The 288,358-nt window shown below is 36.8% G+C and overlaps 2 protein-coding genes across 5 annotated transcripts; one reads left to right on the top strand and one right to left on the bottom strand.

Annotated features, from left to right (window-relative positions):
* Nucleotides 1-278: 278 nt before the first annotated feature.
* On the top strand, nucleotides 279-207,672 carry rsh (Rap GTPase activating protein radish). Of its 4 annotated transcripts, none has more exons than XM_031975253.2 (23): nucleotides 298-333; nucleotides 143,225-143,282; nucleotides 147,954-148,090; nucleotides 148,666-149,097; nucleotides 150,835-151,078; nucleotides 151,751-152,195; nucleotides 154,488-154,626; nucleotides 154,850-154,997; nucleotides 155,384-155,404; nucleotides 156,189-156,396; nucleotides 157,084-157,195; nucleotides 179,860-179,962; nucleotides 183,195-183,367; nucleotides 188,135-188,615; nucleotides 189,355-189,751; nucleotides 190,509-190,743; nucleotides 191,397-191,568; nucleotides 192,009-192,248; nucleotides 192,656-192,811; nucleotides 195,034-195,191; nucleotides 196,071-196,183; nucleotides 196,742-197,263; nucleotides 197,649-207,672. In XM_031975253.2, the coding sequence occupies exons 2-23, from the start codon at nucleotides 143,248-143,250 to the stop codon at nucleotides 197,799-197,801; spliced, it is 4,824 nt and encodes a 1,607-aa protein (XP_031831113.1). In that variant the 5' UTR covers nucleotides 298-333; nucleotides 143,225-143,247; the 3' UTR covers nucleotides 197,802-207,672. The 4 variants fall into 4 exon arrangements, with proteins under 4 accessions (XP_031831116.1, XP_031831113.1, XP_031831114.1 ...); XM_031975254.2 differs by having other exon boundaries at nucleotides 195,043-195,191; XM_031975256.2 differs by lacking the exon at nucleotides 143,225-143,282 and having other exon boundaries at nucleotides 279-333.
* Nucleotides 207,673-209,038: 1,366 nt separating this feature from the next.
* Nucleotides 209,039-211,667, bottom strand: Tip60 (Histone acetyltransferase Tip60). The gene is made up of 6 exons (XM_076372494.1): nucleotides 211,534-211,667; nucleotides 211,372-211,429; nucleotides 210,889-210,957; nucleotides 209,723-210,803; nucleotides 209,481-209,585; nucleotides 209,039-209,417 (listed from the first exon to the last, which is right to left on the bottom strand). Exons 1-6 carry the CDS (start codon nucleotides 211,576-211,578, stop codon nucleotides 209,393-209,395), a joined length of 1,383 nt encoding a protein of 460 aa, XP_076228609.1. The 5' UTR covers nucleotides 211,579-211,667; the 3' UTR covers nucleotides 209,039-209,392.
* Between the last annotated feature and the right edge of the window lie 76,691 nt (nucleotides 211,668-288,358).

A 288,358-nucleotide genomic window follows, 5' to 3' on the forward strand; every position in this document is an offset into this window, starting at 1 on the left:
AGTCAACCGTGCTGCGCGTCCTTGTCGCTTTACTCCTGTTCCCCGTGACACGGTTACAAGCCGATCCCTTCGCATCCCGGCCCTTCCGCGGCGCTATCGGCCACGGGAAAACCGCCAGCAATCTTCCTTCTACCCACCCCGTTTATCGTTCGGCGTGTGTACACGTAAGGAGGGGGTCCACGGCGGCGGCACGGGGGGTGAACAGGGGAATCGGCGGGACACGTCTGCGCGATGCGCCCCGAGAGAGGAGCGAGCCTCTTTCGCGGCCGGTCCGACGTGCTTTTCCACCCTCGTCGACAGTCCTGCCGCATCACCGAAACGTGCCACACAATCGTGAGTAAATTTCCTCCGCACTCTGGCTGTTGACCACACTTTCTCTGTCTTCTGCCCCTCTCCAGCCGACACACACATACCCCCTCTCGCCGTTTCTGTCTCTCGATATCTCTTCATCGTGCCCTTGATCCACTCTTGAACCGAAACACTCTTTTCATGTGTATCTTCGCGTCGAGCAACCCTTAAACGGCACTTTCGTGTTGCCTTTGCGAAGTGAGTTACAGTGACACGGTTTTGGGATCTCAGTCTATGGGGTTGTATAATTGTGGTTGGATGTTGGGTACCTAGGTACTTGGATAATTCTTGTTTTCGATTTTCGCAAGTGTTTTTAGTGGATAATTGATGAAGTTTTGGATATTTGTGGTTGACGGTTTATGGGTATTTATTGTTGAGTTTGCGGGAGCTCTTGGTTAACACGTTGACTGCTGTGGTTACCGGTGGCCAGGGTTTGTAAATTGGTTAAATATGATTATAGTAAGAGGAATGTCGGATAAAAATATTTAATAATGCAGATAGCTGGATGATAGTGTAATACGAGTACTGTGATAAATTATTGATGATCACATTTGCCTTTGTTATGAAATATGTGTTGCTATACGCATCGAAATTCTCGCGGCAGTCAACGTGTTAATGAATAGTTTCTTCGTTTTTGTTAAGTGACTGTGTATACATTCATGGTTCGTAAGAATCTTGTGAATATTCATATGTTTCATGATCTATTAGAATATTTAAATCATACATTTCTGTACGTTACACAAGTTTGTAAAATAGAGCGCAACGAAAGCTTCAATACTGTTTAGTCAAATTTCTAAATTGATTTTCATGATAAAGTTCTTATAAACAAGAACAATAATCGCACGACTCTTATATTTATCATAACACAAGCAGTTCCAATTCGTCCACTACAAATCATCAACCATAAATGTAACTTATCAAAACGTACAAGTCATAATATTCAAATGCATTTCCAAATTTACTATTAATTGTATTATTTGTTAAAAAAAATTCCTTCAAAATTTCATTTAAATCGGGGTACATGAAAATTCGCGGCCACGAAGCTATTAATAAAGTGATCTATCGAGGAAAGTTGCTCCGTTGGAGGCTTTCGTTAACTTTTCCCTGAAAGGGTTGCTTAAGACGATGTTTTTTTTATTTGTAAGTGTCCCTGAGCGTAGTTTAGGAAGTTTTCAAGCGGGAACAAGTTTCCCTTTCCGGCAGATTGATGTGCCCGGTGAAGTATTCCGGCGATCACCGGCGGAGATATGTGTTCTCGGTTTAAGGGTTGGTTCAGTGGCACTTTATTCCGTCGGTTTTTCTTTTCTCTTTGTTTTTTGAGTGTCCGCGGAAGATCTCGTGGAACGACGGGGAAAAATCGCGCCGCTCTGCATGGATTAATGAAGGGTGGCGAAGGAAGATTAATCTTCTCGTAGCCGGTGCTCCTCCGTATTTTCGAGGGCTGGGCCGAGTGACACCTCGGGGGCCGCGATTGGATCGTGCCCATACGTTATCTTATTCTCGAACGATCTCGGAGAACCCGCCAGAAGTGACTCTGACGTGTGTGTTAGCGATTGGCACGTTAACTGTCACGGAAATCTTGAGCGTTTTGCATAATAGTTATATTACTATGCAGCAAAGATAGATAGAAACGATTATTAACCCCTTGGCCTATGATTTCTTTCTCAACTATCATCGATACGGCTACTTTGTCATTAATAATTTATTGGAAAAAGAGAAAAATTCTAAGAATATGTTATGCCTGTATTTCCTTTTAAGTATAATAGTTGATTACAGAGGAATAATATTTATTTTGAATTCGAATTAACTAAGTAATATATACATATACTTGTTGTATCATGTTGAAAATCTTCACCACGAGTCTCACTCGTTGTTATAGGACAAGAGGTTAACCCTTTGCACCCGGAAGTTTTTCGCTAGAAATATTTTAACATTTTCTGATGAGACAAAGACGATATTTTGTGAAATTAACTCGAAGATAAATTACATGTACGCTGAGGAACAAAGCTGTTTTATTTTAATATTCTTCAAATTCATGAGTTATACGAGGTATAATATTAAATATCAAATTTGATGGTTTTACTGTATGAAATTAGGTGGTGAGTGAGAGTCACCTCTCGAGTGGAAAGGGTTAACACTGAGACTATCGAGCAGTTGAATTGACTTTTTGGAATTCCTCTGTAGGAACTTGAAGAGTGCATTTATTGAGATATTAATAAATTTATAATTCAGTTTTGCTATTATCTTTTTGATAATTGTAAAAAAAAGAAATCAGGAATGGGTCATTTTGACCCATCCGGTAGTTTTAGTGTGAATTATTTAACGTTACAGTCCTTGTGTTATAGTATTATCAAGATAATTATGTTATTAACTCCTTTCACTCGAAGATTTTTAGTTTTTTTGTATATATGTCGGATATTTTTTATTTTTTGAATATTTTATTTAGGAGATCTAGTTGGATTTGATAATGTAGAATATTGTAACTGAGAAGGAATGTGATAAGAAACAGTGATAGAAAACGTGTTAAGTGATTTAATTTCTCGGATTTATTAATGGTAACTGGATTACTTTTTAATTAACCCCTTGTTTTAGGATATCATGACAGATTCATGGCGAAAATTTTAAACTGAATTTTATAAATCTAGAATATCCGTTGAATATTACTTTTCTATTATCAATCGTTAATCTTTGGAGTAAATATAGACGTAGAATAAGTATTAAATTCTCTTTATAATAAATTGTTGTCGATAAAGTAGGTAAAAATAATTTTTATATTAAACGTTATTCATTTTCCGAAGAATAAAGTTTTAATCCATGTTATAATTTGCTCGTAACGGAAGAACCATTTTTGCTGTTTGCAAAAATAAAAATGGAGTATTAATTATTGTTGGTAATATGTAACTCTGCAACAACAGTGTAATAAAATTTACATAGCAGAAACTACGGATACCCGAGTTTTTTATCGATTTTATTTCTTCGCCGATAGACGCGCTATTATTAAACGATTTCGAGGAGCTAGCTAATGATTTACTGGGCGGACATCCGATATTTTATGCAAATTTAATGAGCCGGTCAAATGAATCCATCACTTTTGCGCGGAATAATTTAATAATTCAATATCGCTTAATTCCCACTAAGTTTTTTGAACATCTCCAAGAAGGAGATGAATATTTGTCAAAAATTAATTTTTAACACTGATGATCTTATTTTTCTTCATTAACGAAGAATTAGAAAGCCTTTGTTGTTCATAGGTTTAGACAAAATAAATAGTGGAATAAGCTCCAGATTTAAGATTATATCTTACAATGAGATCAGTTAGTATTGATGTTTAAAATAATCATCTGTCTGAATTGAAATTCCAGAACTATACAGAATACTACATAGTGAATTGTATCATAAATATCAAAACGTACTCGAAATTTCACAATGTACTGTGTTAATTAACACAATACAGTTTCATATATTAACTAAGGATTATTCTGATTTCATTGTATCTCTCTGGTCTATTATTCAATTGCTATCGTGCCCATTATTATATCATTCGCAATTACCATATGTAAATGCGAAACAACAGCAGTCGTGTTAATTACAAAATGTTGATGTTAGAATTTGATAGATAGAATTTGAAGAAGCATGTCGATAAATGATGAACAAATGAAAAATGTTGAATACAAAATTCCAAAATTTAGATAAATGGAAGTATTATTCAATTCTTTCAATCCAAATTAAATATTATATTCCTATTAATTGTTATACTTCAAATAATTGTCACTTGTGAGATAACTGATGTCGAATACAAATGCTCAGTAGCATTAACAACTAGATAATAGGGTAATATAAAAATTGCCATAACAAATAATTAATAATTCTCCTTTTCTATCTTTGCAACAAAAGAATATCTTACATATAAAACATTGAAGCTTTCCATAGTAGTCAACGTATTAACAACAAAACAATTCTAGCGAGGTCAATCCCAAAAGAATTCACAAGGACAAGTGTGTAATATAAAAATTGCCATAAGAAATAATGAATAATTCTCCCTTTCTATCTTTGCAACAAAAGAATAACTTACACATAAAACATTTAAACTTTCCATAGTAGTCAACGTGTTAACGACAGAGTAATTCTAGCGAGCTCAATCGCAAAAGAAATCACAAGGGCAAGGGGTTAATGCGCCTAGGCAAGTAGCGCTCTGTCGAGACGAGAAGAATCGAGAAACGTGGTTTCGCTAACCGGCCCCACAGTAGTTCCTAAACGATCCGGGGAAACGTGGTTAGCGGAACGAGATTACCGGCGACGGTGTCGCATTAGATCCTAGCCCCGGTTTGATACAAAGCAAATACATTCGCGATCCCGCCCCCGTCTTCCACGAGATTCGCTCTTTATTACCACTCCGTGGCTCCTCTCGAGAACCGCGATTTTTTAAGCTCTATTTACATACGCCCGAGAATTATACGTTCAACGCAAATGAAACTCTGTATTTGGAGCAATTTGTGAAAGGGGAGACTCGATTTTAAATGGTCTCTACCGAGTTCTTAGAGGTTTTCTAGGGGAAACTGATTTTAAGGGTGATTTTCGAGGGGAAGATTGACAGTGAATATATATAATTTGAAAGTAAATTTAATTAAGTGTTCAGGATTGTTTTTGTTAAGGGATTAATTATTATAGTGTTCGATGGTTTTAAATATAATGGGATTTCTGTTTGGTTTTTTGGAAAGTTTGAATTTGAGATTGCGAATGGGATATACGTATAATTTTTGTTATATTGATTAATGTATTATCATGGTGAATTATTAATTTTTTGTTTCTTTAAAGGATGTACATTTTATAATGAAATGTGTGAAGCTTTTTTCTTTTATCATATTTTAGGTATAACTGAACCACAAGAACACAGTAAATGTAAACATATATTTATAGAAGTTTGCAGAATTTGAATTTAGTATTCAGGTTACGCTCAACTTCCTCAAAGTTTGTTTCATTTAATAAATCTTTCGTTTCCTTAAGAGCAGAAATTTAATTTCTGGGGCGCATACATTTCGCGATTTTGCATAGCATTTGTTTCAAACACAGTCTCTCCTAACAATGAAATATTTTCTTTCTGGTGTATATATATATTACAGAATTGATACGAGTATTAATGAATTGTATTTAAAATGTTGGCATTTATCTTTTACTGTCCAATGTTACATTTGATGATATAGATTAGTAATTTAATTCTAAATCAATACAGCGTTTCTCAAACGGAGCCACATTAACATTAGAACTACCAGATAGGTTAGAATGATCTATTTCTGATTTGTTCTTTCATAATTATTGAAAAGTGAAAGATGCTTTTGAAAAACGATCAGTTGATTTAGTTATTTAGTTATTAACTAATTTATTCACCTTAGTTTACTTATCAACTAAATTGATTGAATTATTAACTAAGAAGTTGATTGTACACAAACTAAATTATAAATCAACAAAAATCCGAATGAGTATATTTCTACAGATCCTATATAAAAATGCAAAAGAGTAAATTTAACTGGTCGGTAGTTCCAGTGTTGATACAGATATTAACACGTTTGGAGAAATTGTTCTCGCAAGGTGTGACACACACAAAAGGACACGATATCCCGACAGCACAATCGCCCTCAGTTCCGTTTTCATGAATGTGAATGACGAGAATTGACCCAGCACAAACGCTGTTCTGTGTATGAGTGTAACGATTAATGTAATCCCCGAAAAATGCAGCGAACACATTGTGTCCCATTTGAAAACAACGTTCGCTATGAATGACGCGCGACCAAAACTGACAGCGCTGTCAATGGAAGCGCGTCGGTGTCTAGAGGATTTCGCTGCGCACTGATGTGATTGATTCTGTTACACTGTGCACTCGTAGTTTACTAACAAAGTCCTGCGTCGACCAGAGATGGTGAAAATTTCATTCAAATAATCGTTTTTCTACAATTTTCTTCGTTTCAAAATATAACAGATGTTACGTGGAAAATGAAAAATGATTGTAACAATATGTTATAGAAAATCTTTGAAAATAGATAATTAATCAATTAGTAATTTGATACTATATCTACAGTTCTCATTCAATAAATTCCTAACATTACAACTTCAATTTCTTATGCTTAATTCATAAAATAATCTATAAAAATAAAAATAACTCGTAATTTCAATAAAAACAAGAATTTATACAAATATTTACATTCCAAGTGTTACTAATATATTCTTGAAATAATCATTTACAGAAGTTTAAAATCGACCAACGAGTACTCAGAATAAAATCTATTCGCAATAATAAAACAGTTTTTATTTGAATGAACATTTTGTCCATTTCTGGTCCGATCACTCGCTGCGAAGCTATCTTTGTGCTAAATATATATCGTGTCCACTTTTGAACGAAATTTTTCAGCTAAGAGCAACGGAGTTTCGTTCTGAAGCTCCGCCGTCGTGAAATATGAAATTGCATAAACTCGACTTATACTTGAAACAGAATATTCGGCCGACTGAACGGGGATTATCCTCGTTGCAGATACGGATCTCATTGTTCGGTTCCAATACTGCCGTTCCGGCGCGAGCTGTCATTACTCCAATTATTTTTGCCGGGTTTACGGAATATTGTGAACCGCTTTATTAAACAATCGTTGAATTATTTCGACGTTAATGCGCGCTTTCCCGGCATTGATTAACGGGACCGAATATACTCTTCATGAAGCTATAATTCTATAAACAAATATAGATCACTCGCTTCAAGAAAGATGGCGACTTTCATTTGCTTCGATGTCTCGTTCTCATTAATTTTCTATTTACTCATCGATCAAAGAAGTTCAGGGTATAATAATAATTCGTATAATAATATACGAATGTATAATTCTATTTCAGTTGTTTTTCATACTTTTCAAGTGATTCTTAAATCGTTAAAGTAGGTCATTTGAGCTTTGAAAGTTCGATGATATTTTACAAAGTGGACAAATTAGGTTATCTCATAAGTAATGTATTTTTATATTAACTTTCAGCATGAAAAGTTAATAATAATTATTAATATGAATAAGAATTAATAATAATTTTGTTCTAATCGTCGATGGGTTGACCATCTTATATACGCGTATAACGTATTATCGTGTATTATATACACGATAACCTATTATATACACGTGTTTCCAAGATGGCGACTATTGAATAATGGTGATCAGCAAATAACAGCTGTAATTCATGTCCGATGATAGAATCTTTAATAATATTTCACGGAAGAATTCGGGTAGGGCATATTGTTCGTAGGATTAAAGGTTTTTAGAATCCTTCATTGTTCTCTGATATTTAAGGTTTCCACTTTTTCTTGGAGATAAGATGACATCCATTTTTCAAGTAAAGTAGGAACGATTTCAGCGAAGAATGGCTATAAATATGCTTGGGTTACTGACGTTTGCTGAACGTCATACAAATGATTCACACGTTTCTCCGTGAATGGCCACGGATTTTTCTTTTCTCGCGCGAGAATCACGATGTAATTTAAAAAATATTTGTTTCAGCGTTATTTTGCTCCTATATAGACAAATATATTTTTCATATGCATTGAGGAATGTTATATCGGCAATTTATATGTTTGCAATGTGTTAAAATTGAAATTAATATATTCTAGGACTGGATTAATTTTAATGTAATTTTCCAAGCGTGTATGTTTGAAGAATTGTATATTATACGCTGAGATATAGAATATTTACAGAATATTAACCAAATAAAATTTTATCGTTTATTTGTCTCATGAGATTGTCCTTTTATATACAATATACTCTAAAGAATGTGTTGCTCCGATTATAGAGAAAGTAGAACAGTAGTGTCGGCATGTTATAAAAATAAAGCTACTCCGCTCTATCCCTGAAACATAGTATAAATTATGTTAATACACATACAAAGCAACTGAATACATTAATAAATTCCTTAAAATATTCCAATGAAATATTCCACTTAACTTATTCACCGCTTTTATTCGTTCCGCATTCTCAATATCTACATTTCAAAGAAACGATATCAATATCCAATAAAACTGAACAGGCCATAAAAATATACCAAATAATTAAAAAAATAGATGTAACATAAAAGACGAAACCGCCAAAAGTTCCAATACGATCCAAACAGAAACAAACATTTTCACTTTCAAACGTCCTCGAACAAATATTTTCACCGTCCACTGCACATCTCAAAACAAACATTTCCCATCCTTTCATTATTTACCTGCAATAAATCCGAAATAAAAGACAAAATCACTGATTCACGACAAAAGTCAAAAATAAATATCCCACCGAAAAAGGCTGTCCATACGAGGCAACAATAGTCGCTCGAAATAACAAGCATGCACCTGGCATCGTGCCGAGGCAAGAACAATCGCTTACTTCCCTTTTATTTCGAATTCTTTTTATGTGAAAATAGAAAAGAGTTATTCAATTTCTGAGGTAAAATGAAAAAAACGCAAGCAGTGCGCTCGGCACTTTTCGATCGAGTTTTTGTAAAAACATTAGGCACCTAAACGATTAACCTTCACGGAGTGAGACGGAACTATAGAAAATTTTGTTAGTCTTGGTTACGTCTTAGGTCTTACAAGGAGAGGGTCAGACAAAAATCTGTTTTTGAATGCAACCCTATGCATGTTGTAGTATTTACATATTTAGAAATGAGAAACCTCATGGCTTTTCTGACAATGGTCCCGCGTTTCGGAAAAATGAGTTTTAAGTTTGTATGTTACTGCAATAAGACGATGAATAATATTGTAATAATAAAATACAAGTTATTTAGATACAAGTTATAATTTAAAAGAAAACAAAGAACATCGAGGAAGAAAAAAATTCCAAGCATGGAGATTTAGAACGTCGTAGTTTCTGTTCACTTTCAAGCCACAGACCGGCTTAGCTCACGCAAGTAACACATATACAGTCAAACCTGCTTTTGTGCGATAGATAGGGATCGCATTAAAAAAACCGCACAAAAAAAATCTCCAGAAATTTACGAAACAGCGAGAAAGTGCTTTCAAACAAAATAAATAATCACATGGAATCATTTTAAAAAAATTTAATTTCTCATGCATGGAGAAATTTTCAGAATGCACATAATTTATTGCTACTCGTCGTAGTCCAAAACGCGCATCTTCTTGTGATGAACTGATTCAAAGTCACTTGAAAAACAACAACACCGTTGGAATTCATATACCGCATAAAAGAAAATCGTACAAAATAAATCGCACGAAAAAGAAATCGCATAGAAAAAGACCGCACAAAAACAGGTCTGACTGTATTCGCCTCTTACGTTAACACATTCGCTATCAGCGTTTGTTTGTTTCGATTCAATAAATCTTCTAAACAAACTATTGAAACAAATGAAGCTGAAACGAGTCATTGAATCCCTGAATGTAGTCTCGTAGCTTATAATTTTACCTAACTATATCTATACGATTAATTTAATTTTCTTTGTATAAAATAAATGAATGTGGCCGTCACAAATATGTGCCTTAGGCTTAACTCCTTGCCCTATGATTTATTTTCCAACTATGATCGATACATCTTCATCACTAATAATTACGGGAAAAAGAGAAAAATTCTATGCATATTCTATGTCTACAATTGCCCTACAATAGAATCATTGATAACAAAAGAATAATGTCTAATTATAATTCAAAGTAATTGAGTAATATTTATGTTCATTAAATTCTATTTAAAATCTCCATTACGGGTCTCACGCGTTATTGTATGGCATGGGGTTAAAAGTGCATAGGGGCAAGGGGAATCAACTGCTCCACCTCGGCACGCGGCTCGGCCAATAACAAGGACGCGCCGAAACTGAGCCGCCATAGCTACCGGACCCAGCGCCGCGAGTGGACGTCTTCCCTTGCCCCTCTGCAGTTTTAACCATAAGGCCGTCGGTACTAACTTTAGAGGCGAATAATATGTACATAGATTCACGGCGAGAGGAAAGTTACGTCGCGCGCAGGTATCATAAACAGGCGAGCGAGCGCTCGGCGAGTGGGTCCATTGTTCCCGGGTGAAAAGCGGGCGCGAACGCGGCTGCTCTGATTTCGAGCAGTTCCGAACTGTTTTGTCGTTAGTTCGTTCGGCGCGCGTGGCTCATATTAAACAATACGGGCGGTAGCTTCAAAGCGTGTCGCGGACGACGGGGTAGGAACAGGGTCGCGGCGCAGCGTTTAGGCTCGGTTTTTAACGCACCGAAGGGTGAGCCTAAACTGGGTCAAAGTTCCTCGGTCGATCGTTACGGGAGTTCGACGTCGCGACAGGGAATGGAAAAAGACTGAGAGGAACCTGTTGGCTTGCTCTTCGAGACTTTTCATTATGTTTCTCTTCGGAAGGGAATACGCTGAAGTGGTGTTTTGCAAATCTGCTCGTGTAGGCTGTTCAACGGGATGAGGCGGTAGATGTATTAACCCTTTGCATTCGAGAGGCGACTCCCAGCCGCCAGATGGTTTGATACAGGAAAATTAGAAACTTTGGTATTTACCATTAACCTTTGTATACTGCATCAATACGTGAAATATCGAAGGAAAATAGTTTTGTTCCCTAATTTATGTGTGATTTCTTGATAAATTCATTTTAAAGAATCTTGTCTACATCTAATTAGGAGGTATAGAAGTATGGTATATTTCAAGTGGAAAACTTTCGAGTGCAAAGGGTTAACACTAGATTTACGGAACGAGTCGATTTGATTCAGATTGAACTTTATAAGCATTATTTGGTAAATGTTTGGGTCGATTTTTGTTAACACGTTGACTGCCACGAGAATTTCGAGCGTTTCGCGTAATAACATTTATTCTTCCCTAACGAAGGCAAATGGTATTAGACATAATTATTAATGATTTGATATCACTGTACTCGTGTTACACTATTATCTGTTTAATGATGTTACTAGATATTTTTATTCGATATCAATTTCTTTATTGTGATTGTTTTCAAGTAATCTGGAAGCTCCGATCATCGGTGACCACCGTGGCAGTCAACGTGTTAACGCAGTTATGTGAATGTGTATCCTAATTGTCTACTCTTAAACCTCTAATTTCTAAAGTCTAAATGAACGGATAACCATTTTTCTAAGGACAATAGAACAAACTGTACAGTAAACGTCAATGAATATAGTGTTAATACTGAAACTACCGAGTAGTTAAATTGATTTTTTGAAATCCCTGTATAGAAACTCCGAGAGTGCATCTATGAGATTTTAATTGATTTAAAATTTAGCATTGATAAGACAGTTTCTTTAATGATTTTTCAGAGGAATATCTGTTACCCTTTTAATTATTGCAAAAAGAAGAAATCTGGAATGGGTCTTTTTGACCCGTTTCGTAGTTTTAGTGTTAAATAATGCGTCAAAAGTTAAGTTAACGATTGGTAGGGATGCATAGATATCTCAGTTGCGTCTGAATAAGTTATTGGACAGTTTTATTTATTTTTATAGATTCAGCTTGTTTGATGGAATATAGTTTGGTAGAACGTTTTTATGACGAGAATATAGTTTCCTGGGAAATATTTGATTTATGTTTTCTGTTTTTGATGCGTAACTTATTGGAAGAGTGAGAAGAGCCCTTTCTAAAATATTTCTTTATGTCACTTCAATATCCTTTAGGAAACGAGAGAAAAAGTGCTTTTTCTTGATGTACGATTAAACCAATGAAGCTTTTTAAGATCTGGAGTAGCTTGATTCTTAATTAAAAAATGCACAAGATTTAATATAAACATAAATAATAATATGGATAATAGTAAACATGTGTCGATTACCTTTATAAGACACCTGTTTCATTTTTAAAAATAATATATCTAGAATTTCGATAGACTCTACTTCTTCTAAAACATGTGTTTTGAAACAGTTATTTTACAAATAAAATAATACATCGAATGTCTACACTAAAAGATTTATAAAGCTAATTCCTTTCAGAAAATTACTAAAATTTCCCTTAAAATATACCTGCTATTAAACAAATCAATAAACATCCTTAGCTACAGAAATGTTCTCAACGTTTCTCTTCAATTCTAGCGTACCAAAAGCGAGCAATATTATTATTCCGCCTCGTCTTTGATCGCGCGACTGACAAATCCCAGGTTTTCCGGCATTTCCCCTCCGAGAGTGCACCAGTCGTAACGGGAAAAATAGCGGAGTTGTCGAAACACGTGTTTCAATAACAGGATTTCCAGCGGAGATGTTCTAGGAAACATTTTATCAAGCTCACATTAGATGGATTCGCCAATCTCCACCGAAAAATCGTTGCGAATTCCGGTCGAGCAATCCAGCGGACAGTTTCCGAGAGGAACTTTTCCTTCCGGATGCAATCGCGTTCCTCCTGATTGGAGACTTCGAGTGCATATGGTAATTTTCCGGATCTTCTCTGCGGTCGCGGACCCTCCGAACGCGGAGAGATGTTCATCGATTTCCCGACGCTCGCGTGATGAAATCTGCTTTGAATCCGGCCTGAGAACGAGAATCGTGTTATCTAACTCCGGTGACCCTATCGCTCGTGTAACGTTCGATTTGACGGTGCCATAACTTCATAAATTTCATTTAACCCCTTGTTCTGTGACTTCTTTCGCATCTGCGCTGGATAGGATCACTTTGTCATTAATGATTTATTAAAAACAAAGAAGGGTCACTTTGTCATTAATGATTTATTAGAAACAAAGAAGGATTACTTTATCAGTAATGATTTACTGGAAATAAAGAAGAAACATTTTGTCGTTAGAAAGTTACTAGAGACAAAGAAGAATGACTTCGTTATTAATGGTTTACTAAAAACAAAGAGGAATCACTTTGTCATTAATGATTTACTGGAAATTAAGAAAGATCACTTTATCATTAACGATTTATTAGAAACAGTCGTATAATAATAATTATATTAGAACTTTCTTAGATCTTTCTAGAACTCACAACAACGAAAAATTAAGTATAAAATATTTCTGGTCAGTTTCGTACGAAATGTGACGTTCAAATCGTGAGTAACGTTTATTTTGAACCTTTCGTACGATTTTAAATCTTCTACCATTTAATATAGTCAATTTTAGTATTAACGTATAATAATAATTCTTTTTCGCTTTATTATTTTTTCCCGAATCAGATCACTCAATTTCCAAAATCTAAGGCCCCAAAGTTAACCTACCCACAAATAAAAAAATAAGCTCTACACTTCGAAATGCTACATTCATAACTCATCCATTAAAAAATAATTGAATCCATTTTCCCCCTAGAACTCTCGAGAAATATACAACTAACCAATTCACAATTCCAATATCCCTCAATTCAAAGATTAATCAATCACCGGATAGAACAGAGTCCGTCGAACAAACTGAAGCGTTCTGAATGAAATGAGATAAATGACGAATTTTCATGCGCCGGCTCATCGAATCGTTCCCCGGGGCAACCTGAAAAAGTTTTTCCATGAAATCTATCTCTCCAATACGGCGGAAAGCAGATAACCCGGTGCGTTCCAGCTTCTTATCTGTTACAGGCGAGCGAGCGGAAGCGATTTTAATTAATCGGCACGTAAATGTGCCTCGATGGGTCGTCTATCACGGCCCGGCCGAGCGATTCGGCTCCGATTAATCAAAGCGTTCGCGAAACGCCGGACAAAAACCGAAAAGTTGCGAAGCGCCGCACAGTGCGGACGAACATCCGTTTTCTGGACAAAACTTACTGGACATAACTTAACACGTTCGCTACCAGCGTCACATATTTGTGACGGCCGCAATCCTATATTTTACGTAATGAAAATGACATTAATCCTATAGGTATTGTTATTAGAAATTATAAACTACGACATTATATTTAGGAACTCAATGACTCGTTTCAGTTTCATTTTTCTGATATTTGGTTTAGAAGTGTTAAAAAGTATGAGTGATAAACAAATACTTCAGACAAAAGTTGTAAGATATAGAACCAAGTATATGGTGGTTGTATTTTTTCATATTATGTGGATATCATGAAGTTTTTTAAAGAGTACCAAAAATTAACTTGTACTTAGCACATTGTTGTCCTATGTGCCCAAAGTTTCATTTCAATTCATTATATATAAATAAACTATATTGAGGTTCATTTAGGTCGCCTCACTTTTATATTTAATTACGAAATAATAACCGGCGACACGGAACAACTTCTACTTTTACCTCTTTTAACACTAAAACTACCAGATACGTCAAAATGACCCTGACGTCTTCTGTTTTCAATGATTAAAAAAATGACAGACGTTTCCCTGAGAAAATATTAAAGAAATTGATTTAGCAATCCGCGAACTGAATTGTAAATCAATCGAAGTCTCAATAGATGCACTCTTGGAGTTTTTCCAGAAGAATTTCAAAAGGTACGATTTAACTGCTCAGTAGTTTTAGTGTAAAAATGCACACGACCCAATTTCTCGTCTCGATGTCAAATATTTCCTTTTTTCCCAGTAGTTTCACTGGCCTGGTCGCGTCACGTCGCGAATCATCCACGGCGATCGTTAATTTCAGCCGAGAACCCGACACCGTCGCCGATAAATCGTATTTCCGCCTGTAATTCACTTAACGATCTCTTCTACGGCGTGTCGTTAATTAACGACGGTCAAAATATCGAGAAGAGGGTGAGGCCGTGACGATGAAATGGAATAACCGGCCCGTTCACGTTTTCCCACTCGATCTTCGCCGGTTATAATTTCACCGGCGTCCCCGGACGTATAAATCTTCGGCGTTGCACGTTTTTCCGCTGACCGCGGCAACGTTTCGCTCCCGATTCTCCTGCTTTGCGGCCGGCTGTAACAATCGTGGCGAGTACCGATACTTGAAAAAGCTTTCCCATTAGTTCCCCACGTCCCGGAAAAACAATCCTTCCTGGAATAATGTTATTACGATTGCGCTGGTACTCTTTGCGAGGACATATTGTTTTATAATTTAATTTAGAGTGATTCCGAAAGGCCTTTAGCTTTGAAATTATTGAGTTTGGCGCGATTGTGTTGGGTAATTGCTATTGGAGATCAGAGATTAGTCGGTTTAGTAGATCTAAATTAGATATTGGGAAGATCGATGGATTGTAATTTGATTTAATCCATTGCCTTATGATTTAATTTCGCAGTTGGACTTGTTAGAACTATTTATCGTTAATAATGCTAGTAAAACTAAAAATTCCATGCTTCCAGATTTACTGTAAACCATACACATTGCTAACAGGAAAAATAGTGTTTCATTTGAACAGAAGAACTGAATGATGTTTGTATTTATTAAACAATATGAGAAATCTTCGCGACGAGTCGGACACGACATTGTAAGGCAAGGGTCTTCAAATTATCTATGCTTTTGAAATGTTATTAAAAGGAATAGGAACGTGTAGTAATAATTTTCTTGTAGCATTTGAAAATTTGAAGTATTCTTTAGAAAGTTAGGGTAGGGTTAAGTAAGAAGAGATTAACGCGTTGTCTGTAACTGTGGTCACTTATGATCACAGCTTCTAAATTTCTCGAGAATAATTGCAGTGAGAAGATTGATGTCGAATAAAAATATTTGGTAACTTAAGTAGCTAGATAATAGAGTAATATGAGTACTGTGATACCAAATCATTAATAATTATTACTAACACAATTTGCTTTTGTTATGTGGCAGTCAACGTGTTAGAGCAGCAAAATGGCGTTGAAACGATGCATTAGAAAACGTAACATCGTTGCATAAATCAAAATCGACTGGATCTTTTACTAAATAATGCTTATAACATTTAGTCCCTTGCCGTACTTTAACGAATTTTATTTGCGATAAAAATTTTGGACCAAATAAATATCACGAGTCTCACTCGAGTTGACAACACGAATGAGATGTTGGTCGCCATAATTATGGCCCGGAATTTGCCCGGTGAAATGGTATAGCAAGGAGTTAATATTGCCGGGATCGAGAAAGTCTAGTGTTAAACAAAGTAAAAAATTCAATAAAAGAGAGTTTGATCAATCCAGATGATCAAAGCTGACGGATTCAAATGCAACCTAACCTGTTAAGATCAGAAGAACCAAATTCAATCCTTTTAAGACTGACGCATCTAAATCTTTCCAAGATCAAAGGACCCCAGATGAACGTAAGCAAGTTTAAACTTGGTCTAATAAACTTCTAAACCTTTGACCCAAATTCAATGTATTCAGCACTGAAGCATTGAAGTCTGATGTAGTATGCATAATCAAAGATGCGAGTCTGATACGTAGAAGCCTGAATAAACCAAGCTAACCTATCGAAGATTAAAGGATTCAGGTTCAAAATTTCACGTTTATATTAACTTTTTATCCTATGATTTTGTTTTCAATCATGATTGTTACTTTGTTAGTAATAATTTATTGAAAAGAAGAGCAGAATTCTAGTCACATGTCAATGATTGTTCTAAAATAGAATGATAATAGAATAATGATTTATATTTGATACAAATATTATTGAATATCGTTAAATTTAATGTAACGTAAATATCACTCAACACTTTTAAATTTAATACAATACAAATGTTACTCAACACTTTTATATTTAATATAACATATATATCAATCAATACTTTTATATGTTTGTTCTAAAATAGAATGATAATAGAATAATAATTTATATTTGATATAAATATTATTGAATATCGTTAAATTTAATTTAACATAAATATCACTCAACACTTTTAAATTTAATATAGTACAAATGTTACTCGACACTTTTATATTTGATATAACATAAATATCAATCCATACTTTTGAATTTAAATTTGTCAAGATCGGTTTAAAATCAACCGTGCATACAAATGTTTTCTATTCCTCTTTTCCCGCCAACCAATACAGAAAAGTTCGGGGAAGCTTTTTTATTAGTTTCCCTCGTCACGGAAAAACAATTTTCTGTCGAATAACGTTATTACTCTCTTGCTGCGATTACAGGTATTAAAATCTTTTATGAAGAAATTTCAGCTTCGCAAATTGATTCCCGGGGATTTTACTTTTTTTCCTAATTAACAGCTTTAATAGGTTGCAAATGGAATAAAAGTTCATCGAACTTCGTCGTCTGTACCGCGAGTCACCGCAGGTAGACGTACTTTTTGAAACTTTTTAAGTAAATCTACGTTTCACTTTTCTCCTCTGGCAGAACTCCGTGAAGGACTCGAACCTTTTGCGTTGGAATTCCTCGAACGAATCCGATATTGTATCTCGTTCCAAACTTTTGGAATTCGATTTTGAACTTTCTTTGTGTACATTCTTACTTTGAAAGTTAGCATTTGATACTTTGTGACGAAACTACATGAACTAGGATACAGCTTAAATAATGATTTCTATAACTTCATGAAATTCACTCTGAAATGTTTAGAATTTGTAATTATAATTTATACACTTATTTATCATTTGTGTAGGTTTAAACTTTAAACATTTATACAGGTTTCGTATGAAAATTAATGTTTGTAACAGTAGGTATTAATGTTATTGTAACAGGCATTAATTTCAAATAAACTTTGACAAGGTTTAACGAAGTTGCTGACAGAGTTAAAGTTGCAAATTGTTAATTGAAATGCATATTTTATAGTCGAAAGCATCTGTATAATGTTTGACTGAAATCCTTTTGGTATGCAGAACACTAAACTTCGATGAAGTGACGTAATATGGTTACCATCGATATCACCAGCAGCGGAAACAAATAATACCACAGATTTACACAAAGCTATGTAGGGATTTACATAATCGATGGAAATCCGTGCTACACTGCGCTGGACGGTTTAATCTGCATCAAGATGAATCGTTTAATTATCATCGAATGGAGTGACGCTGTTACTCGTTGCATATAAATGTGTTTTGACTGCGCCCGGTGCGGTTCGCGTCTTACGTAGTGAAGGAGAACCGTTCCGCAATAAAGGAAAATGAAGGAGCACGATTCCGTAAATTTCAGCGTTTCCTTTTGAATATGGAACTTTTAGAAATCTAATACACTTGATACTTGCGAATTAAGTGTCACAGAATGCAACTTCAGTTTCAAAGATTTAAATTCTCCTTGTATCAGATTGTTAACTTATATTGCTGGGAAATCAATCAACTGAACGAAATGTCGAGAAATTAATGAGATACGACTGAAATTAATTAATATTAAAACATGAATAAACTGTTGAGAAATTTAATAACTTCTAAAAAAATTATTTAATATCAAAAAACAATGATATTGTAGAGAAATTATTAAGTTACAAGAAGAATTAATGAATATTACAATATGGATAAATTGTTGAGAAATTTAATAACTTCTAAGAAAAATTACTTAATATCAAAAAACAATGAAATTATTGAGAAATCAATAAGCTATAAGAAAAATTACTCAATATCAAAAAATAAGTAAATCGTTCAAAAATTAATAAATTCCAATAGAAAGAAAATATTACTTCCCCGTTTTATTTATAAACTTTCAATTTGACTAGTGTTTAAATCATTTAAAAAATCTTTTCAACATTGCTCGGAGAAAACATAATTTCCACATAATTAAAGAAATTATAGCCAACGACGAGTCGATTGTTTCATCCTTCCGAGCACGACAATTAATACTTATTCAGGTCTATATACTTCATTTATTGCTCGGTCTTAAGCGCACGATTAATATCCATCGAAATTGCCCGGAATCCAGGGTAATTCGAGCGAATCACCAGAAAAATAGTCGGATTAAGCGGTCTTCATCCGACGCAACAAAATATTCGGTCCGCGTAACCGAATTAATGGCGCGCGTCGCGAAACGAACTAACTGCCGCGAGCCTTAATTACGCCATAACATTAACGCGACTAATTGGAAGTAATTGATACCGAGATCGGGCCGGGCGATTAGCCGCGTCGAGTATCGCTCGTTCGAATTGTAAAACGCGATATCGGCGGTGGTTTAACAACAAAACGGTCGCGTATCAACATTTTATCGTTGCACGTGTGCTCTGCGGATCCGCGGCTCATTATTCCCGAATAACAATAACGGGGACGTGTCGGTATGAACGGTAACGTTAGACGAAGGCTAAATTTTCAGTTGCGGGTGAAACCGCTCGGTTTACGGCTTGCGTTCGCGCAATTACTGCGTTAGTAATCGTATTCGCATAAATTGCGAAGATGTATGCGGACGTAGCAGCTGAAAAGTGAGCTATGAATAATCCTGTCGGTCTTAGGTTACTATTATGCTTTCGTGGATACCCGATAGCAGAAATTATGTGCGCCAAGGCTGATCTGTTTGAATAATTCAGTGAAGACATAGGTAATGTTTGCACTGGGAAATCAAGGTTGTAGTCGAGAGTTTGCGTTGGATTTGTCTGGGTCGTTTATAATTTCATTCGATTAATTTGGACATTTGAGGCGAAATTAATTTGTTTCTGAGGAGCTGAATTGAAACTACATTAGTTGAAATTATGTCTAACTTAAGTGAAATTGAATGATTCAAGTTAGTTGCGTGAGTTTGAAAGGTGTAAGTTAGATTTTTTTGAGATTCAAGGAAGTCGAAATTATTCGACTATTGTCCAAAATTGAGGGACTTAAGTTCAGAAGTTTAAAAGTCCAGAAGTTCAAAAATCCAAAAGACCCAAAATCCCAAAAGTCTCAATAGTCTCAAAAGTCTCGAAGTCTCAAAGTCTTAAAATCCCAAAGTCTCAAAGTGCCAAAGCCCCAAAATCGCAAAGCCTTAAAGCCTTAAAGCCTTAAAGTGTCAAAATCCCAGAGTTCCGAAGTCTCAGAATCCCAAAGCCCCGAAGTTCCAAAATCTCAAAATCCGAAAGTTCAAAATCTCAAAATCCCAAAGTCTAATGGACTCAAATCCGACTTCATCGACATCAAACTATCCAAGCTCGATCTATCTAAAACTAAAAGAAACTAAAGAAACTTACCTCCAACACCAGAGAAACTAAATCCAAAGTAGTCTATTCCTATTCAAAAATCATTCCTAAGTGCGTATACCTTCAGTTTTCATTTTTCTCACCTAACAGTCTCTAGTTAGAGCTTTCTAACCATCAGAACCTTCGTTGAGTATCCGTCAACTTCAATTTCGAACCTTCACTTGTTTCCTCAACAGAATATCTTAAAAACCAAAATTACATTCTGAAAAAAGACTTCTCCAATCACTTCTACCACTCCAATCCATTATTTACTGCAGCCATTGTCATTTGCACCAATTATATGTTTTCCTATATTTCGCATTTTCGTTGGAACCTATTTATTTGATCTTCCAGTAATAGGAGATAGATGCATGCTCGTGTTCCACGAAGAATGCACAGACGCCGAGTGTTTCATCGAGGAAATGCACCGGATTCAATTAGTCAGAGGGAACGCGAGACGCTTTTACCGGAAAGAGCGGCCGCGCACCACCTACCAGAAACCCGATATCCTCGATGTCTGTTCGATCAAACTTGAAATTCTGACTGTCGTTTTCGAGGGGTGCAATATGCAGACCAAGCCACGCTAACAGTTGGAATCCCTTCTCGCTGAACGATCTTTGCCGCCAGTTTTCCACGATTTTTTCCACGACACGGTCGCGCGTTGAATTTTTCATGAGTAGGCGACGGCGTAAAGTTGCGAACCGCCTTTATTTATTAATAGACCGTTGAAAGGATTTCAAGATGAATACTAGCTCCTGTAAGTTTCATGCAAAACATCCGTGCAGGTCTGTGCAATAGTGCCTTTTTCAGTGAACAGGCTTGCATAAATTATTAATGACATCGGCAGTTTGCGTAGGACCGTTACACGCGTCATTTGTTTGTATGATATTTGACGTTATTGTTAATTTTAGTAAAGGGTTACAGGTTCTCGCGTGATTTCGCGAAACTGACACGCAGACCTTTATGAAAGAGTTAATTAATTAATAACAACGGTAGATGACGAATTAATTTATAGAATATGAATATTGCATTGTAATATAAAACTTATATTATCTTAATAGCTTTTAGTATTTATAATGTCTGAAAATTGCTTAATTCTTTAAATTTCTTCATTCGAAAATTTTTCATTGATTCACTAAAGGAAGTAATCAACAAATGCAATACAATCCAGCTTGAGCAGTTAAATATTTTACATCATTACAGCAAAATTTATTAACTTTAACTTCATCAAGATTTTTAAATCCTCGACTCATCGCTATAAATCCTTGTTTATATTCACCCTTCAAATGAACTGATTAGCATATTTGCTCTGGCTTCGAGGAAATTAGCAGGGTATAAGGATTTATAAATATTGTCTGTTATAATAAAATATGGAAGGTTAATTTTAAATAAATATTTTCCGACGCTACTTGTTTCTCCATGGATGTAGGAAGAAGGTCACGGGAAAAAGAACAAGGAACCTAGTAAGATAATCTAGCTAGGGTAGAAGGACAAAGCGTGCAAAGCGCCGCGCTTAATTTGTGACCCGTCGAAGTATCTCGTTTAATTAAATTTTTAATGAACCAAGGTAACTTCTCGCTAATAGAGGCTGAAACTGCTTTACTTCGTCTGGCTTGTCTTAACAACTGTTCACGGAAGGGTCGTCAAATTCTCTCCTCCCCTCTCTCTTCCACTTTCCTTTGGCGTGTTGTTTAAAAAATATTCCACAGAATAGTCGTCAACAATTTTGATGGATACAATTCTCAATCCTTCGACGTACAAAGAAAACAGAATATAAAATTTTAACGTACAAAATTGCTATTTAATTTTATTCAACAATAACCCAAGCTTAGAAACAGAACAGAATACTTACATTACAAACTATTATTTAATAAGGTTATTAAATTCTTATATATTCTATATTATCCTTACTAATCAATTCAAACAAGATTCTAAAAAGATTAATCATTGTTTAATATGTTATTCTTCAATCTACGCGTTTTAGAAAATACTTTAGTAGTGCTTATATTTTATATTAATTGATTTATTTACTAAATCCACTTGTTATTAATAATTCCCCAGGGAATTTGTATCTTTCGAATAATAGTAAAAAAGGAAGCAACTAATACATAATATTAAACAGAGCGGAATTAACACACGGGTCCCCAACGACCCAGCTGTCGGTAGACACTTTTTCAGGCGTCAATTGCACGCCAAGGTGATGATTAAGGGGAAATGAAAGTTTAATAACTGGATAATACAGTAGTGTTTCTCGGGAAGAAAATGTTCGGTTCGGCGAAGTTACCGGTTAAATCGCGAACTTGTTGCCGCCGCGTCCATTAAGAAACACCGCGCCCGGTCGGACGAGGCCTATAAAATCCAGGAAAATGGTTTATAAAAGTTTAAGTAAAGGAAAGTTTCACGGAAGTTAAGGAAACGGTACTTTACGACCTAGCCATATTCTCGAAGACCACTGACTCATTTTTGCATAATGCGTTGTTCAGTTTCCGCTGGCTTTTATTTTTATTCATTTTAATCGTTTAAGGAGTTGTTGCTTTCTTCGTACTTGGATCGAAGAAGTTTCATGAGCAATTATGCTTCGAAGATCATATTCTTACTAAACGCTTTAATTCTTCTTTGAATCAATATTTTCGTTCATTTTTCCTTCCAATTATTCTTTACTTAATTAAGTATAATTAAATTCCTTTCAATTTTTCTGCGAGACTCTCGTTCGTTATTGTCTTTCTAAATTTCCTTTTCGCGTGTATTCTACGAGCCTTTGGTTTTAAGCTGTTGCTTTTTCAAACTATATTGCTTTAGCTGTCTGTACTTTAGATGTTTTTCTAGGTAATTATTGTCCTGCTGAAGAAACTTCTCTTAAGTATCGTTCTTTCGTTAGTTTCTTAAAATTATCAGTTTCGACACTAGAACTACCGAGCATTTAATACGATTGATATGTAATCTCTATAAAAATTGTAACAATAGATTATTTTTAGTTTCTTCAGACAGTCTTTATGGAATTTAAGTGAAACTATTTATTTTTAACATCATTTCACATATTCAATGCTTTTAAGATATCAATAATTGCGAAACAATGACACCGAAACCAGTCGTTTTGACTGGTACGATAGTTCTAGTGTTAACTGAAGCTGTGATACTTTAATAATTTTCTTATTTTCATAAATAAATTTAACACTGGAATTACCGAGCATTAATACGATTGATGTGTATAATAATTTTTTTATTTTCATAAATAAATTTAACAGTGGAACTACCGAGAATTAATACGATTGATATATAATCCCTACAAAAGATGTAACAACAGATTATTTTCAGTTTCTTCAGACATTCATTATAAAATTCAAGTGAAACTATTTATTTTCAAAATTATTTCGAATATTCAATGCTTGTAAGGTATGAATAATTGCGAAATAAAAGAACTAAAACCAGTCGTTTCTACTGGTACGGTAGTTCTGGTGTTTAGTCATCATCTTTTCGAATATTGTTACGGTTTATCCTTTTTCGTGCTAGTGGAGGTAGACTGTTTTCCTGAGAATATTTTATTCAACCCCTTTTTTTCATTGTCTGTATTATGTTACTGGCCATTTTCCTTGACACTTCCATCTCAGCTATTTTTCTTTTCAATCATGCCTGCTCAAACGTTTTCCTTCTCCGGAAATATTCTTTTTCAACTATTTCCCCTTCAAGAATGCTTCTCTTTCAGCAATTTCCTTTCCGAATGAATTTCTTCTACCAGCTTCCAGTTACATTTCCCAGCTATTTCGTCTGCGGAATAAATTTTGATATTCTTCTTCTTCTCGGTATTTTTAATTATAACTTCAGTGAAAAACAGTGTTATCATCGGAATGTAGTCGGCCTGGGGATAATGAAGCTATAACAAGGAATTCTACAAATGTACAATATGACGAGTGCATATGCAGGGAAGACTAAAGAATTACTTCGTTTTTAAACAAGCTTCATTTCCAAGTCTCCCGTATGTTTGGCAAATTTACGTGGTGCAGATTTAATTTTTTATATCATAGTAAAATATTTTCCTGAGTAAAGACGTAAAGAGGATTAGTTTTATTATTACTACATTTAATTTATTCTGCAAGCTGTGGTTGACATGGAGATTAGATGAGTTTTATTCTCTTCTGACAACAGCACAGTTAAGTCCCAATTAATCAGATTGTTAGAAAAATCCGATTAACACCTAGTTTTACTGAAGATGACAGTGTACCTTTAAAAACTTCGAAATTATTTTGTAATTGTGAATTTAGATTCGGGCGGAAAGATCGACTAGTAAATTAAGGAAAAATGGTTAAACTTAGAAAATGATTTTTAATTGAAATTTAAAAGATATCGATACCATCGATATTATATTAACATTATTACATTAATTCACAAAGACCGTGTTAATTTTATTTTATTCTTTGATGAAAACAGTGTTAATATTATCATAATATTTGACGAAAATGTTGTTAATATATAATATTACAATATCTGACAAAAGCAGTGTTAATATTATTATACAATTTGACAAAAATATTATAATATTACTACCATATTTGACAAAAACCGTGTTAAAACGATCTTCAATTACAACGCAGCTTATTTTTCCACGAAAATTCTGCTTCGTTCAGGTACCAGGTGTTTATTTACTTTGGCTTATCGCTGCGCGACAACGAGGCGCGTTTCTTCAGGTGCCAGTTCCTTAGGGCTCGTTTCCAGTTTCCAGCAGTTTTCGTTTACTCCGTGTCAGAGTATTTATTGATTAAACTTTCTTGTAGCGGCGGTGGTCGCTGTTTTCCCAGGGAAAATGGAAACAGCCGGGTTTCCCGCGCGGCTGCGTCCCCCGAGTACATTAATTTTACATAGCCGGGACTCGGCTAATCACACTCGACACGGGAGAAAGTAGAATCCCATTTGTACCGAGTCGAAACGAACGGATGAAGCTGTTCGTGGATTGCCTCCATTTGCCTCGATTGCGTGATGAAAGGCGATCGAACAGTCGAAATGGAAGAGGAACGGCGATCGATCTTCGCTAGAAATTCTCGTGGCTGGTGGTTTTTGAAATTTTAATCATTCGCGGAGAATCTTGTTTGGTAGAGTAAACTTGAATTTGAAAGTTAAATTTCAAGCAATTCCAGAGAATAATGTTGAATTTGAAGGAATTTGAAAGAATGACGTAGAACTTGAACGAATTTACAAGAAGAACGTTGAATGCGAATGTCAATTTTGAAGCAATTTCAGAGAATAACGTTGAATTTGAAAGAATTTAAAAGAACAATGTTGGATTTTAAAGTTGAATTTGGGAAAATAAATGTTTGAAGAATTTTCGAATTTTCTGTTTGTGTTCAGAGAAACCTTTTTTAGTCTTTAATTGAATATCTTTTTTATTATTTTGTACCATCTATCTGTTTCATTTGTGATTTATTCTTTTATGCATCGAACGGAATGCTGTATCGTTAGAATAACTGAATAAATGCATAAATCAGTCTTCTGTTTTGATATCGCGCTAAAAATATATATTGCATAAGTAGTTGATCAAACTTTGAAAAATGTAATACTAAAATATCTTCTTACATCACTAAAGATAACAGAAAATTTCGGAACTATGTAGGCATTTTCAAACACCCATTGTTCCTGTCACGAATCAAAATTACTTTGTAAAGTTAATCTAAAATCCTTTCTACATTGTTATAATTAAACATTTGCATTTTTGTTCCGAATTACAGTACAAAGGCATGCGGTTCCGTTTTTAACTTCCCTTATCCTCGCAACAAATAATTTTCATGTACCATTATTCAAACAAGTTTCCAAAGAAGATTCATCTTCTCGACCGAAAGCCAAAGAAACTTTTCGCTCTGAACATACTTGTACAACTCGAGCAGATATGGAAAAATGCTCAAAATGATATTGTTCAACGAGGTTAAAGGTTACTGGTCCATAAAGGTATTTAAAATCAATACAGTCATCCCATAAATAATACGTTTTTTGTAGACTTCTTTCATTTCTAAAAATTAAGATCAACGACACTTCTTTTCATCTAATTATAATGCATAGATAGATAATCTATAGATAACGAAGAATACATTTTACGTTAAAAAATGATCGTTTTAAATTTTAAAGATAGAAGTACCTAAATACCACGTTATTTATAGATTAACCCAATATTTAAAATAGAAATCTATTCACCAAGTATTATATCTTTTGAAATTCCTATGTATACGATGCCTGAGGTAAATATGAGAATAATGTGCATATATTTAATTAAAATCAATGTTACGTCTAAGATATTTATTACTATTACAAATACATTATAAATGCATTACAAATATATTACAAATACATTACAAATGCGTCTATTTTAAATTATTTTGTGAGTCACTGTACATATTCGCGTTGCACGCTATTCTATCAGCGACAGCAGGCCGGAGAAAAGATAATTTCGCTAGGAACGAGGCGAAATAATTTATAATTCGAATTTAATTAATTCGCCGAGTGGAGGGAAACTTCGTTTGCTCGGGTTGTCTGACTTAACGCCGTGCATTAACTACGGCCAATTGTCGTTGCACCCATCTCTAGAGGGTAGACGGCTATATCTCTGTTCCTCCACGCCCGAGGAACTTAACTACCACCTGTTGAGAGAGAGAAAACTTGTCCACGAGGTTCTTCGGCGCTCGAGCACACGGTAGCTAAGGTCTCGTTCGGTGAATGCGACGGTGAAATGATCCACCGAACATCTCTACCGTGGAATTACGAATTATATCGTCCTCCAAGGAAACTCGTGACGCTGCACGTATGTACAGTGTGTCCTGAAATACACGGTCTGAGATTCCAGTGTATAATTTGCCATATTTTTCAGTGGAACGAGAAATTTGAATTAGGTGAATCGAATTTTTTTCGATTTCTTGGAATATCTGTCTTGTTTCTTGAAAGTTTTGAAGAATTTGAATTAAAATATTTCTTATGATATTCAAGTTTTTGAGAAACTTGTGCTTAATTTTTGTTTTCATTTAGTATTTCATGTGTCATTCATGTGGTTATATAATATATAATAACTACGTGATTACGTAACTTTATAATTATTTGTTTCTTAAAATACGTGTTGCTATATTGTGATTATAATATATTTATTTGTATAGCACTCAATCAAAGTTTCTATATGTACGTTCCTAAACAATTTGTTTACCTTCATTTCAAAGTGAAAGATTCATAAATATGGTATAATGATAAATAGAACCATAGACTAATGAATTTAAACGTTTATAATAAAACATAAATTAACACGAAATATTGAATTAATAAATATGAGGAGCATTTTTTGGGGTTCTCGTGTTTTTATTTCAAATTTATTTTAATGCAAAGGGCAATGATTGCCGTTGATCTATTCAACAGGTTTCACGTACGATTCAACGATGACCCTCTGGAACATGTTCTTTTTGTTGGTAAAAAGAGTTGTTGGCGTCGAATAAACGGTTTGGTGCCTAAGAGCCGGGGCGCACGGGACGCGTTGTCAACTATTTTCATCGGTTTAAATCTCACAGAAAGTAATTTCGCGGAAAGTGACACGCACTTGCTTCGCGATGCGCCTTTGAGTTCACTCGCAGTGCCTCATTAGCCGGTTTTTAACAGTGAAATTCTAAAACGGGACAACGTCAGAGGATTTTCATTTCCGTTGATCAAAGCGGTCACTGTTAGGGCCGCGAAGAATGAAATTCAGAGGAAATACGACCGACGAAATTCATGCGAGCGCTTGTGTTTCGATCGCCGATGCGCTTTTTCGCGTTTTCAATTTTATCACATTTAACCCTTTAGCTCCGAAATGAAAACTTTGAGGGAAAGTACGTGTATTTTTATAATGCAGGTTAACTAACCTGTCGTATTTAACGAAAGTAAATACTTTTATGAAAAATGCAATTTTATATTTTTGAAAAAATAGATGGTTATTACTATATAGACTTTATACTGGCGGTTTCGCGACTAGTTCACTGGTTCGTATTTCACTGATATTGAAATATGTAGTTTCAACGCGATGCAATTGGGAAGTAAAGGATTAACCCGTTGCCGTACAATGATCAGTCAGATGAACGATGAAGATTTATAGACTAATTTAATAAAAATTGAACGAACAAAATATTGTTCGCTACCCACGGATCAAAGCAGGAAACTATATTGCTATTAACAATTTATTATCTTCAATTTGCAGTTAGAGTCGAATGGAAAATTTGGTTGCGTTTCTTCCAAATTGTCGATAACAAAATGTTACACTGTTTACTTACATATGAAATCTCATCTTGATCTAACTATGCTACATGTAAATATTTTTTACAATCGTTGGCCCTTTTTACTCTTACTGGTACTACAGATTACTTTCAAGATACAATTCATTTGCACTTATATTTAATGAACTTTAAAGTTTATTGAAATATTCTCCAGCAAACAGTGAGTCAAGAGAAAATCAAAAGAAACTTGTACCTCGTTTCTTCTTTTAAAGTAAAAGTAACCTTAAACGATCGCAGAGAACGTCCGATTTGATTAAAGAGTATAACAAGCCAGCGTTTGTGTCTTTTAAAACAATTGTAGTGGTATCAGATTTTGTACACTCTGCCATTCTCGGAACACAAGGTTCTCTGACGGTGGAAATCGCGAGCAATCCAAACATCTTTGTCAGCAGCTTCAGAAACAAGAGAAGCCAAAGGGATTGGGGGATCAAAGAAACGTAACGAGGAATTTAGGAATTTCGTATCAAAGGGATTTCGGTTGCTTTTGAATATAAAAAAAGCCTGACGTCAAATCCCGTGTTTTAGTCTACAGTTTCGTGTCCCTTTTCATTGTGGAACAAACGATCGCGTGTTTCCGATGTTTTTATTGTTCACGTTCAACCACAAAAGAATTTTAAAGGTTGCAATAAAATAATAAAACTTTACAATGTATCTGTAAAAATGATTCGTTTTTAATATAGCTACTTAAGATATTATTCTACGAGATTTATACATAAGAAACGTAACCTCAAACTCATCCTAACCTCAAATATTGACCATAAACTTCGAATAGTGTATATTCAGGTATTTTAAAATTAGTAATGCCATATAAATTACTTTTTACTGAATAATACAGAACTATAATTCTTTATTCAATGTATTTTAATGATATTTATTTTTAATGAGCACAGCAACTATCCGAAAGGCTTTTATGAAAGAATCTGAAAAAACAAAAATCTTTCGGTGAATCTGAAATAAAAACTGATTGCCTAAGTTTTCTTAAGGCAAGATTATTCGTGCCAAGAAGTTGAACGTTCGACGCGTTTCAGATGCAGGCACGAAGACTGTTTCAGTCCGTCTCGCCGACAATATGGCGGCGGAGCCGACGCGTTTTCCAACTGATTCGATACACCGATTAGAAAGCAAATTCATTTCCATGCTGCGTTATCGAAAACCGATACCTCCGTCACTTTATGCGAATTCTTTGCCGATGTAATCGACTAAGCTGCCGCGAGCCGGGCTTATTCGGTCACGCGAAATTTATGGACGTTATCTGATTCGACGGAATTCCGGCAGGTCTTTCGTTCCGACGATTTTAAGGAGATATTACCATACGAAGGGCGAAAAAAATCGATTCCCTTACAGTGTATTCTTTCCCCGTGTTTGCGGCGACTGTAGTGAAACAACATTCACGCCGGCATTATCTGATTTCATTCGTTTGCGATGCTAATGATAGAACAGAGAGATTCGTTGGCTAATAAATCAGTTGCCATAATGTAAACTCACGTTGCCGACAGCTTATTTTTCTATATTTTCATGGTAGTACATTATTTTATAGTTGAATAAGGCAACTGTTCAATTTTTACGAGGTCAATTGTTTCGATAGCAAGATAATATTTAATGGCACAAAATGTTGAATTCATTAAATTAGAGAAAATTAACAATTTCAAGAATGATTCAGTCTCTTACGCAGCGAAATTTTTACATTTAATTGTTACATTAAGCTTACATAAAAAATACTATTGCCTGAATGTCGTGGCGGTCGAACTGTTATTCCAACTAGTACAGTAATTCTAGCGTTAATCCTCGAGTAATCCCTGAACATAATCTAATTTTGTAAAGTGTAATAAAGTCACGATGTTGCTACAAGAAGGTTTGCTCCATTGGGAACGCTCCCTTAGAAACGTGAAAGGGAGACAGCGGTTTCCCGTTCGACGGCATCCCCTGGCGGAGATGTTGGATTCACGAGGGGTCGTAGGTCGAATAAAAACGGCTGCCCGCGCTGGAAATAATCGTGAAAAGTTATACCCGGGACTTTAACAACACCGGTCACGAATTTTTCAAGCTCGGGGGTGGGGGATGGAAGAGATCGCGGAAGATTCGCGCCCCTGCCGTCCTATCGGCCATTAATCTTGATTTCTCGCAGACGATAATCGTGAACAGAAACGAACGCCCATTTCTCGCGTGATGGCGGCGGTCGCTGCAGTTCGAAGGGAGATCCCCGGCTAATCCAATTTGCATGCGTTCCACGTAAACGCGCGACTAATCTTTGTAGAATTATTTATGCAAAAGCCCGGACGATTATGCAGATTCTCGAGTTCGTAGATTGTTTTATGGAAACCGTGATTAAGGGAGGTTTATTTTAGCGATTTATTGTAGCCGGACTCGGCGGCGATCGTAATCCGATCCTTATTAATTCCGATGCAGCTTTAATTAATTCGTTTTTAAAGTAAATTATTAACGTTTACGAGACAACTTCGCGTCGGTGTTGTTGCGATGTTATAATTCAGTTGTAAGTTCATTTATCTTACTTACTCGAGGCGAATGTTTATTTAGTTCTCTAGATACGAAGGTAACGTTAGTTTTCGACAATTTTGACGTGGATTAATTGTTTTATATTTTTTTGCTTGTACAGTGATAGAATATATTAGAGGATTTTGAGGTGTTGATTGTATAAGACAAGTTTCAGGAGTTTGTATTTGGATAGATTGTTTATTTAGAATGTATAATAAATTGGGAGTAAGGTATTATGTTGGCTATATTTTTAAATATAGCATATATTTTGATTTCACGTTGAACAGGGGGAATAATGCGGAACGTAATTATTGAAGTTCTCGCAGAGAAAAGCGTAGCGATACATACAGGAAAGTAATTAAAATGTTTGGAGTTTTTTTTTTTTCGGAACCTTTTTCTCGAACGAATTGCAATCCTTTGTGCACGCGTGTACGTTTTCGTCCTTTTGGATTACACGGGAAACGGCGGGAAATTAAAATGGAATTAAATGGAAAATTCCATTCGCCGGCAAACCAATCGGCAACACGTTTTTACGTTTCATTAACGTGACAGATCCGCTTTGGATCGCCAGTTTAATGGTAATACTTCTGCTCAGATGTTCATATGTAATGTATAAAACATGTAATTATATTCTTTATGAAATGATGAAATGATAGACTGATGAATTGTTGAATGGGCGGAAAGATAAATTCATGAATAAATTAATAAGTTTGGAAATTCGTGAACTGGTAACAAATAATGGCAAAATAGTAAATTTTTAAATAGTAGGTTGGTAAACTGGCAAACTGGTAAACTGGTAACTTGGTAACCTCGTGAAATGGTAAATTGGTAAATTGGTAAATTGACATTTAGTAAATTAGAGAAATAAACAAATTGGAAAATCGGTAAATTAGCAAATCGATAAACTCGTAAATTGGTAAATTAAGAAATTAGGAATTTACTGAATTACTAAATTACTAAATTAATAAATTACTAAGTTACTAAATTACCAAATTACTAAGTCATTAAGCTACTAAATTCCAAAATTCTCACATTGTGAAACAACTTGAATAATAAATTAATAAATTAACAAGTCGAATAATTGAAAAATCAATAAATTAATCGACTAATCGATGACTCGATAGTTTGACAAATCGATCTCTGCTCAAACGAGGTGTTCACGTAAGACGGAGGTCATCCACAATTTTCAACCGAGAAAAAAGTATTTATACGTGCGGCCTCGAAGAAGACGCGTTTCCCGTCCGGTTTCCGAATTCCAAGCGTTCCCGGTCAGGTCAAGTGCCACCGATGGAGAACGTAATCGTGAAAACGCGCGGCGAAGCCTCGCGTCAGCGTTCCCAGTCACCCTCAACGATCGGATTATTTCACGGACTCTTCGGACTGGTCCACGTGTCGCCGCACAGTGGTCTAGATGGTCTAAAAAATTCTGAAATCGGTTTTTTATTCTTCATAATACTATTTTTTACGTATTTTTTATTTCTGGCTGGAATATAACTATAATTAAATTGTTAAAGGTATAGCAGCTTTATAATAGCATTATTATATATTAGAATTATATATAAAAATCCCAACTTACTAACATAATTATATAATAATTATTGAAATATAATTAATGTAACAAATATCACTAATATCGAATATACGATTTAGTATCACTTTTCTCATTATTGATTAATATATTACCAAAAACCACTATGTCTTGTACTAACATGTACAGCACATAAGACATTCAAAATATAAAACTTTGATTACAAGACTTACTTTTAGCAATCAACATCAATTACATTACAATTGAATTTTGAAAACACGTTCTCAGACATCTCTTCTCAAGTCTTAATTTCTCTAAATTGTTAATCACTCAATTAAATGGCATAATCAAGATCCTAAAGTGTCTATATCCTTTTATCTTGAATTTTCAACTTTTTCCTTCTAATTATAATTCTAGAGCACTATGTACCAGGCACATCGCGTTGCAGACGAGACGGCCGTTTGCGTCATATTCCGGTTAAAGGATGGCTCGCGTTTCCCGTTCGACTTTCATAAATCGAAGGCCAGCGGTGCCGCGATTTCTGCATCGAGACCACCGTTCCCGGAATCGATAGGAACGGTTCCGTTCTATTTATACCAATATTTTTCCCTCCGATTTTAGAAGTGTTCACAGGTGTGGTCGGGACTCGATAGTTCTTGATATCAATCTTTAGGGGTTGGAAGTGTTCGTCTGGAGAAAAAGTGGTTTCTTTGATAGAGGACGGTTCTTTTTACGAGCGCTGAAAGATTATGGTCTTTGGACGACGATGGTGGCGTAGACATTCGATCGATGCTTCTTTGAGTATTTTTTGTTCTGAGGCTGGTTGCTGACATAGGGTGCAAATGAAATGATAGGGAAACTGGTGTGTTCGTTGAAGATAAATTTGTTTTGTGGGCTTATTTAATAAAATACGAGTTAAGTTCATTTTATAACATTTTGAGACTAGGTTTCATAAATTTCTTTTGGAATTTTTGTAAGTCAATTTTGTCAATCTTTGTCTTGTAAATTTAACTGATTTTATTTTGTTGGTTTAGGTTGACCAATTTTTCTGTGTGAGCTGTAAAATACAAATTATATGCTGTAAATTGGAAATTAGAAATTGGAAATTGGAAATTAGAAATTAGAGCTTAGAAATTGGTAATTGGAAATTAGAAATTAGAGTTCAGAAATTAAAAATTAGAAATCACAGATTAGAAATTCCAAGTCATCAATTATAAACAACAAATACTAAATCACAAACGTCCAATCGTAAATTCCGAATCTACAAACTCAAAACAACAAAATAAATATAACCAATTCAAAATTACAAAACGTAGGCCACAAATCCGAGGCTCGAAATTAGAAACAAAATACTTAATCGCAATATTCCAAACAATTTCCTATAACTCACTTGGCCCGCTGTGTATATCCGCTAGCAGAATAATTCGACAAATTCGATCCGTGCAACCGTAAAAAAAAATATTCGTTACTGGGCCAGTTGTTAGTTGGTAAACCAGATTACTTTGCGTCGTCCAGTACTCGGTTACCCAGGCTGGGTTTGTTACAGCGTGATTGCAGCGCATTCACTAATTGGGAAGCAATCCTGTCGGAATTTTCGTTTCACGTCGCGGGCTCGGATTTTCGAGGTTCTTTGAAAAGGATAACGATGCATGGTATCAAAGCTTCTTTTAGACGCTATTCGAGCCGTCCCGATTCCGGTAACCGTCGATCAGCTAATTAGTGGTCGTCGCGGTTTGCAACGGTAGACCCCTGTGGCCTGAAACATCGAGTGGGAACTGGAAATCTTCTGTCACGCAGAACCCTTTGCTTCGTCTATCAACTATCACCATCAATTTCGCGATAACTGGAAATAGATTGATCCATGACAAGCTATTGTCAGCTATCTGTGAATGATTCGAGCGTGTTTGGAGGAATAAGTATTGACCAAATATTGCGATTTCATGCATTTACTATCGAATTCATATTTGTTATTTAAGTAACGATTACTGGGAAATCTAGATTTATTCTAGATAAGCTATTTATTTTTAAAATTCTTCTTTATGATATGTTATCGGTTGTATTGTATTTTTTTGCGCTGTTTTCTTTATAGGATTTTATGGAAAAGATAATTTTATCTTGTGAATATAATTGACAGATGAAAGTTTGGAAGAATGTTTAATTATATAGAGAAATTTTAGAGTTATTGAAGATTTGTATTATTTCGTTTAAGGATCTTTTACTATACTTTGGAAATGTTTATGTTGTGGATTTTTGTTCCTTTTTAAGTGGTTCTTCTAGGTAGAAAATAGACAGAGCTCCTCCGAAAAGGAAAATTTGAGCCACGAATGCTTTGAAATAGTCGAGGATGTTTGCAGTCTGACTTTCGAGTACTCTTGTAGCACTAGCTTCGAGTAGTCGGTCAATTTACAGTTTCGTTCACGAGCTCACTCGATGTTACAATAGAAAACCTTTTGTACCGGTAACCGTTACATTAAAACAGTCGTGGACACGTTCTCGAAGCATCATGAAACTATTGAATTCCCTAATAAATGAACAATAGTGTAGTAAAATCGAAGAGAGACTTCAATTATAAATTATAAATTATAAATTATAAAACACTTTTATCTGAAATGTTGATAAAAAGCACTGAAAAAGACTCCAAAGAATTAAAAGCTATCGAAGAAAAGTGAATATCTCGACTGGTGCTTAAACGTGTTAAATATAAATCGAATGAAATTAGAATCGTTAATTGCATAGTTTTGAACGGGCGATAATGATTTTCGGCTTGTTGACGAAGAAATAATTAAATTTCAACGAAATTACTTGAATTGCGTTGCAAACTGTTTCAATTTAGCGGGACGCGTTTAATCGAAATTGAAGCACTCGGATTTCAAAAAATACGAATGAAATTCTTTTAGCACACAATTATGATACGCACATAAATTATATTGTAAAACTGTCTATCAGCGTTATTAAGAAACTCTGTGTACCGTTTTCGCGGCGAGCAATTCGCAATTCCATCGAAGGTAATAAATTGAACGCGAAACGAAGGGATAAGGGCTTTGGTTCCAAGTAGGTACCAGTAATCTCTGAAGAGAAACAACGGAAACAGATAAGTTATCAACTATTAATTGACAGCTAATGTCTACCGCTGTTATTGATTATCAATGTTCACTCGACTTTGGAATATTCAATCCGCTTTATTGCTATATAGTTTCTTCGACGGAGCTCAGATACAAGCTTCGCCACTTTAACTTACTGCTTTTACTCTACTTTCAATTATCCATTGACGAATTTTTCATGCCAGAATTATCTAAATTTATCGATAACAATCTAGCATCCATACTTCCCGAATATTTAAAATTTAGTATGTAATTCCTAACGATTTAGACAACAAAATTTCGAAAACGTGAAACTAATTAACTTCCCACCGAACGTCGTTAATTACGAGCTAGGAAAAATGAATAACGCTCCCTTTACCTTCAAGCAACCCATTTTTCAATTGCATGCAACACTTGAGGTCAATGGACTATTTTCTCAATTATCATCCGTCTATTCAATTTTTCCCATTTCAATAATTCTTACGCTAGGAACTGTTTTACTTATTTTTACACTGATAAAATTGATTATTTCTAAGAATATATTACCACTTTTTATTTTAGTATTATTATTCATTATATATTTTATCATTATCATGCATTAAATATTATATTATTATTTCTGATTTGACAATCACTCATTTTTCCGTATCTCGTTATGAATACTTCACTATGATTTGTGTTTTCTTTCAATATCCGGTACAACATCATTATGACAGACACATTTCCACGGGGTCAGACACAAATTTCTTTTCATAACGCTGATGCTCATTGCCTCTTCCTAATTTTTCATCCCACGCCACGCTACCGCGTCTGTCTCCTCGCCGGGGAAACGCACTAATGGAGTTCCCCGCACAATGAACGCATTGTGCAACCCCCAACCCCTTCGCCCCTCTTTTTCCGTTCTTCCGGCCCGCAATCTACCGCTTTCTCGCGCTTTCTCTTGTTGTTCGGCCGTTTGCTGGCGAACACTTCTTCGATGCGTGTCAACCGCCCCAGCAGCCGAGTAAATACAATATCGGACGATGGTCCCCGGCAGCTTTTCAATCAACGAACGGTCTAATATCGTGGGCGTGGAGATTACGTTCTCTCTTCGTCGAGTCTCGCGTTACGTGGAATCTGTGCGATTCATTCATGACTACCGGAATCGTGTTCCCGTTCGAGAAACATGAAATAAGAGCATTGTCCCGTGATATTTGTCTCTGGTTACATATTTTTTTTTTATGTTTAATTGGAGCGAGGGAAGTTCGTCCTATTTTTTCTTTATTATTGGGTAGTGAATTTTTCTTGTGTTTATTAGTATATTCAATTAATTCCTTCTTGTTAATAATGCAGTAAGTGAAATATAATACACCTAATTACTCTATATGTAATGATCAACATATATTAAGGTTTAACGAGATTTATTTTGTAATTAATCCCTTGCTCTATGATTTATTTCTGAACTATTATCGATGCGACTACTTTATCGTTAACAATTTATTAGGAAAAAAAACATTTGGACGTTTATTCTATGTCTACGTTTACTTTATTTGTTAACGATTGATAATAGAAAAGTAATATTTAATTTATATTAAAAAAAATGAATGATACTTAGGTTTCTCGAATTCAGTTTAAAATTTTCGTTACGAGTCTGACACGATATTGTAAGTCAAAGGGTTAATATGTGGCAGAATCTTCAGTAGATTAAATTTATATTTTATTGTTATTTTTTAAATTGGTTTACACAAATGTATACTGGTGTAAATATCCACATTTAGTACAGAAGCTTCTAAACATTTCAAATGGCTCTAGAAAAACGTCTAGAGGTATTCATAGAAATAATGCAATACCACTTAACAACGTATTTTAAATTAACAAATCACTGGTAGTTAAACCATCCGCAACGCTTTACTTCCGGACAACCTACAGATCCCAAAAACTGAAACTTGAATAACCTCTGCGCCCAGTTTCCGCTTGAAATATTGAAACTTTAGCCATGTTGTTTCTTCCTCGCGCCGCCATTTTGCTCTCCCCTCGTTTCTTCCCGGCGTTCTTGCGATTTTAAGTTCCTTTAACTTCTAGGCAACTGTATCGCGATTTCCCGCGTGTTTTTAGCTAGCACACCGTTCCTGAAACATTAAACGGCCCGCATTCCCTCTGGTATTCGTTTAACGCGATGCAAATGACTGTGTTTTTAATTTGCGGCCGCGCGAACTCGTCGCTGGACCGCGACTTTTATTGTATTTCATGCGCACGCGTTATTTTTATTAAAGGCCGGCCGCGCAAATTGGATTCGAAGTGTTTTTAATGAGTGCAGTGGCTACGGCCGACCCGCATCTACCCAGTTCCGCGCGGTGAAATTGTTTATTTGCACGTAGTCCGGGCGTAGCGAGACTTGGCACGCTTCAACGTGAAATCATTCGGTAAAATTGATTTAGTTTTCCGCGGGGAAAGAGCTGCGCCACAGATTTAATCGTGAAATCCTGCGCCGCATAATAAACAGGCTTTCCCGTTCAATCGTAAACTTTCATTTCAACATTAACAGTTTCGGCGTTGATGATTTGTTAATTTCACACTGGGTCTAGGGAAACCGGTAATTTGCCGGATATTAAGTTTTAGAAACATTAATTAGTTTATAAGTTTAAATTGATTTTGATTGATAGAACTACACGAATGTTAGGTCATCCCATAAGCAATGTTGCTTTATTATGGTAACTTCTAGTGTAAAGAATTAATTATGTTTTTTTAATCGTTGATGTATTGACTATCGTACTGTATGTTCATTTCCCAGTTGTCGATTAATTTTTTAATGTCAGTTTATGTACTAATTCCTTGCTTATGAAGCTTTAATTTCAATGATCTATAGGAATGAATATTTATTCTTCTAGAAACAATGCAATGAACTGTACAATAAACGTCTACAAATCTACTGTTAACATCAGAACTACCAGATACGTCAAAATGATCGAAATGGTTTTTTTTAACAATAATTGAAAGAACACAAATGCATTCAGTAACTTGAAATTCCAATAACTGCATTCTCACAATTTTCATAAGAAACTATAAAACTCTTCCCTACTCGATAGTACTACTGCCTAAGAAGTACCAGTCCACATCTCAGTATCCCTTCATCAATCAACATAATTTCATTTGAAAATAAGTTCACGCTCAAAGAACATTATTCCCTTCAAAAATAAATCGAAGATCAAAGACCACCGACGTTTCGTCGATTGGATGCACCGAATTGAAACCGATTGTCCCGCGGCTCGTTGCTCGCGTGGTCTTTCTTCCAGCGTTCACCTTCCCCGATAAGCTCTGGGACGCCAGACGCAAACTTTCTCCATCAGATTACTTAAGGCTCGTGTGCCCGAGCGCAGGCGCGTTCGTCGGCGAAGTTTCGCCGGCACGGTTCGCGATTCGAACTCCGGCGAATAGTATTCCGACGCGTAGCTCCTAAATTGTGATCAACTTCGCAGCGTCCCCGTCTCGCGCCGCGTATGCCGAAGTTCTGGGAGGGTGGAGGGAGCAAAGATGATTGTCGATTGTCGCCGAGATACCTCATCTTTGTCCCGAGTTATCGCGTTCACGGGGTTTAACGCGGAGACAATTGTACAGCTCGAACCGAATCAGCAGCCGCGAACTTCATCCCTAACTTTCGCGATTCCACGCGGTTATAATAAACATTTAAGGGGCGTGCGAGCGAGGGGAAGTGGAATAACGAGATGAAACGATACTGGCAACGTTTGCGCATAGGCGCGAACTTTCGGGACTTTTGCTTTTGTTATTTGTTCGTTCGTTGAAGGATGTTTGCTCGATTAAGATCTTGTTTCTCTTGTTCGAGGGGAGTTCATCTTTATGTATTGTCTCGTGGCACGGTGTTTCTGGTCGCTTGGATAAAGGGAAGTCGTTTCAGAAAGGAAACGTCGATATAGTGTATAAAAATAGAGGGAATTTTTTATACAGCGTATAATGTTTCATGTATTTTTATAGTTAATTTATTTTTATAGGGTATTTTGTATGTTTATTGTTTATATAATTTACAGAAATGTGCGAATTACTTAATTTTCGTTATTACAGGTAAATAGGTAGATAGACTGATAGGTAGATGGATGGATGTGTATTTTACTTCAACTTTGCATTAAAATCAGTTTTAATACTAGCTCACTCTTATGTTTTAGTTTCACACTTTCGAAAAGTGTACAAGTTTTATTATTAGCATTCGATTCTTATATTTAACTCTTTCTGTTAATATTCCGTCTTCTTCAGTTCGTACTCCTCTGCTTTTCCACTTTTTTCCTTATTTGCTCTACTCTTTTCAACCATTCCAGCCCTTTGAATTTCCCTCTTTCTATAGTACGCTTTTCGAATGAAAATTACTTCCTTACGGAATTTTAACGTTCTATATAAATAACGTTGCTATTTTATTTTAGACATACGAAGCTATAGAATGAATTTTATTTCAATATGTGAAGAGATGCGCGTATATATCAAATTCGGGATGTAAAACGAAGAAAATATTGAAAGTGTATTTAAAACAAATGTCGGGTAAAATTAGTTCCATTTCCGTTTGACGTGCAACGGAACGATAGCATAGAAAATTTCAACGCTGGCGTTGAATAGAGCATGCAGCCACCCCGCGACCGAACTTCACGGTAAATTAAACTTACTCGAAACTCTGTAATCAAATACATCATTAGAGAGTTTATAACGGAGAAAATGTACAATATCTAACGGAGCGTCAACTGCAAGCGTGATATCGATTTTGCAACAAAACCGAGCACCATTGACCATGCCACATTTTCGTTCAACAAATGAATGCCATTCACGCCGCCGTTGTTCCTTCCGTTTATTTATTAAAATTCATGTAAAGGGACAAATACGTTTGTCAATTTTATTCCACTGAAATTTTCTTTCTTCCCTATATGCAATTTCATTCTTTACCGAACAATTTCTTTCATAATTGCACTCATCAGAAATGTTTTACCCTTTACCATTGATTGAAAGAGAACAATTTTATTTCCACTATGAGTTTATATTTACTTTGAACACTGAATTCTTATTACTGACAATTTAAGAACTGATTTATAGAAATTAGAATCGCATCGAAATTTGGCATTTCCGCTTAATTAAAAATTCAAATGAAAACTTCATTAGACCATATTAAACCTACATCAATACTCGTACCATTAAAATTGTAATAAGTGCATAAAACATGCATTTCACTAACAACAAGAAAATATCATTTCAATTGCGTTACACATCTCGTATGATTAATTTCAAATGACAAAATACTTCTTTCTCTTTTTGTTCGAATAAAACAAAGTGACAAAATAAATTAAAAGAATCCATGGATGTTTGTAATTTTTCTTTTTCGAAATGTAATTTATAAGTTCTTGAAAGTTTCGATATAGAAATGAACTATTAACACGTTGAATGCTATGGGGTCACCGGTGACCTCCAACAGAATAGAATAACTATAATTCACTCAATGAAACGATGATTATTTGAACAAATTTCTGCATAAAAATAATACTACCTAATGCGGTGACATTCAGCTGGCTGAATGTGTAATAATCATAATGCAATCCAATCAGATGGTTTTATATTATATTTTCTTCCATTTTGTGTATTTTGCTCTGTGAAGTCGTGCGGCATTCAATGTATAAAGGAATCGAAAATATAAATGTCCATTACTTTTGCTGAAGTATTGATAATATTATTTGAAACTAACATGGAGAAAAATCTTACAATGGTTCATATGTTGGTGCTTAATATAAAATTGGAAATTGAACTTCAGAGTTTCTAATTTTCCTATATCAAATCAAATGACGATTGTGAGTCGCCTCTCGAGTGCAAAGGGTTAATTTTAAGATCACCACGAGTTCCAATTCACTGTCATAATAGACAAATTACGAATCCTTATCAATTGTTCTCGTATGAGTTACGTAATAGTCGAATGTTCAAAAAATATCCCAGTGGATCTTGTTGGTAGCACAGTCGGAGGCAAAAATGTGTCGGTCATGTATTATTAAATCGTTGGAAGGCCGCGACGCGTCCTTCACGCTTATTTTCATCGAAGAATTAACCTCAAAGTAGTCGTGCGGTGCACTAATGATGACATTACGGTTCAAATATGCACGAGCAACGACGTCTTCCATCCGATCGAGGATCCCATTCGCTGAACGTTTAATAAATCGTCGTGGTTCGTGCCCGTGAATGGCGGACGATTTAATGGCGGCTCATAACCGGGGAATAATTGGCCGTGCTGTATTAAATATAATTGTTTCCCGCAGCAACAGAGAGGCACGATAAATAATTCAGGAGCCGATTCACCGCTGTCGTCGCGTATTACGCCGGGGAATTATGAATCGGCAAAAATTGAACGATTCGGAATTGATTTGTACGAAACGGAACAGGAATATTCTGCGTTGACAATTTTCTGCGATTATTAATTCGACGTCGGCATATTTCATTTCGAAAACAGATGTAAATTCTCTGTGCGTCGTTCAGTGGGGGTCTAACGATTATTTCGATGAGTGGATTGCGGATTTGCATGGGAACTTTTTATGCTGTGAATTAGTGAAAATTAGAGTTTAAGAGATTATGCATTCGGTTAGGGATTCTGTCAAGTTTTACATAAAAATAGGGATCGTTGAAATTGTTTATTGTGCATTGTGGATTTAGCTGTGAATTCTTTGTGCAGTATATCGGAGGAAATAGAATTCTAGAGATTATATAATGTATTAAGGATTTTATCAGATTTTAAATAAAAATAATGTTCATTAAAATTGATTGTTTTGATAGCTGGATTGTGGAATTGTGTGTGAATTGTTTGAGTTAGTCGGAGAAAATATGATTGTAGAGAATATTGAAAATGATATTATATTAAGGATTCTATCAGGATTTAGATAAAATAAAAATTCATGAAAATTGATTAGGAAGTATATTGAATTTTAGAATTTTAAAGTTTGGAGCTTTTTAATGATAAAATTGTGTTTGGATGTAAATAGATTTAATGAAAACTTGTCTTTCGAATGGTCAGATTTCAAATATACACTTATGAAAGGGTTTTTGATTAGATTGCTGGGACTGGCACATTGGCAGACATTTATTAATTAATTTATAAAATGAACGCGGTGCGTGCACGCGTATGAATGTTAATATTAATCTCATTGAAATTTACAACGTTAATTCCAACTTCATTTATTGGTTCTGGTTTCTATTGCAGTTCTCGGAGAACATAACCTGCTGGTGATGGATATTTGATACCTTCATCTACAAGTTTCCAATTACTTCAATTATATTCGAGTTTCTGGTTATTTCGATTTTAATTTGACGTTGAAAATTCCAGGAAACCTGGAAAATTGTAATTGGCGTTCTGAAAATCTTAAATATTATTTTCACCACATTGGTGAATTACAATTTAACATTGACACGTATCATGTAAATATTTTATTAAAGGTTTAATTTTATTGCACTATTAGAATCATCAATATTTTCAATAACTTTAATACTTTCAAGAATTTTAAGCCTTTGGGACTTGTAAGATTTTTTACAACTAAGAATCCTTAAACTACCGCTTTTCAAGAAGTCTACTTAAAGTATTAAAGAAATATTAACACCAAATTCCAAAGATCAACCCAGATGATACTATTCAAGTATTTCCAAATCCATTCCTAAACTCATATCTATATAATCTACCACCCCTAAGCATCGACGTAATTAAAAATCTCAAGCATACAATTTCCCCAAAAGTCTACCTAAAATGTTAATGAAAAAACATCACACTTCAATCAAAAACCTTCATTAACAACAAAAACCATAAATCACTATTATCTCACCCCCAACTACCCTAAATTCTCCTTCCTCCAAAAATCCTCCTAATTAAAAATCCCTACCCTAACTATCCAAAATCTCAGCCCAAAACTCCAAACAAAACTCATGACACCCCAATCAGAAACCTCCATAAGCAAAAAAACACCATAAACCACTATTACCTCACCTCCAAACCACCCTAAATACTCCTCCAAAGATCCATATAATTAACCCTCTGCACTCCATAGGCGCCTCTGAGTCGCCAGCAAAATCATGAAGTTTGATATTTAATATTAAACTTCGTACAATGCATCGACACATGAAGCATTGAAAAAAATAGTTTCGTTCCTCAATTTACTTGCAATGTCGCATCAAGCCAGTTCGAAAGAATATCGTTGCTATCTCATTAGAAAGTGTTGAGTATTTCCACAGAAAAGCTACTAGAGCGCAAAGCGTTAAAAATCCCTACTTGAACTATCCAGAATCTCACCGAAAACCCCAAACAAAGCTCGTCACACAATAAAAAATCCCCAAACATTTTATCGCCTCCGCTCCAAAGTATCCCATACTTTCATTATCCCATTCATCGGTTTGAAAAACGAGCCCAGCTGACAGTATTCAACTACTGCGTGACCGAACAGCGCGCGCAGTGTTCGCACGCCTCGTGGAAACAGCAGCGGCACCACCTGGTCTAGGGGTTGAAAAGCGGCGTGTTATCGGTGTTGGTAGCGGCCAGTTGACCCAGTTCCGCGTAGCCGGTGACCCAGTTCGAGTTTTATCCGTCGTCGATCCGCTTTCGCCCGTCTGTGCCGTGGGGCCGCGCGCGCGGATGCTGGAAGCATCCCCTGTTGCGCCGGTGGCGGCCACCCCAGCCAGCTTGCGAGCGTGCAGGGGTGACGTGCGCCCCACTGTACACAGCCAACAGGTAGCTGCGCCGGTTCCCTGGCCCGTATAAATAGACACAGCCGGGATCATCCCTGGACCGACGTGGTTGCCGACCTCCCTTCGGCCCCGACCCACCCCTCCCGCGAACGCTTTCTCGTCCGCGTCTATTTCCCTGCGTTCTCCGTCGCGCGATACCCGAGCTTCCTGCGGTATGGATTTTCATCGGTTCTCTCTCGTTTTCTTAGCATATTGATTATTCTCGGGGTCATCGGTTATTACTAGACACCGGATCTTTATGGAAATTCAAATTCAAGTTGCTCTACTTTGTTTGTGGTGCTTCAACCCATTGCCGCACGCTTTCAGTTTTAAAATCCTTGTTTTTTTTTGTTTGTTTTGACTTGTTCAAGTCGTGAAAAATTTTTCATCGGTTCTCCCTCGTTTCCTTAGCATACTGATTATTCTTGGGGTCCTCGGTTATTACTAGACACCGGATCTTTATGGAAATTCAAATTCAAGTTGTTCTACTTTGCTTGTGGTACTTCAACCCATTGCCGCGCAATCTCAGTTTTAAAATCCTTGTTTTTTTGGTTGTTTTGACTTGTTCGGGTCATGAAAAATCGACAGAAAATCAACTTACCTGTTCTCTAGACTGTTACGTCATTTTTGTTCAATGTATTACTGAAGAATAAACAAACAGATGCGTTTGTACAGTCCGTAAAATATAGGCTATAACCGGATCAGTTTTATTCACAGGTGTGATTCTTTGTCAAGATATTCTTAAAGTAGATTATATTATTATGTTATTTTCAATATTATTATTAAGAAGAATTGTTTATATTGCTTTCTACAAAGTAACTATTTTTTCCGAACGAATTTCAAATAAAATATCGTAATAATGCAGTTATCGAGGAAAAAATCCAAAAGAAATTCGGAGTGCAAGGGGTTAAGAGATTATAAAAGTGAAATCTTGTTGTGATGATAATAGGTGAGGTGAATATAACACGTTGAATCCTAGTGCTGTGAATTACTTTTATTCGTTTCTTTGAAAACTAATACGGGTATATACGACACTATTGAAAATAAATCGAGTACGAAGGGTTAACTGTTGAATAATTATATTGACTTTTAGAAATTCCTCTGTGGAAACTACAAGAATGGTAAATGAAATTGTTTAATAGTTTCTCAGTTTGACATTTTTTTAATCATTGTATAAAAGAGAGTTTTAGTGTTGGGAATATAATTAGGAAAATAGAGGTACTGTGGAAAATGAGTATTCTTATGGAGTATTATAGGAAGTACTAGACTTCAGATATTTTATCAATTTCTTTGGTTTGCGTGCATTCTGTGCAATTTTGCGTTCCCGGATTTTCCATGATTACATGGGAAATTACGACGAAACCGAATTGTGATTTTCGATTATATATCGTACGTGGGATATTTTGCTCATTCTAATTTGTATTAAGGTACTTATGTACTATACAACTACCTTCATATAATACGTAGGTACCTATGTTAATTATATTTAACTTCAGTTGTTGTTCTGCGTGTTTCCAAGAACTTTAATTGCAAATAGAAATAGTTTCCAGTCACGTATGAGAGGAATTGAATTTTTAATTTTAATATAAAACGTTAGCATGTTCAAATGAAACCTTAATTTTTCAGAACAATGATAATAGGCAAGGTTTGAATTTTCAAATTCATACAGTTTTCACACCAGAGATCTATTTTCAATTTAAATATGTATAAACTGTTTCACACGTTAGTTAAAGTTGAGGTAAAGTTAATTTAAACGAACCTTTCCATTTTTCAGAACAGTGACAATACGCACCGTTTGAATTTGCAAATTCATACAGTTTTCACACCAGAGATCTATTTTCAATTTAAATATGTATAAACTGTTTCACACGTTAGTTAAAGTTGAGGTAAAGTTAATTTAAACGAGTTAATTTAAATAAACCTTTTCATTTTTCAGAACAGTGACAATAGGCACCGTTTGAATTTTCAAATTCATACAGTTTTCACACCAGAGATCTATTTTCAATTTAAATATGTATAAATAGCTTCATACGTCAGTTACAATTGAAGAAAAATTCGTTTCCAATCTTTTTCGTACGTTCGAAAGAAACGTTCTTTTGTCTTTTCCACGTTCGATTTGAACAGTGTCTCGTTCCGCTTGTTTGGTCTACCATAGACACTCTTATTCTACTTCTTCGACCTCTCTTGCGAGCCAAGTGAACGTGTGCGACGGCTCGTAAACACATTCCACTTGCCTAGGCATATACAGTCCAATTCTACTTGTCTGGCTTATAACAGTCTTGTTCCACTTGTCCAATTACATGCGACTTTATTCTACTTGGCAGGTCACGGTTCGCATTATGCCATCTATCCGAAGACTTATACTACTTATCTGGCTAGGTCGAACTTACTCCACTTGTCTGATTAATTGGTACTCCTCCACTTACGTGATATGGAGCAGTGTTTAATCTACCTGTTTGCCGAGGACTAATGTATTTGATCACAAGATTAAACCACGGTCATTTTCTTAAAGTTCAATTACGTCTACCATCTTATTACTTTTTATTATAAATAATTAAAAGACGATATAAATACATAACACACTTTTGAAATAAATGACTTTATATAGATTGCCCCTTTATATGTGATTATTGCTATTTCTCTAGTTTGTCAGAAATTAAAACAAGGATTTATTTAACACTGTAATATAATATATTTCGTCCAATATATATTCTATATACAATATGTTACAATAATATCTACTAGCTAGTAATATGTTTCACACAATGTCTTCTGAATTGATAATTCACAATTTCTACAATTAAATATTTCGAGTAAATAATAAATAATAAATCCCAATTAGTAAACTAAAATGGTAAATAATAGTAAACAAACAAAAATAATAAATAATACTCAATAAACAGTAAATAACAAACAATAAACAATAAACAATAAACAATAAATAATAAGCTAGATATCTCTATACCATCAACAGCATTGTTCCTGCTGCATTATGGTACCGATATATCTCGTCTTTCGTAGCGAAAGGGTTAAAGACACGAACATCGATACTCCCCTCTTCTTCGTCCTCTTCTTCCTCCCGTTTTATCGTGTCGCTCGATTTTCACTCCGCTGGCACGGTGTTTTCCTTCCGGTGCCGCGATCCAGTAATGGTTTTAAGTGACGTATAATGGGAATCGGCGGATCGTTGTACTTCGCGGTAGTCGGCGTGACGTTCAACGTCATATTATCGCCTATCGATGGCTAAGTGGCCGCTCGGCCTGTATCGACCGATAAACGGACCCCGGCTGAAATTAGTTATTGTAATTCGATTCGTCACGGTAAATCGTTCCGACGACGCCGATGCTGTTACTTTAATAACGGCTCCCCTGTTCGCTATCGTTTTTTCTTCGCTGTCAAGCCTCGTAACAACATCGTTCTATCGCGATTACAATTTTATTCCGCGCTCACTGAAGGAAGTAATTAATAATGATTTTCAATTACATCCAAAAGTTTCTTTCCCTGTATCTTGTCATTTTTTGATTAACTAAATTGAAAACACGAGTATGAAAGGAATAGCGTAATTAATTTTCTTCATTCTTTCATTTTGCTATTTTGGGTAACAGATATTTGGTAATTGAATCTTTATTGCTTAAAATATTTTTTATTATTCTTGTATACATGCACATATTATATTTGACAAAAGCAACTAAAGAATAATAAAAAAGACTTATTCTCGCCAATGTTTTGCATTATTGAAATAATCTCATTTATTCCTAGTAAATAAATTTTAAGCATTATATTTCTTAACGCGTTAAATGCCACGTCGGTCACCGAAGACTGACGCTTCTGCATTATTTAAAAACAATTGTAACATGCAAGATAATCGATGTCGAATCAAATGTTTAATAACGTAACTAAGTTGATAATAGTGTAATGCAAAAATTGTAACGCAAAATAGTGAATAATTGTTGCTACTTTTCTCTGCTAAAAAGGATAACTGTACAGACAAATGGTCAAGATTTTCGTCGCACTTAAATTGTTAATATCTTAACATATTCTTTTTATATTTCCCTGTTTTGCCACGAGGAAACTATTTTCTATTTAAAATCGTTCAATGTACTAAGGAACAGTTTATACCTAAAACGTATATCGTCAAATCCTTCAGTGGTTTAATTAATTTATTCCACGAGCTTGCATAATCTACAAAATCTGCGGGGTTTAATCAAAAGTTAACAGAGTCCTCTTATTTTCGTCGTTCGAATTGGTGCTGCGGAAGTGGCTTAATTACGGATCACCCGGTAGCGTTCCGGAGGACTTGAAGAATGTTGTGTGCGGTGCAAACACGCGTGGCGTGCGAACGTTGCTTAATGAAACGAGAAACATCTTATGAAGATTGAGTGGAATTCTTTCCCGCGATTAGCGGCCCGTTCGAAGATTAGCTCGACGCTGTTCTCCCGTCCTTCTCGAGGTCTGTCAACCGCACGGACGTGTGCTGGGCGAGGCGAAGCTTAGAACTTAATTCACCGTGTAACGGCACTGCGTGAAATGTCGCAACAAAATTTGTGAAAGTTTCGGGCCGTCCGTTTAAGAGAGTTATATTTTTAATCATTTTCATTACACTAAAGTGGGAATTATTCGAAAATGTTGGAACTGAGAAAATTAATATATAACATATTTATTATATTATTAATTAATTAATCATATATAATTAATACAATATTAATTTTTTAAGTTTTAATGAAAAGTATTCTTTATACTATTATTGTTGTACACTTGAATGCAATTCTTTTTTAAACTGAGGTCTGAAGAGATTAATTGTAAATTTAAGTATGTGCACAATTTCAGGAGAATTACTCATATTGCTCTTATCAATTTCTTATCTATCAGCCATTCCTCTGATCTACTAAATTGCTTCCGAATAATTTACTAAAAAATAATTATATTTACATTATTTCATTGGAAGTATCGTAAAACGCCTTCACAGTTTAAATCCTTGAAAAATAAACATTCCAAATGGGTCAATTATCAGAAATTTTTACATGATTAAAGTGGGTCAGTTCGACCTGTTCGATAGTTTTAACGTTAAGCATAGGTGTATACAAAGTGCCGGTACGTTTACTGTTAATTGCAAATAAACGAACATTCGGTAGGCGGCGCGACAATGGCGACTTGAACGGAACACGACGTTCGAAGCCAGCTCGCTTACCCGGCGAGCGAATTGTTCTCTGACCGCCATTGTCTCGGTGAAATACACTTTTTCCCATTACTCTCTACCGCCGCAGTTTTATTTGTATCTTTTATTGCGCTTTGTTTCCCGCCGGCCGCGCTTTTCACATTCCGGCGTTCCGACAACGTTTGCTCACTTCGGTGAGTCTATTTTCGCCGTCCGCCAAGACAGAGTCGGCCGCGAACCCTTCGGTATAATGCGATCGGGCTGTCGAGCTGCCTGGGAAAGGATCTCTCTTTGTCGTAATGAGTTTTCCTTCGCCAGATAAGCCCTCGGGGCAATATCGAATCTAGTTTTTGTTAGTCGTTGTTTGCGTTCGACGGCAAAGTGATTCTCTCACCAGCCTGTTTCGCGTCCGGTAACTCATTTTCTCGATTTGTTTGAATTCTGAGATGAGCTACGACTCGTTGATTCATGATTCTTTGGGTCTGTCGTGGTTTATTTAATTGGAGGTTCATTGGTGTTAAGTTGTAGAGATTTTGTTGATTGAGGTGATTAGGATAATAGTGCCTTGCGATATGCAGTAAATAATGAAATGCCGTTGAAATGTGCGGTAATTATGAATTTGGTTATTTTTTGAGATCACTTGGAAACTTATTGGAATAAACTTTATTTTCTCTGTTTAACATGAAATATTTAGTAGCTAGTGATAGCGATGCTGTTTATATGAGAGTTAAATGAAGAATATTGATATTTTTAAAGTGGTATTCATTTGCATCAATTTCAATTGAAATTATAACCATGCATAGTGTCTTTGAAACATTATACACTTTAATTAAACATAAACTATTTTTATGATTGAAAATAGTTTATTAAATTTAGATTCAGTTTTATTTGAAATTGAATCAATTTCTTCTTTACTTAAGTACAAATATTACAAAACAATCAATATAATTACTTCGAAATATAAATATTCAAGCTAAAGTTAAACCTTCAACTTCAACTTTGAGTGACACTTTCAGTTAAGAATTATTTAGAGATTCTTAAATTTTGTTCAAACATAAATCAAGAATCGCAGAATTATAAATGTAGTCGTATTAAAAATACACTGACGTCAAAATCTAGTTTAACTATGCTCGTCTTTAAAGGAGAAGCGTTTTTAAAATAATACGCATTGGTTAAGACGAAGTTCTACGTGAGTACGGCCTCAATATCCTTGTCAGGAAATATATTTCCTCTCTTGACATGTATAACTTGCAAAGTAAACCGGCGAGTTTTCCAGCGTGTCTTCCGGACCGTAGGACGTTCCAAAAATAAATTATATCGATTCGCGAAGAGGCGCCCGTTGTTCCTATTTCCCTATCTGTCCCGATCGCGGAGCGAATGAACGTGTATCCAATAACTTCAGCTGCCGGCGACGGTATTTCTTCGGTGCAATCTGGACGATGCAGGCTCTTACTTTCTTCTCATTATTGACTTCTCAATGGAAATGAATTGCTTGGGTGCACCTTTCCTTTGTGCCTTTCTTTGCGACACTAATTAGTTAAAATCACTCAAATACGTTTGATTCTAGTCAATTTTATTACTATGTTATGTTAATATTTCAATTAACACACACTGTTAATTATGCGATGCGTAACGAGTACTTAGTACATATTTTTATTATTTATTTTGTACGTATATTGGTATTTCATTGTTCATACAAATTAGGGTGTTGGATATATAATCTGAATCATTGACAGTTGTTTCTACAATTTCCAAATGGAAATGCAAAGGTTGTATTGCATTGTAAATGCAAGTGGTCTTAGAAATAATTATGAACTACTTTACTTTTTCAATGTAAATACAAATCAGATTAGAAATAATTATTAACTCCTTACTTTGTGATTTACTAGCCTATATTAATATCTATTATTTTTACAAAACAAGTACAAATAACATTTAACATAATTATCAACCCCTTTACCGTAGCATTTACTATTCTATCTCAATATTTCCAATTCCTTCATAACAAATACAAATAACATTCGTAATAATTATTAACCCTTTTACCCTATGATTTACTATACCATCTTAACATTGACAATTCTTCAAAACAAATACAAATCGCATTAGAAATAATTATTCACCTCTTTACCCTACCATTTACTATTCCATCTCAATATTTCCTCGATGCTCCTTCATAACAAACATAAATTCTGTCAGAAGCGACTATTATTATTACGCGAAACGTTCAAATTCTCCCGGCTGCGAACGCGTTAACGGGTGCCCGGAGATTCCAGATAAGGGGACCATTCGGAAGTTGCGCACGGCCATGTTGATCCCCGTGACCTCTCAAAGCGCCCATTTACCTGATTGCTCCGGTATTTACGGTACCGGCGGAAATGTCACAGCGCCGAAAGAATCCCGGGAAATGTCAAGCACAATTTCATTCTCCGATCAATTCCACGGAATCGTGACGCTTAATCCGCACGAAAACGGGGACAGTCTGTTTCGTCGCTCGAAAGACGATTAAGAGGGTACGCACGAGATCCGCAGGATTTAATCGAAACGCGTGGGCGAACAATGAACGGATGCATGTATTTACGTCGAAGCGGCGTGTTTGAAGACGAGCTCGCATTACGTGTAAGTACTACGTGGGAATTAGCGTTATCGGTGGTTAATGTTGGATCTTGGAATGAGAGAAAACTGAATTTGTTATGGGATTGATAGGATTTTATTAATTTCGTGGTTCAGCGATGGAAATCATATGGGACGTTTAGATAAATACAAAGTACTATGGGATTAATAGGGTTTTATTGATTCTATAAGTTAGTAGTGACAGTGATGTAGGAAATTTAGGTTGATAGAATTTAATGTAGGATTAATAAGCATTATGTGGAAATTTTAGATTAATAGAATTTGTTATGGGATTGATAGGATTTTATTAATTTCGTGGTTCAGCGATGGAAATCATATTGGACGTTTATATAAATACAAAGTACTATGGGATTACTAGGGTTTTATTGATTCTATAAGTTAGTAGTGACAGTGATGTAGGAAATTTAGGTTGATAGAATTTAATGTAGGATTAATAAGCATTATGTGGAAATTTTAGATGAATAGAATTTGTTATGGGATTGATAGGATTTTATTAATTTCGTGGTTCAGTGATGGAAATCATATGGGAAATTTAGATAAATAAAAGGTACTATGGGATTACTAGGGTTTTATTGATTCTATAAGTTAGTAGTGACAGTGAGGTAGGAAATTACGTTGATAGAATTTAATGTAGGATTAATAAGCATTATGTGGAAATTTTAGATTAATAGAATTTGTTATGGGATTGATAGGATTTTATTGAATTTATAAATTGGTAGTGACAGTGATGTAAGAAATTTAGATTGACAGAACTTAATATAGAATTAATAAGTTAATACTATGTGGGAAAATTAATTGGAGTTGTTAATGGATTAATAGTGACAATGATGTGAGAATTACAGTAGGAACGATGTGGGAATTTCAAGTTAATAGAATTTACTCTAGGATTATCTAATAGAAGGTTTCTTCTTTTTCGTATTTAATATTTTTATTCTGATGTAATGTTTAACTGTTATTAAATTAGAGTTGAATGTACATTTCATATATTTCAAGAATATACAAATGTCTAAAGCAAATATAACAAGGTGTAGAGAGAAAGAACTGAATATTATTTTTATATTAATAATACAGTTATTATTGGGTATTCAGTCGAAGACTTTTATATTTGAAAAATATAGGAACAGGTGGCGAAATATGGAATGAAAAAAATTCGAAAAAATGTAACAGAGAATGTTTTCATTCCGCTTCCAGGTTATGCAAAGGTGGATACGAAGAAAAAACTTTTCTTTGACGCTGCTTTTTATATAACTGAATATTTGTATGACCAATTGATGCCACTAAATAATTTATTAACTTTATTTTATTACGTTACTATTATCGTTAACACTAATGACTTACTATCTTTAACACAGAAAACCGAAACGAAATTCGTTTCATCATGACTTCAATTATAAATATACATGAAATTTCATTACTTTAAAATTTCCAAATTAAAAATTATTCTCCTGATAAAGAATGTTCCGTACATTCTAATTTAAAAAAAGATGTTCAATATACATGTATGAGGCCATAAACATTAAAATTGACAATATTTCATGGAAAAATGTACAATGTGTAATATCTTCTTTATTATGGATCGAAGATGAAACTACCATCGTGGAACGTGCCAAATTGAGCTAGCCGGTCCCAAAGATGCTGCTGACATTGCATGCTGTCGAGTAAAAACAGGTTACCCTTGAAGAACTTTAATTTTCCCTTATGGGACTCTCGAGATTTCTTCTCTCCGCTCAGCAACCTTTTTATCAAGACACAATGAGCTTCTTCCCCTCGCCATGGAAGAAAGAGAATTCCCTTAAAGATACCCTAAATATTTTCTCCCTTTCGAGTATACGACCGGTATTTCCTTCAAAAAGGAAAATGCCTCCTCCATATCACAAGTTTCTCTTTCTTCTTAAAGAAAATTCTTCTCTGAATATTCGAGATTTTGTGCGTTTCGCAAAAAAGAAATGTTCTCATCAGACATTCCTAAAGTTTGTGACAAACATCTCCTGAAAATCTTGTAAAACGATACATACATGTGGTACAATAAATGGCACAACCATGGTGTAATGAGCTATTTAAGAAAATTAACGTGAACAGTGATATTAACGCATTATAGCAATGGCGCAGACTTCCTCGGATTCGCGAAACCTAAAGCTGATTGAATTTCAATTTCATCAATCACTGATTGCACGCCCTTTTGTGCAATAAATTATTCAGCAAACTAGATTCGCAAACAGGGATTGATTGCCAATATTCATCTCGAAATTAAACATTCAATATAAACAGTGAACGATCGATGTAGTTCATTAGAATGACAAAAAATTGCGCACAATTATGTTACATTAACCGAACTGCTTTCGTAAATTTTGTGTGTAAAGTCTCTTATATATTCTTTAAATTCTTCGGTTATATACAACTTAAGAGTTTTAATGAAGGAATAATAGAAATCCTGTTTACTTTGAAAGTTTAAAAATATACGTGAGAAATTCTGAAAATACTTCATTCGAATGTAAATTAATTATTTTATTAACGGAGTGGATGAAGAAAGATTGATCATTTATTGGTACTAATAATAATCATTATTTTTACAGATAAGCAACTGTAGTAAATTGTTTACTTTTGAAAAATGAATTAAAAGGAGAAATCGATATAAAAATATTCATAGCTTGTTTATTCGTACAATAGAAAAATATTGTAGAAAAGTGCTTATATTACCTTTTTAATTTTTAATCATAGATTTGACGGATTTAAAATCATTTTCTTAATTTCTGTTGTTGCTAAGGATCACGTGCACCCTTATTTGCTCGAGAAAGAGTGGATCATTCTTGTTCTTCAGAGATTCTTGTCAGAAGCTCGATAATTTCCGGCAGTATCGACGTCCTGTCAAAAGCAGGATGATGTAGATCGACTGACATCAGGTTCCTAACACTGTTTCACTCAGAAACCTAAGTGAGAACGAGATGGGTATCTTCACAACTTGTTGCTTGGCTCTATTTCGCTACATTTAAGGGGTTTACACCGAGTGATTTCACGGAAATGTGTAACAAAGTGAATTTTTTGCCTGAAAAGTGATCGACTTACCAAGCTGTAAAAGTTTGAAATACATAATAATTGAGAATAAAATTTTAATAAACATTTATTTAAAATATATTCGAAACATTACAATTTTAAAAAAATTTGAAGTACATACAAATTGAGAATATAGCATTAGTTTCAAAGTAAAGTGTAACTTAACTGTTTTACGTGTACTAACCCTTTGCAGTCGGAAATTTTCCGCTAGATATATTTCAATATTTTCTGATGAGATACAGACGACATTCTTTAAAGCTAAATAATGAGAAAACACACATAAGATAATAAGAAAACTACTTTCTTTCAATATTTCATATATTGATCCATTACACAAAATTTAATGATGTATATAAAATTGTATAAGTTTGTTACATCAAATTAAGCGATGAGTGAGAGTGACCTCTCGAGTATAAAGGGTCAATGTAATACATATGCCACGATACAAAAATAAATAGTCTAAACATTTATGTTTAATTATATAATTACACAAAGAGACGCCGAAACGTTATACAAATATTTCTAAAAGTTAACCAAAACGGAGAATTGAATAAATTATAATTAAGTAAAGTGAAACGTACGTCGAAACTTTCTTAAAAGCTTTCCAACAACTTCATAGTAAACCAATTACAATAAACATTTATAAACAAATGAAAAAATACATTTAATACAAGTATATATCACGAGGAAATTAATTTACGCACACAAGTATGAATATACTTCCCGTGGAGATTAATTACACGTCTACAATTGGAAATTCGAATGAATATATTGTTATATTGACAAAGATTTCAAGTAAGTTTGAAAACTTCCACTGCTACTTACAATTAAAGTAGTTAAAATGTTCGCTGAACGGTAAACTCGTCACGCGAATATTGTATCCAGTCAACTACGTACATTGTCACCGTAGCGTGGAACGTGTTCGTTAATTGTCATTCCGTTTCTATGGACTACTTTGCCTAGGCGAAGGGAGTCGAACGCAGTTCCCATTCAAAACTTTCTTATTACCATGGAGACGAAATGTAGTTACCAGAATTGATTGAGTTCCATCACTGCGTCTACTCAAAAAGTCAATTTCGCTTTATCAAACAACTTCCCGAGGTACTTGTAACTTCGATTTGTCGGGATGTCAGTCAGTCGAAGAGTAGTTAACATTGATCTACATATCTCGTTCGGGATAAGTCAGCGATTTTTCGTTTATTTTAACCCTTTGCACTCGGTTGGCTCTGCCATAGAGGCATAATTTGCATCATAGATATCATATGATTAATACATTGCATATTGGTAACGAGAAATCTCGTTTTTGTGTAGACATTTAGCTATGTAACTTTGCTAATTATCGCAGCACTTAAAAAAATATTATTTTATTGGAACTGATTATTTACTAACATTGTTCAATGTTGTCCAACACTGTTTATTAACCTTTGGCGTACTATTTACTTTCGCCACTAAGCTCGTGTAATATTTTACTATCGACAATTTGGAAGAAATGCAACAAAATTTTCTATTTTACTTCAAATGGAAATTTCATTTGAAGATGATACATTGATAATAGCAAAATAGTTGTTTGTTTTGATCCGTGGGTAATGAATTGATTGTTGTTAAATTAGTCTAGAAATCTTCATCACGAGTCTCACTCGTCATTGTACGGCAAAAATTTTGAATAAATATTCAAAAATTATTTAAATAACTAGTGGAAAAATGTAATGAGTTTTGCGAGGTTTTATACCTGTAAAATAGGCTGTTTATTTAATCCTATTGAGAAGGATTTTTCGGAAAACTTACGGTATCTGCGCGTTCGTAATAAAAATTGCCGAGTTTATCAAATTTCTCGAATTGATCGATAACGGGTCGATGTTAATGCGAAAATATTTTGTACGAAGTAATCATTGGAATTTAAATTCTATTATCATTTATTTCACTTTCTTAGAAATTCAACGTAACAGAAACTGAATTTAATGTTCACCAAAACTGACAGTCTCTGTTACAATTTATTTAATACTTATCGTATTTTAATTTAATTTCAACTGAATTTAATGTTCGCCGAAATTAACATTTTATTACAATGAATTTAACTTTCAGTGAAGTTTTATTTTAACATGAATTGAAAATTTAGTATTCATCAGAATTTATATTTCAGTATCTTTTATTTAACAGGAGCAAGTAGTGGAAAATAAAAATATACAAATCCGAGAATTTTCGTATTTCGAAACGGTCAGACGTGGACTAATTTCAAAAGCTCTTCTTTTACAAATCAAAATATAAACAGATAAATGAAAATTTACAGTAGTTGAAGTAAAATTTTCTTAAATCTTTGTATTAGATTTAGAATTTTATAAATGAATTCTAAAGACATTTTACAAGGAAACTATTCTAACGTTTTTGCAACATGTATTTGTTAGAAAGCAAGGGTTTACAGTTTTATTAAGAAAATAGTATGTTTGGTAAGATTTATTCGTCTGTAAATTGCTTCCTCCTGACGAAATTTTAGCTAGTTGCATTAGGGATTTGAGGATGTACTGGAACGGAAGTTGACCAATCGAATATGAGGCTTCTAAACTTCGTCATCAATGTCGCGCTTGCTCCATTGCGTTCTCGGAGTTTCAAGGAAGTTACGTTAAATGATCTGCAATATTGCCGAAATAGGTTCCCTAATAGAGATGTTTCACACTCAAAGGACTTCATTATCCGTACACGCTATCGGAAAAAGATTTGCATATATCACTGAGTTACCGTTATGATGATCGAAAATGCTCACAGTGTACACAAAATTAGAAATTACATCAATCACAATTTACTGAATTCCTTCAATATCATTTAAGTAATTACATCAACATCTTTAATATTACATTGAAATAAAGTTAACACCTAATTAAGGAAAAAAATTAATTTAAAATTAAATTGAACTGTTTCAGTTAAATTTATTCATATTCCTATGCAATTCAAGTTATTAAATTAAAGAATAATGTAACTAAACAATATAACTGTCGATACAACTAAATAATCTTATATCAAAGAACATCTAAGGTTTTAACTTTATAATAACATTCTACAATCTTCTATTTTGCTTTCTAATTGTCAAATTGAAACAAAATTAATTGATTTAAATTATTATTTTCACAGTTCTTTGCATCCAAATGCAATTATTTTTTATCTTGATAAAAATAAGTATATACAAAGCAGAAAAATAAAAATAATGTGAATTAATTGTTCGAGCGACAGTCAGAACACGTTAAAGAAAGATTTTGTCACATTTTAGAATGTTCAGTGTAAGTATTGAAATCATGACAAGGCTTTCGGGAAAAATTGTAAAATAAATTCGTTTTTGATATAAGAATGAGGGACCCATCAAATCTTGAGAAATATATTGTTCCAACTTTTATAAAAACTTACAAATAAGTCCCTCTAATAGCTCAGTAGTTTTAATGTTAAATTTCTTCGGAAATCATTCCATCACGCATCAAGCATTAATCCATGCATGATTTGACGGAACGCAGAGTTTTCGCGTTTCACGAAGTTTGAACGATTTTTGGAAGTCGGCTGACGTATGGCGGAAAATTACAGTCGTTGTAGCGGACAGTATTTGTCCGTGACAGACGCATTCACCGAATTTTCTTCGGAAGAGGGAAAGCTTCCCGAGGAAAAGGAGAATGTAGAAGGTTCGTGGCCTTTAAAAGTTGTCTTGTTTATCAGTCTCACAAGGAGTTAATCGACCGTTCGAAATTATATAAATATGTACCACGGGGGTATCGTTGTTCTATGCGACAGACTATTAAAAGCTCGATCAAAGAGAAGAAAACAGGCTTTCATGTACAGTAATCGAATACATGAAAGTATTGCTCGTTTATTTTCGTTATAAAGCTCATACAGCAGACGCTTATTCATCTAATATATAAAATTTGACTTCTTACGTATCAAATATAATGCAGGGCTATCTTTACATTCACCGTGCAACTTTAATTAAGACCCAAAAGCTTCATAAATATGAAACTTTCAAATTAACCATTCCTTCAAGCAACTTTCTAATGAAAATCCTATCAAAATCAATTGATTAAATTCTCAGAAATTCAATCTAAAATTAAAGACTTTCAAAAGCTTCACAAATATACTTGTCACTTTGAAAACAACCGTTTTAAGTACCAACGTTCTATTTGAAATTCTATGAAGCTTAACCAACTAAATTCTAATAAACTCAATTTCAAAGTTCGAAATTTCATTAAAGTATACTCTCTTAATATAATCAAGGGAGAATACATTTTCTGTGAAGTTTGTCATTGTAAAAGAATTCGGTTATTATACATGATCACCACTAAGTTTGGTAAATGTGATGAATTCTTGAATATTTATCAAATTAACCGGCGAGTTTATACAATTCCCAACTCGTAATGGCGAATGTGATAAATATCTTGACCGATTGAGCCAGTAGAATACAGCGCAGTTTTTTGAGCAATACTAGACAGAAGGTTAGTTTTTCGTTGGACATTATAACACAAGAGGCTGTGAATAACAATATTTTATAATTTACAATAAAAAATTCAATAAATGGCTATTTTAAGTCACATGGATGTAGCCTGAACGAAATTTGAATAAGGGACTGACATGTTCTGTCAAATGAAAGACCTAAGTAGAGAAAATAATTTTATTATTAGAACTTGTACAAAACAGTTACATATCGAAAACAAACTAAACCTATATTCTAGAGAAAAAAACATTTTTCCAAATAACGTTTATTGCTACCACTACAAATTATTAAATATTTTAAGTTTACTTATTTAGACGTATTAGACTGTCATTACATTTGGAATTACAAAGTTTGCTAGACTTTTCGAAAAAGTCCGATCGCGACACGTGCGCGTTCGCTGCTCGCCAAAGACTTTTCACATCCGCCATTACCAGTTGAGAATTATATAAACTCGCCGGTGAATTTGATAAATATTCAAGAATTCATCACATTTACCAAACTTAGCGGTGATTATATATAATAACCGGCAATTGTACACAATCACCGGATTAATCACATTCACCGTAACATATACATATAATATCCGACGTTTTAACACTAGAACCACCGCGGATTTAAAACGGTTGATATGTAATCCCTATAAAAATTGTAACAATAAATTATTTTCGGTTTCCTCAAACATTCATTATAGTATTCAAGTGAAGCTACTTATTTTCAAGTTCATTTCAGATATTCAATGCTTTTAAGATATCAATAATTCCAAAACAAAACAATCGACACCAATCATTTTGACTGGCACGGTAGTTCTAGTGTTAATCAGTTATACTTCCTTGATTAATTTTGTAGTATCTAGAATATTTATTGTAGGATGAATGGTTTGTTGTGCGTGCGTAAGGGCGACCAGGTCGTATTGCGACGGACCGGCGCCGGGATGTTTGGAAAATAGTGTGACTGCGTTTAGACAATCTCGAGTGGCTGAAAGAATGCGAGGAAGAGTGTCTGGAACTGAGCGACTGGACCGTGAGAAAAGCGTGTACGCGACTGCGTGAATCTTGACTATGGACGAAAGATGCGAGTGAGAAGGGTGCAAGGGTGAGAAAGACAGAGCGAATGGGGGTGTGTGTTAAAAGCGAGTGGAAATGCGTGCATGGGGACATTTTGGTGAAAGACAGCGGAGAACATTTTTGTGCGTGATAGAGAGTCGTGTGTTGGCCTTCGTGGTATTAAGTTGTATTTTTACGTGTTGTCCATATTGTTTCCTAATTCTCTTTTTACTGAAGATCCACCTTTTCAATATCTATAATAATAGTAGCCCCACTATAAAATTGGGGGCTCGTCCGGGATCACTATAATTTTTATAATGAGAAACGCGGTCAACGAGCGTCCAGTCGATTTAGTTCAGCAGCTGCAGAAGATCCAGCGAGGACAGTGTCGGGAAGCCAAGCTTTGAAGTTTCGCTTTCTTCCGCGGCGGCTTCTGAAATTCCCGAACAGCTCTGTTGTTGCGAATAGCTGTGTCACCGTGAATGTGGTAAACGGCGAAGCCACGGTCCGCCCTCCTTTCGCTTCCGGCAACTCCGATACCAGAAGTTCCCGCAGAATTTATTCGTCGGGAACATCGGTACGTTAAACCCGATGAAATCTTCGCGATGGATAGCCGAACAAAACGCGTGAAATTGGTTTGGCGTCTTCGACTTTCCATCGAGATATTTGTAAATGGATTTCATTGAATATTGAATAGCTGCTATTTTAATTAAATTTTGGATATATACACTTCGTCTATCGTGTTGTATAAATTGCATTGCTTGTGGAGTTTAAATGAATCGCCTGCAGTGTTTGTTTATCCGATACACTTTATAATTTAATTATCGATGAATTGTTTGAATGCGATGTTTACGTTTTGAAAGTTTATTTAGTATATTCTAAATGATTGTATATTTAATGAGGTTCAATTTTTTATTGCAAGCGATTGTTTGTGTGAAAGTGGAATCGTTTAAATTAAATTTATGGAAATTAGAGATCAGAATGGAAAGAATTCGTTGAATGTTATTAAATATTTCGTTTTATCGTGGAATAATTTTTTTTATAATATACGTCATTTGAATTGAACAGAGAGCTGGGAGATGTATTGAATTCGAGAGGGGAATAAAATAAAATCGTGCGCCGAGTTTAATAATGTTTGCATCTCAGTTTTAATTTAACAAATCTTCCTTTGAGAAAAAGTTAATATAACGAAAAGACTGTTTGTTAAATGAAAAGAAACAAATAATTATGATAATCACAAGTTTATAAAGTTTTCAGTCTCCTTCATCAAAATGTTACTAATTAAAATCAAAGTACTATAAGACCATTTCGAAGATTTAACACTTTTAAGACATCAATAATTGCAAAACAAGAAAACTCCGACCGTCATTTTAAAGACAACAGTAGTCCTATTATTAAAAGTACTTCGATCTTATCAAACACCATAAACATCCCAAAAGAGAACAAGTAGAATAACGATGTAAACAGAAGGGAATGCAGAAATGATTGCATAGATGGAAGCCTTTTCTTTGAACACCAGAACTACTACTACATAGTAGTTTACTATTAGTTACCACTATTGTATAGTACATTATTACATTATATTCATTGCAACATTCAAGTGAAACAATTTATCTTTAACATCATTTGAAACATTCAACACTTTTAAGACATCAATAATTGCAAAACAAGAAAACTCCAATCGTCATTTTAAAGACAACACCAATTCAATTATTAAAAATACTTCAATCTTATCGAACAACATAAACATTCCAACAGAGAACAGATAGAATAACGATATGAACAGAAAGGAATGCAGCAACGAGTGCATAGATGCAAGTTAAAAAATTTTCTTCGGTTAAAGACAGAGGAATTCAGTTGATACCGCTTTTCGTTAGACCGGATGCGTAACGTACAGCGATATAAAAGGTAGCCCGGTGCCGCGAGTGTCACAGGGACGGCAAATCGGATTTTACGGTCGAGATCCGCGAGAACCTCAATTACGGTACTAATCCCTGAAATACGTTTAGCCTACCAGCGCGCGAGCCGGGCTCGTCTTTGTTTTATTTCCTTGCCTTTTAGCTTGCCTCCCCGTAGCCGCACGATTAATTTCGACACTCGGCCGGCCATCGCTTCCGGTTCGATCCGTTGGATCCGTTATCCGGGTTTAAGACGATAAATCGTCGGGTTCGATTGGAGAAAACGGGTCAATTGAGTCGCGCTCATCCTTTGTGATTTAAGTCGCTTTAAATTCCCGATTTCGCGACTGAGGTAAAATCACCGGACCGGTATTTACGGCGTTCTATGGATATTCTTCATTCTGTAGGGTGCGTAAACGTTGCAGTGATATTTATACGAACTTTGACCTTCCCTTTCTTTTACTCTTAATACCTCAATTCCATTTTCTACCCTCTTTTATTATGAATATTTGAATTTTCCTTTTTACCTGCTTCCAATATCGGATTTTCTCTTCTATTATTAATACTTTAATTCCTTGCTCTACTCTCTGTCGTAATAAATATTTGAGTTTTCGGTTTTTGTTTTTAATATTGGAGCTTAAGGTTTTCTCTTCTTTAACAGGAAGCTTTGAATTTTGTTTCTTTATTATTTATATTTGGTAGTAGAAGGTTTTATGACTTCGTTGAATTTATTACATGGCGATTATCAGTGGTATTTTGGGTAACTAATAAATATTTGAATTAGTGTATTATAAGATTTGTGACAACGAAATTAGAACTCTAGATATCTCACGGACAGTTATCACGAATAACTGTTCCACAAAGATCAATACTATCTAACCGGCATATTACTAGCAATCAAATTCCAAGATTGAAATTATTTTCGGTGCCAGCCCAGTAAGATTAATTACTATCATAACCCACATTCAAGCTTCAGCACCAAAATTATTCTGACCATTGATCGATAATGGCCCTTCGAAAAGCGAACTGTTTAAAGAAAGCTGATTGAAACGAGAGCTCTCATTTAGGAGGGAATTCTTTACGCTTTCGCTTTCAAAGGTGGAATCTCCATTTCAATCCTCTTCCTTTCCTCGGAATGATATTTGCTCAGCAGAAAATTGCGAGTCCGAGAATCTTCTCGTGTTTTCACGTTACATCCACATCGTCGAGCCATTCTGTTCGGTTTCTGTGCGCTGGAGGCTATGTTAGGCGAAAGATCTTGAAAATACGGAATGAAGAGTTACTTTAAAGGAAATTAAATTTTTCAATGTAACGTAGATATTGAGTGGTTTATTAATAGTCTATTAATAGTTAGTAGTAGATTTATTGATGTAGGCGATAATTAATATTAATATTAATTTTAATAGATAGTAACTTATATTAATATAAATTTCAGTAGATAGTAATTGATATTGATATTAATTTTGTTCCGGCACGGTTTATTTAGTTTAGACATAGCTATCGGTGCGAAAAGATTTATAGCATGACCAATTCTGACCGCTCATGTCTAAGCACAGTAATAAGTAAATTTTGGAAGCATTTTATTGCTAGCTGCAATCCTTAGATCCGATGTCATAAATGACCAGCTGTCGAAGCTAACATATCATAAAAAAGCGGCAGCTTTTCTCTCTGTATTTTTATATATATAGAGAGACATTGAGACAGATAGACAGACAGACATACATCACAAGTTCATTACTAATCAAGCTGTACTCACTGGACAACATACACACCTTAACATTTGTAAACATATACACATTCCTTTCACTCAATATTAAACAAATACAGTCCACTATCGAACGAGAAAAGGAGAAGCCTTTTTTCATCACATCCATTTCACACAAAGTTAATTCGGCGTGTGAAAGTGTTATGACACGTCCACTAATACTGCCTGGACAGCGTGCACGAACAAATGTTAATAGATAGTAATCGATATTAATATTAATTTCAATAAAGAAAAGTTAATAAATATTCTAACTATAATAAATAATAATTAATACAATTCTAATTACAAGAAACAATAGCCAGTATTATTAGGCTTCTGATAAGGTACTGTCAATTCTTTAGCTTGTAATAACAAACACTTCACAATGCACACATAAATACCAAACAGACAGAACACTTTTCATTCCACTATCATCCAAAGAGACAAGCGTAAAAGCATACAATCGCAAGAGAAAGAATTCGAAGAAGGGAAATGGGTCGTTTATTCAATCGGGTTAGCAAGTCCTCACCCTTCTTCTCGGACAGCGATACTGACACGGAAATTGCTGTTTTTCCGTGCACAGGTCGCCATCGGATTTCGAATTAAAAAGCGCACGTCAACTCGTGATACCTTGTTCTCTTTCACTGAAAAGACCCGATCTCAGTGCGTACCTCCTGAAGCAATAAAGTTCTTCAGAATCGATTAAAAAAAATGAATAAAAACATCATCCCCTTCAAGATATTGGAAAGGAAGTGCATATTTTCCTTTGGTTTCGGAAAATATTTGGTTCTTTGCACTCCGGAGACACTTGAGACCGATAAAGTCGAGAATGTTCAAGTCCCGAGGACGTTATTGGCTCCTCGAGCAATAAGATTGATTTTATCGCGGTCGAGGATTTGTTGATAATGAACGGAAAATCGAGGGAGATGTCACGGAAGCGATCTAGACGATCGGAGACGTTCGATTCGATTGGAAGTTTCTTATCTCCCTTTCGAACATAGGAAAGCTATTTAAACTTCCTCGTCCTCTCTTTGATATTCGTGTTTTTACTTCTGTTCAATGGTAACGAGGTAATCGACATATCTGAATTCTATTCTGCGCGAAATGTTTGGGAGAAAGTATTTTTCTTCGAGTTTTATTTCTTTGTTGGAGTGTTTCTTAGATGGTGTCTAGTCGTAGGTATTGTTGGTTATAGGAAACTGAATGACTTTATAGTAACTCTTTAATATTTAATTTGCACAATGATAGTTTCGATATTTTAAATACATTTGGAAAGGAGTAACTGAATTGTTCGATTAATTTGACATTGTTGTAATTTATAGACACCTCTTGAATTCAAAGGAATATATAAAAATACATCAACTATTTTTCTAATTTAATCATTTTTATGCGTTTGAATATAATCAATACTAATATTCCTAAATCCTTTACGTTTATACTTTATTTTTATTTTTAATTTGAAAAGGAATAAATAAATTGTTTGATTAATTTTACATTGTTCTGATTTATAAATACCTCTTGAACCTAAAGTAGTATATAAAAATACAACTATTTTTCACTGTTTACTTAATTATAAAAAGGATATTAATTTAATCATTTTTCTAAGTTTGAATATAACCAATAGTAATATTCTTAAATCCCTTGCGTTTATATTTTATTTTTATTTTTAATTTAAACAATCTTTTACGGCGTAAATATTGTGTCAATGAAAAATACTTGTTCACTTTTGACACACGTTGCGCAAAATCAATTGCCATTGTTCAAACAGATTACACGTAGGTGCTCGACTGTTTATTTCCCACTGTCGTTCAAACAACCCTTTATGTCTTTTCGTGTTGCAAAAGGTATTATCAAAATGTTTAAATGAGAATAGCTCAGATGAAATTCATTTAATACAGAACCTGCTTCTAGAGGTATTTTCGACAATTGTTCGTCCGTATCCGCTCGTTAAATTCACAAATGTATTATAAAACATTATTCGCGAAGTTTTAATACGCGGAAGTTTATACGAACTCGAATGAAATTCAAATGCGAGCAGCGCAAAAGTACAGTCCTATTTATTATTATTATAAAATAAATTCCATCGTTTTATTAGTCCCTGACAAGCTCGCCTTGACTGAAGGGAGAATCAAATAAAAATTCGATTTTAAAATCCTCTTTACAAAGCTAGATTCGAAAAATTCATCTCTCATTAGTTTCTTGTCTGCACGCAATATTTCGTAGAAATAATTCATCACTGCAAGCTGAACAATCATATTTTCAGTGGAAAAACTGAAAATATGTACATTCTTATAACATAAGTTTCTATACAATTTGTAGGTGAATGATAATGATAAATTAATAATAAAAGATAAACGTAAGTATACATTCTTATAAATGAATTTAAAGAAATTGAGATTACAACGAAATTTTTGTTTATTAGAAACTTTGTTTTATTTTATTTTATTTTGTAAGAAACATAAGATCGAGAATGTTGTGCATTCATAAAATGCACAGTTTAATCGTGGAACAATGCTGTGTGGTGTCTTTTATTTCCTTTTCGTTTTTAGATTGAAATTATCCCGAGTGATCAGACATTTTTTTTACGACGCTGTATATTGTGGAATCTTTATTTTCCTCCGCCTCCGTACAGTTCGCGTTGTAATAAATCTTAGTCAGGCGGAGACGAATACAAATCCTACACCCACGAGCGTAGATATAGTTTGCCTAGCAACGAATGGAAACAGGAATCGTATTAAGCATTTTCCTTTGGATACACGAGTTTGATAGCGTTCGATGGCTGCTTTATATACATCTGATTCTACATTTATGTGAAATTGTATGCACCACCATGGTTTCACCAGTGGTGAAGGGTGTTGCAATTATTTAAATTTAATAAATAAATTTTTATAATTCTAAATATTAAATTTAAAATATTAATTTAAAAAATTTTGAATTTTAAATATTACATGTAGATTTTTATGTATGGATCTCGGATTATTTAAAAATAAGTTTTATATACACGTCTCTGATTATTTAAATATGGATTTTTATGTATAAATGTCTTTATATACATTTATTATTTATAAATAATTATTATTTATAAATTTTTATATACAAATTTTATTTATATACAAATTTCTATATACAAATTTCTATGTGTTTAAATTTACACTTGAAAGAAATTATATTTTATAAGTCAACAATATTTAATAGACTTTTTTAATAGAAAGGTTTCATGTATTGGGTAACTATCTTTAAATGTACCTGAATGCATGGATTAGTATTCATAAGATGTAAATGCGGTAGGTTATGAACGGATGTAGTAACCGACTCTTATTCAACGTCAAGCGTGTCTGATGCATATTCGAATTTCGTCATTTCGGAAACGGAATGTCGCACGAGAAAACATTATTTTGCAGTTTCAACTTATTTCTTCTTCAGTAGAATCAGATCTTGATTTTCAAAGTTGTATGAGTTATTAAAATTATGGTTAAAATGAAATTTTCGTTTTTATTGGATTGCATGTAAAATGAATTGATGATTTACAATGATTCTTTTTTCTTTTGATTAATGCTTCTTGTTATTTATTTTTCGATTAATGATTCTTATTATTTATTTCTTAATTAATGATTCTTATTATTTATCTCTTGATTAATAATTTTTATTATTTATTTCTCGATTAATGATTCTTATTATCTATCTCTTAATTACTGATTCTTATTATTTATTTTTCGATTAATGATTCTTATTATTTATTTCCCAATTAAAGATTTTTATTATTTATGTGTTTCTTGATTAATGATTCTTATTATTTATCTCTCGGTTAAAGATTCTTCACACTTTCAGTGTGTCTATCCCGTTGGTTGTTTACAATAATTCCAGCTGAAAAATTAATGTTTGCTTAACGCGTCGTAGGGATTCCTTCGAGTACCCTTGCTTGCCAGGCCAGTCACGCTTCGCAGCCTTGTTTCGTAGGGACACGTCGCGCTGACTAATCGATAGAGCAAACTGTTGATTCTGTCCCAGAATACTGACTACGATTCCGGATTCCGTGGGCCGAGAACTACACTGATTTCACTGACGTAACATTGTCAAATAATTTGATTATCTTATCAATTTCTCATATCGAAATTGACATAACACTTCGCCTATTTAAGATCTAAATTGAACAATAGTCTTTCGATTCCATTAAGGGCTTGATTAACCACACCTATACAGCTGAAAAGAAAAAAATTCATTTGAACATCTTAAACTTTCCAACGTACAGAATATAAAACAAATTTTATATGCTACAAATGCATAAAATGTTAAGTTTAATAATACAAAGTAATAACATTCCCTCATTAAGACAATTAATTTTATTCTATTATCTGATTTTAATGTTTTTCTATAATTTCCCAAGGTTTTCACAGCTTTGTATACTATAGTATACGTTTAAAAACATTTGTATTTCTAACACGTTGAATGCCATTGGGGGTCACCTGTGACCCCCGGCCAAATCGAATCACTATAATTCAGTGTAGTAAACGATGATTATTTGCAAATATTTTTATATTATAAATAATGCTATCTAATGTGGTGACATTCAACTAGATTAACGTGCAATACTAATAATGCAATTCAATCGAATGATTTAATATTATATTCGTTCCATTTCTTGTATTTTGCTCTATGATATCGTGCGGCATTCAACGTGTTAAAGTTAACAGAAATATGCTACAGAAATACAATAAAATTATATTGATTATTCGCTAAGTTATTCGAAGCTCAAATATTAATTCCAATCTTTTCCATAAAAGTAACTGAATGTTCTTCATTGCCCTTTTAACACCAAGCACATATCGCGTATAATGAATCGTCTAATGAATCGTGACGAAAGAAGTTCTGTCTTCGAGCGTGCCTAGAGGCCGGATTAAATGTTGCTTTCCGAAAAGCGTTTCGCGAGAAAACGTTTCCGGGCGTTAGCCACCACGCTCGGCGCCTAAAACAATCTAGGAACTCGTTTCACGCGGAGTTTCCGTAAGACGGAACACAATTCCGCGGGCGTGGAAACGCTCGAACGCAATTTAGAGCCTGGCGGCCGTTCCGTGACGGTCCTGGATTAAGGTGCGTTTATACTATCCGCTCAGACACGCTACCTTTCACTTCTGGCAAAGATTCTTGTAGATTAATCCAATCGTATTACGAGCTGTACTCGCACCACGTTTTTTCATTATATAAATCATACTATCATATATCAATATTATATAGTCGTATATAAATCATATACAAATTAGTTATAGATGATATATAATATTTATAAATTATTTATAGATTATATATAATATATAATATAGATATAATAGATCTATACATATAGATTATATATAAATCATGTATAATCATGTATAAATCACATAATCAGATAAAAATGTTTACGGTTGATCATAGATGATTGTTTAAACATTTTTTGAAACTGCTAACTACACTGCCCCACTATTAGGCTATTTAACCCTTTGCAGACGAATGTCGACATTTTGGTTAAATGTTCCTGTTTTTTAGACTGAATCGCAAACAAATGATTTAATTACTCAAAAAGCAAGAGATTCAGCGCGTTGTTTCTGTTTTTCCTATTATTTAAGCAATTGATATATCATTTAGCTTCATATGCTGAAGATTTTATGTATTTCAAAGAATCTTCGCACGCGGAGGGTTAAATCAAATTCCATGGACATTTTCGAGGGTATTTAAACCTGATACAAATAGGTTAAGGAGGAATCCCTTATACATAGCGTATCCGCTCAGATATGTTGTGCTAATATCCAACGAGCAGTGGATAGATTTAGCAATGTTAAGTTACAGAGTTCAAGGGTTAATCTTTTTACGGAGGAAGTTTCTTTGAAATATAGAAAATCGTTAGCAGATGAAGCTAAATTATACATCGATTGCTTGAATAATAGTAGAAAAAGAAACCACGCGTTGGTCTCTTGTTGTTTGAGTAATTAAATGACTTGTTTGCGTTCTTGGCGTTCCAAATATGAAAATTTGATCTCGTCGAAACGTCGACATTCACCCGCAAAAAGGTTAAGCTCGAAAAACCTTCCTTGGCAAGTGTAAAACTAGAAAACAACGGTGCTGCCCTTTGAAATGAAACCTTCCGTGACTGATGGTACAATCAGGACTTTTCTCTGAACGTGAAACGCGACGTGTCTGAACAGACAGTATAAACGCACCTTTAAAAGGAGCAGGACGGACCTCTTTGCGCTTGGCGGCTTTTGTTCTCGCGCGGCCGCGAACAGGAAACTCGCAATGGAATCTCTGGCCGTAGTCCTTTCTACTGGGATCCTTGGCTACGACGAGTTTCGCGGCTCGTAAAAACCGGGCCCGGAAACTTTTTAATGAAACGCGCGTCATTCGGTTGGCTATCACTATGATTACGGTCTGCCTTATTGCTTAGAAATCTTGCTTTATATTTTCTTTCTTCTCTGTGGACAGATGTGTGTATGAAAATTGAATTTTGTGCAGGTTCATGTGATTATTGGCTTTTGGGGTGATCTTTTCGGAGTTGATGTTAATTAAAGAATTATTTTTTTTCAGGAAGAATTTTCATGGTTTCAATATAGAGTGCAGAATTAATGAAACACGCTGTTCCTAGTTTTTCTGTAGGATGTGTGTATGAAAATTGAATTTTGTGTAGTTTCATGTGATTTTTGGCTTTTAGTGGTAATTTGTTAGAAATTCATGTTAATTAGAGAGTTATTCTTTTTTGAAAAGGGTTTCTATAGTTTTACGATAGTTTTTGTAATTTTTGGTTTTTGGATACGAATTGTTGGAAGTTGACAATAATTTGAAAATTGTTACTGTTAGAAAATTTTTATAAAATTGAGGTAGCACATCAATTTTCGGAATTCTTATTGCACAGAACATTGGCGTATTATGTTGCATTGTGCTACGGTGTAATACATCGCGTCGCATTGCGATGCATTGTATGTTTTATTATATCGTGTTACATCGTGCTGTAGAACAAATTTATTCTCAGTTCATTTTTCTACGTAGAATTATATTCCTCTCCTCTGTGTACCATTCTTTATGGCATATTTTGTATAAAATAATTTATACGGGAAGTTTATTTTATAAGAATTTACTGTACGTAGTAATTATTGCTGACTGCTATTCTCTATACATATAATAAACTGCAGACTTTTATGAAAATTTATACGTTTACAGTGAAGAATTTAAAAATTCGGGTTAAATAGCAATAATAGCGAAACAGTCCTTCCATTCAACGTACGTTCATTGAATAATATTAATTTTCATTAAATTAAGATGGAAATTTTCGCTAAAGGATTCAAGCGTTATTATAACAGAAAGACTTAAAGTCTTATCAATGTGTTTGACCCAATATTATAAGGCGAGATATTAAAATTACAGTAGAACCTCAATTATCCGATTTAATTGCGCGACTAATAGACCAGAGAAAGGAAGACTCCAGAAGATATTCCGAAAAATTCATTTGTATGTTTCAATCGTACGTATATCGAGATACCATTTAACAATCTAAACTATTAAACCCTAATCTAAGACTCGTTTACTAATCAAGAAACAGATTTTTGTTACAGCAAAATTATAAAATTTGACATTTAATATAAATGTACAATTTCTTGTTAAGTTTAAAAAAATGTTCTTTACATATCATTAGAAAATATAAAATATTTCAAAAACTTCTGAAGTGCAAAGGGTTAATCAAGGTTCTACAGAAATAATGACTACAATAAATCCAATAATGTCAAGTTTCTAAATATGAGTCACTCCACAGAAATAGAATCCACAAATCATCATCACCCTATGAAGAAGTAATTAATAACCATAAAAATTATATTATTCAATAAAAATTAAAAAGAGTGTATTAAAAATGTATTATTTTCTTTTAATTCAAAAACGGATAGACTATAACATCAAATTCTATAATATTATTATAGTGGTTTACTATTAGATGATATTGAAAATGTGGATCTTCAGTAAAAAGAGAATTAGGAAAATAATATATATTTAATAAGATAAAGAAACAATACGGACAACACGTAAAAATACAACACACGACTCTCTATCACGCACCAAAAATGTTCTTCTCCGCTGTTGCTCACCAAAATGTCCTCATGCACGCATTTCCACTCGCTTTTAACACACACCCCCATTCGCTCTGTCTTTCTCACCCTTGCACCCTTCTCACTCGCATCTTTCGTCCATAGTCAAAATTCACGCAGTCACGTACACGCTTTTCTCACAGTTCAGTCGCTCAGTTCCAGACACTCTTCCTCGCATTCTTTCAGCCACTCGAGATTGTCTAAACGCAGTCACACTATTTTCCAAACATCCCGGCGCCGGTCCGTCGCAATATGACCTGGTCGCCCTTACGCACGCACAACAAACCATTTATCCTACAATAAATATTCTAGATAGTACATTATCTACCTCATTTCCGAACATCCGTACGAGCTAAATAAATAACAATTCATCGTCTGATTTGTTCAACACGTATAGGACACCCGGTATATTCTTCCGGTTTCAAGCATCCGGTCTCCCATTCGCAACCCTTGTTCTCTTGTTTCTCTCTCATCGATCTCTCGGCCGAATCTCACGGATTCGACGAACTTCCCTTCCTGGCACAGTTTCCCATTTCATAACCTGGCCACCCTCCGCCGCCCTAGCCACCCCCACGCTGCCTATTCGTCTTTTCTCAGCGTCAATCTCTTACGGTTTCCCTCCACGAGGTACGAAGCCCTCGTGCATCGATGTCATGGGGGCTAATGCCGCGGCGGAGCCGACCAGCCCCCATGAGGAATCGATGAAGCTTAAGTTCCTGGACGACAAGGGGCTGACGAGACTTCGTCCCTGTTGCGATCGTTACCGTGTTACACATTTCTTCGCTACTTAATCCTGAAACACGTGTCCGGAGGAATTTGGGTTAATGGCGCGGGATTACGTTAGTTAACTCTTTGTTCGTTTTGTGCTGGATTTTGTGCTTGTAACGTGATTTTTGATATTTTTAATTAATACCAATCGTTTCGTACTATCTACGAAGAACTTTTAGGTAATTATAGAGTTAGGGAATAATGCTATTTAATGATATTTAAATAAAATATTTTTTGTGTAAATTTTAGTAATAAGATTTATAGATTCTTCGTAATCTTGTCAACTTTTTGTCTAATGAAACTTACATTTCTGATTAATATCGGATCAGTTTTCTCCCGTGAAATGTATTGGATTTTGGAGGTTAAGAAGTTAATGTTAGATGCAAAGCAGTTTATAATTATTAAGTATATCGACTAAGGATTATTTTCAAACGACTTTTAGATATAAAACATTTCGCTTCATTAATTTCTAACCTTTTAAATAAATTTTGAATAAAACACAGTGAATAGTTACTATCACATTTTATCACTTACCTATCATATCAATATTAATCGAGTCAGTGTTAAGTAACTGTTTTCCATAAACCTACGTCCTATCTCAAATGTCAAATACAATATTATTTAACTTCCTCTATACTTGAACATTCGAAGAAATTTCGATTCTGTTCTACACACCCACATTGTAACCCAATATGTTAAACAGAGCGATTTCCGTAATCTGGAGGCATTGCGCGCGACATTATCATTCTCGTATCACTCACAACCCATTTCGAACTACTTCCCTTACCTCTTGAGCTCGGTAACAACTTAATTCGATAGCAGCCAGACTCAAATTTCAAATTCACTTGCCGGCACAAGATTAAACGTTGTCGTTCCCCGCGGTGCACGAAAGTTAGTCCCAAAGGGGTGAAGTTCCGGCGAGTTTTCGGTCGTAAAAATTTCACGTGGAAAACGTCTTCGGCATCTGTCCGCTCGGGCAGCTCTCTCAAAGCAAACGTTCAACGAGGAAGTTACATTTTTACGACCAATTTCGTTTCCATTGAGAGGAATTTCTGATTTCTTTTCGACTATGATCGATGCAAAGCACGCGTCGCCGTGAAGATGATTCTACCGCGTGAAAACTATTTGTTGAACGATGTAGTCTGGTCCGCGAGAATTTTTAGAAATTCTTTCAACATTGCTGCACGATCTACGATAATACTGTGAAACTTCTTACTTCCGCGGTTTACGATACTGTCAGAGAAATATAAAGTTTTTTGTGTGCTGTTGATATAAGTTTTTTCATAATGTTGCAGACCAGTTTTGATGGAAAGTTTGGCGAAATAGTTCCAACACTCATAGTTGCTTATAAAAGTTTGCTCGAACCTAGGAAATGTTTATTTCTCTGGAATTATTGCTTACATAAATTTATATTTTTGAAGTACCTCTGCTACTCACTATTTTGTTAACATATAATGTTTTCCAGTTCGTAACAGTTAAAATTGTTCAATCAAATATATACGAAATTTATAACTATATTGTACTCTCTTGTTTATCAATCTATTGTAAAATTGGAATATTCGTTATGAAGTGTAATAATACTTCCTTTAGTCAAACTAAACTTATGAAAATCAATAAAAAAATTCTAAGATATTCGATTGTAATACATTTAACATTACAATGCAAGAGATTGAATTAACGAAAAAATGCATTAAACAAATACAATTACAATGAATGGAACTTCGACACCGTACGGTTAATCGAAAAGAATGACTCATCGTGTGAAACAATCTCATTTTCGTTTCTCGGAACGTGATTACCAATCAGCACTTGTTCCTACTGATTCAATCGATCAAATCGTTATTGAACCTTCTGTCTGGCAAATAATAATGGGGCCGTGTGTGTTCGTACAAATACCAATGATTGTGTACACACAGAAGTATTGACGAAGACGCTCGTGTGCTGCGGGAGAGGGTGACAGTGGCTTTTGTTTGTCCGTCGGATTACTTTCCTCGTCAGCGGCATACAGGGTGTCCCCTCTATTTTGAGCGAGTCGAATTCCTTCGTCATGCTAGACGATACAAGGAAAATATCTCAAAGGAGATTCTCGTTTCCATCGAAAAGGAACGTGTTAAGATGACGGAGCGTGTTTATATGGGATCGTATATCTCGCAATTTCAAGGCTTTTCTCATATTTTACGCGCGTACAGTGTGAGCACCTCGAGTTCCTCCTTGGACGATGCAAAGAAATTTCTTGAAAAAGAGGATTGTTTCTTGTTAGGATAATAGTGTTGACATAAAAAAACTATTCTATTTATTATCGCGAATTTTTTGGTAGTTTCTGGTATTTCTAGTGCTCCTAGTATTACTAGTATTTCTAGTATTTCCAGTATTTCTAATACTTCTAACGTTTCAAAAGTTTCTAATATTTCTAGTATTTCTAGTATTTTTAGTATTTCTGGTACTTCTAGTATTTTTACTATTTTTAATATTTTTAATACTTCTAACATTTCAAAAGATTTTAATATTTCTAACATTCCTACTTCCACTATTATTATTCTTTGCAGATTAATTTTTGCAAATTAATTTCTGAAAATCTATATACCAATAACATTCATAAACGTATACTTGTAATCCAAACAATTAGCTAGATTGGTAAAAACATCGTAATTAAAGTAACATTAAAACATTATTAAAAATATTTCATTTATAATAATTCATACTTTACTCGTGTAAATCGTAACAATTTAGTTGCAGAAATTCCTCTGTTAAAAAAATTCTAATAATCCGGAGAATTTGGTAGAAGTCATTTTTCATAAAAATATTTGTGACTTTTTATGAAATATATTTCACTTTCAAAAGCTTTTCGTGTTTTAGCGACGTTAGAGATGCTAGAAATAAACTAGACACCATGTATCACTGTCACTGCACGGTCAATTTGAGCCGTTCGCTGCTGAACAGAACCGATTGGCTATTATTCCACAGGAGAAGGAACTGTAGTCGTCTTAATTGGCAGGCGATACAGCTATTGTTCCTGTCATTCGTTACGACGCAGTACTGATCGTGATATTTTTTTTGAATGAACATAATTACCGGATAACTCGTTAATTAAGGGACAAATGGACTTTCGAAGTTAAGGACTTAACAACCCTCGGACAATAACTATAACAAAAACAGCTTTGTAACGAGGTAACTTGAAAATTTTCATGTAAATTACCGTAATTTAACCGAACGAAGTACACAGCGAGGAAGTTTTCATTGCGTAATAATGTAGACGTAACGAGAAACGTGGAAATGTAACAGAGGAAAAGTTAAAGCACAGATTAACGTAAACGAAACTAATGAACTTCTGAAATGTACATCCAAAAGATTGTTTTTTTTGTTGTAACTTAAAGCTGCTTGTGAAATTAATTAAATATTCCTGTTACGAGCATCTATTGTTAACAGTGGCACCCTATATTGCATTCACCGATTAATATACAATATTTCTCTTCGTCTTTTTTACCTTTAAAAATTAAGATAAGAAAAATTTTGTTATCTTACTTTAAACTTCTTTCATAGAGTATCTATACTTAATTAATAATTTTACATTTAAACCAGTTTTATTTCCTTTCATGTTCAAATACGCAAACATTGAAAAATGGTATAATGAATAATACGATCCAATATCTCTTCTCTTCATTTCCTTGAACATACAAAAATATTACAATTCTTAATTAGTCCAAATACTTAATTTTCATTCAAAATTTTAATACCAAAAACCATGTATTCCATGTACCATTTTCAACCGTTGCTTTCATGTACTGTGGACCATTTTTGATAACGCCGAACAGCCCAAGTGTACCTCCGCTTTAAAGTAATTACTTCTATCTGGAAATAATCAGGTGCGCCACTAATTTGGAGAATTTTTATGCGCAAAAGTAGACTGCGAGGCAGTGGGCGCGATAAGGAAGCATCGGATTTCATTTCGCTCGAGCACAAACGAAACCGTTCCAACGTTTGCACGGAATTAATGGGATTCTTGCTCGATCCGCGCGGAAATAAATACTTTCGCTGGCCATGTAAATTTCGCGGTGCTGTTCCACGTTTGTCCGCGGGTTGGGTCCGGTTTGGAAGCGTTCTCGTTAATGAACACGGTAATGGAAAATAATATTTATCTGTGATTCGAAAATACCCTGTCCGCGATATCGCGTCTGACGTTTGCTGATCCGGCAACGTGGTTTGCTCGACGTTCCTTCGACAGATATTCCCTGCGTTACAACAAATATCTTGTTACTGATATCCAAATAACGCGGAACGAATTGGTCGAACTATGTTTGCTGTACTCGGTATCAGCAAATTCATGTTTCAATCGTCAGTTTGGTCTCGTTGGAAACGGGGACACGTTTTATCGAAATGATTGAAAAATAGGTCTCACGATCTGTGAAAGGTTGAAGAGTATCGTTTCAACTAGAGTGGTTGGAAAAGTTAATTGGGGAAGTAAGGATGTTCTTATTGGACAAATGGGGCATGATTTATGTATGTTTCATCGATGTTACTGTGATTTGTTAATGGGTTTAGTGATATTTCGTTTAGTGAAATGATGTTGCAATATGTAAGTGTTTCATATAAAAAGCTACTTGAATATTAATGTAGTTTATGCTGTAATTGATTAATTGATATCATATGAGTATTTTGTTTAAGTCGAGTCTAATTTGAATGTGTTTCCTATTTTATTGGGTTAATTGAGATTATATAAGTATTTTATATTATTAAATCTACTTAAATACTAATATAATGTATTTCACATTTTATTTAATTAATTAGTACTATAAAAATACTTTGTAGAATTATTTGTACTTAAATTCTGGTTGATTAATATTTTATTTAATGAATAGTATACAGATACTTTATAAAATTATTTCTATTGAAATTCTGGTTGATCTATATTTTATTTAGTTAATTTAATTCCGCTTAAATGTTAATTGCTTAAATATTTGTTTCGATCAGTGTGAATTATACAAATATATTATATTACCAAATCGACTCAAATATTTCTATATAAGCTCGAAACTATCATAACACGCACTTGATGCGGTCCAGTTACTACTGTTAGCGGGCACACGTGAATTAATGATCGATTTGGTTCAGTTTATGCTAATGTGAATTTGCGAATAAATTTTCGAACGAGCGACGACCGATAAATCAATACCCCCCATCCAGGAAACTAAATTTATGACAGAACGTAATTACTCTTCGGAAACTTCCGAGTTCATTAATCGAGCAGGCTTTTGAAGTAATTTAAACTCTGAGAAGGAACTGTCGAATAATGCCGCGAAATTTGAATGGAACTCAGCTGCCGCGCCAGTTTGACAGATGATTTAACGCCTTTCTCATTAATCAATGGACGTCATTACCTGTTCTTCCGAGGACTTGCTCAATCCCGTAGAAAGTGATCCACTTAAAAAGGGTTAAATCGTAAAAATGCTGCTACTAATTTATCTTGTACAATCTGCTATTGACATCACCATACTGTAATAAATTCTAAACACATTATCTTTTATTAATTAAAAAATATATTTATTAAGAAGCTTTTATAAATCATTTTGTAGAATAGATTTCTAGGAAGCTGATTTAAATTAAATTTCAAATGTCCAATTTAAATTAAATATTAAATGACCAATGTATTCGAATAAACTATTCAATTAAGACTATTTTAATTGAATGAACTATTCAATTAAGAGTATTTTAACTGAATGAACTATTCAATTAAAACTAGTTTAATGGAATGATCTATTCAATTAAAACTAGCTTAATGGAATGATCTATTCAATTAAAACTAGCTTAATGGAATGATTTATTCAATTAAAACTAGTTTAATGGAATGATCTATTCAATTAAAACTATTTTAATTGTTTGAACTATTCGATTAAGACCATTTTGGTTGAATACATTATTTAATTAACATTATTTAAATTCAATAAACTATTTGATTAATATTATTTAAATTCAATAAACTATTCAATTAATATTATTTAAATTCAATAAACTATTCAATTAATATTATCTAAATTCAATAAACTATTCAATTAAATTTTATTAAGTAATTAAGTAAAGGAAAATATGTTTTTAGTAAAAGAAAAGGTTTTAATTAATAAGGAAATATTGAGTTCAGTAGTACAGATTATCGTAGAACCTACAATGGCAAATATAGTTATAGTGGCACACTTTTTTTCGTTAATGAATACAAATTTGGCAAATACAGTGGATTATTCACTGATGTGCTGCTTTCTTTTGTTAATATTTGTGATGCTGGCTGCTTCTGTAAGAATCCTCTTTATAAAACGTCGCTTTTTACTGCACCGGCTGTCTCGAAGACATTAATCAAAAAGCAGGAGCTCCGTTTGTCCCCCGTCTCTATGAGGGAGCTCGTTTCATTTTTATCGTAACATTTTTGCTCGCTCTAATTTCTTCTTCCTTCTTCCACTTAGTTGCAGTAACCTTTTTCGTAGCGAACAGATTGTCGGTGCGAACAAAAATAAGAGCTCGAAGCGTAATTTCACGGAAAAATATTGAAGACTTCGACAAATATAAAGAATTAAAATATCGGATGATCAAAATATAATTAATTATCAATAATACTAAAATTTTTAAGAGTACCCACATAGGGTAATTTGTTAGAACGCAGAATGCAGTTAAAAATGCTATTAACATTTTCAATTTTCTTGAATGACAATTAATAATACTAATATTTGTAAAATCAATATTCTAATTAAAAATTATTTGAAGTGGCTATACATAAATTTGAAAAATTACCAGTCTAAGATCTAATTAATATCTATAACTACCATTCAAAAAGAAAACATTCTCTTGTTTTTGTAGACTATTTCACATGAAATGGAATAGACATCTATTTCTTACGTCGCATATTCTACAACATTAAAAATAAAGTAATCATTTCACACAATTTCATTGAATAATCTTCCCTTTATTCTGTCCCACATTCAATTTTTTCATAAATATTACAAATTCTCGGCCTCGCAAGAACCCGATACTACCTAACAATATTACAGCAGCTCGATATTCAGATAATTGTGATACACGGACCGTGGCGGTCTAAATTTTCACTGGTTCACGCTGGAAATCACGAATGAACGATGATTGGGTATCGGTTGACGCCGTATAGTTTCTGACCGAATAATACACGGTGCGGTTTAATTTCAGACTTAATTAGCTCGTTGTCATCGGCGGGCTTCGTGAGGAAATCGAGATCCGAAGACCGAAAATTGATCGATGGGAGCCTTGTAACGTGTTTCCGCTGTAGTAATTTCGATCGAGCCGCGAAAGGCGACTTTCCAATGGCGGCGTAATTAAACTACAGCCTCGTCTGACCATCTGAAATGAAATCGTCTGAAAAGACGCTCGATTCGTTTGCGCGGCACTGAAATTTCTGGATGAATCCTTTGCCCTCGCCGCTGGTAATTAGCGAGTATCGATTTCGTATTACCAACGACGGCTCCGACATTGACGTTTCAGCAAGTTCGGGACAACTTTATGGGGGATCGTAATGGTAATGGCGCGACGTAATTGTAGGGAAGATCTCGATCGACCGGGAGAGGGTATTAAGTGATAAAGAAATTTAAATGCTTTGTGTTATGAATAATAATTGTAGTATTTTTATTTATTAATATTTGAGTGGAGCTTCTTTGTATTTTTGTTGTTGTTAAAGTGGAATAGTGTTTGATTAGAATCATGTAAGATTATTTAAATTATGGTAGTCTACTGCGTAGAATTATGTAAAATTATGTAGTTAATTATGGGAGTATATTGCGTAGAATAATGTAAACTTATTTGTAATATTTTGTTGTGTTTCATTGTTATAGTGAAAGATCAAAGGAAAATTTTTGATTCGTATACATCTTGGAAATTGGAGCTATTAAAATAGAGAATTAGGATATTTCTATAATGACATTAATTAAAATTGATAGAAATCTTTACCAAATGATATTTATGAAAATCAATATCCGTCGAATCGACAGGTTCCATAAATCTAATCTTAATAATTAGAAACATTCGTTAAATTTACGAAAATATTAATTTGATTAACAAAATCGTTATTATTTACAGAATGATTTAATTACTTTCTCTGTGAATAAAAGATTTTATTAGTTGACCGCTTCTATTGTGTGTTGGTCGATTGTAATACACAGTATTATCTGTTAGAATCCGTTGTACCGTACGGTTTGCTTTCACCGTTTCTGGTTCGCCCACGTCGCGCGTTACGGTCTGTTCTACTGTCCGATTAGTGCTGACTCGTTTCACTAGCCGATCATTTGTAGTCTTTTCTACTGTTTACCTCGCTGTAATTGCTTTTACTCTCTGCTCAGACGCAATTTGCTCCGTCCGTTCCAGCTCGTTCTACTTGTCTGATTAGTATCAACTCATTCTATTGTTTTTCTAGACAATTATGAAACTAAGAATACGTCGAATGCCAATAATTAATTATGCAGTCTTACTGTTTTCTACACTTTGTTTTAATGTCTTTTATTATGGCGATTAAATGGGTTACGAATTTCTAATTTGTCGAATTAATTATTAATCATGCTACCGACAGTTTGCTTATTATTCAATCAATTTTCTTTTAAACATTTTTCGTTTTATTTAGACCACGGATTTTTATATAAAGCATCAATGTAAAAGATGCAAACGTATAAAATGCAATTAAATCAGTGAAATCGGATACAATATAAATTGAACGTATTTAAACAATTTAAATACTGATAAAAATATGTTATTTATATTTAAACAACCATTTTATTCTTAACAAATTGAATCACGCACGAAAAATCTATTGCACAATTAATAATCTCACCCATTCAACTAAATCCAATATTGCTTGCTCTTCGATACAAAAATAATAAAATATTTATCACACGAAATACATTTTTATTCAACACCAATCGTCATTATTCAATGTCAACCCACGTTACTTTGAAAACGATATACGGTGACAAATCATCCAATTATAAACAGATTTCCATAATCACCGTCACAGAATCTTCCTTTATATAGAGTGTTTCAAAAATAGGTATCACGATCACCATTCTACATTTCATTTACTAGAAGAGAATATAAGAAAATGCTCTAAGAAATGCTAACAGAAAAAGGACGTCGGATATTGTGGTCCTTCGTTCTCCCATGAAAACTTCAACAATTGGCAAGCGTATTATATAGCAATAAAAAATGTTAAACCTTTTTCAAAGCCAGGATATATGATTAAATTTTCAAATTTTCAAAAAGCATGTAGAATCACGTTTTGGTGGTCGTGACGTATGTTTTTGACACCCTGTATAATGCTAACTTGGAAAACAGCGTTTTCGTGAATTGAAAGATTAACGCGACTCGCACGTCCCTCGGGAGTTCTGGATAACGTGTCCCATTGTTTCGTCTGTGGAGTCAACCAACAAAGGCGTGTGTGTCGCACAGTATTGACAAGTTCATACGTAATCGACAGACTGTTAAAATTTTCTTTGTACCCGGCCGGTTCACCTGGACCTCTGCAGTTCACCTGTTCTTTGTCGAGCTGAGCGACGTGCGTCTATTTGCTCGTTTGTCGCCGGGAAGGCTGTTCATGGGACCGTTAAAGCTTTACGCGTCTACCTAGTAGACGTTACTCCTTCGACGTAATGTTGTTTGATACAACAACAGTCAGGGAGCAATAAAACATTAAACGAATTTAGTACGAATATCGTGAAACATTTTCTGAGTAAACCTTTTTAGAAATGGATCGTGAGAATTGGGAGTGAACTATGGAAATTCATTGGATTTATGACCATTAACTTTTTAATCATTTATTTTCCGCATGTTTTTAATGAATAATTTTGTATCCTACTGATCAAATTTTTAATAAATCATTTTCATTGAGAATTCTAAGGGATTTGAAAGGAAATATTGTTTCGGTGATATATCGATTGTCGCATACTCAAGAATTTAAGCCACAGAAGTTCAATGAAAATGTATTAAGTTTTGTGAAATATTGTACTTTAGACATATTTTTAAATACTTCTATATCATAGGAATCAACGATCTTGTCATTGAATTTAGATTTGTTCGTCTACGATCATATAAAAATAATTAACTAACATTCAAATAATACCTTCCCATTCGAAACAGATTTATTTTCCACAGCATCGAAAACTGTTCCTGTTCTCTTTATTCGTTGAAAGAGATTTATAAAAAAGCCTGACTGTTATTTCTGGATTAATTTAATAACTGTTTCCGCGAATGAAAAATATTTCAGCGGAGATGAAAAAATTGATGGACGTCAAACGAGTTCTACGTATTTTCAATAATATGTTCCCCACGGCACCGTAGAATTCCGGTATCGGAACGCGGAACGAAGGAATCGACCATTTTCGGAATTGAGACTTTTCAATTATCGACAGATGCTGGATCGTTGCGCGGATTTTAACTGTGTCCTCTGTCAACTGTCTTTCAATGCGCCTTTCCTGTTTCCCTTGCCGCGAAAATGCGGGACTCTTTGCGTCAATCTCGAAACCGTGACAGGCTGCGAGTAAATACTTGAAGCGAGAATTTAATTAAGCAGCTCTGTCTTCGTGCACACGTTTACATTTTAATATTACGTGCCACTTTAATTATATCTTTTTGTACATGATTCTTTTTCGATTTATATAATTTCTGCATTTCATATTTATTATTACATTTAAACAACATATGCTTATAAAATGGAATTTTGTTATAGCATTCTTTAAGAATGAGAAGTAAGTAGAATTCATATCATTCTATTCCATCTAATTCAATTGTACAATATTTATTTTATTCATTCGTTTCCATTTTCTTGTATAAAATATTCTTTTCCAGGGTTCTGTATAATTTATATTATATTGATACCTTTGTAAGTTTTTATAATAGATTAAAAGTACCTTACTAAAAAAATCACGATTTAAAACAGTTTTTAAATTGTAACAGAATTCTAATTGATTAATATAAATAAATAATCTTCAATATTTCTGCTGGAGCTGAATAATAATAATTTTATTCATTCGTTTCCATTCTCTTGTATAAAATATCTTTTTTCAGAGTTCTATGTAGTTTATATTATATTCATATTTTGTAAGTTTTTATAATAGATTAAAAATACCTTACTATGGGGTGGATAATTTGAAACGTTTTAAAATTTTAACACAATTCTAATTGATTAATACAAATAAGTAATCTTCAAGATTTCTGCTCGAGCAGAATAATAATAATAAATTGTAGCTCACACAAATTTGTACCTATTAATAATTCAAGCATTCTCGTGAACGGACGCAATTAATTATAAGAAAAAAAGGATTAATGTGTCAGGCATTAATATAAAACTTGCGGGTTGACTGAAACTTTCTCTGACCGATGTCTCTGCATTTCCGGATAAACACAGTTTTCAACGTCGTTCCATCATCACGGAACTGAAAATATTGCTATGAATTTCGTGTCGTGTAAATATTGCTCGAATGAATTTTCTGTTGTGAATATGACGGCTGGAATAATACCCGATGTTTATAAAAATACGTGATTCGCATGGCTTTTGTTAACGCGGGACCCGCGAGTAATGAATAAAAAATGATTTCAGTCCGTGGCACTATTTCCAGCTTGATTTCGAAATTTCAGTGTGCGTACTGTCAGCATCCAGAAAAATCTGGGGAATTTTCACATTTTCGGAGTGTGTCGTTTGTAATCCATTATTTTGCAAACGGTCGTTTGATTAAATTAGATTTGTTTTTATTTCGAATGGAAATAGAATAGAGTAATAGTAATCAAGTAGAAAAACAATAAGAGTAATAATTATTACAACTCATTATTAGAGGAGTAATAATAATATTAATAATTATTTTAAATTTCAAAATTTAATTTTACGAAATGTATTACAACATTTATGAACGATTTAGTTATATAGAATTTATATAGGTTCATTTATATTTCTAATATACAATAACAGATTCGCTTAAATGTCAGGTTTTATTAAAACTTTTATAATTAATCACTGAGCCAATTCAATAATTTTCCATTTCAACTGGTTTTCTCAAATAAAGGAACCATTATGCTTGACTTATACACAATTTGGTATGGAATGCATTGTTACAGTTGGAAATTCCAATACCATTATTTGCGTCCAATTGTTTGAAAAGCGTATGTTCATTTGACATTTCGGAATATTCATATATTTCTGCCGTTGATATTTAATTCCACAATAAAGGAGTGTAATGCTTGGCGCATTTAATTTTCAGTTGTAAATGAAGCCATATTTTCCCTGGTGTATGAAAAGCCTGCATGAAAAATTGGAATTCTTTTTAAACAGTTAAAAATACTGTGAAATTTTATATGTTTCAGCCTGTGCATTGCGGAGTGTTGCATTAATGAATGGAACAAAAGAGTCTGTTAAGAAATTCCATTACAATTATTTACGTTATGCTGAATTACTTTTTACAATTTCTTCAGCAGAGTGAAAATATTCCTTTGTTGTCGAGAAACTGTAGTAATCGGCTGGAAAATTGAATAATACTCGTGAAATATATACCTGGAGGCACTTGACAAATGATTAAAAAACAAATTCAATTTCTTAACACCAGAATCTTGGTCGATAAGTGGAATCCCTTGTCGCTGAATACTTATACATTTTTCATAAAGTTGAAAACTGTAGGAGCTGATTTCACGAGTAAGGATAGATCGAAAATTAAAATTCTTTCGCGAGAAGTTTCTTTATTTATGTAGTAAAACTTTGAAATTAGTTGGACAATTATTCACTCGAGTGCTCAATGGTTACCTTGTCGGATTATTACTGGTTATTTTCACTTGATACAAGCGAACAGGAGAAAAACGAGATTTGTGGAATGTACATGGCCCACTCGAAGACCACTGAAAGTAGAAACAGTCAGGACTAGTCAGACACGTTAGCTGATCGTAGTGTAACCTTTCAGATTTAGTTCTCTTTTGAAAATATGTAATTTTATTATGCATTAAAACTTTAGAAATTTAACATTTACATATACTACATTACATAAAATATTTTATTATATTATTAACATTCTAGAAATTTAACATTTACATACACTACATTACATAAAATGTTTTATTATATTATTAACATTCTAGAAATTTAACATTTACATACACTACATTACATAAAATATTTTATTATATTACTAACATTCTAGAAATTTAACATTTACATATACCACATTACATAAAATATTTTATTATATTATTAACATTCTAGAAATTTAACATAATACACATTACACCATATAAAAAATTTTGTTACTATACCTTTCATATTTCACTAATATAACAATTGTAAATATTGCATCATACATAAAACTTCATTATAAATTTTAGAAATTTAATATTTATATTTAACCGTACAGGTATACTTATATTTACTCTTACAACTCTAATAAATTCAATTATGTAACAAATATTATTGTATATCTCACAATTAAAAAATTTCACAATTATTTACATGTATTACACCGTACCATACATTCAATACTTTTTCAAGTTATTATAATGATAATATGCTATAGTTGGTGAAGCTTTTCTATGCAGACTTTCTTATTTATTTTAATGAAAGGAAGATTACTTCACGGAACAGTGGATCATCCGTCCTAACCTGTCACATATAATTTTGAGTTTCAATCAATTTTAATCATCTTCTCGAATACGGGTCCAACGTAATTAAAAGCGGCCGAGTGAATTTCGCAACGAACTATCCGATTCATTGGAAAATTTATGAACGTATAATAACGGGTACGGGTGGGACCCGATATCGGATATCGGTATTCGCGCAAACTAATTGAAATATTTGCCGATATTTGACCAGCCGTCGAGTATGCATCGCATCGGGTTTAAAAGTTTCTGCGGTCGGTATGCGAAACCCGGCATCCTCTTTATTATTTGCTTCCATTCCTGCTTTATTGTATTTTGCGATATTCACCGGTCGCGAAGCCGTGTTATCAGTGCTCATCCTGATTTTTATTTTTCGTAACAGTAGAAACACTGGTGAAACAAACCAGAAAATTAAGCAAATTTCGGGTAATGATAGTAATAAGACTATAATAAAACTATAATGAAACTGTAATGAAACTGTAATGAAACTGTAATGAAATTGTAATGAAACTATAATAAAACTATAATAAAACTATAATAAACTATAATAATAAAACTATAATAAACTATAATAATGAAACTATAATAAACTACAATAATAAATATATATTAAAATTCATTATTAAACATAATTTAATTACTAGACAACTAGTTTAAAAATTTCATTTATTATTAATTATAGATATTTTGGGTTTGATTACTACTTTAAATGGAAGAAGGAATAGAATTTTGAAAATAGAAATTTCAAGAAATACAATTTTATTTTCCATATTAATCATTTCAATAAATCAAAAATTATATAAGAAAGAATTAATTTTTATCGAAGTTCTTGTTCTAGTTTATTTAGAAGACTTTTTAAAAACTCTGACTGCGTAAAGCTCTGTACGTTAATCAGTGAATAATCACTTAACATTAATATTGTTGAGCCATCACGGCTTAACAGAGTCGACACATGCAGAGACTTAAGCTCTTCACAGCACGGGGCAAAAAACGGCTCTTATTGTTTAGTATTTTAACGGCACATCACGGCAATCATTTACCTTTTGAAATCAAATTCCAAAACTTTCCTTTTACCCGAATGTGGCAGCCAGCGACGGGTTGTAAACGCATATTTCTGAAGGGCGACCAAATGATATCCTAAGGATACTCGGTACCTGGGGTTTGCCTGGAAGAAATTTGTATCCAAGCTAAAAACATAGTCTCTGCATGTCTTAGGTATCACCCCACCCTCGGTTGGCGATAACCAATCAGGATGTTTTCTTAAATTTCGGAGCTGACGATCTGACTCGCAGATCGCCAGGGAAACAGACAACTCAAAACTTTCGAACGATACACATCATACAAGCGCGTCTTAGTGTTCAGACATAATTGTACACACGAAAAATACAGTCCACTAACGAAGAAGCAAGCGGTCTCATTTAATCAGCTCCAAGTAAGGACGCTGCTGTGAACGCCCAACAAATATTATGTTAATAAACTCCATTTAGAGCCACGAATGATTCATATTGCCTCTGGTTTACAGAATTCCATGGATTTTTATATTTATCAGAGAAAATTGGGACTCCCAGAGACAATCATTGAAATGACGTTCCGCTTGCGATTCAAGTGGACATTGAATAATTTTCTGAACAGTGTATCCAGGAAGCTTTTAATATGGGTCAGACGTAACGAGGTTCTCGGCTGTGTCAGCTTAACGAGCTGCAAGAAGCTTCCGTTTGTAGACGATATTTCCTCTGAAGAACATAAACGTTTTAAAGAGATTGATCCTAGAAGAAGGGGACGATGAGATCAATGACAAACGTTGGACTTTGTAGCTGTTGATGGATGCAAAATATCTTTAGAAATTAACTTCTTTAACTGAAATGATGAGCCTTACTCGCACGTGTCCTCACTGGGAAACTGGATTTCGAAAATTATTTTACAAATATGCGTCGCAACTGAAATAATTTTCTTCATAAATAAATTTAACACTAACACTACCGAGCATTTAATACGATTGACATGTAATTCGCATAAAAATGGTAATAATAGGTTATTTTCAGTTTCTTCAGATGTTCGTTATAGAATTCAATTATACTATTTATTTTCAAGGTTACTTCGAATATTCAATACTTTTAAGATGTTACTAATGAATACTAAACAAAACACTCAACACCAGTCATTTTGACTGTTACGATTGTGCTAGTGTTAATGAAGTATATAATAAGTGTATTCCTGGGAATAAATGGTTTTAGTGTTTTAAAATTTGTAAATTTGGGCATTTGTTATTTGATTTTAAGAGGAAAATAGGGAAATACTGTTTTTTTTTCTATAAAATGTGAAATTTTTATTGCTTGCCAACTGATGTTTATGTATAAATAATTATTATTTGTAGTTTAAAGTAACTGGATATTCGATAAATGTTTTAGATGCAAACAGTTTGTTTTCAATGAGAAATAATCAAAGTGTGACTAGCAAAGTTAGTCGCCTTTATTGTAAATTTGCATCCACGTGGCAACCATCAAAAAAGGAAAAGAAGAAAGTAGAGAAGCACAGGGGAAACGTGAAAACAATAGAACAGCTTCAAAAAAGCCCGCATAGCGGCGGCTAGTTTAGCGTCGCTTCCTCCCGCGTGTTTCGAATTTATTCTTTCCGGCCGGACGGAATTGCGCGCAGTGGTCCGTTCTAACCCTTTTCACTGCAGAAGTATTTCGCTAGAAATGTTCAACGTTTTCTAGTGAGAAACAGACGATATTTTTTGAAAGCTGCTTAATGAGAGATTATATACAGATTAATAAGCAAACTTCTTTTTCTTGCAATATTTGAAATATTGATGTATGATACACAGATGAACATTAAATATTTAAAAAAATTTTATTTTATTAATATTAAATTTATTCATTAAATTATACTTAATATATTCAAATGGAATCGAATAATAATTATTCTATTCTATATAAACGTTTGAAAATTCCAAGTTAGTTTTCAAAGCAATCATAAAGCTTTCAAGGACATCAAAAAGTTTTCAAAGTTACCGAAGAATTTTCAAAATAGCTACGTCAGGTTATAAAAAGGAGCTTCGGAAAATCAGGATTCCCAAAACTTTCGAAACAACTAAAAGTTACATGAACCACTTAAAAATCTCGCTGAGAAAATTGTTTCGAAAGATTGGAAAAGTGTCCGAAACTGTTAAAAATCTTTCAAGACCACCAAGAAACCTTCAGGACCTTCGAAGTTCTGAAAATTTCGAATATATTTATTGAAATATCGTAAGAGGCTGAAGAGCAAACATGTTTATGTCGTTCAGAGAACGTACAAAGCTTCCTTCAAGATTTTCAAGCTTCGTTCGAAGTGCTCTTGACTATCGAGTGCATAAACTACTAAAGTACCCACCAATATAAGTATTCCAGACTGTTAACCCCTTGCTTGACGATTTATTTTGAGTCAAACGTATCTCTTCACGCTGTTTAACGCTAGGTCTACTGAACGCGTTAATTTGACGCATACTGAATATTATAAACAATATTTGGTAAATGTTTACGTCAATTTTAATCGATGCAGTTACACGAGTATGTAGCCAAATTGTCTATTTTCAAACTTTTAACTTCCAAGATTTAAATGAATGAATATCCATTTTTCTCGGAACAATAGAATAAACTATGCAATAGTCTTTGTTGTTTCACGATTACTGATACCTTAAAAGCATTTAATATGCGAAGTGATTTTAAAAATTAATAGTTTCACTTGAATTCTATAACAAACGTCTGAAGATACTGAAAATAATCTATTGTTACAATTTTTATAGGGATTACAGATCAATCATATTAAACGCTCACTAGCTCCAGTGTCAGTTAAATAATATTCACCACAAAGTATTTAAATAAAAGTAGGAAACAAACTACCCTCTTCATTTCTCTAATCATATCCAATTAAAACAAAACTGTCACAAATAAAATTACAATTTTGAATGATAAAAAACAGTGTAATAGTAGTACTCAAATTTTTATACAGATTACACAGCAATTATTTTAAATGCTCGCTAGCTCTAGTGTCAGTTAAATAATATTCACCACAAAGTATTTAAATAAAAGTAGAAAACAAACTACCCTCTTCATTTCCCTAATCATATCCAATTAAAACAAAACTGTCACGAATAAAATTACAATTTTCAATTATAAAAAACATGACAATAATGGTACCGAAATTTCATTTCGATATTCAGTCCTGGGTTCTAGAGTAGCCGCCGTAACTTTCCAGTCGCATAGTTGAAAACCGAGTCACCAGGCCTCTTGTCGTTCGCGGCTGTGTCCGCGTGTCGGAAGTCAATTAGGAGCGACCGGAAGTTGGGCGGGACGGGGCCACGCGGACAGGAAGGGCGGATTTCGCGCGGCCAGACACACGGTGCCGCGCGCGTGTAACTCGACCGCTAAGTACGCGAGAGCCTCGCTGTAAATTCGAAGGGAAAATTGATGGGGTTCGAGCCGGGGCCGAAGGGACGGCCTTTGTGCTCGAGCATGCTGCTGGATATTGTTTCGCAAACTACTGCCCCACATTTTGGCGATTGTTCCGGAACGATATTTCGCTAGAATTAACCTTCGAGGCGGTGCTGGTGGGGGATTTTCAATGGGCGCCACGTTTGGTGAATTGTAACAGTCGATTTGGTTTATTGGGGTTATACTCGAGAGGTTGGAGGAAGCTTTTCTTATGGATGGTTGGTTTGATATTCATTCATTGTTATTAGGTTGAGATTGGTACGATTGTGTGAGTTTTAATTGGAGTTGTGATTGGTTGTGAATGGGTGTAGGTGCGATTGACAGGTATTTGCTGGTAGTTTGGAGTTGACATTATTCGTTGCTTAAAATAGTAATAATTAGAAAATTTATGTTGTAATTAGTTTAGTATAATTAATATCTATAATTAAATAGTAACTATTGTGTGATTGCAGTGTTTAAATGTTAGTAACTTACTGTTGATTCTAGAATAGTTTATGTGATAATTTAGTTTATTTCATTGATTGATTAAATTTATGTAATTGATTATGTATTGATCTGCAGTGGTTGGTTCTTGTTGTGATTATTAGGTTATTTGAAATGTTTTGTATTTTTAAGGGAGATTCATAAGTTAGTTCCGTTTTATTAAATTTGAATAGCGTGAACGTGTGCTGGACACAGTTGTAAATTTTGTGAGGCTGACTTTGAGGAGCTTATTCTACTTCGAGAAGATTGAATCCATATTGAATGTCTTGGATTAATTTTTCGTTTTCTTATCTGTACCTAACCTTTCTTGCATTCAGTTATATTGTAATATGTTTGAGAATTAAATTATTATGGAGTGCATTGTATAATAGAATTAATTAACAGATTAAAGGCTAATAATTAATAAACATGTATCTGAAAAATATTGTGCTGTAAATATACATATATAATTAATCTTTCGTTACATACTTTTTTCTTCTTTTTTATTTATATATTCATGTTTTATTGTATTCACTATGAGATAAGTGTCGACTAAGTCGACTAGTGACTTCAAAGTGAGACGATGGTATTTCCAATGAAAAAAATTGGATATTAATCGGAATACTTGAGATTTTTGTTCACGAGAAGTTTTGCTTCTGGTATGCATGGAAAAATTTAATTCACCCCTTATATGCAGAAATTTCTACGGGCAGCGCGGATTTTTCTCGATCGAAGGGACGTTTCTTTCTTTTGTTCTTCACTTTCACTATCTTTTGGATATATACAACTGACAGCTGAAAATATTTTTCATCCTTTTTCATGGATTTTTATGTCACCTATCTCGGTCTGTCTTTAGCAGTGCAATTCTACTTTAACACGAATTGTTCGTGTCTTTACCATGATTAACTGATTATTTTGTATACCATGAACATTGGAATTTTATAAATAATTCATACATTATTTGACAATATTTTGAAATGCCAGGGAAAGAAATATTTTGTACTATCTATCTATCTCTACCTATTGAAGTAATTTTATCAACGTTTTGACTGATAGTCAAGTTTCAGTATTTCATAATTTTTATATTTCTAATTGAGAAAACCCTAAATTTCAAACACAAAGGTACAACAATTATTTGATTCCCACACAAGTTATTACTCAACTAATATTAATGAGATAAAGCATTAAGAAAAATAAGAACATGTAACGTAAAATTCCAATTCTAATAATTCTCCTAATAAAACTTTATTTCAATGATTCTCAGTCCCAAATCATGAAGGAACACTGGAAATAACTAACGTAACGAACGACACAAAATTTCATCATCATCGCCCCCAATGTTCACAGAATTACACGCGAAATTGCTGTCATTTAGTAAAAAAGATAAAGAAACACTAAAATTACTAATTTCTCGGAGATATTACCCAGAAAGTATCAAAGGAAATAAAAAACACAAAATGAAACTTCAATACCAATAATTCTTCCGAACAAACTTCTCTTCGACGATGCTGAATCCTATATCCCACACAAGCATTCGAAACAATTACGAACGATGCAAAATTTCATCATCATCGCCCCCAGCGTTCACAGAATTACACGCGAAATTACGATCGTTAAATAGAGAATCACCCCGTGATTTTCCTATTTTTCCCGATCTCCGCCGGTTCTTCAGTGTAAAATGCTCGCCGGTGCACCGTAGCGCCGTTATCGAGGGACTAATTCCCCTTAATTGTCCCTTATTTTGCGGGAAAGCGGCGCGTTCATCGGCGAGCGTAATTAGATCCGGCTGCAGAAATGGGCCCCTATTTTTGCGGTATCGGGTACGTGCACCGATACAGCTAAATTATAAACAATTAACCTCCATTCCGTCGCTTAACCGGGACGGTGATGTCGTTACGCACATCACCACGCGTCGCCTATACCGGTTTTCCATGAATATCGGACTTTTCGGGAGGTTTAAAGGCCTGTGCACAACGAGCGACACTAGTGACTTCGTGGTATTTTGGGAGAATAAAAATTTTAAATTGTTTTATCCTTTTCCTGTGAGACAGAAGAATTTTGTTTCTTCGTTACAGCAGAACCTCGTGTAACGTGATTAAAAAATTCCGTTACGATTTCATGAATCACGCGTTGAATTTCCTTTTTTGATACTGGTTCATCTTCTTTCTCTGCTTGCATTGCTTTCTTATAGATAACTTTCTATGATTAAAGAAAATTGTGAATTTAAATTAAAATAATTGTAAATTAGAAATAAAATCACTTTTATAATTGCAATTATTTTTTTATCGTAATATTGGGGGGTTTTACCATTCTTTTTTATTTCAAAATCAAATAATTTTTGATAATTAAAACATTAATATTAAAAATCAAAAGAAATATTTTTTACTGTCTGATGTAGCGTCCTAGTGTATTTCTTTTTCTCTCAAATATATGTATATGAAGCTCCAACACTAAATCGCAAATAAATGATTTAATTACTGAAACAGTAGGAGATCAGTACGTAGTTTCCCTTTACCAATTATCTAAGCAATCGATATATAATTTAGTCTCATCTGCTGACGGTTTTCTTCGTCCGCAAAGGGTTAAGCCTTTGCACTCCAAATTTCTTTTGCATTTTTTCCTCGATAACATTTTAAAACATAGTTACGTCACAGAGAGCAGTGTAAACGATTCTTCTTACTAATAATATTGATAATAACATAATAATGTAATCTATTTTATTTCATTTACTATTCTTGTAGTTTCCACAGAGGAATTTCCAAAAGTCAATATAATTATTCAACAGTTAACCCTTCGCACTTGATTTATTTTTAATATTGTCGTATATACTCGTATTCGTTTTCAAAAAAACGAATGAAAGTAATTCACAGCAAATAGAATTCAACGTGTCATATTCATCTCATCTATTATCATCACAACAAGATTTCATTTTTATAATCTCTTAACCCTTTACACACCGAATTTCTTTTGGATTTTTTCCTCGATAACTCTGTATTATAACGATATTTCATTTTAAATGCATTTTAAAAAATAGTTACTTCACGGAGAGCAGTGTAAACGATTTTTCTTACTAATAATATTGAAAATAACATAATAATATAATCTATTTTAAGAATATCTTGACAAAGAATCACATCTGTGAATAAAACTGATGTCGAGTCACGCTCGACATAGGAGCGCAAAGGGTTAACATTCCTCAATAATTATACACGACCGGGTTGCTGGTGTGTGTAGGCCTTAAAAAGCTGGGACAGCGTAAGCCAGTTTGTAGCGGTTTCCCTGCCGTCGTTCGCGGCATAATAAACGAACAGGGAACAGTGGAACGGTGCGTGTTTACACACGTGATAACCGTGAATCAGCCACACGTGGCCCGATCCATTTACATGCGTTACGAGTTCAAATTGACGATCGTTCTCGCGACGAACGAGTCGAATGAGATTCGCGGTGACTCGGTTCAACTTTGACCCGTTTGCGTAAGAAGAAGTAAAGGAAAATAATCTAATTTGGACTTCCTTCTACAATAAACTGGAGCATAGCTTTTCATCATACACAATGATTTCGACGATTGATTTTGACTTGAACTGTTTAAGTACAACCTTCGCGAAAATTCAATCGAAAAGTAGCTTCTGTTGTTCAGAAACTGAATGACGCTTTTCTATTTGCACATTAAAAAGTTCTATGTAAAGAGTTTTATAATTTTAAGCAGGTAATAATAGAAATGAAAATAAATAATTATAAGGAAATCGAATAGATACACTTAACACTATTTCCACCGAAGGTGTCAAAACGCTGAAATTTTTACTTAAATTTGTTTTCCAAGTGTAGTTTATATTCTGAATTGATTTTTCGACTTCTCCAATCACGATTATAAAATTAACTATAGGAAATGTCCAGAATTTAATCGAGGAACGATGATTAAACTGAGAACATAAGTTTAAGTTTAGTAATGTTCATTTGGAACCGTTAAGTACAAATTAGGAAATCGAATTCTTAAATTGGAGCATTCACGTTGTTTTGAAAATATATTTTTGTAAATAGTCGCGTAATGTTTCGGTGGAGATGAAAATTATTGAGAATGTCAATAATATTGGAGCAGTGAATTTTTACGAAATTAGCACGTCATTTGTAGTTTCAATTTTAATATCCTTTTCAATTCCAAAATGCTTACGACCTTGTATTAATACGCTAAATCAAAGTATAACAATCGTTTCTGTTAAACAAGCATCTGAGTGTCAGTGAAAACGCACACGCGCGAGAATTTCAATAAACGTTTTTTACTGCATTCTGTCCATCTTTCCAGGGAATCTACATACGTATCAATCAATCGCCTTAATGAATGCATACCCGCGAATACATATTGATATTTCACTCGAAATTCTTTTATACGGTAATTCAATCTCATTCGTTCCCTCTCGTTCCGCTTGTACAGTTTTCAATAATAAAATAAATGATATCGTTGCACGTTCACTCGTACGTTCTAATGAACAATTTTAAAACTGTCCTCGGTAATCAAATTATAAAGGGTTCCCTAATTCGTTCTCCTTAACCTGCGCAAACAATGTTTCCTACAAAATTCCATAGAGAATAAAAGCTAATAATCTACAGTTACTCGTTTTAATATTCGGACACTATGGTTTTTGCAAAATTAAAGCTTTACGTACTTACTTGAAATGTGGTTGTCGAATTTTCTGGTTCGTAAATGGTTACAATATTGGTGTCGAAAAAATATTATATATAATATTATGTTATATGTATTATATATATTATATATAATATTATGTTATATATATTATATATAATATTATATATATTATATATATATAAAAGTTATATAAATGAAATAAAAATGTCCTCTTATCGATGGAAAATGAATTTCCATGTTTGTTGATGCCGTTCGAAAACCTATTCTTACGAACAACACATTTTCCACGTTGAAACTCCGCGCAACGGGACGTGAAATCTTTTGTGCGACGAATTCGCGATACGACAATACGGACCGGAACACAAATATTGACGAGCTTTGTGCCGTTGCTGAACGGTTGCTGCAAAAAGTGGGCGATATTAATGTTTCATTCAATGCCACGTGTTCAATTTTATTATTACCCGTGGCGCGTGACTGGATTAAATCAAGAGACACCGTCCCACTTCGTTTTTCGTCGTATAAATTTCGATGGGGCGTTAACACGCGGCGCGAGAATTATTTGATGTTCTGTTTTTAATAAGTAATAACAGTTTTAATAAATATACAAACGCGAGACACAGTAAAGGTGTAAAGTATGAATACAACGCAATAATAACATCGTTATCAGAATAATAAACAGAATACAATATGACAAATACGTCGATATATATTGATTCCTATACGACTCGTATAAAATATGATTGAAAATTCTGCGTTTTCTTCCGTTCATTTAACTTTACATCGATTCCTACATTATCGAATTAATCAGATTTTCAATTTTCGTCTTTCAAATCAAAATGATCGAGTTCTCCGTTTGCCTTATAATACCGTGTGGCGCTCGCGGTAGAGATTATAAAGAAAATTTAATAAATACAAACGCCATTCAGCTCTTTCAAATACGAATTAAATATTATTTATTTCTCATCAATTATTACGCTTTAAAGTAATCGTGGACATGGAATAAGAATGAAATTTTTGTAGTTTTCTAGTAAATTATTAATCATGAAGTAGTCCTAACAAGCAGTTACGGAAAAAAATCGTAAGGCAAGGGGTTCATAGTTATAACGATTACAATTCTACATTATCTTGTCATTTTTAAATGTTTTCTTCCAAATAGACTTGACGCGCATTCAAAACGAATGGCTTATATTAATGTGTGCGTTTCCACGTGTAGCTTTCACGCGAAAAGGGCGTTGCATTTTGAATGAATTGTTGATAGATAGGGCCGAAAATATTAACACGGTCGGAACACGAGAGAGGTAACAAATATTTTCTATCCGGATTCAGTGTCGGCCGCGATTAAGTTATTCGCATATCAATTGGTTTCGATCACGTTCGATCCCGTTTCACGTGCGGTGGAAATTTTTATCGGGACGCCATTACGCGAGCAAACTCTCGCCTATACCACGAGCGAATCAATGGTGGAATGCAATTATTTAAATTTCTTTCATAGGTGCGCGTAACACGGTTCTGTTGGCGGTTGATTGTTACTTTTCAAGGTACAATGGGAATATTGAAAAGATTGAATTCCATGTTTTTTTGGACGGTGTTGTTGTTAACGTAACTTTTAGCCTGTTGTTTCGTATGTAAAATTCAAGTCATATTTTTTATGTCGTTGCTCTTAATGAAAGAATATTTTTTTGTTAATTGAAACAGTTTTCTTTATAATGAAACATATTTTTTATTACTCCATGGAAATCTGGAGAATATTCTTTTACTTCTTTTTACGAAGGTCTACACGTATATTGAGTTTTGGTAAATTTTTAACATTTTTGCTTTATACAATCGAGTTTCCTCTTTTTGTTTCTCAGAGTCTTTAATTTTTATCGACAAACGGTTACTTGAAATCTACAGAATATTACGTTTATTTTAATAAATGTAATACACTGAACACTTACGACTGATCGTTATTTTTTTCTTTGGTTAAATCACTTGAATACGTATTTAAGATTTCTAAACCTTTTCAATTAATTACGTATCTAAATGAAACGGATGGAAAACAAAAAGGTAGGAAAAATAAAAATTAATTAACTAAGATCTGGTGATTCCTGATAGTGCTGCGGTACGTAATTATATATCTTAAAAACGTTCATTTTATATTTCTAACCTAGATCTATCTTTGTACCGGATGTAGATTAGAGTACGGTGATTTATAAAGTATTTACTTGAGGGATTAACATATATCTCTAGCGGAAGAAATAAGTAGGCCAATACCACAAAGAAGAGGGGACGAGTTGGATAAATTGCACCATTGCCTTTTAATCAGTTCAATCGACTAAGGTACTTGGAAATTAGATGAACTCATTCTGGTGCATCGAATTTTTCTCCTGAGTATTTTTTAACTAATGAATTATTTAGACTCGCGCAATACATGTTTTTACATTTATACTTTTCTAAAAGACCATTCGTTTCTATAACACAGAATAATTTCTACTTCAACTAGAATTAAACAAGAATATATTTTATTCATTAAGGATTTGATAAGGTACAAAACATAATAACAAGCGGATTTCTAATTAGAAGAAGTTAATTGATTAAGTAACCCAGTTTATTCATATGACCCAATTAATTTATTAATTAACTCATACAATGCACATACATGTAATACTGCAGAATATATTATACACATTTTCTGTGTACGTTCAAGCCGATGAATTTCTATTTTCTTATTCGACATACTATTGAAACATCATTAATTAGCAGCTGTTTATATCATTGCATATTCAGTTCTAGAATTCATTGGAATGTAAGCAATACACAAGTACAAATACAGGCAACGTGAATCGTTAATTTGACAAATAAGTATGGCTTTAATAATTTCGTGTGATATTTCAATTGATTTCGCAATGAATGGACTGCTTCTCTCCTAATTAAGCCGGTTAATCGAGGTCGAATTGTAGATGTATCCAATTATGTCTGGTTATGTTGAACAACGATAATTGACAGGGATTAATCACGAATGTAAAGTGTATCGAGCTGTGATAAATACTCCTCGATCGATGGCATTGTAATGCCATCGTTATTTTCAAGTGACAAGCGCGCAAACTCGACGAAAAGGGAGTAATTTAAATGTAAAACGAAAATCAATTACAGCAACGTGCCGGATCTTTCTATCGAATCGTTTAAAAAATGTTGTGTTCTTATTGTTACAAGATTCATTCTTATAATTTACAGAATCTAACATGTGGTCAATTCATAAGCAAGCAAACAATCAATATTTATAAATGTAAAGAATATTAAATAAATAATATAAAAGATATTAAGACGGTAAAGGTGCTTTCGTGAGAAATTTCAAAATGAATCCTTGCATTTGTGCAAATGCAGCAATAGGAAACTTAAAAATCTTAAAATCTTAAGAAATCTGCTTTCTTAATTTTTATAATAAATTATAAATATTTCAGTCTTATTGCTCGGTAGTTTTAGTGTTAACCTCTTGCCATATGATTTATTTCTCAACTGTACTTGATAGAATAACTTTACTATTAATAATTTACTACAAAACAAAAGAATTTTATACTTATTCTATGTCTACGTACACTACGAATATTAAGATTTGATAACGGACAAGTAACGTTTAATTTATTAAAATAAACAAATGACATTCAGACTTGTCGAATCCAAGTTAAAATTTTCATTATGAGCCTGACACGTTGTTATAAGCTTTATGATATAAGGCAAAGGGTTAAAAACAAGGTTACAAGGTCGTGCACGAAGATGAACCGCACTGGCGAGTCGTGAATACGGTCTCCAGTCGAGTCCACTGTCTTTATTCAGCGAAATGATATTCGTGCGGAATAAATCTGCCTTCGTACCACGTGAATAGGGATGGCCCGGGTAAACAATGGAAAGCGTGTTGCACGAAACGTCGTAAACCGATCGGGAAAATGCGATGATTCTGCCGAGAATGGGAGCGGGACGTCGAGATTGAGCTCGCAGAGGGATCCGTAACGTTCCCGTTGATCGGATTATACATATGTTACGCAACTCTGGACAACTACGTGCTGTAAATTCGATAATTAACGTATAATCGGTTCAAATTGCGCAGCAAATCGATTACCGCACTCTCATTTTCCTTTGATTTACAAAGGACTGTCCGATCGTTGGAGAATATTAATATGCTTTTCGATTTTATGATACTTCACCCTTTGCGGATTTTTAAAAGTATTGGCAATTTCAAGTGGATTGGAATTAATTAATGAGTCGGTATCTACAGTTCTTAAGCTATGCTATTATTCAGTTGATAGATATAGTTTGTATTTAATTAATTAGAAGTTCAAGCAATTAGCACTTCTGTTGGTAGATATTTTCGTTCGATTCGAATATTCTTATTGTGATTGTTTTTAAAATACATGGTGGTTGACGCGTTGAAAATTTTTTTTTATGAGAAATTGAATTGGATATAGACTTTGCTGGAAAATAAAGAAACTATCTATTGATCTTTTATTTTCTACATGATTAAATTTATTAATCGCAATTTGTGACTTAGATATGTACGTCTGATGTGATTATTAGGATAACACTGGTTCTCAAAGGTTTAAAAAGATCTTAGTTCATTTATAATTTAATTGCAGATTTTTATAATTAATTTGTTGTTTATTTCGAGATACAAGAGTTTTTTGGATTGGCATAAAGTATTTATTTCAAAGAGCAAAGGCAACTATGTGCGAGGTATATGTAGGGTGACTAATTGAGAAACTTTGACAACGTCGATGTAAGGCAACCGTAAATGATTGATCGATTATTGATCGATAAACTTTTTGTATGTAATAAACAACACATATTATTAGAGATAACTGTACTTGTATGTAATTCAATTACTATGTAATAGGTAATACATGGTACGGAATAATTAATCCAATTAGTCTAATCATTATCTCACGTTAATGTCTTCACCATTCATTTTATTTTTTGTACCCTTACAATAAAGTTTGAAGAAACTAAAAATAATGTATTGTTAGAATTTTTATAGGGACTACATATAAATTATATTAAATACTCGTTAGTTCTAGTGTTAAGCTTTTATAACAATGTGAAGATTTTAAACAAAATTCATGAGCTTTATTACTACTCAACTCTTTTAGATTCAAATTAAACGTAATTCTTTTGTTAACAATAATTATACTTCACAGCAATCGTAGGATATGTCTAGAGTTTCTTTCTTTTTCAATAAACTATTAATGGAGCAGTTGTATCGAACATAGTTGTGATCAGTTATTAAAATATGAATATAACACAATAATAAAATTGTTATCAGAACAATAAACAGAATACAATGTGTTAAATACGTCGATACACATATCAATTTGTATACTTGAGTATACAATGAGTTGAGTATACTTTGTACTCGACAATATTTTTCATCACAAACATTCATTATTTTCTGACGAAATATCAACAATATTATTTGCAACTTACATAAAGGAACATCTTGCATAAATTATGGGACAGAATTGTTTTCTTTCTGTTTCATGTGTTAATACCTTATTCAACATTTTATATTGAATTGCCGTGGAACTTATTTATTCGATTGTTTTAAAATTTTCTTTGGTATACAAAGGAATGTTTAATTCTTACATATTTATGTTCCGTTTAACACGTTGACTGCCACGATGGTCACCGGTGGCCGGAGCTTGCAAATTGCTTGAAAACAATTACAATAAGAAAATTGATATTGAATCGAAATAATTAGTAACAGAAGCTAGATAATAGTGTAATACGAGTACTGTAATACCAAAAAATTAATAATTATTTCTAATACTATTTTCCATTGTCATAAAGGAATAAATCTTACTGTAACAAAATGCTCGAAATTCTCGTGGCAGTCAACGCGTTAAGAAACAATCTTTATTCATATTTTATTCGAAAATTATTAGGCAACGTTCGTTCGTTTAGCTTTTCCTCGGAACGATCCAATGGCCACGTGTTGCACGCGCGTACAAACTCATAGATGTAGAATCGACGAGGGAGCACGGTGTGTACGGAAGCGCAGTGGTGCATATACGATCCGAATGCAATTGCGTTTTATGAAATTCCGATTACGCGTCGATGTGCGAGGGTAATCGTCGCATCGGGAAGCTCTGGAAAATGGAAAGCTGAAAACGAGAGAACGAATTTTCCTTGAATCTTCGTCACTTCGTTGTTGGAAATCAAAATTGCCAGACTTAGTGACTTCGCTGATTTTGTGTATTCTATGCAATCGAATAATTTTTGAGCGACGGTGTGCGTTGATGTTTGAGTGACTCAGAATGATAATTCTATATTGAGTTTTTGAGAAACAAGGAATGTTTTTGGAATAATTAAGCGTTCTTAATAATTAGTAATAAAAATATGAATTATCATTAATTGCAAATATTAATAACTATACTTCAGTTTTATAACGAAGATTGATGAATATTTCTTGCATGGAAAGTTTGTTAAACGGATTGGTAAAGTATATGTTTTGGTTTATTTTGAAACTAATATTTATTGAAGATTAACCTCATAATATGAAGATCTTATTTGGAAAATTTGTAGAACACTGCTTGAGCGACAAACTTGATCTAATTAAAATTTGATAGCGCTAGTGGATTATTAACTTTTATAAAATTATAAAATATTAGCATAACACGAATCATGTTTGGTTTTATTCATAGTCAATTAATAAGATACTTAGTTTTCATCAATATTGTTTCACAATTACCAATATTTTTCACCGAATATTTGCTCGTAGAACTTGATGAAACAGTGACGTCACGTTGATAGAATTACGAACCGCCGAAATTTCGTTATTGATCGCGTCTCCTTTAAAATCGAGCATTTCATTCGCTCCTCTAGCAGACTTGCCTCTTAACGCGATGCACGTGGTTGACCTAGTATCCCCTAAATGGTTTTAGGGTGAGTCTCCCCACTGAGAATGTTTCCCCGGTGAATACCGGAATGCTTGCTCGGAGAGTCACGGATCCTGGAGCTGGCTGTTAAGATGTTCCTGTTTTTCCCTCTAGCAGAATTACAAGTCGAGAATCTCTGTACTGTTAGCCTACTATTACATTTTTCGTGAACGTTCTACGCCTTATAACAAACGAACGGATTTATCTTGTAATACTTCCCGGTTATATACGATGTACTGTAAATTATATACGAAATATTGGAATAAAATATCTTCATCTTTTAATTTCGGTGAATAATAATAATATTAACAACAGCAATAATAATGACGACGATAATAGTGATTATGAATAATAATGATTAAAAATACTGCCGACTATAAATAATAATAATTATAAATAGCAATGGTCATTATTTCTACTCAATATAGTCAAAAATTCAATCGATATTCCCTCAGAAAGTCGTCAATATACTCAACAAAGTGTCTTTCAACTGCAAAGAGTGAAGGATTAACAGTTAAAATTCGCATATCAAATGCAAATGTTTGTGAATAATAGCGATTATAAATAGTAATGATTACAACTAATACCAATTATAAATACTGACGATTACAAGCAAGAATTGTCTTCATTTTTAATTCAATTCACTCCGAACTTCAACCGACATTCCATTAAAAAATCATCAATATATTCAACAAAGTTTCTTCCAACTGCAAAGACTAAAGAGTTATTGCTTAAAACTCGCATGTGAAATGCAAATGATTATAAATACCAACAACTATAAATAATAACGATCACGAATAACAACGACCATTCCTATTCAACACACTCCAAACTTCAACGGACATTCCATTAAAAAATCATCAATATATTCAACGAAGTTTCCTTTAACTGTAAAGACTAAAGAGTCAATGGTTGAAACTCACATATCAAATGCAAATGGTTATAAATACTAAAAATTATAAATAATAACGATCACAAACTGCAACCGACATTGCATTAAAAAATCATCGATCTATTCAACGAAGTTTCTCCCGCCTGCAGAAGATGAAAGTTTAACGCGTTAAAACCAGCGCATCGAAAGGTCTACTCGACGTCTACTTCGAGTAGCAGCTGCAAATCAGTTACCCGGTATCCGATTACTCCGCGCAGCGGTAGAGCAAAGAAACCGGGCAATTAATGGGATCGTGAGCAAATACGGTGGCTCGCGGTGCGGCGGTTGCCGCTAATGTACAGGCCGCATTATAGTATGCATATACATAGAGTGGCAGCGTTGCGCATTGTGTACCAATAACGCGGTCCGTATTATTATGCGCGCTTCACCGTTGATCGGCCGATCGGACACCAATCGAGATAATGGAGATAATACGGCCGCCGCAGCAGCCGCCGCCGCCGGCCGCTGAGTCACTCACGCTTCCACGGATACGCGGCCGCCTCCGATAGATCGCAAAGCCGGGGATCTCGGACGGTGCGCGTCGGCTCGCGTTGCGTGCGCGTAGATTCATCCCCCCCTCAACCCTCGGCCGGCGAGATTGAAATTCACGAGTGCCGGCTTGCTCGCGAATGGACACAGCTGCGCAGTCATTTCCGGGGGTAATGTTAATCCTCGCGCGCTGTTCGGGTGCGCTGATGATATTCTGACAATTATATTAGCTAGTTTCGACGTGCGATCGATACCAGACTGAATTTTGGTTGGTCGGGGTGAAGGATGGGATTAGGATTTTTCAACTTTTTGTCTTGGGTTTAGTTCTTAAGTAAGATCGATGAAAGGAACTTTGTTATGAATTAGTTATTGAGAGAGATGAATATTTTTGGAATATTCTGTAGCTATGTTTACTTTAAACTGTAGCAATTAGAAACAGGAGAATAATATTTCATTTGAGTTTAAAAGAATTGAGTAATATTTATGTTTGTTAAATTCTGTTGCTGGCCCGACATCAGCGAATGTTGATGATATTCTAACAATTATATTAGCTAGTTTCGACGTGCGATCGATACGAGACTGAATTTTGGTTGGTCGGGGTGAAGGATGGGATTAGGATTTCTTAACTTTTTGTCTTGGGTTTAGTTCTTAAGTAAGATCGATGCAGACACTTTGTTATGAATTAGTTATTGAGAGAGATGAATATTTTTGGGATATTCTGTGGCTGTGTTTATTTTAAAACAGCGGTTTCCAACATTTATGTTACTACGCTTCTCTAAAAGAAATTTTTTTTCGCGCCTCCCTATCTTTTAATAGATATAATAATATAGATACGTTTTAAATAGTAATAACTATAATTAATTTTTTATTAAAAATTTTGGCGCCTTCCAGATTGGACACCGCTGCTTTAAACTATAGTAATTAGTAGCAGCAGAATAATGTTTCATTTAAGTTTAAACGAATTGCGTAACATTCATGTTTGTTAAATTCTGTTGGCGACGCGTTGATGATATTCTGATAATTATATTAGTCCGCGATTGACATAAATCTTGATACAGAAATCGATTTGCAATTACATGTATACATCTCAAAGTATGTAGGGCGAGTTCTCTAGTATTGCTGAGTTTATTTGCACATTTGAAATTTTAGTGAAAGGTAACAATAGGCGCACTAGTAATTATCATATTTCTTTCGAATTAAAAGTTTTCGAAAATAAATAACGAAGATAATATGATAATTAGTTGTCTATTATTTTAGTTTTTATTAAAATATAGATATCACATTGTTATTTAGATTTTTCTACTTTATTTTATAAAAAGGAAAAGTACCCAAAATTCTGTTTCACAGTTGAGAATTTAAAAAGTTATTAAAATTAAATATCGTAATATTTGAGTTTACTGTGATTTCTCTCTAGAATCCTGAACAGAAATTTCCCCTAACTATTTTTTAACAGTTCACGCAATCCAGAATGATCGAGTTCCACGTTTCACGTCAAAGCAAGGGAACGATTGACCAGAAAATTGGAGTTTCACCGAGAAACACTATAAAAACGAGACTCAATTTCCCGTAATTCAGTTTCACAGCTTCGCGAACCTCGGCACACAGCATGCTTATAAATTGGTGAAATCGTTGCACAGAATTCCCTTCGACTCTTCTCGACGTGGAGAATTTAACAATGCTTACATTTCACAAAACATTTTTCGTTACTATTCATTGAATCAGTACTCTGAAAATGCGAACCTTACTTTACAAGTATATTCCAGCAAGCAAATGAAAATGCAAATGGAATGTTGATTATAATTAAATTTGATTGGGCTTCATTATCCCGTTGCAATTTAGTATTCAATCTAAACGATGCATATTATTTTCATACTCAATTACATATCAAATATCTAATCTAAATTAAATGTAATATGGTAATTATATATCAAAAATAATGTTTAAGAAGCTTTTACCATTTACAATATATTCATGAACTGAATAAAATATATCTTTAAATTACATATTATACAAATGGAAAGTAGTATAATATATTACAATAAAATTTAGTATAGCAATCAGCATATTCTCCTTTATATTGGTATGACATTACTATAGGTTACAATAGGTTAGTATTATAGATTACCATAGATAACTATAGGTAATATTACTATACATTACTATAGATTACTATATATAATATTACTATAGATTAATATAAATTTCAATAGAATATTACTACAGATTACTATAGATAACTATAGATAATATTACTACAGATTACTATAGATTACTACAGATAATATTATTACAGATTACTATAGATTACTATACATAACTATAGATAATATTACTACAGATTACTATAGATTACTACAGATAATATTATTACAGATTAATATAAATTTCAATAGAATATTACTATAGATTACTATAGATAACTATAGATAATATTACTACAGATTACTATAGATTACTACAGATAATATTATTACAGATTAATATAAATTTCAATAGAATATTACTATAGATTACTATAGATTACTATAGATAATATTATTACAGATTACTATAGATTACTATAGATAATATTACCGTAGATCATTTTCAATTGTGCCATCACAGGAATATTTAAAAATGATTTTTTCCAGTTCATAACGTCCGGTTTATACTTTGAAGGAAACGAGGACTAATTAACGTGCACTAGCTTTAAACATAGCTCCCTCGGACGTCAAGAGTTTGGCTCGATCAGTCTATCCGACGATTAAGTCAAACTGCAACTGGGGAGTCGTTAGTAAGTTGTTGCTAACATGAGGTAGCTTGCTAGCTCGAACATTCCGCCGCATTACCTCTGGACTCGATTACGGTCACAACGTCCCAAAGTGTCACTGCAACTATTCAATTAGGATAATTAATCATGGATATACTGGCACTCGTAATTATTTATTTCTTTGTTACGAGAGAAACGTGAGCGGTGAAAATAACTTCGATAAATTACTAGGTACTTTATACTGCGCTATTAGAGATATAATTGGTGATTACGCTACTGTGACTAATTTATTTTATTCCAACAGTCCTACGAATGTTTACTCAAATTTATATTTTCACAGAAAAAATTCGTAAAAATTACATAAAGTGTTGCTTTTCGTATACAGTTTTAATAATTAATTTTTTCACAACCTGTACAGTAAAATTACAGCATTCTTTAATTAATCTAACTAAATTAACCGAAGAAGTGAAACGAAAGTATTTTATATTCACTTCTAAAAAGTTATAATTTTATATTTGAACATATATAATAACCTTACCATATTATCCTAATAATGCAATATTCAGATTAATTAAGATATTAATATTATATTCAATAATTTTCATATTCAGAAAATAATTATATTCAATAATGTTCAGATTCAGAAAATTATTTAACATTCAGAAAATAATTAATTCTCCCAAAATTCGTATACATCCACTTATTAAGGATTTCAAAAGTATAATTTGTCGAGCACAAAGTCCTTCCTTGACAGTGCAAGGGTTACATCTAACCGAAGGAATACAGGTATTAATCAGACATAGTGGTAACCGTGGGTAGTAGAATCGTCGTGCAGATGGACCGCTTAAATCACAGGGATTCCGTCTTCGCTGTCCTTGTGATTAATGCGTGCCCTGCTATTTGATAGAAATTTAGTGTGGCTTAGCAGCGTTCCGCGCGCTAAGCCCGCCCACGAACGCTTAGCACGATCAAAGGGGACCCATTACGATCAATCTCGCCGGAGGTCTATTCTGCAAGTCGTCCGTAATATCGAAACAGAAGTTTCAATTAATTCCTCGCCTCGTTCGGCGCTTCTGTATTTAATCAGCGGACCGGTGCATACTTGTTCGGATTTAGTGGAACATAATGCGGATGGTGTATCGAATCAGCGTGTCAAACAACGCCTTTAATCGGGGCTAATTGTTTACACCGGTTGGACAACTTTACATCGAATGCTTAGGATAATTACTGGATTACAGAAAATGCAGATGTTACAGTGGAACTTTGGTTATATGTATAATTGTTGTATAATCGTTTTGTCGTTCGAACGGTCTGTTGTATGGAGGTTTCGTAACTTGTACGTTTTGTTATTTCATTGTTTTGTAATTTGAACGGTTTGTTATTTTAATGTTTTGTAATTTCAACGTTTTGTTGTTTGAAGGTTTTGTTATTGTAATATTTTGTAATTTCAACGTTTCATTATTCCAACGGTTTGTAATTTGAACATTGTTACTTCAACGTTTTGTAATTTGGACGTTTCATTGTTTCAACGGTTTGTAATTTGGACATTGTTACATCAACGTTCTGTAATTTGAACGTTTTGTTATTTTAATATTTTGTAACTTGAACATTTTATTATTTTTATGTTTTGTAACTTGAACGTTCTGTTATTTCAACGTTTCGTTATTTCACATTCGTTTACCGAACATTCTGTCACTCAATGCTCCATTACGTGTGTATTTCCCACCGCAACCCATACACATTGCAATAGAACCGTTTACAGACTTCCAGAATACATCAATTCACCATGATTCGAAATTAACCCAGTACCAGTTGGCATAACGTAACATTACATTATCTCAAAACGGAACCACGCAGCATCAACGAATTAAACGAAAGAAAAACATAATCAAAGAACTCGAATATATTAAAAAATCAATCATCATCAATATAAAAATACCAGAAAATTCATACCCACTGATAATAATCAACATTTTGCCATCCCTCATGTATATACATAATCCACCAAGAAGGACGTTTAAAATCAGGCCATTATAAAGTGAAATTACCGGTTAATGAGAACAGCATTTGAAACAAAGCAGTAATAGATACACCCATTAGACTCTAATGATTAGAGGATCCTTAATAGCATCCTATCACCGTTCGATGGCTCGCCGTGCGTGTATGCAGGTACACGTGCGGCCGAAACCGAAGCGTATCCAAGGCATTACGGAGGTTTCGCGAGATGAGACGTAGCGGCACGAATAATGGTGAACTTTCCCGGATTACGGGCCAGGAAATTGAACCGAAATTCGATCAGGCTTTGCCGACCCACGATTTAACGGTACACGATAGCGTTCGAATCCGACGAACCAGGAAATCTTGTGTTCTCGCAGAAACACATAATTCTCCAGCGGTACGCTGTATTGGACATTTTTTTTACCAGGTTAAAAGTCTTTACGCGTTGCAAAATTTACTCATAAATATTTATCGTTTTTTAGTTGATGACATATTTGGACAAATAGCATATGGGAAAGTCATGCATACATTGGGGAATGAAACTGTGTTATTATGGTACTTATAGCGTTGATGCATTATATGACATTTAATGTTGAATATTGAGACTTAAAATTTTAATGCATCGAACGTAAATTTTGTTTTATTAAAGTAAGCTTTGATAGATTGTGTGCTTTGTGCAATTTTCTAGCACCTTTCGTTGTATTTATTTATATTAGTTGTTTATGTATGGTAATATAAATGGCACGGTGAAAAAGAGATTTTTATCAATTGTATTTAAAGGAATGGTAACAATAATAATTCGAAGAAATTAATACCAACTGCTTTGCAGAGGAAAGTGTTAATTTAAAGATTCAGTTTGGTAGATGCAGTTAATTCGTGTTCGTTACGTTTTCAACAATTCTTTATGGTAACTAATTGCATATATATCATTAGTCTGCGGATCTCTATGTAAGTAGCAATTTGTAGAAACTAAATCAGTTGCATAAACTAGAATTGAATTGAATGAAAGTTTTATCTTCTACCATAGATTATAACAATAAATAATATTTAATATAAATATATTATTTATATTCAAGTGACTGAATAAAACGGTTAATAAGATAAACGTCATCGATGCAAGAAAAATATATGCAAACGAGTATAACACAGGTTTTCATATTCCATTAGTATCGCCATGGCCCCACCTTCCCATTTTTTAATAAAATTCAAGTTACACGGTGGTACATTTCCATGAATATTCATTTCAGAACGCGTGATTTTCTTCGTGTCGTGCTATTTTTTCGATGTCACCGGAATTCAAACTATTGGAATATTTAATATGTAAAATAAAAGGTTGTGCACGTGTCGTTTGAAATGAAATTTTCGTGGCTTCGAATGCGCAGTTTGTGTACGAAATTGTAGTTAAGCTTTGGGAAAAGAGTACCACTCGTGGCCGGTGAAATATGGGAGTTTCGGAAAGTCGAATGTTTCGAGCTGCTCTTCTTTGGCACGTAGCCAATTGTCAATTGCAGGCAGTTACCAAGTTTCGAATTGAACCGTAACTTCAGCAACAAGTTAGACTGAACGTTCGACGCTTTAGACAAAAAGCAACGAGTGAGTTGGAAATAAATTAATTTCTTTTATTACTGGCGATAGTGATTTCCCTTTGCTTACGTGTTGCTCATTTTATTAGTCACAACAGCTGCAAATATTTGTGACATTGAAGCATTACAAAGAAACAAAGTAAATCTTTATCAATCTTCTGGTTAATAAGGAAACAAGTAGTTTCAAAAATATTCATGTACCTTTTAAATATGTTCTTCGCTTCTCTTTATTTAAATTCAGTTCAATCTTAAGATTTAAGTTTGACCTTGAACATTTGACAATATTATATGAACTAACAACGAATTCCAAGATAATATTTCAAGGATTCAGAAATGTAATGATTTCACTGGAAGCAAATGTTACTTTCATTTTCACATTACATCGTATTAAACAACTGTTGTATTCATTCTTAGAACTAACAAATATTCGCTCTAAAAACCTTTCGTATAAAATACGAATATCCGAGCAACACGTGTGCAGTGTCCTAAAACAAGAAGAGAACCAAGGAGAACAAAGAACTTAGAAAAATCGGACCTGTTAATCTCGTCTGTTTAATTTTTGAGGAGGGAAGTTCGCGTTGACGAAGTTTACGCGGATCGTGCCTGTTCCCTGCGGCCAATCTCCCTCGCCCTGCGCAACGAACAGTAATTTTCCCGGGGAACGCGAGTCAAGAGAAATTTCCGAACGTTGAAATATTTAAGCGGCGGGGTGGGACTTCGCTGAAAAACCGTAAAGAGAATTTTCCTGGGGCTGAGGAAAGACTGGTGTTACGGTAAAGCGAAAACGGCGAATCCGGAACGAAAGTTCTGCGAGCTCGACTAATGACGATGGGAACGTGCTTGTCGAATGAAAACGTCGAATGGAAATTAAGTGAAATCGCGGTTTTAATCGATCCTTGCTTTTGTGTCTCTTATACGTGAAACAATTTCAACATGAATTGTTTGTTATTATGAGAATATATTAATGATATTAATGATGTTAACGGTAAATGATTAATATTAGTGGTAATGATGTTAGATGTTAATAATAAATGAATACTAGTAATTATATTAATAACACATGAATAATATTAATGATATTAATAATACATCATTATATATTAATAATATTTACAAGTAACCAAAAAAATACCAAGGACCTAATTAAAATATACTTGAATGGAAAATTATTTTGAGTTTAGTCACTTAAAAATTAGAACAAAGCAACGAACAATTAAACGAACTTACATGGTTCGAAATTAACCTACGAGACACTTTTTCCAAACATTTCCAACAATTATTCCCGTGCAGAGACCTAAATACAATCGAAGAATCCTGGAACTCAGTTATTCGTTGAATAAGAACTAATAATCGATATGAAAAGGCTGATTATCGAGCGATTTGCTCTCGAGCTGAATCGAATTCTGTGACACAAATAATCGAAACACCGTGTCCCCCCGCCGCGAGAACAGAAACGCGGCCGATGTTGTCGGTGTGAAAAAGCTCTCTCCGCGGGAACGAATGCTTTCAACGGAGGGAAGGAGAAAAAATGAATGGAAGTACGAGAATTCAATTCCAGGGATGACTGACGAGGCAACTAACTTCGCTATATCAACGGGACGTTGAAGAATGTACATTTTTGTCGTAGATCGCAGCTAAAACGTACGATTTATTGGCCGATATCCGGGATTTATCGGTTCATTTTAAACTCGCTCGAGTGTCCTTTCTTTTTGAGCCGATATTTTCGTTAAGAGGCGCACGGATCGTTGTGTAAAAACGATTTTTCGGTATCGGTGAATGATTCAAGTCCGAAACGGGGTAATTAATTTTGTCGCGGCAACTATTGGGTCATCCCAAAAATAATGAGGTCCATTTATACTGCTTCTACCTTCAGAAATTAAGGTAAACAAAGTTTTGTTTAATCTATAGGATATTCTCGTTCATTATCTACAATGCTATTATTATCTCATTATCTACATTGCTCAATATTAATATGAAAATGAAAGTAACATTTGTTTCCAGTGAAATCGTTACATTTCTGAATCTTTGAAACATTATCTTGGAATTCGTTGTTAGTTTATTTATGAATTTAAATAAAGAGAAGCAAAGAAAACATTGAAAACGTAAATAAATATTTTTGAAACTACTTGTTTCCTTATTAGCCAGAAGATTGATAACGATGTACTTTGTTTCTTTTCTAAATTCATTTGATTGTACTTCTAAATACAGTGAATATAGTTGAAAAATTTGCACTATTTAAGGAGTGACCTAATATAGTAATGATTATTACAAAAAGTTCCATCCAAATTATTTTGAATTCTCGATAAACGTTCGATAATCTTCCAAATACTCAATACACCGACACCTTTAAAAATAAATCAAACCTAAACTAATCAAATTCTCTTGTGAAAGGAAAACCGATGTCAAGCATACAGAGTGCTTTATAACTTCTAACCAAAGACTTTATGGTGACAATAAATAATTCGAGCCTGAAAAAAAGAAATTCATTTTTCTGCAACACGTAAGAATGTATAATTATGATTATTATAAAAAGTCACATCAGAGTCATCTGAAATTCCCTCTCAAACACTCGATACGTAAAACGCTTTTAAAAATAAATCAAACCTAAATCAACCGACAGAAAAGCAAAAATTCTCTTCTAAAGGGAAAAGCAACATTGAGCGACGAATTCAGAAGAAATCGAATTATCTTTGAAGCTTCTGTTGCCAAGAGGAAAAGATCCAGCAAAAGTCGAAAGGGATAGTCGAAAACGGCTGGTGAATAGGGCCAGATGAAAAAACGAGAAGCGACGCGTACCGATAAATCGAAACTCGATTTTAGCCGGCATTGAATGCCGCCAAGGATTCCGCGGGCGTTGTTACCAATGGCGGTTCGTTCTGTTTCCCGAGTTTCTGGCCGAATGAAAAATAACGTGACAACAGTGGGCACGGTTTTCGTCAACTGGGAACGCAACTTGACAATAAATATTACATTTACGTGGACCGTTGGGCGAATTGGAGGCCGGCAGGAAGGGAGAACGCGGAAGAATGGCGTTACATTGCCAATCAAAAGTTTCCCATCGCTTTCATCTTTGACAAAACATGTTAGAAATTGTTTCTATTAACACATCGCGTAACAAGAAATCTTGTTTTTATATAAAGACACTTTATATGCAACTTTGCTAATTACCACAGTATTTCACACTAACCGTACCGGAAACCGGTCAAATGATCGGATATAAATTCTGCGTTTTCTTTTGTTTATTTAATTTTATATCAATTCTTATATTGTTCCATTAATTGATTTTTCAATTTTCATCCTTCTTTTTGTTACTGTTTCCACTAAAAAAATGTATCATCTAATTTGTTTATCTCTATTCTGTGGCTAGTTATTTGAGTAGTTATGGTAGAAGAAGTGCCGGTATGGTTAATGTTAAAAAAATATTAAATTTGATTCGAATTAATTATCTATTTAAAATATATTACGTAATATGATATCTGAGTTTCTGTATGTTCAGTGATATAAGTTGATCTCACTGAAAATTGCTATTAGAACAATCCAGTTTTCTGGAAATTAGCTGGTACGCAATGTGTTAATATAAAAAGGTTTAAAATACTACCATCGAAAAATCAACATTTCTCGAGATACTTTATTCTGAATATTCATTACATTTGAACAAAATAATGCAAACATTGTGACAGAAACATAGTTGAAAATATTGAATCATACATATTTAAAAAGAAGTTGTTGTTTGCAACTGTATTAATGCACTTATAGATGAAATTGGTGTTATAATATGATAGAATCTATCAAGCGCAAAGCTTTCTCTTATGATTTTTATAAATTTCAACAGGTACAAGTTTATAATCTGTCCCAATTATTTTAATTTCTTGTTCAATTTTTATATTCGACTTACATGTTTCGTTATTATGCGCAAAAGTTCTAGATTGAAACTTGTCTTTAAAAAATCGAGTTCGTTTTTCAACCGACGCAGTGGTCCCGAACTTTTGACCGGCAGTGTAGACTCGACGGGAATGGTACCTGCGCGTTTTCCTGTCGTTTTCGATATTGGGAGCTTTTTCGCCGCGCAGTTTTTCGCCGTTTGCGGCCACAATATTGCGCCGGACTCCTTTTTCCTCCCGAAACTCAAACGGAGATACGTACATATCCGGGATTCGATTAAAAGCGGCGATGTCGGGGAGATTGGAAAGGGAATTTGGCGATGTAGCGTTGCGGTGTTTCGGAATAATCAATTTATTTTAGATAATCGCATGATAATACAATTACTGGTGGATATACTTATACGATTAATAGAATTATACATAAATAACTTTACAATACAAATAATGAGAGAATACTGATAATTAAAAAATAATGATAAAAGTTCGATTGGATAGAAATTATAAATTTTATTGACGTGTTCATTTTGTGTCAATGTATCGTTTACTTTCTGATAAAAAGTAATTGCAGAAATCAAAATGTAATGCATTAAACGAGATTTTTTAATTAGTTTCTTCATTCATTGCGTTACTTTTTCAAACAGAAGTTTTCTTCCTCTCGCGAAGAATTTACGTTCCTGATTTTTAACAAATGTCCACCAAATGAAACGTGCCTGTATTTAAATGGAATAACTAATGTAATTTCATCTCACGCGTCGTTTCAAATGTTCCCCGAACTCTTTCCTTTCATACAGTTTCCAATTCTATTATACAATATTATACTGTCTACATTTTATAATGAAGATCTCACTTTGCTCTCACGTATCTCTCTAACGAGAGGTATTAAATCATTCTTTCCGCAAGTACGACTAAATTAAATCAGAACAGAGTTAAAATAAATTTTCCGCGCGACGGTGACCGTTAATAACGAGTGCAGACGGAAATTAATGGTTAATTCCTTCGAATGGAAGCACAATCGAGAGGTAATAATGAAACTCACTGACGATTCGGATCGACGTTGATTATAAGACATGTTGCAGGGGCCAGACGCAAAGTAATTACGAAAAATCATTTATATCGTTTAATTGGTCGCTTAAATTCCGTTTATTACGGAGAACGGGCAGTCTTTGTTCGATTTCCCTCTGTGTATCGATTATCACTTGGCCACCAGCTCGAACCAAAAAGCACAACAAAGCGAGCCAGACCATATTGGAAGCTGCGCGTGCACCGGTGAACCACTCGAGAACTTTTCAAAAGCGCGTCCCTTCGTGAACGATAACGAAACAACTAGAAGAGACTCCGCAACCGAACAAGGAGCGAACTTTTCCTCCGTGGTCGTTCGAAATTCGAGTTTTGGCGGTTAGCTCGGGGAAGAGAAAACGAAAACGATGTTCCATATGGGAAATTCGAGGCTAAGTGGAACTGTTGAACCATGCAATGGAAGAATTCGCGGAGCTGCTGCTTCATCGATTTCAATTTTCAGATATACGGTTGCTTTCTACAATATTTTTGTTGCACTAAGTATTTTGTATAAATTTCTGTTGATTTTTTTTAATTTTTCGAATACATTCTGTGATTTGTAGAGTATGTATTGGGAGTTTAGTGACATCTGGGATGGATTAAATGAATTTTTTGTTTTATGTGGTGTTAGTTGATATTATGTTGAATTGAAGGTTTCACGATGAAATTCATCGTTATTGTTTTGTTTTTTATTTCGGTTTATTACGTAGTTATCAAGCTTTGATTAATTTCGAGTTTTTTTCAGTATATTTGTTGATTGGTTTTCCTTGATTAATTTTGATTTAATAGAATTGGAATTAATATAAAAGATTAGACAATGGAGAAGTCAGTTAATATGTAACAGAATAGTGAACAAAGTGAATATTTTCTTTTATAATAAATATTTTATAATTAATACCTTTTGTGGAAAAAGCAAGTGTCTTAACGTATTCTACAATTGATTAATTACCTGTATAAATTATACATGTTATTTCAACTAAATTAACTTAAAATCAAATACACTACTAGTATGTAATAATTGCACTATTGAATTGAAGGGTGAAAAGAGAGAATTAAGGAATGCGAAACCGTCGTTCCATAAAATGTAACTTCCCGAGGGAGTGTATGAAGCAGTCAATTTGATCGAACGTACAAAAGTTGCGGGGTGTTTACAATATTCCTTATAAAGTTTCCATTATCGTATTCTATTATGTCCGGGAGCTCCGAACCATTTAGAAGGGCGAGGCACTTTTAGAGAGTGACCATAAAGACAAAGAGGGAGAAAGAAATGGAGTCAAAGGGGAAGCAAAGGAAAGAAAAAAAACAAAAGAGTTGAGGAAAAATGAAAAAAAGAGACAAAGAGTAGGAATAAAAGAGAAATAAACAGACAAAAAAAGAAAGGAAGTCATTGGATGAGTATCATTAAAGCTTATATTAAACTCTGTTCCTGGGTTTATCACTTTATTAGGTTTAGGGAACAGTTTGTAAAAAGTAATCAGTGGAAGAAAGTAAATTAAAGAGAAGAATTGAAGAGAAAGAAAGGGAGAGAAGAGGGAAGAGCGAAAAAATGGCAAAAAATGTAAAAAGAAATGAAGGGTAAGAAAATCAAGCAAATAAGGAGAAAAGAAAAGAAAAGAAAAGAAAAGAAAGGGAAAGGAAAGAAAAGAATATAAAGGAAAATCAGGAAAAGTAAGAAAAGAAGGGAAAATTAGGAAAATAAAAGAGAAGGAAAAGAAGAGGAAAAAAGAAGGAAAAGAAACTGATAGAACGTGTCTCATAAAAGCTTACGTGACTACTAAACTGTATTTTCCGGTTTATCGCGTTATTATATTCAGAGAACAATTTGCAGATAAAAAAGGGATCACCGGCAGAGCTGCTAAATGCATTGCGAGAGACCGTACGAATCGACTTCCCTCCAAGGATCATACCGCGAGACATAAAATTCCATTATGAGGCTGATTAATGTTGCAATCAACCTTCCCTCGCCGGCGAGAAAGTAGAGATAGCGGGAAGCGTATAAACTATGAAACAGAGTTTCACAGGTTGTTTCGTGCGGGCTTTATTCGAGAGAATGCAACGTCCGTTTAGTAGAGCTTCTGCTCTAGATCGTTATCGGATATACGATGGCGCGTAAGTGGAATAAGACACCTGTAGTGAAATATAAATTGAACGGGCGGGCGAGTGAAATATAAATTCCATAAGCTATCGCGTGCTTGCTACGATATCGCAGTGATATGCAGTTTGACGATCGTTATAACGCCGTTGAACGTGATTACTGTTAAACGTGGATTGACGATTTTTCGAAATTCAATTGGAAGCTATTAATCTGTAGATTTCGTTTGAATCAGAGTAGATACTCTATCGATGGTATTCACTAGATAAAAAAGAATTGTCAGATACCGTTTAAGTTTAAATTTTCCATAATTATTCAAATTTTAAACTTTTCAATACACTCTATCGATGATATCCAGTAGATAAAGAAATTAGAATTGTCAGATATCGTTAAAATCTAAATTCTCCATAATTATTCAAATTTTTAACTTCTCATGAAATGCACCAGTGTAAAGTTATCTAACTGCTTTATTTACGATATTCATCATATCAAAAGAAATTAGAATTATCAACTACTGTTAACATTTAAAATTTTACTCAAATTAAAAAGCTCCAATACACAACGTTATATAGACACAAAAATTCAGAATAAACTTAAATTTCCCATGAACAATACTTATTCCACCAAAAACTAGAATTAATACCTCCCATTAACATCTCAAACTTCCTTAGCTAATACCAAATTAAATTCTCAATATTTCCAAGTGTTAAAATAAAACAGCACAAAAATTCACACTATAATTAAATTTCCCGTGAACAATACTTATTCCACCAAAGACTAGAATTAATACCTCCCATTAACATCTCAAACTTCTTTATCTAATACCAAATTAAATCCCCAACATTTTCAAGTATTAAAATAGAACAGCTTAAAAACCCAACGGAATGAAAATCGAAATTATCCAACCACCGAAACGGGCAAACGTCGAATTAGGATCACCGATTCTATAATAAAACTCCACCGACACAGTTATCCGTTTCCGTGGGTCGTCTATTTACACGGTTCTCATCAGCCAACCGTCCCACCGTTCCCGTCCAGATAAATAATTCGCGGATCATATTCCACGAGCGTGTCAGGCTCGAAACGTTCATTTAGCGGCGGGTCGCTGTCCTCGATTCCTTTTTTATCCGCGGACATAAATTTCGTTCACGGCACGGGAGAAGATCGCGGCTGTTCCGGCCACGTTCCGTTTTCCCCTTCACTCAGGGGAGTTTCGCTGGAGATCCCTTTCGTCTTTTGGCTGCTTGTTTTCGTCGGTTCCTTTATTTCTGGCTCCTCGGTTCCCGCTGGATCCCTTACCGAGCGAAAGCAACGTTATCCCTGCGATGGTTGCTATGGGAATACCCTACGTGCTCTCACTTTCTCTCTCTCTTCATGTTCTCTCTCTTTATGCCTCTCACGCCTCGCCTTTTTTGTGTCTATCTTTTACACTATCTTTGCTTTTCTATTATTTTCTCTTTGTACACTCTTCCTTTTTTTTGTATTTTTTCCTACCTGTTCCTCTCTATTTTTCTGTGATTTACTCTTTCTTTCTCTCTCTCTCTCTCTCTCTCTCTCTCTCTTATTTTTCTCTTTTTTAAACTATTCCTCCGTCTCCCTTTTCTATTTTTTGTCCATTTCTCTTTTTTGAACTATTTCTCTCTCCTTTTTCTATTTCGTTTCCCGTTTTTCTCTCTTTTTAGCTATTTCTCTTTTTTATTCTCTTTCCCGGCTTTCTCCATTTTGAACTACTTCTCTCTCTTTTTTCTATTTTCTTTTCTGTTTTCCTCTCTTTTCATCTTCTCTCTGTTTTTTCGATTTTCTTCTTCATTTCTCCCATTCTCTCTTTTTCTCTTTCATTACATTACTCTTTCCCTCTCTCTTCTTCAGCTTCGTCATTCCCTTTTCTCCACCTTGCTCCTTTACTCTTTCACTCTTTTTTCTCCTTCACTTGTCCTTCTCCTTCCATTTTCTGCATCCATCTCTCTCCCTTTCTATTTCACTTTTTCCCTGTATTTCTTTTTATTCGCTTCTTTTCTCTTTTTTGAGCTCCGCCTTTTCCATCCCCCCCGCGCCGCCCTCTCCCTTTAGTTCCCGAAGCAACAGCGCGTGTGATTTTCTCCTTGCCCGCGTGTTCCTGGACCGTGGCGGGAGGCATTCTTCATCTTCCCGGCTCCGCCATTCGCTTCACGCCCGACCATTCGAGCCTCCGCGCCGCGCCAGCGTTGCTCATTCCTCGCGTACGTCATTTAACCCCCTCGCGGCCCAGTGATTTCACCGGGAAACCACCATTTTATTCCATTTCTTCTAACGGTTCCCTGGTCTTGAAGGAGAACTTCTTTTCTCGGCTGCTAGAGAGTGGTCGCGCGATTCTTCTGTCGGAGGTGTTGGATTGATCAAAGTCGCAGCATTGAAAGGAGATCCCACGCTATGCAGATCTTTGGATTTGAAAGATTTTCTTGTCCCGTGTTGAACACGTATTGGTGCAAGTTGAGCGGCGATGCGGTAGGATGGTCTTGAATAATTTTAGTGATGGATGCAAAAAAGTATGAATACATGAAAAATATAACGATCAATCATAAGAGAGAAAGAAATGTAAGAAAAGTATCTATCATTTTTACAGTTCTCATGTCCTGGTTCGAGTATTTGTTTACTTACTGATAGACACTTCTGTTATGTTTGTTTCGTTATTTTTAATTCATATTTATGTTTTTGAATATTGGTTTAATTACAGAAAGATACTTTTATTCATTTTCTTTTTTGATTTTTAATGGATGTTTATATTTTCGAATACCGGTTTACTTGTAGATAAATAGATACTATTCTTAATTTTCTTTCTTTATTCTTAATTGGTAGTTGTACTTTTGAATATTTGTTTACTTACAGATAGATACTTTTCTTAATTTTCTTTGCTTTTTTATTGATAGTTATATCCTTCAATCTTGATTTACAGTGACAGCTATAAACTAGTGAACACGATGTTCGAGCTGACTGTAGTAGCTGGGAAACATTTATCGGTGGAAATAATAAAATCTCGAAAAATATTTTGTTTCATGCTAGAATGGAAATCCGTGGTGTATTTAAAAGACTTGTTTTGTTTATATTCAGCTTAATAAATGTTTGAAAAACACATTTCCCTGTTGGGGAATTATAACGATAAAATAAGAATAATATAACTCTTGCGAGTTTTATTAGGTGAAATAATATGAAGGATGGGATTAAATTATGAATAATTTTGTAGCATACATTATAGTTCTCGTTTCACTGTTTTAAGTAATATAAAACTATGATTTAGGAATTACTTATTTTAATAAGAAGAATATGTATTCCATACGGGACAAATTTTACAAAAATAAAACAATTTCAACAGTATATTTTTCCACGAAAACTTGAAAGGATACCTAAAACTATTTTTTCAGCACATTCACAACTCACCATCAATACACAATCAATATTTTCCTTTACAAAAAATACTTTTTCCAATGCTACTATTTTATATTTTTTACACGACCGGGAAAATAAAACAGAAACTACAATATACTGTGGAATTTATTAAAGTTATTGGAAAAATTTAAAAATTCTGTTTCAATTCTACTATTACATACCTTTCACGCAGCTCAGGAAAATAAAATAAACACTACAGTACACTATGAAGTTTATTCGTTATTTGAAAAATTTAAAAATTCTTTTATCAATTTCTTAAATTATCATCACAAATAATAATCGAATCTATAATATACAATACATAGTATACATAAAAGTCACAATCAATAAAACTTCCATCTGCTAATGAACTTCATTTATTACTACAAACAACAACTAAAACTACAATATGCAATACAATTCACAAACCACCACGATCAAGCTTCCATACAAACAAAAACTACTTCCAAAAGACACAATCAATAAAACTTCTACTCGACAATAAATGTATTCCAAACGTCCGCCAACCACAAGCATCTCTAATAACGCGATCACCAATCCACGACTCGGCCAGCATCCACTAAACGTTTTTCTTCGCAGAGGTCATACTCTTTCTTAATGTGTCTCGCAAGGGGTAAACCGCGCGGAAAACGCAGTCTCCCCGAGCCCTAGCTTTCACGACGCTCTTACGCAGGTCCGCTGTAAATCTAAATTTCCTCGAAGTAACCGGCTCCGGCATCTCTCTGTTCAAGAATGTCCCCGGGTCCTTACGGCCGGACGATCTCCCCGAGCGCTTATTACGATCTCGCCGGATAAATTGATGACGCGGAAGAAACTGGGGTTTACTAGGAAATAGAATTACGTGGGCTCTCTGCTTGCCTTTCATGCGGGCTGGTTTTTCGTGCAGGCTTTTCTCGAGGCCGTTGTACATTTTCGGACGAGGGTCGACGTTTTGCGAGGCAGGCCGGCTCGGATCACCTAGAAATGGAACGCGGAGAATAAGGAACACGGTTTTTTAGGCTGTTGTTGTTTTCGATTTGAGGATGACGTTAGCGATGAGAATGGAAGTCGGAAAATGTTTGAACATTTTATTCGTGAACTGTGAAGCTTAACCCTTTGCACTCTGAATTTCATTTCTTCCTCGGTAATTCTGTAATATTACGATATTTTATTTTAAATGCATTTTAAAGAATAGATAGTTTGTAGAGAGCAATATAACATAATAATATAATCTATTTTAAAAATACCTTGACAAAGAAGCACACCTGTGAATAAAATTGATGTCGAGTCACGCTCGACATAGGGGTGCTAAGGGTTAATGTTCATATTAATTTTTGAAAATATGTATTAGAGACGTGTTTAGTTTTTGGAGTTTAGAATATTGGTGGAAATGCAGTAGGTTGAAATGGAGAAAATAATTTAATGGAATAGTTTAATGGATTTATAATTAATGAAAGTTTTAAGATCAGTAATAATTTATTTCTTTTATCATGGATTTTATTATTGTCGTAATACAATGAAAATTGTTGTCAATTGTAAACTTGAAAATTCTTTATTTCATTAGATATTGTATGTTCGCGAATACAAAAAATTGCATAAAATTCGCAGTATAATCGCTTCTTAGATAAGCGTGACAGTAATATAAGTGAATAATAGTCAGACACATTCACTATAACATCATCTTAGTAGATAAAATGAAATACCGAAACTCCAAACCAATTGCAATGATGATACGAAATAAGTCACAAGTAGAATAAGTCGGTCTTGGGTCAGACAGCCACAATCCGAGATTTTTCAGCGGATTCTGTCAGTTCTAAAATTTCTATTTGTGGCTTATTCATATCTGCAGTACCTATTTCAATGGTTAAATACTTTGTCACCGGTGAAGGCACCACAATATTTTCAGATAGCTCACGTCAGTCGTGGATTCCATATTTTCTGCTTACGAAAACAAGCCTGCGAGGAAAAGTTTCTTGAATATGTCGGGCGAACAAGAGCACTCTGAAAGTAAAGTTTTCTTCAGGAAATTTGACGAAATATTTCGAGGGATGGCGTACCTAGACTTTTTTGCGAAAGTTTAATTCCGTTGCTGAATAATGGTCTCTCGAGGCTCTCGCGTTACGAACGACGGGTAACATTGAATTATTGAGCGACTATGATGCTCAAGAACATAAGATAGGCAACATTAAAGTTACATTCTCTCTGGTTTCTGTTTCGAAACTGGTCAAACGTTAATATCCGTAAAATCGAATTCAATTGTGGAAACGACCTACAAATATGGGACAGCTGTATAAATAAATCCTATAGTAGAATTGGGTTAGCATACGATTAACTAGAGTTAAGTACATTTAATACGTGGTATTAAGTAGAATCAACTAAAACTAGTTAGAATTAACTGGATTTGTCTAGATTTAACAAAATGTAAATTAACTAAAACTTTCATTCATTCATTTTCTTCTTTATACATTTTTACTAATATTTTTATACCTCTTAATTGAAATCTAACGTTCAATTACTAAAATAAGTAAAGAACCCCAACAAACATTAACGGTTTATATAATTTTCGATAATTTCAGTTTCATAATTTCGTAATTTCAGTTTATATAATTTTTCAAATATCTTACTAAACAAATGGAATATTTTCAATGAATAATACGTTCACTACTATTACAAGCTTGTTGGACGTCAAACAATGATTTTCTGCAATAGTTCTATAATACACAGTGTAGTTAAACTCCCTGCTAACTCACACTGAAACTCCTCCTCGCATCAATGCAATAGTTTTACAAGCGTAATTAAAACCTCTGGTTCGCCGCGGGCACGGCGATCCATTACAGGAAAACGCATCGGCTTAGCCGGGTTTTCAACGGCCAACGGCGAAACGCAAATAAAAACAGAAAATTTATTGGCTGCGTCGAAAGCGCGACCGTTGTCGCGCGATTGGTTAATCCGGCTGATGTCAATTGACGTCACAACGAACGGAATCCTTCCGATCGACTGTGCTCCATGCAGAAAATTTCTGAGAATTCCATTCGTGAAAAAGGGTCACTAGTCACGATCGCAAAACATACTACTGCGAAATATTTAATCGGCGAATCGACCGGCGATGCAATCGAATCGTGTATTTATCCGCCGGAAATGCCGAAAATTCGGTCGCCATTTCATTCAAATGATTGTTGCGCACGCTTGTTTTTTGTTGATCCACGGGTGCAGAATATTTGTTTGTGAATTGTCGGTTTTGTTCGATAATTTGTCGATGTTCCTTAGCGAATCGCGGAACAATCGTTCTGCCCGCGTTCCGCATAATTTTATTCGATCGTGCATCGAAGCAGATGCGTCGAATTGTTTCGCCGCAAATTGCATAAGCGTTTCAGACGCAGGAATCCACGGACCCGTGGGAATTCTGATCGTCAGAATGCTGCCGCGGCAAGATATTTCCGGTAATTTTTCGGATTTAGATTAAATTCGGGAAAATTACTCCAATGTGCCGTGCCCTCGATCGAAATTTTCGGGAATATACATTGTGAGGTATAATGTAGAGTATTATTGCAATTAACGATACGTTCGCGATTAAAACTGAAGGTAGGATTGAAGATTTTTCATTTAAAATTATAATGAACTAAGAAGATAAATAATTCACAAATAACTACTTCAATGAAAATGAGAAATCTTATTTCATAATCGAGATTCGATTACGTATGTTCTAAAATTCCATCACTAGAGATAAATAATTAATGATATATTTTCTAAATATTCGATTATTTCGAATAATATCAAATTACAAATAATAGTATTCGTTGCTCAAATAAACCGAACTAAGAAAAGGTTACGAAGGAAATAGTGAATAAAATAAAAACATCGAATAGTTCACTTTGAATAATTTGAAAAGTGACAAAATTGTTTAAATAAAATTTGATTTTATGTTCTTCTTATCAGGGAATTTATTACTTAAGCAAAATTGGAGTTTCAACGAATGATTTTTGCGAACGAGGAACACGTGTTACGTACGTTCGATCTCATTGAAACTGCCACATGCTCAGTACTCAATCATAAATCAGACACGCTGAATTTCACGACTTCGTGAACGATTTACCCGGCGCGTTCTTTGCATTTAGGAGCCACCTGTGGATCAATGGCCCGGTAAACAGCGTACCGTTGCTGCGAGATCTTCCGTGAATCGTAAAAGAAAGTTTCCCGTTCTTGGGAAGCAATACAACGTAAGGGAGAATGAAAAAGGATATACATCATAAACAACGAAATCAAAATATACGATATATGATGCAGAACTTGTCCCTAGTTTTAGAGAATAAGAATATATTGAAGTAAAACAGCAAAAGAATACGGCAGACATAGAACTGCATACCTTAAAAGAACACATAAATATTTATTATTTGTTGAACTATCAACTGAGTCAAAACGAGCTGTCACAGTTTTTTTTTATTTTTATAAAGATGTATTATATAGAAATATTTTGGATTCACATTTGACCTAACAATAAGTGGTTACAATTAGAAATGCTGAGTAATTATATTTACTAGCCTGTATGTTTTTATATAAATTATAGAAACACATTCATTGAGGTTTCGATTGATGCATGTTTTAATTTGGGTATCACTAAATCAATTTATTCAATAATATCTTAGAAAATAGGACATTTCAACTCATCTTGTAACCTTTGAAAAAATATCTCAGGATACAAGTAAAAATACTATTGAAGATTTTTATTTCAAATTTTGAATGGAGGATTCTAAACAAATGTGACAATCAATTTGAAAAAATTAAAGGGTAGATACCAACCAGTTTCACAATATATTTTTCACTCAATCAATAAATAAATTAATTAATTAATAATGTCACTAATAATTAGTTATCTAACAATCTACCAATGAAAAAGAGGAACTTGCCAGATAAGGTAATTAAGAGACACGTATAGTTTCTTAATCATTCAACATGGAAAATTTCGATCAGTCGACTTTAAACAAACGAAAATTGTTACTGTGATTTGATCGAAAGATTCTGTCCCGAGATATCGAGTATATATTGAAAGTCACGTTCGATAATGGACAAGGGGGCGTCCCGATTTCACGTGCGAGTGTATTATTTCTATTTCGTTGGTGTCGTGCGACAGCTAGCTCGTTCTGCGACTCGTATCCTTCGATTCTGACGTGCGCACGTCGTTGAAAACATTTCCCTGTTTTATTTCTGCGCTGTTGTTTTCCTGTGGAAATGAAAAGGTAGCGTCTGTAGGTCGACAACGTGGAAAATATTTGAAAGTTATCGGCCGCGCGATGAACTGGAAACGACGTTTATTACGAGAAATGCATCACGCTCGGAAATTAATATCGATTCCCTTTCGGAAAATCCTTATGCCATATAACAATATGTGTAGCATATATGAATTCAATATTATTTATTGTAATATACGTTGGTTTACATATATCATTTATTATAACATATATAAATTTAGATATACTATTTATTATAACATATATACATAATATATTGTTTATATTTTATAAAATTTATTTTGTTTTCTTAATTTTCGAAAATATTTCTATTTCCTCTATAAATTCTATATATAATTTCTGTGTTATATTCTGTACAGAGTTTATACAAATATTCTATATAAATTAGAAGTTGTATGATAGATTTGAGTCTGGCAAGTATGACAAGTAGAATGAGACAACCAGAGTCAGACGAAACGAGCACAGTCGATTACTGCAACAGAAGTAGAATAAAGTAGAATGAGGTTCGCCAAAGGAAGACAGATTACTCTTGGGAACTAAGTATAGTATAGTACACAATGGTCAAACTTATTCAGTAAATCCAGTATATAAGGGGTGTCAAAATAAAATTATCCCTCTCGAATGGAATATACTAACAGGAGAGCTTTAATATTTCAATTTTATTTGATCAATTTTGAATTTAAAATTAGTTTTGTTTATTATAATAAATTATCTTTCTGAACATTTATTATTTTCAATGTATCAAAACTATCTACCATTTGATTATTTATATTCTTAATCTACACCACTAAAAATATATAATTTATTCAACTTACATTCCTCAATTAGATTTACGGAGATATATTGTACTTACAATTCTACTGCTCCTAAAAACATTGATTTTCATTCTTTGGAATCTTCTCAGAGATTTAAAAAATAATTCAGATATATATTCATCTAATTGCATCGACATAAATGGTCGACATGGTCGACATAAACATTTAAGGAACAATCTTTATAAAATCCAATATGCGTCAAATTAATTCCATAAACCCAGTGTCAAATTATCCAGCACCGTCCAAACGTGCGCTCAATAAATTCACTAAAAATTCAATTAAGAAGTAATTTCCGTCCAACCTCGATGTCCGAGACAACTTTATTTTTTTCTGGTAGTTTCAGTTTTCGTTCATTATTATCGCGACCTTTTAAGCCGGCGGAGGAGGGAACGTAATTTCATCCGCCCGATCGCGGTCGCCGCGGGTTTCTTCTAAAAATGTAGGCGAACTGGTTTCCCGAGCTGTCGTTTCATATTTTCCGGCGGTCGGCAGATGAGTTTTTCAAATGACGCCGGACGAGTTTGTACAGATTACTTTTGCGGCCGAATTTGATTAAGGCATTCCCCTGGTCGCCGAGCCAGCCCCGTAATTTCCCAGAGAAAATATATCCGACCCTCGGATACGCCGGATAATTCCTGTAACGTTCGCGCGAAAATGTTATTTATTCCCGCGGAAATCGTAATCTCGCGGATGTCACTCGAATTCGAGGTAACTTGTATAGTATGCGCATCGAAAGTGGGTCAGACCCTTTGTACCGATACCGTTGCAGGTACAACACGATCGTTCTGCACGTTTCATCATTACTGTTCACGATGCGATAATTTATTGTTGGATGAAATGTTTGTTGGAGCTGAAAGATTTCTGTTGGGAACTTCAATTAAAGTAATAATGATTAACCCCTTGCCATTTATAGATTAATTTAACCCTTAGCACCCCAGATGGTTTTGTAATTTATCAGTAACTGCAACTAATTTTTATGGTATCTCTAGTGAAAATGAAAAATGCTATAACATTCCTTCGATCTTTTATTTTCCTTCTCAGTACAAAATTTGGATGTGCAGAAAATTTAATAATTTTAAGGTAGTTTCTTTGATTCATTAAAATATTATAACTGGTGCAATATTGGAGCCTACAGAGTTCAAAGGGTTAATAAAACTGAATGTTGTTCATTCCCTACGGATCAAAGTAAAAAATTCCAAATGTACTATTTTCAAATTAAATTTCTACGTAAAGTAGAACAGAAAATTTTATTGCATTTCGTCCAAATTGTCGATAGTAAAATGTTACACGAGCTCAGTAGCGAAAGTAAATACATCAAGGGGTTAAAGATTAAAGTATTGAGTGTAGCGATTAGTGATTCAATATCGTTTCTTCAAATTTGTGGTAATTTATTTCTAAGTCTCTATATTTAATGTTTGATAAAAATTGTTACTTTCGTTTTTAGTCCAAATGTGTGGGTTTTTAATGTTAATGAACTTTTGCTAATAGTCATTGTTGTTTTTGGGAGTTAGAGGATTGAGATAGATTGTTAGCTTTGATGATAGAAATTAATTGTTACATATAAATCAGTCTATTTTTTGTGTAAAGGAGACACAATTTAATATCACTCTTTACAGCATCAGATATATTCTCAAGTAATGTAATTAAACACATATCACCATGAAATCCTTAAATCAAGTAATTCATACAAACACCTGCAACATAAATAACGCTATCAACTAATAAATTACTACAATGTCAAAATAAACTCCATATTCTAACCAGACTTCACGTTTCTACATAAAATTCCATTTTCCCACTTGAAATATGCAAAACAAATTTCAAGAATGATTTCCTAGATTCATCATTTTAACACGTTGAACGTCGCACGATTTCATAGAGCAAAATACACAAAATGGGAAAAATATAATATTAAATCATTTGATTGAATTGCGTAATTATTATCGCACATTCATCTAGCTGAACATCACCACATTAGGTAGCATTATTTATAATATAGAAATATTTCTAAATAATCGTCGTTTACTTGAGTGAATTACAGTAATTCGATTTGGTTTTGGGTCACCGGTGGCCCCCATGGCATACAACGTGTTAATACAATAAAACTAACGTACAAAAGAATTAATAAATTGAATTTCATGAAAACTCTTTTCTTATTTTTGATAAAACTCAGCGACCTTCTTTACAAGACCCATATATCAGACCCTGTAATTTATTTGAAAAGTTTGAACAATCCGTTTCCAAGAGTCACGCGACTCTTGATAAAAGAGCTCACTAATGTCGCCTGGTGAATTAATCGCGCGATTAAATGGACGACGGTTCGTTAAATGAAAGCGTGACTCGGGCCGTGTTCGAACAATGATTTCAATTATGCAAACTACCGTGGCGGGAGCTCATAATTTCACCGGGAACCGTGCACGAGCGATCGCGTTTCCCTTGTAACTAAAATCGCGGAGTAGTTTTCGCGAATCAACCGTTCGCGAATTGCCATAATTTGTTTCGCCGCCAGCCGCTGGGAATTTCTCGAGAATAATCTCCCGTGAGCTATGCTCACGGATGCTTCAGAGATGTGTGATCTTGGTGAACTCTGATTGCGCAGAATAATAACAGTGGAACTGTCGCTATTCTTGATAAACGGTACTTGAACTTCTGCCGAGTTTCTGCGGTGTACCAACTGTTACTCGCGTCACAGAAGTTCAGGTAAAATGACGGGAATTAATTGGAGTATGAATAGAAAGAGTATAGCCGAGAGTTTGTCTGGCTGGAGAATGAGTATACTACTTGTCTGGTTGGGAAGCGAGCTGTTATACTTGTACGAACGTTAAGTTTTCGTCTTTTAAATGGAGAAGTATATTGTTTATGTGATAGAGAAATTAAAAGTAGAAATGAAAAATCTTATAGAAAACTATATTATTTGTCTTGTAGAGAATAAGAAATGTAAATGAAGAAAACTATATTGTTTATATAATAAAAAGATAGTAAATCAAAATAAGAGGATTGAATAGAAAAATATTTGGGTTGAATTCAGTGTAACCAAGAAAGATAACATTTCACTCTTCAGAAGATCACTCTTTTGAGAGGAAAATATTTAACAATTAGTTCCATTCATTGAAATGCCGTCTGTCTTCAGGTCTTGACTTGTTCTACGTTACTCGTTCAACGAAGAATAATATTTCATTTATCTCAGGAAAATATCTGACAATGTGTTTCACATAGCATAAATGAAAGTTTCCACGTTCTCTTTGTCTGAGTAGACACTGGATATATACTACTTACATCAGCATTTATATTTCCGAATGCTTCGAACATTTATTTGTTTTGTGGTTGAAGGAATGTGAGCGTTTATGAAATAAGCACCGAAATTAAATGAAATGTTGATTCAGTTCAGTGGTTTGATCAATTTCCAATGTTTTCTACTTGTCAGAGCAAACCGTTATTTATTCCACTCTGTTTCTAGAGATTCGTCAGTTCACTTGTCGATCGAAATTCTATAACCTTCAGCTGTCCCAATTTTAATTATTAAATTTTTCTTGATTGGATAAAATATTGAAGTGATTTTATTAACGATCATAACATTCGCACTACCAAAATTATGTATCTAAAAATTATATAACATATGCTCTACATTATTGATTATTATTTATTGATATTAATCCCTATGCTTCGGGGAATAAATTGAATTGAATTACTATTCTGCAAATATGCAAGTATATTTCCTGAATGTGTTCCAGGAAACAACTGAAAATGCAAATTAATTAAACATTAATTACAATGAAATTTGCCGGACGCTTAATCATGCTGTTGCAATTTAATTTGTCCAATTCTGAACATTATATTTGAAAATAGACAATCAGCATTCACATTCGTCTAATTGCAGCAATCAAAGCCAACATAAACATTTACCAAACAGTATTTATAAAATCCAATGTGCGTCTAACTAACTCGTCCTATGAACCTAGTGTCAAAAAGAAACCGTTGACACCATCACAAAATACCAGCTGCAATGCTAACGATATAATCAGAAAACCTTCTCTAATTCTAATCTCTCAACAAAATCATTAGTTCAAATTTATTTCGAACTGTGATTTATTCCACTTGATCTGTTTCTAGAGATTCGTCAGTTCACTTGTCGATCGAATTTCTATAACCTTCATTTGTCCCAATTTTAATTATTAGATTTTTCTTTATTGGGTAAAATATTGAAGTGATTTTATTAACGATCATAACATTCGCACTACTAAAATTATGTATCTAAAAATTACATAACATATGCTCTACATTATTGATTATTATTTATTGATATTAATTCCTGTGATTCGGGGAATAAATTTAACTGAATTACTATTTTGCAAATATGCAAGTGTACTTCCTGAATGTGCTCCAGGAAACAACTGAAAATGCAAATTAATTAAATATTAATTATAATGAAATTTGCCGGGCGCTTAATCATGCTGTTGCAATTTAATATTCAATCTCAACGTCACATATTATTTTCGAATTTAATTATTCCCCTTCATATGTAATGCTGCTTAAATGAAATTATTTATTTAAATAAGGTGTAAAAAAGCATCAGTATTTATAACATATTCATGAATCGAATAATATACCTTCAAATGGTACATTACACAAATGAAAAACAAGTTTAATGATGCCAGTAATTATCTAAGAGAGGAGTAATATTGTGCACAGCAACAAAATTGAACATAAAAATTAACAATAAAAATACATGCCACTATACAAGCATTAAAAATAATGTTGAAAAAAGCTTCAATAGTCTCAATGCATTCAAGAACTAAAATAACATATAATATTAAACAAGAAATACCACAGTCCAATACAGCAAGTATTGATCAGAATCATATAACACAGAATCATATAACTCTTTTATCAAAATTTATTTGTAAATCGATTATTCTATAAAAACAAAAATATTTGGAACAAAAGTCGCTTGGCGTGGAGAGCTAAAATTGCAGATAATGATAAAAATACAATTGACCTACTTGATGCCAAATTCTCTGATGCAAAAAATGGTCTGCAAATAAATGTATTTAAATATTCGTAAAATATTATAAAATTGTATAAAATCTGCCTTAAATTTATCTAATAATTCCACTTAAAATGTAATTTTATAAAATATGACATGTAAGTGGAAAATATGTGTAAATCAGAAATAAAGTATACAAAAGTTTCAATGCTAGTAGCATATTCATATAACAAGTACATTTTCAACTGTTGCGTTAATTAAATATATAGCAACGCGATAGAATCAAATGTAGGAATCAGTAAATCCCTATTTATATTCTCGTCACTGTGTATAAATATCGGTGCGTCGTTTGCATCGCGCATATGGTTCGGTCAAATCGTTTACACAGTGTCCCGGTCACGTTATACCGCCGCGAGAAAATGAATGTCGTGCCACGAACCGTCGAATATATCCGCGACGATGACACCCGGACATTTCAGCGGCCGTTAATGCGAACCGCAACGCGACGTCGTTTTCCGGTGTATTATTACGCCCACGGCGCTGACGGTTCCGGTCAGGTGGGCATTGTTTATCGTTTCCGGTGGCACTGCAACACAATGGATGCCGAAAAAATGAATCGTTCACGAAAATTTAGCTTTCGAAATGGAACAATTAGCCGTTTATTATAATAATAATATTATATTATAGTAATAATATTACCATATTATTATCATATTATTATTACGTTGTTATTATTCTGTTATTATTGTATTATTACTTTGTCGTTATTCTCTCATTATTCTGTTATTATTCTTTTATTATTCTTTTATTATTTTATTATTCTTCTATAATTATTCTATCATTTTTACATTATTATTAGTATTATTATTCATTATATTGTTTGATATTATATTATGACCTCTGAACTTATTTCTACATCGTAATTTCTTCACAAATACTCCCACGCATATGTATACTTGATTTTACTTTAAAATCATAATCACTAAAGCCCAACAATGGTCACCCACTCCTTTTACATGTTCTCGTTGAAACGATATGCATTGCACTCAAACGGGAACTAAAATCACCTAACTTCGCCCAAAGAAGGATTAGAATCATTATTGAAGTTAATTATTCAAATACGATGAAAACCTAATTTACTAATAACCTTAATACCGTTATTAACGTCGTTCTTTCTTTCGTTGTTACTTAATTATCACTTCCTTCTTATCTCTAAAATTAAATAGAGTTCTAGAAGATATAAATAGTTTGAATTGCCAATCAGTCATGGTCGCATCAACGCCGACGAAAAAAGAATTTGAAAAAAAAAAATTGAGAAAAGAAATCGGCAATTAGATGTCGTTCTTGAAATAATAAATTGTTCTCATTTCAGGGAGAAAGTAGCCAGGGGAAATTGAAAAAGGAGAGGTTCGACTATTGTCTCGGATCTTTTATTGTCAGTCGCGTTCGAACACCGAGCAGATATTGTTTGTTCGCCCGATGCTCTAATTTCACGGGGACAATGGGGAACACGAATTCAACGTGCGAACGGTGGAAGTCAAGGGATTAAAGGGACGCCTGAATAGGTGTTCCGAATCTACTTAAACCGATAGAAAACTCCGCCCACTGGTAAATAAATTATGGCCCTTCCGGTTGCGCGATGCCGCATTAATCTCCTCGTGATTATTATTTATTCGAATTGTTTGCGAATTCGACGGAAATTCGCCTGGCAGTTGCTCGAGTTGTGATTTATTCAGTTTGTTTTGGAACTTTTCTGAAGGGTCCTCGACTAACGTGACGTAGGGATGAATTGATGCGTACAGAAGTGTGTTAGCGACGTGAAATGGAATTAATTTAATTTCTTATGAGGTTGATAGTGAATATCATGCTGAGAATCAGTCGTATGTGAATCAGTTTTACAGGCTAATCATACATTGCTGTTTATTGTTACTCTAAGAATTTTATGTTTGTGTTTTTGTTATCTGAAAAGACAAGAGTTATGCATACCTAACGAGAACGAAAATTAATTGTTTCTCTATTGCATTTCAGAAGTGAGTTTGAAGAATAAATGTTTAAATATTCCATTAAAATATTATTCGCCTTTGCCACGTAGAGTTATAAATATCAACAGTTTTCCACGAGTGAATGTTTGTTATGATAATTAGATAGAAGACCTTCAAGCCAATTCAAATGTTTGAGAACGTAATTAGACAGTACTACGATGGAGAAGAATTTTTCCTAAAAGGTGTTATAAAAAACACTACACTGTATCCAGTGCATTTTGGGCAAGTTTTCACTATCAAATTTTCTATATAATTAGGAAAATAGAACTACGATGGAGAATAATTTTTCTTAAACAATATTATACAAAATACTGCATTTAAAATATTTTATTATATATATTATATATTTGTTCGTATTTCGTTTATTCTGTACAATTTTTCATCTTGAAATTTCCTATAAATGTATTATACATAAATCTGCAGTCTAATGATAATTATAACAGATTGCAGTTATTGAGAATCGATTTGTTTGTCGTACGCTCGATACGAACGAATCGTCACTATGAAAAATCGTTCCACGTGGTGGCGTGCGACACGGGTTGAATGTGTTCCAAGAAAGCTTCGTGGCGCAGGAATAAAATAACTTCTGGACAAGGTGTAGCCTGTTATACAGCTCGTATATCACGGGTTCTCGAGTTGCGGATAAAAATAGCTCGCGCGACAAGACAAAAGGCGGTCTTTTACTTGGCAACGATGAGTAAGTACGGTTTCGGGCTGCGTTAGGTTTATTAGATTCGCAGCCATATGATTATTGACGTGTTATCAAGTAATAAGGGAGGTGTCTTATTTCTCTTGGCACTGTCTTTTGACTTCAGTATCTTATTTCTTTACTTTGTTCTTGTTTTGTTTACTTTGTTTCTCTTATTATGTTCTAATTGTAGAAATTAAAGAATTATTACGATTAAATCATTATTTAATTCACGAATACTTCAACCAAAACATCTGTACAACTATTGTGAAGAAATTGACACGTTTCTTTTTATTTTGTTCATTTCGTTTCTTTTATTACGTCGTAACTATAGAAAATGAGGAATAATTACTTCAAAGCATTATTTAATTCATGAATATTTCGACAAAAACGTATTTATAATTATTACAAGAAATTGACACCTTTGTTTTTTATTTTGTTCATCTCGTTTCTTTTATTACGTTATAATTATAGAAAATAAAGAATCATTACTTTAAATCATTAGTTAATTCACGAATATTTCTACAAAAACATCTATATAACTATTGCAAGAAATGGACACGTTATTTTGTTCATTTTGTTTCTCTTATTACGTTCCTATTGTATATGAAATGAAACGCCATTATTATTAAATCATTATCTAATTCAAAAATATATTATTTCAACAAGAACATCCTTATAACTGTCACAAGAAACTGCAATCTACCCGTACTCACTTTCATCGTTAAAAATACATCCCTCTCCACGCAACGTGCCCGTCAAACGATTCGAACCCACCCTTATCCGCCCCACAAACCCACAGAGTGTACTAAAATCTCCCTCCAGTTCAAGGTCCCCATGAGACGCCCGTGTCCCCGCAGACGCGAAATCAGCATACCCTATTAATAACACTTTTCAAACGCAAAGTCCCTGTCAATGTTAATTTCACAAAGTCCAGGGAACACGAACGTTTTCAGGGGACACAGCATCTGGTCGAGTTAGGGTAGTTTTATACCATTCCTTCAGACAAGTATCATTCATTAAATGATTAGCTTTCACCTCTCTTCATCCCATGACAACCATTCATTCTTAAATTGTTTGCCTTGCGTTATTTATTAATTATTTACAAATAAAATACAATTTTAAATAAAATGATTCAATATTAAAACCTGCTATGGTGTTCCAATTCTACACTATTTAATACTTGGTTCATGGAACGAGTTACTTTGACACGTATTGAATTTTATAAACATTGTTTGTTAAATATTCACGTCGATTGTGATTGATACAGTTGTCTTAGTATATATCCTAATTGTTTATTCTTCAATCACTAATGTTTAAGGCCTCAACGAACGGATATCGATTTTGCTAGGAGCAGTAGAACAAGCGGTACAATAAGTCTTTGTAAACATAGTGTTAAGGTTACTGTTTTAGTTCTCTTCTCCCATTTTATAATTGATCAACTGACCAATTAAAAAACTAATGATCGATGATCACTGATCTGCAACGCCGACCATGATGAAACATTAACACTAGGTTCACGGGTATTTATCGTAAAGTTCATTCTATTGACCCCAGAAAAGCTGATGTTCGTTTATCGAGATTTTGAAAATTATAGATTTAAGAATAGACAATTATTCGCATTCACATCGACATAAACATTTATCAAGTAATTTTTATAAAATGCGGTATTCGCTAAATTAACGGGTTTCATAAACACTATGTTAAAACAAGAGAAATTAAATCGACGTAACAAAATCCCATCATATTTCTATTGTAAAATTGTAAATTGCGATTTTGAGGTTGTATAAATTATTCTATCATTCCTAGAAAATTGAATGTCATTTAACTACATTCTAAACATTACAGACTTGAAAATAGGCAATTAGCATTCATATTCCTCTAATTGCATCAATTAAAACCAACATAAACATTTAACAAACAATATTTATAAAATTCAATGTGCGTCAAACTAACTCGTTCTATAAACATAGTGTAAAATAGGAACCGCTGATACCATCACCAGTATAAATATTCAATAATTAATTCAATTAATTGAAAAGACGTTTGTTTGCTTAGGTCTTGACTTGTTCTACGTTATTCGTTCAACGAAGACTAATATTTTACTTATCTAACAGGAAAATATCTGACAATGTGTTTCACATAGCATAAATGAAAGTTTCCACGTTCTCTTTGTCTGAGTAGACACTGGATATATACTACTTACATCAGCATTTATATTTCCGAATGCTTCGTACATTTATTTGTTTTGTGGTTGAAAGAATATGAGCGTTTATGAAATAAGCACTGAAATTGAATGAAATGTTGATTAAGTTCAGTGGTTTGATCAATTTCCAGTGTTTTTTACTTCTCAGAGCAAACCGTTATTTATTCCACTCTGTTTCTAGAGATTCGTCAGTTCACTTGTCGATCGAAATTCTATAACCTTCAGCTGTCCCAATTTTAATTATTAAATTTTTCTTGATTGGATAAAATATTGAAGTGATTTTATTAACGATCATAACATTCGCACTACCAAAATTATGTATCTAAAAATTATATAACATATGCTCTACATTATTGATTATTATTTATTGATATTAATCCCTATGCTTCGGGGAATAAATTGAATTGAATTACTATTCTGCAAATATGCAAGTATATTTCCTGAATGTGTTCCAGGAAACAACTGAAAATGCAAATTAATTAAACATTAATTACAATGAAATTTGCCGGACGCTTAATCATGCTGTTGCAATTTAACTTGTCCAATTCTGAACATTATATTTGAAAATAGACAATCAGCATTCACATTCGTCTAATTGCAGCAATCAAAGCCAACATAAACATTTACCAAACAGTATTTATAAAATCCAATGTGCGTCTAACTAACTCGTCCTATGAACCTAGTGTCAAAAAGAAACCGTTGACACCATCACAAAATACCAGCTGCAATGCTAACGAAATAATCAGAAAACCTTCTCTAATTCTAATCTCTCAACAAAATCATTAGTTCAAATTTATTTCTAACTCTCGTTATTCTTCCCCAAAACTTCTGCAGCAACCCACGCATAAACGCACCCTTGGCTTCCCCAAGCTTCCGTAAGAAGATTTATTTCATTTTCGAGGGACCGATTATCAAATGATCTCGATCCACCCGCTTTATTAACCGGGTCCGCCGTCGATAGTCGAATTTGCATGCGAATGGATTTAAAAGCGAGCCGCCGGACGATTTTCCCTAGGACAGGGGAGCCGCCAACCGGCCGGCTGCCTTTCAACCGAGATAATTTCGTATTCCCGGGCACGTCAAGCGGGCGACGCGCGATTAACGTCACTGAGTGAACCGCATTAACCCCTTGCCCTACGATTTAATTTCATAGTTGCACTTGTTAGAACTATTTATCGTTAACACGTTGACGATCACTTTGAAATCGATGGTGGACAACAAAAGCAATTCTTTTGTTTTTGTTAATTAACTTTCTATACGCTTGTGTGACTTTGAAATCACATACCAATATATTGGCATTTTTTTTATTTATTTCATTTTCCATAACAATGTGGCGAGAAAAATTCAGTAATTAATTAACATAAACTTTTATACGCTCTGTCTTGGAAGTTCAACGTCATTATAATTTCAAAATAGCAAGATATACTCGTTTTAATGAAATTATTAGAACTATTATAATATATTGTTAATTTGCATTTACAGGTTAATATCTGTCAATTTTATACTGTACACATTCTTTTATGGTCACGGAAAAAAATTCGGCCTACAGGGGTTAATTGATCTTTTGGGAGTTCGATCAAGATTTCAGAATAAAATTATTATAGTTCTTTATTTATGATACTAAGAATATAGGATCATTGTCGTCATTTGTACCTACATTCACAAGCATTGGACAGCTATAGACGGCATTTACGTCAAGGTGCTAACACGTTGGCTGGAACCTCGAAATTGCTTGACAACAATTACAGTTCATTGATATCGAATGAAGATAGTTAGTAACATAAGTAACTGGAGAATAGCGTAATTTGAGTATTGTCATACTAAATTATTAACCCTTCGCACCTTGAATTTCCTTTGCATTTTTTCCTCAATAACTCTGTATTATTGCGATATTTTATTTGAAATGCACTTTAAGAAATAGTTAATTTGTAGAGAGCAGAGTGGACGATTCTTCTTATTAATAATATTGAAGATAACATAATAATGTAATCCATTTTAAGTCGATTTTTTGATATTTTTTGATTTTTGTCAATCTTAGTGGAATAAATAATATTCCATTGTGGCAGAGCCTACCTTTAGGAAAAAGACTTAATATTCTTTTCTGATCAAATTAATAAACCAACAATTTTAAAAACCTATCTATTAAAAAACATTAATTTTCTCAATTCTTGGTTTCTGGATTTAACTGCATTAACTTCTGAACGACTCAATTATTTCTAATACCATTTATATTTGTTATGAAAGAATAAATATTATTGTTAAGCTTAATAGATTGCAGATTTTCTCGTGCTGAATTTCATTTTGAAGGGGTGAAACGACCCTTTGAAAAAGTACAAATATTTCTTTAAACAGAAAATACATTGCGCTTTCACATCTATAAAATTGTAAAAAGACATTTCTTGAAAAGTTCAAATTTTTGAATAATTTTTCACTATCTCTACTACGAGATATTTTATTTGCATTGCTATTTGCAAATGTTTCAACGCGTTTCGAGTAAATAATGTGAAATTATTAAAAGACATATGGATACGTCGTCGGTTATTATAGTATTAACACATTGACTACTATAATAATTCGTTCGATTAAAGGATAATTATTGATGAACTTCTCAATATTATTAACGTTGTAACATAAAATAACATCCGACAAAATAAACGCACAAAGAATGATAATGCATCCTAATTAAATCATTTTTACATTATATTTTAACACGATGTTATCATACTTTAACATTGTGCTCTAAAAAAATTCGCGCGTCATTCAAATCTTTAATTTTGCACCAACTTGTATCATATATTAAAGAAATATTACATCAGTACAATACTTGAGCGATCTACACAATTTTCTTTTTTCCTAATTCCTTTATTATCATTCTAGTATGTAAAACGTTAATACGCGTAATCTCTCGTAATTCCGACTCAGCTGATCGCGTACACGATCCACCCACGAGTAATTAGTAGACATTATATTTCGTTCGGAGCGCGTGTAACGTTCATGCGAGATTCGCGACTCGTTCCACGATAAATTCGGATTTCACGAGACAATGGCGTTAACAGGCGGACCATTCTTATTACGGTTTCGTGCTCGAACCGACGCGAAATGAAATATTGTGTCCCTGTGAAAAGTAGTACGCTCGCCCGTGTGATATTGGATTCCGGCCGCTGGGATTTTTGAGATTTCCGACGCGGCAGCGGTGTTGCATGAATTTTTTTTAGAGTAGAATGAATTCCTGCATACACGATGCGATTGATGATGGTTTTGTTTGACGAGAAGGCAGTCGGATCTACGTTAAATTTCCATTATTATTTGATTTTGTATCTCACGGTGGTGTTGTTGGATGAAAGTTATTTAACACGTCGACTGCCACGAAAAACATCAGCGTTTTATACATCACTTATTCTTTCTATAGCAAAGATACAAAACAAGACTTATTAATTCTTTGATATGAAAATTCTTATATTACCCTATCATCTAGTTACTTACGTTACGGAAGATTGGTATTCGAAATCAATTATCTTCCAAGTCATAATTATTTTCTTGTAAATTGAAAGCTCCGGTCATCGGTGACCAACGTAGCAGTCAAAGTGTTGAAACGCGAATACATTCAACGTTTTGTAGACGAAGATTGTTCGAAATATACGAAACCTTCAGCAGATGAGGCTAAATTATACATCGGTTGCTTAAATAATTGAAAAATGGAAACTATGTACTGATCTCTCGCTGTTTGAGAAATTTAATCATCTGTTTGCTACTTGGCGCTCCGAATATGAAAATATTATTTCGCCGAAATATCGACATTCGTCCGCAAAGGGTTAATCTGATTGTTATTTACGAATACGGAATAATTAGTATATTCATTCTTTCCGGTAATAAATAAATTTTATGTATTCGTCGTTTTTATTCCATATTCCGAATCATTTTTACACAACACAGTATATAATAATTTAAGAAACGTAAATGATATGCTAACAAGAACTGACGAATAATAAATAACAAATATCTTGTATAACAAGCAACCAAATAACGATTCATTACTTATTATTGTTATTCAAATCAAGTCCCATTCGAATAATACTTGACACAGCCAAGCTAATGTTTCGTGTTGTTCCTGAATAATATTACACAACTCCGTTCATCGTTAACGAAACTAAACATAAACACCTTGAAGTTAGCCCAAAAACATACTCAGCACTCTACAAATAAAATACCATCTTCAAATATTATTTCGAAACAAGGCTGCATAGAATAAAATATTTTATTCTCAAAGCTGTACTTACGGTATAAAATGAAACACGCTGCTCGTTATTTAAAATTTTAAATAATATCCCTCCTAGTATTCAGGAAATGATGTTTACAAAAGCACATCACAGATTCACACATCCTGTATGAATATTCGATGCCCAGATTTTCATTCATCCGTTAAACCAAAAACCTTCCAGCCTGGTTAAAAAACATGATCCCAGTGGTTAAATATTCCCCATGTTTAACTTTGTAAATATTTACCGCGTCAACGTTCCGCGACATCCGACAAGCGTCCCGGACCCACCGCTGTTGGTTGCAAAGTTGAAGATTGAAGTAACCATCCCCGTGGAACGTTGAACTTCATTAAACGCGGAGCTTATGGAGCTAGCTGTGCCAACTAATTATATCGCGCGCGTTTAGCTCACAGTCAGACAACGGGGTGAATGGAAAAAAAGGGATGGACGGACTGAAAAAGTCTCTACCAGACTGAAAACTCTGCTTCCGCTTGTTGTCTTCGACGTCCTCGACGAATTTCGAACGATTCGATCGTGAATTAGAAGTTTAATAAAAGTTCAGGACTCAGGGTGCAAGGATTGAAAAGTGAGTAAGATCTCTGAACGAAAATAGAAATTCTTCGATGCAGAAATTGAAGAATCCGGACGGGAGGGACTGAGAACTCGCGGTGTAAAAGCGGAATTGGGATTGAAGAGTTGCGAGGAAAATAGCAGGACTTAGAGAGTAGAAGTTTTTATCCTTTAATTAGAAATTAAAATTTGTCGGCCTGGATATTGGAGGATTATAGTATGAGTGAACTTGAAAATTGGTCGAGGAATTTAGGAACTCGAGACAGAGGAATCGAAAACTAGCGATGGAACGATTGGAAACTCGCGATAGAAAAATTGATGGTTCTCGATAGAAAAATCCAAAAACCGTGAACGGAAAAATTTGGAAGTTGTTACGGGAAAATTGGAAACTCGCGATGGAGATATTTCTACGTAAATATTACAACTCTTTTTTTAAAGAAGTTATTATAACGTTGCTTTAAGGTTTGAGAATTATAATTGTTGATGAAGGAACTAATAATTGATAGTCGATAATTCATTAAATAATTATTTAGACCGATATTATGCAGAATTATATAAAAATAAACAATTATACAGGAACAATTATACTGAAACAATTCTGTAAAAAAGTATTATACAAAATTGTATAAAAATATACAATTATATAGAAACGATTATATTTAAATAATTATATAGGAAGATATTATATAGAATTATATAAAAATATACAATTACATAGAAACAATTCTATAAAATATATTACAATACATAAAATTGTATAGAAATATACAATTATATAGAAACAATTCTATAAAACATATTACAATATATAAAATTGTATAGAAATATATGATTATACAGAAACAATTCTATAGAAAAACATTATATACAATTATATAGAAATAATCGAAGGTAAATTGCGATCAAGGTGCAATTTTCCAGGACTCGGGGCCACCGACACCCACCACAACAAATCTCACCACATTTCCATCACGGCCCGACGCATTCGTGCAGAAAAAACGTTTTGTGTGTGTGTATCTTTTGCAGGTCGGCCAGGTCCTTGCCATGCGATGTCGTTGCAGAGCCCCAGACTTCGACATTTCAGGTCGAAACGCCAAATTAAATATTGCAAAGAGAGTTTTCTTATACGCTGAATACGAGGACAGACATGCGGCTCTATATCTATCTTTTTTTTTTCTTTCTTGCTCTCCATTGGCTGCGTACGGTGCGCGTTGCGAGCGATACAGGTCGATTCAGTGTGCAAAAGTAACGAGAAACTGCAGAAGAAATTTTCTAAGCGAAACCTTTGCTTTACGCATGATATTAAATTTATTTTGACATTTTTAAAGTGATTTATTTAATGAATTCGTATAGGCGTTTTTTAAAGAAATAATCTATTAAACTTTAATTGCTTTTTATATCAATAGAAAGCTTTCCCCTTAGAAAATTTGGAAATGTCGAGGAACTCTCGAACTCCTTTATTCCACTTTTTTAACCCTTAAAAATGCAAACAAGTATTAAACAAGAGAATTATCATTAAATTTCTTGTCCAGCTTACTAGTCTTATGACATAAATTTGAATTCTACTTCAACAACTAAATCAGCATCATCAACTAATTTGAAAGTATAATTAAATAGAAATTTAGTTCTTAAGGGTATAAGATTTCATATTTTCTCATTCATCAATGAACCCCAAGCTTTCGAAAGCACATATTGAGTATTCAATATTCTTACAAAGCATCATTCGTCATCAATTAAAATTTCTTTTGACACTCATTGTCATAATTCTTAAACATTCACAGAAAAGTCCAACAAAAATTTAATATTTAATATCGTTCTATTATAATCTTCATTTTCGATAAAATTTCTTTCCAAAATCCAGAATCTCGGGATAGAAAAATTCGTTCTAAATTTCTCATTAACTTTTCGCGCGTTGAATCGCTCTGATGGAGTGATAACGATTCTCTCACGCCTCGCACGTGCACCGTATACGACATATGTATGTGGATATAGGGGGTGTCACATTTTAATCTATAAATGCAATTATCTCTGAAACAATTCGTCACTGAAAAAAATGCCTGAAATACAATTTGTTCTCTTTTGAGAGGACAGTAATCTCATACATTTAATCCTCGCATCAACAACCATGAATAACCATTTCTAAATTTCCTCCTCATCTTGTTACATAAACAAATATATTTTTAATATTTTCCTCACGTCGATTTGTGCTTCGAAAATAAAACGTTTACACAAAACATTGGAATATTAAAGTATGAAGAAACCCAAATATTTAAGTTCCTGCCAATTAATTTGTCTCTAGGTGTAGGTGTATAGTAAATAGGAAACTCATCACCATTTTCTCAATTACAATCATATAATTTCATTCACATCAACAGATCCTTCTTAACAAACAACTGTTAACACATTGACCGCCACGAAAAATTTCAGCGTTTTATGTATCACTTATTCTTTCGTAGCAAAAACAAAAAGGAATAATTATCAATTATTTGTTACACGATTATTAGGTCACACTATAATCCATTTGAGTTATTCAATATTTTCATTTGACGTCAGTTGTGTTACGAATTGTAATTGTTTTCGAGTAATTTGAAAGTTCCGGTCATCGGTGGCCATCGTGACAGTCAACGTGTTAATCTATTTACAATAAAATCAATAAAACACTAGATGAAAACAGTAGGAATTCCGTTTCAGGCGTTTCTTGGATAACGATTAGCTCCTGAAATAATTGCATTCATAGATTAAAACGTGACAACCAGTATATAAGTATACAAGTCTATATACCAAGGAGTTGTTTTCACTTGCATCCACTTGCTTTTGGAATGAGGCTGATCGGCGCTCGCTCGAACACGTTTTCCGGCAACTCTGTAACCACACCTGCGTCGCTGTGTCCTTAGTGCATATAAAACCCTGACTGGGAAGTGTATAGCTCCGTTTTAGTGATCGTTTTGTACCGTCGCCTAGGCGAACGTCACTGTGACGCACGCCCACGCGCTACGCCCAGCTGCGGAGAGTGGTTCCGCCGACTAAACGGAGACCCCGGGGAGGAGAGAACGCGTGTTTATCCACCGTCTACCTCCTAATTTCTACAACGCGCTCCTTGATCATGATCCATGCTGTAATTTGTAGCGCGACTTTCGCTGTCTGATGTACAGGGAGCTGATGGTTACTTTGGAAAGTGATCTCCTATCGAGGAAACGGGTAAATGTGCAAACGTGGCTTTCCACAGTTTTCACTGTTTTAATTATTGAGTAACGAAAACGTGGTTTTCGATAGTTTTGACTATTTTAATTATTGACTAATTAAAAAGTTGTGTGTACCAATTAAAAAAGTGTTTTGACTGTTTTAATTATTGAGTAACGAAAAAGTGGTTTTCGATAGTTTTGACTGTTTTAATTGTTGAGTAAGTAAGAAGTGGCTTCCTCGGATTTTGACTGTTTACATTAGTGATTAATTAAAAAGTAGCTTTCTCGAATTTTGACTGCTTAAATTATTGATTAATTAAAAAGAGGCCTTCCCCAATTTGGCTATTTAAAGTACTGATTAATTAAAACGTGGCATTCCCCAACTTTGACTGTTTAAATTACTAACTAATTAAAAAGTGGCTTTCCACAATTTGGATTGCTAAAATTAGCCAATAATTATAGTAACTGATTAATGCATATTTTGTTAATATAATAAGATAACTTGTAACTAATTAATCCAGACATCAGCTAAACCAAAGACATACTATTTTCTGAGTAGAAGAAGTTAACAAAATAATTGTAGCAAATAGTTTAAAACTGGGAAATTATAGCACATTTACCGGGAAACGAATTTTGATGAATGTTTTTACGAAAAGATTTTTCACAAGGTTATCTTATATGTTTAAAATTCAATATGTATCATTTATGAATTATGTGAATGATGAATGATAAAAGAAGTATGTGTAAAATGTCCTTGTGAGAGATAATTTCTGATGAAGCTTCATAAAAATTGATTGCCCTTGATAGCAGATATTTTGACTTAAAAAATTCATTCTTCTCCGAAGTTTGATAAAAAAAAATGAAGAGCATTCCATAACGAACTTATGTTTACTTTTCAAATATTATCAGATAGAGTTGAAATATGGAATTTTTTAAAAATAGAAACTAATATTCTGCTGAACTTTAAAGCAATTTCCTTAATATACATATTATTATTATGAACAACTTGAATTTTTCTCAGTAAACTTTTTTAATTTCAATTCAATATTTAGAGCACTCCCAAAATTGCAATACTTGTAGTGTAATTTAATACAAAGATCTTGTCATTTAGTATAGTTTAATACACAAGACAAACTCTTAACACACTTATTAAAAGAAAATCAATTAACTTTGCAGTATCTGTACTCTATTAAATATTTCAATAATTCCAGTTAATTTTTTAATGTTTATTTTTTAATCAAACTTTGTGTACATTTCATAAGTACTATAATCAGTTCGACATACCCAACACGATCATGTAATTTCATCGAGGACCGCGAGTAATTTAAAAAAGACGAGATCCCATAATGGGAATTGTATGTTCGAATGTATTATGAAACTCGATGTTATAACTCTCTCTCTCTCTCCCTCTCTCTATATATAAGACGAGGAAAAGGCGAGCAGTCGCGAAGAGTACATTACAGAAAGTTTTCTCGTTAACTTGCTCGCGGGAACTTGATTCCCGTATGACTCCGATCAGCATCAACGTCCCTGTACACACGCATACAGTACTGTTGCGGCAGTCACGAGCCAGTCGACAAATGGGTAACACTTAGTTACTGTACTGTGTTAAGTCGCAGTAGAATTGTTAACGTAGTTTGTTTGAAAGGGGTCCATTCATTTCGCTCCGTACCCTTCGTTCGCGAAACCGAATTTTCCCTTAAACTTCGTACGATCGAAAAGCTTCCGAGTGATAATCGAGCTTTACTTTCGGTTTGGATGGGGATGGTGAAAGCTCCAATAAATTAGTGAAAGATTCATTGGTAAAGTTAGTAAAGTTAGGAAGATTAGTAAGATTACTAAAGTTAGTAAAGTTAGTAAAATTAGTAACATTAGTAAAATTTAAATTTAAATATTAGTAACACTAGAACAAATATTCAGCACATTAAATTTTTTTTTTGTAAAGCATTAAGTAATGAAATTTATGATATTGTATTAACAGTATCTGATTGTACGATTAAAACATTGAAATAGATTTGATTCATAAAAATCGCAGCACGAATTCACAATTAAATCAAATCAAGTTCATAATTCATTAACATCCCTAAACTCAAAAATGAACAATCGCTATGAAGCTCTTCGACGATTCAAAGTTAGATAAAAAAAAAAACGGGAAAAGATTGACAAAGCATTGGATTCGAAGCGACAGAGAAAAATGAACGGACCTGCTTTCTTGATCCTTGCTTCAATCCTTCTCCATTTATATCTGCCCGGCGAGCGTTCGCGGGCGAGCGTACGCGTAATTTGCAACTCGACGAGCATGTGAAAAATCGTAGTTAAGTATTTCTATAACAAGTAGAGAGAGACCCATAATCCGGAGAATCCACGACTTCTCGATGAATGATGTTATTCTTTTTCACGCGCTAGCGTTGGCATGGCCTGGTTTCACCGTTAACCATATTGTTGAGAAATTGCACCAACTCTTTCCTAAAGTTATAATAACCATTAAAACGCGCCGACGCGTTCCGTCGGCGGGTCGACGAGTGGCCGTTCGCCATTTTCTGGGACCAACCGTGGGCATTTTCGGTTTTCAGGACCATGTCAACGATCTGCTTCGTGTGCAACCTGCCGATCCTGAGCCATCAGGTGTGCCTGGAATGGAAGGGTGGGAACGGATGGGACGACCTCGTGCGCGAACAGGTGGAGGAGTCCACTTTGAAGCAACGACTCGGTGAGAACTTTGTAGTCTTTCCTCGTATTGATTTGGCTAGTTTCTGTTATTTTAACTTTTATTATTTGCATGTTTTCTTATTTAAGTTTTTATTGTTTGAACGCTTCGTTATTTGAACTTTTGTTATTTAAATTTTCATTATTTGAACGTTCTGTTGTTTGAACGCTTTGTAATTTAAACTTTTTTTATTTAAATTTTCATTATTTGAACGTTCTGTTATTTAAACTTTTGTAATTCGAACTTTTGTTATTTAAATTTTTATTATTTGAAAGTCTTGTTATTAAAACTTCTGTTATTTAAATTTTCATTATTTGAACGTTTTGTTATTTGAACTTTTATTATTCAAACGTTTTATTATTTGAATGTTTTATCATTTGAGCGCTTTATAATTGAACGCTTTGTTATTTGAACTTTTTGTTACTTGCATGCTTTGTTATTCGAACGCTTCGTCATTTGAACGTTCAATTATTTAAACATTTTGTTATTCGAACGAATAATAGTATTTAATTAATCCAGGAACATTTCCCAAAACAATTTTCTTCTTAAAAAGAAGAAATTAATTCGTTTTTAATCAGGAACCGGAAGACGCGACTCAACTACACAGATCTCGCCGCCGAACGAGGCTCATGACGCGCTGCCGACAAATCAGCGCCGTCGCCGGTCCAGTTTGGCCCAGCTGACGGATATCCTGAGGGAACTGAGCGGCGGCAGCGGTTCCGGGAAGGCCAACCGCGGGAACAAGCTCTGTCGACGCGAGACGCTGGCGGACATCGCGAAGTCCATGCGCTGGTCCAGGCAAACGACGGACGCGAGTCACTTGGAGAGACTTCGCAAACGACGAGAGAGTTCCGTGGATAGCAGGATCACGAGCCAGGCGTCGACAAAATCGAGAAGGGAGTCGACGATCACCGACCTGAAGAACGATATCGTTAAACTATGGAGCAAGAAGAACACGACTCAGCAGCAGCAGCAAGCGCCGAAAGTCATTTCACCTACACCTCGACGCGGTACGTTGAGTTAAAAAAAATGTTTCATTAGAACGATGCACATATTCATATACAGGGTGTCCCGCGACTCATGGTCAACCGATTAGGAGGTTATTCTACATGTAAAAATGAGTCGAAACAATAAAATACAATTTTTTCCTGCGAATCTTCGTTTTCGAGAAGATCGAAGTCGAAAATTTAGTCGGTACCTGTACACTCGGTACACGTCGACTTTGTGCATCTCATTATACACTCTTGTTTTGATTCTTATTTGTATTTAAAGACATAGTAATGACAAAGTGCGTATACCGCTCTTGATAGCGAAGCAGCACTCAACTTACCCTCGCACGCTGCAAGTGCGAGAATCATATTCGTATACTCATTATTCGAATAAGCTGCCATATTGAGAAACTGTTAGATACTGAATAATTATACCGCTAATAGAATAGCACGAACGATAAAATATCAACCGAGGTCATTACTATATCTTTAACATGTTGTATGTCATGAGGGCCACCGGTGACCCCCAACCAAATCGAATTACTGTAATTCAATCAATTAAACGACGATTATTTAGAAATATTTCTATATTATAAATAATGCTACCTAATGTGGTGATATTCAGCTGGATGAATGTGCGATAATAATTACGCAATTCAATCAAATGATTTAATATTATATTTTTCCCATTTTGTGTATTTTGCTCTATGAAATCGTGCGGCGTTCATTTCTTCGACATCGATTTTCTCGAAAACGAAGACTCGCAGGAAAAAATGTTATTCCATCCTTTCGACTCATTTTTACATGTAGAATGACATCATAATTGACTGACCATGAGTCGTGGGATACCCTGTATTTTTGGATGCATTGCTAAATGTATTATTGAAATTATGGATTAATACGTTAACTGCCACGGTGGTCGGTGACCGGAGTTTCCCAATTGCTTGAAGACAATTACAATGAGAAAATTGCTGAATCAAAATATTCAGTAACACAAGAAGCTAGATAATAGTGTAATACCAAATCATTAACAATTATTTCTAATACTATTTTTCTGTATTATAAAGGAAGAAATCTTACTATAACGAAACGCTCGAAATTCTCGTGGCAGTCAACGTGTTAACATTGAAAATGAAAAATTTGTATGTAGGTTGAGTTAGAATCGATAACGTTTAACTCAGCCTATATACAAACGTGTAATTTTCAACTTTAATTAGAACAGTAGTTGGATTATTGGTTGAAGTTGAAAGTAAATCAGATGTTAATACAGTATAATTTAGTGTAACGGAGTATCTGTAATATAATTATTCAGTGCAACGAGAAGTTTGTGTTAACCCTTTGCGCTCCTATGTCGAGCGTGACTCGACATCAGTTTTATTCACAGGTTATTTTCAATATTATTAGTAAGAAGAATCGTTTACACTGATCTCTACAAACTATTTTGTAAAATGCATTTCAAATCAAATATCGTAATTATAGAGTTATCGAGGAAAAAGTGCAAAAGAAATTCGGAGTGCAAAGGGTTAACAGTTTCTAGTTTAATTGAATAGAAATCTGTCGAGACAATAAGAAAACTGTATGAGGTTAGAGGACAATTAAATTTAGTAATTGAGAGTTATATATGGAGTTCTGGTTGAAATTCTGTGAAACAATTATTCCATCAATTATGATAAATTGATTAAATTGAATTGTGTTTAAATGAAATATTATCTTGAGATATAAGATTGAGTTAAATTGATTGAAGCTTGGTTATTTTAGATTCCGAGTGTTCGAGGAATTCGCGACGTGGTTCAGGGGAAAGCGCAAGATCTAGAAGAGACTCAGTGGTCGCTGGACAGACCCCTAGTCCTGGTGAACGGAAACACAACTGCCGGCACCATAGACGCAGACAATCGCAGCAGTCAATGGACGGCAGCACTGTCGTGACGCCGCCGAAATATGACAGACTCGATCAAAGACCAAGTGCCTCTAGCACCGATAGCACTGGCAGTAACGCTATCAGGTATGTTATAATTGACTGACAATCCGATGCTGGCCTGTAATTTCGACTGTGATTTCGATAATAACCTGTCACTAGCTGAGGGTCTATTCTCTGGAATATATTAACTGAATTATCTTTGATAAGAATATATTCACTCAATTATCTACGATAAGAAGTTGCTAATAAGGAAATAGTTTAAAGACAAGATGTCTCTAATGAAAACTATTCGATCAAAAGTAAAAAGGAATTAATCAATAAGCACTCAAGGATTAAAAAATAAAAGAAATAAAGAATATTTGAGATATAAATTGCTATTCGATTATTCTCGTATAAATTTGAGAAATTTCTAATTATACAAGCATCCACGACGTGTCCTAACGTTATAAATCCAATAAATTAATCAATAACAATTATACACCGATGTACCTATTCTACTAAATTATTAATATTTTAATCATTAACGTTATCATTATTCAATCAATTCCATTACCACGACTAACCAAATAAATTAAAATAATTCAACTAGTCATTAACGTTATCATTATTCATTAAATTCCATTAACACGACTAACCAAATGAATTAAAATAATTCAACTAGTCATTAACGTTATCATATTCAATCAATTCCATTAACACACCTGCGTACACGACTTAAAATAATTCAATTCACTTAATCAACACTCCGTGTTACAGAGAACACTTAGAAACCAGAAGCTCGATAGAAAAATGCGACCGGTCGAGCAGCATCGAGAAGCCAAGTCTGACAGTCGACACCAAAACTGTCACGCTGACTACCACAACCACCACTACCACGACGTCCACCATCAATGGTAAGACGCCGGTCACCTCGTCCGTCGAATTAAAGACGTCAACGATGTCAACCTCGACGATGGCCACCATGACATCCATGTCTACCACATTGGCTCCCGACAGCAAATACTTGAGCCTAGAATCGTCGATCACTCCCCCAACGATCGTCATGTCGTCGGTGACACCTCCGTCGATCTCGCCGACGGCTGGCAGAGTCCTTCCGCTTCCGGGAACTTCGACATCCGGCGGCTCCAGTCCCGTCAGCTCGCCCAACGTCAACACGCCGACGCATCCTTTGGCCAGTACCAGGAGAGACTCGACTACTCAGGTGGAGCATCGAGGATTTTTCATTGACCTTTTGCACTCCAATGGCCACTCGATTTAACAGTAAATCTACCGAGCAGTTAAATTGACTTTTTGAAATTCCTCTGCAGCAATTCCAAGAGTATCTATAAGAGAGTTTAATTGATTTACAATTCAGTTTGCGTATCGCTAAATCAATTTCTTGAATAATTTCTCAGAGAAATATCTGTTATCTTTTTAATAATTGCAAAAAGACGAAATCAGAAATGGATCATTTTGACCCGTCTGGTAGGTTTAGTGTTAGCACAAACTACCGGACAGGACAAAATGACCTATCCCTGATGTCTCCTTTTGCAATTATTAAAAGGATGATAGATGTTTCTCTGAGGGATTGTTAAAGAAATTGATTCAGCAATATGAAAACTGAATTGTAAATCAGTTGAAGTATAAATAGATGCACTCCTGAAGTTTTTTACAGAGAAATTTCAGAAAGTCAATTTAACACATTGAGCGCCGGTGACATAGGAGACATTTAAAGCCTGAGCGCCGGCAACGTATCGGCCACTTAAAGCCCAAACGCCGGCCTCACTCGCTTGTAGCTGATCAATGAGTAGCCAAAAAAAAATATTCAAAACATTATACTTTTGTAAAATAGTACGATTTTATAGATGCAATTTTAATTGCATATTCGTCATATACAATTTAACGGAAATGAAAAATAGAAATAAAATCGAAATTTTTAATTTATAATTATAGAAAAAAATACAGGTTTTTATTTCACGGTGGATTATTACATATATATAACATAAACACAAAACAAAAATATTAATATTTAATTTTATTGTGAGGCCCGCGCTCAAGAGATAGGCTCAGAATCTCGCGTTTTCACGGGGTCGGCGCTCAATGTGTTAATTGTAGTTGGTAGTTTAGTGTTAACCCTAGAACTACCGAACATTTATTGGGGTTGATGTGTAATCCTTATAAAGATTGTAATAATATATTTTTCGATTTCTTCAGACATTTGTTATAATATTTAAGCGAAACTATTTGTTCTCAACATTTTGTTTCGACTTCTTTAGACATTTGTTAGAATATTTAAGTGAAACAATTTGTTGCTAACATTTTGTTTCGATTTCTTTAGACATTTGTTATAATATCTCAATAAAACTGTTTATTTTCGTAATCATTTCGGATATTCGATACCTTTAAAATATCGATAATTGCAGAATAAGGAAACTAAAACCAGGTATTCTTATGGCTACGGTAGTTCTAGTGTTAATATACACGAAAATATAAAATTTATTACTTAATATCAAGCTTTGTGTAATGCAGCAATATGTGAAATATTGAACCAACGAGAAGTTCGATACTTAATCAAGGAATATTGTCTGTACCTCTGTCGAAAATGTTGAATAGTCTTAGTCAAATGCTTTTGGAGTACAAAGGGTGAATTAACCCCTTGCGCTGTTATTTATGTTTCAACTGTGATCGGTACAACTACTTCATCATTAATAATTTATTCTTCCGTTTATTTAAAGCGTAATACTCGACGAGAGAAAAATAATATTTAATTTTAATTCAGAAGAATTGAGTGACATTTATGTTTGTTAAATTTTGTTTAAAATTTAATATTTAAGGTAATACGAAATCGTGCGAAATAATGTAGTAAAGTTCAAAAACTATCTCTCATTGTTTACAACATTCAACTTCGCAAGATATAAAACTCTAAACAGTTTAGAAGAAATATTAAGAAGTGAAAGTAGTACAAGTACGCACATAGTCAGCCACTACACCGAAACGCCAATTATACAAGAAAATCACGAACAGATTATTCAAATTTGCTTTCTTATCGAGTGAAAACATAACATAAAATAATGAATTCACAACAAAAGCTTTCGCTTCCTCACAACCTATACATTTACACAATAAGTGTATAAAATTCTCGATCACACACACACTGGTCTACTAAAATATTTAAAAACGATATATTTATACTTATTACAACTTATATATTCACTTAAACTTATTTTCAATAAATATAGGTAGAGATGTTAATAATTTTTAAATAATATTCCTACCTATAATAAAAATAATTTACCTATAATACCATTTAAATAGTACTTCCAATAGAGATAAAAACATTAATAATATTTTCACTTATTTCCACCTAATATAAATATAAACATTAACAACATTTAAATCTACTTCCGCCTAATAGAAATATAAACATTAATAACATCTAAATATTATTTCCACCCAATGCAACCAACGTAACAACCACATGCAATTGACTAAATTCAAATCGATCTTGTTGCAGTGTTATTACAAGGCGAAGGAAGCGTACACGAACAAAGCGTCGAGACTGATACGGCAAGCAGCGACGATAGACGAGTCGATGCCACCTGCAGGACGCCGCGGGAGTCAGCCGACGTTATCACCTGATCCCGACGAAGGAGGTATAACTATGGATTCCAATTACTACGCATTATATCAATCAAACGTTAGAAAAATTAATAAATAAACTATTCATATACCTATCTATGCAAATAACATTTCTATCCCCACTAATTCTGTCTCCGCTCTATCTTCCTCATTCTTCTCGAGCATGTCACTACCTGTTACGATCGTTTCTACGCGAGCTGGGCTGAAACTCCGAATTTTCTTTTCGATTCCTCGAAGGACGGAGGGCTCGTAGGGACTCATTAAGCCCGGATTCCGCTTCTTATCCGAGGCGACGCGACTCGAAGAGCCATCTGAGCCCGGACAGGAACGTCGATAAAAGGGATCTCAGGAGGCAGTCGGCGTCAATGGCCGGCCGGCCACCCAGGTATCTGTTTCCTATCGATTTTCGTGCGGTGCAGTTGATACCGTTACTCAGTTGATAAAAATCTCAGGTAACTTCGATCGATGATGATAATAATTAACGAAAGAAAATATTTGAGAAAGAAGAAATTTGTCGGGACAATTTGGAAATGTATAATCAGCTTGATTGAATGTATACTAACGAGTAGAAAATAATATTTTACAATTTGTATGGTAAACACGATGAATAGAATATTGCTTTCTTTTTAAGTAGAACTTTTTTCGTTTGTAGTCTTTAGAAATAGCGTGTTAGGAATATTTTGAGACGTGTGATTTCGGTTAAGAGACCATTTTTACACCATTTTTAAGAGACCATGTTTCACGGTATGAAACTAATATGTTTCGCCCCAGGTCTGCTAGTAGGACACGTCGGTAAGGCTCACTTAAAAGTTAACAGATAAGACTCGTCGCGTTGTTTTTAACTGGCAATGCTCGAGTTTCGTTTCGTGAACACTTGATCGTTTTGAATTCTCTATCCTCACTAACCAGTCACTTTTCTATCACTGATGTTTCTTTTGATTGACTTGGAATTCGTTTGCGATTGCAAATGATGTTGGTGGCATTGCATCAGGACGTGGAAAATAGTTTACTGTGCGTGAATATATGAATATTGATATATTCGTGATATATCATAAAATATGAAGCAACTGTGTGATCGTTAATTGATTAATAAATCGATCTTCTTTAAGTTTGGCATAATAGAAGAAAGAAGACAAAATTGTTTATATTGAAAAGTATTCCTTATGACTTAAAATATTATTTCGAAGAAATGTTTTATCGATTATGTATGTACAGGGTGTGCCACTTATCTTGATCATTTCAAATATTTCTATCGCTTTTAACGATATGCACAGTTTATTTCAATGTTAATCAAATTATCAGCATATTTTTTCAAACTTTTCCTTATATCATTAAAAATAAATTTCTTGAAACGATAAAAATAAACAATACGCCCTGTATATAATAGAATTCGATGCAAATTACCCAGATCGAAGTGTTCGAATCATCATTCGCCTCATAACATTCAACAATTAAAGTCAATGGAAAGAGTCAAGTAATTATTCAATTGCTACTAAGTGTAGTTATAGTACATATTTGTTTCTAAGTGTGTTAGGATGGCAGCTGTGTGTGATAGGCTAACAGTTTCTTGTTTTAGATCGCCGGACGGCTCATCCTGTTCCTCGAGGGAGCCGAGTCCTTGCGCTCGAGCGTCATCGAGGAGCGCGCAACAGGCTCCGATCGTGCGAAGACAGTCGGTGACGGATGAAATAATGATGGCCCGCGGTTTTTGGCGACAAAACACCACGGAAGAGATGATACGTTTGAGGAACTTTCGTAAACAGAGCTCGCAGAGCGACGAGGCAGTGAGTTTTATGGTGTTTCTGTGTTGTCTATGGTAAAGTCGGGATAGTTCGACCGGATTTTCATAGAATGTTCAATGTGTTAAACGAGAATGTTCAATAATACATTCAAGTACTGGAATAATAAATGGAAAAATAAACTTCGGAAACTAATTTATGATTTTGGAAATTTATATTAGAAATTTCAAAAATTTATATTAGAACTTTGTGCTATACATTTATATTAGAAATTTCTAAAATTCATAATAGAAATTTTCGAAATTTAACCAAAAATGGGACGATATATTTATTCGTGATTTTTATGCGTGCTTAAATGTGTTGCGAAAAATATATTCACAAGAAAAGGGCAAATCAACCATACTATGGAAAAAATAAAACCTTCAAAGTACATAAATTATTACAAATATACTTACAAAGTATATAAAATTGAGTCAACTACAGTTGATGGTATTTAGTAAAGCAAAAAATACCAAGTATACCGTGAATACAAAAGCAAATGATTAATTATATTTTTGCAGTAGTTATTGATGCGAAATTATAGTAGACTGAGCAACTTTCTCTTGTGTTTTAATTTATTTTAAAATACCACCATTGGTCGGACTATTCCGAACATATTATACATCAGCGAAAATGGAAAAGTTTAAAAAATCTTTCACGTTATCGTTTGATTGTTTCGATGATTTTATTTAGGTTCAACGATTCCGAGGGCGGAGAGACAGCTCGGCGCAAATCACGGACGGCACGTTGGCATCGATGACGGTCGAGACGTCGAGTACCGTTTTCGACAGTAGTACGCAAACTGGTGAGTGATCTGCCTCATAATTTTTTATGAAGCTTGTAAGTTGTTTTGAAATGTTTAACTGTGAAAAAGAACCTGTTTGTAGAACCATGGAATAATATTTTCTTATTCTTGAGTCTGTATTTAGTGGATTGTAGGCCTTATTTGACGATGATGTGTGTAATGTACTGTTTTGAAAGGAAGCAGTTGATAAAGAGTCTTTAATTTTGTGCAAATTTGATTCAAATCTGATATTTAATTATCTGCTCTTCGAATTTCGCGCCGTTTGTGGTCGCAATTTACCAGTGGATAACGGAAGCGTAAACTAAACTAAATTAGATCATGGACATTTGTATTTGCATAAAAATCCACAGCCCTTTGGAAGAATTTATTATTAGCGAGGATTGCAACGTGAGAATACTTTCGTTAAAATAGTTGAAAAATGATCAACAACGTTTCTTTATATCGATTATTACCATAAGTGATAAAGTGTTAAGGACTGAATGCATTTAATGGTATTATGAAAATGAAATTAGCTTGAGGAAGACCCTGAGGACATAAGAGGATTAATTTCACGTTATAAATTATCTTCCTTCTCATTCAAACATACCAATCCCTACTCCATAACAATCTACAAAAAGAAGTACAGTAGAACCTCAGTTACGTGAATTAACGAAGGTACAAAAGTATTGATATAAAGAAAACAAGTGGTTAGTGGTTAATTTGATTTAACACCCAATGCAAACTGAAATGAAACTGATAAGTTTCCAATTTCCATATTGACGATAGTTGATTCTGCAACGCCGTATATCTATGTTAGACTTGTATAACAATACGATACAACATGTCAATTGGTACAGCATTAATTCCAAACGGAATCATTCACAAACTAAGTTATTTAATTCACATGATTTACAAACACTTTTATCACAATACATATCTATTCTAGCATGAAATACGCAATTAACGTAACAGAACGTTCAACCAACAGAACCTTCCTACCATAGACCGCCCACATAACAGCTGTTCGTATAAAAGAGGTTCGACCGTGCCACATGAAATTCTACTCGAAACACGCGCCCCATAATCTCGCCATCCCCGTTCAAAATCGAGTTAGCCGGCCATGCGCGCTGGCGGAACCCGGTGGTCGCGATCAGCCGGCGTCTCGACACCGTTCAGCGTCTCCTCGGACGCAGGCGTGGTGCCAGCGTCCGTAGTTCCGACCCAGCGACACTTGGGTGCATGACAGTCAATAGCCTGCCAAATAGAAAACCAGCCCCGAGGAGCTGCTGCCTGGCGAGCGTGTCCTTCTCGTGTCTCGACACCTTTCGCAACCCGCTCCTCCGAAGCCAAGACTCGCGATCCTCTAACTAGTACTCTGATACCCTAAAACCAGCCAAGAGGATCATCATGAAACGACAAACAAGTCGGTGATCGATGATCACCGCGGTGTATCCTGATCGACGATCGAAGCAAGTGTGCATTCCTGCCAAGAACATTCTCCGTGTGCCAAGAAAAAAGAACGTGCAAGCAGATCCTGAAGCTGGCAGATCGTCTAAGACCCAGCAAGAGCCAAAGACAGTGCGTACCAGTAAGCTACCCGCGTGCTGGCAGTCTCGGCGCAACTTACACAGTCTCGGAATCACCTGTTCCTACCTACGGTCTGTTTACCTCCAAGGAATCGATCCCAGTGACCGACAGGACATTAAGATAGGAGCTACTCCTGCGGAATAGGGGATCCAGCTGTTGTAGGTATCGCGTTCCACGCTTTTGGTTTGTATTAGATTATGGGTGGCGTCCTAGGATCAGTGATCTAAGGATCGACACGTCGATAGAGGCTAGGGGCACTGTTGGAGGTATGTTTACCTGGTGGTCTCGTGTCCTTGGAGAGAGGAGGGATCAGCGCTGACAGGACGCAACCACTTGTGGCGGTGGCCGTGTGCGAAACAATTTGATACCAGCTTGCCGAGCGACTTGGAAGCCGGCCAAGGTTCGTGCGGTGGACAGTTTCGTTTTCTGGCGGTCGTGTCCTCGTGACCGAGAAGGATCTCGCTGACCGATGTGATCCTTGGGATACGCGGATCGGTGGTGCGCGTGTGATCGGGTCCCGCCTTGTGTTCGCCGCGGACGCGATGCTACCTCGTGTGACATGTGATAAGAAGGTGCACGAGTGATGAGAAAAAGGACTCGTTGTGCGGAGGAAGGATTTTGTTCTGTGGACTGCGACGGGATGAGGTGGACGACTGCCGTCGGGGCCCGGTGTTACAGGTAGGGCTTTTGTTGTTGAATGATGGCCTGCGATGTTTGAGTGGCTTAGAATTAGCGGGGTTTAACACGTTCGCTACCAGCGTTACATATTTGTGACGGCCGTAATCCTATATTTTAGATAATGAACATGAAATTAATGCTATAGATGTTGCTATTAGAAATTATAAACTACGACATTACATTTAGGAACTCAATGTCTCGTTTCTGTTTCATTTTTCTAATATTTTGTTTAGAAGATTTATTGGATTGAAGGAAATATTATAATTGAGGAGACCGTCACCGAAATAACCGCTGGTAGCGAACGTCTTAACTTCTGTTTCTGAGTTCTTGAAGGAAAAGGTGAAATGTTCTTGGATTAGTTGAATGCTAATATTGTAATGTTACTAATGGTATTAATTGTTGACAATTATTCATATTGATAATTGTATCTTCTTCTTGACCACTCAGAAATAGGAGTGTCATTGTTATTCTGAGACATTTAATATTCGGTCCATAGATTTTTGACAAAAATATTCAGGTGATCTGTTGGATATTGTTTTTAAACTATGAATATTATGGAGATGTATAGAGTTGAGTACTTTTTATATTCAATCCTGGAATTTGAATAGTATGATTTAATGTGAACGGAGGTTCTTACTTGCAGTGATAAGGTATTCAAGATTTAATATTTAGTCGATAGATTTATGTGAAACTTATTTGAAGAGGCTAATTTGTAGGATATATTGAAAAGATCCTAATTGTTGACATGCTGAAAATAACAAAAATGTTAAACACATCAAATTATTTGTATGTAATTTAGTAATTTAAATAGTATGATTCAGTGTGCTACATTGTAGTTACTAGCTTCAAGAAAATTATCTCTTGAAGAACGTTTATTTGCCAAAATAATTGAAATTACATCACAAATGCTTCTACAAATTTCTATTTCCATAAAGCCCTATTATATTAAAAGTAAATTGAAATGTAGATTAACGTTAAAATATTCTTGAACATAAAATTTTCCTAAACTAAACTAATCATACTCGCAAATTGATTTTATATATTCAATCTAGGAAGACATTGAAACTTAACAGATAGCACATTTCGTTCCCGGGAAGTTGATCACTCAGTGCTTCACGATGCTCTGCCTCACATTGTGGCTGAAGTTGGAACTTCCGAAACTTGATTTTCCCTTTCGATCGTGCAACTACGTTACCACTCCCCGAGTACGCGTTTACTCGTCGGCCGTAGGAGACGCGTTCGGATTGCGAGAAGGGAACTCGTGCCAGTCGCGAGTATTTTCATCGCGCGTTTTACGAGCCCCGTGATTAGCGAGGCGTAGAAACGCGTCTCGTTAGAACGCTTTTATTGTCCGGCCTGTTTGATCCGGCCGTCTCGTTGAAATTCACCGGCGTGACGCGCGTCATAACCGCGGGAACCGTTCATATCACGATTTTTATGAGCCTCCATGATTGTATCGCATGTTTAACGCTCGCAAAGAATGATCACTGTTCCAGCGCGTGTCCGTAATGTCGTTCGGAGCTGTATCGTTTTTAATTAAACGAGAGAAGTTTGATTTTTCGATGGAAATTGTTTAATGGACAAGTGAACTGTTATAAACTCCAAGGTTGATAAACAGGATACACCTTTATTTTTCTTGTGCTGGGACTGTAAAAAATGTGTCAGTAAAATTAGCATCGTTTAAAGGAAAAAGTGAGCGGGCTTCGAAGTTAAAGATTATTCGAATGAAAAACTTTTTCTTCGATACTTAATTGAATATTTCATTGTATTTAAAAAAAAAGGAATGTGATTAGTATGTTCCTTTCTAATAGAGCATGGATAAGAATTTCAGTTACACAACTTTGTAATAGAATATTTGGAGTATATTTTACTTTGAGGAAAATGATAATTAGAATTTTTGTAAAATAATGTTCCTTTCAGGAAAACTGTAATTAGAATTTTTGTAAAATAATGTTCCTTTCAGGAAAACTGTAATTAGAATTATTGTGAAATAATCGGGAGAATAGGTTTTTTGGTTTTTTAATAATTCGGGAAGATACCGTTTATCTTATCATATTTGTCGATGCATTTTTTCCTTGGCACTGTTCAAGCAGAAGATAATAATGTGATCTTTGTAATACTATACCTCAAAGATCGTATTGCACGACAAAAGAAAATTGATTGCAAAGAAAACATGAAACCCCGTACCACATTACGTTTCACTATATACTGCTTCGTAAATTACGTTTATCATAAAGAGATTGCAAATTTCATGGAGATAAGCGAACGTTATCGAGAAATAATATAGTTGAAATATTATTAGCATTATGAATATAATTAGCATAATGAAATCTGATGAGGCTTCAATTTGATCGGTTTATTGATAAACAGGTGTTTACGCGAATTTATGATCTTGCTACTCGATTCGCTACCTGTGTTCAATATTCTATTAACTAGAATATGAAAGAAAAATGTTATTCGATTTTATATAACATTTATTTTACTCGATTTTGCATATTTTATTATGCCATAAAAATTCATAGACTGTGAGTGACTAATGGAGGAATACTGTTATGTTAATTAAAAAATTCTGTAGCACTTTTTAAGGGATTCTTTACTTTACAAATAATATGTCAAAGAAAATTAAATATTGATATGAGAGTAATAGTATCTTATTTTGTTTTTTTAAAAAACAAATAGCTTCGATATTTATTAATTTTATTTCAACACCATATTATAAGACTAAACGTTAAAGATAAATGTTATTTCAATTAAACTTCATTAAATGGTATCTATTTTATTCGATAACATTATTTATAATATTGTATTTATATATAATATTTACTCTGCTGTCAAAATACAAACGTCTTATTAAACAAAGTAATAACATTAATTCAGATTAATTTAACTGAACGAATGATAACTTCACAATTCCTCACTTCATGTTTTACAGCTCCTTAAATGTACCATATATAATAATATATTTATTACTTTTCCCTTATTATATCTTGCAAACAAATATTAAATTCAATATCAAACAACACATCAGTCGCGCCATATAACAAGATAGGTCTTCACCGCAGGAAGTAACTTGCAAATTTATCCCCATTCACCCGCAAGTGTGCAATTTCTGAAATTTGTAATATAATCGCAAATGATTCTAAACTGTCGAGGGGTAGCGTGAACACGAAGGCAAAAAGGGAATAAAATGGAAATGATTCTCGCGGTTGGCGAGAAGCCACCGAGCAGTAAAAGAAAGTATTCTCGGCAGGGACAATCAAGGGGGCAGACATTCCCGAATAAAATTAAAAGTTGGTTACGGGGGAGGAACCGGTCGGAATCGGGAGCAGAAGAAACGTTGTAATGACTTCCGGCACCGAGTTATTCGGACCATTCCCTTTTTCCTTTTTTTTTCATTATCATCATTGCGTAACGAGCATCTCTCGCCTGAGGGGAATGAATTTGCGTTGCCGCGTGAAATTTCGAACGAAAAAAATATGACGAGTTGTTACGCCCAATGGTTGCGTAGATGATGTTAGCGCCAAAAGGAAAGACGATCAGTGTTAGAGAATTTCTTATTTGTGATCGAATCACTTGGCAATGAGTAAAGTCAGATGTTTTTTAAACTTACTTTTTCTATTAGTTATTATTATTTTATATATTTATGTATCATCATTTTATATTTTTACATATTTAATCATATATATTTTCTTTATTACCTTCTAGATCCTAGTTAATAATTTATTAAATGAAACAAATTAAGTTTATAAACTGCAAACAAAATTGAAGAAAAAAATCTCGTCAACTTGGTACGCGTTATACTATGTGTTACGATTTTAAATGAAAATTCAAATAATAGGAATTTAATTTTTGTATACAAGATACAAAATATTGAACGTCACAAACACGCAACGCCAGTCGCAGTTAAGAATCAAGAATATAATTGTTACTCGCTGTAACATTTTCTTTCTGTTGCGAATTACTGCAGATAAAAGTCTAAGGAAATATATTCTGTTTCTGCGAGCAGTTTCATTCTTATGGTCGAACCGTGCACAAAGAACTAGTAGACAATTAAAGAAACACTTTGCGCCGCAGCGGGCAACGAGATCAAAAGTCGTGCGAGCGTGCTGTTACTTAAATACTTGCGCGACTTTCGGAATAATTCAACAATGAAGAGGGTAGTGTTGGGAACTTTTTGTTTGGAACGAAAATGATGCGTAAAGAAGACTTATTAAGGATAATTACTTAAGGAAGTATTAAATGAGATTGTTTGGAAGAAGATTATTTCTGAACGATGTGTTTAATGAATATTCTAGTATTTCCATTAAATAGTTCTATTAATAATCAATCAACAAATATCAGTTATAGAAATTAGCATAATAAATGAAGAATACGATCAAATATTCCTACAAAAATAAATGCTTAGAAAATGAGAACGTAAATAAATTTCGAAATCTCAGAATTAATTCCACAAACATAAACGAAATAATTTTCTCACAATATTATACATTTAGTAAATAAAAAAAATTATACTTTATTTCAATAAAATTCCTCTGTACAATGTAAATTCTATATTCTATATCTATTTATTTATTCTATTTATACGTTATATATTCTATATCTATCTATTTATTTTATCTATACATTCTTTATTCTACATCTATCTATTTATTCTATCTATACGTTTTACATTCTATATCCATCTATTTATTCTATCTATATATTCTACATTCTATATTTATTCTATCTATATATTCTATATCTATCTACTCAGTGGACCATTTTCTAGGAGGAACTATTTTCCAAAAACAACTTCCGTAAACAAAAATTCCATTACCATGCCTCAGTTCCTTTCCTGACGTTACGAGGCAACCCCTGAGGCGTCTATCACCAAAATCTCCCTCATCCTTGACGCGGGAACTATCATTCGTCCAATGGCATGCACTCAACGAAACCGAAGTGGGGCAGGGGGAGAAGAAGAAGAAGAAAAAAAGAAGGAAAAATGAAATTGCCCTTAATTCGCGAGCCACAGACTAATGCAATCCTCCGGAGCGGTCTGGTGTTCGCGACTCCATTTCGAAAATTACGTCAGGCTCCGCTTCCGCATTCTCTCTCACCGGGGCGCAGAATAATAAGATGAAACATACTCGTGTATCCTGTGCGGATCTCTCTTCTCACCAATTTCTCACTTCCTATCCCTTCTTCTTCCCCTTTCACTCTATTTTCCCTTGACACTTGAAGTGCCAAGCAATCAAAGTGTCTTATCTCTGATTTATTATAAACACGTTTGTATATTGTACAAGTATATTTGTTAACATTTCGATTTTACTTGAATAATGTTGTAAGAGATATATTGTATTCATTGTATTATATAATTGAATTCCATTAGGTGTGGAATGTACTTTATTGTGTTTATTAAATGAATTTACTATTTGTTTACGGTGGAAATTATATATATATTCAATATTAACTCTTGTGGGTTTGTCTTTCGTGTACGAGTGGCAAATTTCAAAATGAAAGGGATATTTTGAAATTATTCGGTTGCATTGTACTAACAGATTTGTTAAACATTTTTTTCATAAGCTATTTTTTTATCTAAATATTTGTGAAATAAACAAATTAACAGACTATATACAATCAATAAGAATTTGTTCGCAAGTTGTTAATTTATTTCCCACCATGTTGTATGAATAGTTCGGTCGTCGACTGTAAGATTCCCTTTAGAAATTCCTCGGATCACAATGACGAAACGAAACGAAGAAGAAGGCAAAAGAAAAATTACATGAACAGACTGTGAAAGCGGGCAAGAAGAAGAATGAAAAAAAGATGGTGGAATGAGAAAGAGAGGAGAGTGGTCGGTCGATCTCTCGGTTCGTTTCGTTCAACCACTTGTGGACTCGGGAACGGTCGTACAATGCGGACGCGCCGCGCGCGGACGAAGACGGAGGAAGAGGAATTACTGTGCGCTGTGAATGGAAATTCAATCGAACGGGCTGATCGTATTATTCCCTAATCTAACCTCTTCCTCCCGTGGGTCCTGAGCCGCGTGACGCCGGCCTAATGGGCTTTTAATCGAAAAATGTTAATCGAGCGAAGGGCCACACGTAGAGAATGCGAGAAGCCAAAATGTTGCTCGATGATTAGGTCGATTTGGATCGAATTTTGAAAGTTTGAAGTTCCAAAGTTCTAAAGTTCTAAAGTTATCAAGCTCTCAAGCTCTCAAGCTCTCAAGTTCTCAAGTTCCAAAGTTCCACAATTTCGAAGTTCTAAAGCTCTAAAATTCTCAAGTTTTCAAATTCCAAAGTTCCAAAGTTTCACAGTTCCACAATTTCGAAGTTCTAAAGTTTCAAAGTTCCAAAGTTTCAAATTTCCACAGTTTCGAAGTTCTAAAGCTCTAAGATTCTCAAGTTCTCAATCCCCAAAATTTTATAATTCTGAAATCTATATATTAAATATAAATATAATATTAAATATAAATATATTATAGAATATTTGCATTGTACTAACAGATTTGTTAATCATTTTTTTCATAAGCTATTTTTTTTATCTAAATATTTGTGAAATAAACAAATTAACAGACTATATACAATCAATAAGAATATAATATAAAATATATTCTAGAGTTCTAAAATATTGAAATTATAATTTTACGATTTATATTTATATGATTTCAGAAGTCTGGGGGAACCTGATTTAGGAACCCGAGCCAAACTTGAAAAAAATATCCAACCCGACCCGAACCGATATTTTCAGGTTCTTGCACACCTGTAATCTTGACAATTCCTTTGCAGTCTGTCCTTTTGCGTTTGTTCACTGTATCTGTTTGCCATGCGAAACTTTTTGTTCGATTCGCAGGACACCGCAGGTGGATGGGATTATTCAGGGTCCTGGATTGCGAGGATTTCTTCGGTGAAGTTGATTTATGCGGCTCCCGCATCTTTGACGGCGAGAGAGATGCTACTTTTGTAGGCGGAGAGATTGAATTATTGACTTGTATCACTGGGAGACATTTGGTTGGACTACTGTTTCTTGAGGATTGCGTTGTTTCTCTTTTTAGATTGGTGGATTTGATTTGTATTGCTGTTTGTCTTCGGAAGACAGGCATATGAAATATTGAGTTGTACTACTGAAAAATATTTATTTGTACTGAGGTTCTTCAAGTATTTTATTTATTTGAAATGGTAGATTCTTTGTAAGGAGTATATTAAGAGTGTGAGAGTTAAAGATTTTTAATTCCATTGTTGAGCGTGAAAGGTTTAGATGCGTCAAATATTGAGTTGTACTACTGTGCAGCGTAGATTTATATTTTGGTTATTTATTTTCTCAATTAATTTATAACACAACTTTTGAGGGAAAATGAATTGAAGCTCACGTATTATATAACAGAAGAGAATTCGAAATTCTGTTCTCGAATCATTGACTCTTATTACAGTTTACAAGAAACTTTTTAATGAAAAGAGAAAATGGCGATGGCCACTGGGGACCATCACTACTGATCTTAAACCTCAGCGCAATATATGAAACTTTCTAATGGACACGTAAAAAATGCAATAGTCCGAGAAAGTATTGAGTTATACTACTAGTAAGGGTTTCACTGCCATTTATAAAGAAGTTCTCAGTAACACGTAAAACTACCATGAATACAAAATACACGAATTATTAAGACACATTTACATCTCGTTCACGTTTACTGCTGTTGGAAGGAAGTTATAGAAACGATCGAAAGAAATGTTGTCGTCATATAAAATATTGACTTATACTACTGATTCCCAATGCGTCCATTTATAGAAAAATTTTCGGTGACACATGGAATTGCTATAAATATACAAATTATTTTTACATACGTCCAGATGTCGTTTCAGTTTATCATTGTTGAAATAAAGTTACAAAGACCTGGGAACAGAAACGTATTGACTCTATAAAGTATCGACCCATACTATTAATTCCCAACTACTTCAACACTTTCTTCATCATTTCCATTCCCAACCACCAATTAACTCAATTAAAATTAACCATCATTAAAAGCACAAAACAGTCGCTGTAAATGCTCGTTAAAAACATTTAAACAACATAATTTATCAACACTTCACAGAACAGAACATTACGAATTCTCATCATTCAATAACACACCAAAGAGTCAATATTTCAATAACAATTATTCAACAGCGGAAAGGAGAGAAATTTCAATTGGAACGTTCATATAAAAAGAAGTCTTACTAATTTTAAATCACAAAGCAAGCGTTTAAACAAAATTCTCGTTTCTACATTTGTAATACCAAAGAACATCGAGCATCAATCCAGCAGTGATTCAGATCAGAAACTTCGTAGAACTGCCAAGTTGAAATTATGAAAGGTTGCTGCAAGAAGATTCCGCGAGGTAACGAAGGGAGACTTCGCCAAGAGTCGCAGGCCAAGGAAATAATGACCGGGTCAAAGTTGGACCCGAGGTAACATCGTTACCTTCAATTTCGACGGGCGTAGAAATCTGTTGTAATTGACTTCATCGGTTTCGTTTTTCTCCGTCCCGGCCCGCGCGTCTCGTGGAATCCCGTCCGCAATAACTGGCCCGAAGAGTAATTATCATTTTCACGGGAGCCGACTCCGTAATCGCCGGGCGTCCCGCAATTCCAGGAATTTCATTAGTTTCGATAAATTCAGCTCGTCCACCTCTCTTGGCCGTCTTCCGTCATTAATTCCCGACAACGCCGCCCGGGCATTCATTACTAATTCCTATCTAACACGCCAGCTTGATCCGCGGATCGATCGGCCGTCCCATTATACTTGGAAACGTCCTAATTGCCTGATTCCACTTTCTCTCGATTCTCTTTTTTAACGCGACGTCACTGACCGAAACTTGTTCGTTGCACAAGATTCGCAGAGGTATGAAGAGAAGGAGAATACGAAACTATCCAGTTGGAAAAAGAATTTTTGCTGGGAACGCCGATTTTCTAAAAATTCTGAGACTTTCCGTTGAGTCGAGGTTCTTGAAGATTTCAGGATTTTTGGTTGGACCGAGATTTTTGAAGATCTTGGAATTTTCGATGGCTCCGAGATTTTTGAAAATTTCGAGATTTTCAGAGGTGTAGATTCTCTGCCATTTCGAGACCTGCTTTATTATTTCTGTTGTAATTCCAGGCTTTCAACTTGAATTTAAGAAAAAAATATAAAAGCTAATGAAAAGATAGCGAAATAAGATTTAAGAAATACTAAAATAGAATATAAATTAGACCGAATAAAATTTAAATAAAAAAATGGTGAAATAATGTGAAAGAATTAAAAATTGAATTCGGTTCTGGTAATTTTTGGGAATCTCAAAAATTTCCGAGTTCTTGTATACTTCTCACGGTGGCCTTCTCAATTCGCACGTTGTTCCCCCGGTTTCCACGCGATTTTCTTCGGGAAACATTACGTCGAACGACCGATATTGCTCTCGAACGCTGTTAATTAACCCGGCAGAACGGTAATGGGAAGTACCGGGAGGCGTGATTCCGCTCGGTACCGAGGAAATAAAATTGAAACTCGAAAGTTCGCGAAACTGAATCTGCGCCCGAACAATCGGGTTCCGGTGCTTCGATAATTGGTTCGGAGGAGGCATCGATCTTCGGATTACTGCCTCATGGTTGTTGGAACGTGGACTTTTTTAGCGACTTCTCATTTTCGCGGGATAGCTTCTGAAAGTCAACGTCGAACGAAAAGTGGTTACTGTGAGATATTTTGACATATTCGAAGCGATACGAAAATTACGCGACTTACTTTAATATTTATTTTGTTAAAAATAAAATTATAATTACTGAAACTCTATTACTAACGAAATAATTAGAAAATGGAAAAATTGTATTAGAGAACTGACAATATATTTAATTAATTGCTACCAGTTATTTGCAAGAAATAATACTTCATAATTGTAATTTTGAATTTGAAAGCAGAACTTTCTTTTTGAGTTCTTATGACTTGAAAATGAGGATAGAATATATGATTTAGGACGTATCGAATGACCTTAAAATTTCGAAAACTCTGACCTTAAGGTATGTGATCTTTATCCTGTTCTTATGAATATTATTAGAAACACGTAATAGCATGTAAATTTGACATTTACAAGCACGAACACGACAGCGTATTATAGGTGATTTTTATCGTTGCGAACTTCGCGTGTAAAAAATGGAGATTGCGTTTGAATATTTGGAGGTAAATAATTTTCCCGTGAAAAGCGTTGACAACTGCACAACTGGTTACGCTATATAAAACCGTGTATTTCTCTAATATTCGTCGGATATTACCATTACATAACATAACTATTACATAAATATTATATAACTGTACCATACAAATAGAATGCAGCTGAAAAGAAGAACACTTTTCTATTAAACCCTTCAATGTTAACATTTCTGGAATGGAGAGTCCATTCTGTTGCCAATAACTAGTAGTCCTTTTATATTGACGCGAGCAGATCTATTTTTAAAAATATAAAATATAACTCAAAGTATTTATTAAAAAACAATACTAAAACTATTTTATAAATTTATTTCTCATTTCAAACTTTACTTTACAATTATTAAAAAATATCATTTTGTGGACGAAACGTATGATAATAAATGTTATGAATAATATTCATAATGAAATAATTAAATACAATGTATTCTATGTCTATAAGAAATTCTACTCTACTCTCATTAGAAAACAAATTGACGCATTCTTTATTCTCTAAATGAGAGAAGAGTGTATTTTTCACAAAAACCAAAGACTGATCTAAGACTGATCTAATAACATTGAAATTCAGTTCTTTACGCAAAAATCCAACGAATCCCGACAAACTACGATAAAACATCCTCATTTATTCGAATAATCGAAAAATATTCAACTCTCGATGAAGTTACTCCACAAGCCATCCGCCTGATACAAAATTATCCCATCTCCACGCTCTCCCTTTACAAGCCAGAATTTTCAAACTCGCGTCGCTCCAGTTTCCAACGGCAAACAATCGCGCGTCATTCTCAACGTCAAGATAAACTAATACCGCGCGTCGGGCGTCGATAAAAACTCGAAAGAAAAATCAGGCGTGGCGTCGCGTCGCGTCGTGTGCACACGAGACAGTCATGAATTCGGCTCTAATTGCGTTTCACACGGTGAACACGGTTTTAATTGCATCCGGCGCCGGTTCAATTTTACAGGGACCGTCCTGCCACGCGGCGTGTTTCCATTTTCACGCTGCTCGATCCTCGCCCGGCCCCTCTGACCTGGTCGGAAGCCTTTCTACTTTCTTTCTCCCTTCTTTTTTCTTTTTATTTGTAGGCATTCTGTATAAACAAATTAAGGAATGATCGTGGTCGAGCGATCGCCGTTTTGACAGAAGTTGACGCTGCAGCGCGGTATGGGGTGTGCCATAAAGTAGGGCCTGCGTAGAGTGTGAGGCCATTGGAGGCCATAACACTGTTTCTATCGAAGGTGTCAAGAGACACCTTTTGAAGTTTTAACTTAAAATTATTTTCTCAGTCTAATAATTTGTCCTCAATTAAAGTTTGGATATGTCCTGTAGTTAATGTTATAATCGTTATTGTAAAAGTCGAAAAGTCAATTCAGAATATACGACTAAACTTGGAAAATAATTTTAAGATAAAATTTCAGAAGGTGTCATTTGGCAACTTCAGCAGAAATAATGTTAACGTGTTAACCCTTTGTGCTCCTATGTCGAGCGTGACTCGACATGAGCTTTATTCACAGATGTGCTTCTTTGTCAAGATATTTCTAAAATAGATTATATTATTATGTTATTTTCAATATTATTAGCAAGAAGAATCGTTTATACTGCTGTCTACAAACTATTTATTTTTTAAAATGTATTTCAAATAAAATATCGTAATAATACAGAGTTATCGAGGAGAAAATGCAAAAGGAATTCAGAGTGCAAAGGGTTAACAGATTCAATGCTGCACGATTTTGAGGTGCATAATATGTGAAATGAAAAAAATACAATATTGAATTGTTTAATTGAATAGCGTTGTTATTATCACAAGTTTATCTTGCTGAATGTCATCGCAATAGATTGCGTTATTTACAATACAGGGATGTTTTCAAATAACTATCGTTTATTTGAGGGAATTACAGTAATTGAATTTGGGCGGGGGTCACCGGGCGACACCCATGGCATTCACGTGTTAACTGTGGAATTTAATTTGAAAAATCCCTGATGATACGCGCCATGAAATCAAAGAATGAAGCAAAATATCGTGAAACACAAGCCAAACACGTCTATAATATGTTCTAACGAAAATCTAAAGCAAAACGAATTTTGCTTTTAAGATGACGCGTATATTCGTCAAATGCAGTTAACAAATTAAGGAGAGACACCACCTAGAGATATTCTAAATCTAGGTAAACTTTAAGAACTTTTCTGGGTGCATAACTATAACCTTCTGTTTTATACTTATTTTTCCTTAGCTAAACTGTTACAAAATGACGCAGTTATTCACTAGATATTCATCGTTGACCGACTCGATTGCCAGAAACATCCTTATTCCGCAATGAGTGTGACGAATTGGATTTTGATATTATTACAAAATGGTAATTTTGCGACTTAGATCACTTTTTGGTTTTCAGTGGATCACTATATATATATATATAATATTAACCCCTCGCGGACGAAGATTCTTTGAAATGTACAAAACTTTCAACAGATGAATCGAAATTATATACTCATTGCTTAAATAATAGCAAACCAGAAACTACATGCTCATCTCTTGCTGCCCGAGCACTTAAATCATTTGCCTGCGACGTAGTCTTCCAAATATGAACGTTTCATCTCGCCGAAATATCGACATTCGTCCGCAAAGGGTTAAAGTGTATTCCATATAATTCTAATTTTGAGTGAATTCAATCGCTACCACGCTCGCTCCTCCATCCTTTTTTTTCCTTATACGATCCGTGGCAGATCCCACTTTGAGAAGGTGGAAACCCGAACGCAGATAAGCTGAGCGGTTGTTGCCGCGCGCTGTGAGAACCCGGCGAGGTTAAAGCACCGATAAAACTGGGCTTACGATCGCGGCGCGCGTGCTCACGCTCCGTAATTTCTTCTCCGACCTTTTTTCGACGGGAAATCAGAATCGGCCGGCTATCCCACGTCTTTTGCGACGACTTATCGGAAATTATTGAAAAAGTATGGCTTCTTTGTTGGGGATCACGAGCTGGATACGTGTTTCTCGTCGCAACAATGAAACTTCTAGATTGCTTTCGTTTTATCTGAACGATTTATTGCCGTTTTATTCGACTCGAGTTAAGCATTGAACTTCGGAGAGACTTGAAATTGGAGTAAGGAGTTTTGGAAATGTCTCTGTGTTAAAAGCTAAAATTATTTTACAGTGAATACGGAGAAATAGCTTTATGGGGAGAAGAGATCTTTTATGTTCGTCATGTTATAGGGTTCTTGTGTTTTGAGTTTTTGTTTTATAACAGTTGTGACAAATGAAGATTTTAAATAAGATCTGAGAAGTATGAATGATATTTTATTCTTTGGGATTTATATTATAAATATTATTGTTTTTTATTGATTGTTATATATATTGGAATAATTGTGAATGTAAGAGGAGCGTGAGATTCCTTTTTTTTAAGATAATTATTGATGAAGTATTTTTGTCGAATCCAGTTGTAGAGGAAATTATAAACCAAAGGATTAATATAGAATTGGGCTTTTATTTTGAAATTAGAGTATCACTGCTTATTATATCAAAGAGTACAATATCAGTACTTTTATTTTTTATTTCAAATTGTTCATAAATTTGCTCGTTAGTCACATTCTTTTTATCCCAAAGTTTCAGGTTTATATTCTTCTTGTTAATATCCGCGTTTTTAAGAAACTGAATCTGTTTAATTAAAAAGTTATTAGTTATCGTTTTTGCGATTAACTAAATTAGAAAGATGTAATTAAGTTAGTATTAGGTGGTTGCTACATATGTTTAGTCAGTACACGATTCATTACCTAAATTAGCGAGGTCTAAGTAGGTAGATCCTAACGAGAAGAAACTCATTTCCTGAAAACTAATAACGCTCATCCTTCTTCCATCGCTGCCTCTAACCTTTTATGGTCAAAGTTTAAATTAAAGGTAGGGGATAGAAATAAAAATTCTTATACGCGCATCATTACAGCGTTGCACCTTTGGAGAGCACAGTTTCTTTTATTCCATTCCCAAGAAAATGTTCGCAAATTCTGCTCGTTTAATTAATGTTCCAATGTGTAATAATTGCAAGTTGAAGTATAAAAGCAGGAGAAAATTTGAAATCTCTTTACATTATTTCTTTCCTTTAACAGCCTATAGAAACATACAGAAACAAGCTTCATTAAAGCATATTCAATTCTGTTTCGTTTAATTAAAGTTCGTCAACTCGATTCTCTTGCAATCAAATCTTCATTTTCCGTTCCCCCACTTCGTTTTCGTTAATTAAACTTATACTTCACCGGTCGGTGGTTTTCGACAGGTCTAACGAGACAAGTTTCCTTATTTATTTCACGTGAAGAGCCGCGCGACGCAGTAAACACGTCGTCGAGGGAAATTACGATTATTCTCTTGGTTTTTGTGTCGGCGTTATTGAACAACGCGAAAGTCTCGGGCCAGGTCGAGGACGACGCGAACTTCCTTTTCATTTGAGAACTCGCCGTTGAGTTGGTCAAATTTTCCGAATACACTTCTGTTCCTTCGTTGCGTGATCGACGAGTATTTGTTGAAAAACGTTATCCTGGCGTTGTTGTTTTTATCATCATTCAAGAAATATTGAATGTTGGAAACTTTTAATTATGAAAAATGTGTAAATATCAGGTAAATGTTAAACATTGTACTTTTTGGTTTATTCATTCTGTTATACGAGTTTGTTGTATGATCATGCTTGAGTTTGTTGTTATCAAAGTATAGTACTTGTTGTTTTATTTATTTTGTCATATGAATTTCTTGTATATTGATGTTAATGTGTGAAATATGTGAAATATATTAATTTTCTTGTTATTCAAATATATTATATTATAAAAATATTGTATGTTATTACGGTATCTGTTAATTATGTCATCTTTTAATATTATCAATATTATGGATGACGGTTTTTATTGACGATTACTTACAAAAGGAACGTTGCATATAAATTGTATACTGTAGGATAATAATAGAAAGCAAATTTTCTCAGTCTCAGCAGTTACAATGTTTTCTGCAAGAATTCTTCAATTATTCTTCGCTCGGTACGTTAAACGTCCCGCAATTCAACAGAGAAAAACACATTAGTCAAGCTGCCATATATATCAAGAGGAAAATTAATTTAGCGGTTATTCCGGGTGAAGGCACTTTATTATGGCAAGCACAAAATGTTAATAGCTTGTTCGACCTTCGACATACATATTTCTTCTCCTTATTCTTCAACTGAAGATTTTATCGATCCTTTTTCTTATTTTTCTTGTGCCTAATGAGGCGCGAGTTGTTCACAAAATATTTAAATTCATAACAGCGATGCGATGGATTTAGACAGTTTATTGCGAGGAAAATACAGGAAAATATAAGTTAGAATTAATGGAAATTACATGTCTTAAATACTCTAATGTTAATTGATCTGTAGATTGTTATATAAATTCGCAATCTATATTTAAACATGGAAAATTCAACGACGAAAGACAATTGAAAAACGTTTAAAGTTCTTAACTTAGTCATAAAATATATATAAAATCAAATACTTAAAACTCTACAATCTAACGTTCACAGTGCTTATCACACAACAATTTACACAAATCAACAATTTCATAATCAAATCAAAGAACTCCGAAACTAGCAATACATAAAATTAAATCTCTAATATCAATACTTTCAAGTAAAAAGAAACAATGAATAACTATTCAAAATATCATTCTACAATTTCATCCTCCAACCTATATTATTTAAAATTTCTTAAAAAATAAATTTCCTGTAAATTCACTTATGCAGACGAATATAAGAAATTTTTGAATATTTTCCTTTACTCTCAGTTAATTTACTATTTGCTTTGTACAACATAAAAATATTCATATATTCTGTATCACATTTCGAAACCGATCTGAATCATCCTGTCGCGAATCATCGCGTTAAGCTCCCGCTCGCGCGAGCGTTAACCCTTTACGCTCGAGCGTGCGTCTCCGCGTGGAAAAGTGTCGACACTTCATTTTGTTCTAATGGCGGTATCGATTAAACCGGTGACCGCCGGACCCCCTCGTCGCTTTGCATTAACAATTTCCTGTTCCGTGTAGTGTGCTTTTTCCGGTTGAAATGGAACGTTTCCGAGACGTTCGCATTCTGCGTAATGTAATTGGCGTCGGTCGCCGAGAAAAATTCGCTGCTCCGTTTAATGGACCCTCGTTACTGGAAATCGAAGATCTGCACTGGTGTTTAATACACTACACTCCTTCTAGTGTATTTCCTTCTGGAAAACGCAGAGACTTCTCGGATGTCTTTAAGAGGAGAGATTTTCTTGAACATTTTCGTTTATTTATTGTTCCATATACTTTTGATTTCATTCTTTTGGGGTTAAATTTTATTTTATATTATTGAATGTGTTTGGTTACTGGTTTTACTGTTTTTTAGTTGAAAGGAACAAAGTATTTGTAACTTTGAATCATCCTTTTATTGTCTTGTAAGTTTTGGAATTTTTAGTGAAATTGTCTCAAGCATATTTCAAAGTTCAAGTGAAATGTTTGCTTAAGTTTCTCCAAGTATTAAATGAAATATTTTCTCAAGTTCCTCCAAGTTTTAGGTCAAACATTGTCTCAAGTTTCTTTCAAGCTCTTACCTACATTGAAGTAAAATATCTTCTTGCAAGTTTATATCAACTTTCAAACAAAATATTTTCTCAAGTTCCCTTCAAGTTCTCCTCAACATTCAAACAAAACACTTTCTCCAGTCTCTTTCAAGTTCTCCTCAACATCCAACAAAAGCATTCCCAAATTTCCTCAAAGTTCACTCGCAATTCCCCCGAAATTTCAAGTAAAACAATTTTCTCAAGTTTCTATCAAGTTCTCATCAACTTTCAAACAAAACACTTTCTCAAGTCTCTTTCAAGTTCTCCTCAACATCCAACAAAAGCATTCCCAAATTTCCCCAATTTTCTATCAAGTTCTCATCAACTTTCAAGTCCCCCTCAAATTTCAATTCCAAAGTTCTCCTAAGTTTCTTTCTAATTTCAGCTGAAACAGCTTGCCAACTTTCTCCCGGCGCTCAATTAAACTAAACGACACCCTCAATCAATCAAACCACTCAGAACCCAACCAATTTAAACTTAAATAACCCAACGACCACGCTTTCCATCGCGCCGGCCGACGGTCAGGGAAATATCAAGCCACGTAAGCAGCCAGGCAGGCAGGCCGCAAGGCCGATAACTCACAACGAGGGCGGAGCACGTTGGCGACGTATCTGATATCCGTCGCTGTGGACACGTGCGTGCACGGGTGTCGGATGCGTGAGCGCGCGCAATTAGACGCTGGTGTCCCATCGTTGCCGTCACGAAAACTCGTCGGGTCGGGCAACGCTCGTTCGCAGCGCGATATCAAAATTCCGCGGCCGGCACGCGCTGGAATTCTTTACGGGCTCCAACGTGTCACGAGGGAGGAAAGAGAGACCACACCCCTCGAGGACGCGAGAGGGGTCGTTAAGTATAAAACATGGGAAAACCGGGCCGGCTGGAAAAGCGTAGGCCAAGCTGTCCTTTATTCCCATTGGTTCGTTGTCTGCATGCAGAGGTTTTTGGCAATTTTTCGATAAACTTTTTGTAAAGACCAGGGTTGACACTGAATTTACGCAACGCGTAAATTCATAGTGAATCGAATATTGCAAATATTATTTGGTAAATTTTTGCGTCGATTTTGATTGATGTAATTGTGCAAATATGTATTTTACCTGTCTATTTTTAAACCTCTAATTTCCAAGGTACCTCTAAATTCCAAAGATGACATCATTGTAGCGATGTTCAACGCAATGATAGATAACTTTCTTTCTCCTCGTGAAAAATTTGATGTCACCACTTATGACCTTTTTCACGAGTAGCCTTCGATCCATGCCACATAATTGTTGAACATCCTGTATATAAGAAAAAGCGGGGTGGAAAAAACGCTGGCGACGATCGAACGCTTCTTGGGGGATGCTCCGCAGCTCCGGCCGCGAAATTGATCGATGGGATAACAGACGGGGTGAAAATGGGACCGACGGAAAGCTTGTTTCGTGTTTCCGGCGGCGAGCCACTTTAAGCGAGAATTTATCGGACCGTTTAGCTCTCTCGCGAAGTGGCCGAGAACTCGTGAAAGAAGTCGCGAACGGGATCCTCTCTTCGAAACGCGTTTCTTGGAAGGGTTGCATCCTCCCTTGACGTGCGGGCGTATATGTCAGTGACAGAGTCGTTCGAGTACGACACGTTCATTTTTATGGAAGTGGGCGTAAAAGTGGGATTTATGGAAATATGTGCTCTTTTTCTGGCCTCGTATATTCTTGTTAAGGGGTTGAAAGTGACTGTTTTTTTTTTTGTTGAATTTGAAATGACTCTTGAATAGAAATTTGGGAGGAGCGATGGAAGCTTTTTGTTGAATGTCCTGGGCTATATACACGAGATATTTTTAACATTTTTAGGATCTTTATAGAGAAAATTTGTAAGTTTGAAAATTATTATTGTTGCGCAATTGTGTGATTTTTGTATAGAGGTCTCGAAAGTGAAAGGAATAGTGAATGTTTTGAAATATTCTATATGATATAAGTAACAGCTTTTTGCATTTTTAATGAACTTACAGTGAAATGATAGAATGTGATTTTCGAGAAGTAATATTTTCGTCGAATTGAAAATGATTTTCTAACAATTTCAAAGAAGTGAGTGGCAGTATTTTGGAAATTCTCTAAAAGAGATAAGTAAGATATTTAAAAAATGTTTTATTTATACTGTTAACTTTAAGTCAAATAGTAATAGGTGGTGCATGGATTTTATGCAAATAAAACGTAAAGGAATTCCCAACTCTGAATTGAATAAAGCGTTAAACCCATTGAGTGACCGAGCAACCCTATAGAATATTCATGGGGTTGCAACCCTCTTCTTGATAAAATTAAACCTGTACAAGTAGTCAGTTGCTCGTAGTACTCGTTTCCTCAAGCGTCTCGTGTTTCCTGAATATCCAGTGAATTTATTACATTTGTATCTTCATTTGAAATTTCATAATGCGCGTCAAACAAGAAAAAATAATGTTGATAAACCTTAATAAAAATCCTATTCCATTTACAACCTACAGGAAGAAGTCACTTGTAAAATCGATAACATATTCAATAAATTTTTGTTTCATTATTGTAAAAATGTGTTAAATATACTTTACACTTTACTATTTATTATTTGTATAGTTAAGTAGGTGAGGAAGAGACAATTTTTTGTAGTTATTTGTGATAAAAAATTCGTAAATAAACAGAAGAGATAAAAGAGAAGGAAATAAGGTCCTTTTCGTTTGTTAGACGTTACAGAGTAAATTCGAACGAATTATAGATGTAATTGAAGCTTAATGAAGCCAGTAACGCGGAGAAGTACTAATTGAAATTGAATTATCCTGATAGTTGTAATACCCTATAAACGAAGCTTCGATTAATTCGGGATTAAATGCTGGAGACATATTTTGCTGGACCTTTAATTAGTTCAGCAACCATTTTGTCTTTATCAAGAGAATTTTACCTGGAAAGGTAGATATAAGCATCATTGAAAAAACCTTCGTCATAATTTTTGCTCATTTTTTTATATGAAGTCTCTTTTGTATCTATTGTAATATTATTCGAAAGATAACACATCTAAATTAAACAATTCTTCATAGAATGAAATATAAGTTTCTTTGATCGAATTTGTGAAATGAGACTTTCATACGTAATTAACAGAACAAGCTATTAATTTTGTTTAAACTAGGTAAACCTACTTTAACTTGATACTAGTAAACGAAATTTTATTATAAGCTCAATTACTTCCTTTTTATATTGTTATTTCTTAATTAGAAAATGGTTCCTTTTCACAAGTGTGAATGAATGTAAATGTTTATAATTCTTATATATGTTAATATTACTCTAGATCAATATGTATCAATAAAATCGAGTGAAATGTTTAATTAGATTTTATAAACAAACCTAGAATAATGGTTTCGAACAAAAAATTAATATCTATTCCTAAAAAATATCTGCTATTAAGAAACCTAAATTTATTTTCAAGAAATATGTACTACTGAAAAAATTAAATCTACTTGTCAAGAAATATACATCGCTCTAAAAACTAAGTCTATTCCCAATAAATATTTACTATTGTTAAATCTGCATCTATCTTCAAGAAATATTGACTATTGCTAAATCTGAATCTATACCCAAGAAATATTCACTATTGTTAAATCTGAATACATTTCCAACAAATATTCACTATTGTACGCACCTTCAATTTATTGTTTCAAGAGCCGTCGCCGTTGTACGACAACAATCACTACCATGAGGAATGCTCAAAATGTAACAGCTGCGGCGTGAATCTCACGGGACCGAAACAGAAACAGGCAAGACGGTGAGTAACAGGATCACAACGATATTCTAGCTTGCACTTGACAGTACGCACTCTAGCTCTTGTTTCCCATTTCTCAATGGCGCCACCGTAATTTCACACGGCAGCTGCTTTAATTTCCTATTTATAGAGGAAATACTTGGGTCCTGGTCGCACGATAAACATCCCGTTTGTTATTTCATGTACACGGTCTTTCGACGCTTTCGAAACGAAAAAGAGCATTTTTATTGCTCCCCCGTTGTCTCGATTCGGATTCTGTCCTTAACGGTCCACAGTTTATTCTGTAACACTCGGCTATAGGATGGCAAAATATTGGCAAAATGTTTACTAATTTTTGAGAAACAAAATGGAAATTTATATAGGTTGATACAAAAAAAGTATTCATAATTTTTAAGACAAATAATATTTCTTAATGTACTTGCAAAAAAGTTTCAATAAATATGCCCTGCAAAACTAATATTTTCAAAAGATATAAAGAATTTTTTGTTCCAATTGAAATGAATGATTTTCTTTCTAAGATTTTCTAAAGGTATCGATGATAAATAATATATTAATGTAATATACTATAATGTTAAAATAATATTAAAAATTTAACAAAATGCCAAGATCACCAATATTAATTTATATCTATACACTGAATTAATTAAAAATTCATTTCAAGAAAATAAGTAAGTGAATTTAGAAAGATTTTTATCTTGTTTATAATATAATACTACATTTAATCGAAATTTTTACAATTTTTCTGCAGTCCATAAAAAACTATATCTGTCAAACGCAACTGCAGTGTATTTATAAGTTTCGAAATCGAATATTTTGAAATTCGATTTTATAAATATAAAAAAACTACATCGCAAGCTTTCAAATTGTTTTTTATCGTCATTACAATTGTGTCACGATTTAGGGGACGCACCAGTTTGAAAAAATGGAGAAAGAGATAAAAAAAAAGAACGGTACAACTCGCGTTCATTTCGAATTGCACGAGCGATCGTTTTCGTTGACGGATTTTTTCAATCGCGATATATTTTTTCGAGAAAAATCGTGATGGACCGCCGCCCACTCGATTCAATCAGTTAAAACATCCAGCAGTCGTAAAGTTGGGAACGCATATCGCACTGACTGCAGTGATCTCCATCAGTGCGATTAAACTTTGTTTCGCGCATTGTACTATTTTGTTTCGGCGTTTGTGTTTTTTTATCTCGACGTTTAAGACCGTGATAAAACGGCTGATTCGGGTGGCGGTTATGGCGCGGAAGCCGTGAAATTTATGCGAGATCCGGGGGCGATCGAGTGTAACTCGATTTGGTTCCGGGTTCGAAACAGATTTCAAGCATTTTGTTTCGACGACGAGTTAAATGCGTCCGATGCACTTCTTCTGGGCGAATTGTTGCAGTTGTCTTTTAAATGAGTGTTAAAAAACGCGACGCAAATAAACGCGACAGTGATGTTCTCTTTTCGAATGTGAAAATTTTCGATGTTCATTTGGCAGAATTAAAAACCGTTAATGAATTTTCGACACTCAATCTAGAGGCAAAATTAAAATTGTTAAATTTAGTTAAAAAACAAAACAGCCTCACTATTTTCGAATTTTAAAAAGTATAAACTTCAAACTAAACACCGCGATAATTTTATTTAAGTGAAACAAATAATTCTTTCGATTCAATTAACAAGAAGAACCTTTCGTGTATATCACTGTTTGTATAACAATATATTATTCTTAATGTTTGTTAATTTCATAGTTTATTTCATAATAAATTAATTTCAAAGAATGTATCGCTTCACGTTGTTATTCGATAAGCAGTACCGTCTAATTGTCACCAATTAAAACGTTGACATTTATGCAGTCCCCGTTATTTTGTAACAGTACCTGCAACGTTCTTACAGTTAATTAATGATGCAAAGAGTAATGAACACTGTAAACGTGTTAACAGTTCGGTTGGCTGGATAACGATTTCATTCGAATCGTGATTCATACCACTCCTTCGGCATCGTGCTGATTTTAATTGGTATTGCGTGAATCCGGGATAATAAAGGATGATAAAGGAGATAAGAGGGTTGGCGTGATCCAATAACGACCGCCGTCGGGACGCCAACGGATTCACTTTTTATCGACCGGATTCGACTTTCATGAAACTTCGCTCCCCGGACGATTGTTTTCGCACCGCGATAATGTCTGCTCGAGTTCGAGAAGTATCGTTCTAAGAGAGATTCCACTTTCAGAAATTTATTCGTTTCACCCTTGACAGGAGAAGCGTATCTAACACATTGATATATTTGCTCAGTTAAATACCACATGTTTCCCAGTATTCTCATAATTGAGTGTTTAATAATCAAATCTGAAAATTTCAGTTATTAAATCCCGATTAAAACACTACTAATGGAAAAATAAATTAAATGTTTGCTATTAGGAACAACAAACAATATTATACTCGCAACTGACAATTTTTATATTAATGATGACTTATTATGACTAATTAACAATGCTCTAAATATTTCATATTCACCAATTTTCATCTTTTGAATTTTATTTTAATCTTGAATCTTTAATTTACACAAATTCTTGGAGTAAGTATTTTCTACGGTTATTTATTTTTCCTGCCCTTCTATCGTTTTATTGTTAATAATTACCATTAGCTTCAAAAGGATTTAGCATCATAATAAATGGAAAAGGAATAGATGTTTAAATTGTCAGTAATATAGTAATAAAAAGATCATACATATTTACAATCGCAGCCCAATAAATAAGCACGATATTCGAGTTGTTTTTCTCGAAAGTAGTATATGTGCATTTTTAAAAAATCAGCTAATGGTAGTTTTAGTAACATATAGATATCCTCTTTTCATATTTATAAACACAATCAATGGCGCACGACATACTCATAACTTAATAAAAAAAAGTTCACCTGTAAGAAGTAATCGGAAAAATATTTTCTTTGGAAATGGAATAAGTTCGTTTAATGAAAAAAATCGTTTATTTCATGTAACAATTTCATTAATTATTATTGCATAATAAAATCTAACAATCTTATGCCTTTATGAACGTTCCACGAATTGATTAACGTTAATATTTTTAAGTTGATTTAAACGCCAACCCTTAAATATCTCAGTGTATTAAAAACTGGACTTACACCATGAAGAACTGCTCGTATACTTGAAGGTCATTAAAATGAATGACGAATCACCTCTAATCTACATAATTACCATTGAATAATCCAAAGGTAATTCCGTTGGTTCGCAGATTTAAAAATCAAATACTTTGCGATCTTCACTTCGCTGACGTGGCGCTGATGGAGTGCTCGGACTTCATGCAGCAATTGCGCAGCTTCAAGCCACAAAGTTTAGGCTGCGCAGTTGCGAGAAGAAAATCATCGACCACGCTGATCTTCCCGTTGCCGTCGCAGGCGTGCGTAGGTGAGTGAGTGGGATTTGCCACGCGATGATTTCGCCGCTTCCGACTCTCGTGTCTCGAGCGGCCCGGAAGGAAAAGCTCCCGGAACTTTTTACAGACGCGCGTATGCACGGGCCGAAGCTACAGGTGGTTCTTGGCCCGTTTCTTGCGAGCATCGCGCGATTCCGTCTGTTCCACGCGTGAGAAACGCGAACGGTAATTCTGGTAAACGGGAATAATCGTTGCCTCGCAAATTTTCGAACGATTAATAGCGGTATGGTAAAAGTAACTGATTATTTTTTGGGGGAAAGTAGTAGATGATGTACTAATTAGTTTTTACAATAAAGTATTATGTGAAGTATTCATTATTTTGTGAAATACTTTATGAAGTATTAATTACTTTTTAGAGTAAAGTACTTAATGAAGTACTTTTTAAAGTAAATTATCAAGTAAAGTATTAAGTAGAGTATTAACTAGAGTGTTAATCAGAATCTTAAGTAGAGTATTAAGTAGCATATTAAGTAGAGTATTAAGTAGACTATTAAGTAGAGTATTAAATAGAATATTAGGTAGAGTATTTAGATAGAGTACTAAGAAAAGTACTAAGTAAACCTAAATTTAAGTAAAGTACTAAGTAAAGCTAAATTTAATTAAAGTCCTAATTACTTTTAAAAATAATTAATTACTTAACGAATTCCAAATTTCTACGAAAATGCTGAATTATAAAAAATATCAGCATGAATAACTGTATTTTTAGAAGCAAAACGAAATATCTTTTTTCAACTTTTTCTTAAGTTTCAAGTTCGAAGCATCGTAACTGGCTCTACGAATTTTCAATTGTTTTTATATTTAGACTGTATACATTTGTTCATTCATCGTAACGAATTGTTTCTTTTAATCTGACACAGGTACTGTCCTTTGTATGTAGTATAACAAAGGTATACTACGATTCCTTTTGTATCTCTGATAGATTAATGGAACATTCAGCTCCTAACGAATGAAAAATGAAATTGTATACGGAGTATATGTGTTCACCGTTTGGCTTGGAATTTAATTAAAGATTGCTCGAGCCGTATGCGTTCGTTTAATTTCGCAATATTTATTTATTTAAAAACAATCTTCGATACAGTGATAAATGCGTATTTCTGCAGATACAGTAGAATTTCCACAAATTAAAAATGTCACGTGTGGGAGACGTTAATCCAAGCCATGCGATCGAATCGAAAACGAGTATTATAATTAACATGTCAGGATTACCCTCTATACAGGGTGTCTCCGAAATCGTGATAGAACCGTGTTACAACTAATACAAAAAATTAATTGAAAACGTGAAATAACAAATCGTATAGGAGATATTTGAATTCGAAAGTTCATTTCGTTCGCACGTATCAATAATTAAACTGTTATAGTTCATCGGTACACATACCAGAAAAATGAAAGGTCAAAGTGAACGAAATGTGAAATGTAACATCATGAGTGGCAACAGTAAAGTGTAACAGTGGCATAGCAAACTGCTTTTCGTTATTACGAAACTCTAATAGTAGAAACCGACCAACGAAACTCTTTTGACACCGAACTAAGAATGTTCAACAGAAAGAATCTTGTTCCGTGTCTCGGGAATTATGAATTCAACGTAAAGAGCCAACACTATGTCGTTACATCGTCACAATTAAATTTAAATATACAGTCTAATCACATTTAAGTTACATAAACGTTTAATTAACACATCACACTTGCCTGTCGTCCCACACCGGTTCAATTTCGAATCGAAATCGACGGCTTCGGAAACGTAAAGCACGCAATTACGCATCTGATTCTGGTATTTGTGAATTTGTCGAACGGATCAATCGGTAATTTGCGTCGTCTGTACAAGATTACACGTTTCTAGTTCGTACGCTGACAGATTTCACGTTAGAATCGTCGTCAGTTCATTCTATTATTCCTAAAAAAATTATAGTTCGTCTACTTAGATCCTCGAAATTAGAGGATTCAAAATACACAATTACACAATTCGTGTAGCAATGAAAATCGATGGAAATATTTAGCAAGTAATGTTTATAAAATTCAGTGTGTCAAATTGACGCGTGAAGCTAGTGATTATCACAATAATTATGTTACCAACGCGAGATATACTACTACACAATCGGAAAGAGTTGTTCCTCTTTTTTTTAAAGAGAAAAACAGGAAGTTTTCAAGTTTCGAGTAAAGTGATCCGACTCGCGGAATCGTTCTGACTTTTTTCAACTGGAGAGTGTTTTCGCCGGAGCATTTGCACTAGACTGTTTTCAACAAAACGCGAGAGAAACAGGCAAGTGCAAAGTTTTATGCGGAAGGCTGTGCGCTCGAAAGGATTTTTAATCAAGCCGGGTAATAAAAACACGGAGAATTTCATTGCACGCGTGTTTACTGCCACTAATACGTTCACCGGCAGCCACGATTATAACGCGCCTCTCGAAGCAACCGAAAACACGTAAACGGAATACACATGTTTTCCACTCTCGAGTCATTTGTTTTGTTCCAATGACTAATTCATGGAAATGAAATTATGCTGAAGTTGTTTTCTTGAAACGACGCTCACCGAGATTCTGCTTCTCATTGATAGAAGAGTAAAAGAAATCGCAGGCGCTTTAGGAAATCACTGTAAAAAGGAGATCTAAATTGGAAAAGAAATTGTTTAATCCATTCGAGAGCAATTATACGTGTGTATAATCGAGTATCTAGTAAAAAAGACCAATCGCACGCCCTATGTAACTTTCTATTATCAGTTAGATAGTAGTAAGAATTAAGGAATGCAAAAACTAAAACATGTATTGTTTTCAAGCTAAGAAACGCAACACAAAAAGCAGACAATGATAGTGAAACTGATAATTTCAAGTTCTGGTTCCTAGGGACCATCTTTAACGTATTAACTGTGGAATTTAGTTTCAAAATTCTCTCATTTTGCGCATAATTAAATAAGAGACTGAAGTGTTTACTCGTCAAATGCAGGACGAATGCACCTAAGGTATATTTCAATGAAAAACCAAAGAAAAACAAAGAAGAATTACATGCTTATTTGAAAAAACAAAGAATTCATCGTTAAAAGAATTATTATCACTTCAATCAAATAAATAAATAAATAAATAAATAAATTAAAAACATCGTAGAAAACAAATAGCTTGAAAACAGCGAAAGTAGAAACTACTTTAAAATATCTTCCAACAAAATGTTGAACAGCCTTCCACCCGAAAGTGACAGTAACCCAAAAACCGGCAATTTCCGATTACAATTTAGCGAGCATTTAATTCTGCGGAGTAGCGTAGGAGGATATCAGGCCGAGGTAAAGGGTCAGAGGAAACTGGAGCGCCAGCCACCATCGGCGATCGAATTTACGGAGCACTATAAGGCCATTAGTTGCAGCGCGGGGTAGCCGAGATTAGAGGCTAGCGTAAAGACAACTTCGCGGAGGCCAGGATGAACGCGCCCCGGCCGGTTCACTATAAGTTCGACTACCAAGCCTGTGTGTAAATAGTTTGGTGTTCTACCTTACAGTGAGTCGACTGTGGTATTGTCAACGACCGGAGGAAAGGAACCGAAAGGAGCATAAGGAAGCTAGGGAGCAATCGAATAGAGGATTGCTGAAGAGGAAGGATTCAAGGAAGGGTGGATCAACGGCACATTATCAGTGCTACGTGACTAAGTGATCGGAGAATCGCGTTCCAGGCCGAGAAGAAAATGTCCGGCGTCATCCCCTTTGTTGTTTCCGTGACGGATCCGAGGTAACCCCCTACGACGCGGCGGATATCGGATTCCACAGTTAATGATTTCGAGAGCCGACCGATTCAGTGATTCTCCGCGGCCTCGGCACGTGGACCGAACAAACTCGTCTTCGTTCGGAGGACGTCTCGCATGGTCTTCCTTGAGTCGAGGATGATTTTTCTGATGCTCGCTCGGGGTTGTTTTCGAGGGTGCCCGACGAGCAGCTCGAGGAGGTGATTGATTGCGCACGCGAAAACGGAATTTGATCGATGAAGTCGCTGGAAGCGGCTGCGGTTGTTCCCGTTTAACCGATCGAACTTGCACGTAGAAGTTTTCGAGCTTTGCTCGGGTACTGTTCGACCGGATTTTGCAGGTTTCAAGCGGAAGGATTTTGTTTTCAGGGGTTGGAGGAGTTTTTTGATGAGTTGATTGCGTTTTTAGTCGATTTTTAGGAGAGATTTCTTTGATGAGGAAATGTGTGAGTATTGAAATCTGTGAGAATGTCCCTGATTTAGTGATTTAGGGTGCACCGTGGCTTTGGGAAAGTGAAAATGTTTGTAGCGGGATTTCGGGTTGCTTATCGAAATTGGATTAATCAATTTTTCATATATATTCTCTGGTAGAAGCATCTACATAAAGTAAGTAGTGTTTTAACGTTTGATTGTTTTAATATTCCGTTTACACTTAACATTCAGTGTATTTATTGGATAATAATCTAAATTTCAATGATGGGAACACTTGACACTTCGAATTTCCAATCCATCAAAGGATGTTTTTCTATAAACTGTCACAAAGCTTTAACAATAGCATTACTCGATGTTATTCTCAAAATATTCTCGAGAAAACACAAACATTCATACACGCTTCTAAAGTTCAAGATCATCTTCGAAAAAAGGAGAACACAATTGAATGCAGAAAATCACATGAAAATACAATGATATGCAAACAGCAGGTAACTAAGTAAATAAGAAACTCAAAATAAAAGGACAGATGCAGGGATAAGTAAACAGAATTTTCGCGAAGGTTAACGAAACTTCGAACTCTCGTTGCAGAGGAGTTCTGCAGCGATTACCCGCACAATCTGGAGCCGACGCCCGGCTACTGGATCGAGTGCTCGCGGCAGCAGATCAGGCCCCACAAGCTCTGGAACGAAAGCGAGAGCGGCGATGGGACCGATCCAGAACAAGGCGACGATGAGCCTGGTCCAAGGCGGCACGAGGACGACAGTTACTGTTTCTACGAGGAGCCGGAAGTGGAAACGGACGAGATGCCCAGGAAGAAGACCACCATCGAGGAGCAATGGGAGAAGAACCAGGGATTCGAGCTCACGTCCGTCGAGCAGGAGACTTACGAGAAGTACTTCTACCAGCGCGAGCACTGGAACTACTTCACTAACGACGAGGATCTCGGCCCGGTGATATTGAGCATTAAGCAGGAGACGCTGAACAACCGAGATCAGTTCAGAATCCTCGTCAGGGCCATTAGCTATACGGTCCATGGCCTGATACCTGCCAGCTGCGTCTTTGCTGATCGGTACTTTGATGTTTTGTTCTTGTTTGTGATGATTGGGGAATTTATATTTTGGAAATAGTTGGAGGGGTTCGGTACACGGTGGGTTTAGTTTTATGCGAAATGTTGGTTAATTGGATGTTGAAGTTGTAGTAGAAGTGGAAGTAGAAATGGAAGTAGAAATGGAAGTAGAAATAGAAGCAGAAGTAGAAGTAGAAATAGAAATAGAAATAGAAATAGAATTAAAAGTAGAAGTAGAAATAGGAGTAAAAACAGAAAGAGAAATAGAAATAAGAATAGAAATAGGAATAGAAATAGGAATAGAAGTAGGAATAGAAGTAGAAATAGAAATAGGAATAGGAATAGAAGTAGAAGTAGAAGTAGAAGTAAAAGTAGAAGTAGAAGTAGAAGTAGGAATAGAAGTAGAAATAGAAATAGAAATAGAAATAAAAGTTAAAATAATCAGATTACACCCTACCTAATGATAATTTTGCCTATCAAGATTTAAATAGAATTTCTCAATTCCTATTAATCTATCATATAGTTCTTTGCATTTAGTTCATAATTTAGAAACTAATAAGAAAAAAAACAAATTATTAGTACTAATATCCTCTAACCGTTACTTCTGGTAAACATTTGTAAATGCAAAAGGCGAATATTATTCAATTAATAATATTCTATTGAATAGAAAAGAAATCATTATTTCAGGGTACCTAGAACTTCCACTACAATCCTTTACGAAACTTCTCTGTTTATTTCGCAGGTACAACCGCGAAGCAGTTGTCCGCAGCCTCGGCGAAGAGGTGAACGTGAAACCAGCCCTGACTCTGGGTCAGTTACCAGACACTCAAGAGGAGCTGCTCAAGTTGGATCAAGTGTTTATAAAGTCGGAGCTGAAGGTTGGCGTGATTTACGTTCAAGAAGGCCAGCTCACCGAAGAGGCGATCCTCGACAACAACGAGAATTCACTATTCTTCGAAGAGTTCCTGCAAATCCTCGGCGATAAAGTACGGTTGAAGGGTTTCGACAAGTACAAGGGCGGTCTGGACACCATCCACGATCTGACCGGCTTGTACTCTGTCTACACGAACTGGAGGGGCATCGAGATCATGTTCCACGTTTCCACGATGTTGCCTTACGAGAAGAACGATCCCCAGAAGGTACATTGATCTCATTCGTGAGTAATCAAAATACTCAATGCGAGAATGAAGAATAATACCGTAGCCCCAATGCTGCGAAAAATTTGTTGCCCTTCCTTTCCTAACCTCTTGCCTTATGATCTACTTTTCAACTGTGACCGATACAATAACTTTGTCAGAAATAATTTAGTGAAAAAAGGAAAAGATTCGATGTATATTCTATGTCTACGTTTTCCCTCCAATCTAATAATTGGTAACAAAAGAATAATATTTCATTTGAATTCAAAGGAGTTGAGTAATATTGATGCTTGTTAAATTTTATTTACAATGTTCACCACGACCCATTTTCATTTTAGTAACGAATCATTAATACACTGAATCTCACAATTTCAAAATTTTCAATACGTTTATTAATCATATGTATGAATTCGTTGTTTAATTTTAAGTTTTTGTTTTTATTATAAAATGTAACCCGACGATAGTATAAATAATAGGTACCAGCTCTCTAGTAAATTAGAACAGTATTATGCTGAATATAATTAATAGTCAGGCAAATTTCTCAATAATACTTAACTATTATATGTTAGGATGAATTCAAATAAAATATTTTATTTATTTTTTTAAACATCTCTGTTAATATTGTTCTTATTAACTTCGGGACATATTAAGAAATCAGCAATTCTGCTTATTGTTTGTAAATATTCCCTCGATCACGAGTAAGGAATTCAATTTCGGTGAATTAGAAGTCTGATGAATATAAAATTGTTGCGTTACACAGCTCCAACGAAAGCGACACATCGGCAACGACATAGTGTGCGTCGTGTTCCTAGAAGCCGACAACACTCAGTTCAACCCGGCGTGTATAAAATCGCATTTCCTGCACACGTTCATTCTGGTGCGCGTCAGCCCGCGTATAAAAAGAAAAGTTACTAGATACGAGGTGTCCGTTGTAACAAGGGACGAAGTAGGCGCCTATAAGCCATACCTGTGGGAACAGAATGTCTTTGAGAAAGGTAATAACTGGCATTTTTACGATAATTATTCATTCCCTATTTTCTATGCTACCTGAACTATTTTTTATCGGTTTGTTGTATTGGATTTACATGTCTAGAATCAAAAAAGAAATCAAAGATTTTAATTATGTATACAATAAGAGATCAATACATAATTTTCACAATTTCTAGTATTAAAAAGATCAATATCTAATTTAGCTTGTTATAAGATTTTTAATGCTTCTAATAATATTTATAGAATTCTATTGAATATTTTTGTATTGCTTTTAATCAACTGAAACTATTGATAGGAAATCAAATTTTACTTTATTTGCTTGACGATTGTTTTGCGGAACCTGTGTTTATCTCTTTCAAACGATAGTAATTTTGTTACGTACAATAAGATACGATTTAAATATTAAATATATATATTTTCTAATATTAAGCTATCTAATGTTGAATGAATTGAAAATTGAAAAATAATATTGAATATTATTTTGAATAAAAGTAATTCTCGTTTTTCATCAAATTCATTGATAGAAGATTTTATTTCTGATCAGAGCTCTTTTTATTTTGTATGTGATAATTTAAATTCTGGAAGAAAGGCACTAGACAAAAGGCAGCGACCGAAGTAATTAGGGCAGCAAATTCAATTGAAGTTTCTCGGTTCGCAGGACCGATGTTCCGCGAATGGATTCTAACGAAAATCGTGAACGGAGAAAGGGCGAGCTACTCGGCACCAAAGTTTGCACGAATGCAAGAAAGGACGCGGAGTCAACTGCTGGAAGATATCGTGACCAATTTGGCCAATCACGCGGAGACTGGAGAAATTCCGAAACCATATAGGTAACGGTCAAAAACAACGGATTCTATCGTTGTATATTATCTAATTAGAGAAATAAAACTTTTAAGTTTAGGTTTCTAAAATTACAATTTATAATTCTTTACTTTCCACGAAAAATATTGACTCTAAATCACTAATATCCTACCAAAATAAAATTGGCATGTAGTATAATTATATACGATAATAAGATTTATGATTTTTTGTATCATTAATTTAATAAATAAATGCTGAAGTTTTATGTCCTTTTGCAACTTTCACATGATAATCAAAAATATTAATAAAAACTATAGAATTTAGTAATACATCTTCTTTAAAAATTAGTTGTCTTGTTTCTGTCATCGTTATCATTAATTAAAATATTTGTATTCATTTCTAAAATGATACTGAATTTGACTGTAGGAAATACAAGAACGTAAATGACTTTAAATTGAAATTTCTGTAGGCGTGGTTCTTGGAGACCAATCGGTCACATGAGACCATCCTCGCCACTTTTGGATTCAGTCAGAGACCAATTTGAGGATTATGATCAGCTTTCGAAGGATTTCACGCGGGTCTTCTTGAACAACGAAGGCAACGCCATGTTGAATGCAAATTTGTTCGACGTGACCTTCTTTGTGTCTGGATACCAGAAGCAGAGGGTCAAATTCATTGGCGTCAGAGCTATTCTGGCGGTGAGAAGCAGGTAATTATTTAAAAATGAAGTCAATTTAAAATCCTTTTTAAAAGCTTCTCTATCACTTATTTTACAGTTTATTTATTCAAGATGATTCTAACTAGTCGGTCAAGCTATGTTTCATTTAAATAAATTAATTAATACAGAAACAATTAATCCTTGTGACTGACAATACTTAAGAAATAATCAAATTTCCAGAAGATTTTAACAGCGTTTTTTAGTAACAAATATGTTACTATTTATAATCAATTGTACATCCTCCATTGTTGAATTATTCTTGATTTATATATTTAATTTTATTTTGAGCGGTCATGACATTGTACTTGTGGAATACAAACAACATTATCAATGAAATTAAAATATTCAAATTTAAATCTCTAACTTAATAAAAATTACTACAGATTATTCTCTTTTAGTGTGTTTCAAGAAATGCTGTACGGAATTCAACCAGGTTTCGGAAGCCCTCAGGTGCCGGTCGCTGAAATGCTCGCCAGACCAGCACCCACTTTGCTCAGCCCACAAAAACCGCGAAGTTCGAACTTCCTTCAAGTTCCTGACATGGAGACTCCCAGGTTCGTGTCTTGGCAATTCATTTTATTTACTTCTAATTCTAATCTGAATTTAATTCTAAAATTTCTGGAACTTTTTATTTATTTTTTTTTTTATTGCCCGAAGATGTTTCAAGTTCGAGTCATCGAAATTCGAAACGAAACAAAATCGTCGATCGGAACTCTGTTTCGAGATATTGACGACGCGTTCACTCATTCTTCGCCCATAAGATTCAATGTTTAGAAACCCTTGTTATTATTCCTCTTATAAAAAGGTAAAAAATTTACTTCTACGAAGACGCTTACTTTTTATCGATTTGATCTGTATGTATGATCTTTAGTGTATTATTTTTTCGAAATGTTTAACTATTAGCAATTGTATAATACCAATCCATTTCAGTGTTGAATATCACTTCCTCGATTGTTTCTTAATTGGTAGTATTGTAATATTGCACCGAATTCTACATCTTTTACACATTATAAATTATATTAAACAATTACCTCATCAATAACAAGATTTACCAAGATAAACATAAAGTAGAAAGAAAATATAATTTATAATTTTGCACTAAAAACTTTGAACACAAAAATATTTGAAATTATAAAACGAAATTACACGGAACAAACGTCAATTAATCTTGTTATCTATTTATGTGTTGAATTTTTTAATAAAATCGTGTTCACATATTACGGAACACCTTGTATATTTAATGAATAGATAATGCACATAGTTCACCGATGCAAAGACCCTTCGATTTTATACTGTGTATTACTTTGGATGGGCGAACAATGGGTTTTATAGACATTTTGAAATAACAAACTGGATTTACTCAGCGATAAGAGAATTGGAACTTGCTCGAACGGTGAGAGACTTGATTGCCTGCGTGAACTTGCGACTTGAGATCGTTGATCGAATGTACTTCCGTCTTGTATATATTAATCGTAATTATGTGTATACTTCTCACGGCACTTCCATGTCTCCTATCCTCACAGCACCGCATGAGATTTACTTTCACACTAATCAGAGAGAAATTCCGTTCTATCGGCTGCCAATTGAAACTTTCTTCCCTGTGATGCAAGAAGCGATCGAGGTCTGCGATCCGATATCTCCGTTACTGTGAATGACATGTGGCATGTTTATATTTCTTTCTTCATGAACTCTTTGAAGTACCGAAGGAAAAATAATTCTTTTCTTTTTAAACGACGAAAAGACGTACTGTCGCTGCAAGAATCTGTTCTCAGCTTCGAACGAGATTTTCGTTTCCCTCTACGTAAGTTCTCTTCTCACGTGTGCCTTGCTGCGGTTCTATCGAACGGTCTCTTCACTATTTTTATCGCTGTAATTTGAGAGGGTAATGCAGACAAAAGCAGAAAGTAGCAAGAAATTTTTGGAATGTCTTGGAAAACATGTCGACGCGTATTATCTTATTTTCAGCTTATATGTACGAATATTTCAGCAAGTTTCGTAGAATTGTTTACATGGACGTATCTAATACTGTATAAGATATAAAATATTATAATACAACATGATAATATTATAATCCTGTATAAATATTCTAATGCTTACTTTTAAGTAAATATTTTCAATAGAAACAGAGCTAATTCAGTCAAACGTTCTTTTAATATCAAATATATACAACTAACAACATCATTTAATTTATTCATTAGTAAATAATCCTCAGTATTCTTTATTTATCATTCACTCGATAGATAGACAGTACAAATTTTTTTATATCACATCGAATACAAAGTATACTCTATATTCATACTCCAGAAATAGTACACGACCAGATAAGCTACAATGAGATACAGAGTCACAAATATTCGGGTCGACCAGAAACATTTCTCCCCGAATTCCAAAAATTTCAGATATCTCCCCGTATCATGCATTCATCGGATTACCTTCTTAAACTGAGCTATCGGCATGCAAAGATCTGTACAGCTGACTGGAAGCAAAATTTCGTCGAAAGAAAAAGGAAGGGGCGGGTGTGCCAAGAAATTTTATTAATTCGTTTCTTTATCGCACGCAAAAGTAGTAGTCCGCGTGAAAGAATGTTGGGACGAGCTTTCGTCGTTGTCTCGTTATTCGTCTATAGATCGATAACGTTCCGAAATTAAGTACCCAGTGATTACCTACCCCTCGAGGTCCCTCTCAATCACCTGATGAACGTCCTCAAAGTCTCCCTCTCCGTACCTTGAGGTGCCGCTCTGCGGTTTCTGTGAGATACTGGCTCTGACCTGTTTAGACCTAAAAGTGTGCCGCCCTCGCCGATGATGAAACGCGCGTTCTCGAAGTTCTTTGGCTTCCAAAGCGGCTCGGGAAGAAGCATGCGGAAGGACAGCGACGGCAGCACCCTGCAATCCGAGGATCGGAAACGCTGGGCAAGTTCCCAGGATTGCAGCAGTACGTTGAACAACTTGATTCTAGTACTTCGTGACCGATTGAAGTTTACATGTATAGTTGTTAACACATTGAATGCCCTGGGGATCACCGGTGACCCCCAACCAAATCAAATCACTATAATTCACTGAATCAAATGGTGACTATTTGAAAACATTCCTATATTATAAATAATATTACCTAGTGCAATGAGATTCAACGAGATAAACGTGTAATAACAAGACGGTAGTTTAATTCAATAATTCAATATCATATCTTTTTCCATTTCGTGTATTTTGCTTCGTGGTATCGTGTTCGTTTAAACTAAGTCAACGTGTTAACACGGAGAACTGCAGCGTTTTAGGTGTAACTTAATTTTTAGTAGCGAAGATTAAAGAGAAGGATTATCAATTGTTTGGTATCACAATTCTTATGTTGCACTATTATCTAGTTATTCATGCTATTGAATATTTCTAATACGTCGATTATCTTACGAATTGTAATTATTTTCAAGTAATTTGGAAGCTCGTCGGTGACCACCGTGGCGGTTAATGTGTTAATTTGAGAATATCGCTTGGGAGAGTAGAAGTTATTCGTGAACTGTGGATCTTCGTGCAAATTAAAATTTATGGGAATATGATTAGAAAAATATAATTATAGTAGAAATTTTTCCTAACAAATGTTATAGGTAATATTACATTTGAAATATTGGGTAATCCAAAGTCTAGTCGTTTTACTTTTCAATGTGGGGTTTATATTATAATGCAGTAATAAATATTGCAAATAGGCAAGCTGAAAACAATAGAAAGTTTTCGAATAAAATACATAGAGTACTACATTATACAATTCTATATAAAATATTCAATATAAAATATTCCACCATGTAATTTCATCGTATTGCAGAAGACAAAGAGGCAAAAGAAAAAGAAAAAGCTGCTCAGCAGCTAGCAGCGCCAAGGCTCAGCGTGTTCGTCAACGCGCAGAAGGTGGACAGTGCAAAGTTAGCGCAGACGGAGGTAAGCACGAAACTGGCATAACCAACGAATCTATTAACCAGTTAACTGTGTTTGACGAGTGTACACGTCATCTTAAAGTTTGAAATGATGCTAAGTCTCTTAACGATGAATTCTTTACTTTTTCAGGCAAACATGTAACTGTTCTTGCTTTGGTTTTTCATTAAGATATATCCTATGAGAATTCGTCCCAGATTTGACGACATCACACATCATTTTTTAATTTTACTACTCGTAAAACGAAAGTTTTTTCAAACTAAATTTCACAGTTAACAGGTTGTAGATGGTTTATAGGAACCGGGATTTAAAATTATCAGTTTCACTATTACTGTTCGCTTTTTGTGTGCTTTTCATTTTCGCTACTATTTCAAGTAAACTACTACTAGTAAACTATTATTTACTATTTAGTAAAGTAAACTAACTTATTTCTAATTAAATTCCACAGTTAATAGGTTAAACATACGGTTAACAACTTATCTAGCTTACCTCGCTATCAGTGTACTTGGCAATCATTCATCAGCCATGGGTCTATTAATCTAATTTGCATCCCTTGATTTCCAGTTTAACATCGTCGAATTCGATCCAGAAACATTCAGAATCCTTCTGGACTACTTGCACACTGGTTCCTGTCCTCTAACCTGCAGCAACATACCTGGTCTGATCTCCGCGGCAGAGCACTATGACCTGCCCGATCTTCTTCAGGCGTGTTTCCATCACGCGAAACAGTTTCTGCGGATCGAGATCGTTTGCGTGATGCTCTGCACACTGGAGAACTACTACTGGCGGTACGAATCAGCAAGAGAACTATTCAACATGATCCTCGCGTTCATCAAGACCAGAGCTAACCAACTGTTCAAGAACTCGGGATTCTTGACACTGAGCGAGTCCGTGGTGCAGATGATCATGGGCAGCAACCTCGAGGTCGAGGAGATCGCGAAGTTCGAGGCAATGCTGAGCTGGGCAAAACACAGGATCAAGACCAAGACGAAGATCTCTGACCCGAAGTTGGAGTTGAAGTGCATCATGGAGAGGCTCAGTAAAAATCTGGAGCTTTGTAGGATATCGCCGCAGGAGCTCATAAGGGTGAGGGAATAAGGGAAGCGAATAAGAGGGAAGTTGTTGTTTCCTTTTTGATGATTGGAGATGTATGATTGTTATATTTCAAGCGTTGATCTGAAGATCTGACGTTAAATTCAAACATGTTTCAATTAGTAAATTAGATATGACAATTAACTTCCAAGCTTTCTTTCGGTATTTTAGTACTAAAGATTAATTATAGTTAGGTTATTAAAGAAATTAATCATTTTTAGTGAAAGTAGATGTTCCAATTTTGTACGATAAGAATGTGCAATGCATATTTGATGATGATGTTTAAAGGAAACGACATTAAAATTATGAAGCAACAGTTTCATCCTTTTCAACCTACACCGGAAGATAAAGTTAATTAACGATGGGCACTATTTTCCAGATTGTCCTACCATCACACGCGATCAGAAACGAGAATATCCTGAAGACGCTCACGCAGCAAGCGGACACCGGCGTGTACAAGAACGTAGACGCGTGTTTGAAAACGTACGAGAAGAACGTGCAGAACCAGAAGAGCTTCGACTGCGGAATGTAAGAAATACGCGTGGAAAATATAAATTCTTTCAAACCCTCGTAGATGGGAAAAGAATCAACGTGTACCTGAGAAGTAGACTCTAACCGAAGGTTCGCCATGATCAAATAGCGACGCTTGTGTTCCACACAGAACAAAAGGAAAAAGAAAACAATATTTCAGCCACGACTTCATCGTCTAGATAATCACTCAGAGAAAACGCTTCGAGAGTTGTGATGATCGATCGCCTCGGAAATCCGAATCCCGTCTGTTTTCCGGGAAACTCGAATCGCTGAGAATTCGTTTAGGCCGCGTGTCAACTGGAACGAAGTTCTCGGTCGGTGTTTTTAAAAAAAAGAACGAAAAACCGCGAGGGGTTCACGAAGCCTGATGTAACAGTGAGACCATCGACGAAAGTCTCGCTTCGGGCTTCCTCGAGCGGAATTGTAATCAGCTTTCACGTCTGTCGCGCGACGTAGATGTCTTAGCTCGTAAGAAAAATCGTTTTCGCCCCGATCACCGATCATCCGCAACGAAAATATAAAAAGCGACGCTTCCCTTCGCGAAAGGGAACGAGAGGGAGTCTTCGATCGTGTTTCGAGAAGTTTCATCGATTCGGCGGACGATCGAATTTGGAGAAATGCACAAATTTCATATCGTTTTAGGGATAAAGGTGAGAGCGAGGTTTAGTCGATTAATTAATCGAGCGAAGAACTGAGGCTTAGAGTCGATTAGACGAAGCGAATTAATTAGAGAAATCGTGCGATCGTGTCTGGATGCGGTGAAAGTAGTGTAGCCGCCATTTTATGGCGCTGCGATCGCTCGGCGACCATCTTGTAGTCGTACCGGACCGAGAGAACAGAGGGAATACGAATAGTTTTTCGTCCAGAATGCGAAACAGTATCGAAACAGAGAAGTTTCCGAAAGATATTTGCCGGCGACGAGAAGCCGAACATGACAATCTGTATCATAAACAACAAGATTAGAAGAAAAACTGAAAAATAAAAAAAGTAAACGCGAAGACAAGGGGACGCTAACTATTAGTTACGGTATTACACGATAAGGGAACTAACTGGTAAGCTTGAATGAATTTACCGTACATGCATATATGAATATATAAATATAAATATATACAAGTACACGTATAAGGGCGACGCTAATGATAACAATAATACTAATAAAACGATAAGAGTACGAGTAAAGTAAATAGTAATATAAAACGACGTTGATGTTGATTGTGGAATTCAAAATGAGGCGACGAAGAAACAAAACTAAGGGGAAAAAAGAAAAAAAAACTTATGAAAAAAGTATTCGAAGTCTGTTCTGTTTTCTATCGTAGTTTTTGTATCTTCAATACTCTAAGACAGAAATTCTAAAATTCACGAGAGCAAGCTGGAAAGATATATATATATATATATTATATACATGCATATAATGAATATACGAAATGGCGAAAGGATTGAGGCGACGACTCCTCGTTTCTGACCACCATACGACGATCGACGAGACAACAAACGTGATTTGTTCATGGTTTTATTCACGTTTAAGTTGTTTTGTATTCAGCAATGTGTCATACGAATATTATTTACTTAGAGGATGTCCAGAAATCGATTAACAGGTCTGAAATGTAATTGTTACTGTGAAAGTCCGATATTTGAAAATGTTAAATTTCTCCGGAAAATTCTAACATTTATCAACTAATATCAGTATCGATTCCAAATATTATAAAATTAATATTTATTTCGTACTTTTACGAAGACAGTTGGAAAATCTTAACCCTTGGCAGTCGAAAGCAACTCTCCGCCATTTGGTTTGATGCCGAACGATTCAAAAGTTCAATATTCAATATTAAATTCTGTAGAATGCATTGAAATATTGATTAACCGATTGAAATATTACAATAAAATAGCTGTTCTTTAATTTATATATAATTGTTCTTTTCGTTAAATACTAGATGTTTATTTCAAATGAAACAACTTTCGAATCCAAAGGTTAACATTTACTATAACCTAAACCAAATTCACACCAGACCAATAACAAATAACTCTTACTATGATTTATTGGTAAATCCTAGAATTTGCTTGAAAAATCTAACATTTCTCAGTATTGAAGCTTCTACGGTAATTCAAACTGACCCGACTCAATCGCTACACCTTAAACACAAAGCAAGAAAGAAGCAAAAAGAATACAAAACACACGGAATTCCGAATGACGATAATATTATTCTGTTTGTCCTTCCATTTTTCCTCTTCCACGCTATCCCCTCAAAAAAAGTATGTCCCTCGCCAAGAAAAAAGGAATACAGCCAATCAGAAGATATTTTTTAAACGCGTTTTTAATACCCGCTCGTCGTAGATTTCGTTTCGTTGCACAGAGCAACGGTAGAAGTCGCACGAGGAGTAACAGTGTAACGAAGGAAGCGTTGAAGAGAAAGAGGAAGCTAACCGAAAAAAAAAGAAAGAGAGGTCATTCATCGATTCCCCGGCGCGGGGGATCGTCCAACTGTTAAGTGTCTTATTGTTCAGGCAAGCGGCTGGACGAAAGTAGCACTTTGTTTCGTTATTTTTTTTCCCCTCGAAGAAAGCACTGAGAACTATCGCTTAGTAATCGGCGGCTCCGGTGGATCCGTGGATCCGGTGACGTCAAATCGGTCGCGCTCGGGTAGACAGAGGAAATGGCTATTTGTAATATTTTTACAGTACCGTAGAGCCGAGGGGCGCCCAAGCGCGATCGAAGAGACGGCCGAGCGGGACTGCCGAACCTAAATTAAGGTAACATTAATATGCAACCGCATGTGTAGCCGTAAAACAAGCAAAAAGACAAAAAAAACGTGTCGTTGTAAACGTGAACTCGTTTGTAAAAACGAAGTGTCGAATTCGATGTGCGACGATCGGTCACGAAACGGTCGACTCTTTTTTCCGGCGTGGATCTTTGGGTGATAGATCGACGTTGACGCGCTGTCAGACGATGAACGAATATTTTAAAAACGATATTGGTCATTCTTCTTTTGCCAGAGAAGAGATTTGTGTAATTGGAAAAGTAATTCGATTGACATATAGAATTTTCGCAATTGGTTAATTGCAATTGAAACTAAATACATTGAATGGTTTGCAATTAGTTAATGGAAATTAAAATTTGTATGATTAAATGAATTGCAGTTAGTTCATTGTGATTAAATAAATTGTAATTATATTAATTCAATTATGAGACATAAAATCGTAACTGTAAGAACGTAGTATTACACGGTTAACGAATGAACGTGGTATTACGATATTTACAGTTCTTATTTATCAATACTGATTTGTTCATTAGATATTAGTGTTAAATTGTTACCGAATAGTACCTAATTGAGTATTTCTGCCAACATTCAATTTAACATTAATCAGAGATAGCGTGGTACTGTTCGATTATTCGTTTGACGCATAAACCTCACCGATACGTGAATCTAAACATTTACTTGTCGCGTATAATCCTTTAAGACTTCAATAAGAATACGTAGTATTGTCGCATTCGTCGCTGGTCGATAAAAGTAGATTAATATTTACAATCTATGATTCATCGCTGGTCGATACAAAAATAACTGCCGTATGATTCGCGATTTAAGCAATAAAGTTGTATAATATTCTTTCCAAGAATTGTCTTAAATTCTTCACAAATTTAACATTTAAAAAATCTATAATCCAAATACAAAATATTTAAATTCAACTTACTATATATTTACATTTACACCAAACAAAGTCAAGATAATTTACATTTGGTTTATTTCCAAAGGTGCAATGACTAATTCCACAAAAATGAATAAATTATTCGAAGACGTATTCAACACGTTGACTGCCACGAGAATTTTCGAGCGTTCCGTATAATATTACTTATTCTTTAGTAAAGAATAAAGTAATAAATAATTTACTAATGTAACAAAGGTAAATGGTACTAGAATTAATTATCAATGACTTGGTACCACAGTTCTTAAGTTATACTTTTATTTAGTTGTCCATGTGACTAAATATTTTTTAAATAAAACTTTTTATTATAATTGTTTTCAAGCAATTTAGAAGCTGATCAGTGACCACCATGACGGTCAACGTGTTAATATTTTCATTTATATCTCAGGATCGTAGTACTACGCGACCGTTAACGACCGATAAACCTTTCGCGGACAGCGCGTCAACGATCGGCGCCCCTTCGATCGAAAAGTGACGTGATCAACGTCCGAAACTTCCCGTCGCTATGCTCTCGCGTTATCGTTCATCTTCGTAAGTGCGAACAAACAGGTAGACTTTCTGCAACACACGTCGTTCACGTTGGCTGGGGACGGAAAATTCGAAAGTATCTTAGAAACTTTTGTCAAGGGATACACCGTGAGTTGGCCGTGTGTTCGTCGAACAAGAATATTCCCCGGCGGACTGTGTGTTGCTCGAAATTCTACTAACTCAGTGTGTAAGCGTAGATGTTTTAGTGTGTGATCGAAGTGTTAACAATGGATCGCTGTATCGAATTATAAGGCGCTCCCGGGGTCATGGAAATGGCGGAGGACTCGTTTGACGCAGCACACGGTGAATACATTGGCACAAAAGGAATTCGAAAGTATTTCGAATGGATATATTTATAATGGAAATGTTGTACTCGAAGAATAATAGGTTCTTTGAAATTTCTGTATGAATAATTGAGGTACATAAGAGAATAATGTATATGCATTTCATTGAAATCGAATAACAAAGGGTGAGATGTTTATTACTGTTACAAATATATGGATTTTAAATACTTTTCTGGGCCAGTGTACTTGTATGCTGTAGAAGCGTGTAGAGTATGGGATCGTGAAAAGAGAACTCGTCAAATCATTATCAAAAATTGATTTCAACCCTTCTGTCGTAATGGTGACTCTGAGATGCGATATCTGAAATCGAAAGCTCCAAACGACTAATTTAATTACTCGAATAACGAGAGATTGATATGCAGTTTGCTTCGTTTCTAGTATTTAAAACTTCGATGCACAATTCAGTTTTTTATAAAAAGGTGAATGTTTCAGAACTTCTCGTCTGTAATGAGTTTATGCATCTTTCTTTGCATTTTCTAAGAATTAATATTAGTAAAAATAATTTTCTTGTGTTTAGCAATTGCATTGGACAGGGCACTGGAAGCGATAGTTATAACAGATTCATTAATTAAATGAATTTCATTCATAGCTTCGTTATAAAATACTGTTTTATAAAATCATCGGTTTGGCTGAAGTTAAACAAAATCGCCATTTTCCATTGAATCGATTAACAAATATTTCTTTAACACGTTGAATGCCATGCGGGCCATCGATGCCCTTAACCAAATCAAATTAATATAGTTCACCAAATTAAACAATAATTACCTGAAAACATTTATATATTATAAATAATACATCATAAACGTGCCATAACAATGCAATTCAATTAAATGATTGAATATTATATTTTTCCGATAAATATTACATATTTCCCAATATTATATCTTTTTTGTGTGTTTTCTCTATGAAATCGCGCGGCAGTCAACGTGTTAACTTCAGGACGAATAGTCTCGACGAACCCATACTCGAATGCATCAAATCGCCACGACGGTCGGCACAAACTCGCGTTTCAGTGCGCGCAACCCCCAAATCAGCGTGCAAAACAGAAAAAGCCGAGTTTTCTTCCGACGGGCCGATCGGTTCGAATCGAGCCACGTAAGGGCGAGAGGCGAACAAAGATTCAAGAAGAAATGTAAGAAACGAAAGAGGAGAAAAAGGGGAAAAGAACCATACCTCGCAGCACCTTGAATCGACGTACGAGGAGAAGGGGGAACGTGAAAAGAATTTTCATCGAACGCGATTCTGTCCAGCCATTGCCGACTACTGTTCAAGTGTAGATGTACTCGTACAGAGAAATAAAACAAAAAAAAAACAGAGAACTACGTTAGACAAAGGGGAGAGAGAATGAACGTACTACTACGTACGTATGCATATGTCGTACCACACGCGCGCACACGTAACACCTACACGAAAAAAGAGAAACAGAGACATATACGTAAATACATATACACACGTAAACGTGCACAGGTAATGCAAAGCAAATATATGAGGCTGTAAGATAAATATGTTTGGATGTATCTTAAATATTCATTAATTTTAATTTTTTAAACATTCTTCGTTGTTATTAGCTTCACGAGGGAGTGAAATAATGGTGCTGGATTGAATTTTGTACTCGATATGTTTCATTATAAATATTTCTGATAAAATATTGATATCTTTTGCAATGAATGTAAAGAATAATTTTGAGTAAATTAAAGGACAGAATTATTACATTTCAATATTTCGTGTGTTGATACATTGTACAAAATGTAATATTAAATTTGAAATTAGCTACGTTCAATTAACTCTCGAGTGGAAATGGTAAAATTGATTGGAAGTGGATTCTTGTTCATCGGAGTGCATTTGTAATGAGTTATAATTAAGTTTCTGGAACTAGAACATGTTTAGATTTGCATCCGAATTTATTTATGTTACTGTCTAATGATGCAGAAAACGATTATTATAATGAACACCAATGTAGCCACGTGGGCAGACTACGGCGAGTATCGACTATGGAATTCAGTTATGGGCGCATATCGATGTAGTTTGTATTTGTAATAATTGTGCTGCGGATGTTTTTGCGTTTATAAATTTTGAAAGTATATAAAATAGGATGAAACGGTAAATGTAAAGTGTTAACTGGGGAGACTGCGTTAACTCGTCGATTATTAATCGACTAAGTTTTAAAAATAATTTTCTTGTTTTTTTACTTACCTAATGACTGTTACACCTATTTAATTGTATTATAACTAGGCTACGGACTTTATGCATTTATGACAAATATGTGTGCGTGAAATAGAAATGTTCATAAGAACTTCAAAATGCTGTTACTTTATATTCAATTTATTAAAATTCTCAACACAAGAAATAATTCATCAATTTCTACTTGACCATCGTTTCCTTCAGCTACTTCGAGAAATTCTGATTTTGCATAAAAATCTTAAGTCTAGTTATAATACTCGCTAGGTAAATTAATAAAGGTTCGTTCAACCTTCGAAAAAAAAAATGAAAAGGATTTCAGTTCATTATTTTATCTAGGCAATGATTCATTAAGGGAAATTAATTCTTGTTTTCCTATTATTTTATAAGAACAGAAAAAATATAAATTTCTTACAAGAATTATTTTGACATAGATTGTTATCGGTTAAAGTTATTGATTCCGCTCAGATATTTATCTGCAGAGATAAACGCTGTCAGAAGTATTACATAATCCCGAACCGTATCACCTTTATCGTTCAACCAATTAAACAAAAACTTTCCATTAATGGTCGAGTGGGAACGTTTCGTTCCAATTCGAATCCTCTGCATTCCCCCGCAACCGTACGGTACCACTCGTGGACGCCATTTGCGTAATGGAGGTTCTACCGCAATCTCGAGAAAAAAAGCGGGAGAACAGAAAAGTGACGAAAACAATGGTTTTTCGGGTTTCATTCTTTATTCGAATACTTTATTTTCGTTACATGAGTATTGTCAGTCATTCATGGTTTATATGATACTCACAACTGATAGGCCCGGGTGTAAAAACTACCCGTTTCCGGTGTATCCCGAGTCCTCGGCTAACCGTTCATCATCGAGTGTTTCTCAAGTACCCGGATACTCGGTTCTGTCTGCGGAACACGAATACAATCAACAGACACTAATGGTGACCGCTCACAGTCTGTGTTCCGTGAGTTGTATCGGTTTGACCAAAAAGTCTTCCCGTTCTTTTCGACATAGCGTTTGTGTTCTTAGACGTAAACACACGTTACAAGAAAACGAATACAATCAAAAGCGCCAAAAAAATTGGCGAACGAATACGATATAATGTAATGAACTTTAATTCAATTCTCAGATTCTAGAGATATTATTTCTGGATAATTTATATTTGCTTTTGATTGATGTAATGATGTGAATGTTTATGTTGATTCCTTGTATTATCCATGATTTTCTAATTTCGAATATTTGTGTACAGGGTGCCTTACAGGTTTCTGTACGAATGTTGTCTTGTTCTGCTGCTAAAAATATAACTAGTGTAATGTAACTAAAAATCCGTGAATATCTTATTTCAACGCTATAATAGGAGTATGTAAGCTGGATATCTATGTGATACTGAATTTCTTATCTATATATGAAATTTCGTCGCGATTTCACGTGCAATAGTAAACTTATTAATTATTTCTTTTCGAATATATCTTTATTGTATTGATCACGGAATTTTGTCGCATTACATTTCAGTCTTACTTTTAGATGTACGTATCGATAAAATTTGTACAGAACTTTGTGGGACATCTTATATAAAATATTCATTTTCTTGGAAGTAATACAATGAAACATGAATACCATTAACATCTTCCAAATTAAAAACAAATATTTTTCCTATTATTTCTATCTAGCTTTTAAAGCACATGGAGATTAACAATAAGCATTAATCCAAAGAACTTTACACGAATTCACAAAAGGATTTCTCAAACTAAGATCAAAATATGATTTCAATCACTTCTTTATCAGTTTCGATAAACCAAAAATGAAACGAAGCTGTATTAAACTCAAAAAAAAATTCCACAAACACGAACTTCATACGTTTCAAATTCACAGTCTACTAATCACAAACCCTTCTCCCTTCCATCGAATCACTAACAAACCACAATCGTATTCCCAAAAGAATCCCACCGAAACTACCAAAATCAAACTAATCCACAATCCACGAAAAACCTGCAAGAAGACTTTCTGCCCAAACCAATATAATGTATGCGTGTATGTGTGCGTGCGTATAGTGTCGCGTACACGTGAGAAAAAAACTGAAATCCGTTGAGAGTTTCCGACGAGTCGGTATTTAGTCAACATGTTGACCGCCACGGTGATCACGATGGCCAGAGCGTCGAAATGACTTGAAAACCATTATAAGAAGAACACTGTCTCAAAACATTGAATTACTTGGGTAGCTAAATAATGTGTTACGTAACAGCTACGATACCAAATTATTCCTAATTAACCCTTTAGAGAGGAATATCATTTCAACAAGGTCAGACTTTCATATTTAGAATACTACGTTGCGAACAGATGATTTAACTACTAAAATATCAAAAGATCACTACATAATTTCTCTTTCCTCTATTATTCAAGCATCAGATATATAATTTGGCTTCTACAAAAGGTTTTGTATTTTAAAGAATATTCGTCGGCAAAGGGTTAATTTTAATTTGATTTTGTCATGATACGATAATATTATACGAAACGCTCTAAATTCTCGTGGCGGTGAAGGTGTTAAGCATTTATCTTTGATAAGGTATAATTAGCTAAAGAGGGCCGAGGTGGTTGTTTCAATAATGGCCGTTGAAGAGGTCTCCGATTACTTCGTCGATGATCGAGATCGTCGAGTCGCCGTCGTCGTCGTCGCGGACAGACCCGTTTGTTCACGAGCACGAGCCATGTTCGCGGCGAGTCAGCAATATCATTCGGATTCACCGTCGACGGAGCGACGTTTCCGCTGAGCTCGCATTATTCGCGGACACCCGGTCGTCTCAGCGGGGGTGGAACGTGTATCGGGGACGGAAACGCGGCGGACGTCCCGGGGGATCCGAATAATATCCGCGGACCCGACGCTCCTCTCGGCGAAATCTCTCTCCTGTTTCCGCCACTCTTTCCCCGAGAGTAACAAGAGAGTTTTGTAAATCAACGGGAAAACGATTCCGAGGCTCGCCGTGCGTCACGCTCGCGTGGTAAACGAATACGATGGCGGACAAGATTGTGAACAGAACAAACAACAAAGAAAACAATTTATTGTATATGAAGCTACTGTGATGTTACTGTTGAATATAAAAAAAATATATATATATACATAAAGATGCTGTATTTGAAGAAAACGAGAGTATCATTTATTCCCTTTCGTTGAGGAAGCTGATAGAATTGTTTAAGGAAGAGTATTAGGTTGGCACGTATGTAATGTTCAACGAGGAGTTGAATTTTTCGGTATGGTTAGTTTGAATAATGTTTTAATCGTATATGTTTGTATGTTAGGAGAAGAATATTTTTGAAATTTTTGGAAAGAATGATTTGAGACGATTGATTCGATCACGATTTTCGAAATTGATTGTACACGTTTACATTGGAAACTTAAGGTTTGGTAGAGAAATCGTTATTAGAGTGAGAAGTTGAACAAATGACTTTTTTTTAACAATCATTTGGTTAGGATGGACATTCCATATGCACCAGGCTAATAATACAGCGTACTTTCGCTGCGTGTTTCATTTGTTCTCTATACCGTAAGACCACACAAATCGGCATCATTTAACCACCTCGTTATAAGCTCGTTGCCAGTCCCCAATCGGCGAGCTCATTGCCAAATGAAACTACTACAAATCTCTCTCGGTCGATCAATCATTTCTTCCTTAATTGCAAAATCGAAGCTCCGGCTAAACGCTGCCGTCCATCGCTATCAAAAATACACATTTTCAGAGAAAAATATTGATTTTATTTTTCGCAGGTTCATAGGTAACTCTTCGTTTTGGTAGAACAATCTTGAATCAGGTCGACGGATTTAACGTTTCTTTCTTTTTCTCTCTTTAATCGAGCGGATCGAGCACTTGATCGATCACAGCCGCTGACAATTACGAACGTCAAACGAAAGCTCCCCATATCTCCTTAATGCGATAACAAAGCGAATCCGATTAGCTTATTCTGTTTCTCGTTTCCCCGAACCATCTGAAGGAGTTCGGGTCCACGCGTCTCCTTTTACGGATAGAATGGCTAACGGCGGTAGACGGGTTAGCGTGTGTGGGTAGTACGTGCGCGGACGATCGCACACTGTCGTACTAACCCGATCGTGACCATTACTTTTTCGTTTTCCCTTTTGAAAAAGCGTCAGACTGCCTTTCGGTCTCGCCGAGAATGTACAAAAACGGGGCGTGGGGGCGGAGGGGACAACCTGTACAAGCCGTTCGTTCGAAAGTCGAAGTACTATTTTAAAACTAGATCGCGTTCGTGTATGCGGTGAATGATGCGCGCGCGCGCGCTCTCGAGTTCGCGTGCGTTATAAAATCAGATTTATTTACAATTCTACAAGTTCGGTTTCGTAGAGTTCCTGTACAAATCGTAGAGTACTTAATCGCAAATAACGTATGCGTATTTTTGTTTAAAAAATTCCTAGTCACCATATTAAAACGTCGCTTTTCTGACTTAAGCCGCAAGCCAGCGTAATTACACGGATACGTTTTCGTTTGTTTTCTTTTTTTTTTTTTTTGTTCATTTCTTCTTTTTCTGTTTCATTTCATTCCACGCGGAAAAAACCATTGTTTTGATTTACGGTTCCGTTGATGCGTTGCGTAAAAACCGAGCTACGCGTCGCCTTAACGTGGTCTATTTTACTTTGTTTGCTAATATAGTCTCTCTCTCTTTCGGTTTTTTTTTGTTCTGTTTAGTGTTTCTTGTTTTCGTTTAGTTTCGTTACTCGGACCGTCGCAATCGCGTGCGAGGCCCGACCGCAGTCTTATTAAAAACGCATGACCGGCGGTGAACCGGTCGAAAATATTATGTACAGTTTGCTCTTTGTACACTCGCTACAAAATCATACGTAGTCACTTCCTGGGTTCCTGAAAATAATTTCAAGACAAATTAGCATCGTCTTATTGTCAATTTCTAACCGGTCACTTCACCATTTTGCCCTAACACTCCAGTCTTTTGGTGTCCAATGTAGACACTTAGGATCTATTCTGATCTGCCTCTTTTCCATTGCGGCCGCGTGTTGCTCGATAATATCCCTGCGAATAAATACGAGTTCGTCAGTGAGATACTCAGCTAAGGAAATCCAGTTGTTTACTGAAAGAAGCTAAAACCGTCTGTACAAAGTCTGCCCGACCGGTTCCCTAACGATGCATTGACTTATGTAGCCAATTACCTATTCAACGTCACAATATATTGTCCTTTGTAGTAATTAATGAGATTCAAGTTCTGTAGCGTCGATATCACGTCTTCTTTCTTAATGGAGGTTAGCTCGCAGATTTCGTTTATCGTGATCTGAGGCTTTTCGTTTTCCAATAGCGGCTTTATGTTGAGAAGGATGTCAAGTATCGTGTGCGCCCAGTAACTTCGATAGGACAACAATCCTAAGTCGGACAACGGTTTCTCGGGGGAACCCGTTTTACCTTCGAACTTTGACAGTTCGTAGGAGAATTCTATTAACAATTTTCCATAACCCCTCCTCTGGTATGGTGGCAGTGTAAGAATGCATGCTACATTGTGATCCTCCGTTGATTCCTTTTCTTTCGAAAAGTAACCAACTATGTGGAACCCTCTGCTGTCAAAATCTGTCATCACATAGAATAAAAACGGATCTGTGTCGTAGTAAAGCGTTTTATGGTCCAAGAACAATTTTGCCAGTAGGCAGAGATTTTGTGCGTAATTCTTGTTCTTCCGGCCATCAATCTCGAAAAACGATATCGATCCCTTTCTATAAATCTCGTTGCCAGGAGGGTGTCGCAAATTGCACTTGATAAGATGCCTCTCTAAACACTTTCGACTTTTTCTATATTTTAGGCAGAATTCACAAATATATATGCATGCCAGGTTCACCATTTCTTGCGGATAAGGACTAAAATACCATGGCCTTATTCTATGACGACCCAGCTCTATTAATTCAACATTTTTCATTCTAGTAACAATGTCATCATGATGATGCGCAACAAGCGACCCAGTCGGTCTAGGACCAGGTGTTTGTGGCGGTGCTTCCTGAGAATCCTCGTTCTCTATGAACGTTGATTTTCTTTTTCTAGACATTTTCTTTTGCAACGCCGCTTGCAATACGGCTGGACCATTAACTGGTTCATTACTAAGACTGCTAGGGCTAGGAGGCCTACTAACTGCCTGTTTTTTAGGGGTGGCCGCACCTGTGCCGGGTGTAGTTCCATCTCGTCTAGGATATTGGACTTTCCTAGTGTCCAAACAATCTTCCGTAACCCATTCATCTAATCGTTTATTGACTAAAATGTTGTACAGTGAATTAAATGATTGCTTACGTACGAATTGGTAATTCCTTCCTCCTTAATCAAGGCGCTATATACTTACAATCTACATAGTGAACATAATAACACTTGACACCGTGTACTTCTTTAACACTGATGATTTCAGCAAGGGCTGTGGATGATAAAAGGACACTTTTGATAAACCCTTATTGCTATATCTACGTCTGTACAACATAAACATTCATTGACTCTTGAGACACACCAGACAGTATACACACATACTATTGGTGTCCAAAGTGCCTAAACATAACCTAAAACTAAGCTTGTCATTCTACATATACAATGTGCAGAAATAATACTGAAACAATGACACTTATTGGGTTTATAATGTAGTTATAATTAATGCTACGTCAGCGAAAGGCCTGTGTACCTACAGACCGATTCATTAATATGATTCATTGACATACTTATCTAGAGATTCTCCTAGTAAAAAATGTCATACGCTATTTCGACAGATATCACGACTTCTGTGGATGGAACTAACAACCGAGCATATAATGGATAGGAAAGTAAACGTTTTACTTACGCCAATCATCTGTGCTATGCATTCTGACCGGCAAACGACAGCCTTCCACCAATGAATTCTGAAAGTGAGGTTAGAATTTCATAATATCCGCATAGCTGCACTCGTAGCCCTTCTTCTTGGAAAGTGTTAGCGCTGTCATGTTTAACGCATCGCACCACTTACCACTGAGTCGCATATTGTTTCACGTTCGTCGTGTTCCTCGATCATATCAATCACAAATCAAGTAACTCGTCACCAAACACGATCTTGTTTTGAAGCTCTCACGGCACTGACGCGAGCGCCCCACTATCCTCACATTTCGCATGTGAAACCAAGTTCAAGTAGCCTCCCGCCTATCGAAACGTGCTAATCGATAAGTTAGTTTCGAGTATCGATCTATTAATGCTGCCCGGGACATTTGCCTTCATTAAAATAGTAACTCCATTCTGATATCATTTAATTTCTTTTATAATACACTATCAATAGCAACTCTGTGCTCAAGTCACTGATAAGATGCAAGATTAGAGCAAACATCACTCTATCGAGTTTTCTGATACATGCCAAACTGTTTTACCGACCTAGAAATTCAAGTCATAGACTTAAGACTCAATACAGACATCCCATGCAGTGTAACTTCCTGTCTACACTTCAAACATTTCCCTCTACCAAAACACCCTAATGCACTAGCGAACTCTATCTGGATGGAACAATCAGCCACTGAACTTCAACATAAAAACATGCTAGAAAGGTAATTTTTAAAATGTTATCGGTATTAAAAAATACAATATTTTTGCATCTCAATAGTTGCATTCGTAAGAAAATTATCGAATTCGATGGACATGCGCACAATTTATACTAGAGGTGGGGGAAAGAAGTAGGACCTATAAGTGAAGGTAGTACAGGGAAATTTTCTCAGACTCCTTTGAGCCCGCAGGCTCGAAGGAGGTCTCCAGAAGCTCCAGTGACACAGTTATGTTATGCGCTGATGTATTGAGATATGAACAGATGCTATCCTTTTCTGTGTAAGTACTAATTAATTTAAACGCAGTTCACGTTCCTCTGATCACATTTTCCTTCATTTTTCTTTTAAAGCAGTCTTCAGATTTTCCCTTTTAATCCTATGCCACATATCCTCGGGATTCTTTCTTTATGGTGCTTGTTCTTTAAGGCATCGACTCATTCGGTTGACCCAGTTCAGTATTTCATTACCTTCGTCTTATTAGCTTTGATTTCTGAAACACATACTTTCCTTACCCACACATTCTAATATAATAAATTATCATTGTTTTCAAATGAGCTTGCAAGCTTATTCACCGAGATGCTAAACTTAAAATACTAAGAAACTTTTAATTGCGGTTTAAAAATTCGCAAGTTCACACATCGAGGTGCTTAACCTAAAAAGCAATGATTACATTACATTTATATAACACATGTTTGAGAAAGGGAAATTGTTAGGGATCTTAAGGCATTTTCAATAAAACCTCTAAGAGGTAATTACCGGTAACTCTTAAGGGACATCCAGTGACTCACGAAGCGCTAAGATAGCTTCGAAGAGCATTCACGGGCCCCTAAGAGTTGTTGGAGAATCTCTAGAGTCCCCGTGAATCAAAAAGACTCCAGGGGCTCTTTTCATGAACATAGGGTGCTACTGGGAATGGGAAAACAGTGTTTTATGAGCATTTTTATGAGCTATGAATTACTTTCCAAGACACTGCAGTACAATGGCTTTGGCAAAATATAAATATTCCATTTTGTTAGAAGACTGTATTAATGCTAAGTGTACGTAAGTTTCACTGCTCCTCGTAATACGAACTGTGATCTCTACTAACATTTTTTTGGTACACAACAACTTTATGCCATCGACGCACAAAGAATAACGGAATAATAATAATGACGTTAGCACCCTAGAAAATCAGGCTACTGAAATGCATTCGGTGTTAAATCTATTTTTATATCTCGTCGGGTGTATTTTGGCTTTTAGTGACACAAATCAGTTGCGTTAGCGACCTAAAAATCCAAGACAGATTGTAATGTCCTCGTCTCGTGGATTACAATCAGCTGAAGAATCATTCAATTAAAGAAGTACTAGAAAATGAAGGGATGAGGATTTTAAACAAATAAAAATATATTTTATTTACAGACTATTTTACAGCTAAACTTTTTTATTACACAATATTATTTAGTGCGGTATAACAAGACTATAATGAGTGAAGCGCTTTCGCGAGATTTTAATTTTCTATCTATGACTCGCATTCGAATTAAGAGAATTTTTAGCAATTCCATTTCATTATTTACAGCATTATTAAATTCCTATAAAATATGTGCAAATTGTTCCTCCAATTGTTTAATTTTCGAAAAAGATGCTCATTAATCTATAAATATCAATAAGTCCGACTAACATTACATTTTCATGTACTACTGTAGCAAACTACCTCCACGAAATTCTTAGTGAACAACACATAACTAATTAAATAATTAAAAAGTTACTCGACGTATTCTAGCCTTGCACCGTTGCAAAGTGGCAGGTCACCGGGCTCGAAGTAATCCGGTAGATTCAGTTTCATACATAGGTCGAGTGGCGGCGCGCAAGTGCAGACAGCTTTGCCAAGACAAAAGAGACGGAAAATGGTGGAGGGTATAGTTGCAGCCTGGTAGCGGACAGAATAAAATGAACTGCCAGCTAAACTATACCATACACAACACTGATGCACAGTTAGAATAAAAATAGCCGAATAAATATAATTTTAATAATTCTCGAAAAAAAACACACGTATACCGTTCTAAACGAACACTGTTCTCAGTAAATATCGCCTTCCCCAAAACGAACTACTTTTTGAATGTTAATGGACGAATATAGTGAAACCGCTGGAAACGAGATGCGGCCGCTTACACAGCGTCAAATAAAATTCCTCTTTAGGCAACACGATGGGACGAGTACCGTGAACGATATAATTAAGTAAGAATAATTCAAAGGGCGGATAGGGGACCCGCGGGGTTACACGATGTGTCGTGAAAGGCGCTCGCACTTGCACGCAATTAATTCTGAAACGCGTATCATTCCGAAAGAGGTGGATTTAGCGTAATGCCGGGGCTCCGTGTGTATTTCGCGTAATTCACGGGGACTGTCTTCGTTGTCATGCTTTTAAGGTTTGTAACGTAAAGCTATTTCAGCTGTCTCCGAGACAATTCCGGCTGACATCTTATTCTACTCCGTCTAGGGTAAAATAGTAATATCTGTACGTAGTCGGTAAGTTTCTTTCCGCGTCTCCGTACGAAACGTACATTTTATATAAACTATATGCTGAATAAAACTATCCGCTTCCTGGTAAGTGACAGATTATTGCATTCAATTCCGTAGAGGATATGATAGTCGACGGTTTACGTAAACGTTTGAACTTATTCTTAACGTAACAAAGTATTTAGAGAAATATATTTAATATTAGTTATTTATTAGTGATTAAAATGGATTAGTTTCGTGTGGTTTATAATGGAATATTATACAGAAAAATATTTTGTCGTGTGATGCTTTAAAATAATTGAATTTGTAATATATCAGATACATGTATTATTGAATGAGAATATCTTAAGGTATCTGTTCATGGCATATCATTTCTACTTTGCATGAAATAAGTATCCAAAACACTCGTCTCGAAAACGAATAGTACATTTCTAACATTTTTTACGTTTGCAATCTGGACATTGATAACAATAAATAGAATTAGGAATGAAACTGTACGTCTGAAGTCCACTCAAGGATAAAAGACTTATAAACGCGGTTTTACGGCTACCGTAGTAATTCTTTTCCAATATTGCCGGCGATCAATTCATTCTTCATCCACGAAAATTAAATTCCCAACAATCCAATGGGTAATATTATTTACTGATATAAACTTCCTGGAGCTTGTAATCGGGCCTCACTACCAAACGTTTTCTCCGACGTAGTGTGATCAATGTCCAGCATCTATTATAAACTCGTTTAGCCAGTTACCTTATAATGAAGAGTTATTATTGAACAAAATGCTACAATAAATATCAATACTAATCCTCGTACAGTAAATAGACACGTATAACAAACATACAATTCAACATTATAGTGGAAAATTACTAATGCTAAATCAATAATTCAGAAATATTTAATTTTGAATTACTATGTTCTCCAATCTGAATAATATTCACGATCAATAACAAAGTTCACGAATCACAATATTATAAATTAGTTCAAAACTGAACATAAATAAAAATCAATCTTGAATGTTCCAATATTAAATTATCTAGTAGTGCAACAGTATAGCATACACGCTGACAAAAAAAAACCACTCTAACCCTCAACAATGAAACTCAATAAAACAACTTAAAAGACATTTTGCCACGACAGAACTCGATCAAACTAAAATACACCAACAAAACGCGTTGACGATGAAGCTTAACGCGCAATACGAATGGAACAGAATCCCAAGGATTTACCAGCCCTTAGCCAACCCCCGACTTCGCGAGAAGAATGAACGCCGGGCACAATGAATAGCGGCCGATAGTCGTTTCTTTTTAGATAACAGTCCGATAGGGAAATTACGAGTGGTTCGATCGACCGTGTCGTATCGAAAGTTCAGGGCTGGCTTGGCATCCGCAGTCCTGCGAGCCCCACCCGGTACACACGTTCCTACGCCTATGTATATTCCGTTCACCGGTACATATATGCACGCGCGAAATCTGCACCCTTACATATGTACGGGCACATAAGTGTACTCACATCGGGCATACATAAGGGTTGATAGTGCTCGGGCGAGCAAGCCACCCTTATATGCAGGGCGTGGCCAGAGTCCACCAATCAGAGGGCGGGGAATCCCCGAAAGACCAAATCGAACGAAGTAAAAATTTCAGCGGTCGCGTCAAACGCCAACGCCAAAGGGGATGAGCGCGGTTGATCCGGGCTTACATTTTCGTTACTTATCCGGAGTTCGAGATCTCCGTGGTAGTCGCTGCCGCGTCTTCCACTGGTCTCCTTTTCTTTTTCGACTTCCTTCTTCTTTCTCTTTTTTCTTATACATAAACCTGGCGTAATTGCGATTAGGAACGACGGATACCGTTCCGAGGGGTGCGAACCTTGATTTATGAGATTCAGGGGATGAAAAATAGATCGAATCGATCGGTGATAAAGAATTTACATGTCCCATGCTCTTCGTTTGTAGGATGCTCTCTGTTATGCTGGATAAGGAAGTAGAGTATTTATACATACACCATTAAAATTTGTTTTAATTATAACGGCTGTTTTCAGTGAGGTAAGAGGTGAAATCAAAAATAAAATCTCTGTGAGTTCCTGTTTTCGGTTTAGAATATATCAAAGAAATCTACTAATTCTACCGAACTTCCAAAAATCCCAATCTTTTCTGCACCATTAATCTACAGCCTTCCAAGCTGGCACAAAGGCAGTAGAAAATTGACAAACTGCACAAAACGTCAAATAAAAAGGAGTGACGTACATTAACATTTTCGATAGATTATCGAAAATAAAGCATAGAAAATGAAGGGTCACTCGGAAAGTGGAAATTCTCAATCGGTCCGTATTTCTGCCGATTTTCCAGCAGAGTGAGCGGTCATGCGGCGTTGTTTTGATATTGATCTCCGGATACAACAGCGTCTAAGCATTCTAATGGCAAGGGACCGGGATTCTGCGCGGTGCATGGCGCACGTGTTTCTAATGATTTTAGTGGTACCGAGGTATACCTCCGCAACGTATAGTTATAGCCAGGCTACGAACACGTATTACAGCCACTCTGCCGGGGCACCGTGTAATATGTCGGAATTGCGGAAAGGGGTAACGTGGGCTGGAGGGCGGAGAGGGCCCGCGAGGACGGTCTTGTGGGATTCTTAATGGCAAAAGGCCTCCGAGGTAACACTACGGCTATTAAATGCAGACCCCAGCCAGTCTGTCTTCCTTTCTCCCTCGCTCGTCCCCAATATCTCGATCCCTCTTTCTCCCGTTCAATTTGCGCGCGGTTAGTTTCTTCCTTTCTCGACAACCATTGAAATTAAATAGTTCTTAAGAGGTATTTATTGTTGGTATTTCTTAATATAGCGTTATTATTTTGCCGCCGCGTTTCATCGATTTGCTTAATGTCTTGCCGACCGATCATGACTTAATTAGTAGTCTCATGACCTAAATTGATCACGAATTATGTTTGTGTTTTATTGATTCTTGTCTGATGGCAATATGGGTCTTTATAACAGTGTTTTAAATGGTATTCATTAGATTAAAAGTATGTGTATTGAAATTTAAAGGAATGATTTTTGGGTAAAATCATTGGTATGTGTTAATTGAGAGACTAAAATGTTGAGATCCTATAGTTTAATTTGTTGATTGAAAGAAATGGTTTGTCGTTCGTTCAATGTTTTGAGACTTCTATTGTGTCTTAGGGATTCTTTTAGGAATCTTGATTTTAAGTATTTCAAGATTATTTAAATAACGTATATGCTATATGTGGAATCTTTATAATGTATTTCAAATTACCATTGGGGCATAAAGTGTTAATAGAGTTTGGAAGTACTGAAGGATAGTTAACTTTATATTACATCGCAATAATATATCACTAGATTAATCGATTAAAAAAAAGCATTCAGCATCCATTTAACAACACGTTACTGCGTATTCAATTCTACCTACCCCAACAAATAAGGTACAAACATGCCACTAATCAAACAATAGAAATATCTTTAAAGCATTACATTATTTATTAAGTTACAACAATTAATTCCAAGTTCTCGACGACACCCGAATTATGAAACTCGCTTAAATCCACACCGTCCACACTTTGTCTAAATCATCGAACTCAAAGAAGCAAGCAACGACCCTCAAAAGAAGAAATCACCATCCCCTAATAAAATCCCGCGAGTCGACAGGAGTTCAGCAGCCTCTCTAAAATCATATCAAGCGGCGCTGAACGAGGCGGCGCACTCTCAAAGACCTCGGTTACCCTCGTGAATGGGAAACGACGCTCGGCGTCTTCAGCTTGGTAAAATCCACCCGCAGACCTCACAGCGACTGACCCCGCAAAGATTTCGCGCGTTTAGCCTCAGAAAGAGATCAGCTCAAAGGAAAGAAACGTCCGACTCTCATCAAATTAAATCCTTAACATCTTGCACTATGATTTTTTTCATGACTGCGTCGGTTAGAATAGCACTGACATTAAAAATTGATTAGCGACAGAGAATTCCGTGTTACAGTGTAAAAAATGATACCAGAAAAATAATACTGGACTCAACAAAATTGATATTTATTTTTGTTAACCTCTATTTGATGTCTCCTCCATTTATCCAACATGATGTTGTTTGGCAAGAATGTGTCACAGCAAGAAGTAACTCATTTTCGTCCATTCTGCCAGTGTTTCATTCAAGAAACAGAAAAAAGAAACTCGCCGAAGAATCAATCATCTTTTCGTCTCATTCTTCGGTGTATCAAATTAATTAGTGTATTGCATCAAGGAAGAGACAGAAATTCAACCAGGATTATGTATATATTCGATGCGTAGAATTTCAAATGTAAGCCATTACATCGCAATTCTACCATTAGAAGTAGACTTCACATTTAACTAGATGCACAGGTATAATATAACTTTCGCTAATTGTTTCATTTATAGTTCCAACACATTACATGTAACCCTATCGTACGAATACCAATTTAACATCAAAGTATAGAACGACAACAAAACCTGACAAATCAACCAGCCATCAAGTACTCTCCCAAAGCTACATACAATCATCCTCTATTCAATTAACAAAACCAAAAGAATAAGAAGACTCTCGCAAACACTTGTTGTATAAGGCCCAAGACAATTTCCTCTCCTCCCAGTATGTTTCAGACGAGTCAAAAGGTTAGACACTCTTACCCTACAGCGCGTGAACACAGAGGAATGAAGAAGAAGGAAGAGGGTCAGGCAAGAAGAAGAAGAAGAAGAAGAAGAAAAAGGTCTTGTACTTTCCTCGTCGCGCTGCTTAAAATTCATAAGGCGGTCTGTTTACTTACCAAAGATACGCGGCCTGCGACCTCTCACCCCCGCTCCCGCCGCGCACCCCCTTCCGAGCAACACCGCGCGGTTGCGAGGCCGTGCTTTATCGCGGAAAATAAAATTATTGGTTGCACTTTTCTTCCTCGGTCTCTTTTTATCGCGACGGAGGCGGCGGTTAGGGGGCGCGGGCTCGCGCGTCTCGCGGCCGCGGCCAACCGAATCGGCACACTCGAGAATTCCGCCCCGGCGCGGTTTAAAAAGCGCCCCGCGGCCTGTCGCAGACACGCTTCCCGAGGCGAGCCGGGCTCAAAGAGGCCGTTTGATATGCTGATATCGCGCCCGTTTATTTTTGCGATTTCCATAACGCGCCGTTTCTTAGCCGCGATTAGAAATGTAAATTCGACAACGACCCTCTCTCCACCCGGCCATCGCATCGGCGCCGGTTTGTTTTAAAGGCGGCGACCTTCCCGCGCTGCGCGTCTCGGCGGGGGCGGATTAACTCGTCTCTGGCCGCGAGCGGTTTTCTTTCGCCGCGGGAAGTATCCGGCAGATTTCTGTGTAAATGTTTTTTCACGCTGGCTGCTTGGGGATGGGTGGATATTTTGTTACGGAAAATTGGGTCAAAGGTTGGGGGGTGGGTGGCGTGCAGTCGAGACGAATGAAATGGTAATTGATGGAAGCTGGTTTCCTTTAATGTGATCTTGTTTTATGGAATATTTAGAAGTATGTCGTGAGGAAAATGATGTTTTATTTAAACTTATTAGAAGACGTATGAAAAGTGATGTATTTTGTTCTTATTTTACGTGTTTATGGAAAAGAATTTTGTTTTGCTGCTGCTTTATGCAGAAATTTATTGTGTCCTTTGAAATATTTTGAAATTTTATTTGTTTATTGAATGAAAATTGATTAAAATTGTAGGTACTATAAAATAAAAAATACTAGTTTGAATTATTATATAAAATGTCCTTTTTCTGTTTATAAAATGATATCTGAATTCGGAAATGACCACTGCAGTACATTTCCAGAAGCTGCCAAGAAATATTTCAGTCGTTTATTATTGGCAATATTCTCGTATGTATTAGCGTGAAATCACCAAACAACAGAAATACGTTCGATATCATCGAACATAGATAATAAAAGACGTATCGGTAAATTCCGACGCGTCGATGAAATTACTCCTTGAAACGCGAGCAATCGATACGTACGGTTCGCAGCCAATTCAATCCGACCAGTTTTACAACTTTAAGTACGGCGCACCGAGTGCCTTGTTAAATCATCCCCATTTCCCAATAAAACACGCTCGTCGCTCGCCGATTCGATGGCAAATGATTCTCGCGGGCTATCTCTCTTGCATCGATTTCAATATCGACCCCCTCCCGCCACTATTGAAAACGAATTTCCCGATGCCGGAGATAAAATTCATCGCCTATGAAGCCTCAATTAGACTCCGCGCCCCGTAATGAGCACAGGTGACCATGTGGTTAGTGTATCCTACCGGAAAAACGAAAATCAAGGAACATGCTTCTTGATTATACACGTGACATTGTCAAGTCAAAAATTAGTATACTCTGTCAGTATATATCTTCAAGAATTTAATAATTCATGTAAAAATGAATATAGCACTCGTACGATTTGCAATAGTCAATATCTGCAGCAACACTTTTAGTAAAACTCATATGTTCAAAAAATACCCATTGGAAAACTCAAGTGCCATTTATAGCCCTAACATTCATATACAATCTCGCCTAAAATATTTCTTCATAAACCAAACAGTCTACTTCTGCTCATTAACATTAAAAAAAGTGGTAAATGTGCACTTTAACCTTTTCTCCCAATTTTAAATTACTTCCCTCCAATTTTTCTTGAAACCGGTTTGTTGCTAGCCCAGACTGCTCCAAGTTAGCATTCAGATCCACTTTCAAATCACATTGAACTCAATCCATCGTCCATGGGACCAGTGCCAATCACAAGTATACAATAAAATTTTAGGAAACCCCCTAAATCGCGCATTCACCGAAAGGTATTCCACACCAGCCATCTCCGTAAATCACAGATCCGATACCAATCATCGCTGTCCAAACGATCCATCCCAGTCGCGCGGCGCGGCTCGTCGTCCCGGCGTATCCTCGTTCGCCGGGGTTGCTCGTTCGCAGTCAGCCGCGCGTGTCGCGTTATAATCTCGTTGCTCGGGGCGACGTCGAATAAAGTACCCCGCGGTGTGACGGTAACGCGAGGCACCAACTATTAACTCATTAGTCGAAGTTCTTCGTATTATCGCATTCTCTTTGAGGCCGGCTCCGGTGTTCTCTCCTATCCGAGAGTCCGGGGTTGCCGGTGGGTGGCGTTCCGCGATGTCTGTGGGTGGTGAAAACAGTGTGGGGGTGGGAGAAGAAGGAAGAAGAGGAGGAGGACGAGGAGGGACACGCACAGAGCATCACGAGGCGTTGGAAGGAGAACGATGGAAATGGGACGCGACGGTGACAAGGGAAAAAGGAGAGGGAAGCAGGGAGGTAGAGCCGGGACAAGCGAAGAGGGAACGAAAGGATAGACGAGCAGGGAAGGAAGATGACGATGACGAGAGACACAAAAAGGAAGAGAGTCGAGGTAGTATGGGGCCCGGAGAACGTTGGCAGAAACGGTGATGATGTCGTGAGGGGGTTGAGGTGGGCTGGTGGCGAGAGGGTGGCACGTGGGTGGGTAAGGGTTGAGGCGAGAGAGCACGCAAGCAAGCAAGCAGGCAAGCAAGCAAGCAAGCAAGGGATGATAGGGCAAGGAAGAAGGACAAGGGGCCTAGGGGGAGGATCGGTGTAAGGTAAGAGGTAGACGTTGCATGTATACGTATACATATACATATATATATATATATATATACGTGTGCAGTGCTCGCAGCAGAAAGGGTGGCTCGGCAAGGTGCGGAGGGTGGTTGCACGCCCGGCATTGTTTCGAACAGGCGTGTACACGTACATACATCTATTTGGCACATAGATAAAGCATCTTAGAGACCGCGCGTAGAAGGGAACTACGATGGGAGAGAGAGGCCCCGAGGACGGAGGCAAGAGGTTGAGGTGAACTGGAGAAGAAGCTGGAGTTAGGGAGGACGGGAGAGGGTTGCCAGAGAAAGTGAGAGGGCGAGTGAGATGGCTAGAAAGAGAGAGAAAGAGAGAGAGAGAGATGGGGATATAGAGCAGCGGCAACGGCAGCAGCCAGCCATCTTGCCACAAACTTGACTCGACCAATCAGCGTCGAGGCTGTGGTCACCGTTGTGCCCTCGCTCCCTTCCTCCCTCGTCACTCTGTTCTATGTTCTCTGTACGGTTCCTCTTGCTTTTCATCCTCTCCCTCACTCAGCCTCTCTCTTTCCATCTTCTCTCTCCAGCTCACCGTCTCCCTCTCTCGCACTTCCTCTCGACCTTTCTCTCTTACGGTCCGTAGTAACCCGGCAGCAGCACCTGCCAGCCAACCCTTTAATTCTAATCAATTTACTCTTGCGCGAGCCTCAACCCCTCGTGTATCCTCCTGAGCACGACTGAACCTCAACCAACCTCTCTCGCTTCCTCCTGCCCCCCTCCCTCTTCGTCTCCGTTCCCATGTCGAGCTTCCATCCTCTCTAGCTGCCTTACCTCGCCCTCCCCCGTCCGCTGCAGTTCCCGCAATCCCTCTCGAACCACCCCCTACTACATCTGATAACGGAACTACGTTCGGCCGCACGGAACTCCCGCTAACCGGCTAAATAATTAGCGCGGGGAGATTAATTGCCGGGAGTTAAGTCGCCGGGCTACACGATAACCATCCCCCCCGCCGGCGATTCTGTTTTGAAGCAGCGACGGCGGTGACGTGATGACCGCTTCCACCGTATCGGGATTAATCCGCGAGCGAGAATCGCGTTCCACTTTTTAGCTAAGGGTGTCAAGCAGGTTTCCTCTGTGTAGGTGTGATCGGTTGATCGAAGAAGTCGGCGTGTTTTTGTAATGATTGGATGATATCGGAATGTGGGGATGAAGTTTGTTACTCTTTGATATTTTGGTGATGTATGAAGCAAACTGAATATTTGAGCTTATTCTATTGGCTATGTTTTATCAGATATGTTAGAATTACTTGTAAATATATAATTATGTTACGTGTCATTTTATTTTCGAGTACTGAGGTGCTATATTAAAGTACAGTCGAATGAATTAAGTTCGAAGGTAGCTGCGAACCATCGAGGACACTTCGAACCTTAATAAAGTCAAACAGATAGAACTAAGCTATTAATAGAAACGTTCTTTAAGTTTTCATATAAAACAACAGCAATCCTTACAGAACAAGGAATTCGTAAAAGTAGCACCGTCAACAATCTTTGAATAAAGAATTATTCAAACCATCCTATCATTTCGCCCCGAACGATAAAAGCCAACGCCAGTGAAATCGTTTCGATTGATTGACGATGTCAATGGGGATTCAGGATATCGGCAATTGTCTCGGAGTCAGAGTATTTTGGTACTCGTCATTAAAATCGGAATATTAATACATTATTGTCTATTATTGGTCCTCGAGCCGCACGAATTCAGCTGTACCGCTTTTTCCATCGTTGCGATTTTCCTCGGATCGAGTGGTGCTAGACGCTCTCTTCCCTAACCTGTCCTTCCTCTGGAAAGCTCGGAAACGCAAGAATAAAAGTTCGAAAGGGTGCTTCTCGCAGGCGGAAAGAGGTGAAAAACAATTTGATCGGCCCTGATTCAGGAGCAGACGGTTAAAGTTTACGCTTCCTCCTCGGAGGTCTTCGCAGAGGCTTACATAATTTACTTAATGGCTCGTAGACTAACGACGGAGCCGGTGTTTAAGCGTCCGCTACGAACCAGCCCCTACTCCACCTCCCTTCGTTCACTCCCGCAGTTCGAGTTGCCAAGTTTTCTCCGCGGAGAGCACCCTCGGACAAAAATTTATGTTCGTTACTTTGGCCTCGCGCCTTCCGATGAATTATCGCCCCTCCAAACTGCAGTCGATACTTTCCCTCTCGTTCGGCTCGTTCTGGCTCCCCCTCTGCCCGCATCCTGAAAGAACAACCCGCGAAATTAGGAAATTAAAAAGAAATCGTTTATGGGTTTCGAATGATTTAGGGGGAAAGCAATTTCGGTAATGTCTAAGGAGGATTTTATAGAGATGCGTGCAATGTTCAACTAGATCTGTGAGGAAAGGTGATTACAATTAATTGAATGATTGTGGTAAGTCTTTGGAAAATTGTAAATAGTCAGCTAACTTTTGTTTAATATTGATTTAGTAATATAAGATTTATTTTTGGAATATTGTTTCACTTTTTAACCCTTCCATGTGTGACATATATCTAAGAAATAAGTGATCGAATATAAATTAAATACATTTTATTAAACCGTGTCAGTTTTAAAGAACTTATTATATCCGCTAATTAAGATAATTTTATGAAGACGAAAACTGATTCAAAATTGTACCTCCACTATAATAATCCACAAGGATCAAAATATTTTATACAAAACCTCATATGTTCCTCATTCTTTCGAGTTTACTTAAATCCCCTCAGAATTTTAATCATTTGAATCATTCTAATTCTATTACACTGTAAGGAAATACAAAAGGAGATTAAGCTATCCAAGTCACGGCACTAAAACCACTTAATTCAAGACGTCGAGTAATATGGGCCCCTAAATTCCCGCAAGGCAGTAAAAGTAACGTGTATTACAATGCACATCAGATTTGAAGGGGTTAATAACGGTCGGCCATATTGCGCGGCGGTGTATCAACGACAAGATCGGCTCGAATAAATCGCGGACGTCGTTCTGATTACAGATCGTCCGTGGGATTGGCAGAGAGTAAGCGTGGCTTAACGACAGATCCGATCTGCACGAGTGGAACAATCGGTCCTCCTCGATCGGTCTCCTCCTCCCTTTTTATGCCGACGTATTTCGATGCCTGATCGAATACAGGGATTCCCGGCCGACAGGGAGAAATAGACGGTGAGTTCGATTTATTTATGTCGGTGATTGCCAGTCCGGGAGGCGAGGGCTTCTTTTGCATTAATGCCGGCGGCTCCTCCCGCCTGTCGCCCCGTTACGGCGATATGTTATCGCTCGCTTTAAATATCGGATCTTAAACTAGTTCCGCGACAACTTCCGCTTCAACCAAATTGACGAAAGATTCCTTCTGTCTTTTATTATCCTCCTGATTTGATTTATTCCGGAGGATCCGCGAGGATTATGTGTTTATATAGATTCCGAACTATCATGTGACACGATTTCATTGAATTTCACGTGGAAGATTCTTTTAATATATTACTTAAATGTGTACATTTCTTTATTTTGAAAAGTTAGCGTATAAGAAGATGTTTTGAATTGTTCGTATTATGGACTATACACAGGTTTCTAGTGATATGTTAATCGGAAAAAGCAGTTAATTTTTCTTTATTAATTCAAGTTAATTTGTATTTTCCTAGTATTTCTTGTTTGTCTTATTTGTTATAATCTCTGGACTTTAACACGTTGACTGCCACGGTGGTCAGTGATGACCGGAGCTTTCAAATTGCTGGAGAATAGTTACGATAAAAAACTTGATTTTAGATAAAAATATTTAATATTATAAGTAGCTAGATCGTAGCGTAATATAACTACTGTAATACGAAATCATTAATAATTATTTTCAATATCATTTGCTTTTGTTATTAATGAATAAGTATTACTGTTTAGAACGATAGGAATTCTCGTGGCAGTCAGCGTGTTAAGTAGCTTCTCAAAGTTATAATTAGTATATATGATAGCTAATAAATCAACGTATCGGTTGTTTTGAATTGTTCCATCGAAAGTTACCGTTTCCGATGTCCATAAACGTATACTTCATCAACGAGAAAAATGTTGTGCCTGTGGGGCACAGGTTTCCGTAATTCATTACAATGAGTGGCGCGTGCACGTGAAACAAGTTTATTGGCCTTTAGGAGTTTCTAGCCACCTTTGGAACCGGAATGGGGTTGCTTCAAGTCTTAAGTTCTAAATATTGTCACCTGCAGGTTACAAGTATTTTAATTTTACTGACACTGGGTAAAAGTTGACAGCCACGATAAAAATTATGTAGATGTCTCTCTCATAAAAAGAATTAACCACGATTCAGCCACTGTTGCATTCAAATTATTTCACGAGACTGAAGTAGTTCAATCTTTCTTCTTCATTCGATGCAGAAATCTTCTATTAAAAGGTGTCACGTTTTCAAACGTTTACCACATAACAGGCAATAAAAATTACTATTAAGTTACAATACCACTTTAGTTAGTACTTCCTTCCTCATCGGCATACACATATCGTTCCCATCAAATAAAAAGACAAAACAGCAAACCCCATTCTCAATTTGTCAAAGCACAATAAATTACATATAATTTAATTCTCATTAGCACTAAACGTACCGTGACCAATCCAATAACCTGCTTTAAAATTTCACTAAAAATTCTGCATTCTCCATCGTCCATTTAACTCTATCTCAAGCATATTCTCCCCTTAATCAGTCCTCCAAGTCTCTTCCGTTTTATTTCTATTTTCACTACCAAAAATCAATCACCCGACTCATTCACCTTTATTTTACATCCACTTATCGAACTGGTTACACCAGGAATATACACAAAGTGCCACCGTTATATTAGTGTCAAACCGTCTCGCGTGGCCTAGAAAAAGCAACCGGCCCGTCAGAGGCTCTCCCAAGGCTCCCCGCCGTCGGCAGTCAGCTAGCGAACACTTCTTGCCAGAACCGAGCGGAATAAGCTCGCGAGACCGGGAACAATGGCGGAGGCCAGACCAAGACAAAGCGACACGTTCTTAATTCGCACAAAACTACTTAATAAGTCGAATGAATGCGTGGTTCTTTTGACTCTTCGGGGGGGGGGGGGTGGCGAGGGGGCGATGAAGTCGCGAAGGGACGAAGGGACGCGACCGAGGGAAAGAGGAAGAAGATCGTCGTCCCGCGGACAGACCGGGACGGACGGAGTTTTTTTTCCAACCCCTGCGCGGCAGAGGTTCGCCGACTAACGGCGAACACAACGATGGGCAACGAGCACGAACGACGACGACGGCGACGCCGAGGACGTCGACGACGACGAGTCGAGTGGTTTTCAAGCTAATAAAAAAATTACCGCCGCCGCATGAAGCCCGACGACGTATAAAACGTTGGTGAACGCGTCGATTCAGCCCTCGCCGTCACCACGGCCACCCTTCCTCCCGCCCCTCGGTCGTGAAGAGGGGGAGGAAAACCAACGGGAATCGTCACCCTTTTGTTTTCGTCGGTCGTTTTTTTTCCTTCCTTTCTTTTTTATCTGGCGGTTGGCGGGAGAGGGATCGGCGTAATTTACTCGCGCACTTCGGGCACACCATCGGTCGTTACTCGATTTTGAACGCGGTGTCGGATTCGCCCCCCGTGTATCTCGCGCGGTTCTGTTTTCCCGGCATACACGCTGTGTATGAGTGTGTGTGCGTGTGCGTGCGCGCGCGTGTTCTTTTTTTCTTCTCGCACGGTACGCCGACACGATGTTCTTAATTAACCCGTTTGCCTCGCGATTTATTCGAAAGCGCGTTTAATGTCGCCTGCGCACGGATTGTCGGGGATCGTTGAAATAGTTTTGATTCCGCGGGGAGTTTGAGGTGAGGTTTTTGGACTGGTTTCCATGTGGGTTTGGGATTGGTTTGTGGTGTTTGGCGTGTGGAATTCGAGGGATGTTTGTTTAGCGTGAAGGGGTTGAGGAGTTTTGGGAGTAGCGAGAGTGGGAAATTGAATGTAGGAATTGGGTAATTGAGATGCTGAATGATTGGAAGTTTGTTTAGGTGTTTTATGTTTTTAAGGAAATGTATAATATAGTGTTGCTTTGATATTTTCATTTTGTATGGCTTTTGTATTGTAAAATTTGTGGTTTTCTATTTTTGTTCGCATTTAGAGGAAAATGTCCTTATTATTAGAGACATTAGTAGAAATTGAAGGTGAGGAATGTGAAAGATTTAAGCAATTTTCCTACAAACAGTTTACTATTTCAGTAATAATAAATGAAATAATACGAGAAGTAAATTTTTCACTTCGTAAGTGGAAGTACCTCTATAAATTTATGCCACATTACTATTGGCATTGATAAACTTTTATCAAAGAAACAGATTTAGAATATAAATGATTATTATTCTATTATTACTGTAGACGAAATTATTTATTGAAGTGATTAAATTTTTAGTATTATAATGTATGCATGTGAAGTGCAGATGTAGCGAATCGTAAGTGGCAAGATCGCCAAGGAATCCCGCGCAGGATCCGAGAAATTACGATATTTCCCTGCGGTATTAATTAATGAGGCAAACTCTTTAGGGAAACACGAGCAGGCTGGGGAGCATGGGGTAACGGAAGTTCAATATTTGAGGCTTTTTTCTCTCCATTGGCCCGGAGTTTCCGCTGGCAAGTGTGCCAAGTTCTCAGTTCCGGAGACAAATCGCTTTTCGCGTGTCGCGGACCAGCCTGTAATATTACGTATTACTCCAGAGAGGAGGAAGTCGGTTAAATCGTACCCACGAAGAGAATTACCGCAATTCATTTATTTAAAACGATCTTCCAAACCCTACACCAATCCTTGAAAGAACGTTTCCCATTCTTCGAAATTTCTTAGACACTTTCTATACATAAATACATTATATAAACAATGTACTAAACATTTCTTGGAAACTAATTAAGTAATTGATCATGATGTACCTTCATCTCAAATGAATTAAACCCGAAGATCAGTCTTCACTTTGCTTTTACATTAAGGAATTCATTAATAAGCAAAGATTTATTTTTCCTTGAAATTAGGTACCCCTAATACTTTACAAAGGCAAATACATTATAAATTAAATTGAATAATTCTTCTTCTCGTTGTAAAGTCACGCAATAATTCACACAACAAATTCATTAACCCATAGGAAAAAATACCGTAATCTCCTCAATTTCCAAACTAATTTCAAACTAACAACACACTTTTTATTCTGACAATTACAACAATATCCCTATCTCAAAGCAAACGTCAAAACAATACCCTTTCATTCCAAACATACCAACACACCCGACAAAATCCGCCTGAAAAACGGTACACCTCCAGAGGCGAAGTGAAAAAAACTGAAAAAAAAGGAAGACAGAAGCCTGGTACATCAGAAATCTGCCATCGTCGCGAGGCAGCGGCACGAATTAACATTTCCCCGAAACCGCTCGCATCCCTCTCGACCGGGGGCAAACGAGAATTTCGCTGTCGGATTAACCCTCTTGACCGAGCGCGAGAACACAGTCGAAGAACGGCAACCGAAGGGATGGCAGGCCGGAAAGGGGGCGAGCGGAGGGTGGAAAGGGGGTAGTAGCGACCACGAGGAAAGGAAGCAAAACGAGGAAAGGGGTGGCGGGCTGGCTGGTGAATTCTAAGCCCGAGATTCTCCATCCGTGGCTGCGCTCGCGCACGCTGCAAGTGCACCCCGGTGCTAATTAAAATCAGACCACGTGTCTTTCCGAGCCATGGTCACGAAAAATAAACGGAAAAAGATCTTTTCAACGGTGCCCGTAAACCCGCCCTCTTCCACCACCCCTTTCCGTCGTCTCGCTTCTGCGTCGCTCGACCGTCTTCCTCTAGCTGCCGTCGCGTTTCCTCCCCCCCTTCCCGTTTCCGCTCGTCCGAGGCGCACCCCACGCCGGCTTAATTATCGTCCAAGTGTTCTTTAAAGAGCGAATTACACGCTCGATGTTTACCGCAAGCTCGAAGCTTTTCATTCGTCCCGCGCTCTTTTTCCCTCTCTAGGCCCTGCAGCGCCGCCGACCCCGGCCCCCTCGGCCTCCTACTCGATCACCCTTGTACCGTGCGCACGGGGAGGAACGGGAGGATGCACGGTTCTTCTTTTGCGCCTGGGATGCGTCCGAGGGGTTTCTTGATCATCGATGTCACTGGCGGGCGAGGGAACGGAGTGTTTTGCTGGGAGCAGTAGGTGGGTTTCATGGCTAATAGGAGGATTGTTGGTGATGAGATGCGGGGTGACGGAGTTTTTAAGTTTTATAGTTTTCGTGTGGAATTTTTTGTATGTTCGATACGGAGGTTGTTGACCGCAGGATTTCTGTTGATGAGGAATTTAATTGTACGATTATTGGAAAGATGAGGTATAGAGTTTGAGTACTGTGGATGATTTTCGGTGGAAAGAAATATGAAGTAAATAATGTTTGGCAGTCACTGTTCTATAAAGTGTTAAAGAATAATTATATATCGCCGAATAACGATGATTAGCGATCATCCACATTGATCAAAAGCAATAAGAAAACTACACAAAACGAACAAACATTTCACAACGAATTTTAACCAGTTAGCTGTTGCGACCTCTGAAAACTGTATCTCATTCCGGTATGTACGTGTTCGTATCTACAAATAACGTTTCCAAAAATCTTCATTCGAGTGATGGACACCTATAAAATTGATTGTTTCGCAAATGAATATTCTCTTAACACGTTTGCTACCAGCGCTTATTTCGATGACGATCTCCTCAATTATAATATGTTCTTCGATTCAATAAATTTTCTAAACAAGATATTAGAAAAATGAAACTGAAACGATTCATTGAGCTCCTAAATATAATGTCGTAGTTTACAATTTCTAATAATAATATCTATAGGATTAATTTCATTTTCATTGTGTAAAATATAGAATTACGGTCATCACAAATATGTACCGCTGGACGAGTATACTTGTCGTAATAGAACACCTTGCTATTTCTTCACGACGAGTGGACTGGTCAGAAACATCTGGTTAATTATCCAAGCTCCAATCAGAGTCATATTTCAAAACAGAATATTCATGCTCCATCGATTCGCGTGTTTCCTCGCCCACTCCATTCGTCCACGTTGTTTTCTTTTCGACACTTGCAGAGGATTCGTCGAGTTAGAAAACGGTCGAGGCTAGAAGCAGAGGAGGAAGACGGGAGCGAATTTCTCGAGGGCCTTATAAGCCACGGGAGCAATCGGCAGGTGAAAAACTCGGCGATTCCGTTCCGCGAGATTTCGCCCCGCTCGTTTTTCTTCCCCTTTATCGGGAATTTCTTGCCGCGCTCTCTCGCCACTTTGAGACACGCGATTTCCTCGCCCCGTTTTCCACGGGCGACGTCGATTAACGAGTCAGCCATTGAGACCCGGATCCGCGTGTTCTTGCTGCCCTCACCCTCGCCCCTCGTCCCACTTCTTTTTTCCTCTGTTTCCGTCTCACCACTCCTTCGGTTCCTTTTATTACTTTTTTTTTCTTCTTCTTCCCTTCCTACCGTCGTTCGTTTTTTCCTTTAACTTTCTCCCCTCTTGTCTCGCGTCGGACCGACCGCAATGCTTTCGCCGCGGAAAAACGCAGCGAAACGCGGTTAAAGTACACGCTAAGGGGAACAAATTTGAAGCTCATTACCCGCTCCTCTCTTTTCAGATACGCCGAGGGGATGTCGGTTGAAATCTTTACGCGCGTGTTCGTTCGTTCGTTTCTTCTTTCTTCCCCTTCGTTGTTCCTCCATCGCTTCGGGGACCTCGGCTACTTTTTCTCCGTTTTCCTCCGTGTTCCTTCTGGTTTTCTCTCGGTTCCTAATCGGCACCAAGTTTGATTACGAATTCTTCGTGGATTCTTCGGAAGCGTTTTCCATTCAGGTGTATGGTAGATTTCTGATTTTTGGAAAATAATATGTACTCTGGTAGTTGAATGTAAAATACATTTGAGAATTTTAGGTTATGTAGGACAAATGTTATAAGTGTTCGTATTGGTTTGTGTAGAGAACTTTGTAACATGTTTGCTAGAGTGAAGAATTTCATTCTTGAAAGAGAAGTTTTTGGGCTTCGACTAAGGTTACTTTACTGTTTAGTGACATTATACTATACCATATACTTTATATAATTTAAATAGATAACCAGGATAAAAATAATAAGTTTCTTCAGAAGTAATTACGAATAAATTAACAATCGTAGGACCTACATACATCTAAACTATAAAACTATAAATTGTTATCAAGATCTTCCGATTTGTTTCAAGTTTCAAGAACTAACTTTGTATCACAATCGCAGAACATTATACTCCTCCCCAGAGCAACACGCAATAAAATTCCTATAACCATTCCAAACTAACCTCAACTCCCTCTCAGACTACAATACAAAGACCCAAAAATCCAAACAAAGATAGCACCTGCCAAAACTCCAAACTCCAAACAATTGAATCGAAGCATCTTCCCGAGGACTCCCGCCAGAAATCCCTCGGAACTCGTTCGAACGTTAAACAAACTCCCCGGAACGCCAACGCGGCGTAAACATTTAAATTCCCCGCCGGTGGCCGCGTTAATCAATTTAAAAGCGAAACTTGAACCGTATCGCGTCTCTCCTTTCCGGCGCGCTGATACCCCGACAACAATTGTCCGAGACAAAACGGCGTGCGGATCGCGATGCCGCCGGTCGTTCCCGCATCATTCGCGGCGGTGGATCCTTTCGGCTGGTTTACACGAATCCATCAACAACCGTCGCCCGGCTACCGGGTCCCGACGATTTCCGTTGGCATATTTCCATCGTTCCCCGATATCGTCGCGGCGAAAGGTAAAGAGGGAAAAACCCGGCCGAACGAAAAAACGCCTTCAATCCCTGGAAGCAACGAATTGTCGTCCTCCCCTTTTTCACCCCCTTGCGTCCCCCGCCGTGGTGCCGTGCCGGCTTCAAACCCCTCCGCCATTCGATTTTCCACTATTTTCCGATCGTCCGTTCCCACCCGCGCCCCCCCGGCCTGCCTCGTCCATTTCCATCAGTCTCCTCTGACGTTTATACTTTCGTGAACGGACCCGAGGGCTCCACCGGGACGAGTTAAGGGGGTGGTCTTGATCGAGGGTTGGGGCATAGCCGGAAAAGACGATACGCGGACGGTAACCGGAGGGACAAGAATGAACGAGGATAAGGAACGGTAGCAGCAAGATAGAGAGAGAGAGACAGAGAGAGAAAGAGGGAGAATGTGCTGTGGAGCTAGAGGAGCAAGAGGGATGAAAGGGGATGGAAGGAAAGGACGAGAAAGGGGGTGGTAACGGCCACCACCGAGGGCGAAGCAACCCTCCCTCTCTCCACCTTTCCCTGATATATTGCCTCACCCGCAACCCTCACGCGCCCTAAACCATCCCTTATAGCCGCCATCTTGAAGGACTTCCAGCCACCCCCTACCATCCTGCCCTTACCATCGCTCAACCCCCGCTGCTGCTGTCCTTCTCCCTCTGTCTACCGTGGCTGCCACCCCGAACTGCGACCTGCACTCACCCGCCCCCGATCGAAAATCCCGTTAGACTTATACGGGCTTAGCCCGTCCATTTTGACGAGGGGGTACGTGCCACCCCTGCGTACCGCAGCACCCGCCATCCTCCTTTCTTTTACCTCCTGCGGAATTCCATGGGGCTTTTTTTTCTCTTCGTCTCCCTTCCGACACACTGTTGCCGTTCGCCAAATGCCTTCGGACGTGCCTCCTAGTGACTCTGTGTCTTCGCCCTTGCTCCGAGGGCTAGGTTCCGCTCTTCTTTTCTTCGGAGTTTTCGCTGTTCCAGGCAAAGGAGATTTGTGCATTGGGAGCCGGATGAAGGGCTCGCCGCCCGGTGCCGTTTCCTTTCACTTGTTGATGTAATTATCCGGTCCGGATTTCTGGAGTATATCGAGACATCTTGTTATTTTTGGGTACGGCTGCTGTTGGGGGTTCGGATTAATGTCGGCGAGGAGTATGGTTTGCGCGAATTTGGGGATCAGTAGGAATATTTAATATTTTGTGTTTGGGACTTTGTTATTTTTGTTTGAATGATTGATTCGTTGAAAATAATTAACGCTAGAACTACCAGATAGGTCAAAATGACCCATTCCTTGACCTTTTTTCGCAATTACTGAAAAGGTATGAATACGTTTGTGAGAAATTACTAAAGAAGCTGTGTAACACCTAAGCTGAAATATAAACCAATGAAGATCTGAATAAATCAACGCTTGTAGTTTTTATAAAGAAATTTTCAAAAGTCAGTTTAAGAGCTCGGGAGTTTTAGTGTTAAAGGTAGTTTGAAGGCAGATATTTCGTGTGTTATTTAAGGCTGTTTACGTGAAATATTGATTATTGAGATTGTATAACAGTTTCAGCCTTACACCACAGACAATTTTTCCTACGACACTTGGAATCACTACTACTCCACAATTACCACATCCAATTACTCACAATAACATACCATCACACAACGAAATCAATCTACATCAAAAATTCGACTCAAACAAACCGCGCAACATCCACAAACAAAATCACCAACTTCAAAAGCCAGGAATAATTCAGTTCACTCACCTGAACCCTGAAGCATCCCTAAGTATCCTAAAAGAAACATCACTGAACTGCAGCGCGTCGTAGTTGTTGAGAAACGTTTGTCAGTCAGTCCAGGCGGCTCAATTTCGATCGCGAGGGGCTGAAGCAACGAGAATTCGTCGGGCCTCGCGCAAAACGAGTAGGTGTTTCCGGTTTATTCCCGGAATTCCGCAAGGGGTGGCTGCTGGAACCCCTTATGACCCGACCAAAGGTAACAACGGCCGGAGAGGAAGTGCATTTTTCGGAGTCCTCGCGTGCCCAAGGGATACGCGCGACCCCTCTGACAATCCTGCAGCTCTCCAGCCCCGCGTCGACCCTCGGCGACCCGTCGCCGGCATCAGGGTACTTCGCATTCTGCTACATCGTCGCGGGATTTGATTATGCAAAGCGGCGGCCCCCTTAGGCCGTTTGTACTCCTTCTTCCCCTTTCTTCCGACTCCGTTCAGATAGAGTATGGCCTCCATCCCTTTGGTTCTATCCGGACACGTAGGCGGCCCAGCTCGGCTGACTTTCGGTGCGCCTGGTAGCTCACCTGCGGATTTTTCGGGGATTACTGGCACGGTTTTTGGGTATTGAAAACGGAAAGTCTGTTGAGGAACGGTGGGAGAATATTTGTCGGTTTCTTTGGTGTTTTTGGTATGGTTAAGAGGTGCATGGGAGGTATGGGAGGAGTTTAGTAGCGCAAGGTTGTTAGTCTTTGATAAAATGGTAGTTTTACTGAGGTTTTTTCTGATCTCTGAGGTTTTTGCTTTTGTTAGTGTGAGAGTTAAGAATGGTATGTGGATGTTTGTTGGTATAAAATGTGGAGTGTTATTCTATTAATAAGAATTAAGTGGTGAATGTATTGAATAACTGGTTCCTGAGAAATTGATTATCATCATATAAAGTAACTTCAAACTCGATTAAGAATTATTTTGAAAAAATAATTCATCCGCTAGAAAAAAAACAAATTCCTCCTCCCAAATCCCAACTTGTCAACTCGCCCATTCGACAAACAAAAACCAAACAAAGCAGCCAGCTCTACGAATCCACCCAACTCATCCCCGACTCTCACGAAACCATAGAGCCCAAGAAACCGTCGGACGATCCTTCCCGGTAACATTATCGAGTCCATCGATAATCTCGAATCGACAGCGGCGGAAGGGGCGAGAGAGGGCCACCAGCAGGGTGTACTACCCTCTTTCTCCTCCGTCTTTCCGGAACACAGAATCGATCGGATCCCCGCGAGGCAGTCGGTAAGCCTGCGGCTTAGGTAGCCGGGTACATCGCCGCGGATTTGAATACTGTCGATTCTCAATTGTTGCGGATCACGCGGCGGCTCTGCCAAAAAACTTCGGCCGTTTCGCTCCGCAACGAACGGCAGACAGAAAAGGAACGACCGAACGCCGGAGAGTTTATCGGGAGGCGCTGCGTTAAAGCCCCGGCTGCCGGGAGGGAGAGAGAAAAGATGTATATAATTTGGGTCCCCGGCCGCGGCAGCTGCGTGGGTCCCGATATGCAAAAAAGGGGTTGCCGCACGGAATTAGAATATCCTCGCGGTCTCATTTGAATTTCAATCTCGCATCGCGCGGACGGACAGTTTTCCTCTTCGCCCGCTTTTTACCCCCGGGGGCCCTAGGTGCGCCGTGTATATACATATATACACCCGACTACCTACGGATCCTCAGGTAACCATCGGCCGAAGGGGTTGCCCCGACCCGTAGGAGGAGGGAGCGCGAAATAGAAAAGGAGGGATGGGAAAAAAAGGGAGAAAAGAGGGGAAAAAGGAGAGCGCGACCGTGCCCCATTAAAAGATCCGCTGCGCCTACCTGGCGTACGAAAAAGGGAACGCCGCGCCGCGGCCGGGGAAAGTCGTGAACGCGCGCGCGGCGCGCAACTCATTAGAGCCGCGCTCCGACGTTAAATCCGATGCGCCGGGGGTAGAAGCTTCTTCCTCTCTCTCTCTCTCTCTCTCTCTCTCTCTCTCTCTCTCTGTTTCTCTCGGCACCCTTCGCGCGTCATTGGACGCGCAACGGATTTCTAAAGGTGTCGCTGGTACGCGTGCCGGAATAACGCGGGCGACGCGGCCCACTGAATTAGAGGGAAGAGGCTTATCGCGCGCGGGGTATAAAAACGCCGCGGAGGATTCTTTTCCTGCAGGGGGAAAGGTAAACGTTCCGAGGACCAGGAAAATGGCGGCTTCGGGCGGATCGACCTTGGCGCGATGAAATTTTGTGTTATCGTATTTGTGTGTGGAGATATGTAGAGTTCGTAGATTTATTTAATTGATTCGGTAGAGTTATTTGGTATGGAGTTTGAAAGTGGAATTTGCTTTTGGAGATTGATGGTAGTTTGATTAATTATTCCTTGGAATGTCAGTTTCTAAACAGATGGAATTAGATATTGTAGAAAATATGTTTCTTGAATACCGATTGCTAAGCTGTATCTATATTATATAGTTCTTACAATAATTTAACTAAGTCTTCCTCGAAAGAATACCTGCAATCGTATAATTACCTATATTCCTGTACCTTTCCCCGAATACTATTTAAACCAACAAATTTCCAAAGCACGAAACATCATCTACAGATCATACCATTACCTCGAACATCGAAACACATAAACTCTCGAAACCTATTACACAATAATTTCCTTCTATCCGGCGAAACTAAAAACGAACAAATTCACGCGATCCCAAAACCTCCGCCTCCACCTCCACCGTCAATTTTTTAAACCCTATTCCCAGCCAAATTCACGGCGCCCAAACTTCCTAGCCCTTCCCCTGGCCAAACCACCCCCTCCTCCGCTTCCGTATCATCGGCAACACATGCATCGAGAGTTTACTGGGATATCGATGCACTTTGTTACCCGTATCGCGTATGGTGCACGCGCAAACACGCGAAGATAGACGAACACCGTCGAAAGGCAGAAGAACGACGTCGCGGAAAGGGATGGGGGTGGCTGGGCGTATAGAGAAGCTGCCGGAGGAAGGATAAGAAGGGAAGCCATAGCCCGCGGCCTTTCCCTCCGCCGGCGAGACTCCCCGTTCCTCCGGAAGGCGTTCAGTCCACGCGAAGTCCACCCCATCGAAAACCACCCCCGGCGGCGGTATCTTGCGAAATCGATGGCGTTCGGTGGCCGTGCCACGAAAACCACCCTTATTTCCCGCGCGGAGGGACGGGCGGCTTCGATTGGTCCCTGGCACGGGTGCACGTTAGTATAAATACGCGAAAGTATACGTCGGGCTGCTGGATAGATAGACTGTGTGCCCGGGGGTGGGGGTGGAACTTTTATCGTGGCTCTGCACACCTCGGTCTCCCGCGCACCGAGAAATATAACTGGGCGTTCAGGAATTCTTTACGTTCGCGCGGGTATAGCGGAGTTTCGCCACTTTCAGCGACGCTGCCGCATGCTCGATAAGTGTTAAAGCGGTCCGCTTCTGACACGCGTGCTACTTCTTCATGGGGGCTGAGGGACGAGGTCGATACGGATGTGATCGGGAGCAAGCACGTTTGAAACGATGGGATGTTGATTGGAGAAGTGATTTGAGATTCGATGTTGAAACTGGGATGATTGGGATGGGTGTTTTTTGGTAAACGTGAAAGACGGAGGATTAGGGTGACTAGGGTGGAGGGAGTTTTTTGAACTGTTTAATTAGTGGGTTAAGATACACTCTCCATTTTTCTTTATATATTATACTCTAGTATGTTTTGTTTTCTTCACATTATAATTGTTTATATATTAACAATATAATGATTTATTTAAACGTTTAACACGTTGAGCGCCACGAGAATTTAGAGCGTTTCGTATAACATTACTTATCGTATCATAACAAACGCAAGAGGTATTAAAATTAATTAACAATAATTTGATATCATAGCTCTTAAGTTATATTATTATTCAGCTACCTACATAACTAAATATTTCGATACGACATGACGGTCAACGTGTTAATCAATTTTTATTAAATAAACCTGGCAATCTATAATACCATTACCGATCAAAACTACCCACCTCCAAACAGAAGAAAAAGCCCATCTTAACATTCCCAACCCCAAATCAATCGATCGAAAACAAATACATCGCCGATCCTCAGGAACGAACCTAATTCCTCGTCTCCAACGAACCGTGCGTGACCCCCGTCCAACCGCCCCCATTCATCAGCAAATAAAAGGGCCGCTCCCTGCCCCCTTGGAAAGAAAAAAAGTCTCCCACGAATTTCCGTCGGATTCCCGTCGGAAACTCCGCGACGACGTTGGTTACGTCAAGTCCGTCAAGTAACTCGGCTGGTGTGCCAACGTGTCCCTCTCCCCCCGCGCCCGTGACTCCCGCAGCGGCGTAGCTCGTGTGTGGACTGCGAGTTTACCGTCGACGACGGAGAGGCCTCGTCGTCTTCGTGCCCCGTCGTCGTCGTCGTCGTCGTCGTCGTCGTCGTCGTCGTTGTCGACGACGGGGAAACTTTAGACCAGACAGCCCCGGATGCTCCGGTTCCCGTACGCGTTTCGCCGCGGCTGCACGCCTGGAAAGTTTTGCCCCTGTACCGCCCCTCCTCGCCGTCCCCCCTGCAGCCCTCTTAGCCCCGGGGATTTTGGTTAGAATATTGAATCTCGCAGAGTGGAGGCGCTGTAACGAGCACACCGCCGACCTGGCGTACGTACGTCGTGCTCGTATATACCCTCGACGTCGACGACGGCCGCGACGCCGCCGTTCGCCCCGGGATGCCGCTCGCGAACCGAATAATCTGCTTCCACGAAGACACCAGGTGAAAGGGGGCCGGGGTTGGGGGGTCCGGTCTCTCGCGATGCTCGGTTTAGGCGGTATCTGGGATCGGAAGGATCTTCTGACGGTTTAGCTTTTGAAGCTTAACGTTGTATATTGGGGAGCAGATGGCTCGTTTAATGGAAATTTCGTGATTTCGACGATGAAGATTAGTAATAAGAAGTGTTTGTGGAGTGATATTGGGCTAGTTGATTGTGGGTCTGATAAGGGTTACATTGTGATTGAGATGGAAGTGTTCCTTCGGACTTGAACTTGGTTATAGTACAGACTCAGATGTCTAAAGTAATTAATATACGTACTGAGTTAGATTTCCTATTAAAGTAGATTATACGGATACTTTAAAACGTAGTGAATTTAAGGGATGAAATTGCATATTGATCCAGAAGAAATGGTCCAATCGTAATAAAGTAGGAGGCAGCGCCTCATCTACCATATTTCAGATGATAAAAATTGCACAGCATGGAAGAACCATCGTAAATTCGGTATTAATTCCAAATATCTAATATTTCAGTATATTAATAACCAGTAGACAGCGAAATTCTGCCGTGGAATATTCTCAAGTACACGAGCCATGTAACAACCGTATTAGCTGCTACATTGTACATGTCACTCTCAAGTATAACGTATCACTCCTGCAAATTCCCTACAAAGCCATCACGAGAACTAGGTCAGAACGGCTACTAGAAGCCTGCACCGGTCGAAAGACAACGATCAACGGGCCCGTGCCTGGATCAACGGTCCCCCGCTTGGATCCAGTTTCGCGATTGGCGCAGGTGATGGGTGCGACGCGTTTCCTCGACAATGCTGTTCGCAACCGGACCTACAAGATCGTTGAAACGTACATTCGACCCGTGTTTCAGGAGCTAGACCCATCGACGATATCCTCCAGCAGTGTCCGTCTACCTGGACGAGTGGACACTCTGTTAATTTGGAATCTTTCCGACCGGTGTGCGCGTGTCCCGCGACCTAGACCCATCCGAAGGTCCATTCTGCTCGGCGGAGGGATGGGCGCGTGCTATGGTCACCCTATTCGCAAGGTTCAGGCCACGACCGGGTGCCCCGAACGGGTCATCCGTTGACCCGGGGCGTGCTGCCCGGCCCCAACCCCCTTCGGCGGTCAAAACAGGCGGAAACATGGCCTGACCCTCGTACATCACCGGCCGCCATATTCTCGGCACGGAACGGCACGGTCGCTCGTCCGCCAATTAAAAGTAAATTCGTTTCGTCCTCGGCCAACGCGAAAATTATTAGAAGGGGTGACAACGTTGGGGCGGCCGGGACTACAGATTCGGGATGGAGGATGAATTATCGTTCGATTATGCGATTGTTTGCCGCGTCTCGTGAAGGTCTGTTGGCTTCTGAAACGGAAAACGCGGCGTGACGCTATGATTCTTTTGTGATTGTGTGTAGATTTCGTGGGTATTACTCTTTGGGTTTACGTTGAGTTTTTGAAGAATTTTTGGAGGCTTTCTTGGAGGTTGCATGATTGAAGGTTGAGTTGTGGAATTGTATTAAGGTTTTTTTAATTGAAGTAGAGTTGATAATCTTTTGTGGAACAAAATTGCTGGTTTAATAGAGAATATTTATAGGTTATGAGCATTTTTAGTAAATAATTAATAAGATGGATGGAATATTATTCTTTTGAGTCGAAAATTCATTTTTCGGGAATAAGGACTTTTGAGGATTATCGGAGACAAGTAATGAGATGGTGTAACTTATGAGAATGGGATATGGCGGAATTGGATGTCAGATTTTTCGACGCGAAAGATTTGCTGGAATGTGTGATATTAATGAAAAGTTTAACTATTGAGAATTTAATTCTTCCACTGCTAAATATTTTAATGACATTTCGTTCCAGGTATTCCTCGACATTTTTATTTTCGTAGTCATTAGTATTAATTTAGTTCAAGAAATGCATATGACCACAGTTGTCCAGAAATGGGAACTGATTAAAGAACCCTGCCACGTGATGATAAATCAGAATCTACATAAAATTCAAAATTTGTAATTTAACACGTCAAAAAATTTCTCTACGATATTACGGTTTCCAATATTTGCCTAAAAAGTAATATTTTCGAAAATAAATTTCTAACATAATTTTGTAATAGTTACCATTCAACTTGGAGCATGAAAATAAAGGAATTTATGAAAATCATATTCAAGTAACCATTTATTCGATTATTCCGTTATCTTTTCGCATTCGCGCATCGATACGAACCGTCGGAATTTATACGTCGCTGTGAATCACTTAAAATTTCGCGCGTTCTCCCCGGCGTCCAGCATATTTTAAGCCAGAAACCGTAAAAATATTATGCAGAAACGGTTGCGCGTATTTTCACGGTTTCACGTATCTTATAAAGTAATCGATTTTATACGCCGCGAGTGGAAAGTACGTTTCGTATCCACTTGCCTCGACGAGGCATAAAACCGCAGTAGAAAATTCCGAACGTGCTTGTACAATGGCGTCGACGTACATATGTACCGTATACATACTTCACCGTTTCGTTTTTTCCACTATTTTTCTTTTTTTCTTGTCACGCATCATGCTCCCCCGAAACCGAGGAATTTTTCTTCGCGAACCGGTGAAACGATGACCTAACTTTCGCCGGAGCCACTTGTCACGGTAATTTATTCCAGTTAGCGGGAAGTGAGGTCGAACCAAATAAATGCACTTTACTGTCACTTCTAAGGGCGAGAAAAGAAAATACAAATCGCATCGAATTTAATTTTTCTCACTTTCGAGGAAAATAATACTTAGAATTTGATAATTTTATAAAGTTTCCATTGTACTGATAAAAGAAGGACATAATGATTTTAGACTTCTTGTAAAATAGAAATTGTAATTAAATTTGGTTATTATTTCCAGATTACGAAATCCTACTAACATAAAATTTTATATTATTTTATTCTAATATTCATTGTTAATATAAGAATTACATTGTTGATATATGTACGCAATAATATTATAATTTATTTTTATTGATATAATAATATCATAGAATTAGATGTTTTAAATAGTATTGAAACAATATTTATTATTCTGTATGTGAATATACCGAATAAAATATTCCATTGTTAAAAAAGGAAACACGAGAATGGGACGGTCGTTTGTCACGAGAACAGTTTAAGGACATTCGAATATTCGATCGTGTGCTAGATCCAGACACTAATCCTTCCGCAAACAGAACATTATTTCTACTTCGATTGCTACTTTCTTCGAGCTTCACCGATGCGAGCGGGTGCTTTAATATTCTCCGGGACTCCCGAGAACACTACAAACACCCGGGCATGTGCAGAATCGGAACAGGAAAATTGAATTAAATGGCGGATCCAGTTCAACAAAGGGCCGATGTAATCTCACTGCAAGTATGCACGGTACTTTGCAGACTTGTAATGGAACTCCGAGACGAATAAAAGTGGATGCCCTTATTGAAGAGAAGGGCATCCCTCCACTTTCCAATCGTAGCTGCTTCCTTCTTAAATCGTTTTCGTACCGCTAAGTCATCGAAAATAGCGAATAAGCCCTTTTAATTGATTTTATACGTTTCCATTTTGTATATTATTTCTCTTTCTATTTGTTAAAGAGCTCTACAAGGGTCGTTTATATATTTACAGTAATATTCATTTTTATAGAACACTATATGAAGACTATAGAAGGTACCTTATTTTGTGTGGAAGTAAAATAAATATTGCGTTGACCCTTTTTAAATAAAAAATAACGTTCTCAGTATATTATAGATAAGTAGAAATTTTGCATAGATTAATTATATGATTATGTATTTATTAAGGTGAAGATAGTAGAAATTATTTACTGTTATATATGAAATAATAATACAAAATTGTTTCCAATAAGAAACAGGAAATGTTTGTTGAATTACCTTATACGTAATACTGAAAATAATTTAAGAGCTGTAAGAATAATTTCACTTCACTTCGTACTCTGCCTATTTTGAACTCGAATTTCAGTTCGAATCAGTCAAACGTCAATTACATCGAATCTTTAACTGAACGAGGACCGGAACCGGAAATTTAAATCTCTTAGTATTTTAATATCCACTATCTCGTGTACCAATTAAATTGTCATATTAATTCTATGTTACCGATGATAGACGATGTATTCTGCAGCGCAGGATATTACTTTAATAGGATTACGTGTTCCTAATATCTCGAATGGTTAATTACCCTCCTCGATAATATTATGTAATCGAGTATCCTGTTTACCCCCACAAAAGCAGGAAGCCTTCTGAGAATACGCTCAGAATAAAAAATTCATAATACAGCTTCGTAGAAATGTGATACATAAACCTCAATGAGAAAAATGAATTAAATATCCTTGAATATCCTTTTGTATTTTTAATGTGCCGTCTGATACCCGAAACATCTCTTCCATCGCTTTCAAATTATAAAATTATTCTCAGAAACGGAAATGTGCATTAATAATTCTAATTTACTAAGTACAATATAATTTTAAAAATCTCTAGGATCAGCCGTTATCGGAAAATATTCTACCACGAGTTACGTTGATAGCTATCAACATAGGTACAATACATAGGTACAAATCCTTAAAAAATTCCATAAAACAGAAATAATTTATTTAATAAATCATAGCTTACAAACTTAAAATATGTCATATCTATTATCAGTCATTCAACCTCCTCTGATTTCGTCTCCACAAAAAATTGATTCCTTAGGTGCACTCTAAAACTTAACCCTGCCGCGTTCTTCTAGTCTATTTAACACAACCGCTGTTTCACTCTTCGAGTACCATTTTATTTCCCTAACCTTTCTCAAGTAAATCACGTACTCATTTTGTCCAAGACAATTCAAACCTGACAATATCACCGAAAACTTAGCATTAACCTACATATTTCTCTTCTAAAAACACCCCAAATACTCAACTAATTCAAGCAACACATTAATGTCCAATCCCCATTGAGACAATCGCAATCAAAACCAGACAATCCCAAACATTCAACACGCATACCTCCAGCACACCGTCCAAAATCCAACATTCCAATTCACATATCAGTTCATCCTTCAGTAACCCCCAGAATATCCCCGCACGGCGAGCGACAGAAATAATCCCATAATTAGAAACACGTATTATCGATCACGAAACAAAAGTCTCCGGAAAAGGTAACGATTAAGCCTTGGTTAGGTCTTGATTAGGCTAGCACTAACCTACATACCCCTCTTCTAACAACGTCCCAAACACCTAACTAAATCAAGCAACAAATGAACGTTCAAACACCGTTGAAACGATCTCAATCAAAACCAAACAACTCCAAACCTTCAAGACGCACACCTCCAGCACACTGTCCAAAATCCAGCATCCTAATTCACATATCAGTTTACCCTTCAGCAATCCCTAGGAAGCCCCTGCAAGGTAAGCAAGTGAGAGACAGAGAGAGGGAGAGAGAGAGCTTCCCATAATTAGAAACGCGTATTATCGATCACGAAACGGAAGTCTGCGGAAGAAGTAACGGTTAACGATAATGTAACAACCTCCGTAGAGTTTCCGCGCGCGTGCATATACGGGCCCGCGCTTCTATTTCCTACGTACATTGTACAGAGAGAGCGGAACCGTGCGAGGGGGTGGTGCTGTAAATATATGTACGCGTACATCGAACGCTGGGGCTATATCGACAGCAAAATAAGGGATCGCCGTGGGAGGGTGGCTACATGAGGGATGCCTCGCGAAGCCATAGACGTTCGGCTCTGCTCTCCATCCATCCGCCCTCGTCCGCCGCCCGCCCGGCCGGCCTCCACCCTCGGCCCCGCCGCCCCTCGATATTAAAAATTTCAATATCCTAGCCCCAGGGGTGGAAAACACATAATGTATTCAGGTGACGTCCCGGCCATTCTATCGGCGAGAAAAACGTACAGTTTTTCGAGGAATCGAATCCATCCCGAACCCTCCCGCCCCCTCCTCCTCCATCACGGTCGCCTGCCACCCCTCGAACAGCAGCCACCATTCCAGGTTTCGCTCCCCTTCGAACGGGTATCGCCACCACCCACGTTTTCGTCCAACCCCGCACCCTTCTCCCTGACCCAACCTCCTCTACCGCCACCTCACCCCCGTCGCCGCCACCCTCCAGTTGGGTTTACGTGCCACCCTCGAGGACGAGGATGACGACGGAGACTTCTTTGTTTCTTTCCTCGCCACGTGGAGGTTTTTTTATATTCTTTTTCGGTTGTTTGCTGGTCCTTGTGGGATATTTTCAATGAAAATTCGTTGTTTTTTGGGGGCGTTTGCGATGGTTGTTGCGGCTGGTGTAGACGGTAGGTGATGATGAATAGGTTCTTTGTTGGAGAAGTTGATCGGATGTTGAATGAGTGTTTTTGGAAAGTTTGAGTTCTCTTTTCGCAGGGGTTGTGAGGGTATGTTCGGTGGGAGGGGATGGTTGACTGGTGGACGTTAATGGGAGGAGAGGATAGTTGAAGTTCAGTTGTTCTTGTTTGTTTGATATGGGGCTGGTATTATAGGGTTGTATTTTTGCACCCTTCGTATCGTGATTAGGTGAGAAATGTTAAGTGTAATGTCAATTGTAATCGGTGTAAATGAAACGAGGAGAAAGATAGTACATATATAAAACTAAAACAAATTAGAAAGGAATATTTATGAAAATGTAACGTTATTTAAAAAAAAGAACATTGTCTGTGGGTGTTAACACGTTCGCTACCAGCGTCACATATTTGTGACGGACGTAATCCTATATTTTACACAATGAAAATGAAATTAATTCTATAGATATTGGTATTAGTTTTAGATTCGCTTCAGTTTCATTTTTCTAATATTTTTTTTACAAGATTTATTGGTTTGAAGAAAATATAATTGAGAAGACCGTTAGCGAAATAAGCGTTGGTAGTGAACGTGTTAAATTGTTTAGACCAGAATCTCGTTTGTTGTTTGATCCCCCAATTACTGCACAGACAAATGAAAGTCTTATTTGAATGAAGAAAGGGAATAGGATAAATCTATAAGTGTAGATAAATTTATGATAAAGAGTGCTGCGTTCAGTGATAGTGGTTCAATAGAACGTTAATTCGATTATGTGCTCAAATTGCTTCTCCTATTTTGAGATATCGATTCTCAAGAAACTTTGACTAAGATCACTTGTATGAGCTTCTATTATTACCAACCGTTGGCGAGTTTAGTAACGGGGGAATATCGAAGACAATTATTGTCAGCTGCCGTCGAACACAAAAATAAAGTTCGCCCAACTCCCTACTGTATTCGAATTACATTTTTCTTCGAAGTCGCATCAGTTGGCAAAGTTAAAAAACAATAAGAAACGATACAATTAATTTAATACATAATCAGTTATGATGCATACATACCAAATTCATAATGGTAAAAATGAAATATAAATATAATTCATGAATTGATTGTATTACAGTGAACTGTATTATTAAAAATGAAATATAAAGTAAAACTTAAAGTTCATTAATATTGCCCCACTATTGTGTATTCTATTCGTTCACACTAGCCCTAAACTACCCTCAAAACAGATTAAACCTTCACTAATTCAACCACAAAAAAACCAAAATTCAAGTCCAGTCTCCCTCAAAACTACATAATTTCTTACACAACTATCTTATACCTCGATTACATACTTCATCTAATTGTTCAATTCTCCCGTAACTTGACATACCACCAATTACACCTCTATCCCCAAAATCATTCCAAAATCAATCTTACACCCCAAACCTCATCCACCCTCTCGCCTAGCAACCCCAACGAAGTGTCCAGGTTCATCGTCCTTCGCCAAAAAATCCACGCCATACCGCCGAAGGAATTCGACGTTCCGCCGTGAAGGAGTTTCCTGCCGATGGAATGGCGGTCGCGGGTCAGATACGATTTTCCTGTCGTTCCAGTTGCGCGCCCCGTATCCGCCGCCGAGGAACACCGTGGTAGGGGGTTGGAAAGGCCGGCGAGAAATTGGTAGAAAGTGAGTTCTCGGAATCAACCCACCTCCCCAACCCTCCCTCCAACTTCAACCGAAGCTCAGTGGCATCCAGGGACGAGGACGCTGGGGGGTAGATAGCCGAATGGTTCACGGGCCGCGATTCTAAACAACTTAACGATAAAATTTATAGTTCCACAGCACGCCTACCCCCGCAGTCCTCTCGGGCTTTCTTCGTAGGAGGGGGGGGGGACGAAGAAAGGAAACGAAGCACGGGGACAGAACGGGAGGGGGGAGGAGGAGAAGGAGGAGGACGGAGATGGAGGATGGGGGTAGGAGACCTCAGCCGTACATAGGAGGTCTCTTGTACAGGACTTTTACCCTGCAGAGTTGCGTCGTAATTTATGGATGCCGTTCCCTTATCCGCAGGATACGAACTCCACTCTCCCCACACGTTTGCTGTCCTTCTATCGATCCTATATACCGCGACGAAACGGGTGTCCACGAAGTATCGTCTTCGGCTCCTCGCGCGTCCCGGCTGGGACCTTGGACCTGGGTGCTCGGGATTCATTTCTATGGGTACGTGAAAGGATATTTCGGGAAGTAATGGATGGGAATGGTGACGTTGATGTATTGCTTGATGATGGAAGTATTTTGTTGCTGAAGTGTCGGGTCTCTTCATCGGGGGTAGTTTGTTCTTGGTTTTCCGGTTGTTTTTGTGGAAGAATGTGGCTTTTGGGAAGTGGTGATTTATAGTATAGTTGCTGGTGAACGATTTTGTTTGTGATAGAGAATGATTAGGTCTGGATTAGATACTGTTTACTCTTGTCTGTTATTTCTATGTATGAAAGTTCTTGTAAATTGTGTGGGGTTGAATTGTATAATTATTAAATTGGGAGTGGGTATGATTTAAAAGTAGCGTAGTTAATGAAAGTCTCTGAACGTGATAGAAGAATATTAATGTTTGATCCTGGTGCCATGTATTTTAAGAGGATTATTGTATAATATCGTCTTGATGTATAATAGTTACCATTAACTTATAGTGTCGTGCCATAAGGCTAATATTATTTTAATACAAATGGTTTTAGAAGATACACAATGACTTTTCTCTATAGGTATAAATTGAGAGGTATCGTCCAGCAGAAAATCGAATTTTACTATTTCATCGACATCAGTGGCTGAGATGTCTGTCTGTTGTACACCGTTTCTACTTGCAGCAGACAACGAAGACTCTAACTTCAAACCCTCTAAAAATATAAAATAGCAGATTTATTTGCATCATTCCAACCCCAAAAATTTTCTGAAAATTTCTTATCTACAGTGCTTCAGACCTAGATCTTCATTACTGATACACAGCAGGTACCCTTAAGAATTCATTAGCATCCTAAAAGAATTAACCTAACATATTCTCTACACCATCGACATCCTAAAAAGTCTCATTACTCCTCAATCGAAAACGATTCATTAATTCAGCGTATCCATTCTGCTCACAATAAATACATTCTTAATTCAATGGTCGTCCATTTTCCGAGCGGTGAGGGGGTACGAGGGGGTGGGGGATCGAGGCACGCGGAAAGCGAAAGTTAATTGAGGAGCGGAAGTGAGACGGCGGCATTTGTAATTCAGATTTTTCGGCTCGCTTTCTCCTTTGCCACGAACCACGTGGACCTTTTATTTCCCTCTCTCCCCCCGCCCTCGCCGCTCTCCTCCTTTTTCTTTACTGAATTTATGGAGAGAGTTTCATCGAGCGCGGGAACTTCTTATCCGGCGCGAGAAGTTCCCGCAGATCCTGTGAACGAGCTGCACACTTTTCCGTGAGCGGGTAGTCGCGTGCTCCAGTTTCAGTAACAACGAATTAACTTCGATCACCCTTCACCCCATAATCATCACACAACCTTCATCAATTTTCTACCTCCACGCGAAACAAAATAAAATAACACAGCGTCTATTTCCATTTGTTATTCTAACTTCATTCTTACAATAATTCTAATCGATTAGAAATAATGTAACTCGATGTGCTGATTGTTTTTGTGTAACCATTCGTTACAACAACAACAACAATGATTGTGTAAATGTGATCATTTTATACTATTTTTACGTAAATACGCATTCGCCCCTACGATGTATTTTGAAACTATTGTGATGTCCAGATTTCTAAATGTAATGAAATTGATTGTCATAACTAGTCGAAACCGAAATGAAAAGTTCGTGTACCCGAGCAATAAAGTAATTACCTTGATCACAAAGAAATGACAAACGAAGCATCACCAGTTTTTATAACCGAAAGTTGAGATAACCAAAGTTCCACTGCATTCATAATTTCCAGGCTCCGCATGCAGCCCACCAAACAGAAAGAAAAGTTCCACTATTCAATCAACGAACATAACCTAAAAGATCCCCAACTCTCGCGCGGAACACATGGTTCATACATTCCGTTGTCTCCCGAATCTCCACACCTTTTGTCCCAAATTTCCGTCCCACCGATCCAGTCACCCCGATCAGAACCCGATCGCCCAAGGAAAGTCCACCCGGTATTCCCGAGCCACCCGTTACATGTGGAAACACACCCTGTACAGAAATGCTCGGTTTGCCGGGGCGCGCGGGCGCGCGGACGTGTTTGCACGTGCGCGCGCGTGTGTGTTAGTTAGTCCACCCTCGAGGGAACGTGGTGTGGGAAGGATGAGGGATGGAAGCCGGCGGAGGAGGAGGCGCCGGGAGGGTGGGAGGAAGCCGTGGAGGAGGCGGTGGAGCCCGGATAGAACGAGACGGAGCAAGAGACAGCTGAGGACCACGTTAGCTAGCTGGGAGCTGCGGGGTTGCGGAGGAAGGGCGGGTTGTCGGGAGAGAGGAGACTCTACAACGTAGAGACAAATATAGGGTGGTGGGCAGGGGCGCGAGCGAGACGGCAGGCAGGAATACGTGGAGGCCCGTCTTATATTGATTTCTGTCCACGCCACCCCCGCCGGGCCTCCGCAACCCCTGCGAGCCACCCTACGCCCGACTAGGAGGCAGCAGCAGGTGTAGGTGGGAGGGTGAGCGGGCGAGAGGAAGGGTCGCTCGAAGGAGAAACAGAGCGCGATGAACAGGAATGGAAGGGAAGAAACAGGGAATGTTGTACGAGGGATGAAGACAGAGGGTGGTTATATATATATGTATAATATATATACATATACATACATACATACACATACATATATATGTATATATATATATATAGGGGGAGAGAGAGAGAGAGAGAGAGGGAGAGGAAGAGAGAGAGGGATACGAAGAGACGGAGAAGACCCTCTCGCCGCACTTTCTACGGGAGAGGCCCTCGGGGGTGGCACTCTGTCACATTCAACCCCCGACCACCGTCGCCAGTCCGCCACCCACCCCTTCTACGTCTCCTCTCTCTTCCCTCCCGCCCTCCTCCTACCATTCAAATAACAGGCACCGCTGCTTTGGAGCATAGATGGTGGTGGCGATGGTGGCGGCGGTGCCGATGGTAACGGCGGGTACGAGGCTCTCGGCGGATCGGAGGGCGGGCTGACAGAGGGTGAGTTTCGTCCGGCCGAAGCACACCTCGATCGATTGGGCTTGTCCAAGGGTGGAAGAGGTATCCCCCGGTCCCCCGTCCGCTCCCCGCCGCCAGTCAGCCTTACCTTCAGCCGCCCACCCCCCCGACAGCCACCTCCTCCTCCTCCTCCCAAGCCCTCGTCCTCCTCCGCCCTCCTCTAGCCTGTGTTGCCCACACCGCCTGCCCCTCGCTGGCGAAGCCCCGAGAGTGAGCATCACGCGTACATGTGTACGTGCCTTTACGCGGCACGTACGTGTATGGCGAGGGGTTGCCATGGCAACCCACCCTCGCCACGGGGGTGAAACGCCATTGGCCGGCGCAGGGTCTCGACCGATCGTGACCCAACCCTGTCTACCCTCTGTCTTTGTATCGGCGTCGCGACTACGTATGCCGCGGGCTGGCTGAGCTCCCGCCGAGGGGAGCTTTACTCTAGCCAGTGTCCACTCGCGTTGCTTGCTGTTTAGGGGATCGCGGCACTGACGAATCAACGCTGATGAGCGCTGCGTTGGAGGCTGTTGACCCCTTTCGATCGAACCGCTTTGGTTTTGGGTGTAGGTGTTATGTCGGCGCTGCATTGAGGCCGATTGTTGATAGAGATGAAGGCTGTTCGCTGGTGAGGACTGGTCAAATTGATGGATGTCTGTAGGCACTTTAGGTAGTATACTTTGAATAGGTATATTCTCTGCCGACGGTTTCTTGTTTAGATGATAGCGAAGTGTAGAGGAATAGATATTTGCAGATAGATTCTAGACTTGAATTTTATCTCCGGATACCTCTGGATCGTCCATGGATAGTGTATGCGGATTGCTGTATATGGATAAATATTAGTTTGCGCTTTGTTTATTGTAGGAATAGATATATCGGCAACGTCGAGTTTACAGGGAATGCTTATCAGTCTAGACAAGGTTAACCTCTTGTACTTCTTCGTCTACCACGACTCAAAATTACGTTCACTGTTTCTATCTTATATTCTTCCTATTTTGAATACCATTTGTAAAAACAGTTGTTCACGTTGTTTCCTATCAACCAATCGTTCTTTACAACACACTCGAAATAAAACTCTTGAAGCATTGAAGAGTTATCAAACAGAAAATGTAGTAATTAATAAATATTACGGCACTCGAAGAACTTTCCCGTCCCTCTATAGAAGCTTTCTAATATGATAATAGTTAGAAGTGGTTGATTATTCACTGATGAGCATCTTCCAGCGACTAGCACCCCTTGTTTCGTTCTTCTTACCGATGCACCCCGCTACAAGTTGCACTCGGAGACTTACAGGTGGGCTGTTTGTCACCGGCGACGACGTCGCGAAAGAATAATTACTCGCTCCGCGCGGATTTCCGCGATTGCCGCGTCACGCCGCGCCTCCTGGAGACGCCGAGATTTTTATTGCGCGCGCCCAGTGAAATGAACCCGTTCTCAACGGGGGCAAGGAGACCTTAGAACACGCTCGGCTTTCGACATTCTCTTCGAAGATGCGTTGGGGTCTTTGTTAACGGAAGTCGCGATGTTTTCATCCGTCCCTTTATCCGAGAGAGGGTTAATTGGATAGATATTGAGGTAAGTGATATTGTTTGAAAGTCGATGAATATGACTCGGCCTCCAGTGGAAGAGCAAATAAAATTGTGTAAGGGGTTCTTGCGCTTTTATGCTCCTGTGCGGCTAGATTGTAGAATTTTCGCGTATTTATGACACGCAGCGACGTGTAAAATACAGTGGAAGGATGGCTTGTAGAAGAGGTAGTAAAGTTTTTATTTTGCTTCGGGGGTTAGAATCTATCAGCGTAAGGAATAAATGTTTTTTTTATCGTATTTCCTCAGAATTGAGTGTATAATAAAATTTACCAACTCCTTACCTTATGATTTTCTCACAGACAGCCATGACTATTACACTGTTAGTAATTTGCTTCAAAGTAAGAAGAAATCTATTCTATATATCCTTTTGCTTTAAATACTAAGTATTAATAACAAAAAAGCATTGCCGCATTTATATTTGAAAAGAAATGTTCGTAACGAAATCAGGTTAGCACGAGAACCGGAAAGTTAAAAAACATCAATTGTATGATTTTATCTTAATTTTCACTTTGATCCGTTACCAGCGAAAATCCATTTTTATTGTCGAGATCACGTAAACGCCTCTGTCGTAGTACAATAAATTCCAGAATACGGGTAGCAGAAAGGTAAATGGCGGTGTAAGATATTTAATGGAAGGTTATTCAGTGGAAAGTTAATGTTAAAGGGAGCCATGATCACGGAAAATTGTTTGGAGCCGAACAACGCCGTGAGTGAAAAGTAAAAGCCGCGGCGTAAAGCAATAATCGCGTTCCGGTTAACTCCGGAAAGATGTCGAAGGTCGGGAAGTACTTTTCAAACCGTGATTTTGTTTGCTCGCGCTAGTTTCCCCGTTTTTGCCCGAGTAAATGGGGAAACTTTATAAAGTTTGCAGCATCGGCTAAGTTTCTCCGTGGCGGAAATACCAGAAGCTCCTCTCCCGATCGCCTCGGTTAAAAAGGAGACGGAACCACTCGCGTTACTCTTACAGCTAAAGCGACAAAACGCGCGCGTGTACTCAGCCCTTTGAATGGAAACGTTTCATCCGGTTACTTTGCCAGGAGAGCACTCGTGTCTTCCCTGAAAATGCCAATGAAATCACTTTCATCGAGCTTCTATAAGGTTTATAGCAAATAATTTCCATGAAAACAGGACTTGTCCTCCTTAGTTCATTTAATTACATTAAATTTCGTGTATGTGGTTGCAAATCTTTCTAAACGGCTGTGATACTTTCGTTGGGAATATATTTATCTTGATTTTCCAAAGAAAAACTATTCTTATAGGATCAAAGAAATTCCATTATGCACGTGAATAATTTGTACTCTCAGTACTCAGGAACCCTTTAAAAAAGTATATATAAAAAAGACTGTAAATAAATAAATACAGTTAACTTGGTACTTATTTCCATCTATACTTCACACATAACAATTTCATTCTCACATATACTTATATAGATATTCTAAAATAAACTCTTACAATTATTACACTTCATCAATCTAATTAAAACTTCGACACAAATCCTAATCCTTAAAGACACCTGCAAAGAAAACCACCAACGCGAAATCGCTAAAATTAAATAAATAACCAATAAATACCTGATGCCTCCACAAAAATCCCCCAACCAAAGAACAAGAACGACTCTCCCAAAAACACCATCCCAAATTCCTGAAAAATCAAAAGCAGCGAGAAGAATCCACCCCTCAAAGCCCAGCAGAAACACCTCAGCCCGAGCATCGCCGGCTCCAAGATGAATGAAATTAACGAGGCGGGTCGGGGCGCCGATATCGAGAGCGCCGCGTAGAAAATGAAACGATCAGCTGACGAGGCCGCCGGGGTCGAGGTTCGGGGGGCGCGCGACGCCGGAGAAGGGGTTGGCAGAGAGCGCCGAGCAAAGAAGACGCGGAAAGTTTCTCGTGCAGTTCGCAAAGAGTGGCGGGGGCGCGAGAAAAGACGCCGCGGCTGATACTTCGGGTCGCGTAGAGAAGGTTCGCGGGCGTGGGGGGTGGTGCGGGATGGGTTGGAGGTCGGTACAGGTGGCAGAAGGGTAGGAGAAAATGAGACAAAGAGGGTATAAGCCTTTCACGGCGTCGGTCCGCGTGACAGAGACACGCGGATTAGACCAGAACAGGGGATGAGGCTCGAGGCAACGGCCCCGGAGGGGCGACGACTACGGGGCGCGAGGGACGGCGAGGCGGGAGGGCGGTAATGGCGGAAGTCATAAAATAATTTAACCCACTTTAAGAAGAAAATTAACAGAATGGCGAAAGTCTTTAAGATTCTCCGCAACTCGGTTTCCCCCATTCCACGTTCCGGTTCGCGCGGCTGTTCTCACCCTCTCTTTCATCCCCCGCCGCCCCGCGAGCCTCTCCCTCTTTCTTCTTCCATCCGGCGCGCCGTCTACGACGTTTTCTCTCCATTCTTCCTTCTCTTACTCTCTTATTCATTGAGCAGCCGCTCACCCCCACGGCGACGGTTTCTTCATTGACTCTTTCTTTCCACTACGCGAGCGTACTACGATCCCTCTCTCCTTCGCCGCGCTCCTCCGCGCACCCCGTTCGGCACGGCCGTCCTCCAACCACCGTCTTATTTGGCCGCGCGCACCAACGAGCTTCCTTTTGCCGCCGCGCGCCTCTGTTTTTTCTCTAATTATGAATGAAAACGCCGACGCCGCGCCAGACGCCGGACCCAGACACCCTCGCTTAACCCCTTTCACCAGCTTCTTCGACCTTCGGCTGGCTCGCTCGGCGCTCGGATGCAGATGGGTTTCGGGATTTTTTTTCCCGCGATGGGGCAGTTTGTGCTTTGTGCGGGAAGCGTGTTATTGTTTTCGCGCACTTTGCTTTGAGGTTTGAGTTAGCTTTGACGATGATGGTCTTGGGAGATAGCGGTGGGTTTGGGTGTTGCTACTCTTCTCGTGGTTAAATATATTTTTCTTATGGTTCTAGCGTGATGGTGGATTGATTGCGTTTTGTGAGATGGAGTTGATTAGTTTTTTTATTTTCTTTTGGTTTTAGTAGCGGTTTTAGCAGTGGACGTATACTTCCATTTTAATAACTATGTGTTTTGACAATTTTTGTTTGTAATTGCATTTGTATATTGTAATTGTACCGTAGATGAATAAATACATTTTTGTACTTGTTCAATATTATCTTATACAGTTGATATAGATGAATATAGGTGAATGAAGTAATGAAAATTTCATAAAATTTGAGGAACCAAAAATTAATTACGATTACGGATGGTTAAAATTAATTTAATTTCTGTTCAGTGAAACAATTGTAATGCTATTTATTGTGTTGTATTTATTCCTTTTGATAGCTTTTTTATTTCCTTAATGCATGAATTAAATTACTGTTCGGTATTTATATTGTATAAATCGACTAAAGATCTTTCTTGTTCTTTGTTTTTCGGACTTCCGATTTCACGACCCGGATGGATTTCTATTTTATTTAATGACCCAGCGTCGAATTAAATTTGTTACAGTCCCACTGCCTCTGAATGTTCTCGGTGTAATTTAAAATAAAAATAAACGACTGTTTGTACGAATTCTGTGCAATTAAAACGTCAATGGACCAAGTTTCAATGCTAGGTGAACGAAATGTAGGTACTAGGTGTCTGAAGGCTCTCAAACAACTTCTATTGACAGTAACGTGTTAATACTGAGTTTCACAGTATTCATTAAACAATTTCACAACTAACAACAAGATAACAAAAAGTACAAAGAAAATGATACCCAAATTTTAGAACATTGCCTTTCGAATAGATACTCCTAAGTGATTTAATATAAACATTCTACTGCACAAAGTTCACCTTCGACTTCAAAACCTCAAATATCTTCCATAACTCTCTAATACTAATCAATAACACAAAACACATAAAACCAATCGTCGAACCGAAAATACCACAACCACTTCCCTTATTTAAACACCTAATACTCTCCATTTCAATCCTCCCTCTCTCATAACAGACCCAATTTGCATACAAATTTGTCAAGCACCCGATGCATTCCATTCCCAATAAACTAGAATATAGAGCAAAGCAACAAATATGTACACAAACCAAAGGGACATTACTCCTAAATGACGGTGTCATTAGCGAAAAATTCGGCCGAAACACGCGCAGCTTTATTTCCTTACCGAGTGGCTGGTTTTGTTGTGCGTCGCCTGACCTACTCTCATTTTTTTCCCTCTCTCTCTCTCTCTCTCTCCCGCCTTCGTACTTTCTCTATTCCCCTGCCTCCTTCTCTCTCCTCTAATTATGAATGAAAACTTCGGCAAGTGTCGCGAACAGGAGGGGCACACAGGAACGAACTCTTTGCAGCCTCCTCTCTTCTTTCATCCGCGTCGCGCCGACTCGGCTAGTAGTACTTTTAGTTTTCCTGGCCTGTCCCGCTCCGCGACCTCCCCTTCCGGCCCCCCTTTTCCTCGCCGGTCGGCGGATTTCGCGGGAAAACTCGCTTTCCACTGGGAAAACCGCATTATCGTAAAGTTTGACGTTCCTTGTCGGCGACGAGGGCGCGCCGTTTTGCCGTTGACAGTTCGTTTTCATTTTATTTTCGCCGGACGAAACGGGGTCAACTCGAAAAGAAACGTCTAGCAAGATATGCGGGGCAAGAATGATTCTGCAGCGTTTATACGTTGCCGCTGCCTCGGTTTTTTGTTATTCCGCTGGCGAAGGATTGGTAAGAATTTCTTTGGATCCAATGGAGTCCGGTAATAATGATTTGAGAAATGTTTTTTTTTTGGTACATTGGCTACCACGCACGGTCCTGCGTGTAAAACTGTTTAAATATTTTCTTCAGAGGTTTCTTTATTTAAACGTCAATTTGCGGGAAGTATTTAGAAAATATAGTTCTGCAAAATATCTTAAAAAATCCTGTAATCTAATTATGTCAATTATTGGAAATTATCAATTATTAAAAATGAGTTAACTTTCGGGGTTAATATTCTTTGCACGATGCTGCCATTGAATATGTTTATGATTGGAACATGATAGATTTTTCAATTTCTGCGGCATGAAATTTTCGAAGAAAGGCCTGCTAATTTTATTAATTAGCTGAAATTAGTGAAGTGTAATGAATTTAAGATTGTGGGAGGTTAAACTTGATGTTATGAAACTTTTGTAATTATTTCAGTTTCGATTCTGTGTTTTACATTATTTTAAAGTGACTTTTCATTGAGCAGATCCTAATCTATTTTCCACGACTGTATGATCAGACAATAAATCAGTGTCCGATCAGTAAAACATAACTACCTAATTACATCATAGTATACTTCAATTTAATTTAGTCTTTCGTAACGTCGAAATTGATAAACCATTCATAACCCAAAAAAGCTAACCTCTAAAGTAACAAACGAAGTACACATGTCAATATCCCCACTAGAGTTCTTATTCCAACAAGCACAAAGCCGACGAACAAAAAACATAATACCCAGCTAACTTTAATTACAACTCCACAGTGGAACTCATCGACTTCGGTCTACATTACAGCGGAAGTTGGCAGCACGGCTCCACCCGGAAACAGGAAGTACACAGTCTTAACGGGAAATACGGTGTGCCTAGCCCGCCGGAAGGCAGATCGTCGGATTCGTCCGAGAAAATGCCGGAGACACGGTCGCGAATCAAACGCAAACTCATAAGCCGCTTATTAGAAGCGAGTGCATCGCGTAGGTTCGGCACCCGGCCTCGCAGCAGCCATTAATATGCTTCGCGGGGTACGCCATACGCGCGCTTCGCAACCCATCCGCGGGGCCGAGTTTAATTATGGAACGGCTATCATTTTCACGGGCCCTCAAGACGGACGAGAATCGCCGGGGCGTCGTTTCCCATTATACGGCTTAAAGCGAAGTGTACCTACGGGGGTTTGTTTCCATCTACTCTCCAGCGAGCCTCGTCATCGCTGCGCCCGGCTGCCAGCTACGCCCGGAAACACCGGGACAACGATGAAACCGGCGAATTTGCTGCCTCCATCGACTCTCTTCTAGTCTAGTCGATCGCGATTTATTTTGCAGTAAATAAGAATTTTGAACAATAATTTATAAATTTATTTTTGGGGAGTTAAGCTAATTGTTTTTGAATCGTGAATTTTGAATGATAAATTAATAATATTCGATCGCGATTTATCTTGCGGTAAATAAGAATTTTGAATAATAATTTGTGGTTTTACTTTTCGGAAGTTGAGCTGATTATTTTTGAATCGTCAATTTGAATGATGAATTAATAATATTCGATCACGATTTATCTTGTTGTAAATAAGAATTTTGAATAATGATCTGTACATTTATTTTTTGTAGGATCAATTGACTGTTTGTAAATTATTAATTTTGTATAATAAATTAATAAGGTGAACTTATTGTTTCTAAATTGTACATTTTATTTGTTTCTTTGTAATGGATGAATTAAGAATTCTTTTAGGTTTGGTTTGTTAATATCTGTTTGGGGAAATTGGATTTTTATGTGTTTTCTTGTAAACTAAATTGATCTATGCAAAATTATGATTGTTATATTAATATATTTCTCTTATAAAGCATATATTTTAAATGTTGTAGTTATATCTTTTATAAAATACATTTCGATTCTTTATATAGGACTGAGAAGTTAAAAAAATAATACCACCACATTTCACGTTCATCTAAATCTATCTAGATCTATACCTAACAGTAATTAATTGCTTAATTAGATCTAATTGAAATATTTCATTCATACAAACTAACGGAGCTTCAATAAAAACGATTTCCACACAACTAAAGATAAAGTATAATATACCCAATCACGAAACATCAAAATAAAACAGAACCTAAAAATCCATTTTAGTCAAATCTACTGGACTAACTTAAATTTATCTTACTATCCTCCAACGAAACGTACAACTGAACACGTAACAAATATAAAGTTTATACATTCCTACAAACTATATTATAGATTTGCCAGTACACTGAATACCTTAACAACCAATCAATGAATAGACAAGAAAACGAATTTACCTACAAAACCGTCGCATTCAACAAACCATTTCCTGCCGGAAAGCCGTCTGAAGCGATTTATCCGTCGCATCCTCGCCGACGTCGTCCCCCGACCATTCGTAATCGTTTTCCCGCGTTTAAGTATCACTTCATCGACTAATTAGCAAAGTTATCAGGATCTCCGCGGTATGATAGAGTCGAATGGAGCACACCAGCACAAGAATCCGTTGTTATTGCGCCGGAAATCGCGTCGCGCCGCGTTAAAATCCCAGCCGGCGTCAGGAGAACCATGGGGGTTGAATATTTTACGAGCGAGTTCTCAAGAAACGACACAGGGTCCCCGAAACAGGGCTGAAATGAAGCTAAAAAAACGAAGAAATTTAAAAGTATCCCGGCTTTTCTGGAATTAATTCAATCATTCCCTCTTCCTGTTCTCCGACGCGGAAGTTCCGGGAAAAATAGCCCGGCAAAAACTCGATGTGGGACACCGGATTTCCGGAGGTATTTCGAGCCCGTTAAATCGCGTGAATTAATTAAATGCAGAGATTATTTTTGAGGGTTGGGGAGTTCGACGCAGTGACTGCTGGGCCGACAGGCAACAGGATTTAATTAGTGATTTTCGAATTCTGATATTTTTCTGTTAGGCATGGGGGTGAGAATGAATGACGTTTCGAATAATTTTACCGAGTATTGGCTTTGCGAATTTAATGAAGTTTGGTTTATAGAATCTGCGAATTTTGTGTGGTTTATCTACATCTACGCAATATTATAAAAGATCATTTTATTTATAGATATTTTAGATATTTTGTTATATTTACGCAATTTGAGAGTTTCTTGGGCTACAACCCCCTGCGTAGGTATTAACTTAAATATTCAGTGTACGATTTATTATTTACACATTACAATTCGTTACACCGAAAAATATTACGATTACTACATCGAATCAATAGTTTCTAGTCAATGAACTAAATTTATTATTGCAGAGAGCAATGAATATAAAAATACAACCCCTACGCAGATTTTTCTGTAGTCACATATCATTTCACTAATATTAAAAATTCAATAACTTTTATGTCATTCAATCCTTCTAACACTGCAACGTTTCATTAGCGATCACATAAATGATATAAATAATGGAGAGCGAGTCTAAAGGCGCAACGTCTGAGACTGATCATTGCTAATTTAGAAATATCAATTAAAGGCACAATGGGGTGAAATCGATTCAGCCCGTGCTCGAGCTCAATCAATCGTGGAAATCGAATATCGTTTCCCGTTCGCGTAACCGTGACTTTGAACAAGAGAACCCTACTTACATCGATTAATAGCGTTTTGCGTAACGATCCCGCCGATCGATCCGGTCGAAGCGTCGTTCCCCCGGGATCGTGACTCGTCAAAGGGGGCCGTCAATCGATTTAATTAGCTACCGCGTGGATCTGGAAAACGGAAGCAAGACGATGAGAATGGCTAACGTCGTTATCCGACCCTTCTGACGATCGTCGATAAACGAGAATCACCTCCGTCTAATTCTCGTTCGTTCTCCCGCCCCTCTTGATTGCCTGTTCGCGCGAATTTCAGAAAAGAAGTCGGAAATTGCGTATTTCGTGGGCAGGGAATGTTGGCCGGGAAAACATCCTGTCTGATCTTGTGCGATCTTTTCTCATCATATTCTTATAACACTTCAAAGAAACCCATATTCACGTCCGGCCCGATAATTTTTCTTGCCGAAGAGAATCCTTTTCAAAAGCATTTCCATATATCCTCGGCAAGAATGGGAAATTCTGATCCGGAATTTTTCATATATTCTCGCCGGGAATGGGAACTTGTGATTTGGAATTTATGAGTTTATGGTGTTAAGATTGTTGGAGCGAGTTATGTCGCGTGATTTATTAATGTTCCTATGATTTGTTTTACGAGAAAGAGAAGTTGAGACAATTTGTTGATTGTTCATTTGTTTTCGGATATGAGATTATAACGGGTTTATCAATATACTTGTGAGTCTTGACTAGACCAGTTTTTTTATTGAGTAATACATTAATGATAATCGAAAATTAACAATCGTTGATTTGATTGAATTAATATTCGTAGTCATAACTTTCCAGAATACTTCGATTTAGTTTCCAAATGTAAGTGGAAGAGTAATTAACCCTTCGGTTCGAGTCTAGTTTCAGGCAATTTCCCTATCACTTTCTCACTGAACAATAACAGAAAATTACACACAGTGTTCAAAGAATTAATTAAAATTCATTTACAAGAAATTCAATTAATTTGACATCGATTAAAACACAATAACAGATTCTTCACAAGTCAGTTGCAGTAATTCAGTTATTAATTTTCACCGTTATCATTTCACAGTTTCAATTGCAGTAATTACTGCACTTTCTAATAATCCAATCCCAGAAACAACCACTCACATTACAGTTTTCATCCTCACCGCTTAATCATATTACACCTCGACACTGCCAAGGGTGAACACTGGCCCCATCCCGACACCGCGATTCTTCTAGACAATTAATTTCCTCAAAGCGGTGACCTGTTAGCGTTCAACCCTCAACCGCTACGACGACGACGTTCTCTGGCCCGTGAATGTAAATGAAACTCGACAGCGGCCAGCCCGCTCGGCCAACAGAAAAACAGGCTCGCCGGGCTTGCGGAACCTGTATTTTCACGGGAATCCATTGCACATCCACCTGCTGACAGTCAAGGAACCTGTTCCTCGCCCCCGAGCGTCTCCACGCCGGAACAACGCGTTTAACACGTTCACTGTCGTCGTCGACGCATTGTCTGCGTTGGCACGCGATGACCCGTATGCCACGTGCTGACAGAGAATTAGTTAACGCGTTCAATGCGAGAGGATTTTTATAGTTGAGGGCTCAGTGAAGAAAATTTGTTATATTTTTTGTTACTTAATTGTATTTTATAGTGATTAGAAATTCATTGTTTTATTGATGGTCTAAACTAATCGCTGTGAAGTTGATCGAATTTATTATTGATTCCGTATCGATTCCATAACTCTTATTTCCTAAACTTCCATTGATTCTACATATCCAACTACTATTTCTAGTTCTATAGGATTTATTACGAAACAGAAATATTCTACTACAACAAACCAAATAACATCTACGAAATCAATATAGAAACAACATTACTACCAATACGTCCACAATTGCGAACATTTCTCATATCCCCATCAGTCCATGAGAAACCATCGTTACAGAAGCCACCGTAAGCCAAGGTGTTAACACGTTGTTGCAATTTTACGTGGAAGTGTACCATGTCGGCGACTATTATTCCATAATTAAATACGAAAGTGAAACAATCTAAATAAACTTCAATATACCTTATTTATACATAATGGATTTAAACGAAACTTTCGATCTTCTATATAACCTCTGGCATTTTTCTTTCGCGATATTCCACATGCATTTCAAAAATCAAAATACCTAATGCAAGTGTAAACAACACTTAACCCTTCACACTCATATGTCATACTGAATACAACAATACAAATCTGTTATACTCCATTTGTAATACTCCAAAAAGCACCACACTTTAAAAAATCATACAAATCAAATCGTACTGGAAAAATAACAAATCGAACAAACATAAAATATTGCATTCCACCGCGCCAAATTACTCCAATCCATTCCCTAAAATCAAGTATAACTTTACACCCAAGAAAATCGAAAACAAACGGTGAACTCATGACCGGTCAACGATACGTTAAACGAACCGCAGGAAACATCCAAGCTTTCAGACATCCGCAAAGCAGGTAGATGGCCGGTTTTCAATTTTCGATGATTCCAGCCGAATTCGGTAACAGTGTTAGGGGGGTATAGAGAGTGTTGGCATCGTTCATCCACCAGTCAACCTCCCCCCGCCCCCGGTCTCACCCCCCGGTTGTGGTGGCTCTTCAACCGAGGGTATATAGGGTGGCTGCCGGTTCGACGGGGGCTTAAGATAGCGTGTGTGGGAGTGGGCGTGGCCTTGGGGTGGCCGCTGACCAATCAGCTGCCGGGGGTTGCTGGCCACCCCCGACCCACGTGGTCCACATCCCCTAACATACATATTGATCTCGTGGTCCTTGCCGACCGCCGCCGCGATCCCCTCGCCCTTCGCCACCCTCGCCCGCGCCGGTTCGCCTGTTTCCCTCCCTCTTGCGTGCACACCCTCCAGCTCTCTCCATCGCGCGCCCCGTTCCGCCGCGCGCCACCCTCGCGCACGATCTCCGTCGCCACCCTCGAACGCCGGCCGTCCTCCACCCTCGCCGACGATCCACCCGGACGAGAAGGTCGAGCCTGACCAGCGCGAAGAAATTTCCGAAAGCGACGCCGCGACTGTCTGGTTTTTAGATGGACTGCTCTTCGGGGGCTGCCAGCCGGCGAGGGTGCTTTGCGAGCTTTGGGGAGGTGCGAACTGGAATGGCGAGGTTCGGATGGATGGAGATCGAGGAATGTGTCGGGAAGTTTGTCTCGGAGAGTAGATTCTTTGGGCGGATTTCGTATACGCGTGGGATGATTGCTTTTGGTTTTGGGATTGCGGTTTTGGAGGTTGTACATGGAGGAATTGGTTTGTTCGCGGTGGTTGGAGAGTTTTGTATTGGTTGGAGAGGAGTTTGTAGTATTCGCGGCGGTTTAGTTTGGGATTGCGGTCTCTTGCTGTGGGTTGGGATTTATATTGTGAGATTAGGGGATGAATGTTCTTGGAGAATTTTGCGTCGGGTCGTATTTTTAAGGAAGTGTGATACCAAACACTGGATTGAACCAAGTTTAGATAATATGAAGTAATCACTTTTATGTGTATATGATTAACGGAAGAGGTAATTGTTGAATTAGAATTTATTTGCGACTGATCTAGACGAGATTTGTTGCAATTGTTGTCAACAACATTTTACGGTGCATTGAAACTGAATTTTTATAGGTCTTTGGACACTAACAGTAGCTAAGGGGTGAAGAAGAATATATACGTTTTTTCATGTGGATGCTTTGGTTAAATATTCAATTTTACTGGTTTAGGAATTTGACATTTGTAAATTTCTTAATTTATACTTAATTTAACTAAATGTTATTCGTAAGATTTTATGAATTGAAAGAGAAAATTCGATTATAATGTCTTGGATTGAAAATAGAGAACTGAATATTGAAATAATTGATTTTTATACATTTTTTGTGCAAATTTAATACACCATTTGTTCTATTGACTGTTTTTAGCATGTTACAAAATATATTAAGCCTTGATGGTCTAATTTTTCCACTTAATACGAAGCTTTCGTATTACAGTAGGGGAGATTTCATTTAGCACGTAGTAATTGAGAACCGTTGGCGGCTTAATGGCGCCATAAAGATTCAATTATTGTCGTATTTAAATCTCCCTCAATTAATTCAAAGGCTCTTAAGTCAACTAACCCACTCGCCCCGCATTCTTCCGCTTGCTAAACAACAACAGAAATTATCAGACTAAATTAGAATACCACGTTTATTGGCAACAAGGTTTATTCACACTCCAAATACCGAATAAATGTTATCGAAATCCTTTACATACCTTCTGAAACTTTAACAATTATTTTATGAAATATAAAACACTAAGCTTAATAAACACTTAATAGACATTACAATTTTAGTAAAGTATAAAAACCTTTCTAAACATATACTTAAGAAATTCTCAACAATATTATAAAATAATAAACAAAAACTGGCATAAAAATGATGAAAAACGATTCACATACAACAAATTACTATATAAGTAAACAATAATAACTGCAAATAAATAATTAAGAAACATCAAAGTTTTGTTTGATTATAACCACTTTATAATCTAAACTCCTGTCTTTCATTCGCCATACAAATCCGATTTCCCCGGAGAATCAATTATACCTAATAATTCCCTCGAAATAATTAGATTAAAGTTTCACTGCTCGCAACAAAGAACCCGATTCGCGAATCACTGAAAATTTCTCTACTTACACGGCGAGTAGATTAAAAGAGCAACCGTAGGAAATTAATTTCAGAGGTCTTCGTCCCCTGGCGGTGACCAAAAATGGCTGCCCGACGGAAAGGACAAGCGGTAATTTTCCCTCGGACCAGTGAAGACCGATCCGCGGCCCTCCGATTCTTCTAAATGATTTAGTAACGTCACGTTCGTTGTCAGGTTAACGGCGAAGTAACGCGTTTGCACGTTCGAGCCGCGCCGCGAACCTCGTATTTTCCTTCGGCCCCTTCCTCCGGATCCGACGTTCCGCCGAAGGGTGGAACAGTCTGTCTGGAAACGGAGCCAATTAATCGGCTCGAAATAGCCGGCCAGCGGGACAACGTTTCACGTTTGTCGTTCATTGTTTCCAAAGCAGTCGAATCGGGTGCAATATTGAACGGTTTCGCGACTTGCCTTCGGAGAGTGTCTCTATGGCTGGTGAAATTGTAACTGGCCTACTTGCATCTATGGGACGTGAATAAATTGCGTTGTGACGTCGTATAATAGGGCTGCGAGGACACGAATAGCATGGTTCTTCAGTTTATGGTCGTGTTACAGTTGTTCAGTAATAAAATATTGGTTTAGATCGGTTTATAATTTTATATTAAATTCTTAAAGGTAGAGCTTCTTTAAGTTTGCGTGAAATTTAGTATGGAGGAGATGTGTAATAAATTAAGCGATCAGTTGAACAGATCAATTCAGGTAATGCTGACTTATTAAGTTTAATGGAAACAAGGAATATGAAATATACTAGTACACAAATATCTTTGAACATTTATGCTGGTCATAGTTTAAAGGAGAAAAGAAAATGAAATTGATAAGCTTGTACACGTTGATATCTCTACGTGTACAACTGTTGTATTAAATTAGTAACACAAGGGTTGTTCTGCACAAAGGCTAAAATTGATCTGCCTTTAAAAAATGGCGAATACAAATGACTATTTCCTAGAAACTTTTATTAAACGATGCTACTACGTAATTTCGTGAGAAACGTTTTAGACCAAGAATTATATATCCATCAAGAATTTCAAGATCATTGTCACGTCAAGAAAAATATTCAGAATGATATCTTAATTCTCTCTCTAAGTATCTCTGAAGAATTAACTAAAATCATTCTTCACATTCCTCAAACATCAAGCCCCCAGAGATACAAAGAACTTAAAGGCCGCAGCACTGTAAATTTCATTACCCACCCCATCGCTCATCACCGCCACCTAATCACCGCAACAATCCTCCAGACATTCGAAACCACCCTCCCTTCATACCTTCCAAAACATTATTCTACCCGCTTCAAACCCTTCGGAGGGAAGTTCAACCCGCGATTCCTACCCCCGGACAGAAAATCGAGAAAACGTTCGCCAGGACCTACCTCAAAGTCGACGGCGCTCTCGGGCAATGGAAGAAAAGGGTTTCGCGCGACGAGCGGCCCAACGGCACCGTAAAATTCACGATTTCGTTTCGCGCCGCAGACGGGGTGGATCGGGGGACAGCGGTGCGCGTCGAACGGAAGCCAACGGACGTGCCGGAGGGGGCCAGGAGGGCACGCCGCGCGGCTCAGTAAAACAAAGGGGCACTGCGGGGGCAAATTACGGATTCAAACGGCTGCCCTTTGTCGTCCTTTTCCCTGTTTACTTCTTTGTTTTACCGTAGTCGGTATTGTTTCAGCAGAGCGACAGAACGCGCGACACTGGGGGGTGGAGAGTGGCAAGAGAAAGAGACGGAGGGAATCGGCGAAAAGGGGTGAGGCAGAGGGGCAGGATGGAAGGTCAGACTTTGCCTTTGTGGGAACTACCCGTAGCTTTGTTATTCCTCTAGCTTTTTCTGTGTCCGCGAGCCTCTCTCGCCTCACTGCCCCTCCGTCTCTTCCCTCACGGCTGACCCGAGCTGTCTCTCTCTTCTTCTTTATTTTTCTGTACTATTCTCTTTCTCTCTTTGTCTATTTTCCTTTTTTTTTCTTTCGTTGCTTCTCTTTTTCTTTCTTTGCTTGTTTTTCTCTTTTCTTGCTGACATTTTCTTTTCCTGGTTTTATGTTCCTTTCTCTCTGCTTCTTTGTCTCTTGTTCTTTTTGCAGTCCTCTATTTATTTCTGTTATTCCTTTTCCGTTGCTGTATTCCTCTTTCTCTGTTGTTCTTTTTCTGTTCCTTTATTCCTTTCACTCTGTTTCTTTTTCTAGTACTTTATGTCCTTCTCCTTCGTTCTTCTGCCGTTCCTCTGTTTCTTTCTCTCTTATTCATTTTCCGTTTCTCTATTCCTTTTCCGCTTTTTCCCTTGCTGCTCCCCTATTTCCTTCTCTCTTTTCCTTTTCCTGTTTCTCGATTTCTTTCTCCCTCTCCGCCAGCTTTTGTTCCAACGACGTACGCGACGTTTCGTCGGCTGACAGCCATGCGTGCTGCAGAGTCGATCGGTCGTGTTTCCATGGACCTCGGGAGGTCGGCACCGCCACCCTCCCCGCCGGTTCCCGTCGACCGCATTCACCCGTTTCGAATCTACGATCGCTTCTCATTAGTGCGATGACATGATATACCCAGATGGCCGACCCTTTGTTTTTGTCCACGTGCTGGAAGCACCGAGGCTCGCCGTGGAATTGCCCGGGCTCTTTTTGTCCTTAAAGTCTTATTAGTTGGATGCTTGAGTCGCTTTTGGATCGGGGTTGCGATTGGGTTTATTGTGGAACGTTCATCGATGTTTGATGGATTGTCAATGATTCAATTTAGTCGTGCAAGTTCTTGAAGAAAATGAAAATCTCTTTGTTTTTTATGAAAAGATTCAATCTTATGGATCAGTAGGTAAATTTCCTTTGAATCCAAAGGAAATATTATTTATAATATTATTCTCTTACTGCCAAGAAATATCAATGGCAAAGCTAATTTATAATTAAATTATAATTAAAATATTGTAACTATTAAATCAAGCAATACACAATTTACAGAAGACACTATTATCCCCTAACATTAAAACTACCGAGTAGTTACATTGAAATTTCCCTATAGAAACAAGAGTGCATCTATTTAGACGCGTGTTGCTGAATCAATTTTTTAAATAAATTCTCAGAGAAACATCTATTATCTTTTAAATCATTGCAAAAACAAGAATTCAGGAATGTCCCATTTTGACCCGTCTGGTGGTTTTAGTGTTAAACACTTTAGTGTCAAATCCCAAAAGATCTTTCGGAAAACACCTACAAACCCCAGAGCACCGGTACTCCCATTTAAAACGAAGAATCGATCGCCTAACACCGATTCAACGAGCAGGCCGCGCCAGTGGAACATCTTTAATCCCCGCTCAATTAATCCCACCCCCTCGGAGCTCAGTTTCTTCGCGTAGTTTCAAGGGCAGGGTGATCAAAGAAAAGCGGGACGCGTAAAATTCCTCGTGGAGGAAACTTTTCAGCGAACTCTTTCCTCATTTCCCGCTCGGTTGAATTATTCACAAGCTTCTTCTCGCTTTTGTTTCTGGGCCAGGGTCGTCGCAACGATCCCCCGGCGAGCGCCGGTCGACGAACTTTCTCTTAAGTAAGACATTTTCCTAACTACTTTGCGCTATTCACCGGGATTCCGCGTCGCCCGCGACGTTATTTAAGTGGACTCGTTCGCCGAGCGCGGCTCTTAGCACGTGGCAACGTTTACTTTCTTTGCCGCCATTTCTTCCGTGCCCCGCGCCCGGCCCTTTTACTTTTACTCCGCGAACTTTCCTCGTGAATTTATTACGCGGAGACTGAATTTTGTGCGGGACAGACCGTTTTTCTTTCACCCTTGCCACAGGCCTCCTCTCGAATTCTTCGTGTTCCCTGCAACCTGTTGTGGATACGTACACCCAGGTCCCGAGATTTCTTCCCCCTTAGGTGTTAGGGTAACGATCTATTGCTACCGGAAATGCCCATCGTAACTATTTCATTGTTGCTCCGCTTTACTGCATACCGAGGCAAAGTTTAATTGGCTTATAGTTGGAATGACAAGTGGGGGTTGGAGACAGTTGTTGATGTGTGGAATTGTAATGTGTTCGCGAGGGTAGTGTTGAAAGGAATTACGATTTTGCTGGATTTTAATGTCTTAGGTTATAACGTATTGCTCTATTATATTTTTTAATTTTCCTTTCAAATTATTGAATGTGATGTTACAATATTTAATTGCATTCTTTGATTCTTTTGGACGAAGTGATTTGCTTCGATAATTCGAGTTTGAGTGCCGAATAAAATAAACGGCGTAATATTTATCTTAATAAATGAATAAATAATATTATTCTACAAACTTTTACTAGTTTCCCATCACAACTTTTTGCCAATCTATTATTATAAAACATCCAACAATGCATCCTTCATTTCATCAATAGACTGCCAACATTCATGGAACATTTAATCAACAGTCTATTCTACCTCCAAAAATATCCAAACCAACTCGCACGCAGTCTACACATCGAGTCAGTCATTCCATAACAGTTATCCGTGGTAAACGATCCTCGCGTTAAGCAGTAATAATTAAAATCTCATCGGGGAACATGGAATTCCACGGTCGACGGTCGCCCGGTATATCATGGGAATATTTCAGGAGCCCTTTAAAAGGTGATTTAAGGGCAGACAAGAGAGAACGAGAACGTTTCGTTCGCTTGCCGGCACAGGAGCGCGTCACGTACACCGAAATTTCCAAATGGGAAAGGGCAGAAGGGCTCCTGTCACCTCTCCCCACCTCCACCCCTTTCAGTTTGCGACGGGTGTAAGGTAAAGGGTTACGTGAAAACTCTTCGTCTCGGCGACAAAGAGGGTCTTATCTCAAATTTCTAAAGTCCCACCTTCCTGTCTCTCCGCCACGACATTTTCTTCCCCCTGTGTGGCCCTTTTCATCCCCGTGCAACCCTTTTCTCTAGGGTGGATCCGTCGGTCGGGATGTATCCTTCGCTATTAGCGACGTTTCACGTGCGTCCTGCTACATTTCTTTTTATTTCTTCTCCCTTTTCTTGTTCTCGCAGCGGCGCCATCGTGCGTCGCGTTCCTTTTCATCGCGAAGGGGTGAAAAGAGTTATCGAGGAGTTTGGAGGACGACCGCGAACTCTGTTTCAGGTTCCGCTCGGATTTGTGTACGCGCCGGCGTCGGGGATTCTTTCGGAGACTTCAATAGCGGCGGATGCTGAATCGGTTTCGCTACTTCGGTTATGGAAATCTGATATGCGGGAGAACGGGTTGGGAATATACCGTGCGGATTTAATTTTTTGGATGGTTCCTGACGTTGATTTGGGGATTGGTTTCACGCTGGAATTAACGGGCAGTGCAACTGACTGCTTTATGCTTTTTTTGTAGAATTTATAGAAATATATTTGCCGACATTTCAATTTTTTTATGTTGTAGTTTCGGTTCATGTAATTTTGTATATTTAATAATTTCTTGAAAAGTCATCTGTGTCCTTTCAATTATTGTGAAAGAAAAAAGCTGAAGTGAGTCATTTTCACCCTTTTTAATAGTTCTAGTGTTCATTTTGATGGAGCGACGGTTGATGAAATTGTTAAGTAGTAGAAATTCCAGAAAAATTTGAGGTGATTTCATGACTATTACTGTAAAGAAATTAGTATTTTGTAGATCTTAGAAACATTTGTAACGAAATCAGTGGCTCAGAGATATTTCAAATAATACATTTTCAACGTTTAAGTTTAAGATTTAGTACCGACCAAAGACAGAATATTTTTATTAAGATTCAATCTCAACAAAGACAACCCTTATTTCATTTCGATATACCGAAGATAAGCCTCAGAAACCGTAATCCAATGTTACAAACAATTCTCCAATACCAATTTCAACATTAACCACACAACCAAAACTAAGTAATTTCTCAAACTCACTTCCAACAATGAACCAACATACATCTCAATAGTCTAAGGAAAGTCCTATACTTTTTCAAAACTAACAAAGTCATCTCTTACCACAAAATCTAGTAATGCAACAATTACCCAGCACCAAGTCAATCAAGCAGAATGACAGGGAGAGGGGGTGCTCGAACCATCACGTAAAATTACGTCGCCGCCACAGCACAAAGTGCATCCGGCCTGTGGAATCTCGAATCGGCGCGGTCTCCATTTAGCCGTGCAGCTTCCGCTTATGTGTGTCAGGAGGGTGATGCACGCTCTCAGGCTTCTTAGCCCGGGCGCACGAATATCAGTTATTGATGGGAGAGCTGCGCGCCCCTTTCGCCGAGACACGAGGCAAGGAAAACGCCGCGCCGCGTCGGGATGAGACGTGGGACAGGCGCGCGAGGCTGAATTACGTTCGGCCCCGTTCGTCTATGGGGACAAATCAGGCCAAATCAGATCCCCGCGACGTCGAGTCGACGCGCGGAATTATGTACGCGGTTAATTTCGAAGCATGTTTCCGCGTTTCGCCTCTCGATGACACGGAACCCGCCCACGCCGCGCGGCGACGCCGTTTCCGTCTCTCTTTGTAGGAATCCATCCCATCCCAGGCTCGCGGATGTTACGCGACTAACTGTGGAATTATTAGCGACGCAGCTACGGGAAAGTTACACCTTTCGCATTAATTATTTACGCGATGCAGCAGACGTCTGACGCGGAATGTTCGAATTTTCCGGTTTCGGGGATTGCGAAGCGATTGTGGAATAGTCTTATAAAGTTCTTGGGCTGTGGGGAGATGAAAGCGAAGTTAATAAGGCTTTTTTGGTTCCTTTTAATGAGACGATGTTATGATCTTTAACAAGGTTTAATAGAATGTTTCTTTTTAATAAATCTATCTAAGGAAATTTTGAAATATGTAAAACGGTAATTTCTAATTTCCAACGTTTTCAAATGTTCAATATTGCGTTGCATATATAATTTACCGGACGCGTGACTCCTTGTATTCTATCTTCGAAAATATCTACTAAATAAAATCTTTGAACTTCGAAGAGAAGTCAAGCTAACCCTACAGAATTACTTATTTAAATCCGGATACACTATAAAAATATTTTTAACCACCCTAATCACGTGAAGATTACACTCCCTCCAAATAAATCATTAGTAAATTCCAGAATCTACGAATCACCCAGAAACTCCCAGGATCCACGGAATCCCATCACAAAAAGAACGCGTTCGCGAGATATCAGAGAAGGCAGGTCAGGTTCGCCGGCATATGGCTGCCACCCAGTATCCGCCTAGTTAGCGCTAGCGCGCGCGCCGGCTCGCATGGAGGAAAAAAGAGAAACGCAGCGCGCGTATACAAAACTTCACGTGGAAACGGATGCGAGAACGGTCCCAGCATCCCATTCAGAGCCATTGAATGGACCACCTCGCTTCGTTAACCAGTCTGTCGCATTTTTTACCCATCACCTATATACACCCGTCGCAAGGGCCAACCCTTTTTCTCGCAATTTGAATACATTGTACCCTCGGCCGACATACATATGTATATCCGACCGATACTTTCGGCTTCCCTGCACCCCGCCCCTCTTCGCCGTTTCTACCCCATCGCCAATCGCGCGTCTCGGTCTGTCTCCTAGCTCTTTCCACGCAACGTTCCCGATTTCCCTCGCACTATCGTGCCTTCTACCTGGATAACCCGACGGGGGGTTTTGTTGTAGCTTGACCGAGTTTCTCTTCCTCTGACGTACCCCCTCCCCCCGGCTCCGTTCGCCGGTGAAACCCTCGATACGACCCTCCGCGGGACGATCTTCGATGAAACGGCGGCGCGTACGTGTGTGTAGGTACCTATATCGCACAATGCGTCTGATTTTGATTTATATGACGCAACCGACAGGCTCGATTCGCCGGATCGTACCGGGAAGGGTGCACGCCGCGACGGAAATTATAAATTCATGCTCCCCGAGACTCTCTAGCCCGTGGATGCGCGGATACGCGGCAGAGATCGTTTCGCTCCGGGCGATTTGCGTCCCGGTCCCGCGAATCACGGGGACTCCCTCGGCTCGACGTCCAACCCCTACCATACCCGAATTTCCTGTTACCGTGTATTCGATGGATAATTCAGTCGGGTAGCCGGGGGTTTTGTATTTTTTGATGGACCGCTGTGCTTGACTGATGTTGAGAGGTTTAACCCTTCGCAGGCGAAGATTCTTTGAAATGTACGAAACCTTCAACGGATGAAGCTTGATTACATATCGATTGCTTAAGCAATAGAAAAAAAACAGAAACTACATGTTAATCTCTTGCTATTGAGTAATTGAATCATTTATCTGCGATTTAGTCTTCCAAATATGAACATTTCTTCTCGCCGAAATGTCGACGTCAGGTGATCAATTTTTCTTAGTGGAAACAGAGAAGAAAGAATAGACAAAAAATGGGAAATGATTTATCAAACAATGTGAGAATTAATATAAGCTTGAGTGAAAGAGAAGATGCAGAATTTTAGATCAGATCTTAAAACCGGTCGTTTGACCGATCGTGGTAGGTTTAGTGTTAAGACTATAACTATCGGACGGGTCAATTTGAACCACTTCAGAGTTTTTACTTTGCGAGTATTTAAATTATGAAGCCGTTTTGCGGAAGATTTTCAATTAAGTTCTCGTATTTACACAGAAATAAGACTACGAGATCCTTCGAATCTCACGAAACGTATCGTTGTAGTTTTTATAAAACATTGGAAATAAGTCACTCTAATTGCTTGGTAGTTTTAATGTTAATCAAAGATTGAAATAGTTATGATATCGGTTTCCGTTTTTGAAACAATTATGAAAAATCGAAATGATTTTAAACGGTTTTGTAATTGTTATTTCTGGGTAGTTCGTTTCAGTGTTTCGATACTGTTTCAAGAACCGAAAAATAATAATTATAGAACCGATGTACAACCGATATAATATAAGGACCGGAACTGAAACCGATATAGCTTAGAATCGGTATACCAAATAACAGTTCGACATATTTCTATTTTTCATAAGTGTTTTAATCGGAATCGATATATAACAGTTTCAGTTATTTTAGGAGGTCCTCCAGCTGCAGGTAATTTCAGAAACGCAGACGAAAGATTTTACTGATTTATTAAAAAAAAAATTGTAATAGAATACGAAAAAACGTAATAAAAATAATTGAATATAAAGAAAATAGGTTTATCATTAAACATGTTTTTGAGTGTGATACAGTTCTAAATACGGACCCGTTAGTAAATCAACGCTAGAATTTTTAAAAGATTTAAGCGACGTGGATTCTGCGTTGCCGCGGTTAAAGGGTTAACGAATGCTACGGCGAGTCGAGCGGAACCGGATCAACGCTCGATTGAGGGATCACGCGGCGATCGGTTTTCGGAGGCAACCGGCGGAACAGGATTTACTGTGATCCCATTTCGCGGTAAATTGTGTTCGTTTTTGAGTCGAGAGGTTTTGGTAATCGCGGAACTGTGCTGTCAATATTTTTTAATAGGTAATCTTCAAAATGAGAATGATATACGCATTTTTCCTTTGTTAATGTATTTGAATAAAACTCGCCCATATTGCATGATTTTGTAATCATGAACTGTAAATACAGAAGTTCTACTATGCTCTAAGCAAAATTTTTATATACCTAAAGCGTCTAGGACACAACAGAATGCTTGCTACAGAAAAAAAGATCGTATCCTAACTATTTTAAAAATTAAACATCAATGTGTCATATCTATGGATACATAATTTAAAAACCTCTTCAAAACCATACAGATCTCCAAACCCCCAACACAGCGCAAGTAACTTAAGAACAGTCCTCCTAACGTCGACTCCAAACTAAAATCCCAAAATAATTGCTCAAGAAGCAGCGACCAATTAACAATCCCAAACGCCTCGCCGAGCCAACAATAGTCTCAACCGTCTCTCGCGGCTTCGTCTCCGCATCAGTTTCCTCGAGCGCGGTTTCGGCGTAACACCGTCTCCCCCAGGAAAGCGGAAGTTCGCCGGGTGCTTTGCCTTTTTAAAACGAACAAAAGAACGCCGACGCGTCTTAAATGAACGCGCTACTTGTTGCACGGAGAAAAAGGGGGTGGGGATTGTCGGTGGAGACGTAGACTGCGAGGGAGGAAGGGGTTGCCGGCGGAGAAGGAGGCGGCTGGATGAGAAAACGGTGGCGGGGGTGGCTAGGTAGGTGGCAGAAGTTGGCCCCCGTTGGTAACGCCGCTGTGGAGGGGGTTAACGGGGCGAAAGGTGTCGGGGGTGGGCCGTTGGCGGCGGCACCGTCGACGGAAAACTGTTTCTCTTTTGTTTTTATCGTCTGGAGGAGCAGCGGCGCGGGGCTCGGGCGCGAGGAGCTCGCAATTAAAAATGTAGTTCAAGGCCGTCGCCCCTGGGGGAGGGGGTGGTTTACCTTGAGCCCTCTTTCTCTCGTTCTCACTTTTCTGCCAGCCCCTTTTCCGTCTTGCTCCCGCGCTCCCACCACGGCGTCTCTTTCTCTTCTCAGCGCCGCCGCGGAGATTTTCACGTGGCTCTGCCTCGCTCGCCCCTTCCCCCGATCCCTTCCTTCTTCTTCCGACTTTCTTCTCGCACTTTCTTCGCGTCCGCCTTTCGGGAACTCCCGCGGAGGAGCCGCGGGATTATGAGAATGACGGCGTGACTGGGGATCGGGATTGTCTTAGCCAGCTCGTTCTTTGACGACCGTGGCTTTGATAACCGTGACCTTCTTTCCCTTGGGGTAGTTCTTTCGGACGCGATACGCGTGGAAGTTGGCTTTATTTGAAGGCATTTGGGAGATTCTGATGTTAATTTTAGCATGTTCGGGTTCTTTGGTTATGTTTTGTTGTTCTAGGAGGGCTTGCTGTTTGAATGTTTTGAGATAGAAGGTTTGATGTTTGTTGCGGTTAATATTGATAGCGGGATTTTGAAGATTTTCGGGGTACGTAAATTGAGATTTAAGGATGAAGTGGCGGAAATGTTTTTAATTGGGTTGAATGTAATTTAATGGAACGGTTTCGACGGGGCGGGTTTTTTTTCGTGTGAGAAGGGATGAGAGGATTGTGTGTGAAGGATTACCTGTGATGCTTGGTGGGTTGAGCTGATATTTCAAGAGAACTGAAGTATTATGAAGCGAATATTATTTCGTATGGATCATGTAATATTTAATAAAACATTCTGTATCATTGAAATACATTTAAGCAAACATAATATATACGAATTTAACTACAAAAACATTACATTTATAAATTAGCTGAATTAAAATTAGCAACGACTTTAATGCTCATCAGTATCCAAAAATATTCAATGAAATATACTCCGTCTCCAATTCTAACGAATATTTCCCACTACAATTAATCATATGATTAATAATAAATTCCCAATCCTGTTCTTCGTTTAGAATAACCAAAATCATTATCCCTTAACCCCTCGGATCTCTCTATCAAGTACATTCGTCATTAAAAATAAGTAACCACGCGTACTTTCAAGAACAGAGGTCTCCCAGAAAGGGTTAACAGAGCCTGATATCACTATCTCCACCGGAAACACGCGAACTCCCCGCTCAATGGAATCACGCAATCTCCTCGTGTCACGAAGCCGGGGATCATCGACATTTCCCGGCGTTCTCTTGACATTCACCGGCTGGGGTTTAAGGGAGCAGGTTCGAGGGAAACGGATCGCAGCGAGTCGAACCCTCTCGGATTCCAATTAATCGCGAAATAATTAGCGCCAGAGCGTAGACGATCGTAGCGGATGCACGCCAGTGCAACGACAGCGATGGGGTTACAAACGATTCAGGGATAAACGGGGAGGGGCCGACGGGAACACGTTTGTATCCCGGGTGTCGCCAGTCGTGCCATTATCCTTTCAAATTGGTTATTTTCGGTAAATACCATTTTGAAAAGCCAATAACGCTGTTTCCCCATTGTACCTGGTTTACCCTGCGCTCTTCCCGTCGCTCGTTCGCCTTTCTCTCTCTCTCTCTCTCTCTTTCCCTCTCTCCCTCTCTCTTGATATTTACGATTTCCATCCCCTAACTCCAGCTAACTCTCTTCACCCGACAGGGGTGTCGGCCGCTGCCGGAACCGACAAAAGTAATCCCGAAAACGGCACAGGTGATGCCGCTTTCAGTGGGAACGAAAAAAATCATCCGACCAACTCTCCCCGTTCCGACGCGTAAGGTAGGAGGGAGATACGCGCCAGGTAGGGAAAGCAACCCCCAGTGATCGAGAAACACGGAAGAGTGTGAGTCGATGTGTACCTGAGATAGATGATCGCCGTCGGAGAGAGAGCCGGGGACGAGGAGCAGGTCGACAGCGCGGAAGCCAATTTTTCGAGTGGAGGGTGCACCGCTCGCCGAGATAAGGGATGAAACCGATGAACGAGTCGGGAAGTCGAGATTTTTGCGCCGATCGTGCTGCGATGAGAGTGAATGGGGGAGTGGTTGAGCTTGGTTTGGAGTGAAGGTGTTTAATCGTTGAAGGATTTCGTTGTGTTGCTGGAAATGTGTGTGACGATGAAATGTAATTGTTAACATTGTATGCATAATGTATATTGTATTTTAATTATAACATAGTAATGTGGGTTGTACAGAATTCAGATTTAGTTGACACTGACACTGGACGAGCCAAAATGACCCGTTTCTGATTTCTTCATTTCGCAATTATTAAGGAGATAACAGATGTTTCTCTGAGAAATTATCAAAGAAATTAATTTAGCAACACGCAAACTGCATATTAAATCAATTGAAGTTTAAATAGATGCACTCTTGGAGTTTCTATGGAGGAATTTCAAAAGGTCAATTTAACTGCTCAGTAGTTTTAATATTTAACTACGATCTATCTATTATTATACGTACCGCAACTTTGTCTTTCCTCAGTATATAATAAGTAATATTTATAGTAAATATAAAAATTTGACTTTCTTTTATCTAATCCGCAGAATGATTATTAACAAACAAAAAGCTACCCACCAACACAATGCAACTGAAACATCCTAAGCCAATATCTCCAAAACGTTCTAATATCCTCTACAGCCCAATAAACCTACGAGCAATGCAAATTCAAAACACAAAAAGAAACAATATACCCAGCACGAAAAATAAAATAAAATAAAAGCTCCATCAACTTCTCCCTTCCCAAAGGATCCTCCATTCCCCAAAAATGTTTCGGAACGAAGACAAATTCACTTTTTACTATCCCCGTCGCCGAGCCCTTTATTCCCCGAGTAAAGTTCGACAGGCTCACGGAATCAGCCCTCGGCCTTTGACGTGTCCCGAACACGCGCGCTGTGTCCCCGTCGCGAAACTGGGACCCGCCGCCACCGCCGCCGTTCGCCGTAACGGCAGGAAGGACGCGAACGGCAGAAGAAACGGATACAACGTTCCAGTTTCTTTGATGGAGGAGACGCCCTTTTGATTCCCTGGCCCGCGCCCCCGAAGAAGGATTCAATTCCGCGCTCGCAACACGCCTCGATTCTCACGGCTTCTTTTTACGGTTCCCGCGCGCCATTCTCTTTGCCGTTCTCCTACGGCATTTCCTACCTTCCGGCGGACTTCCATCGGCGCCCTTCGCCGAGAATACGTAACGAGAGGGCGCGTGGTCGAAATTCGAATCACAGAACACCCTCCGGGGCTAGAACAGGGTCGGGAGAGGGAAAACGGAAGTCCTCTGCGACGATGGAAAGGTTTTCCCGGTTCCATCGGCCGAACCTCCCACTTTCTCCCTTCGCTCTTCCACCCCGCGTTTTTCGTTCCTTCAACTGGCCAGCTTCGATCGGGCCGCCCTACGAACCACCCTCCACGAATTTCTTGCCGTTGTTAGGCCGCGTCCAGACTTGATACTTTGCTTTGTTATTGGGGATTGTTAGTAGGAAATAGTTAAGATTCGCTGCTGCTATTCTTTCCATAACGAATGTTTTTCGATTTTCTTAGTGTTCAGGGTTGTAATACTATTTTATTAAATTTGACGTATCTTCTGGATTTAATATAGAATATAAAATAACATATTGGAGAAATGAGAAATACTAAAGCCCTTGAGTAAGATGTCATATTTGACTTTGAATGAATGTAACTTTGATCTCATTTCCTTCATGTGAAGTACAAGACGATATTCTTATAGGAAACAGTATTAGATATCGGTTTTATAAATACTACAAAATAAGAAAACTATGTATTAATCTTTTATCGTACACGTAATCAAATTATTTATTTCAACTTTCCATACTGGCTAGATAAACTTAACATAGCCAGTAATATGACACTCCTCAAAGCGTAAAACTAAAGAGTGCCAGTAACAATTTGTACGATTTGTATATCATCTATCGTCTAAATATTTAACACATTAAATTCCGTGCTGATCACCGATGCCCGACACTCTAGAATTGCTTGAAAAAAATTACAATATGCAAGATCACTGCTGTAGAGTAAGAATATTTGATAACATAAATAAGTTAATAATAGTGTAATGTAAGGATTCTGATGCCAAACAGTGAATAATTGCTCCTATTTACCTTTACTACGAAGGAACAAATCATGTATAAAATGTTCAAGATTCTCGTGGCGTTTAACGTGTTAACAAATTTTAAGTTACTCGATTTATTTTCGATGTTGGATGTAAACTTATATTTATTTTCAGAAAAATGAATTAAAGTAATTTACAGCGGTAGAATTTGGCGCTTCATATTTATTTTATTCATCATTATTATAACAAGATCCAATTTTTGATTTGATTTTTTCATTTTCAATATTGTTGCGTATAAACTTGTATTTACTTTTAAGAAAATGAATGAAAATAATTTACAGCAGTAGAATTCAACGCTTTATATTTATATTATAATAATGTTATTAATATAACAAGATTCAGTTTTTATAGTCTTTTAAAGCGTGCTACTATCTCAAACAATTTCCAATGTCCTATAACAAATTTATATTGTCATCTTCAGTATGACATACGATTGCAAAGGGTTAACCCTTTTCGAGAGGTGACTCTCATTCACTATCAGATTTCATACGGTAAAACGATCAAATTTGATATTTAGTATTATATCTGGTATAACACATGAATTTAAGAAATATTATACATGAAATAAATTAGCTTTGTTCCCCAATGTACGTACGATTTCTCTTCCAGTTAGTTTCACAAAATATCGTCTTTATCTCACCAGAAAATGTTCAAATATTCCTACTGAAAAACTTCCTTATGCAAGGAGTTAATAACAGTCCGAGGTAGCAAGTCTGGACGCTGCCTAAGATCCACGCGCGATTTCTTCCGCGCGAGGGACGCGCCGCTCTCGCGGCTTCCTCCTAACTTCGTGATTCGAGGTCGGGATAAGGGAAGCGGAATCTTCGTCCGCGCAGTTGTCGCTGATTAAACTCGTCCATCGGTTCTTCCGCTCGATCGCCTTCGTCCTTCTTCCACCCGATTTTTCTTTTCTTGCTTTGCGATTCGGCGTTTCTTCTTCCACCCCCTTCCAACCCCAGCAAGCAAATATTCGTTGTGCTACGTGGTTCCAGGCGTCTTCTTCTTTTTTCAGAGGTTTTATTCGGTTTCTCCGTTTCGACGGGGAATTCCGCGAGGGAATACGCGAGCGCGCGCCTTAAATTCGCGCGATTTCTTCGCGGAGAATCGAGCCCCAACCAGCCGCGGTATAAAGGAGATGAAAGTCCTCCGCGGATCTCGAGGGCTTAGCGAGGCTAATCCTTCAACGCAGCCGGCGGAAAGATTGAATACACCGCCGGGGGAGGTGGCTCGATCGTAAAACATATGGAGAAACTTTTTTATCGCTCGCTGTGTCGCGGAATACTGGTTTTATTAGATCGCGCCGCGGGGAACGGGGCTGGGGTAGAGGATATTGCCTGAGTCGGGAGAGGAGTTTGGTTTGCGTGATCTGATTCCGGTGTGATTAATGATTGGCACCTTGGGAGAAATATTGGAGCATTGTAATACGTGTGTTCGAATTTTTTGGAACCGGGTATGAATTATTAATGAACTTTTATCGATTGTTTGGTGGCTTGCCTGAGGTGCGTGTAGTTTTCTTGGGAGCATTCAGGTTTTTAGGGTCTTACGATAAGCTGTTTTCGTGATTAAAGTTTGAGGTGAAAGGTGCTTAGACTTTTTGAAGGGGGGTTTCTGTTTTAGATATCTGATTGTGAATTTTTGAATTCCTAGCAATCGCAAATATCTAATATACAACATCTCATATACTTTCTTACTAATAGCAAATTTAAAATATACAGTAAATTCTGTTACAGAAATTCAAAGTAGCTTTCTTAAACTAAAGTGTTATCTTAAGATTGTACCTCAATTTTTCAATGATATCAAAGAGGAAAATCCAATCTGTATCTATCTTTACATATTAACAACACGCAACGAATCAATACAACACAAACACAATCCTCGATTCCTGAATTGCAATAAACGCTTCCTCACTTCCAGCATCCTCGTAATCCCAAACCCCACCCAATCCACTCTCCGCGAGTAAACAATTCGTCAATTACCCCGTGAAGCAGAAATAAGAAAACGGGTATACAGCAAACGCGTATGCTCGTCTAGCAAGATACCTCACGGGAACAGATCATCCCGGCCGATGTTAGCCCGTTCCACAAGCCAGGGAACGACCAGCATCAAGAGCCTCGATCTCCATCGCGCGCCGCGAAATTCCACAGATCCGGCGCACACCCTCGAGAAACAGATCCCGTAAAATAGAAACTTCCGGTGCTACGTACAGGCTGCATATTCTCCCGCAACGAGGACTTCATACCCCCGGAGTTTCCCGAGGACCTAGCGCCGAGGTCCTTGTAATTTTGCCTGGCAGGCTAGGCGGCATCCTCGTCCTTTCCTTTGCCCCAGCTCTTCGTGCCACGTTCTGGACCACTTGCTCGCGGTGATCCCGCAAGTAGAGGCCGGGAATCGCAAAGGCAAAGACCTAGGAGGCAGAGGCAGAGCGAGGGAACAGGGCAGAGGATAGAGGATGGAAGTAGCAAGAGAGAGATAGGGTATCCGACCGAAGGAGGACAGCTTATCAGAGAGCAGAGGGACGAAGAGGCGACGGGGTGGCGACCAGGAGGTATACGAAGGAGGACGTGCCTTCATTTGTTTCAGCGGGCACGGTGGTGGGTGGTTACGTCACGTGTTTGGTCGTCATGGTAACCTTCTGGGCTTGCCAAAGAGGGGATCCAGCGTGTTGCCGGTTAAGACGGCCAGGGATCCCGATCTTACGGGATCTCCCACGCACGTAGAATTCCCGTCGAAGGCTGCCTTTTGCCCAATACACTAGCTTGGATGATTGTTGTCTGTTTTCTTTTGCGATTGTCCAGACAGGGTTTCTTTTTCTCTTGGAGTTTGTCGATGTTTTGTGTACGTTTTAGGGTGTAGGAGTTGATCAAGGTGTGGTTTGGTTTTGAGAAACACACGCGGTTTTGGAGTGGAATGAAGGAGAGGAAAGAGAGAATGTGCAGGATGACTTTGGTCTGAGGTATTGTGGTTGAGTGGGTTTTTATGGCGATGGAAGTTGTAGTTTGATTGCTAATTGGGGATGAATAAGGTGATTGATTAAAGGAGTTCTTGCGTGTTTTGATTTCTTGGGTGGTAGTTGTGTTTTTGAGGTACAGGAATTATGTTGAAGTTTATATTGCTCAGTATTGGTATGTGAAAAGTTATCTGAGAGATTGTCAAATTTTATAGATCTATTTATTTTGATAGTTGTTGAGGTATTTTGTAGGTTATAAATGTATAAAGGTGTCTACTTTTATGTTGTTTATTTAGCATTTTTCGAGTTTGTTTAGGGAATTGGTATTGTGTGGATGATTCATTGTATTGTTTTTAGGACAATGGAAAGAAAGCACTTGTAACGATCAAGTACAGGAGTTGTTTTAGTAGTAACTTGATCACGAAAAAGGTGAACAGAGATAATGTAAACTGACGTTATAAGTGAATCCTCGCGCAGTAAATTCCGATTACAATCTGCTCGTCTGTTTTTACTTCATTCACGTTTTACGGCGTTCAAGTATCCATTGTCGTAAAATATTCCAACCCCTCTGTTACTTAGCATTCCGGTGGAACATGTCGAGTTTTCCAACCCCCGTCTTAAACCGCTTTCACGAATGTGACGATACTTTTAAGTTAGATATCTTTAGAATCGACTGTGACGGCAGTTAATATTCTGTACTTGCAACATCCAATTAATTAATCAAATTCTCTTATTTCCATTTAATACTAACTACTCATTATCCGAATCGAAAACTGGCACCAGATACATTTAATTAAGATTTTTTAAAAGTCATCTATCCACTTAAATTTAAAATTTATTCCATTCTACACAATATCGTTGAAATTTGATCAATATAATCTCCAATAGACAATGCATATTAAAAATATTTTCCATGGTAATCTCTCAAACCCTCCCTCAAACTCATCGATCATCTTTCATCATTACAGAAGCCAATACATACAAGAAGATCCCAACATAAAACTTAACCACACTTACTACATTAAATACCTAAAAAATTCATAATATCTACTTAACAAACTTATTATTCTAATCAAATCACAAACAATTAATAAACGAACTTCCACATGATAATAACCACCTCATTGAACTCCTTCAAAACCAGCCCTCCCTCTCTTTCCATCAAACCAGTATTAAGCTCAGCAATTATTCTCCACTATTAAAAACCCTAATACATACAATCATTTACAACGTTGTCTTATAATTAATTATCCACCCCACAGTACCCACCCAAAACTTACAAAATTCCTCCCCCGCAATTTAAATGCTCCAACAGAATCTCCAATCATTAATAAATAAACTTCCTCCTCTCAGTGACCACCCCACCGAACTCCTTGAAAAACCTTTTCTTCTCATCCCCAAAACCACCCCCATCACCCATCATCTTTCTAAATACCGATACGTGCAAGAAGCTCCAGCTTAATCTTTAACGGAGCCTCGCCCGGTTCTTCCGTTTTACGAATGCGACGTCGGTATCGTCGAATAAAGCGAGACGATTAAGCGTGCATGTCTCTCGCGAAATTGTGGAGAGCAAGCGCAGCGGGGAGGGAGGTGGTCTGGTGTCCTCGGGGCCGCGAGAAACGCCTGCAGCGCCCGCGACAAAGTAGCAGACTGCAGTGGCAGCATCTTTGAGTCTTCCCCGCGTAATTACACGACCACTCCGCGCGTTTCTCTGTCTTCCCCTGTCCTCGGAGACGCCTCGGTGCCGTCTCCGGTCCGGATCGAATTCCATTAACAACGCCCGCCTCCCGTTTCCACCCACCCCCCAAACCCCTGAACAACTCCTCGCGACGAAACCGATGACAACGTTTCCGCATTTTGCCCGCGACCCGTTCGTTCTTCACGAGCCGGTACACATTCGCGGGGACCGCGATGTTCGTCGTTAAGTGGCATCCTTCGCGGGACCATTTTTAATTCGGGGGTTCTTGGGGTTTAGAAGACTTCTCGCGAAATTTGATGCTAGTTGAGAGGAGATTTTTGGAGGAGATAGTTGAGAAGGTTGATGATGATTAAAGGATTGAATTGACAGATGAGGCTGGTGATTGAGGATTTTGGATTGAGGATTTGTGGAACAGGTGAGGTTGATGATGATTGAGGAGTTGAATTTGGTAACTGGGAGAGATGGGATTGATCGGTTTTGAAGATGATTGGGATTTTAAAACGTGAATTCTTTTTGATCAGCTGCTGAATAAGTTTGCAATGAGTATTTAATAATTAGATTCGCAATTAAATTAAATATTGTAGTTGTGTGAGCAAATACACGTTTTTCAAAATTGGATTCAATGCTATGGGGTTGATCTGGTATTTATTAGTGAGTTATTAAAATTACACTCCAATAAATAGTAAAAGAAATTAAAATACTATACTGTGAAGTATAAAGCCTTCTTTTTTATATATAAATTTCACTGTAGAAAATTAGTAAGAAACAGCATGGAAATGTTCAGAGGAAGGTACATTGTAAACGTGAATAATTCCCTCAATAAAATTATACGATTTATAGCCACAACACCAATAGGAAACGATCGGAAGCGTTCGTTTGTTCCCGAGTCACGTCCAAGACAATCTCCACGTCAGTCTTGACATCTTCAACAGACACTCCCGGAAAGTTCACCATCAGGAAAGAGGGGTGGCTAACCCGATCCCGCCGACAATTTCAGTTTTCATTGGAAAATAATTATTATGGGATGCCTCGCTACTCGAGACGTTCTGCCTCCCACGGTCCCGGCATTAAGTATTGTTTCTCCCTATGTTTGAAATTAATTTGAAGTTGCCTAAGCAACCCCCGACGCGCTTCCAAGATGCCCCGTTCCCTGACAGTCAATAACGACCACCCAGCAAAGCAGTTTCGAACTTGCCTTCCGCGGGTTAGGGAAAGGATCGACCTGACTCAGATCGATGTCTGCTGACGTAACACTGATGTCTTAACCCTTTGTGATCCATAGGGATGGCTTAACCCTCGTATTAAATATATTTATGATTTCAAGTATATTTCTAAAATTTCTTTTAAAATTTAGGTTATTTAGAAAATTCTCGAATTACTGTAAATGAAATGAAATTATTCCCGATTAGGTCTTACGAATTTTTCTATAATTGTCAATGGAACATTTGCATGAAAATTTTTTCCAATAGAAGAATTGCAGCAGTTGTGAATTAGCTTGTTTGATGAATGACCTATAGAAACTACAATATGTTTGTAATGTAAAATAAAATAAATAATAATAAATAGTAATAAATAATAAAGTAACTACTAAACAATTGAAAAACAACTTCTCATTATCAATAAATGTATACACATAAAATTTCTATTCACCTGTGTATCTAAAATGATACCTCAAAAACTCTAAATATAACTCCGACAAAACTCCTTTTTTCGACAAATTATCAAAACCTATAATCCAAACATTCTTCTCAACAAATTCTCAAAACAAGTGACCCAAAACACATTCTCCCATCGCCGCTTCCCAATGAAGAAGCCCAGCGCAGAACTCATTCGTAAAGAAAACCGTCGACCCTTCGCCCGCGATATCGTCGAAACCGCGTTCCACCCCGCATTAAAAAAATTCCTCGGAGTGTCCCGAGCAGAGGGAGCAAACCCATGGCAGGCGGGAGCCATTCCGCGAGCCACCGGTAGCCAGCGAGCCATCTTGCACGGGCATAATGTCAGTTCGTCGCCCTCGCTATCCACGAGGGGGTGGTTTTCGAAAGACGGGACTCGTGGGATGGGCTTGCCAAAACCACCCCGGCGTGCGTCCTCTCTCACGCGCACACATATATATATATGTATATATATATAATATACATATATATTCGTACCTACCCCGGGACGAACGCGGAACGGAACAGAAGGGGCCAACGGTGTACGTGCAACGGTACACGATAGAGTCTGCCGGCTGTTCCGTCGTCCTGGCAGGATGCAAGACGTAACATGCCTAACGATCTTCCTCCCTTCCCCCCTTTCCTCCTTCCTTCCTCTCTTCCCTTTTGTCGAATCCTGCCTGGCCTCCCGCGTCCTTTCCACCCTTCGCCGCTCTCCTCTCTGTCTCCAGGCCATCTTCTTTCCCTGCCACGGTACTCTTTGCTCTCCGTCGTACTCTTCTCTTTCTCGATTCTCTATAGATTTTCTGTCTCTCTTTTTTCCTATTCTTACTATCATTCTTTGTTACTGTCTTAACTGTTTCTCTTATTCTTTCTATACTGTGTCTTCAATTCCTTTTTTTCTTAGTTTCTATGCAGTTTGTATTCTTTGTTACTCTCTATCGAACCTCTATTTAGTATCTTGTCCTGCGTCTAGTTTCTCCGTACTCCTTTTTGTTTCCTCTGTTTCTGTCTTCTCGGTTTTCTCTCTCTTCCACTATCTCTAGTCCTTTCGTACTTCGTGTTACTCTCTATAATCTCTCTGTACTCTTTCCCTATGTTCATTATTTCTTTACTTTTACTTCTCTATTCTACTCTTTATCTCACTGATCTTTCTACCCTCTCTTCTTCTTTTACTTTCCCTATATCTCTCTATTTCCCTGTTTACTCTCTCTTATACACTCCAATTTCCCTCTCGCCCTCTAGCATTCTCCCTTATACTCTCTGCCTCTCTAGTTCCTCTCCATCCTCTCGCTCCGTCTTCACTTTGCAGCCTGTGTTTCTGTAGGGATCTCTATAGCTAAAGATCCTAGCTGACTCGACTCCGAGCCGACCCGGCTCGGCTCGGCTCCGGGGTCCTTGCAATTGCTTGCCAGTGGCTTAGCGTCTCGTACAGGTTTACGTCCTGCGCGGAACCCGCCGCCAATTTGCGCCAATTTGCGTTTAGCAGCGCTGCTGCTCTCTCGCTCTCTCACACGGTCTCTCTGTTCTTAGAAATCTCCGCCATCGAGGCGCTGCGCGACACCGTTTCCTCGGTGTCTTCTCGCGCTGCTACTTCTGTCGCGGCTTTCGGCCGGGAACCGCGACAGAATATGCGGAGGCAAATTGAGAGGCGGGGAGAGTTTTTGGGATGGATCTGGAGAAGGTTCCTTGGCGAAGCCGAGAAACTGTTTTTAATGATCCCTTTCCGGGGAAATGGAGGTTGAACGTGGAATTAAGAAGAGGAGACTTTTGCTGCTCATTGTACACATCGAATCGCTGATAAACTGTGTTCGTTGCTGTTTTAGATCCGCATCTGAATTTACCAGATTAGACTCTGGAATTGTTTCGCGTGATTTTTGGTTCCTGTTTTGTGATTGGTTTGTTATATCGTTTCCTTTATTTATTGCTTGTGGCAGTAAAGATTGGGATCTGTTGATCTGAAGATTAATTTCTTTTTAGTTTTAGGTTTAGGTTTACTAGTCGATTTATAATCGAATGTATATTTGTTGTAGAATGTTTTGTTTTGATCATTGTAGTTTCATTATTAGCCACATTTACAATTAAATTAGACATTTGGTTTGATCAATTACGAGATATTTGGGGATATATTTATTTACTCTTGGTATTGAAATATACGAGGAAATTACTTACTTCAATATTTTGTCATCCACTATTACCAAATCAATCTTCAAGTTCCTAATCATCGCATAATCAATCCGTAATACAGTCACTACTTCATAAAAGATCTTCAATTTCTTCATTAACAAATAGTCCTCAAAAAAGCCCACTAATAA

This window comes from Nomia melanderi, chromosome 12 (assembly GCF_051020985.1).
Source record: "Nomia melanderi isolate GNS246 chromosome 12, iyNomMela1, whole genome shotgun sequence".
Classification (NCBI taxonomy): Eukaryota; Metazoa; Arthropoda; class Insecta; order Hymenoptera; family Halictidae; genus Nomia; species Nomia melanderi.

Coding starts and splice junctions, on each gene's coding strand:
- Tip60 (XM_076372494.1), bottom strand. CDS start 211,578: ATGATCGAGGAACACGACGAACGTGAAACAATATGCGACTCAGTG. Junction 211,430..211,533: donor AAACAATATGCGACTCAGTG/GTAAGTGGTGCG, acceptor CCTCACTTTCAG/AATTCATTGGTGGAAGGCTG. Junction 209,586..209,722: donor TATATTGTGACGTTGAATAG/GTAATTGGCTAC, acceptor ATTTATTCGCAG/GGATATTATCGAGCAACACG.
- rsh (XM_031975253.2), top strand. CDS start 143,248: ATGTCGTTGCAGAGCCCCAGACTTCGACATTTCAG. Junction 151,079..151,750: donor ACTGGCAGTAACGCTATCAG/GTATGTTATAAT, acceptor TCCGTGTTACAG/AGAACACTTAGAAACCAGAA. Junction 154,627..154,849: donor ACCTGATCCCGACGAAGGAG/GTATAACTATGG, acceptor GATTCCTCGAAG/GACGGAGGGCTCGTAGGGAC.